We start from the raw sequence: 271647 nt of genomic DNA, 5'->3' as shown, positions 1-271647 counted from the left end.
AAAGCAACCTTATAGGACAGGTACTTCAAGGAGCATGAAGCCAGAGGCTCGAACGGGGGCTTCATAAGGGCAGTCAGGACCAGGTTAAGGTCCCAAGCCGGGACCGGTGGTCTCACGTATGGCATCATTCTGTCAATTCCCTTCAGAAATCTTTTAACCAAGGGATTGGCAAAGATAGACCTTTGGCCTCCCCCGGCGTGAAAGGCTGCTATGGCCGCCAGGTGTACCCTCAGGGAGGCTGTGGCCAGATCCTGTTCCCACAGGTGGAGGAGGTATTCCAAGACAGTCGGAACCGCCCCTTCATCCTGAGCGAGCGTCCTGCCCTCCAGCCACTAGGTAAACTTCTTCCACTTAGCTTCGTAAAGGGCCCTAGTGGACAGTTTTCTGCTTTCTAGGAGGACCTCCTGGACTGCCCTGGATCAGGCTTGCTCCGTCACTGAGAGCCACTGAGGAGCCACGCTGCTAGGTGCAGAGATGGCAGGCTCGGGTGGAGTGCTACCCCGGCCTCGCAGCTCTGAGTGATTAGATCCGGCACGAGGGGTAGCCTGAGCAGGCCCTCCACGGTCAGATTCAGCAGGGTGGTGAACCAGTGCTGCCGAGGCCACACTGGCTCTATCAGGATAGCGTGGGCCCTGAACCTCTGCACTCTGAGGAGTGTATCGTGGATCAGAGGAAACAGGGGGAAGGCATAGAGTAAGCCCCTGGGCCAGCTGATCTGCAGCGCATCGCCCCGAGAGCCCGGGCCGTATCCCATGTACGAACAGTACTCCCTGCACTGGGCATTGCTCAGAGTCGCAAACAGGTCCAGGCGGGGAGACCCCCACCTTTGGAAGACCCCATGAAGTATGTCCCACCTTAGCACCCACTTGTGTGCCTGGATCAAACGGCTGAGCCTGTCCGCTAGCCCATTCCTGGTTCCCGGGAGGTGAGATGCCTCCAGGTAAATACCGTGGGCTATACACAGTTCCCATAGAGCTAGGGCTTCCCGGCACAGGGGAGAGGAACACGCCCCACCCTGCTTGTTGATATAAAACATGGCCGTAGTGTTGTCTGTCAGCACCGCCACCACTCTGTTCCGCAGGTGGGGAAGTAACACCCTGCAGGCCAACCTGACCACCCGCAGTTCCTTGATATTTATATGGAGGTGAACCTCCTCTGGTGACCACGTACCTTGCGTTCTGAGGTTGCCCAGGTGAGCGCCCCATCCCGCGTCCGAAGCATCCATGACCAGCTGCGCTGACGGGGACGCTCTGGTGAATCGGACCCCTGCACTCACCGTGCCCTCGTCCTTCCACCAGTCCAGCGAACGAAGAATGTCCTGAGGGATAGTCACTACCGCATCTAGCGACCTCAAGGGGTTGTGCGCTACCCTGAGCCACCCCTGCAATGGGTGCATGCGCAGCCTGGCGTGTTGGACCACATAAGTGCACGCCGCCATGTGGCCTAGGAGCCTCATACAGGTCCTCGCCGTCGTAGTTGGGAACTCCTGCAGCTCCACTACCAGCGAGTGGATAGCCATGAATCTGTCTCTCGGCAGAGAGGCCTTGCCCAAAGGCGAGTCCAGATGGGCCCCCCCAAAGTCTATGACTCGAGTGGGATCTAGCAATGATTTGGCATCATTTATGAGGAGGCCGAGGCTCTCGAACAAAGCCCTGGCCCATGAGACATGATCCAGTACCTGTTCTCGAGACTTGCCCCTTATCAGCCAATCGTCCAAATATGGAAACATTTGGACCCTGTGCCGCCCCAGAAACGCGGCTACCACCGTCATACATTTGGTAAAAACTCTCAGGGCTGTGCATAGTCCAAACGGGAGGACCGTAAATTGGAAGTGGTCCTGTCCCACCACGAACCGTAGGAATTTTCTGTGAACTTGGAAAAATTGAAATATGGAAGTACGCATCTTTGAGGTCGAGAGCAGCATACCAGTCCCCCTTTTTGAGCGATGGGATGATGCAAGCGTCACCATCCTGAACTTTGTTTTCCTAATGAAGGTGTTCAGGTTTCGGAGGTCTAATATGGGACGCATGCCCCCTTTCGCCTTGGGTACTAGGAAGTAGCGGGAGTAGAAACCCTTTCCTTTCACGTCTGGGGGCACTCTTTCTATGGCCCCTAGCGCCAACAGGTTGGACACCTCCTGCCGAAGGAGCGTCTCGTGAGAAGGGTCCCTGAAAAGAGAAGGGTAGGGAGGGTGGGAGGCAGGGCAGGAAAGGAAGGGGATAGTATATCCCTGCTTTACCAGGTCTAGGACCCAATGGTCCGACGTGATATTTATCCACTCCTGGTAAAAGAGGGAAAGACGGTCCCCAAAGAGTGGGCAAGTAGGTGCGACTGGTACTCTGCTCTCTAAGCCCTCATTTTGAAGGTACGCCAGTTTGGTGACCAGGTGACGGTCCTGAGCCTCTCTCGGAGTCTGACCGAGGGCCCCTATGCCTGCCTCTAAAGAGGTCAGGGCGGCTATTGTTACGGCCCCTCCTGCGACCCCTATCATTGTTTTGCCCCCGTCTGGGATAGGGTCTAGCCTGGAGGGAGCGCCTCTGAGGTGCCGGGGTGTGTGTATCTAGCAACTTCAATGTCGCTCTTGAGTCCTTCAAGCTATGAAGCTTGGAATCGGTCTGCTCTGAGAACAAGCCCGGCCCCTCAAAAGGTAGATCCTGAATAATGGTCTGCACCTCGGGCGGGATGCCAGACACCTGCACTGCGCCTCATGACCGGGCGGTCTCCAAGGCCGCCTGGAGAAAGGTACGCACCACTGCCCTTCCCTCTTCCGTCAGGGCCCCAAACTCCTGGCGGGATTCAGGGGGAAGCTGTCTGGCAAATTTCTGCATTGATGCCCATGTGTTAAAGGCATAACGCTCCAGCATTAGTTGCTGGTTAGCTATACGTAGCTGGAGGCCCCCTGTGGCATAGGCCTTCCGGCCAAGCAGGTCCAATTTCTTGGGCTCCTTCACCTTCGGTGTAGGACCTGGAGGCCCTTGGCACTCCTTCTGCCCTGCGGCCTGCACCGCTATGGATCCCGGAGCCGGGTGGTTAAAAAGATGCTCGTGCCCTGCTTGGGGTATGTAGTACCTTCTCTCGACCCCCTTTTGGGTCGGCGCAATGGAGGCCAGCGTCTGCCACAGAGTTTGACAGTTTGTCCACTGTTTTATTCAGTGGGAGCGCCACTCGGCCAGGGCCCGCTGCCGCTATGATGTCCACCATAGGATCTTGGTCCTCGTGGACCTCCTCGTGCTGGACCGCCAGGGCCTCGTCCAGCGAAGATGACGAGAACTCTCGAGGGACTGCCTCCTCGCCGAGCTGTGCCCCTGGTTCCCCTTGGGCCGGGATGTCCATATAGACTGAGCCCAGCTGGGACATGGCCTCCTGCCCTTGACCGATTACCGGAGGTCTTGGCATCGCCACCATGTCTCCAGGCGGAGGGGCTGTCAACGGGGCGGCAGATGGGGTGCTGCTCCTACGGGATGACCCCACCACCGTAGGGGGAGGCCCCTGGGCCTGGTGGTATGCCCAGGGCGTCCAGAATGACCACTGAGGTTGCCCCTGCCACTGCTGCTGGTCCACTGGTTTCTGGTGAGATGATCTGACCGATGAACGAGACCTGTGTCGGGATCGTGACCTGGACGATGCCACCGATTCGGCCTCAGAATCCGAAGAGTACTCCGATGCCGACCAGGGAGGGGCGGATGAAGCCTGCACCTTTCACTGTGCTGCCATGGCCGATGGCTTGCCCCTGTGCACCACACACGGTGCCGGTAGGGGCATAAGTGGAGGTCCTTGCTGTAGCGGTACTATGCCCAGCTGCATCTGATAGGCCGGTAAGTAACCCACCGGTGCTGCCACGTGCTGCAGCACCGCGGCCTGCTGCTGGGTTGGCACTCCCAGGGTGTGAGCAGGGAACGGCGCCGGGAGAGGCATCAGCGTCGGTGCCGTGTGGGGCGCCGGCTGTGGCACCGCGGTCGGCATATAGTACGGTGCGGGGCCCTGCACCGCCCAAGGGCCTGTCTGTGGCACCGGTCCCTGCACCGGCACCGCAAGCGCGCTCACTCCCGGAGCCGTTGCCGGTGCTGCCAGGAAGGGGCCCAGGGTCGGTGCCGACGTTTGTCCCGGCTCCGGTGCCGGTGCTCTTGCCGGCACCGGGAAAAGCTGCTGCTGGGCCGAGGCCTGCCGTTCGCCCAGAAGGTCCCACAACCCGGCTGCCATAGCCTGCTGGGGGGCACTTGAGGCCGATGCCGGCGCAGTCCGCTCTTGCGGCACCTGGCCCTCTCCTTCCTCCGCGGCCATCTGGATGAGGTCCCGGGCCGCCTCGAAGGTCTCTGGGGTGGAGGGACGATGTACCTCTCCTATCCCCACGGGCTGCCCTGGGCTCTTGCCCTTGTCTAGGCTGCACCTCTTTTTGGAGGCCTTAGCAGAAAGGTGCCCCTCCTTAGGGCGCACCTTCTAGGTACTCCTCTCTGCAGAGCGTCCCCTCGAGCTCTTGGAGGCCCCTCGGCACCGGGGACTGCGACCTGTGCCTCGGTGCCTTGTCGGTCTCAGGACGATGCTTGGCCGACACAGGTGCCGCCGACGGTGTGCTGCGGACAGAGTGAGGCCGCTCCTCGCCCTGAGGCTGCAGTGCTGACTCCATTAGTAAGAGTTTTAGCCGGGAGTCCCTCTCCTTTTTGGTCCGGGGCTTAAAGCTCTTGCAGATAGAGCAGCTTTCAGCTCGATGGGCCTCTCCCAGACACTTTAGACAGTCGGAGTGGGGATCTCCGCAGGGCATAGGTTTACAGCAGGAAGAACAGGGTTTAAAGCCCTAGGGCCCTGGCATGCCCTCCCCTCATGGGGAGAGTCCTGCTGTGCTTCCCTATCTAACTAATTACACTATTTACAGCACTTAACTACTTAACTAGATAAAACTTCAATTAGAACTATAATACAACAGATAAAGAGATACAGCTGCTAAGAGATAGGCTAACAGCCTGAAAGCATGTTCCAGCTACCCTCACAGGTGGTAAGAAGGAACTGAGGGGGTGGAGGGGCCAGCAGGGGTATATATGCACCGGTATACCGGCGCCACTCCAGGGGGCTCCCTGCTGGCCCTACGGATACTGCTAAGGGAAAAAAGCTCCGGAATCCATGCACGCTGCGCGCGTACACCTAATCAGAATGGACACGAGCAAGCACTCGAAGAAGAAGAACCTGGTTTCCTCAAGTGCTATATAGACAATGGGCCCAACTAGACAAGAGACAAAGGCCAGACCTGGCCTTATTCTATGCCAGATTTTTACTTGATCTTCTGCTCTGAGGATAGATGAAAATCTTTCTCAACTCAAGTTTCCTTTTCATTCACTCATTAGCTAAATGAGCAGGTTAATCACTTGGCATACTACTGTTGAGGCACTATCTGGTGTATTTATGTAAATGACAGAAGGCAAAGACTTGAATGGGGAGCAGCAGCACACAATTTTTTTCAACCAGTGCATCTATCCCTTGGGCAGAGTTTTAGACATTTCCTATGAAAATTAAAGTTGAGGACACAAGAATTACAATATTTGTAACAGGGCAAAGTGATTTTCATCCTCATCTCAATCCTTCTGCAATTAGTTGGAAAATGTAATCCTGCATCAAATTTGATTTACTCAAGCAACATGTAAAGATGGAACATGAAAAATGGACACCATAATGTTGAGTGGCTTCTGCACTTACCGCTACATAGAAAACAGTCCCAAATCAATAACTGGAGAGAAACAGGGAGATTTCCTTGTCTTGACACTGAATTTAGGGCTTGTCTACACTGGGAAATTAATTCAGTTTAAGGGAAAGTCTGAATGTAAAGTTAAATAGCTATTCTGGAATAAAAACTTCTACACACAGTTAACCAGGAATAGCTATTCTGGAATAATTCCCTGTGAAGACAAAACAGTCAAATTTGAATCCCTCCTGAAACATATATAATGTTTATTTTCTACAAAAGATTTTGTAATGGATGATTTTAGATGCTTATACGTCGCTTATTTTTTAGTCAAAACCAGGAGTTTTTAAATTAAAGTCACATTAAGTGAAAGTAAAATTACCATGTTTTATCTTAATTACCATGATTTCTATAAAAGCTATTTAGATGTAAAACCAGTCAAATTAAGATTTAAGTTTAGTGTTTATATTTAAAATCCATAGTTCTGAGTCATATTCCTGATTTTGGATCACCAGCCTCTTCTACAGATGGTGTTGTATCCTTATGCTAAAACAGAACTTAGAAGGAGCAGACATTGTCATTTGTAAATGACTCATACTGTAATTCATCTCTCTCTTTATGCAAAACTTAACTACTCAGGCTTTTGAAAAAAGTAACATAGGCTTGGGATTCAGAAGTGTTGGGCTCTAACCCCAGCTCAACACTGTCAGAGGATCAAACTGATAATGCAAATGATCAGATACTCGAGAAAGTTGTTCATGGAGTTCCCTGACTGAACAATGGACATATGCAGTATAATTGTGAAATTAGATGCTAACTCAATTTATCTTTGCAAACCAATTCTTGTGGGTATATTACTGCTATGGAGTTTAAGTGTCGTGACTCTACAAATACCTTGCAAGTCAGCACTGAAACCTTAGAGGAAAACTGGGGGAAATTCCACTTTGACAGCATGCTGTGAATTTTAAGACCCAAAACTCTTGGAGGTTCATGTGTACACACATTATGCATAAAAATTATATGCAAGACTAGAGCTCCTTCATTTCTGCTGTGCTCTGCTACAGATGCATGATTTCCCCTGCCTTCCAGGTCTCCAAACAAAGAAGCTACAACAGCTCTTAAAAGACAGTTCACCACACACTATCCCAGTCCTTTTAGCCCCCTGATGTTCTTGGCTTACTTTTTCTTCAAAGGCTCTCAGACAATTTTTTACCACTATGGTGCATAGTATTTTATGAAGTATTGCAGGAGTGCCCTCTGGTGGTTAAAAATATCAAGACTTCAACTTAAATATATACTTTTAAAATGCATTAAAAGTAGTTTCTGGTAGTGCATCTCAAGAGGTTGCTGCCCCCGTTTGTGGTCATTTTCCCTAGGGTACTTACATTTCTCCTGCTATTTTGTGCAAATCATACACAAACAATGGAGGAAATTAAGACTATATACAGGCAGTCCCCAGGTTACATGGATCCGACTTACATCAGATCCCTACTTACAAACGGGGTGAGGCAACCCCGCACTAGCTGCTTCCCCCCAGCAGACCAGGGAGACGCGAAGCTAGCCCCCCCCCCCCCCAGCAGACCAGGGAGACGTGGAGCGGCTTCTCAGCAGACACCTCAGCTTGAGAATAAAGGACTGAGGAAGTGAGGTGTGGGAGAATAAAACTGAGCTCTGGAGAAATGTTTGGCTAGAGTTTCCCCTACAATATGTACCAGTTCCGACTTACATACAAATTCAACTTAAGAACAAACCTACAGTCCCTATCTTGTACGTAACCCGGGGACTGCCTGTACAGGAGAAACAGTGCAACTAACTTACATACAACTACTGTCAAATTCACAAACAAAAGACAAGAAAAATATTGCTCTAATTTACAGGAAATGACAAAAGTTTCGCCCATGCGATTATGTAATTTTTCAGATAGAAATCTGATATAAGTTGACAATATCAATTTAACTTCTAAATTATTTCACAGTAAAGAAGAGAAGGAAATAATTAATACAAATATTTAATAAGCTTTTCAAAACTACCTTCTATAGAAGGAAAATTGGAAAACATAGAACGTCAAAATATATAAATGCTTAAACTTCTGAAAACATTTAAAAATTCTTATATTTTACAGACATACAGAAACTGTCAGGAACCCACATAATGGAGAGATGATAAGTACTAGATGCTTCAACACCATAGATAGGAACAGGTTCTATTTACTCACGACATTCTCAGTTCTAAATCTGAAGATGCAATTACCATTAAGACCAAAAAAAAAAAAAAAAAAAAGGTTCAAAATATGTCAAAGGTATTATCTAGATTTTGTTTTAGTTTTGAAGTCAAAGAAATCAGGCCCTATTGACAAAATTTTATACAAGACTAACACTTCAATATAGTGCACCGAATGCTCCTTATGGCTCCGGGGCATTACAGCTTATGCAATTTATAGGAAACTTAGAGACAGGCAGGATGTCGGTTAGTGATTTATATGTCAAATTATATCCCTATTTCTCCAGGACATTCAGCAAATGTTTAGAATGTGTTACTGGTTTCCTTTTTATCAGTATCAGTACAAAGAATTAATGGAAGCAAAGATACAGATAATTTGCTAAGCAAGAATATTATTCCAGTGATGACACAAAAGGTAGACAGGTAAAGGAGATTATATCTGGAAAAAACATGAATGTATGATGACATTTTAAAAAATAGTTTTTGCCATAAAGAATCCTTAAAGGTAAATAAAAAATTCTAGTAGTGGCAATTTCATTAAAATTACTAAGAGAGTCTTTAGGAACTTAATTATGAAATAATTAATCAAATCATGATGAATTTGACTGAAATACAACTAAAAGAGTAGTTTGTTTTTGAGATCATATCACAAAACATTTTCAGATAGCTGGAATTTTTTTAGCTGAATTTGTTACATCTATCATAATCCTTTTTACCAATACTGAAGATACAAAGAGAGCAAGCACTATCTGTTTAGGAAGAGAAAAGTCTTTCTATGTAATGAAAATCACCACCATTTGTTTTCTTTCCTTAAGGAAACAGCTGCCTCAAGCAAGATAGTAACAAAACGGTTGAGAACAGAAGTACACCTGCTAGATCCTGCACTTTGGAACATCTCCTACCAGGTCACCTGCTGAACAAACTATGCAAAAACAGATTTGCATATCTAGCCATCTTACCCCTTTGAGAAATAGGGAGCTTAGCCTAAGTAAGTGCCTCAAATAGTGCAACACCTTAGCTTTAGAAAAGGATTTACGTGCAGAATGATTCCACACAAAAAAGCTCACAACTTGATCCATGTGACTTTGGGTACTGTTGCACTGCAAAATCAATGGCTAGAAGCAGGTTTCAGTAACCTGAAGAGTAAAGTGTATGCCATTTGTGAATTTTATAAATTATAATTTTGTTAAACAGCAGAAAATGGAATTATAATTTGTGATCTCAGACATTCCATAAATTTGATTGCATCATCTGAAATGTATTATCTGGGCTAATTACGGATAGTAACTTGGAGTACTGCAAACCTTGGAAGATAGATAGTAGCCCTTAGAAATAACAAACCAGAGAAAAATCAGACTAATTTTGGTGGTTACAGGAGCTAGAGTTTTTTCGTTTGGGGCAGAGTGTAACAAAAGGGAAACCATAACCAGCAGTGGCTGGAGGGGTTGCGGAAGAGAAATAAAAATGTGGAAAGTGGTCCAAGTTAATGGAAATCATCTGAAATTCCTCCTTGTTGCTAGAGAATTTTCTGCATTACCTCAGTACACTTTGGTATAGGAGAGATGTTTGGTGGTAGGCTTACTGAGATTTCATTTCAGTGGTTTAAATACCGGACAATTTCACAGTTGGCTGCTAGATCAGATTCTCATAGTACTGAAAGAAGCTAACTGCACTGTGGGAACAACCTGGCAATTCTTGTAAGTTTGAAGAGGACAGACATCCAGCATGAGAACTGCATTGATCTGAGTGGATTTAGTGAACAGTCAGGGAACCCTGGAGCAAGTTGTGATGAATCATTTTGACCATTCTCTTCAGGTAGTTGGTGCCCAGTGGCACACTGGACAGAACAGCAGAAATTTCATCATGGCTGGGAAAGACAAAAAGAAATTCTCAGATGAGCTTCTGACAGTATATTTCTTAGCATTTAACTTCCTGTTCACTGCTTAGAAGTAGAAAGTATGCCATAGTCCTTTACTATTTACTTGTGCTACTCACCCAAGGCTCCCAATCTGTTTTTGGACAGTGAACTGGAGTGGTGTTGAAGGGTAGTTGGCAGATAAAGAAAATATCACCTCAAACTTTGCAAAAGCTGTACAAGAGGAGAACAAGAGCTTCACTCTGCAAAGAAAACAAAAAGTAAATGAAAAGGATTAAGTCATGGCTTCCTTTAGTAGCTTCTTTTGACATTGCGTTTCCAGGTGGAAAAAGCTACAACTACATTAAGATGTTATACATAGCCTCACTTTATAATTCTTGAAGAGCATCAGTGTAATTTGTTTATAATGTAGCAGTAGGTAAAGCTGAAGGAATTGTGCCATTTTAAGTAATAAAAGCATGAGGCCCAAGTTCCCATCAGAAGAAACCAATCTCTCTAAAGACTAGAAAGGAGGGGAAAGGAAAGATTCTTTTTCTGATGTTCCACCCTTTAAAAAACAACAAACATCATTTCTCCAAACCTGTAACTGCACATTTGTTTTGCTGACATCACTAAAAAGAGTACTGCATTTTTTTTTTTGTTGGTGTAGTGAAGGACGCAGGATATTATGAGGGGATATTATTAAAAACAAAGCAGCCTGTGTATAAACCCACATTAAGAACATAGAGAAAGGGTTCACTAGAACAGGGATACAAAGAGGCAGTGGAAACTGGAAGAAGGATTCTGCAGTGAAGTACTTGTCCAGTCCAGCCCAGCCATGCCACAAGAAAAGGAAGCACCATGGGAAAGTGGGAACTAGGAATATGGATTATTGTTTTAAATTCATTTTAAGTTAAGGACTGTGGGTTTCTGCCTGGCTGAAGCAAACTCAAGATGTCTTCACTTTGCTGTTTTTATTTTTCCCCCCTAAAGACCAAATGCAAGAATGACAGTTATTTACTGTAACACTGATTGTGATGTGATGTGATGCAGCAGTGTATTCCATTTAGCGATGTACGTACCCAGCACAGTGAAGCCAGAAAAGGGGGCCTAACAGTACCATAAATGGCAAATGCTTGTGGCCAGAGCTCCTCCTTTGACCATGAGGTGGGGGAGCCCCAAGCCTCCAGGCCGTTCACACCAACATGCAGAGACAAGTCTCCAATGCAGAGGAGACAGAAGTGGGTCACAAAATACACGAAGAACCACAGTTACAGTAAGTAACCATTTTTTTCAAGTAGATGCAGCTGTGAATTCCACTTTGTGACCCACAAGCAGATCCCACCCAGGGAGGCAGGGCTTTGAATCTTCCCAAAGATTGCAGGGCAGCTCTACCAAAGATTGCTTCTGCCCTGGAAGATATGGTAACGACAAAGGTTCATAAATGTGTGTACAGATGTCCATGAAACAACACTGCACATGTCCACACTGTTGTGGAAGACAGACTACAGATGCAGGCAAAAGTAGTGAATCATCTGAAAAAACTCTCGGTATACAATAATGCTCTTCAACTCTTAGCATTTCAGGGCTCCCAATTAATTCTATTTTCTGAATGAGAACCAAAGTCGACTTACTGGTATTTAGGATGAGACCCAGATGGTCACGTAAATACGATGTAGCATCAATATGCAAAAGGACTTCCTCTCTTCACCAGCCTCTCCGAAACCAGTCATCCAGATGCAAGATGTTGATTCTTTTGTCTTAAGGTATGCCATTACCCCGACCACACAATTGGTAAAAACCCCAGGGGTGAAAGAGCCCAAAGGGAAGCATTGTAAATTGAAAATGGCTCTCTCTCTTCCTTTGATTCATAGTAGTGGTCAAATCAGCAAAATCATCATGTGAATCATGTCCTGAAGGTCCTGAACAGTAAGCCAGACATTCTGAGATAACACAGGGAGGATAGTCAATAGAGTGACCATTCAAAACTTCATGTATCAGATATATTTGTTGAGGCCATGAAGGTGAAGAATAGATCTCACTCCTTCCTTGGATTTGGGCACCAGAAAGTACTGGGATTAAAAGCCCCAACCATAGTGTTCTGGCTGAACATCCTCCACTGCTCCCAAGCCAGTAGCAAGTAAACCTACTTGAGGAGCAGTATCTCATGAGAGGGTTTCTTGAAGAGGAATGGGGAAGGAGGGTGGTGGGAGGGATGCAAATGAACTAGATGGTGAAGCCCAATCTGATAGTGCTTAGGGCCCAGCTGTCTGTGGAGATCAAACATTGTGAAAGCAAGCTAGCCTGTCCCCAAAGAGTGGGAATGGGAAGAAGGGAAAGACCACTGTAACACTGCTCTGGATTGAGGAATCAAAAAAACGTACTCAGGGAGTGCCGGGTAAAAGCATGTGAGACTGGCCAAACCCCATACCTGAATGCCTCCTCCTCTAGGACCTATGCCCCCTTCTGAGATAGTCCCACTGTCTTGTGCGAGGAAAATGTGTGCTGTCAATCATAGTGCTGCTGCTGACCACAGCAGTAGTTCCTCTCTATACACCCTGACAACCACAGGGTACCCCTAGACTGCTGAATCTTATTCTTCGTCGAAAAAAAAAAAATCTTGTCCAAAGGACAAATTCTCTGTAGCCTATTGGATGCTGAGAGTAATGCCCAAATTCTGAAGCTAAGACTTCTCTCTCATGTCCACTGCTGAGTATCACTGTGGCTGAGCTATCCACCATATCCAGTGCAGACTGCAACAAAGTCTTCTCGATCAAGCAGCCCTCAGTGATAAGTGCCTGAAACTAGTCTGAAAACTTAGACATAGCCCATGGCAAGTGGATTTGAAACCAGCAGGGCCACACAGTGCGGTCAGCGCATGCACAGCGCAAACACTGCTTGGTGAGCCCTGCCCATAAGGACCACCCACTTTGAGTGCCTGTTGTTGGGAGTGGAAATAAACCTGCCCAGTTGGGTTCTATTGTTCACCGCAGTTCCAGCCAAGGAGTTTGAGGCATTACAACACTAAAGAATAAAGAAGTGGTTAATTGTACTAGGGATGTTAAATATTGGTTAACTGAATAGTCGAGTAACCTCATGAATTCTTAATGGTTAGTCAACTATTCTATAATCTCTGGGGGCGGGGCAGCAGCCATTGCACTCCAGCCTCACTCCCGAGAACACCACTGCCACTCTGCACTGCTGCCACTGTATCAGAGACAGCACCATGGGGTGCCAGGTGGGAGCTGGTCTGCAAGAGGAGACCGTTTAAAACCCAGCTCCCTTTGTGGACCTGTGCTGCTGCCCTATGCTGCTGCCTCTGATAAAGCAGTGGCACAGGATGGCAGCAGCCCCTGTCTAGGGGGTGGTCTTAGCTCGTGGACCCAGTGCGAGCCAGAACTTAGCAGGCTAGCCAGCAGCCTAGCTTGCTAAAAAATTTACTGGCAAGTGGGCAGGGGGGAGGGGGAAGAGGAGGGGAGAACCTATGTAGTCTATAGCATTAACCTGTAAGCTTTTGCTTATTGGTTAATCAACTACACTTTTACGGCCCTAAACTGTATCAGAGCCAGATCTTGCTCCAGGACCAATGGACCTGGGTGGATGACTCTGGAGGCAATGAAAGGTTTACTGGTGCCTGGGCTTGTGGTGAGTCAACAGCCACTGCTGAAGACCTGTCCAATAACCTTGCCCTTAGGGCAAGATGATGAGTGGGACCCTTACATCTAAAGAGCATCCACAGAGATAGACAGGTAAGGACCAATAGGTTTCCTAATCACAAGACAGTCATAGAGTTCCATAAATGGTCCCCAATGCAAGCCAGAAATGGAAAATGGAAAGAAGATGATCCCAATCTGGATGCTGAGGCGTCTTGGGCTTTAAGAGGATAAGGGTGGAGCCAGCCCTGAGGATGTGAGCAACTAGTCTGACTCCTCTGTAGCCCAGAACAGAATGGAAATGGACACTGATGGTGGAAATGGTATTACTGAAGCTGAGTACACCCTCCATTGTTTCCAGCAGTAGAAGCAGTGTCAACCCCAAAGACAGCTGCATTACTGAAATGATGGATGGTATTGAGGTGGAAGGTGATGAATGCCACCACAGTAACATATACAGCACCAACTACAACAGTGCAAAAGAGTTTCTCAGTGACAAGATCCCTTGCATTGAGCCTGGAATAGGCGACCCCCAACTTATGACTGCCTGACTTACAACCCCCGGCATTTACAACCATTTTTTTTGTGCCTGATAGCTCCTAAAACCCCACAGTTCTCATTTATGACAGTGTACAAAGCAGACTCCATGCATCATCCCAAAACAGGAAACACACAAGGTCAGTCAGACTCGCCAGTTTGCAGTTGCTGCTTGACCATCTCCGCCACTTTTTAGTTATTTTTGTGCATTATTTGAACTATTTAGTTTAGTTTTCCTCCATTTCCATAGTCAATTTTGGTATTTTTAGGGTATGACATGGGTCTCCAGGAACGGAACCATCATTTATAACATTGTGCCTATGGGAAATAAGGATTCAACTTATGATGGCTTGACTTACGACGGTTCTTCAGGAACCAACTAGGTTGGAAGTGCAGGGGTCACCTGCACTTCCCCACAGACTGGAACGGGAACACTGGGGTGCAGTACTGACAGATCCAAGTGTACATTGGCTTGTCCAGCCAATGGGGCTAAAAATGACTCCACCATGGCCAAGTCCAGCACTAAAGGAGAGGTTGGGACAGAAAGGCAAAGATCTGCTATAATATGGAAAGTTAGTGCCAGCATTGCCCTTGCTGGTATCAGACTCAATGGATGTCTAGGAGTCAGAATTGAAGTGAACAGTCCTACTCGGTCCTGGGAAGCAATTACAGGCATCCATATCGCCCTGCACACTGGGACTAATCCTGTGCTGCTCCACGCTATTCCTAGAAGAGTAAAGAATCCCCACAAGTTCGAGAGTGGTTTTGATTGGTCTTTTGTGTCCTTTTCATTGATATATTCCACAGGGAATGGCTCCATCTCTTTGGAGAGGTGTGTGATCCAGAACGTGAAGTGGGCAGTACTCTCAGAACCCAAAGGCGACCTCTGATCCTACAAAGGCCTTGGTGTCAAAGTAAGCCACATGGCCTCTTCAAGCAAGTGCTGCTTTAGGCAAAGGCCCTTAGCCACTTGAATTCATTTGGTGATTGATATACAAATCAAACACTACTCCTTCACAAAGATCTCACCCAAACACAACATACACCCATATCTGAAGGACTATTGTTAGGGATCGCTCCCCCATACAATAGACAATGTTTAAACCCTGATGAGGGCATCAAAAGGGGATATTTAACTAAATACAACCGACATTAATTTAACTGCCACTGAGAATACTCACTAACTATATACAACTAGAAAAAAAACATTACAGTAGTAAGAGGTTAAGACCAAAGCTTGGACTCTAGCTCCAAGTGGCAAGTGGAACTAAGGGGGGCTGTTTTGGGAGATGTTGCTTCGCAGAGCCAAGGAGGGGCTGTGGCCATGAGGTCTGAGCACCCTCCCTTTACTGGTACAGCTAGGCAAAATTCTCCATCTTCAGTACGATGATTACACACACACACACACACACACACACACACACACACACACACACACAGCTACATCTATTTGAAGAATAACTCTTGGTCCTGATTCCCTGCACATTGCTGCACCCTGATCCAATGCCTTGGGTACAAATATTTGTCAAAGTACAGGTATCAAGGAATGAAAGAGGTGTTAGCAAGGAAGCTGACAGAATCCCCCAAGTGTTCGTTTCCTGCTATTCTGAAGTTAAGTTTTGTTTTTCAAAAGATGCTGAATTTGCAAAAAAAACCAACCATACAAAAAAAAAAACTACACACAATGAAGTTTTGGATGTCAGCTAGCTTCCGTGATTAAGGGTACAATGAAACTGTTTCAAAGTCTTCTGTTTGTGAGTAGTCACTAACAGCTCTTTTTTGAGGTTGAATCGGAGTAGGTTTGATGTTTACATCACTCACTTTGTGTTGTCCACCTCTGTCTTCAGAAGATTACATTTTCCACCCCATCTGTTCAGAAACTCAATCTCTTCTCCTAAGAGTCGACAGCGATTCACCACTAATGAGATCTCATGCAGCATCTAAGTGGACAATCAGAAAGAGTAATCACATTAGAGCACACGTATTAGCTACATAATAATTTAAAATTATTTGTAATTCTATTCTACAAAGTACATAAAAAGCTCCATAATTGTAACTCTGCATTCAGTTTGAGTCCTGAAAATGAAACTGCTCAGATATTACCACAGAAAGATTCTGCTGTCCAACTTATGCCCTCAAATATAACTGTGCATCCATGTGGGAAGGCCAAATGTGGTTCAGCAATTAAAGCCACTCTTATGTAGGAACCAGAATATAATTTCTGTCCTGAATGGTTGTGTTAGCTCTAGGGTTAACAGAAATAGTACAGTTTATTTCAGTCATAAAGCAAACAGACATCAACAAGGGAACAAATCTATTGAGTGAAGTATCTACAGTTACACAGAATCAGAACCACACACTTTACTGTATGACTTAAAGTTGATTGACTACAGCAGTGGTCCCTGCCATGGCGCCCGCCAAGTGCTCGGGGCTGGCCTGGCCCCGGGCACATGGTGCATGTGCTGTGCCGGAACTGGCCCGGGCGCATGGTAAGCGCCGACCCCGGGAGTGCTGCGAATTGGCCGTTCGCGCCCCAGGCGCGCGACGCTTGGGGGGAGGGCCGCCGGCCCCGGGTGCTTGCAGGGGGGCCGGCCCCGGGCGCGCAGCATTTGGAGGGTGCACCGGCCCCGGGCACGCGGCGCTTGCGGGGGAGCCCCGCCCCTGAGCACGTGGCTATGGGGGGGCCCCGCCCCTGAGAACACGGCTATGGGGAGGGGCTGTCCCCGGGCGTTCATGTGTCCCCGCCCCCTGGTGCCCGGCAGGTGAATGGCCACGCCCCCTGGCGCCCGGCGGCCTCTAAAGGTTGGGGACCACTGGACTACAGCTTTAGAATCACTTTCCTTATGGCAAATACTTATGCAGCAGAATATTCAGAAATTCAAGGCTGAACTTTATTTTAAGAAAATATTGTTGAAGAATGGACAGAATAGATTCCATGATCATCATCTCAGGGATCTACTGATTAATTTCTTGGAACATTACCTGAGGCAGGTGTTGCATTGTTGTGCATTTTGTCTGCCAGAAACCTTGACTTTCAATAAATTGGAAGATGAGCCTTTGAACTAGACATGATGAAAGTGGAGCTTTTTTTTCTGTTAAGACAAAAGCAAGAATTATTTTTCAGTCCTGCTTATATGTATAATCAGTAATCTCTTTTTGGGACCATCAAGCAATGCACTTGCAGATAAAGTACAAATATGCCTTCCTAGAAACAGGCAAACCCAGGACCAGAGCAGCAAGCCACTTCAGAGCCTTACCATCCAACAGAGATTCAAAGCTCATATTAATGATCTTTCTGCATGGATTGTCATTGAAAACAGCACCATCTGTAAGAGACCAAAAACAAACCATATTGTAAGTGTGTATTCCTAGACTGTGCATGCTAAACACCCCAGAGATATATCTCTAGGAACAGATATCCAGGTTGTATGATTTAATCCTTTGTTAAAGTCGTGTCTGAATCCTGTAGTAAGTTGAGGGTCAGTAACATTAGTCAGCAGGCCTGACTAGAGGCCTGTAACATGAAAACAGCAACTGGCCTGCAATCTAGTGAGCAAGACTTTGGTTCAGTAACACAGGAGCCAAGAAAGAGGCCCTGTTGATAATTGTATAAGTTAGGTGGAGCATGGAAGGACATAGGGAGGCCAAGTACGGACTAAGCCAAAGGGGAATAGCAGAACATCTTAATAAGAAATGTCTTGGTACAAAGACTCCCCAAAAACTAATGTACATACCGACCTAGGTTCAGGACTAGGCCGAAACTGACAGCATAAAGGATAGTAAGTGAGCCCCCCTTCCATAAGGTGAGGGTTGGTAACTAGGCAACAGAGGGTAGCAACCTGGTCCGTAAAGAAGTGATGTAAATTTGTACCTGTCTATAAAAGGCCACGGCAAAGGGTACTCTCCGACCAACCTTGGGGGGGTGCACTAGGCACCTTAAACGACAGATGTCATTGCCTAGAGGACTTACAGAGTGCACAGTAGTTTAACTCTGGTTAACTGCTGTTAATATCTGTTATTTGGTAATAGGCATGCTATGCATTGGTACATTGTCAACGCGTGCCAAATGCACAGTGGTTTAGCATGAGCACTTCTGCTAACAACTATTAGTGCATCACATTTGACAATAAACCTGCTCAATTTTACCCTTGCCTGCATCTGTCGTTTCAGGGGCTCTCAGAGATCTCCTGTGTTGACCCAAGTGCACGGGGTCTAACACTTCAGATAAAGGGAGAGCATGCACACAGCCAAAAGTATATCACCGACGGAGTAGAGGTCCTGTCAGGAGCGTGCCAGGACAACCCCGAGAATGCTAACTGATGACACTGAACACTGACAGTATGACAAATCCTAATCCATAAACCACTTTAACTCAATTTTAATGCTTTCACTTTTGCCTCTCCTAATAGTATAAAGTCTAAAAAGGTCAGCCTGATCCAATGGATTTCTACTATGTAAACCTTTGGTTTGCAAACCAGAGAAAGCTCTTGCCAAATTTTGCCACTCACCCACTGGTGGCCCAAATATGATAGTCAGTTCTATAGAATCATAAAGGAAGGTGAACACTGCCTGCTGATCACTCCATTCACTCATCTCCCATTCAGTGAAACTAAAAAAAGAAAAATCTGAGTTACAACCAAAGAAACAAAGAGGAACAAGGTCAGAGTATGAAGTGCAGATACACATCATCTGCCACCACATAAATGTGCCTATGGTAGCTGGCAATTTGCTGTCCCTGTAGCTCAAATCAGATGGAAATCATAGCATGTGCATGATCTTCCAGGAAATATCGAAAAATCTGTCTTCTATTAAGAGGCAACATTAAAATAAAAATACTCATTATGCAAGGGCAGGAGAGTCTGCAATAGGAAGAAACTTTGCAGTGACCCTTATGTATATAAAATCAGTGCATCCTACTATACACTAAACTCATAGAAGTTTTCCTGTTAATCCAATATTGCCAGAAGGTAGGCTTCAAATGTAGCATCAGTTAAAAATTCATTAGCACTACCAATGAGGGAAGAGGGAACTAACTGGTTGATATCTGGGATAAAAATCAAAGCTGAAGACCCTTTATTTCCCTTACTTGTATCTATCGAGGAGCTCCTCACAGTTGCTTGCTTTAGTCTGCAGACAATTTATCTCAGAAAATCCCTGTTGTTTCCTAGCCTCCAGATTTGTTAGATTCCTACAGAAATACAGCAACAAAATCAGATGTTCTGAGAAGACAAAGCACCTTGATACAACATGTAGAATCTGAGTGAACATATAAGCTTTAAAGAAAAGTAAAAGAATCATTGTGTGAAATTCTACCTTTGCAGCTCCTCTTCTTGGGCTTTGAGGTTTTCAAGCTCTAAGAATATAAAAAAGAGCTATGAAAGAGAACTGCAAACAGTCTGAAAAGCATATTAAAAAAAAGGACTGGCTGTATAGCCATGGTTCTCGACATCAGGCGAAATTCCAGGATGATGGTAGTTACTCCTACTAAAATGTCAGTGGGCAATTATTCAGCACTTGGAGAACAATGCATGTTCTTTTCAGCTCATTGTATTCCAAATTCTGAGTTTCTGGAAAAAAAGGCAATCAAATGCAGAAAGGATTGTTTATGTGGATAGCAGTCTCCCAACCCAGGAAAGATAACTGTGGTAAGATGCCCACCTTCAGTGTTTGCTTTCATACTAGTCTGTAGGTACATATCTCCTATTCTGGGCCATAAACTTTTCCAAACAGTTTCATTATCAGAAATACACCACGACTGGCCCCATTACCTTTCTCCAAGTGTCTCACTTTGGACTCCCAGTCTGTCACTGGATCACTGATATCTGCATCACATTCTTCCAACTCAGCAACTAAAGGAAAGTAGTATTAGAAGCCACTCTCTGCCCAACACACTGCTCTGAGGCTTAGCTGTGACTTAAGTTCCCTGTAAGCTGCATTGCTTATTTAACTACCTAGTTAGCCCTGTGCAGGTACTCCAGAAGGCCATGAAGGGCACAGTCATCTAGGGGAGGCTGAACCCACCCCGCCAGCCTCCCAACTTATCACAACCAGGGCCACCTGGACTGGCTCCCAACCCTGCCGCAGTGGTCCTGTCCTGATCCCACTATGACCCTGTAGCCCCCAACCCTGCCACAGCTGGGGAGGCCCAGTCCTGAAGCTGCCACAGTGGAGGGACATGCTGTATCTCCTCATAGCAGCAACTGGTCTGTGTGAGGAGAGCTGGGGGAATGGTCTTCTCCTTACAGTAGCTCTGAAACACTCTTGTACACCCCAATCCCTCCCAAGATCACTCATCTCCAGCCCCACCCTAGTACCCGCACACCGAGCCAGATCCCTCACAACCTTGCACCCCAACCATCTGCTCCATGCCTGAACCCCCTCCCACACTAAACTTCTTGCTCCCCCGCACCACATAAATTTTGTTATGTGCACCAATATGAAGGTGATGTGTCACACATCACCTCCAAATTAATGCATATAACAAAATTAATTTTGCTCAAGTATGGGGACAAAGTAGAGAGAACACTGGCAGTGACCCCTTCAGGAATACAGCCTCTCTTGTATCGGTCAGGCCCAATGTTTAGGTTTCAGTTGTCTTCAGCTATTATAATAATCAGCTGCAATTTTACTTTGTCAAACATGTAACAAAAAGCCTGTAGTTAAGAGTTTACAAGAAAATTTCAGGTAGCAGTTGATGGATAAAAATCTTGGTTGTGCTATATCCAATTACAGCAGTTTTGAAACTCATAGTCCACATTAGTCTTGAGCACTGGAATATATTAGGAAAAAATCTAACTGGTCACAATCTCCACATCCTACTTATAAGGTTCCCTTATGTCAAATCTATAATCATAGGCCTATCCAGCCAGTCTCATACGGACAAGTTACTCGTAGAGCTTGTAATGCTCCCATGCCCTTTCTGTAATTGATGCTTGTAAGTGATCATTAGAATAGTAGCTTTTCCAAAGAAGTTAATTTTTTAATACTCCAATTAAAAATCTTGAACTAAGCTCTGAAACACTTACCAGTTTCCAGAGCACAAAGACAACTATCCATCTCCCTGAGGAATTCATCCACTTTTGCTATTCTTGACTGCAGTTTCTCCCATTGGATCTAAGGGTAAAATTGGATAGTTATGTTTAATTTTTGTTTGGTAATATATTTTCACATAAATCTAGTGCTGTATTTAAATAATGGTTCTGCGTTTGCTAGGACTCTCACATTGATCTCTGTTTGCTTGGAGATCAACCAATGAAATCTATCATCCTTGGATCTAAAACCAGATAGACAGCAGTAAAGGGCTATCACAGAATTTCAGAGGACATCAGAGCTGCTTTGCCATAATCTTTCGATCGCTTTTCTCATGGAGAGAGATGGTTCCAGGTGTTAAAGGATAAAATAGTTTTTTGAACAAATGATAACCTGTTTAACCCTTTAAGAAATAAGAACATTCTGAGATGTCCTTCACTATGGGACAAATGCTCCATATATTTCTCTAACTGGTGGCCTATGCCGACATTCCCACTCTCTCATTTATTTGTAGTGCAATAGGAACACATAAGACAACAGTAGTCATTGCTACAGTCTCTCTCTTTATAATCAGTAGTGTGTAACATCCACAGTTTTGAATCAAGAGCTAGGTCCCCACTATGTAAGTGCATAGAAAGACATTGCCCCTGCCCTAGAGGAAAGAAGTAGGAAATTAACAGTAGGAGAATGCATATTAACATAGGATATTTAGATGGCCCCAAGCTCAATGTACACATTTTAAACAAAAGGTAAATAAATCAGGATCTCTAACAGCCCTCTACAACCCTCTTCCCTTCTCTCATCTCAGTACCTGTGTGTTTTGCACTAAACTGTCATATAATTTCACTTTCCCCTTGTGAGCCAGGACTTTACTCTTCTTGGTGAAGCAGGATTTCATTTTATTCAATTCTGTTCCAAAGTTCTTCAGCTGCAATGAATAGGGAAAACAACAGTAAGGAAGGTGAATTAGAAAGTTGAATAAAGTTAGTTAAATCCGTTCCAAAGACTATTTAGTAACAGCATATATGAGTCACACAAGTAGAACCCTGTAAATCTGATGATATTCATGGACCATGTTTATGGTTCTCAGATGGATGTGGATCCAAGTTTTATATCTAGAGCCATGCAAATCTGCAGATATCCCAGTGACACTCTACATTCCATATTCACTATAGCGATATCATTATATAGGATATGATTGTGATACATCTTGCATGAAATGTCATATCATGAGGTGTCAATGGCACTGGCCCCCTTTATACCAATCCCCCCCTCTTCCCAGCTCTAACCTAATTCTTGGGTTCCAGAGCCGCTGCCGCTACAGCTGCATGTCTCCATCCAGGTGCTGGGGCGCTTGCGCTGAGCAGCCGGTGCGCTGAGCAGTCCCCGTCCCCCCAACGCCCTCCCCTTCCCAAGAGCCAGACACCTCCCCTCCCTGCTCTAACCCAATCTCCCTCCCCCACTAACCTTATGCCCAAGTCCCAGAGCCACCACTGGTGCTGCTGCTGCTGCCTGTGCTCAGCAGCCGGCTGCTAGCACGTGCAGGCTGGGACACTGTGTGCAACCCAGGATATGATGTAGTGCGCTGGGGGCCATGAGCGGAACGGCGTGGGCCGTGAGCATTCGTGCGGCTCAGAGTGACCCGGCAGTGAGCATGGCTGACCTGAGCAGTTCCGGGTTCCATCCTGATTCCGTCAGGAGCCACAGTTTTTTTCTTTGCGAGCCGCATGCGGCTCACAAGCTGCAGATTGGCTACCCCTGCTTTAGCCAATATATGGGTAACAGCTTCTATGAATAAATTCAATTCCATCTTGTGCCTGTATTTTTCCACTAACTGTGCTGGAGACACTGCTTGGTAGAACAAAGTCCCCTGCACATGGAGAAGCTATAAAAGGGGCAAGTAACATCACCACTAGGCCTCACTCTCCCCTACAACATATCACCTGGTAACACCTTTGGAACAAAGAATAACTGGGGAAAGGAGTCCTGAGCAGAAAAGAAGAAAGCACGGCCTGTGTATGGAAGTCTGGTGGACACCACTTATCTCAAATCCTGTCTAGTTTATAGACTGTAGACTGCAATTTTGTTTACTTCTTAGATAGCCAACTTTGAGCTGTACAATATTATTTTTAATAACTGAACATTTATCTTTCAGTAGTTAATAATTTTGTTTTTTTACCTAAAGCAACATGTTGTTTGAAGTGCAAAGGGAAATCTTAGGAACAAGGGCTAGTGCACTGTCCTCTTCACATTGAGAGGAGTGGACTGGGAAATAAACTTACACTGGTCAGGCTTTTGACCAGAGCAATACATACAGCTCTTGAGTCCTAGGCTATGCAAGTGCAGAGATGGTGGAGCTGGCTGAGGAAGGATGCTGGCATCTGTGTGGTAAGGTAAGAGTGGAAAGTTTGTCTGGGGCATCCTGACTCCCATGTGAGCTGCAGCAAGAGTTAGACCTTCTGTCTCAGCACAGCAGCTCAACGGGGGGCGGGGTGGAGGAGTGTCTGTGAAGGGGGCCCCACAGGAGAAGAAAAGCAGGCTTCATGGGGGGGGGGGGGGGAGACGCACAACATTTCACATGGGTTATGCCAGCATGCTGGGGGGACATGTGGCTATATGGAAGATGGGGTGCTGCTGGGAAAACTCTGTTGTCTCAATGCAACAAAGGGACTTAAATTAGTCCAAGTATAACTTTCCTCCCCACTCCAACCTCAACAAGAAAAGGGATTGGTATTAATTACCAACTGATCAGTGACAATTACAAGATTTGAATATGCCACGAAAAATATGGTGGGGGAAAGGCTATTATAGCACCCTGCTATTTTCCACTATTAGACTCAGAGAGCAAACAGAAAAAACAGTTAATCCTCTACATCAAAATAGTTTTCACCTAATATCAGGAGGGAAAGAAAGAGCTTGCTTTTGGCTACACTGAGTTTGTTAACAGGTGGCCATCTGTGGAGATGTTAGAAAGCCAGGGCTAAAATTTAGTTTGTTTGGAGGGAGCCGGAGCCAGAGAAGAGGGCTGAGAGAGTCTGCATTAGCAGTCACCACTCAGATTTGTATAACTGCATGCAATAAGATTACAATATGTGCATTACCTCTTTGTCAGAACAGGTCCTCATCACTTCCCAGAGGTTTTTATTCACATCCACCAGAAGTTTATCCTGGACACCGGCACACAACTTTAAACTGAAATATGAAGAAAGACCAGAGAAGGGCCTTGTTGTAGCCACGTAAACCAGCATGTAAGAGGTTATGCATCTTATGCAAATCAAGCCCATTGAGTTTTAACTAAGCATTGAGAGAAGTATTTTCTTTTAAGTAGGATTCAGTACCTTCACCTAACCTGCCAGACCTGACTCCTTTGCAGCCCTTTCACCATGTTTTGGATATTATCCCCTTTTTGATTAAAAGCTCCTAACAGATCACATTGTGAAGGAGAAAGTCTTCACAGAATAAATTAAATTGCCCCAGATTCTTTACACTTGATTAGGTTATTCTTTAATCCCAGTTACAAGATTACAGATCAACAAACTCCAGAAATGTGAATTTATGTAAAATAAAGGGGCATAATCTTTTTTTGTTATCCAGGGAATTAAATGCACGAAGATGCTATATCAGAAATGAAAGTATAATGGTTGGTATCTAACTGTTGAATAGTGGTCTTAGTCTTAAAGAAGCATTTCTGATCCAATTCAGCACTATTTGTGCTATTATAGCTATATGTACAGTATAGATACTGAATCCAAGAACATTTCTCTAATACCAATGGTGTCCCAAAGTAGGTACAGCTTAAGTGTGGTTCCTATATTTACAGGAAACATTACTTAAAAATGTAAAACTAACTGGACCCAACTGATCTGTGGTTTATATTGACTCTCCTCTTGCTCAAGGCTTCTGGGACAGTTAGTGAGCAGGTGCAGGTAACATTCAGTATGCTCATGTCATTCAATTTATTTCCATATCTGAACTGTCTGGTGCAGTGCAATGACTTACGTATTGTCTTCTAAGATTGAGGCATGGGTGAAGTCAAGATGACTTGGGATGAAATCCTGGTCCCACTGAAGTCAATGGAGTTTTGCCTTTAGTGGGTTCAAGATTTCATCTATAAGGATAAGCAAGGCACTCAGGAGTGATTTATATTGTATCAGCTCTTACCCCAATTAAGAGGATAAGCCTATAAATATTATTCATAAATTGGAGATTTTGTTGTATATCCATATAAAAATATGCCATGAGTGATTTTTTTAAATCCTCAACCTGGGGCATAAAGACTTTTTTTATATGGACCATCTTATGGTAATCAAGACTTTCTCTTTGAGGCTGGATTACTGCAATGAAATCTAAAAGTTTACAATTTTAATGTTGCAGCTCGCTTTCATGCTGAAAACACATTAAACATCTCCTGTTCAGATATCTCCATTGGTTACTAGCTGTGTTCCAGGTGAAGTTCAAGATGGTATTTTTGAACTATAAATTCCCAAGTGACCTTTCCTTTGATTAATGGACAGACTGTCTCCCCCTGCAAGATACTGTTTGATTATCCATGGCTGAAAAGCTAACAGTCTCTTGGCTTAAACAGGAGGCAGCCTGGAATTTATTTACATTTCCAGTGTGCACAAACCCAGATTTGATGACAAACCAAATATGATGCAAAGCTAAGGTTTTCCCCAGCAGCTTGCCTGTTTTTGGAAGAATCTGATACTAAGAATCATCATAAACAAGAAAACTTAAACCTCTAGGATATCATATTGTCTGTATTTTAATTTGACAATTTCCAGAGAATTATAACAGATGACAAATTATAATCTATCATGCTCTTTCTTCTGTTTGCCATCTTTTAGAGGCTTTGACAAAAGGGTCCAAAACTTATTTTTGCCAATATTAAGTAACATTTATAGGTCAGCAGATATGAGAGAACAAATTAAATCAATCACTTGTGACAGATGTGTCTCTAACCACCTCCATGCCCACAAGCCCTATCAAGACTTTCCCATATTCAGTTTTAACACACCGGCTCAAGACTGTAGTAAGTCTGTTTAAAATTAAACAGATAATCCACCTCTCTCCTTTGGAAAATAATGGAATTACTCCCATGAGACCATCCTGAATGCAGTCAAATCTAAGATAATGCATTACAAACAAAAACTAATATCCTCTGTGAATGACTCAACACCCCCCCCCCCCCGCCCAAAATAAAAAAAACTCTTACTTTTCTATCATCTGAGAGAGAACCTGGCAATCTTCCTCATAAATCTGCAGTTTGGGCTGATAAATGTACTGGCTGAAAATCAGGTCTTCTGGAGTAGGAGCTGTATCAACTACATACTAAAGGGAAAGAGGAATGAAACTGAAAAATCCAATTTAGCAGGAATTTCACTGCAGAGAAAGTTCCTACGGCTGGGCAGCATAGCATAGTGGAAAGGGCATACCACAATGAAGTTAGAAGCACTGAGTTCTATTCCATCCTGTACTGGATTCACAATGCAACTTACAGTAAGTCATATCACTTCTATAGCTCAAATTTACTCAACTTTGAAAAGTACTTTGAAATCTAGGAATGAAGCATGCCATGTGAGTGCCAAGTATTATTTTTGTTCTTAAAGGTCAGTCTTAGAGCATCGGTAGACCAGTTACAGTTTTTCTAAACTACTATAATAAAACATTTAGATACAATTTTCATAAGCACCCATGTGACTTAGAAAAGCAAGTACAATTGACTTTTAATCGCTTTTTAGTAATAAGTCACTGGATGCTTTCAAAAATTTTATTCATAGACAAGAATTTAGGTAGGCTGTTTTAACTTGAAGCCAGGATATCTGAAGGAAGCTAGTGATAGCTGAAGGAAGCCTTCAGTTTTGTTAACTGTTCATTCATTAAGTGGAATGACTAGAGTTGTGCAAATCCATAAATATCAACTTTATATCAGCAGATATACAGATCTGTAGATGCAGATATACATGGACAGATCTTTGAATTGTGGATCAGATGCAGAGCTCTAAATATAGGATATTAAAAGGCAGAGAAAACAGGAGTCTTCAGCTCATAGCTTTTGAGCTGCTTGCCCACTTTCCAGATCCTATATCCGTTCCTCCCCATATGCAGAGAAAGGGAAGGTGACAGAGCAGGAGAGGGTTAAAAAATAAACTGTGCAAATTCATAAGTACATTGTGGAAAAGTGAAGGGGACTAGTTCATTTGTGGACCTCATAATAGAAAGGTCTCTACAACTCAATTTCTTTAGCTTCTTGGGATTCATTAAAATAACTGAAATAAAGACAGAAAAATACAATTTAAATGGCAATGAGGAGTATGCATTTGAGAGGCTAAATACTCACATTGGCTGGAAGATGACTCTGCCGGGGCTTCTGAATCAGAATATGGACCTGGAGAAGTGTAAAAAACTCCCCTACTGTGATAACACCATCCTGAAATTTCTACAGAGTGAATAAAGAGTGCATATCAATAATTAGAGTATGCTCATTAGTAATGTTGCATTCAAAAGAATATCTAAAAGGGAGACAGGCAATATGTTTCTTATTAGGAAAACATCAAAAGCCTATTAGATACTTACATACCTCAAATACATTCTCTTCGCAAATACTGTCCATGAGAAGCTGAGATTCCCTCTGACTGCTTCGCTGTACTAGAGAGAAGAAACACTGCTGTGGTTCAAAAATAAAACTATGTAGTCATGACTGTAGGTCCGTACTAGTTCAGATTATAACAATTTTTATATTAAATTAGAGATTGACCTTCAAACCACTTCAACAATGCTTTTACTGCTTATAAATTGCATACTCAGGGCTTGTCTACACTTATGGTGCTGCAACAGTGGAAATGCGCCACTGTGGGCTTAGTGAAGACACTACTATGCCAAAGGCAGAGTGACCGCATCAGCGTAAGTACTCTAATTCCTCGAGAGACAGTAACTATGACAAGAGAAGCCCTCCCATCGCCACATCCCTCTCTATACTGGGAGTTAAATTGCTGTAACTGTCACTCAGAGGTGTGAGTTTTCCACACCCCTTGGTGTCGTAGTTATACTGATATAAGTTATTGTGTAGACCGTGGCTTAGCAACCAAAGAAATACTGTTGGGGAAATCTGAGGTGATAGAAAAGTTTTTTAGTAGTTAATTATATTAGATTTCTAAAGTTTATGGTATTAGGATATATTCTAAAACATTTAGATATTATTCGCATGGCTTATTAGGCTGATGGTAAAGAGAGTTATAGGATCAGAGTTAAGTTGCTTATGAACCTTAACTTCACAATTCTCAAATGTCAATGTTATTTTTGGTTTTAAGTTCCACTGTAATTAAATTTTCTGTTTGTCATATCTCCAACTTTTAAATCTTATTTGTCTGAATAATCAAATGAGACAAACTTATCTATATTTTATATACCAAAGACCCAGTTCTGCCTGTTATATGTTCATTACTTCCACCTGTATCATTTCAATTGATCTGACACGTGAGCCTCTTTATTATGAATGCAACCAAGGCAGAGCAGAGAAAAATTATTGCTGGCCTTCCCTTCATCTAGTAACAAGAAACTGCTTTTTCTAAATCACTTCTCAGGGGAAATACCATTACAATTTGTACTCTTCTACAGAATCAAAGAGCTATCTTAACTGAAAAAGATTAATCCATAGCACCATACACAGATTACATGACATGCAACATTCCCAGAGAAGATACATACTGGTAAGAGACCCTTATCCATTGAGTTATTTTAGGTGAATACTGCCAAGAGAGTCTTACTACTAAAATCTGTATCAGCTTTAAGAGAATCCAGGCAGCTGCTGTTGCTAGAGTTGGTCCTCTCCAGGCTTTTAGATAACGGACTTGAAGGATTTTCACCTTCATGAGTTTCTGCTTGACTGTGAGATAAAATCACACTGGAGGCAACCTAAAATTAAAAAAAAAAAAATCAAACTGTTAAAAGAACAGATATTTATTAGGACACTTGCTATACAACAGCTACATTATGACTTTCAATAGCATATCATGTTTAGCTTTTGCATGCTTGTATGTAGGACCCCACCAAATTCACAGTCAATTTTGTCTATCATTCATGATTTTTAAAAATAAATTACATGATTTCAGCTATTTAAATATGAAATTTCACAGCGTCAGAATTGTAAAGATGGCATGGTATGATATTGGCACTTACTTCTGCACTGCTGCTGGTGGGGCACTACCTACTTAGATGGGTGCCCTGGCCAACAGCGGCCACTCTCCAGCCATCCAGCTCTGATGGCAGTGAAGTAGTAAGGGTGGCAATATCATGAACCACCCCTGGGGAAAAAAAACAAAACAAAAACAAACAAAAAAACCCACACCTTGTGACTGGTCTCCCCTGAGAAATCTGTATAGCGTAAGGTAAAAGCATACAAAAGACCAAATTTCACAGTTCATGATGTACTTTTCATGGCTGTGAATTTGATAGGGACCTAACACACAATAATTGCATGGTAATTCTTTCTTTAGTAAGAGTGGGTGCTTTAAAACTGGCAGGAGAGGCCTTACTCCCCCTGTTATCCCAAATTCCCTCTCACTTCAAATGGGTGTTCTACACATCAATTTCTTTTGTGGCTAAGGCAAGAGACAGGAACAGTATTGAACTGGTGATTGAGTGAAACCCCAAGTGTAAAGACTACACTAAAACTTTTAAATTCACATTCCTATAATTTAGGCGGAATAAAATCAAAGCACTGTGACAGATGACCACATTCTGATTACCAAGTAATTAGGCTCACCTGCTGTTCTTTTGTAGTATCTCGATCCCAGCTCTCAGTCCTCTTTATCTTCTTTCCTTTCTGGAGTTCCTCTTCCTCTTGTTCCCAAGCTCTCTTCTGGTTGTTGCAAGTTTCTTGCTCCTCTAGTGGATTGCTTTTATTACAAAATCTCTCTTTTTTGTTCATCTCATTACAGGTACCATCATGGGGCTCATAACTTACAAACTCAGCTGAATCCATTTCCTCTGGACATGTAGGAAGCAATTCCTCATCTATATACTGAGAAGGGCTCAAGTTCTGCCTTTCAATGGGACAGATGATGTCAGAGGTTTTGCCGGTGACTGAATTTATTTCTGAGGCCTGAGCTTCTACTCTGCTCGTTGCTTTGACGTTGAGGCACACACTTGGAGCAACGGAATCTCTTTTGTTTGGCAATTTAGGTGGGAAGATACCTAGCGGTAGCTTTCTCACTTGACATTTATCTCTATGTGTTGTGTCTAAAGGAGTACCAGCAGGGGCATCTCCAGTTTCAAAATATACATTTTCCTCTTCTTTGATATCAAATGCATTATTGGACTCCTTTTCAACATCTTTTCCTAAGCTCAAGAGATCTTCTGAATGTGTTGCCAGTTTGGGAAAATTTTCAGCCAGATTAGACCCAGCAGCAGTTTGAGAGACCGGGAAGACTTCAGATTTCCTTCTACAATTTTTTAGCCTTATACAAATATTAACAATACCTGATAATTCAGGCACAAGTTTAGGATCTACTTGTTCTGCACAAATGTCACTGACTTGTGAGAATTGCTTAGTCTGTTCAGAGTCTTCCTGGAAATCTTTCGTAAGTTTTTCCCATTCAGCAGTCACTCTCTTGCATTCCTTACTCTCTTTGTAAGAAATAACCATGTCTGCTCCATCAGTATCTACCTCTGAAGGTTTGTGTTCATGTCTAGTTGAAGCCAACTTCTCTGAATTATCTTTTAAATCTATACTGCCAGTCTCCAACACATTAACTGCATCCCTAATCAAACTATCAATGCTCTCCTTAGATAAATGAGACTGCTGGACTGGAATTTGAACTTGAGACATGCCAATACCATTTTTTCCATCACAATCCAGGAGGCTATTCTCAGCAGCTTCTTTTATTTGACTTTCTGTCTTGTAAGTCAAGGATTCTGTTTGGTTCTCTGGAAGCTTGAAAGACACTCTCTTTGATTTAAGTTTTACTTGTTTTCTCAGATCCTGGCAGTATACAGAACTTGAGCTACCCGTGGGAAGGTTAACAACATTCTGTGGTTCTTGAACAATATCCAGAATGACTTCTGGAAGTGGCAGAGACAGAGGACCAATGGATTTTTCCGTGGCAACATTGTGGATTTTGAATGTATCTGTTTCTTCCTTTTTATAGGGAAATACTGAAGCTGAGAAAGCAGGGAAATCCAGTCCACGTTTGTCCCTAGAATCTGAGTGGCATCCATTACCCAAATCTTCTGCATGCTTAAAATGCATTCTCTCCCCATAGGTAGGGGCGGATATTCTCCACAAGTTCTGCTGTTGGTGACTTTCACTTGACACTTCTTGGTTCTCAGATCCTTGAAGATTATTACTATTAATAGCAACAGTGTGAGATGCAGTGATATCCATCTTATCCTGGTTACATGTAAACATAATGGTTTCATTAGCAGGAAGCACAGGAACAACATGAGTGGTTTGCGCTCCTTGTAGGGCAATTTCATCATCTAAGGACACTGTATGTATTTTAGTGGTCTCCATATCATCACCCATCACAAACAAAACTGTTTTGCTATTTGAAAATGCTTCCTGTTTAACACACTTATCCAGTTTTAATCTATCTACATGCATGATTTTTTCCACAGTTTTATCAACAGTGTGAGATTCAATTATTTCCATATCGGCCTGATTAAATGCAAACACCATTTCACCTCCCTGAAATGCAGACTGGGCTGGAGGTGGTCTCTTGCCTTGTGGGACAATTTCATGATTTATTGCTGCTGTATGGCTCTTTGTGACCAACATGTCATTCTCACCACCCAGTGGAAACACAACAGTCTTTTCACTGCTTGATCCAATCAGACGTCTTGTTCCAGTCCCTTTATCAAGTTCTGACACAATCTGGGATGCAGCCAAAGATTTATCAATTACAACAGTGTTGGGTCTAGTTATGTCCATGTCATCATTGGATGTAAATACAACAGTTTTATCTGCAGGAACTAAAGGTACTGCCTTACTTGAAATCTTGCCTTGTAGGTAAATTTTGTTGTCTGTTGTCAAGGCGTGAGTTTTGGTCATCTCCATGTCATTCTCATCACCCATTGAAAACACAACAGTCTTTTCACTGCTTGATCCAATCAAACTTCTCATTCCAGTCCCTTTATCAAGTTCTGACACAATCTGGGGTGCAGCCAAAGATTTATCAATTACAACAGTGTTGGGTCTAGTTATGTCCATGTCATCATTGCATGTAAATACAACAGTTTTATCTGCAGGAACTAAGGGTTCTGCCTTACTTGAAATCTTGCCTTGTAGGTAAATTTTGTTGTCTGTTGCCAAGGCGTGAGTTTTGGTCATCTCCATGTCATTCTCATCACCTATTGAAAACACAACAGTCTTTTCACTGCTTGATCCAATCAGACGTCTCGTTCCAGTCCCTTTATCAAGTTCTGACACAATCTGGGGTGCAGCCAAAGATTTATCAATTACAACAGTGTTGGGTCTAGTTATGTCCATGTCATCATTGGATGTAAATACAACAGTTTTATCTGCAGGAACTAAAGGTACTGCCTTACTTGAAATCTTGCCTTGTAGGTAAATTTTGTTGTCTGTTGCCAAGGCGTGAGTTTTGGTCATCTCCATGTCATTCTCATCACCTATTGAAAACACAACAGTCTTTTCACTGCTTGATCCAATCAGACGTCTCGTTCCAGTCCCTTTATCAAGTTCTGACACAATCTTGGATGCAGCCAAAGATTTATCAATTACAACAGTGTTGGGTCTAGTTATGTCCATGTCATCATTGCATGTAAATACAACAGTTTTATCTGCAGGAACTAAAGGTACTGCCTTACTTGAAATCTTGCCTTGTAGGTAAATTTTGTTGTCTGTTGCCAAGGCATGAGTTTTGGTCATCTCCATATCATCATCTGCTGAAAATATGACAGTCTTCTTATTTGGAAGGGACAATAATAAGTCATTTCTGCTTAACGTCTTCTTTGCGTATGTCCAGCGACATTGGTCACATCTTTGTTTCTGCAGGCTATCCTCAGCTATCATGGTACAGGATGAGGTCAAATCCTTTTTTGGGGGAAATAAAGTATTTTCTTCTCTTTCTGTTAAAACTGTATTAGGAACATTTACTACATGGCTACCAGTCAAATCCATATTTTCCTCAGAGAAACACACAACTGACTTTTCCAAAAGAGAAGCCATCTGTGAATTTTCTGTATCTAGCATTGATGTCCTGGCTAGTGATAGCTGTTCTGCACCTCTCAAATTCATGTAATCAATTTTAACAGTCTGACTTTTAGTGAAATCCTGTTTGGAAGAAAGTGAAGCAGCTTTATGAGTTGAAGAAAGCATCTCAGGATTTGCAGAGTTAGCCACTGTCTTGTTGAATGCTGCCACAGTATAGCTTTGCTGTTGCAATTCAGAATTTTTTGAATCAATGTATATTCCTGCTATCTTCCCAAAATGCACGTCTCCATTAACTCCAGAAGGAAGGGACTCATCACCAGAAGTGAAAGAAAACCTTGCAGCAGCAAGGGCTGGAATTTGGTTATTTTCAGGAGCATTGTCCTCTTGATTTGAGTTCATTCTGAGGCTCCCACATTCTATTGCCGCAGTCTGACTTCTAGTAATATCTATATCAGAACCACCAGAAAATAAGGTTTTATTTTGTAGTGGCTTAGATATTATGCTGTTCTGAGTATGTGTACTCTCATATTCTTGTGCTACAAAAATAGGAGCAAACTCAAGAGCATCAATATGATTCCTGGTTATATCCATACTTTGATCATCTGGGAAAACAGTTTTGTCATTAGTATAAGCAAGTGAAGGGTTAACTAGACTTTTCCTCAATTGTTGAGATATTTCACAGTTGTGACTGACAAAGATGTGACTTTTAGAAATATCCATCTCTTGCTCTTGTGATGAAAAAATAATGGTCTTGGCATTGGGATGGCTTCTTTTAATATCCATGTGATCACCAATTTCTGAACAAGAAATTTCCTTGTCAAGGTTTAGAGGATTTACAGCTTCATTCACTTGTTTGTCCCATTTCTCTCCTGGAATAGCTTTAGGCTGAATTTGTTGCAGACTTGTAGTTATTCCAGTGTTTTGATTGTCAATGACTACAGCATGACATTTAGTTATTTCCATTTCTTCCTGATCATTCAACCTGGAAGAGCTAGATTTGTTACCAAAAATTTGCGGCTTGAATTTCATACCATTGGACATAGCAGCAGAGACAGGAGGAAGTTGACTTGCAATGTCCTCTTCAACATTCTTGGCAATGTAACTTCTAGTTATGTTCATATCCTCTCCTGAAAAAACTATTGTTTTGTCACCTAGCAGGGACTTCTCTGTTCCTTTCACTGCCCTGAGTTGAAACGTGTCCTTAGAAGTCCAAGCACCAGGACTTGCACATAAATGTAGCCCTGGAGTCTCAGAAGCAGCTCCATGACTTCTGATCCCTTTTTCACTTCCATTATTTGGCACGGAAAATATTGTCTGTGGCTTGTTTTTACATTGCCTGAGAACGTGATTATCTGAAGTTATCTGACATTTTGTAATGTCCATGTTCTCATCTCCTGAAACAGTTTTTTCCATTAGCAAAGAGCTGGCATTTCCTGCTTTTTTAAAAGCATCAAAGAAAAACCTGCCAGTTGCCTTGGAAGTTTCATTATAGTTTACCATTGTACAATTCCCAGTCATTTCCATATCATTACAGCTGGAAAAGACAATGGTTTTATCATTGTGGAAGACAGACTCAGGAGAAACACATCCAGGAACCACAGTCCTTGATCTGCAACCTTGATTAGAGGTCTCTGATGCTTTGTGATTGTCTGTCAAGATTGTATGGCTTCTTGTAATATCCTCCTCCTCTTCCACACTTACAGTTTTATTTTCAACACACCTTTCAGAGGCTTGTGGAACAATCAATTGATCGTTAGATGTTCTTTTTAATCTAGAATTGTCAGCCGCAAAACTGGATGATAAATCCATTCTCGTGTTCTGACTTTGATTCTCAATGGTGACTGCGTTATTTTTGGAGGGGGACATTTTTACAGTTTGGCAAGTAGTCATATCCATATCTCCATAAGCCACAGTAACATCCCCATATTCTAATTGCTTTGATGAGGCCTCACAAGTATTGGGGAACATAGTATTAATATTAGATACATGACACTTTGTAATATCCATTCCACCATCTTCTCCTCTGAATATTCTAGTCACATTGTCTGTATTTTCTTGTGTATGGGAATATACATACTCCGTTGGAGAAAATCCACTACTTTCTGAAACCTGTATAGGGACAAAAAACAGGTTCTCTTTGTCAGGTCCTTCAACAGTGGGGCTGACAAATGTTTCACTTGACTTCAAGCTTGTCAAGAATTCATTGAAATCTATTTTCTTTACAGGGTCACGGTCTGGCTTCTGTTGAAGAGATGGACATGTATAATTTGCCTCTGTAGGATCACAGAAAAAACGAAATTCCGTCTTCATTTCTGACCCTTCATTTTTAGATGTTAACTCAGCTAAAAATGATTTGATATCTATTTTCCGAGGTTTGTCAATTTCTTCATTGCTTTTAAGGTTACGTGTGATCACTGCAGTGTGACTAGCTGTCATATCCATTTCATTTTCATCCAAAAAGATAAGTGTTCTGTCGTTCCTATTTGTTTGATTGTTGACATTCCACTAATGGAAGACAGGAAATGACTGTTACTAACATTCACAAAAAGTGTTAACCAATTATTTTGTTTAAACAGGCTCAATTAATATAACTTAAAGGCCAGTTTAAAAAAAAAAAAAGACTGTCACTTGTATCTTACCTTCTGGACAAGCAGTAAAAGTACAGACATAACTATAGCTAAAAATTAAAGCCTTCAAAGTTTAGAGTCAAGGCTCTGAACTTACAGCATAATGCTATTTAGCATTTTGTTTTAAAGTTAAGAGTTTACTTCCGAATTTTACAGGGCTATATTAACTTCTGATATGTTGGATTGATCTTGCTTAGATTATAATTTGATCACTGACCCCAATTCATAAAATTATGGTCAGTTACGGACTTAAAATGTTCCTTTTTTTTCCAGTCATATGTTGTGGCCTAATCTTTCTTCCTAGATGCAACCAAAACCCCTCCCCTGTTGCTGGCATATGTTGCATAAAGTCTCCACCCAAGCTATTACTTGATTTTACATATGGATTTTCTAGAAATATCCTAAACTGTAAGGTCCTGCCAACACATGACACAGACTGACAAAAACCTCCTGCAGACTGCATTGCTGTGGGGGAGGAAGGGCACTTGTCTTCTAAATCACTTCATTACTGATGATTTATAAATGATTCTCTGAAGCTTTGTAATTTTCAGCTACATTGCCTTTTAAACTCTGCAACTCATTGTAATCTTTGTTAAACCTTGCAACTTTGTAACTCTATGCAACTTTGCTTTAGAAGTTCAGAAACCTACTGTAAGCTTGGTGATTGTTGAGCCATGCAACTTTGTAATCTTTGTAACTCTCAGCCACTTTGCTCTAAACTGCATTCTCCCCTTAGATATGAATGCGTGTGCGCGCACAAGTGCGGGTGGAGACTGTTGTGTGTTTAGGATTAGAAACTGCAAGCCTGAGCACTTGGAGCCAGATGATGAGTCATCAGACCAATTAAGACAAAATACAGAAACTGTTTTTCCTTTGTGATCCTGTCTAATATCTGTTTTGTGGGCATTGATCCTTTGGCGAAGTGTCTGAGACGTTTGTCCAATGTACATAGCAGACGGACATTTTTGGCACATGATAGCATTGCCATTTCAACCAGAAAGCACGCTGTCTCAACAACCTAATTACATGCATCCTACTCCAGAAGACGTTCAAATCTGCACTTGAAAGGGAATCCTCTGAACTGTCATTCATGCTAAAATTTGACACTCTCCACGGGGGGTTGAACAAAGACACCAACTACCTTACCCATTACAAAGATAGCTTCCCCAATTATCACCTCTAATACCATTAGCTCACAGACATCTACCTTTCCCCACCTCTAATATCATTAACTCACAGGCATTTACCTTCCTTCCCCCCCGCCCCCGCATTCCCCTTCTGTTCTGAAATGTGATTTGTCCTTTTCATACGTGTTAATTTTTTTTAATTGTATCCTTTGGTATATATGGTTGTGACTATTTTCTTCCACTATTTGATCTGAGGAAGTGGGTCTGGCCCACGAAAGCTCATCATCTAATAAACCATCTTGTTAGTCTTTAAAGTGCTACATAGTCCTGTATTTTGTTTCAGCTACACCAGACTAACGTGGCTACATTTCTATCACCAGACCAATTAAGGACACACTGCTGCTCTGCTGGATCAAGGGAAGTCTGGGCATGCTCCCTGGTGATGAATGTGGATGAGTCACAGGAGTTATACAGAGGCAATAAAAGGAGAGAGCACATAATAGAAGCCCTTTTTCTGAGATGGTCTTCTTTCTGCAGCCAGAAGCTCTTTCTTTTCTGACCAGCTCCCGAGCCATGATCAGCAGACAGACCCTCCAGAATCAACATGCCATGGCTCCTTCTGCAACTCATATGTCTGTGTAAGTGTGTGCATGCCTGAGGGCAGGAATGAATATGTATGTGAGATAAAGTTTAAACTAAAGGGGAACCACTTAGTGGCAGCTTTGTCCTCTTTAGTTTAACCATATAGTGGAGTGTTAATTCCTCAATCAATAAATCCATACTAGTGTAACCCTGGGTGGTCTCCAGTGGGAATTTATGGGTAACAGCATATGTATGCTCATATCAGCAATGAGATCTGGAAGTTATATAACTCTTTCCTAAACCAAGATGATAATGAAGAAAAGGTTTAGATAGGCCCAAACAATCTAATGTAGTGAAAGAAAAATTGACCAATAATGATCCATAATTGACTAGGGTCCTCATTTTATAAAGCACAGATCAAGAGGAAAATGTCTACATCCTTTACATAAAGTTCAATACTGTTACGCAACGCAAACAATAGACAGCATATTAGAAGAAACATAACCTGTTTGGGCTTTTCTAAGATGAATAGGAGTGTAGGCTTTAACTTGACTAATTTAGCATGTGTCAAAATATACACTGCCTTATCCATACTGGATTTTAGAACATTTTAGTTAGCTTGTATTAAATAAGACCCCTTTAAGTCCTAGTCTAGAAAAAGTCAAAGGGCATTGCAGTAGCAAATATCTTGGCAAAAGCTGGCGGGGGGGGGGGGGGGGAAGCATATCCGACAATACTGGATTACATCCTGCCAGGATGCATAAGTAAAATATAACAGCACACAAGCTCAGTAATTTATATGATCGTGATTACAAGCTCTCTCAACATGGAAATTATCAAGCTACTTTCAAGTCTGCAGTATCTCAGAATGACATTGATCAGATTGGGAGAAAGTGTTTGGAAGAAAGCGTGAACATTATTTTATTTCCAAGATAAAGATGAAAAAGATCCTGTTTGTTCAGCAACTCGGTTACATTTTAAGTTGCATTTTCATCTTTGCTAATTAGGTCTCTTACTTCCTACACACAAATGAATGCAACAGAATTTGAACCCAAATATTCTCGGTATGAAAGAATGAAAATATTTACATACCTCCGTCTGTTGCACCAGAGTCTGGATTGGGGCATGAAGCAAAGTGTCCATCCCTTTTAAAGAGGAAAATAAAGTACTTCATCCATTAAGTTCAGGATCACAAGAAATGGAGATCTGCGAACTTACTATACATGTATCAGTAACTGAGTGTGGACTGAACAAATATACAGTCATCTAGGACACATACTTTTTCAGAAGTCTCTTGTGAAGAAGTAGCTGAAGTCCTACAGCTGGATACTTGCAAAGCAGTTTATGGGGCAAAAAACCCAGTTTAGACAACAATTATCTTCATTAACAGACAGATTGTTCTAGGACTGCTCAAACCCTTTATCTGAATAAGTAGCTTTGGACAAAAGTAACCTGTTAATAAAGAAAGAAATCTACTTTCAAACTTACCAGTAATCTCACAGTGGACAGCTTCAGTGTCTTCATTTCTATATTTTTTTTTTTTTTAAAAAAAAGTAGTTTTACATAAACAGCTTTTACTAATAGCTTTCAAAAAAAACCAGTACTCTCATTTCAGTAGCATAGCAAGAAGTGAGCATTAGGCATGGAACAGAGTTCAGGTACTGAACAGCATGTAACAGATGATGTGAGCAGATCTGTAAGACAACAAAGCTACAGTCCAAGAAGGCTGAAGAGAGCCCTTAAGCCAAGAAATTATTGCAACATAACATGTAAATATGATACTGCCCATCCCAAATATTTTGTATAGTGGTGAACTTTTACTTTCCACTGAAGAAGAAAAAGAGCTAAAATTATTCCTCAGTCTAAGCCCAGATCTTCTGCTTTGGGTTATCACCACCTGCTCCCAATGAGCTTTAAGGCAGTTTGAGTCCATTCTTCTAATAACTAAAAGGCTCCAGTCACTCCATCTCAGGGAAAGGAGAGTATCAAACAAATACTTGATTCTGTTCTCAGTGCGATTTCTGAGGCCCCCCTCTTTTCAGTATCCTTTAACTGCTCTTTCAGTTGCCCTTGTCGCAGCAGGTCTGGGACCAGGCCACCCTGGCCGGAATGGGTCACCTGGCCATGGCAGGTCCAGCTCATGGCAGAGTTGCACCCCAGCCATGGCAGATTCAGGCTCCCACTGGCTTCAAGTCGTTCCTTCTCTGGCCATGGGAGATTGGAGGCTGAGCTAGGTTGAGATGGGGGAGGGCCGCCCCACCCCAAATGGGTTCCTTGAGCATCTGTGTGATGCTAAATAGGTAGTGGCATAGCTTATGGAGAACTTGGGTTGCATCATGTAAGGAATTTTCCCCCCCTCAGGAGCATAGCTCTGATATGCAAAAAAAAAGAATTTTCCATACTTACTGGTTGGATAGGACTGGATTCCTTTCATTTGTTGCTCTCTCTAAAAAACAAAACAAGAACACAACTATTAAAAGCACCAATATGAGAAGCTACATCAAGGCATTCAGTTAAGAATTAAGGGGTTCTATCATTTTTTACTTTTGATGTCCCCTCAAGTTAGAAAGCCAGAGGAACTAAACAGCTTGAAGTTCTGTTAACTCTTTTCAGATACTTGCTACACAAATTTTGGGGAGCTTGAGTAGAGATAAGGATATTTTGCTAGGTGTGTAGAAACTGAATTTAAATTGCTTAAATATATGTAATAGGAACGTTTATGGAAGCTGACTACTCCAGACAACTTTCATTTGGTTGCCAAACATTTTGGAGTGGAAAAGTCGACTGTTAAACTCACACTGATGGAAGAGTGCAGGGCCATCAATCAGCTCCAGTGTATCCACTTGCCATTCCATAATGTTTAGAAGCCACTGCATGCTCTCCTTACACTCCCTCCTGTCACTCTCCCTCCACTCTTGCAATTTTTTGTTTGGTGTCTGCCGTCCTTAGAACATCTTGCAAAAACTCCTCTCTAGTCTTTCTTGAACGCTTCCCTGCCCATCTCAGATGCTTTGTAGGTGTTAGAACTTCCTAAGACTGGAATTCAGAAGCCAGTTCTAGCAGGGCCAGAATTGTAACATGTCACAGAAGGCCCGCTGTTAACACTAGACACAGCCCAAAGCTTTTGAAACACTTGCACTGTTCACATATCTAGCACTGCCTGACTGTCCTGGAGTGAGCATACATTACAGGAGCCCCAAAATGGTGAGTTCACCACTGTGGCAGCAGCGGGAACCTTAAGTGCAGCCGGACAAGGAAAAGGGCTAGGAAAAAGCTTAGCTGTGGCGGTATTCCTTGGTGCAGTAGGGCAAAGGAAAAAAGGCAGGGAAAATCCTTGTAGCAGACTTGCAGGGAAATCCCTTGCTGAGTAGGGTGCCAAGAAGGGGTTTTCATTTCCACATGGCCATACTGTGTTTTAGGCAGGTGTGAACTGGGGAGAGCACAGAGGAGGAGGGGCAAAAGTAGTAATGGCCACTTATTTCCACAGGCAGTGTTTACCCTGGAAGACATTTCACTGTTTAGAATGATAAGGGAAGCAAAGGAGTGCCTTTTTTTCAAGTACAGGTTCCATTTGGGACAATGCGTGGCTTGTGTTCATGCAGAGGTGGTCCCCCTTCTGATGGCACAGTGGCCCTTCAGGGGTCAAATACCACATCTGCTTTACCAGCTAATCTGAGAAGGGTGGAACGGAAGCTTCATGAAGCTTTAGATAAAGTCTGAGACACAGATTACCGAGATGCAAGAGATTGCCTCAATGGCCTGTTAACTATCTGACTAACCAACCATCTGCTAGTAGCAGCATCACACTGAACAAAATAGCCTCCTTTCTGTAACCCTCCCACTCTCATCAAGTCACTTGTGTGCTTCCTGAGACCCAACCCACTTACTACAGGCAGTCCCCGGGTTACGTACAAGATAGGGACTGTAGATTTCTTCTAAAGTTGAATTTGTATGCAAGTGGGAACTGGCGTCCAGATTCAGCCACTGTTGAAACTGACCTGCGGCTGACTACAGGAAGCCAGAGGCAGAGCTGCTCTGCCCCGGGCTTCCTGGAATCAGCCGCTGGTCAGTTTCAACAGTGGCTGAATCTGGACGCCTGGGACAGAGCAGCTGGGGCGCTGCCGGGTAGGTCTCCGCAGCGTCACTCCTCGGCGCTGAGGGGACCAACCCAGCAGCGCCCCAGCTGCTCTACCCCAGGCATCAGTGAGAAAAGCCTGGTCTGCTGGGGGGGCACAATAGCAGACCAGGAAGACATCCTCCGCAGCGAGAAAAGCCTGGGCCCCCCAGCAGACCAGGCAGACGCGGGCGGCGGGACCGCCGAGACGCGCCAGTCCCGCCGCCCGCGTCCTCCGCGGCTTTGCTCCGCGTCTCCCTGGTCAGCAGACCAGGGAGATGCGGAGCGGCTTTTCTCGCCACGGAGGACGCGGGTGGTGGGACCGCGGTACGTCTGGGCGGTCCCGCCGCCCCCGTCCTCCGCGACGAAAAAAGCCCCGTTCGTATGTAGGTATCCAATGTAAGTCGGATCCACGTAACTTGGGAACTGCCTGTAGTCACATCATCCACAGCCACCAAGGGCTGGGAGTGGCTTGCCTCTTTCAGGGGGTGCAAAACAGTTCTTGACTGCAAGCCCCTATGGATGCCAAGTCTTCCTCTGGCTCTGGGACCCTCTCCCATTCAGCACAGTCTGCCACAACTTCCTCCTCCTCTCTCAGTTCACTCCCAGAGCCCCCTGAGCCTTTGAGGTATTCACAGCGGTCTTTGGAGTAGAGGTGGGATCACCTCCAAGTATATCATCCGGCTCTTTGTAGAATCTGCAGATTGTGGATGCATCACCAGAGCAGCGGTTTGCTCCCATGTCTTATGGTAGGCATTTCACAGCACCTTCACTTTGACCCTACATTGCAGCATGTCATGGTCACGGCCCCTTTCAGACATGCACCTTGTTATCTGTCCTTAAGGATCATAATTCCTATGCCTGGAGCAAAACTGGGACTGGACTGCCTCCTCTCCCTAAACACTGATGAAGTCCAGCACCTCAGCATGGCTCCAAGCAGGGGATCTCCTAGGGCAGTGGTCCCCAACCTTTTGGGGCTGCCGGTCGCCCGGGGACAGGGCCACTCACGCGCTGGGCGCCCGGGGGTGGGGCTGAGCATGAGCCCAGGGGCGGGGCCACCCATACACCGCATGCCCAGTACCAGCGCCACCCATGCGCTGCACTCCCGGGGCTGACACCTCTCCTGTGCCGCACATCCAGGGGTGGGGCTGCCCCTACGCCACGCGCCCGGCACCAATCCTGTGCCGCGCACCCAGGGGAAGGGACAACTCATGCGCTGAATGCCTGGGACCGGCGCCGCACCTGTGTCGCGTGCCCAGAAGTGGGGATGCACATATGCCAGCGCACCTGGGGCCGGCACAGCCCATGCACCACATGCCCAGGGGCAGAGCCGTCCATGTACTATCCGCCCGGGGCTGGCGCCGCCCCAATCACTCGGCAGGTGCACAGAAATGGCCCGGCCAGTGCCATGGTGCCCGCGGACACCACGTTGGGAACCACTGTCCTAGGGCATGGAGCAGGCATGACCAGCTGGAGAGATGCACTGAGAACACACCACGTGCATTGAGCAAACAGGAAGAGGACTTTCACATTTCAAAAAGAACACAAAGGGTGTGTCTGAGGGTTGGTCACCTGAGAGCAGGCTAGTAGAGTTCAAACAGATGACCAGAGAGACAAGAACAGTCATTACGGGTAGGGTGCCAGAGGCTAGTCAGGACACAGTATAATACCATGATGTCCACACTGACACCCCAGTGCACTACCCAGAGTGCAGCAAGCTCTATGCTTCTCACAAAGTTGGTTTAGCTAGAGTGCAAAAACTCTGGAACTAGTGTGCACTAAGTGCCTTGCCAGTAAACGCACCATGAAAAATTACAGCACTAGGGGCTGATTTACTCTGCAGTAACTTGTCCATGTAGATTTGGCCTTCATTACAAGCTCCACAAATCTGTTAACTAACGGGCTCTCTGAGCCTTATGAAGCTACATATACAGTTGGCCCCACGCTTCTCTATCAGTGACTGACAGATTTAGTTCTGTCTATAAAGCGGCATCCTCACTGGCCAACAAATTTCTAGACCTTGTAATAGAAAAAGAAAGGAGTTTTTACCTGTATTTTCTGGCTCCTCATTAGTTTGAAGATCTGTCTGGAAAACTCTGAAAAACAGAATAACCATTTTTATAAACTAACAAAATTCTCTCTACTGGAGCAAAGGATGTCCTATTTAAAAGCAAGTTAAAAATCAGTTTTGATTTCAGGCCTTTTCTATATTGTAGGTTCTACAAGGTATTTGAATACAAGTATTCAGAAAGACAAGAACTTTCTGAACTTACCTCCAATCTCCCATGGTACTTTTTGCACTTGAAATGAAAGCCACTCTTCTGACAGGCAGAATGGGTTAAGAATTTCTTCAAATTCCTGTGATCTCTGACCCTCTCAAATTAAACCCTCCACCAATAATATTCAGTTCCTTCACATGAATTCTCATGTATTTATACAATCCTGTCAGTTTCACTGGCCGCCATCTCATTGTTTATGTATAAATGTACATCACAGACAATCTGTAGATTGGCAACCTTCAGATTAGGAATGTAAAATCCCATTTAATTGGCTAACTGGTTAAACAATATGATCAAAGGAGAGGGCGACTGGGGGGGGCCAGAGATGAGCCCCCTGCAGCATGTAGAGGCTACTCCAGCTCAGACAGAGCAGCCCCTGCCTGAGGCAAGGAAGGGCACCATGCAGGGAGGGGCTTCTCTGACATCCTGATTGGCACAGCTCCAGCCTGACCAGAGCAACCCCTGTCTGCAGCAGGAGCTCCCGCCCACTCCCATGGGGCTGGAGCAGCCCCTTCCCACCCGCACCAGTTAAACCTTCAAATCCGTACTTCAGATTAAACTTACTTTATGGTATCTGCAAAACTGACACGGCGAGAGTTTTTCCGACGCTTCCCAGTGTCATAATCCTGAAGATAAAGAGGACACAACAATATGATTTACAGCTGACAGTTAATCTTATTCCATATAAACTAGCAAACCATTCTTTGGAGAAGATGAGCACACAATAAATGGAACAAATATCAGAGTGGTAGCCATGTTAGTCTGAATCGGCAAAAGCGACGAGGTCCTGTGGCACCTTATAGATGAACAGATTTATTGGAGCATAAACTCTTGTGGACAAAGACCCACTTCATCAGATGCATGTAGTGGAAATTCCAGAGGCAGGTATAAATATACAGGCATAATAAAAAAAGAGTACCTATCAAGAGTAAGGCTAGAGATAATGAGGTCAATTCAGTCAGGGAAGATGAGGCCCACTTCTAGCAGCGGATGTGGAAGTGTGAACACCAAGAGAGAAGAAACTGCTTTTGTAGTTGGCTAGCCATTCAGTCTTTGTTTAATCGTTAAGTGATGGTGTCAAATTTGCAGATGAACTGTAGCTCAGCAGTTTCTCTTTGAAGTCTGGTCTTGAAGATTTTGTTGAAAGATGGCTACCTTTAAATCTGCTACTGTGTGTCCAGGGAGATTGAAGAGTTCTCCTACAGGTTTTTGTATATTACCATTCCTGATATCTGATTTGTGTCCATTATTCTTTTACGTAGGGACCGTCCAGTTTGGCCAATGTATATAGTGGAGGGGCTTTGCTGGCACATGATGGTGTATATTACATTGGTAGATGTGCAGGTGAATGAACCAGTGATTGTGTGGTTGATCTGATTAGGTCTTGTGACGGTGTCGTTGGTGTAGCTATGTGGGCAGAGCTGGCTCCGAGGTTTGTTGCAGGGACTAGTTCCTGAGTTAGAGTTACTGTGGTGTATAGTTGCTGGTGAGAATTTGCTTCAGGTTGGCGGGTTGTCTGTGGGTGAGGACTGGCCTGCCTCCCAAGGCCTGTGAAAGTGAAGGATCATTGTCCAGGATGGGTTGTAGATCACTGATGATGCATTGGGGAGGTTTTAGCTGAGGACTAGGTGATGGCCAGTAGGTGATGGCCAGTGGTGTGCTGTTGGTTTCTTTCTTGAGCTTGTCTTGTAGTAGGAGGCTTCTGGATACGCGTCTGGCTCTGTTAATCTGTTTCCTCGGGCAGGTATTGCAGTTTCAAGAATGCTTGGTGAAGATCTTGTGGGTGTTTATCTCTGTCTGAGAGGTTGGAGCAAATGCGGTTGTACCTTAGTGCTTGGCTGCTAGACAATGGATCGTGTGGTGTGTCTGGGATGGAAGCAGGAGGCATGAAGATAGGCATAGCGGTAAGTAGATTTTTGGTATAGGGTGGTGTTTATGGGACCATCGCTTATTTGCACCGTAGTATCCAGGAAGTGGATCTCTTGCGTAGACTGGTCCAGGCTGAGGCTGATGGTGGGGTAGAAATTGATGAAATCACAGTGGAATTCTTCCAGAGCCTCCTTCCCATGGGTCCAGATGATGAAGAGAAGAAGCACTAGTGGACAAGAGCTGAGGAAGCGTTGTTCCATGTCAGCCATAAAAACGCTAGCATATTGTTATGGGTGCCCATAGCAGTGCCACTAGTTTGGTGATATATAGTGTCACCAAATCTGAAATAGTTGTGTAAGGATAAAGTTACAGAGCTCAGCCACCAGTTGTGCTGTGGCATCATCAGGAATACTGTTCCTGACAGCTTGTATACCATCTACATGTGGGATGTCGGTGTAGAGAGCCTCTACATCCATGGTGGCTAGCATGGAACAGACTCCTGCATCTGTCATTATCTTTAACAGCTCATCAGAACACACAAAACTGGAGTTCCCATATAATCCATAAAGTTAGAGAACCAATCAGAATTAAGGATGCAGCCCTTAAAGTACATCTTTTACACTATTTCCCATGCTAATGGGAAGTGTCTGAAGCACAGTTTCAGATTTCAATATAGCCAGGCCTAATTTATCTAGAAGAATAGTAATTCAATTTACAGATTTTCTGAGACTTCCCATTTCCTAACTATAGATCCCCACCCTCAAGCAAGCAACTACTGTGGAATCCTCCTCAAAAAAATCAGGCATCTAGCAGGCACAGTAAATAGAGCATTACTGATACACTAGAAAATGCATACGGTGCTGAGTAAGAGATTTACAGAATCTCTCTCAATCCTATCAAGTAGCCAAGAAGGATGGGAAGAAACAAAGATTTGTCATCCTCACTATCATGGGAAGAGAAAAGGATGTATCCGAGAATCACAAAGTAACCATAGCCCAGTGACATAGAATACTGGAAGGGGCCCCGAGAGGTCATCGAGTCCAGTTCCCTGCCCTCATGACAGTACCGTGCACTATCTAGATCATCCCTGACAAGTGTCTGTCTAACCTGCTCTTCAATATCTGCAGTGATGAAGATTCCACACCTCACTCCCCCTCCCCCAGGCATTTTATTCCAGTGTTCAACCACCCTGACAGGCAGGACGTTTTTTCTGATGTTCAACTTAAACCTCTCTTGCAATTTACGTCCATTGCTTCTTGTCTTGCAACAGCACTGTTTGTATTGTGTCACTGTGATGACACTATCATAAGGTAAACTGCAATGGAATGTTAGGACTTCACAGCACTAGGACTTTGACCCCATTCACAGATCAAGTGGCTCTGAATCTTAGCAAGATTGCAGATCACTTATTTAAGGGAATACACAAAAGACTTATTTGGACCCTGTTATGAATTACTGCAACAAAACTAATTCCATTAAAATCTTCTAAATGCACTGCAAAAATTATAAATAATGCCAGCAACATGAACAATTATGGGTAAAGTCAAACTGCTTAAGAAATGGTGGCTTTACATTGAACAACATCTCTCAATAGAAACCTTGACAGTTTAAAGACACATTTACTATTGGGAAGATTCCTTACATTGTGGATTGCAAGCTATTCTTCACAAGAACCAGATTGCTCATATGTACTATATATGTAAGTATCTCAGGCTTCATTTGCCTAAAGTGTTGGAAAATATCCAAATTGTTTTATTTACAGTAAACATATACAGAGTCATATTCCTTAAGACCCATTGTAATTGGAAGATAAACCAAGAGTTGCTCTTGCCACTCAGTAAATATGAAGATAACAGCTTGATCAGTTGTGCCCCTTTTCCCTGCCCTTTACATCAATGGTTTTCACCCTCTCTCATTTGCATACCCCTAAAATATTTCAAATGGAAGCATGGATCCCCTTTGGAAATCTGTGGAGCCCCAGAGACCCATCGGCCATAGGTGGAAAACCTGTAAAAGATATAGGACAGACTGTGTTGGCAGACAGTAGTATTTTTTAAAGAGTAATAGAAGAAACAAAGCAAAATGGCCAAGATAGTCATTAAGTAATAGATCATAAAAGAAAGATATAGAAACTAAACTAGCCACATTCAAAAGCTCAAAGGTCAAATATTAGCATCCTATACACATCTTTCTCGCACTCAGTGAAAAATGAGACAAGCAAGCAATTGAAAATTTAGATTCTGTGATCAATGAAAACCACAAGTACTCAGCAAACTCCTTCTGTTAATTAAGTTACATTTTCCACATCCATATTTATCATAATGTAACAAACAGTGTAGTCCATGTAAATCTAGGAGCTCAGATTTAAAGAAGCATATTACAAGTTTGCAGAGCAGCTGAGACTATGTCCACATGTACTGTGTGATGGCAGACATTGTATACTTGAACTAAATCAAGAAACAAAAGTTACTTTGAATAAAAAGAAAATATTAATCTTAAATGGGGATAGGGAACCTTTTTCCTACCAGGGGCCAATGACCTCCTGGAAAAAAAAAAAAGTCAGCTGCAAGCCACACATAGCCACATGGAGAAGCGGGAGAAGGGGTAAAGCAGAAGGAAGGCTTGGGTCTTCCCCTGGCCTAGGCTTTAGAATTAGGTTTTCCAAGACAGAATTGATGCCATTGGCATCTAGTAGAAAAACTGGCAACTTTGTAATTGGAATAGGACCAAAATGAGAGATTCAAGGTACAGGAGGGGCTCCAGGTTAGGGCTGAGGGTTGGGGTGCAGGAGTGGGCTCAGGTGCTGGAGGGGCTGTGGGGTACTTACCTCCAGCAGTTTCCAGATTTGGAAGTGGCCAGCACGTGATGCTGCAACCTGGAAGGGGTAGGGGGGGGAGAACAGGTGGCTCCCATGCTACCCTTGCCTGCAGATGCCGTACCCACAATTCCCATTGCCCGTGGCTTCCAGCCAATGGGAGCTGATAACGCAGCACTGCAGACAAGGTAGCACGTGGAGCTTCCCAGATTGCTATCAGCCATCACTTGCAGCTCTAGTCGAACCATGTGGGAGGGGAAAGAAGGAGGTTCAAGACTTCCAGCCTGTGGCATATAGAGTTGCCCCACGGGCTGAATGAAATTAAGCATGGGGCCAGATCTGGCCTGTGGGCCAAAGGTTCTCCACCTCTACCTTAGAGAGCTTACTGCCCAGTTTTTTATATGTTGATTTTAGCTTTACATATGTAAAATAATTTTAACTGCTACAACACTAATTATCCTTAAAACTAAATGTTACTGACTGTAACAAAGAGAAGTAATATCTACTAATGGCTGGTCATCACTCTTCTAGGGATGTTAAGAAGCACGTACAGTAGACTTCCAATAATCCGACACCTTTGTGACCTAGGTGGTGCCAGATTATCAGATATGCCGGAGTACCAGGAGGTACTATAAGGGGGCATACACCTAACCCAATCCCCTCCCCACCCATTATGCTCGGGTCCTGGAGCCACCAGTAGAGCCACGCGTCTCCCTCCAGGCACTGGAGCACATGCGCTGAGCAGCCGGCTTTTCAATGAGCTGGCCAGGACGCCATGTGCAACCCAATCCCCTTCCCTTCCCCAGAGCCAAACATCTCCCCTCCCTGCTGTCACCCAACCCCCTTCTCCACCAACCTTATGTCCGGGTCCTGAAGCAGCTGCCTGTGCTCAGTGGCCGGCTGCTAGCACATGTAAGCTGGACACTGTGTGCGCTGAGGACCGTGAGCAGAACAGCGCAGGCCAGGTTCCAGTTGATGCTGGACTACCAGGAGTGCCGGACAACTGGATGTCGGACTATTAGATTTTTACTGTAATTTGTTAATTGTGTAGCTGACAAAACTGGTGTCAACTACACAATCGATAAGGATTAACACTGCAAGCACTCCACTTGTGCCAGGTCCCAGGAGCTACCTCTGCAATAATACTTTCCTTGCAGAACCGTAGCAGGGCAGCCCCCAGGACCAGCGCAAGCCAAAATTGAGCCAGGCTGTTGGCCAGCCCTCTAAATATTCACTGGCAGAGCCAGGGAGGGAGGCAGGAGTATGTGTGGGAAATGCACATAGAGGTAGCATAATTGTTTAACCTGCTACATTATTCCATCCCTACTCTCTTCCCTCTTTTTATTTCCAGGAAGTTTGCTTTTGTTAAGTAAAACATAAAAAGTAAAAAGCTGACTGAAAAACACTTCATTCAGCCTACAAACTATCAGATAAATGTTACAGGAAATCCATGAAATTTTAGCAATTGAAATATTCAGATTCCTGAAGCAGTTATAACAAGAGTTTCTACATGTGCAGCTATACCAGTGAGGTGAATCATTCAGTGACATTTGTTCAGAACAGACTGCAACCATTAAAAGTATTGACAGGTAAAAAACAAAGTCAATGCCTACCTGAGTAAATTCATTCCCACTCCCAAGGTCCTTGAGAGGACTCCGTGGAGCTTTTAAAATCTAGAAGGAAATATTTGGAATAATTGAGATGATGATTTATTCAGCTTCAACTATTGGCCTACTACAAAAGATCAGGCACTTAGAAAATTAACAAATTGACATGTTTCAAACACAAACCATCTCTCTTCTCTACTATGACCAGAATGCTAATCAAGCACATACATTGCTGCTTCTGACTTCTAGAACTCTGCCTACCACAAATGAGTTTTATATGATGATTTCTAAAGAACAAGTCAGTACAAAACTCCATCTGAGAAAAGTAGTGCACAGGACTGGGACATTAGAAAATGGATGAAACAGTAAGACTAATTTGGTAGTACATTTTGGTACAGAAAAGATGTATTTTTAAAGATATTAATGACCACAGGAAGTTGGGAGTACAGCAACTCTTAAAACCTCTTAGGAATTTTAAATGCAAATAAGCATACAAGGTCTCACTGCAAGGCAGTGTGGGCTAGGGCTCTTCTCCCCACCTTCCTCAATCCTTCACTAGGAGCAGGGGTGAGACTCTACTTCCCAGCACCAACACTTCCACATTTGGAGGGCAGTGATGGGCTCTGGCTGTCAGCCCCATGTGATAAAAGGCAATGTAAGCAACACAATGTTCCCATACTGACTTAACTATATCAACTTCAGCAGTATGTTTCTCACAGAAGTGGACTTATTAAATCAATGTAGCAGGCAACTTACATTGGTATGGTGAGCATCCTACATTTTAATCCATCATAGAGTCTTACTGGTTAAGTGGCCATGGTGTACTATAAAAGCAACTAGAATGACCATTAGAAAGAGCGGTATAGACATCTCATTCTCGTTTGACTTTGAGGATTTTCCATATGCTAGTGAGAAAAGTAGGCCCGTTTTTACCCGTTTCCACTACTGATAAATGATCTTACTCAAAGTCACACTCACTGAAGAAAGCCTTTGTCTTCTGATGCGTTCTGTATGATCACTGAGAGAAAAAAGAGAAACTGTTATAGCTCAAACCCACACAAGGGATATTGTTCTTCAGCAACACTACCATTTAAAAATTTCTAAAATGGACAGGATTAAGGATGTTAAAACACAGTTACCACACTAACCATAAAGTTGATACAATTTGTGTTAACTATATGATTAGTCAATAGGACTGCACTGCAGAGCTGCAGCCAGGTAGTTCAAGGAACCAGCTTAAGCTAGGATTGAGCATTCCTGGCTCGTGCCGGCTCCGGAAGCCATCCATGCTGCAGCTCTGCATTTTAAATGTAGTAAGAGCTGCTGGGTTCTTGTTTTTAAGGCTTTTAAGCCAGCTCTCCCCTGGCACCGGCTCCTGTCTCCCCCTTGCTGCTTCTCATAATGGCAGCAAGGAGGGGCGCCACAAGAAGCACGGGGCCAGTGGGGACTCTAGCAACTCCCCGCACGCACGCTAGTTCCCACTGCAGCCCTTTCAGACTTTGAAACGTACAAGAGCCCTGCTTCAGTCCCCACCCATGCTGTTTCCCTGCTGCACCCCTCCCCCACATATGGAGGCGGCCAGCTGGCTCTTCTCAGCACCAGCTCCTGCTCCCCCCTTTGCTGCCTCTCTCTGATAGAAGCAGCAAGGGGAGGGGAAGCAACTAGTCAATTCACTACTCCAACTATCCAATAAGCTTATGCTTATCGGATAGTCGACTAGTCACTTACATCCCTAGACAGGATTTCATTGTTTTTATGTTTAGAAAATAATTTAATCCAAACTCTCTTAGCAGAGCTTATCCTAATTCTAGAAAACAAAAATGAACCCTCTGTCCTTTAGGTTTAATGGAGAAGTTAGAATCTCTTGAAACAGTTGCTGTGTATAGCGCCAAAGACAGGAAAAAAATATTTATCCACTAAAACAAAACAATGTTTTGCACCTTAAAATTCTCAGTTTGGAAACTTCAACTTACTTTTCATCATTTGATTCTGAATAAATCCTGTCCATTTCTGAAGGGAGTGCTTTTCCTGTAAGAGACAACAATAAAATCCAAAAAACAGCTAAATGTCAAAACAATAGAGAAATCACATGAAGATATAATACCCAGTCCCTGCCACACCCTTGCTATTAGTGGAGCAGGTCACAATCACTAGTTACCCACAGCTCCTCTCTCACCCATAGCTCCCCAATACAGCCAACTAGAGATGTTAAATTCTGATTAATCAGCTAATCGAGTAGTCGATGGAATTTTCATCAACTACTCGATTAGTCTATAAGGGAGGCGCTCGCTATCCTGCTGAGCCTCTGCCTTTGAAATGCACAAAAGCCACCTGTGCAGGGTCCTGACTACTGTGCCTCTCCCTTTGAAAGTACAAAAGGTGCAGCAGTCGGGACCTGGCATGAGCAGGGACTGCTTTGGTTCTGGCTTGCGCCATATCCTCCACTGCACCTCTGCCTCCCCTTCCCGGAGACGGTGCTGGGGGAACCGACTTTCAAGACAGCCCCCCTCAGCAATGGCTACTGCTTTCCCCTCTTGGAGTCTCTGATACAGAGGCAGCAAGTGGGTGGGACCTAGGTTTACTGGGTAGTCAACTAGTCACTTACATCCCTACAACCAACCCCTCCCAGCCTAACAGCCAGATACCCCTGACCCCTCAGAGCCCTGCTCTTTGTCTAGATACTTGTCTCCCTCCATGTCACATTACTGGATTTTAAAGGGAGAAGCCAGATCACTGCTGCACCCATGGGAGAGGGTGTTTGCCCCAAAGTACAGGCAGTCCCCGAGTTACGCGGATCCGACTTATGTCGGATCCGCAGTTACGAACAGGGTTTGCTCCGTCTCCCTGGTCTGCTGGAGACCAGCAGACCAGGGAGACAGGGAGCAAAGCCTCTGAGGACGCCAGCAGCGGGACAGCCGTGGCGCGTCTGGTCTGTCTGCTGCCCGCGTGCTCCGCGGCTTTGCTCCCCGTCTCCCTGGTCTGCTCCAGGGAGACGCTGAGCAAAGCTGCGGAGGACCCAGGCGGCGGAACCGCGGTGCTTCTCGGTCCGCTGCCCACGTCCCCCTGGTCTGCTGGGGGGGGGCGGGGGCACAGCTAGTACCCCCGCCCCCAGCAGACCCGGCTTTTCTCTGGACGCCTGTGGTAGAGCAGCTAGGGCGCTGCCGGTTGGTCCCGCAGCACCGCTCTGGGCGCTACTGGACCAACCCAGCAGCACCCCAGCTGCTCTGCCCCAGGCGTCCTGATTCAGCCGCTGCTGAAACTGACCAGCGCTGACTACAGGAAGCCCGAGGCAGAGTTGCTCTGCCCCGGGCTTCCTGGAATCAGCCACTGATCAGTTTCAGCAGCAGCTGACTTGGGGACGCCTGGGGTTCTTAAGTTGAATCTGTATGTAAGTCAGAACTGGCGTCCAGATTCAGCCTGTGAAACTGATCAGAGGCAGATCCCAGGAAGCCTGGGGCACAGAAACTCTGCCTCGGGCTTCCTGTAGTCAGCTGCTGGTCAGTTTCAGCAGGGGCTGAATCTGGATGCCAGTTCCAACTTACATACAGTTTCAACTTAAGAACAAACCTACAGTCCCTATCTTGTACGTAACCCGGGGACTGTCTGTATGTACAAAGGGGGCCATGTGAGGTGTCAAATGAAAGCTTGTGTTTTACTGATTCTGTAAATGCTTTTCATGTATTTGTGTGATATCCAGGGCTCGACAAATGGGGAGTAGATTGTAACCTGGAAGAGCCGGGTTTCAGCGATCTGCGCATGCGCAGAACAATATGCGCATGCGCAGATCGCCGGACAGCGCAGCTGACAAGCGGGACTCGCCGCAGTTCTGCGAGCCCTGGTGATATCTATATATGGAGTTATAAATATGTACTCTGTGTTAATAATGGAAGATTCTCTGAGACAGAACAATGTGCCAGGAATATTCGTTCGGTGTCTATGCTAATTAGCAAGGCTCCAGGGACAAGGCTCTCAGAGAGGTGAATACACACCTGAGGAATGTGTCTGGGACCTGCAAGCCAACCAGTATTTGATGACTGCTGACATGGGACACAGGGATAGGTCACTGGACCATGTGACCTGCTCTGGCCAGGAAGATGCCAGGAGAGGTATATAAAGGCCATGTGGCAATCTCCATCTTGACTCCAATTCTGCTCTTCATCCCAGATGCAGCCTTGCGAAGTACAGAGAGCTAGGAAGAATCGTGGACCCATCCTGACATAGGATGTACATCAGAGACTTTTAAGATAGCCATTTGTAACATCTCTGCTAAGAGCCTGCATTGAGAACTTCATGATTCGATTCATGTAATGTATTTTCTTTAACCATACTCTCCACCTTTTCTTTCTTTTATTAACAAACCTTCAGATTTTAGATTCTAAGGGACTGGCCAACCGTGCCCTTGTGGATAAGATCCAAGATGTAAATTGACTGGGAACTGTGGCTGGTTCTTTGGGACTGGAAGAATCCCTTCGGGGTAGGTGAGATTAGGTTCTATAACCCCTCACCTGTGTGTTAGGCCCCGGGCTGATTGTGGCACAGGGAGAGCTGGAGTATCAGAGGTTTTGCTCATGAGGCTTCCTGCTGGCTGGATTGGCAGCTGAAGCACTCGGTGTGACTGGTTTGTGGCCTATTTAGGAAAAGTCTCCAGTCAGGGGTTGTAAGGAGCCCTGAGTTTGAGCAATTCGCCCAGAGCGGATGCCGTCAGCGGTGCCCAGACCCGGCCCGTCACACTCCACCCCCACAGAGCCCAGCTATGGGCCCCCCCCAAATCAGACACCCACCTCCCTATCATCAGAGCCCAGGAACTGAGAGAGAGAAACAGCCTGATGCCGGTCCTAGGACTGAATGGAGTTTACTGTGCACCTCTGCTTCCTTCCCTCAAGGCATGTGGGGAACTGCAGCTCTCAGAAACCCTCTAGCTCCCTCCCCCAGCAGCATCTTCTCTGTATGAGCTGGGCTCTGCCAGTTCCAGTGGCTGTCAGAAGCACTGCAACTCATTTCTGTGGGTAAAAGAAATTCTCAGTGCACAAATTAACTTCTGCAAAATTCTAGGAGTATTCAGTACAGCTACACCTGCCCAGTGTACCTGTAAGCTGTACATTTGTGCGGCTGCTCTGGAGAGATTCAAATGTCGCCCAGCTGATTAGTAACACATCTACAACTAGCTCTTTTGTTTCTACTGGTGGTGAGCATTCACACATGCCTCTGTGCATACAGAAATGTATTTCATACACGAGTGGAAAAAGTCTACACATGGATGGAAAAGATTAGAGGGAACATTGCACATGTCATCAATCTACACTCCAGATGGAGTGAGTAAGGCAGAAAACAAATACGTAGGCAACCTTGATTCAACATTTCCTGGGGTTCAGAAGTTAAAAGTTTTGCTCAGCTCAATGCCCTGCAAGGAGATGGCATATCACCAAGCAAACTTAACTCTGCATTTTGCTTCAGCTTTTTGTCATTGAATTATAATGTTTATCTCCAACTATGACTAGCCACAGAAAAGCAAAGAGCACTGAAAGTACACATTTTCTAACCTACGTTACCAGTTTATTAAACATCTGTGCCGGGCAATTTTCAACAACTACAATCCAATCCATTAAATTCTCTTTAGAACACTTCCACATTAGCATCAATTTCCTGGAAACCACGATCAGCTTCATCAGCTGAACCCTTCAGACAACTATATGCAAAAAGCCACAGATTGGCACACCTACCTTCACAGATACACAAAACAATCACTCTGCATTTGATGTTGCAGCACCCATCCTCAAAGGAAACCTGCACAACACCTTCCAAAGATGAACCTGGGAAGTTAAATTCATGACTTTACTAGACACTAACAATCATGGACTGAATACATACTGAATACATGATGCATTACCACAATCTATAACTCCTCTCCTCCATCTTTTTTTCCCCTCGCCTTACCTTTCCTTTCCCCTCTATGACTGGGAGGTGTTCATTGGCCACTGCACCACCAATGGTTCCTTGAAATATGTTAGCTACTTATGTTAAACAATCTTTTCCACCTTGTATTTAGCTGTGACAAAGGCTCCATCTACACTACAGACTCTGTCAGTGCTTTTGTCGGTCATGGCGTGTTTTTTTCCACACCCCTGACAGACATGTTTTATGGACAGAAGTGCTAGTGCCTACAGAGTATGCTGCTTCCCAGATCAGAAAGAGAGGGACAACCTTTTGCACATAGCCTATGTATAAACTACTGAATATGGGAGCAAAATGTATGTGTCTCAGGCATGTGAATATTCCATCCCCTAAGCAACATAAAAGCCACTGTGCACGACACTGGGTTGGTGAGAGAGCCTCTCCTGTTGACATAGCTTATTTCATTCATGGGGGTGGGAAGTTTTGTGCTGATGGGAGAGGAGAACTCTCCCATTGGTACAGAGAAGCTTCGTTAGATGTGCTGAATTAAAATAGTTGCACTGCTGCAACACTGTACATGTAAATATAACCTTACAGATTTCCCTCACCAGAAGTCAGTACAATTAAAGGATTACCTTACCCACCTTGTCTTTAATTCCCTAGGACCTACACAACAATAGCCCTGCATATATGAGAAATAAGCCATACCAACAAAAACACTGTTATACTGGTATCATCTGCACTAGGGCTTTTGCCAGTAGAGAAATGTCACTAAAGAATCACACTCCCTCAAGCAATATTAGCATAGCAACTAAAGCTTCGAACATAGACGCTGCCTATGAATAGGTGAGGAACAAAATAATGGCACAAAATAGTTGACACCCCCCCGGGCTTTATAACGTTAGCACGGAAACGATCCCAATGACCTTCCTCCATGCACAATTTATTAGTGGGCCAGACAGGTGGCATTGGGGTGCCCCCCAATTGCTCGTTTGGCTGAGAAGCTGCCCCAATGGGCAGTGGGGGCGGCAGCGTTGGCCCGGCACGGAGGGGAGTTTTGAGGACTGACCGGCTAGCGCGGGCAGATTTGCTGCACAGCACAAAAGCAGAGACCGGCCTGGGCGGGACCCTCCGAGCTCGGCCTTTGCTGCGGACACCCCCGGCCCGGCCGTGCCGTGTTGCAAGTCGCCGCACGACGGGCCGCCAGCCCCAGGAAGCGCTCCGCCCCCGGGCCCGGAGAGACCCGTCGGGCCCCAGGGAGCCCCCGCCCGGCCCGAGACCTGCCCGGCGCGTGCCCACCGCTCACGGGACCCGCCCTGCACGGAGCCGGGCCGGGCTCGCCCCCGCCCCACAGAGCCCGCGCCCGGCCCCTCGAGAGCCGCCAGCGGCATCCAGGACCCCTCACCGTGCGCGCCAAACCCGGCCCTCAGGGCACCAGCGCCTCTTCGCCGCCGCCTAGTCCCGCGGCGTCCATCAGGCTCGGCCGAGGCCGCCGCGTAACTATTCAAACCTAACCGCCTATTCTTGCGCGTGCGCCCTGGGCTCCTGGCACACCGAATCGGCCGTCGCCGTACAACATGGCGGCCTCCGAATTTCCGTACAACATGGCGGCCTCCGAATTTCCGTACAACATGGCGGCCTCCGTTCAGTCGGGTCTACGAACTGCATGTTAATGCCTCATCCCAAACGATCTCTGCGATCCCCGGCTCCTGAGGAAGAAGCGCGGCCGGGTGGGTTGTTCGTTCAGTCATAGGAACGTGTTTGGATTGTACACAGGTTCTAAAAACTATAGACAGATGCTAAGCCTAGCTAGAGATGTTTCTTATAGACTGGAGGAGCACATAGGGTTGTGTGACGAGGTGGCCGAGTGGTTAAGGCGATGGACTGCTAATCCATTGTGCTCTGCACGCGTGGGTTCGAATCCCATCCTCGTCGACAGTTGCTTTTTGGTCTGTATAAGAATTGAAGCATCTCGATTTCCATTATTGCTGCAAGGAGGGGATTATCGATGATTATTTAGCAGCCTGCCTGAAATCCCTCCTAGGCTCATGGACCTCAGTCACAATCTCCTCCCAGGACGCTCAGTGGGACAGGTAATTCCTCCACAGTAAAAAGGCTCAAGTCCCTCTGTACGAGGGGTACACGTGCAGCCTTTTCCTCTCGCCCAGATGGTTAGGGGACAGGGGTCTACCTCGTTACAAAGGGTACAAGGAAGATCTGACTCCCACTGTCTAGCGCGCTGGCTAAGGAGGAAGAATCCCAACCCGCTCGCAATATCGGCTCCGCTTTCTTACAGCAGTGAATTTGCTACCTGTAGTTATGAGTGATAGCAAAAAGCTGCTCTCTGGTGTGGCAAAATCCTACCTGTAGCGGTTTCTCGTCCCTTTTGTTATTGGCAAATACCTGGGCTGCCCCTCTGCTGCAGGCAAGTGTATACACTTGGAGGTTACAGAAGAACATTTGGGCATCTCTTTATTATAGACTAGCTGCTTTTCTATGGCAGGAAACACATCTGGGCTTCTCATTGTTTCAGGGAGAACAGCAGTGTGCTTCTGTCTGCTGTGTGCTGCTCTGCCCAGACCTGAAGAAGACCTCGGTGGGGCTCAAAAGCTTGACTCCTTCATCGGCAGAGGTTGGGTCAGTAAAAGACATGACCTCACCCATCTTGTCTCACTAATATCCTGGGACCAACCTGCTACAATAACACTGCAGACAAGAGTGGATTAGGAAGGCACTTGGACTTCCACAGTGAGGGAGACATATGGCCTCCACTTTGATATGGGATGTTAATGGGCTTTCTTCTGTTATTGTAACCTGAAAAATCCCTGCTATGGTGGTTGTAATATTTGCTTCCATCACCCAGTGATAATGGACAAAATCTGGGTTTGTTCCTGTAGAGAGAGTAACCTCACAAAACTATCCACTTTCCCAGGGAGGAAGGAGTAACGTCTAGGCATTTTGCAAAGGGGTCTTTTGACCTCAGTTTCTGAGGTGAGATGGTACAGCTTGGCTGTCTCCCTGCTTGTTGCAGGGACTTATTAGAATGGTCTTATTTTAACAAGCTCAACTGAGCTGCTTTCTGTTACAGATAAGCTTGGAATAATTACATTTTTCATTGGTAAACAGCACATTTTGATTTAATTGTACACTCACAAACTGATGGAAAATTATTTTCATCTATAATAATCAAAATTTACAGATAAGCAAAGTAAAAAAATCTATTTTAGAACTTAGGTTGATTGAGGATATTTACTTTGTCAACCTCATATGTAAAAAATATGTTTGTTTTAATGGTTTTAAAGCTTTAACTTTTGAATCCCAGAATCAACTGTCATTAAATAATTAAAGCAAAATGCAGGACAATGTAGCACTTTAAAGACTAACAAGATGGTTTATTAGATGATGAGCTTTCGTGGGCCAGACCCACTTCCTCAGATCAAATAGTGGAAGAAAGTAGTCACAACCATATATACCAAAGGATACAATTAAAAAAAAGAACAAATATGAAAAGGACAAATCACATTGCAGAACAGGAGGGGGATGCGGGGGGGGGGGGGAGGAAGGAAGGTAAGTGTCTGTGAATTGATGATATTAGAGGTAGGGAGAGTGGGATGTTTGTGAGTTAATGGTATTAGAGGTGATAATTGGGGAAACTATCTTGGTAATGGGTGAGATAGTTCAAATGTTTGTTGAGTCCTTGTTGGAAAGTGTCGAATTTTAACATGAATGACAGTTCAGAGGATTCCCTTTCAAGTGCAGATGTAAAAGGTCTTTGTAGCAGAATGCAGGTGGTTAAGTCATTGAGAGAGTGTCCTTTCTGGTTAAAATGGCAAGAAACTGTTTTCTCTTTGTGATCTTGTCTGATATCTGTTTTGTGGGCATTAATCCTTTGGCGAAGTGTCTGAGATGTTTGTCCAATGTACATAGCAGACGGACACTTTCGGCACATGATAGCATAGATTATATTTCTGGATGCGCAGGAATATGTGTTCTTGATTTTATAACTCACTTGGTTAGGTCCAATAATGGTATCAGCAGAATGAATATGTGGACAAAGCTGGCAACGGGGTTTGTTGCAAGGGAAGGTACCAGGGTTGGTATTAGTGTGGTATGTCCTGTGGTGGTTGGTAAGCCTACTTGTAGGGGCTGGACATTTGCACTTCCCTATAGAGCGTAACATCTGAACTGTCCAGAACATTCCTGTATCTATTGTATTTCATAGACACTTATGCCTATCCTCCCAGTTAGGTGGTTAATGAACAGGGGAAAGGACTTAACCCCTGTTCTAGTTTTTATTTTCAAAAAGGCCAAAAGAGTGGCAGAGCATGGGACTTGGGGGAAGGAGGTGGACGGGGAGCAGGGCAGGAACAGAACAGTGGTGGGAAGAGCAGATGAAAGACTTGGGAGAAGAGGTGGAGTGGGAGCAGGATCTGGAATGGAGGGTGGGGTCGAGCACCACCTGGCTAGAAGAGAAGTTGGTGCCTATGCTTCCATAAACTTAAATAATTATTTTTAAAACCCAGATATTGCTATTGCCTTCACAACATCACTGAGCGATGAGTTCCACAGTACTTCATTTTTAAAAAACTTGCTGCCTATTAATTGCATGGGGTGACCCCTGGTTCCTGTGTTATATGAAGAAGTAAATAACACTTCCTTGTTCACTTTCTTCTCACCATTCATGATTTTATAATATATCATATTCCCCTCCGCCTCCAGTCATCTCATTTCCATGCTGAATAATCCCAGTCTTTTTAATTTCTCCTCTTACAGGCTACGTCTACACTGCACAGTTATTTTGGAATAAGATATTCTGGAATAGTTATTCCAAAACAGTTTATTTAGAAATAGAACATCTACACTGCAGGGAAGCCTCAAGATTGGTCCGAGGTAGGCTTCCCTAATGTAGACTAAGCTGGGGGGAGAGGTAGATACGCTTAAGGGCAGAGATAGGGTACAAAATGACTTAGACAAATTGGAGGATTGGGCCACAAGAAATCTGATGAGGTTCAACAAGGACAAGTGTAGAGTCCTGCACTTGGGACGGAAGAATCCCAAGCATAGTTACAAGCTGGGGACCAACCGATTAAGTAGTAGATCTGCAGAAAAGAACCTGGGGGTTACAGTGGATGAGAAGCTAGATATGAGTCAACAGTGTGCCCTTGTAGCCAAGAAGGCTAATGGCATATTAAGTTGCATTAAGAGGAGCATTGCCAGCAGATCCAGAGATGTCATCATTCCCCTTTATTCGGCTTTGGTGAGGCCGCATCTGGAGTATTGTGTCCAGTTCTGGGCCCCCTACTACAAAAAGGATGTGGACGCATTGGAGAGGGTCCAGCGGAGGGCAACCAAAATGATTAGGGGGCTGCAGCATATGACTTATGAGGAGAGGCTGAGGGACTTGGGTCTGTTTAGTCTGCAGAAGCGAAGAGTGAGGGGGGATTTGATAGTAGCCTTCAACTTCCTGAAGGGAGGTTCCAAAGAGGATGGAGAGAGGCTGTTCTCAGTAGTGACATATGGCAGAACAAGGAGCAATGGTCTCAAGTTGTGGTGGGAGAGGTCCAGGTTGGATATTAGGAAAAACTATTTCACTAGGAGGGTGGTGAAGCACTGGAATGGGTTACCTAGGGAAGTAGTGGAGTCTCCATCCCTAGAGGAGTTTAAGTCTCGGCTTGACAAAGCCCTGGCCGGGTTGATTTAGTTGGAATTGGTCCTGCCTAGAGCAGGGGGCTGGACTTGATGACCTTCTGAGGTCTCTTCCAGTTCTATGATTCTATGATTCTATGATCTTGATTAGAGCCTCAGGAGGGAGGGATAGCTCAGTGGTTTGAGCATTGACCTGCTAAAGGGTTGTGAGCTCAGTCTTTGAGGGGGGCCATTTAGGTATCTGGGGCAAATCTGTCAGGGATGGTACTTGGTCCTGTCATGAGGACAGAGGACTGTGGATTCAATGACCTCTCAAGGTCCCTTCCGGCTCTATGAGATAGGTATATCTCTCTATATTAATTATTATTATTATAACTTAGAATGGCCCTGGTGGGGGGCTATTTCGAAATAGCAGAAGTGGAGCATCTGCACATGCCTTATTTTGAAATAGCTATTTCAGAATAGGCATTATTCTTCATAGAATGAGGTTTACAGAAGTCAGAATAAGCTGTTATTTCAAAATTATTTCAAAATAATGGAATTACTGTGTAGATGCTCGCATTGTTATTCCAAAATAACTTTGCTGTGTAGACACACCCACAGCGGCCATTTCATATCCTCAGTCGGTTTTTGTGCCCTTCTCTGTACCTTTTTCATTTCTAATATATCTTTATTTTTGAGAAGGGGTAAGCAGAACTGCACACAGTATTTGAGATGTGGATATACTTTAGATTTATATAGTGTCATTATATTTTCTATTTTAACTAACCCTTTCCTAATTGCTCTTAACATTGTTAGTTTATATCACCACTGCACATTGAGCAGATGTTTTCAGAGAAATATCCATAGTAACTCCAAGATACCATTCTTGAGTGGCAATAGCTAATTTAGACTCCATCATTTTGTATGTATAATTGGGATGTTTTCCAATTTACATTATTCTGCATTTACTCTCATTGACTTTCACCTGCCATTTTGTCATCCAATCATGCAGTTTTGTGAGATCCCTTTGTAACTCTTGACAGTCAAATTTGGTTTTAACTATTCCAATTAATTTCACATCATCTGCAAACTTTGACACTTCCCTTTTTAATTCTTTTTCTGAAAGCTGACTTCAGCTAAATCAGCAGTGGGGAACCTAATGCCAAAGGGCTGGATGCAGCCTCTGGGGCTCACAGGTTCCTCCAGCATGCTGCTGAGGGTAGGTTTTTGTTTCTCTTTTGTATGTAGCCCCCAGCTGACTTGTCTATGGGTCATTGGTCCCCAACCCCCCAAAAAGGTCCCCACCCCAATCTAGATCAAGTGGTCAAATTTATAACCAAAGGAGAGTGAAATATTCAGAGATGTTGCTGAAGACAACAGATTTCAGCTGTTGGGGGTGCAGGTTTCATAGCTTCAGGCATTTATCTAATTTACTTTTGAACACAGTTATATTTTTGGCCTTTATAAAAAAGGAAATAAGAACAACCCAGGAAACTACAGACCAGTTACTTTAACTTCTGTGCCAGGGAAAATAATGGAGCAAGTAATTAAGGAAATCATCTGTAAACACTTGGAAGGTGGTAAGGTGACAGGGAACAGCCAGCATGGATTTGTAAAGAACAAATCATGTCAAACCAATCTGATAGCTTTCTTTGATAGGATAACGAGTCTTGTGGATAAGGGAGAAGTGGTGGATGTGGTAAACCTAGACTTCAGTAAGACATTTGATATGGTCTTGTATGATATTCTTATCAATAAACTAGGCAAATACAACTTAGATGGTGCTACTATAAGGTGGGTGCATAACTGGCTGAGGAACAGTACTCAGAGAGTCATTATTAATGGTTCACAATCCTGCTGGAAAGGTATAACAAGTGGGATTCCGCAGGGGTCTGTTTTGGGACCGGCTCTGTTCAATATCTTCATCAATGATTTAGATATTGGTATAGAAAGTACGCTTATTAAGTTTGCAGATGATACCAAGCTGGGAGGGATTGAGACTGCTCTGGAAGATAGGGTCATAATTCAAAACGATTTGGACAAATTGGAGAAATGGTCTGAGGTATACAGGATGAAGTTTAATAAAGACAAATGCAAAGTGCTCTACTTAGGAAGGAACAATCAGTTTCACACATACAGAATGGGAAGTGACTGTCTAGGAAGGAGTATGGCAGAAAGGGATCTAGGGGTTATAATGGACCACAAGCTGAATATGAGTCAGCAGTGTGATGCTGTTGCAAAAAAAGCAAATATGATCCTGGGATGCATTAACAGGTGTGTTGTGAGCAAGACACGAGAAGTCATTCTTCCGCTCTACTCTGCGCTGGTTAGGCCTCAATTGGAGTATTGTGTCCAGTTCTGGGCACCGCATTTCAAGAAAGATGTGGAGAAATTGGAGAGGATCCAGAGAAGAGCAACAGGAATGATTAAAGGTCTAGAGCACATGACCTATGAAGGAAGGCTAAAAGAATTGGGTTTATTTAGTTTAGAAAAGAGAAGATTGAGGGGGGACATGATAGCAGTTTTCAGGTATCTAAAAGGGTGTCATAAGGAGGAGGGAGAAAACTTGTTCATCTTGGCCTCTGAGGATAGAACAAGAAGCAATGGGCTTAAACTGCAGCAAGGGAGGTTTACGTTGGACATTAGGAAAAAGTTCCTAACTGTCAGGGTAGTCAAACACTGGAATGAGTTGCTAGGAAGGCTGTGGAATCTCCATCTGTGGAGATATTTAAGAGTAGGTTAGATAAATGTCTATCAGGGATGGTCTAGACAGTATTGGGTCCTGCCATGAGGGCAGGGGACTGGACTCTATGACCTCTCGAGGTCCCTTCCAGTCCTAGTATTCTATGATTTATAACAACATCCCCCAGCAATTAGTTACACAGGTTGACTGTGCATTGTGTGATGAAGTACTTCATTGTGTTTTAAATCTGACAGTTCTTGTTTTATGTTATTCACTTTCTCCATGCCATTCATGATTTTATAGACTGCTATTCTATCTCTCTCCCCTCCTAGTCATCTCTTTTCCAAGTTGAACAATCCTAGTTGTTTTTAATCTTTCTTCTTAATGGTAGCCATCCCATACCCCTACCATTGTTGCTGCCCTTCTCTGTACTTTTTCCATTTCTAATACATTGTTTTTCAAATGAAATATGCAGCTAATGGAACAGGAGGGCCCCTATGAGGTAATTCTATTCCATGGCTTAAATACACAATTAGAACTGTTTAAAGAGGTCTCTCACAGAGAATTTCCTGAAACAGCCCTCCCAAACCCTTTAGGAGTGTACAGTAATGGTAGATTTGAAAAGTTGTTAACCATATTAAAAATCCTGATGGATATTAGATTTTTTCTCTTCCTTGGCCAATTCATGATAGCTTTATCTATGCAAATAGATACATTGGCTGGCTGATGAGTTAGTAAGCTGAGTAAGATATGACTCCTATATCTTGGACACATTTTAGGGGTTCATTTTCTGTTACTTTTCTACTTTCCAGTCCCTGATGCATTTTCTGCGGCAAGTGTAGTAAAGCAAAGCTCTCAGAAGAATCTAACAAAGCTGCCAGCAAGGGACTATTGCTGTGTTACTGCTGGGGAAATTCTGCACCAAAAAAATTTAAAGCTATGTGTACAATATTTTAACATTCTGCAAAACTCTGAATATTTTAATTGTCAAAATATCACAATATAATCACGCCAATTTCAATTATTTGGTATTAAAAATACTGGTCAGCATGTATGTCTGTAATAATACCGATAAAAAAGATTCAGAAAATGTTTCCTAACAAATAGATTCCATCCTAGGCACATTAATACAGAACTCTCAGTAATAATTGATTTAAACTACAATACCAAACCATATTTCATGCACCACTCAGAAGCAGTGTAAAGACATAGGGGAGGGCAGGAGTAATGGAGGAGCTCAAGGAGAAAGAAGTAATTTTTGGCATTAAGCCTGGGTGTGAATTGGGAGGGTTGTTGGGTATAGGTGGGAAAAATACGGAACAGGGTTTTTTTGGAAGGTGGAGAGGGAGTGTTAGGTAACATCCCTCATGCAGATCCTAACCTCTTCCATTCAGTCAGGCACATCTGCCCCGGCAAAAGCTATTAAGGATGTTAGGAAGCGTGTTATTTGGTAATTGTATATCTGACAAAAATTTTGTTGGTTACATGATTAACCGATAAGCAGCTCTGCCAGTGCGCAGACACTCAAAATCTTTTCAATGCAGAGCTGCAGTGAGGGGAGCTGCTGGACCTTGCATAAACTGGGATAGGGCCAACCTGACTTCACACTGGGAAGGAGGGGTTGTTTGTAGCCTGTAGCATTAACTGATGATGAACCAATAAGCGGATGCTCATTTAACTGGCTATACTAGTACATCCCTAGAAGCTATTCGCAAGCACATCTGCCCCTGCAAAAGCTATTTACAGCAAAAAATTAAAAATGCGTGGCACATTAATTATCAATGTGTCCCTACTCCTCCATGGGTACATCTACACAGCAGGGTTAAAGTCGAATTAAGCTACACAACTTGAGGTATGTCAATTGCGTAACTTAAGTCAAAATAGCTTAATTAGGCTTTTGGTGCTGTCTACACAGCAGGCAGTCAAAGGAAGAACACTCTTCCTTTGACTTCCCTTACTCCTCTTGAAATGAGGGTTACCATGAGTCAGAGTAAGAAGTCCTCTAGCTTAACAATAGTTCAAAATACATGCTTGTAGTGTAGATGCACACTATGTTATTTTGGAATAACGTTAGTTATTCTGGAATAACGCTGCTGTGTAGACAAACCCCATGTGTCCTTGTACCTTCTGTCCACGTGTCTCTCCACCTCCACTCAGACACCCATTCCTTCTATCCCTATGCATTCCTGCACTCCTACTCTGTCCCCATGCATCCCTCCTTGTCCTTGTCTGTGCCCCCGCTAACCCACCCCTTCCCCATGTACTTCTGCATCCCCAACAATTAAGTTCCTGCTTCCCCCTTAGCCAGCCTCTTCCCTCATCCCATGAGTCTCTACACCCCTTCCCCATGTATTTCCATACCCCCCTCAGCCAGCCCCTTCACTTCGTGGCCTTGTACCCCCTCCCCGAACCCCAGGTGGCCCTGCCCCTACACTCCCATTCAAGCCCTACCCCAGTCTGCTCCCCTCCTCACAAGCCCTTATGAGCCTGTTTGACCCTCAAGCAGTCCCCTGCTGTCTTCTGACTGTCAGGAACCGCCAAGGGGCACTGCAGGCTCTCTCCCTTCCTAGCTAGTTTGGAGCAGCTGCTCCTTTCTAGCACCACAGGGCCCTCTCATGGTCAAAGGTAGAACTGCACCAACTTTCCAGCAGAAGCTATTTGAAGTGAACGATTAAAAATATAAAGCACTTTAAAGACTAATCTACATGTTTCGTTAAGCTTTAAAGTGCTACCAGACTATTTGTTGTTTTTTAAGTTTATCCTGTACAGACTAACTTATCCCTCTGAAGAATTAAAAATATGTGTGGCACATTAATTATATACACACACTGTGGTGCAGTATTCCCCCAGTAAAGGATATGTATGTATATATATATGGGGGGGGGGGGGGGCACTCTGGTTCATGTATATGTGTGTGTGTGTGTGTGTGGGGCCACTCTGGTTCATTATTGGAGTTCCTATGCATTACAGTAACACAGATAAATATGACTTGCATGACATCACCTCAGTGTCACATTCCTGTTTATGTTGACACAGGGAACAAGGTAAGCACTTGCGCACTTGCCCATACCATCTCCCAAGTTAAAAATGGCTGACAGTGCAGGATGCCAAGCTAGCATAAGAACAGCTATCCTGGGTCAGATCTATGATACATTCTTTCTTTCCTGGTATTGTTTCTTTGACAGTGATGAATGTCAGGTGCCCCAGTGGGAACAAACAGAACAGGTAATCACAGAGGCATAGCAAGGGTGTTTTGTGCCTGGGCAAAGGCCAACTTTGCAGCCTTCCCCAATCATTTGTTACTGTGGATCTGTTTTTATTTCTAAGTCAGCAAACACAAAACAAAAAAAACCCCATAAGTAAAAAAAGCACAAACACTACTAATAGCCACAGATCCTTGGATCAATTAGTAGATTGTAGTAGAACTACCTTGATGATGTCTGGAATAAGCTGGATGAAACATTGAACTGAAAAGTCATATACTCATTCAACACCAGAAGCAACAGAATATTACAATTAAAGCTTTTGTGAAGTAAGTTTAATTTTTCTTGCCTTAGCTACAGCGAACTCATTAATTATGTCATCAAAAATTTATTTTTTTGAGGGTCTCTCCACACTTAAAAGGGCCAGATCGCTTAGTTGGATCAGATCACTTTGATGCTCAAAGGTAAGACAGAATTAACTTTAATTTGCTAAATGAGCATTCGCAGCTAGCAATAGATTCAGCAACAGTGAGAAATATTTGAAGAGCAACCCCCAAGTTGGAAAACACATCTTCACCCTAAGTCACAATGAATGTCAGAAGCTCTAATGGTATATTAGGTGCAGCTTCCTAGCAGGTTTCAAGGAGCATTTTACAGTCGCTAATTTCATTATATAGTTATATCCCTTCAATATCTGAATCATAAAATGTCCCTAGATCCACACAATGTTGACAGAGGCTGTTCAAGTTATCTTTCAATAGTCCCTTAATGTTAAGTAAGAATCCAAATTTGTAGTTCAATTCTTTAAACCAAGTGAATCTTGTAAACATTTCCTGCTGCAATTGGTCAAGCACAGTTTTCATAATTTGAATAATTTCTTTCTCTATTGAGAGGCCAGAGTCTTGTTCTAGTTCTCCTGCCATCCGTCACTTTTGCCTGATCCTCCTTTCAATCTCCACCCCCCACTGCTCACATCTGTTCTTAGCTTCCTCAACTGACTTCTGGCACAAATCATCACATATTGTAGCAAACTCCAACTGATGAGATTGAAGATCCAAAGAAGCTTCATGAAAATTCATTTTTGGATCTTAAAGTCTTTTTTGTACTTGATTGATTTTTGTAAGTACACTATGCCAGAAGGGGAGAAGAACCAGCAAGTTAAATGTCAAAATGCTTTGTAACAAATGAAATGCATCACCTCTTGTTTCTTGAGCTGCATTCAGATCATCAGATAATTGTTCAAGAAGATCTCCAATGTCATTAATGCAATCATGAATCTCCTTTAGTTTCCACTTTACTACTCCATTGCGTATCAGACTCACACTTAAGCATGATTTTAACAGTCTTTTTTAATTCTTCCCATCTAAGGATAGATCTTGAAAAAAATAGGTACATGCTCTCAATCATACTGAAATGACATAATGATTGGTTCCTGACTGGCAGCATGCATTTCTGACAAATTTAAACTATGGTTATCACAATTTATAAATAATGCTCAGTGATTCTTTTCAATAATCCTTTGCTGAACACCAGATATATACCCAGACATAACAGCCACATCGTCATAGCACTGGGCCCTACAAAATTGCAAAGGGATTCTATCTGATTCTAATTTTTCCAAAATTATGTTTGCTATGGTACCCGCATCTTTCTGGTGAATTTGGATAAAACCTATAAAAGGTTCTTTTAAAATGACTTTCCTGCTCTCATAATTTATATCAGTATATCTCACAACCTGTGACATTTGTTCCCTGTGCCCTAAATCAAGAGTGGAATCAAACAAAAGGCTGTAATGTTTCTTCTAATGTCATTGAGCAGCTGATTCCTAATGGTTGATGCTAAAATGCCAATGAATTAATTTTGAATCTCTGGGGACAAATATGACACGGATCCAGGATTCTTTTGAGCATACTCAAAATGTGCGTTTAGCAGTGGGTCATATTGTGCCAGCAATTTAAGCAGGTTCAAAAAGTTACCTACATATTTATCCCCTGCATCTTCAATGTTCTCCTGCTGCCCACAAAATGCCAAATTCTGACTGACTAGATATTTGATGCAGCTGAGTACTCGCTTCAGGACTTCTCACCATCGTATAATTGTCAACTGAAGTTCTGCTTTGAATGTTGCATCTAATGTACACCCTCTTATCAACCTTTGCTCTGCTTCCTTCCACATGCTGAATTGTTGACGATAGCTAAGACTGTTTTCATGAGTTTTTACTTTATCAATCTTCTCTGACTAAACCCAGCTGCCAATTGGACTGAAGATCTGGAATTGGAACTGGAAGATCTGAATAACAGGCAACAAAAACAATATGCTGCTTTATTTACAGGTGAAGAAAGCAGCCAACTCTGATTCACCTCATCTCCTTTTCCCTTAGCAAGTCGATGCGTGAACCAACATGGTGTCATTGAACAACCATTCTTTTTAGCAAATGTACCTTTTTTATTTTGGAATGTCTGTGACCCATGTCTAACCATCTCTGTCTGAAGAGTTTGTGAGATAGGGAGATGTGATGTATTATCAAAGACCAAATAACCAACAGTGATAGAAATGTAGCTGTGTTAGTCTGGTGTAGCTGAAACAAATTTTCTTCCACTATTTGATCTGAGGAAGTGGGTCTGGCCCACGAAAGTTCATCACCTAATAAACCATCTTGTTAGTCTTTAAAGTACTACATAGTCCTGTTTGTTTCAAATAACCAACATCATTGAACTGAAGAACAGTGGGGATTATATTATGAGCAACAATATCATTATTCTTAACAGACAATTCCATTTCTTCTAATTTAACTTTGTCGCTACTCTCCACTCTTTTTTGTGAACTGTTTTGATTTTTACCATTCCTATTATCACTCTCAGTGGTCAGTTCAGTGTGAACATCTGGAACATCTTCTGGTGAATGTTGTAGTTGCTCCTCCTCATATTTTGCCTTTCAAAAAAAACATTCCAATAATTTACTGGTTTCTTCCTTTTCTTCTGCTAGTCTTTTCCTGTGCTGAGCACCATTCAACTTTCTTCCAGACATATCTAAGATTTATAAATAATCCACCTTTTAGGATATTTATCATTTAATGAATTACTTATTTTACTAACTACAGACACACATAAATTATAAAGTTTTTGTGGTTTACATTCTTAATATTTTTTCTCCTTAATCTATTTGTATACCAGTCTCATTAGGTTCAAGTCTTTTACATTAAAAATGCTTAAAATATGTAAGTTTTATAAAACCCCAAAGAAATAAATGTTACAACCTAAATATGAATTTCATTATTATATTTCAATCAAGGATTTAAAACCACTGTCACAGCAAATGAGTAACTCATTACTTTAATTAAATGTAAAAAGATTGAGCATATCAAATTTCTTTTAAGCAATCTATAATGCTTCCTAAATGCTGATACTTACTAGTTAACCTAGTTGTTTTTCGTACTATCGCATAGCGATAAACTACATCATAATTATGACTGTAAGAGATTAACTTGCCTGTTAAAATAACACAAATATTTTTAAAATCAAAGTAACAACTTGAGAATCGCCCTCACTTTTTTGAAAGCACTTGAAGGTATACATTAGAGCTGGAGGGATAGTGCTCTGGGGGAGTGGAGAGGGATTGAGTTAGAAGGGGGGGGGGGAAATAGGAGTGCCTGGCTCTGGGAGAAAGGAAGAGAATATTTTGTTAATGTTTTGATTTTTATTTATTTATTCATTCCCAAATAAAATCACAAAATGTATATTCATTTTATATCAATAAATGTCAATTTTTTGCAATTGCATGGATAATTATATGTTTATGCAAAATCTCAGACTTACAAAGTATCTGAAATTTTCACAAAAGCCTGTTCTATTTGATTGACCATGGTTTATACTTGTTTTTATTTCAACAAAACAAGTTATATATCAGATAAAAATGTAAAGTACCTTACATTTATATTTAAATTAGAAAAATTTATGAGCAAATAACAATTTTATGCAAATTATTGTATATTAAAACAAGACCTGAAAAATATTATAAAATATACCTAAAGCATAATCTAATAATAATAATTATAACTTTTCTATAGAAGTACTTTTCTTTGGTGTCCCTGAAAAATATCAGTTTTCATTTGTGTGGCCCTCAGAGGGCTTCAAGGTTGACATGCCTGATCTACATGTTAGTTATTCTTTAAAGTGCTACCAGACTGTTTAAGTTTTCCCTTTTGTTATAAAAAGATCTTTTATTTAAAAAAAAAAAAAAAAGTTACCCCAATGCACTCACCCCTACCCTTCAGTCAGGTCCCTCTAGTGCCCCAATCCTAATGGACCCAGAGCCAAGAATCCCCCATTCCAATGCAACCACCCCTTCCCCAGAGCAGGTACCTCAGCCCTCTCCATACCAATGCAACGGTAGGTAAATCTCATTACTCTCTGTATTAATCATTTTCTCGTTGAATTTTTTCATTTTAACTTTGTATCGTCCTTTTAGTATTGTAATAAGTGTTTAGTTTGTTGTATTAAGTCCTTTTATATAAACTTTATATACTTTTACAGAACATAGAAACATTGTATTAAGCCTTTTTACACAGAAACTTTGCATCTTGTAGACTGTGGTTCCCCCCCCCCTCCGCTTTGCTAAATTTTTTGTCCTGTTGAGTGAATGAGGTGTGACTGGATAAGGCATGAAAGAAAAGCCTCTCTGGGCACTTGCAATGGTTGGAAAAAGGTGGAAGCCAGATTCAAGAACAATATCAAAGGGGTAGCCATGTTAGTCTGAATGAAAAAGCAGTGAGGAGTCCTGTGGCACCTTAGACTAACCGAAGTGCTGGAGCATAAGCTTTCGTGGGCAAAGACCCACTTCGTCAGATGTAGGTCATGCATCTGACGAAGTGGGACTTTGCCTATGACAGCTTATGCTCCAGTACTTTGGTTAGTCTACAAGGTGCCACAGGACTCCTTGCTGCTTAATAAGAACAATTGGACCTGTGAAGTGGGCTCGTTGAAAGAAGACTGGACCAATGGATGCCTTGGGAACAAGCAGCAAGGGCCTGCTTTTGGAAGGTCCCTCTTTGAAGGTGAATGGGGGAGCATTACAGCAACACCCAGAAGATGGTGCCATAGACAAATAACTGCATATGATGGCTCTCTGCATGAGAGGGAAGACACTATACATCTAGGCTGTGTCTACACTGGCACCCTTTTCCGTAAAAGGGATGCTAATGAGACACTTTGGAATTGCAAATGCCGCAGGGGATTTAAAAAGTAGGAATAAGGGATCTTGCAGAAAAGGGCTTATTTTCCGCAAGATCCCTTCTAGACTGGCGCTTTTCTCCGGAAAAACCCCGAGCCGGAAAAAAGCGGCAGCCATGTTCATGCAAATGCCGCAGGGGATATTTAAATCCCCCATGGCATTTGCAATTCCGAAGTGTCTCATTAGCATTCCTTTTACGGAAAAGGGTGCCAATGTAGACACAGCCCTAAGGTATCTTGCAGTCAACATGGGAGCATTGATCCAGCTCCGACCCTCTACCACCTAACTAATCTGGCCAGCAGTTAGGTGGAACAACTACTGGTAAAAACAAGACATGGTGGATGTGCTGTATTACCAATAAATGAGACTCCTAGTTCTTATGTTGGAGTAAATAACTTTCTCCACTTCAGTCATGATTTTATCAACCTCTATATCCCCTAGTAATAGTCTAAGCTGAAAAGGCCCAGTTTCTTTTGTTATAGCAGCTGTTCCTTACCCCTGATCATTTCTGTTGCCCTTTTCTGAACCTTTTCCAATTCCAATATATCTTTTTTCAGATGAGACAACATCTGCTCACAGTATTTAAGATGTGGGTGCACCATGGATTTATATAGAGACAATAAGATGTTCTGTTTTATTCTCTATCCCAAATGATTCCCAACATTGTTTGCTTTTTTGACTGCCACATCACAGAGTGGATGTTTTCAGAGAATTATCCGCAATGATGCCAAGGTTTCCCTCAAGTGGTCACAACTAATTTAGTCAGTCCCCATCATTTCACACATATACCTATGTTATCTAATGTGCATTACTCAACATTGAATTTCATCTGCCATTTTGTTGCTCAGTCACCTAGTTTTGAGAGACCTTTTTGAAGTTCTTCAGAATCTGCTTTAGACTTAACTATCTTGAGCAGTTTTGTATTATCTGCAAATTTTGCCACCTCACCGTTTACCCCCTTTTCCAGATCGTTTATGTTGAAAAGGACTGGTCCCACAATGGACCCCTGTGGGTTACCTCTCTTCATTCTGAAAACTATGTATTCCTATCTTTTAACCGGTTATCAATCCACAAGAGGACCTTTTCCCACGACAGCTTACTTTGCTTAAGGGAATTTGGTGGGTGACGTTGTCAAAAGCTTTCTGGAAACCTAAGTATACAAGCATCCTGGATAAGTCTCTACTTTGGAACCCACACAAAGCCATTATTCACATTAAGACCAGCTCCTGTAGCATTTACTTTATATATACAAACACCACAATTAGTCCCCTTTATCAGCAGCTTAGCACATAGGACCAGGAGTGAATGGGTTGTAAGAGACTGACTAGCTGGCAACCTCTTTAGGATATGGTTAAGGCACATCAGCAAGTGGATGAGAAGCCTGTACTGTTGCAGAAATAGCTGTACATGATCTGTTGAATTCCTCTCTCAACATTCTTCATTTTGCCTAAGCATCAGATCTCCTACATGAAGCACTCATAGAATCATTTCATGATGAAGACTGTCTACCCCATGGTTTTAGTTTAGAATTGTTTTGATTCAACCAGTTAAGAGCAGGTGTGGTGAACATACTGCCATCTTTAATTACAACACCTTGCAATTACCTTTGGTATATTCAATTGTCTTTATAAAAAGGAAACAGACGGGACTCTGCACAAATCTGGCTACCTGCATACAAATCATACTGCATACTGCAAAACTAAGCATCTCTTATGGTATCTTCTAGATTGAGCACTGAGTCCCATTGGGTAGATAGAAAAATTAACCTAAATAATGTATACTCTGAAACCCCATAGGATTAGATCCTAATCCATGAGCTATTGGAACTTATTTATAAAACTTCTTAAATGTTACATGAATATATTGTCTCATAGAATTTACAATCCCTATTCATTGATGAGATCTCTTTGAGCCATAACGTATTTATTTTTAAATAACTTTCGGGAAAAAACCCTCTAAATAAAAATATTTTTTTTATTAAAAAAATTATTTGATTTTTATCCACCCTGATACAAATTATAATGCACATGCAATGTAAAGACATCAGCTTTTAACTCAAATAAAACAAGTAAGTGGTGCTCACAGGGAGGATAATAAATCTTGACCTCCCACAGTTCAAATTGTCTTGGGGGCAGCAAGCACAGTTGGTTTCGCTTTCTTCAATATGTCAATGGGATAAATTAAATAATGTTGTGGTGCACTTAGGCCTGTTAGTAGCACTTAGTAACTGTTAAGCATGGTCAGAAAGAGTGAAGCTGAGAGACAGTATCCAATACATTTATATTTACTCCTTCCCCAGAAGCTTTCCAAAGGAGGCCTTTTTACCTTTCATTCTCCACACAGGAATATAAATTACTTCTGTATTTTAGCATTATAGAGGATTTGCTTCCTCCTCTCCTGTGGTAGTCATCTTACAGAAGACAGAGAGAAGGCAGCAGAATTAAATTTAGGACCATAGCTGGCTGAAATTTGGAATTTCCAAGTCATGAGAAATTTCCCCATGAACTAGAAATTCTGAAAATTGTGTTTCAAAAACACCAAAATAGCGTTTTCAAAATTAAATATGCAGGAGTGCTGGAACAATTTTTATAGGAGTGGGTGGTTCTGACAGCCACCTATATATAATGGAAACCATTTCGAAGTGGTGGTGCAGTAGCACCCCTAGTTCCAGGACACACAGGCACATGCTCCCAGGTAGTTGCTTAGTGAAACCAAAATGATTTGTCAGTTTCACTACTTTCCATCACACTGGTCAATTTCAAGGCTGCCATTCAGTCTGGGGCAGCTGTGAAATAAACATCAGCAACTGCCAGGGAATCCATAGATTACAAGTCCATGGCAGGCTGGCCACATGGATGACCCAGAGCTTGTAACCCTAGGGCTGCCAAATTACCATGCCAGCTGATCTCCAAGATAATGGAGTATAGGCAACTGTGGTGAGTCTGGGTCCACAGCAGGCAGCCTGGAATACCCAGCTAGAGAGATGAGGCTCTCAGAGCTTCCCTATGGTGCTGGAAGTTCAGATCCTGAGCTACAGGTTGAGGCTGGGATGCCATGGCCCCATCGGGAAGCACAAAAACCCTAACAGCTCTGGATGGAGCTTTCATGGCTTCCAGCCTCTACTGTAGAGTTGGGACCTCAAAATTCATTTCTTCAAAGGATGAACAGAAGGATTTGCTTAGATTTATAAAAGAGCACTTTGTTCTTTACTGTCAGGTTTATGTAGCAGTGAAGTAGAACAAAACAGAAGTAATCCACCAAGGATTTAAAAAAAAAAAAAAAAAGGCTTCCCTGTTTTGGATTCTATATGTAGATGTGTGTGTATATCCATATCTAATGTACGATGGTTGGTGTTTTTTTCCCATTTCTGTGCATGTGCATACGCACTCTCTGCAATTCTGGTCTTTCCTGGTCTGGTTAGAGGACCTCCCTGTTGGATATATTTACTAATGAGGCAGAGTGATAAATTCAACACATTCTTCAAAATATCAGTCAGGAAAGAAACCAGGGTTTAAACCCCTCCCCCCAAAGGTGTTACACTAATGAGCTTTCATTTTGCAGAATAGGCAGCTTGGCAGGCCGCATCCAGCCCACAGGTTGTACAGGCAGTCCCCGGGTTACGTACAAGATAAGAACAAACCTACAGTCCCTAAGTTGAATCTGTATGTAAGTCGGAACTGGCGTCCAGATTCAGCCGCTGCTGAAACTGATCAGCGGCTGATTCCAGGAAGCCCGGGGCAGGAGCTTCCTGTAGTCAGCCCCCGGTCAGTTTCAGCAGCGGCTGACTTGGGGACGCCTGGGGCAGAGCAGCTGGGGTGCTGCTGGGTTGGTCCAGTAGCGTGGCCGCTCCTCAGCGCTACTGGACCAACCCAGCAGCACCCCAGCTGCTCTGCCCCAGGTGTCCTGATTCAGCCGCTGCTGAAACTGATCAGCAGCGGCTGAATCAGGACTCCTGGGGCAGAGCAGCTGGGGTGCTGGGTTGGTCCAGTAGCGCCAAGGAGCAGCGGCGCTACTGGACCAACCCAGCAGCACCCCAGCTGCTCTGCCCCAGGCCCGGGGCTTTGCTCCACGTCTCCCTGGTCTGCTGGAGGGGGGGGCGCACTAGCTGCGTCTCCCCCCCCCCCCCCAGCAGACCAGGGAGAAGCAGAGCAGCTTTTCTCACCCTGGAAGACGGGGGCGGCGGGACCGGGCGTCCCGCCGCTCCTGTCCTCCGGGGCGAGAAAATCCCCGTTCGTAACTGCGGATCCGACATAAGTCGGATCCGCATAACTCGGGGACTGCCTGTATTTTGCCAACCTTGGGCTATCTTCTTACAAGGTGTGGGCAGTGCACACCACATTAAGTCTTTGGTCAAGGCCTCATGGTGCTGCTGTAATCTCTCTCTCTACATAAAAACCCCCACTTTTCCTGTGGGACAGCAGAGTGACATTAGCACATCACTCTGTATCCCCAGGAGCCCTGACCATGTGACCGCTCCATGCAATGAGTGTGTGTGGTGGGGTGGAGTAGTAGCAGGGCCGGACAGAGGCATGGGCGAGCTGGGCAGCTGCTCAGGGTGCCAACTGATGGGGGGGGCACCTGATAGCAGCTGTAAGGGGCGCGTGGCGTCCCTTACAGCTTCCATCAGGCGCCGCGCGCCTGGCTCCCGCAGCGCCGATCCACTTGCATCCCCGCAGCGCCGGGCTGCATGCCAACGGCCATAGCTGGGCTGCGCGTGCACCATGCATCCTGAAGGCGGGTCCTGGGCTGCATGCCAGCAGCTGTAGCCGGGCCACGCATGCGCCATGCACCCCGAAGGCAGGCCTGCTCCCCACAGGTGCCCATGCCCAGGGCTGGCCCTGGGTGGTAGCTCCACACGCCTTCTGGCACAGCATCTGCTTGCCTCTGCCCTGCCTCCCTGTCCCACATGCCTGCGATCTGTGCCGCCTGGCCTACTCATAGTGCTTGAGGGTCTTCCCCCTTCCCCCCCCCCCCGAACAAGCGGCTCCAGCATGTGCTGGTGACCTAGGGCCAGGCACTTAGCTCAGACATGCTCTCCCGGGCCCCCCGCGAGCCAGGCTGGTGTTGCAGAGGGATGCTTCTGAGGCTTTCTGGAGCCTCAGCTCTGTGCTCCCTGGGCTTGACACAGAGCAAATCTGCCCCAACAGCCCGTGCAGAAAGGCTGGGCTTAGGGAAGGCTATGGCTGCTGCTGCTGAAGTAACTGGGGCTGAGCTGCCCAGCCATGCTTGGGGGCAGGTGTGGGGGAATACGCACAGCTGAACGAATTCATGAGAGGGGGCAAGGTGTGTGCAGGGAAGAAGGAAAGGGTGTATGTGAGGATGGGCAATGGGGTGAGGGGTGGATGATGGGGTGAGGGGGCTATAGGAATGGAGGGAGGGGGATGGGTGTGAAAGGATGGAGGGAGGAGGGATAGGCAGTGTGGTATGTGGAGGGGGTAGGATAGGAAGGATGGTGAGTATAGGAATGGAGGCAGAGGATCAAACTGAAGTACAGGTGTGGGGGGGAGCTGGAGTGGCCTGGACTGGGCCCTGCCTGGTGGTGAGAAGGGAGGTCCGGTGCTGCCTACTCCCGGAGGAGGGGGGTTGATGAGTGTAGTGAGCAGGTGGTACAGCCCTCTAGTAAATAATAAAAGGACTAATGCATGTTAATCAGACAAAGCACTGGGTGGTGAGAGGATTTCTCTGGCAAAAATTTCCCACACTCCCTTTTTTCTGTTTTAGCTGAATTCTTGGCATCCTTAAAGATTACCTAGTATCAGACAAAATTTACCAGCAATGCTCTGGCTTGTACAGGTTTGGGTTTACTATCTGATGCAGGGCAAGTACAAAGGAGTCAGCAGACATCTACCAACATAAGCCATATTATTTTGGTAATGGTATGGAAAAATCCCTTATGGCAAATAAAAAATGTCCAGGGGAATACACTACTGACCTCCCCTTCAAAAAAGCCCTCCCACAGAAGGTAAACTTTTATATCCTAAAAAAGTCTTACACACATAAATAGACTGACTTTCTTCTCCACATGCCTTTAACGTGAGTTACAGCTTTCAGAACAAGGTGTAGCAAGGTGAAAACTAACCTAAGTACTGCTACTGTCAGCTTTACTTCTACCATTCAGAACCCTGTATCTTGCTAGTATCACTGCTGCAATCAGATGTATAATTCTGCAGCAACTCTCAAAGTCTCTGAGCAACGGTTGAGGCTGATACTGAAGTTCCTTCTATTAAGGCTACGAGTTGTAAAACGAATGCTAGGGTAGCAGAAACATGACTCCTTAGAGCCATCAAAAAAGCCAAAAGAATGAAGAGTAGCAAGCCCCTGCCACCTTCCACATCAGACTTAGCTTTCTGGCAATTTTCTAAGCCCTGTGTGTAGGTACATGGAAGTAGAAAGTTAAGATATGTACAACCCAAAAGGGTAATGGGGTGTAGTAATAAGGAGAGAAACTGTTTGGGAGGAAGTAAAAAGGGAAAAGGAAACAGGTTGGTTAATATTATGTAGGGATTGTTTTGGGTGGGAATATCTACAGAGCTGGACACTAACAGCATTGTAGACCATTTCTTTGGGCAACTGAATTTTTAGTCAGCAGTATGCTTTTCCAAGAAATTTTACAAAGCTGATTTAAGAACAGACTGTGCTCAATGCAAGAACAAAAAACCAAAACAAAACAAAAAAGGGAGCTGGAAATGCACAGGAGAATGGAAACCTCTTTTTGATAAGAACTGTAGAATGTCACAGAATTCCAAATAAAATGTTATTTACCTGGCAGGAAAATAACCAGCCTGCACAGTTCCCTGGTATGAACAAAATTAAGAACATACGTGAAATTGACTTAGGTGAGAGACCTGAAGTATTTTAGATTGACTAATATTGCACAAGCTCTTATCCAGAAAGACAAGGGATTAGATAACTTGACATACAAGAAAAGAGACATTATGCTGATTGTCTTAGTTGTATGCATTTAGTAAGCAACTGCATTCAGTTTGCAAACAATGTACCTCAAACATGTGGTGAGAAGGGGAGGAAGAGGAAGTGATTGTTCCAGTCTTCCCACCTTTGAATAATATTTGTCTCCCATCACTGTTGCCATATTAAAGAAAAACATAATTAAAGTGTCTTGGATTAACCACCTCTCCTCCCTTCATTGTTAGGTAAGAGTTTGAGACTAATCTGGAAGAACACTTCTCACCAACTCAAAATTCATAAGCAATCCAGGCACAACACAAATAACGATGGAAGACAGTAGTAGCTCCAATGAGGTATTTTTGTCTCACACAAGTTCAGGATTCAAATACTTTCCTTCCAACAAAACTAAAAAGAAACAAAAAAGACTCAGTATCTATTCTTTGCTCTCATCCCAATCCTCCAGAGCCCAGTCTGGCATCTTTGAACTGTATTCAAACTCTGCTCCCTTGTAGCGCAAGGCATGCAAGTACATTACTAACTCCTTAGGAGATGGATCCTGCCTCACTATTTTACAATCCTCACACAGAGGGTCCTTCTCTTCTGAATGATCATCTTGATTCCCACTCTTACTAGCTCCTTCAGGGTTTGCTTCATGTGTTTCTAGCCTGGTGTCAGAATTCTGTGAAGCAGCCAGTATTTCAGCTTCTCTCTGACTCTTAGAGTCATCAGTTCTGCAGGAATCTACAGCTCTGGGCATAATCTCAACTGGCTCAGTACAGCATCCTGAACTGTCACATTCTTTACTTCCCACAATGGGCTTCAAGTCCTCCTCTGAAATGTCCAAGATGCTCAAGCTCTGTTTGGAACGATGTTCTTCCACTAAAGCCTTCAGAAGTTCCTCATCTGTCTTATTAATCTCACCACCCTTGCCCTTAGAGGGACCCCAGGCGTCCAAATTATAGATGGGGTCATTGACAATAGGATATCCTAGAAACTGCAAATGGACCCGGATCTGGTGAGTACGACCAGTGTAGGGAAAACACTTGACCACACTGGTTTTGCCATTATAACTAAGTCTTTGGAAGACAGTTTTACAGGATTTGCCTTTGGAGTCCACACGACACACCCCCACTTTGTAAGAAACAACCAGGATGGGCTCCTCGCAGGTCACTTCATTTTCTGGAAATTCCCCAAGCACGCGGCAGACGTACTCCTTTTCCAGCTACAGGGGGAAAAAAAAAAAAAAAAAAAAAAGAGAGAGTGAAAAATCAATTCAGACAATGTAAATGTCTGAGCGCCAACTACATTAAGCTTAATACTAACCATTCCTACCCTCCCCTTCACTTAAAGATCTCTGGGGGAGTTCAGACATTTCGGTTATAGGATTGCAGATAAACAGGAGAAGAAAACATACATCTCAAGAGTGCTTCATTATAAGATGAAATCTTCTCTTTAACTTACACTGGCTTCTGTCCCATTCAGGCCTACTTTAGGAAGCTATCAAACTTGAATAATAATTCAACATGTCAAGTAAAACTTCAGATTTTCCTTGTGTCCCTTGTTTTGTGCCCTTGCCGCAAATCTCACAAACGGGCTTTGGGCAGGTTGCAGGCCCTGTATGAAGAACACCTTTGTGAGGTAGTATTTGAAAACTGTCTGAGCACTGTCCTATCAAAATGCGGGTCTTAACACTGCATATGGAGCTATGAGATTTTGGTATAGGATTGTTATGGAAATGTGCTATAGTTTGGGTAATGCCCTCAGACCATTTTCCTCAAAGCCAAAGGCACACTGGCTCATCAGCTAGGTGCTAAAAGGACATGACCTATTTAATCAGAGATATTCCAGCAGGAGAGTGATAAACAAGAAATTTATAATTTATCTCAAGGACAGCGGGCACCTCATGTAAGGGAACTGCCTAACACTATGAACCAGAAAATACTCTTTCAGTACAAAGAGTTGAAAGATAAGAAGGGAGAAATAATGCCTCTAGATACCTCTCCTTCCCATTCTTTAGTCACAGAAGGTCACTTGAAACACAAAGGTGCATAATAGAACTAAGGACAACAGGGATGCTGGAACAATTTTTGAAGTCGAGATGCTGAAAGTCAAACTAAAAACTGTTAACTCTGTATTTAACGGAAAACAATTCAACATAAGAAGGGCCATACTGGGTCATACCCATTGGTCCATCTACCCTCACATCCAGTTTTCTGACAGTGGCCAATGTCAGATGACCCAGAGGGAATGAACAGCACACAATTATCTAGTGATCCATTCCCCGTCATCATTTCCCAGCTTCTGACAAAGACTAGGGATACCATTGCTGCCCATCTGGGTAACAGCCACAGACCAACCTATCTTCCATGAACTTATCTATAGTAAACCCTTGCCATTCACGGGTAGGGATGTTAGCATATAGTCATTTAAATGATTCACCTATAAGCCTGGGTATATCAATAAATCCAAATGGCGCCCCCCCCCCACTCTTTTGCTGTATCAGAGGCAGCAAGGGGGCGGGGAGGGGCGGGAGCTGATGCCCGTGGGGAGCCAGAGAGGCAGTAGTGTGCAAGGTGGGGGGGGGGGGGGGGGAAGAGGAGAGGAAGAAGGCAGGAGCTAGTACACATGGGGAGCCAGATTTCAAGCCAATTCTCTACACATATCGGTTCCCGCGGAGCTGCCTGCTCCCCACAACTGCTGCCTCTCTATCAGAGGTAGCAGTGCAGGGTGGGGTGGGCAAGCAGGAACACTGGCTTCGCGGAGCTATTGCCTCCCCCCCTCCCAGCTGCGTCCCCCCTCTCCCTGTATCAAAATAATTTCAAGATTATTAATATTTTGTATGTTTTTCTACGTCTTCAAATATATCGATTACAAATTGATCATCAATTCAACAACGTGTACTGTGCTCTATTTTTCCATTACAAATATTTGCACTGTAAAAAAGTATTTTTTCAGCTCAGATCATACAAGTACTGTAGTGCAATCTGTATTGTGCAAATTTAACTTACAAAGGTAGAATTATTATTTTTATATAACTTCACTCAAAACCAAAACCAAAAAAATGCGAAACTTTAGCGCTTACAAGTCGAAGCATACAAATATTTAGCATACCTGGTACATAAATACCTTGTAATTCTGGCTAGAAAAGTTCCATGCAAATGTCTGTTTTTACTTCCAAGTATCACTTTAAATAAGAAGTGTGCAGCATTATCTCCTGTACACAAACTTTTTTGTCTTAAGCAATTAGCTGAGTAAGTAGCACTGAATGGGCTAGTATGAGGTCAATTGAAAAATTCTATTTCATTTATATTTTTGATTACAAATATTTGCACTGTAAAAACACAAATTGAACACTGTAGATTTTGTATTGTTTTAATTGAAATCAACATACTCGAATATTTTAAAATTGCCAATATAATAAATTTAAACCAACGTGTTTGAGAAGCTTCCACTTAAGGCAAAGACTGGTGCATATTCGTTACCTTTTGAAGAAATGACAGACTAATTTACAAGCTTGTCTGGTCCAGTGGGCTAATGAATGTTACAAGGCTGGGACTCAGGGATATTCAGATGTCACCCTGTATCTATCCACAGATGGCAGGGCATATCATTCATGTGCTCAGCTGAGAGAGACTTCACATGAATGATCAGAGCCCAGAAAGGTTTGCATTCATCACCAAAGCAAATGGAAAAGGCATCGCAGGCTGGAGGGGATATAGCAGTACCGAATGCACCCTGGGGAATGTCACAACAGGATACTGCATGAAATACTTATGGGAAAATATTAGTCCTTCAAAACTGAAATAGGGATTTTATTAAAGCTAGTACATTTCTTAACTATACAACCTACTGAGGCACCCCAATTCTGCTCAGTGGAGCACCACTTTAGCATCTTACCAAGAGCACAAAAGGTACAATTTGCACCTGTCTTAGTGAAGAGTTCTGATCTACTGAGACCACAGATCTTAAAATGCAATCCCCCTAGACATACATTGTGTGTACAATAATTAAAAATGAATGCAGCCACATGCTGCAATGAAAATTTTGGGACTTGTGTTTGGCCAACAACCTGTAGTTGGACCAAATCTACTTCATCATTTCTTTAAGGATGCACTTTGAACATCATTTCAGTCCTCACCTGTCTCTGTCGAACTTGCTCATCAATCCTCTTAGACACTTCTGCAGTCTTGGCAAACATGAGCACACCAGAAGTCATGCGATCAAGCCGGTGAATAGTGTGCAACTCCTTCAGGTTATGCTCTTTGCCCAAAATGAAGATGACTGTATTGTGTCGAAATCTGCCACATGGGTGTACTGGTAAAGATGAGGGCTTGTCCACAACCACCATCTCGTCATTGTCTACCAAAATTTGGATAGGCTGAGCAGTGACTGGAGGCTCATGGCGATGCACTGTATTCCTCAGAAAATCGTTATTCTATAACCAAAATAGATTAGAAGAGATACAATTTCCTCAAACACCAATTTGAGAGAAATAAGGGATCCAAACCCCACATCCAGAACAAAGTGAAACCCTACATCAAGAAGCCAACTAAAACTGCACTGAAAAATAAAAACGTATTATAATTTAGCATACTGGTTCATCAAAGCTCATCTCAATAAGACTCTCATGCCTATAATTTTCTTAGGCAAGGGGAAGACTCATAATGCAAAAGTCAGAGCCATCCGTAGAATGTATGGGGCCCTACACAGTACTATTAAATTGGTGCCCTATACCCGATGGCAGACAGGAGGAGGAGGATTTTTTAAGAGATGTGATTTTATAGTTTAAGCAACAATAATGAATTTTTTTTAAACGCAATTTTTAAACTAAGGCCCTGTCCTAAATTCAGAAACAGACAGGGGTTGGAAAATTATTTCATTACCACTTGAATTAGTTCTGCTAATTGGTATGACAGCTTTTTCACTTTTAAGTTCATTAGACCCTCTCCAAGAAAAGCCACAGGAGAGGGATAAGGTGAAGATGGGTGAGTATTAAGATTCAGTGGTGCCCCAAATATTTGGGCATGCCAAGCAACTGGGATTCTGCACATGGGTTAGGACAGTATCAGAGGCAGCAAGGGGGGCAAAAGGCCCCCCCAGCAAAAGGCCACTTGTGGGTAATGCTGCCTAAAGGGGATACATTTCTCCCTGACTCCTGCAGGTATGTTACCTTTGCCCTGAAAGCCACATTAATTGAGCTAAAACTTAAAAACACAACAAATAGTCTGGTAGCACTTTAAAAACATTTTTGTTTAAAAAAAAAAATGCCGGTACTAGGGTTGCCAGATGGCAAAGTTGTCCTGGGGGACATGCCAGGAAAAAACCACTGGGGCCGAAATGCGGTTGCAGACCCTTTAAATTGCTGAGTGTCCTGAGCAGGCTTCTGTCTAGCATGGCGTGAGTGCTCCCAGGGCCGGCTGGGGCTGTGCTGGGTGAAAACTGCAAATGCACCCAAAGGTGACAGTACGCCATAGTGATGCATACCATCACACACACACACACACACACACACACACACACACACACACACAAAAAAGAAAGAAGCACTGACTATATTTAAATATGGTTGTCACCAAATTATTTTTGTTACCATATGATCAGAAAAAGAGCCATAACAACATGTTTGAGAACTAGGTTCTTTATGTAGGCTATTCTCATCCCTACTCTAGGTCACTGCAAATCAGCTACATACATTTCAAAAGATCACTTTAATTAGCTGGGCTTTGCAATCTAGCTAGGGGGTTTGGGATTCTACTTGATCTTGATTTCTTCTATAGCAGGAAACATGACACCTTTTTCTCCATCCACCAGGAGCCAGGCAATGAAGCTGCATCTGCAGTAATCTTTAACCTCCATGGATACTCGTTAAGGAATCTCCAAGTTACTGTTTTGTTACAAACCAATTCCACAAGCCAAATATATAGAGAAGGATTCACAAGTTTCTCATGCAGATAGTTTAAATTGTGATACTGGATGGCTGGGACATTATCAACCAACCAAATAATGAACGGGCCAATGGTTCTTGATATTTGTATAGAATCTGTTGTTAGTACTCTGCCTTTTCTAGTGCAAACTAATGGTTATCAGCCTCATTTAACTATTTAGTCTTTAAGGTGCTAACAGACTATTTGTTGTTCAATTTTTCCTGTTACAGATTGACTCCACTTTTACTTTGAAACTCATCTACTCACTGCCTCTTTCTTCCTCCTCCCATATATTTGTTCTTTCCCCATTTATTCTTGGTTCTGGACATCTAACACTCAGATCATCTGAAGAAGTGGGCTGTGCCCAGGAAAGCTCATGCTACCATCTACATGCCTTGTTAATCTTTAAAGTGCTACCAGACTTTGTTGTTGTTGCAGTTCTTCCTCTTAGAGAGCGGCAGCCGTGAACCGCCCAGTGGGCAGGGCTGTGCCCCACAGAGGCAGCAGGAAGGCGAGCGTGAAGATGACTGAAGGGCCAGGTAGGGGAGCTGCACGCGGGAAGACGTCTCTCTTCCAAGGGGGGGGGGGGGGGAGTTAAAGTTGTTCCCTCCCCCGCCCGCCATGAGCTATAACCTACGACTGCCCGGGTGCCACGCCCCGGTAACCCGGAGTCTGGCGCAGGCGGGCGGGGGCCCTGTCCGGTGACTCGCCTTGAGCACGATGCCGAGGTCCCGCACGGGCTGCTCGTTGAGGCGCAGGCGGCCGGCGCTGGCCGCGGCGCGGTAGTAGCCGATGGGCTGGGCGCGGAACTCGGTGCTGAAGACGTGCAGCAGGCTCCTGCCCACCCAGCGCCCCTTGCAGTAGGTCTGGAAGTCGAAGTGGTAGGGCCGCACCTTGCGCAGCCCGCCCTCGAAGTAGTAGCGGGTCTCGGCGAAGTGCGCCTCGCTGAAGCTCACGCCGGGGTTGCGCTTCCTCGGGGGCGGCACGTAGCGCTCGGCGCGACCCGGCCCCTTCGCCTCCCCAGCCAGCAGCCGCCGCCGCTTGGCCGCGGGGGGCGCATCGGGCTCGCTGCTCCCCGGGCCGGGCTCCTCCATGCGCGGCGCTTGCGCGGAGCGCGAGCAGCCGGCTCGGAGCAGGCCCCACTCGGCAGCCAGCGCCCGCACCGCGGCCGGCCTCGCCCACATGGCCCCGGCGTGCGCGTGATGCCCTGCGGCCCAGCCAATCAGCTCTCCCATTTACGGTGACGTCTAGCACAGGCAACACAGAGTGCCCCGCCCCTTTGGCAGGAGTTAGCCGCGCGCTCCGCTGAGCTCACCGGCGCAGTTTGTTACATAGAGGGAGCGGGCCACCGCTGCACGCTACAGCCAGGCCGCGGGAAGAGGGAGCCAGGACAGTGCAATGGGCAAACCCCTGCGGCTTGAGCACGGGCTCTGCCGCCAGTCTGGCCGTGGCAGTTGCAGTGATTGTGCTAGTATCCCAGCCACGCCATCTACGACATGCTGGGCTCCTGCTTTGTCCTCGCCAAGTCTGCTAGCCCCTAGCCCGTTCGCTCCCGCCCTCCATCCTACTCCCCTTGCTCTCCCCCCTCCATCACACACAAGCTGTACAGGAAACTGATGGACACAAATGCAGGAAGCAACAGCCAGCTATGAAAGTAGCAAGCTGCCCAGGACAGGGGACCAGAAAACGTGTCCGAAAGGCATAACGGGATGGATAAGCCTCACTTATCAAGAAAAGTGAAGCAAGCCCTGGAGGGCCATTTGGTCCTTACAAAAACATCACTCTGCCCCCGCACTGCTGGCATGAGGATTTCCAATGCTGTCTTTTTCTTTAGATAAGGTACAGCATGAAATGCCAGTAAGAGCGTCCTTAGTTCAGCTTTATTAAATTTGACCACCACCTTTCAGAACCCTATTTGAGGAAAAAAGATTTCAGCTTCTAGAACATGCACATTCCAATTTCAAAACAGGGCTAATTAGTATCATATGAAACATGGGAACTGTCTGTTTCATCTTAAAAATAGCTACTCAATGGAGGGAAAAAATAAGTAAGTTAAGAGAAAGTCCTGGGAGCCTCTCTTTCAATTCTGATTAAGTATTTACATGGTTGCTAATGTCAAGTCCTGGCTTCAGCTACACACGTGTTGCTAGAGCTGATGGACTAGCTTCCCAAAAGAGATGAAAAAAATTTAATCTAGAACATTAAATGTATCAAATTAATACTGTAGCTGTTCTTCAAGCATCAGATGAAGTCATGAATATAATGCACTACCATTTAATCAAGTACAATACACATGAATTCTCAAATCTATAACAGTATTGTAACTCTCCCTTCTCTATCTGCATGGATATTATATACTTGCCAACCAAACAGCAAGTCAGCTTATCTGGCTTTACTAAGAGTCCAGGAAGAGGTAAGTCAAGGTCTCCACAGCCCAGGAACTGGGTGTTGATTGAGGAAGAATATTCTCCTCTCACTCTTCCATACCAAATTCTTTAAAAAGCAGAACACACCTTTGCAATATGTCCACGTTTAAAAAAAAAAGATTTATAAAGCAAAAGTCATACACATCTATAGCTGCTTCCTCAGGAACTGGTTCATGAGCTTTTCCAAGAGAATTTGATATTCTGTTAGAATTCATCCCTATGTGTAGGAAAAAAAGGCAACTGTTATTGCTGTGAATAAATTCCGTGTTGTCTTTTTCCAATGATAATGCATATGAATAAAATATTTATGAAAAACAGAAGGCCAGACTGTGCTGGGAGCTATAATGCTCTATTAATCTTTAATCTCTAAAATACCAGGAGATGCACAGTATGTAAACCCCTTCCCTTCACCTAGCTCACTGCATTGGATACAAATCTGGGGGGTTGACTTTTTATCCTGCTTTCAACATCTTCTCACTGATAAAAACAAATGTAACAAGACAAATTAGGAAAAACTTTAAAAAACAACAAATAGGCTTTAAGGTGCTACTAGTCTAACAAAACATGTAGATGGTATCATGAACTTTCATGGGCGCAACCCACTTCAGATGTCTGGCTTCATCTGAAGAAGTGGATTGCATCCATGAAAGTTCATACCACCACCATCACATTTTGTTAGTCTTTAAGGTGCTACTAGTCTATTTGTTGTTTTTTAAGTTTTTCCTGTTACAGACTAACTCAGCTACCCCTCTGAAGACAAAATAGAACCAGGGAAATATTTTTACCGAGACCACTGCTTCTCCTTATCTGTCAAGGGAACATAGATCACTCCCATCAGTTGTCTTTCCACAATTTGCCCATCACTGGTTTTGTCATATTGCATCAGAACCTGGTTTGCACCTGCAGGCCCAACTGGCAAGATCAAACGGCCACCTGGCTTCAACTGTTTCAGCAACTGGCAATCAGAAAAGAATATCAGCAAGAACCAAAAACAGTTTAAATAAATTTAAATACCTTCCACAGCCTAATAACTTAACCAACCAACCAACGGAGGTGCTAATTTTTCCTCATCAACCTCTTGTAATTTATCTTATTGATAAACTAGGCAAATATAACTTAGATAGGGCCACGATAAGGTGGGTGCATAATTGGCTGGATAACCGTAGTCAGAGTTGTTGTTAACGGTTCTAAATCCTGCTGGAAAGGGATAACAAGTGGAGTTCCTCAAGGGTCTGTTTTGGGACCCGTACTGTTCAATATCTTCATCAATGATGTAGATATTGGGATAGAGAGTACGCTTATTAAGTTTGCAGATGATACCAAACTGGGTGGGGTTGCGACTTCTTTGGAGGATAGGGACATAATTCAAAATGACCTTAGCAAGTTAGAGAAATGGTCAGAGGTAAACAGAATGAGGTTTAATAAAGAGAAATGCAAAGTGCTCCACTTACGAAGGAACAATCAGTTCCATACATACAAGATGGGAAGCGACTGTCTAGGAAGGAGCATGGCGGAAAGGGATCTAGGGGTCATAGTGGACCACAAGTTGAATATGAGTCAACAGTGTGATGCTGTTGCAAAAAAAGCAAATATGATTCTAGGTTGTATCAACAGGTGTGTTGTAAGCAAAACTCGTGAAGTCATTCTGCCGCTCTACTCTGCACTAGTTAGGCATCAGCTGGAGTACTGTGTCCAGTTCTGGGCGCCACATTTCAAGAAAGATGTGGAGAAATTGGAAAGGGTACAGAGAAGAGCGACAAGAATGATTAAAGGTCTAGAGAACATGACCTATGAAGCCAGGCTTCATGAACTGGGCTTGTTTAGTTTGGAAAAAAGAAGATTAAGGGGGGGGACATGATAGCGGTTTTCAAATATCTAAAAGGGTGTCACAAGGAGGAAGGAGAAAATTTGTTCCTCTTGATTTCTGAGGACAGGACAAGGAGTAATGGGCTTAAAGTGCAGCAGGGGAGGTTTAGATTGGACATTAGGAAAAAATTCCTAACTGTCAGGGTGGTCAAATATTGGAATAAATTGCCAAGGGAGGTGGTGGAATCTCCCTCTCTGGAGATATTTAAGAACAGGTTAGATAGACATCTGTCAGGGATGGTGTAGACAGAGCTTGGTCCTGCCTTGAGGGCGGGGGGCTGGACTCGATGACCTCTCGAGGTCCCTTCCAGTCCTATGATTCTATGAACACCCCCATCCCGGGTTCCTTATTCTTGGATCTGGACTTTTAATACTCCAGCCATCAGAAGAAGTGGATTTTGCCCATGAAAGCTCATACCATCATGTTTTGTTAGTCTTTAAGGTGCTACTAGACTGTTGTTTAAGTTTTTCCAGTTACAGATTAACTCAGCTACCCCTCTGAAGTTTAAATAAGGAAAGACAAAAGCTGATTATGAGATCTATTATGTCCACCAAAACAGTGATAGTATCTCACACAGAACTGAAAGGACGCTATTCCAGCTTTGTTCATACTTACCTCCTTTGGTACAGTGTCTGCTGCTGCTCCAACATGGATGGCATCAAAAGGTGCTTCTTCAGGATATCCCTGCCTGCCATCTCCAACTACAGAGGTAATATGTAAAGAAGATCTCTGTTCATATGGTAACAACCTAGATAATCCTCTATTTTATCTTTCACACAAAAGGTATGTGGACTCTGTACATCAATTGTATTGACAATTAGGGATTCTACAAGAAGGTTACTAAGACAGGCTGCTCTAGGAAGTTAACTTTTAAAGAAAGATAGATTTTGGAAACAGAAAATATTGTTAGAAGGAAGCACCAACACTGGGAAGGGCTCAATAAGACAAAGTAGGTAAGTGGAGATACAGGAGTCCAGAGACCTAGATTTAAATCTGATGGATAACAGAAGTAGAGTTTGGGTTTAGTTTTTGACCATGTAGCATTAACACATCTGAAGAAGTGGATTGTGCCCACGAAAGTTCATGATAACATCTACGTGTTTTGTTAGTCTTTAAAGTGCTACTAGACTTCTCTTTTTTTAAGTTTTTCCTGTTACAGACTAACTCAGCTACCCCTCTGAAACTGTTTACTTAAGAGGGGCTGACTACTGAAATAAGAGTTGTTGCACACCAATAAGGAAAAAGTTGTATTGACAAGTGCTGATTGGAGATGAATCAACTGCCTACATTATATATGGCTTCAGTCAGTGCTATAAGCCACCTACCTGTAATTTTCACTTACCTGTGAAAATGAAGGCTTGACACTATGCTCCCATAGCTTTTATGAAAATACATTTTAATACGAATATGCATAACCGATCAAGAAACCTAGAATTCAAGAGCCTATAATCCGCTGAATGTGCAAATTCTTTTTGCGTGTACATATTCTGGTATGGAAAGTTAGAAATCTGAAGCATAAACCTGCCAGTGAAAGCCATTAGTAGTACATACTTAATGATCCAATGCCGAAGACAAGGATCAGTAAATGGTTTTGTTTTTCCCTGAAAGCCCAAACTGTGGTTGGTCCTAGAAAGACTGTCACCATGACACGTAGTGCTGGAATCCATCTTGAATTTGATATTTTTCTATAGGTATGGGGGAAATTAAACAAAGGATTCCTGTCCTGGAGAAATTCTATTTAAGGAATGGGAAGTAGTAAGTCATCTTCAGCTGGCTTTTCAAAACTGCCTGCCTATTCTAAGAGTACATAAGAAGCTGTAGACCCAAGCCAGAGAAAAGATCAGTTCTAACTCAAAGGATTTTACCTGAAATAAGGATTAGGGTAAGAATATGACCTGTAACAGTCTCTCTTAGTATATTAGGCATAACTGGCATCTTGTTTATTTTAGAATAGCAACTTGCTTTGATCGGTCCCATTTTCACTTGGACTCATACATGTAGATGGATTTAAGTGACTACATCTGTTTAGAAGGAGTCCTGAACAATTTGGTATGCAGCCTTCTTTCTCTTAACTTAAAGCAAGATCAGGGTTTGGTTGTGCCAAGACAACCAGAAGCCCTGGAAAAAAGGGGATAGTTTTCCATAACATGAAGAGGGAAGGGCTGCTGTTTGGAGGGACATAATAGGAGAGTTGCCACTGGGCCATCAAGCCTGCAGCGGACAGCCATTCTGCAGATTGTCCACTGGGGTCAGCCGTACCATCAAGGGAGCAGCCAGCAGGACTAGGACTCTGCTACCTTGACTGCCAGCACACTAAGTATGCCAGATGGACCCTCCTGCTCTGAGCCCCTCCTGATCCCCCAACCCCTCACTCTTGCACTCCTCCACCCCCATCCTCAAGGCCATGCCCTGAGTTCTGCACCCCCCACACCACCAGACCCCTGTCAATGCTGGATAACTTTGCTAGTACTTACTAAAACATGCTTGTTTATTATCAAACCCAGTGTAAATAATTGTTACTGGTTGGAGGAGGTAGAGTAACTGCTATGCATTTCTTTCTTTTATTGAGAAAGGTAGTGAACTTATGACTTCTCTGTGTAAAATCTTTATACAGACTTTAGACATTTATTTGGAGTTTTGGTCCCTATTGAAGGCTGTGCTCCAGGATGCTGTCAAATTCCTGTACATAATCTCTCCTCTCATCTGTTAGTCTGCTGGGGACTGTCATCTCAACTCTACCTTTGCTGGGGGAGACCAGAGCTTCTGACCCAGCAGAATAGGGTGGTGGGATGCCCCAGAGGACAGGGTGGTGGGACCAGTGGTATGATCAGCTCATCATGTGACAGTCCCCAAGGGACCTCTGTGATCCAACCCATCACAATGTTATTCAACAGAAAAACAGTGTTAATACTACTGTGACAAGCACTTGAGTACTACCATGACAGAGACATGCCAACCACAGAGAGGCAGGTCTCTAAAACCAGCAAGGATTGAGCACTGCCAGGCTACAGCACGTTCAGGTAGAGGAACGAAATGCCAAGGCCACAGAGCTCACCCAGAAGCTTTAGACGACCAGAAGTGAGCAGAGATGGATCATCCTCTTTGACATTTCTAATGGATTCACGGACCAGCTCTTCAATGTGTTCTATGCCCACTGCTTTCCCTGTGGAACCCACCTGAAACCAGAGAGTTGCTTCATTATGTGCACACAGTCTCTATGCATTTTACAGGGTTTTACACGGTTGCAGTGGAAGGATCAGAGAGAATTTCCAGGGACTTATCTGTTTATGAGGAATATCTGAAAAGGAGGTTCAAATTCTGTATAAAGTTATTATTAATGATGGGTACCCAAACAATGACTAGCCCAAGCTACTGGGATTCCTAATCACCATTCATTAGGAAAGAGGAAGTCATCCACCAAAGGCCAGTTGGGAAGAGGAAACAGAAGTCTGTCAGGATTTCTTCTTGAAATTGTGACCAGTTTCCAGGGAGGAGAATGTGTCTTGGGCAATGTTCTAATGCTCTAAGATTATTTTCAGAAACTACTTTCATTAAGTCATTTTCTCAAGAGTAGGTTTAAAGTTCAGCAAAGCAAGTGAAAGTCAAAGTGACTGTTTCGGTACATGGCACTTAATTCACTTCCTTTTCAGTCTATAACGGGTTAATTTGTCTAGTATATTGCATTTCTGTTGGCAGATACACTAGTTGTTTATACTCAAACTGACTGGAGGAATCAGTTATTTGTCTTAGGCTGATCTGACCTTCAATTTTAAGAAGGTTTCTTTTTATTTATTTCAAGAAAATAAGCAAATAATTTTGTACTTTGCTCACCATTCTAGCAAAGCAAGCTGTGAGGTAACCACTTCCAGATCCCACATCCAGGGCCCTTGCTCCTTCCTCTAGCTGATCTTTCAATAACTCCAAAGCATGGGCGTGCTATAGGGATAACACCAACAAAATGAGATGTTGTACACTTTCATGCAGATTAGATTTCTCTCATGCCCTTCCCCCAGTTTTTCCTGTCAGAACTGTGATAGCTGTGTAAGCACACTGTTTAGAACACACCTTTCCTTCCCACAGCTAATTTTGCAATCATGTCCCAATGTTGAATTTGTAGTACCGTTCTGATGACAGCACCTTTGAAAGAGGTTAGGAATATAGATTTCACTAGTGGGATGTGTAACAGAAAATATCTGGCTTGTGAAGGAAATGTATCTCTTGGAAAAAAAATAGAAAGCTTCAACTACCCCCCTTAGTAAGACAGAATTATTGTTTAAAGTGATTTTTTCAAGGTTGACTGTCCTTCCTAAAACTCCTTGTAAACATTTCAGTTTTACAGGATACCAGTAGAAGAACATAGGGTACAAGGCAGTGCTCAAAGCATAACACACGTCAATTTGTTATTACAGCTTTTAAATTAAAGCAACCCTCCAAGTCTGAATACAATGGAAAATTTCTTACCATGTGGGGTGCACTGATTGTAGCCTTATAACCTGAAAAGAAACCACTGATAATTAAAACACTAGTACAAAATTATGACCGTGTCAGAATAATTACTATTATCTACTCTAAAGACAGTTTGATTTTAGTTTTCTTTCAATATTTCAAGCCTTTTCTATTTTCACACCTACCTGAGGCAATGTATCAACTTAAACTACCTCCTCTAAGGAGTGTTAATGACAGCAAAGAGCAATATTTCAGCTGACTTATCCAATCACCACCTAAGTGTGCCAATTACCACCACCTTTCAGGCTCATTCACAACTAAAACCAACTTCTATCCCTTAGAGACCATTTTTGCAGCCATTCTAATCAATAAGAGCTCAACACTGCCCATGTTACAGCACTGTGACTTGGGAACATAGTTGCTCTTTATTGCCTGGGGAGAGCTCTCCCACTGACAAAAACCTATCCTGAATGAGGAGTGGTAGTTTAATTGCCAGGAGATTAAATCACTGTCTATGCTGATGCTTTTCAGTGCTTAAACTTTTGTATCTCAGGGTTGTGTTTTTCCACATCCCTGAAAAACTACAGAGTTAGTGCTGAAAGGGGTAGTGTAGAAAATTTAGAGTTCTGAGTACAGAACCATCCTGTTCAAGTTTGTTCCACTCAGGTACCTTATGCAAAACCAAATTTGTATGTAAGGAAGGGGGAGGATAGTCACAAAAATAGTTACAGTACTGTAATACCACAAATTGTCTAGGAGAGTAAGCCAATAAAGTGGATAAACTCAAAACAGGAGACAAGTCAAACAGATATTTCAGTGTGTTTGGTGTAAAAAATTAGTTGTCTGAGAAATCAGAGGTGGCAGTGGAGGCAGCAGTGAGAAGTCCTAGAATGGATAATAATTCAAGGTTTCTCTCAGAATTCAGAAGAGAAGCTACAAAAAGTATCTGTGCTATAGATATGTCTGCGTTAAGATATCAGTGATAAAGATTTCAACTTCAGGTGTTTAAAATGTTGATTCAAAGTTGCAAGGGAAGTCTTCAGGGCTGAGGGTACACGTGTGTATACTATACCTTATGACTTAGGAGGGAAAAAACAGTCCCATAGAATGATTTTCAAGGAAATTATTCACAGTGAATGTGAATTCATGAATGAGAGTCAAAAAATGGCTTCATCCCTCAAATAAAGAAGAGGGTTGTGCCCATGAAAGCTCATCTATATTTTTTATTAGTCTAAGGTGCTTCAGGCCTATTCGTTTTTTTTTTTTTTAATTTACAGACTAACACAGCTATCCCTCTGAAACTACAGCCTAACCTCAAAGTTTATTCCCCCTGCCCCCACTCAAAACATGTCTCCTGTTTTAAGTGGTAAGTCAATGATATTGCAGAGTCAGGATTTGTCCTCTTATCTTGTAGCTATTTTTTTTTTAATTCTCATTTTCTGACATTATATTTGGAAGGAAAAAGCCATTTCCAGGAGGCTTTCACTTTATCACAAACCAGTTTGAAAGCACCAATATTTTACTCTTTGAATCTACCGTATTTCTATATGCACTAAGATACATGCAAACAGTGTAATCAATAGAGGAAAACAAACAGAGGTTTTACTGTTTTCTTCTTTTCTGGCCCAAATGACTCTTCTCAGAGATACTGAGTAGCCACAACAGAACTCCTACTAAAGTCAACTGGATTTGTGCACACAAAGCACTTCTGACATTCACACCAGCAGTGGGTAGCATATGTGCATTACACATATAGCTAGAGCACTGGTCTCCAACCTTTTTAAGCATGAGATCATGTTTTGAATTTAAGTGCAATCCAAGATCTACCTCAAACCCAAATACCCTTGGCCCTGCCTCCTTAGTGTCCCTTCTCTGAGGCCTCACCCCTGCTCACTCTCTCCTCCCCCTCCCATATCCTCTCTTCCTTTCACCAGGTAGGGGCAGCTGGTTGGGGTCACAGGCTCTGGTCTGATCTACTGGTTGGTGACCACTGAGCTCGAGTCTGTTTTTACTGCAGCCTGTATCCAGACTTGCCACTACATGTAGCAAAGGCAGTGAAGAAAGGCATGGAGGGGCAACTGCTGGAGTCTTTCATTACTGTAGGGAAATGCTCCAGCAACAGCTGTGTCAACTTGTGAGGCCCTGCTTGGGTATGTCCAGCGCTGGTAAGGTATATAATTGTAAGCATATTAGGTGCTGTTCTTGCCTAAGCCATGCTTTGCTATCATCTACACTGCTATTTTTACCAATGCCAGTGCTACATGCTCTGTCAGTTCACCATACACTGTCCTAAATGTAAACATACCTTGTGTCAAGAAACAGTGATCAGACATTTGTACTTTCTACACTTCATAAAGAGTTTTGTTCTTCAAATTAGGGATGTTATGAACTGTGTAATTTGGTAATTGTGTAGCCAACAAAAAATTGTTCCTTACACAGTTAACCAATAAGTGGCTCTGCAATGGGGGTAGCTGCCAGGACTGGCATGAGCCAGGACTGAGCCAGCATGTCTGTGTGCCAGCTCCCAAAATACTTTAAATGCAGAGCCACAAGGGGGGGGGATATTTTCCATGTAGCTGATAGGATTAAACGATAAGCCGCTGCTTATCATTTAATTGTTTAACCAGCTATACTATTACATCCCTACTTCAAATACAGTAGCCCCATGAGAATTCCCAGCCTTCAAAGGGTAGAATCTTGTTCTTTCTTTGAGAGAAACCCACGAGTAGACCCATTCTGATACTTTTCTTCTTGAACTAGCAGAAAGAGTGCATATGGGCTCTTTCCCGTTCCTGACACTATTCCAAGGCAAGACTTGCTAGCATAGTAAATCAAGACCTGCAAACTTATCCTGTGTCTTCCCTCTACCAAAGAATCACTGAGTTTTATGCAGTTATTACACATACCATAAAAGTGTCATTCTGCTACAAGTTTCATACCTATTGACTGAGGAGAATCCATGTATGGGAAATACTTGATGTAGTGGGCTCTATCTGTGGCCATTAACACATCCAAGACTCGTTGAGATTTAATCACTCCATTTTCTACAAAAAGAATGGAGAGGAAGACTTCAGCTATTTAGTACTGTATAAAACACTCAGGTTTAGAAGGAGAGGCAGTGGAACCATAATCATTGTCCAAAAAGCAGTGGGGAATACCAATACAAATGTGAATGCTTAACAAGTAAACCTCACCCTTAATGGATGTGCCTTATGGGTTAAGGTTAACAGGTGAGGCCTGGAGCAGCGCCCTACCTGCTACCTGGTCAGGGGCTTCTCTGGCTGGGCCCAGAGTAATTCCCCCCCTCCCATTTAAATGGTTAAACAACGTTTAACCTGTTAACCCAGGGGGTCTCGAGCTTTGTGATACCCCCCCCTCTAAATTGCTCACAACCCCCCAGGGGGGTCAGGACCCACAGTTTGAGAATCACAGGGTTAACCAATTAAATGGGATTTTACTCCTTAACTATTCTAGTCCCAAAACAGCACATTGGATCTCTGTTATATGTAACTGTCTAGAGAATTACACAACTAGTGTTGTGCATAAACCCAAATTACATCCCCCCCCCCCCCCATCAGAGAGACTTTGGGCCTTAGTCTCTTACTAATCCTAGCTTCGTGTTCTGCTTAGAATTAGAAACAGAATGGTTTCAGGCTGTGACATCCAGATTGTGATGGGGATAAAGACAGAAGCACCAAAACTATTGCATGACATTTTAGAATGATTGATTACAACCCCAGTCTATTGTAGGTTTGATTTTTCACACCTGTTAAAGTTCTGAGAAATTTTATCATCAGCTTTAAATGTGATCTCTGAAGAGGGGCTGCTGGTGGTACTCACTGTAAAGATTATTGAGTAGCTCAGCATGTGTTTTCCCACTTGAAGTCCAGGCCATGGTTCTTGTGAGCAACAGTCCCATGAACACAGTAAGCATAATACACTGTAGGCACTGCTCATCTCTTAGAAATGCACAGTGGCCTCCCAGGCCTTGTGTGTCAGTCATGAAAGGAAGGAGAGGTGGAAGAAAGAGAGAGACAAAGTTTAAAACCAGCTCTGATAACAGCCTGAAGAACTCAAAATCTTGGCCATTTGTGACTGGGAAAGTTAAAATGATATACATTCTCTACAGCCAATAAACAATTCTAATGACCTTTGCATTTGTTACAGCCTGATTACTAACCCTGAAAAATCAAGGCCTCAGACCACAAAGATCTGCACTACAAGAATGCCTCAGATTGCTCTGGCAACTAAGGATGTTAACAACGAATTTACTAGTCAAGTAGTCCATAGGCACGTCTGCATTCCTCCTTTGAAATGTACACCTTTGTAACTGAGGAGCCACTGTAAAAATCAGCAGTAGCAGGATCTTTTTAAAAGTCACTAGTCAAATACCACGTTCAGCTGTAGGGGCTGCTTTGTGCAAAGCTCCTGGCCGTTCATTTCGCTGGAAAGTCTTGGGCCTCACCCAAAGGGGCGATTAGGACGCGCAGTAAAGTGCAATGCAACACGTCGTGTGGGGGAGAGGGGGCGGGAGAATCAGAGAAACGTCCCGTTGCACAACAGCGCGCGGGCGCCTTACTGGCAAGGGGGCCGGGGACGGCCCTGAGGGCTGCGCAGTTTCCAGTCTCGCCCCTCTCAAGGCCGCCCCGCTGCTCTGACCCGCCTGGGCGCGCACCAGCCTGGCAATTTAACCCCCGGACTCAAGGGCCAGCGAGTAAGAACCGGAGGCGAAAAAATCAACCCTCCCCGCGCGGGAGGCTGAGACACGCGCCCCGGCCCAGCACGAGGCGGGGGCGATTGGCGCCGCGGAAGGGAGCAGCGCAGCCCCGCCCGCGCAGCGGACTGGGGGCTCCAAGCTCGCAGGAAGTGGGGCGGAGCGGGGCACGACACCGCGGCGTCCTTCCCTAGCACCCCGCGCTGCCCCTGCGGAAGTGGGAGCATCAGACTCACCTGCGCAAGCGCACTAGGCCCTCCTCCGCGCGCTCATACCGCAGACAGGCCCACTTTCCCGGCCTCACCTAGTCTCTGAGTTACAGCGGCTGCCCTTCCTGGCGTTTGTCGTAGGAAAGGACAACTTCCGCCCGGTTTTAAGATGGCGTCACGCCAAGCACGGCGCTATATTCCCCGCCCTCTGGCACTTGGTGTAGCCAATGGCTGGCATGGCAGTGCCTTTCCGTCGCTGATTTGTCAGGCTGCACGTCAGTGACACCTCAGCGCGCCCCGATTCGTCCTAGCCTGGGGGAAGAGGGAGCGGCAGTGGGGGACGCAGGTAGGTGGCTCATTGAGCTGTGCGGGTCCTGGGGTATCGCAGCTGTCGGAGGGGAGGGAAAGGAGGGGGGGGGGACTGTCAGCGCACCTCTGGGTCCTGCTGGGGAAAGGCCGAGGAGGCAGCTCCAGCGGCAGTAGCAGCTCCCCAAGGCTGAAGGGCCTCCGTGGTGAGGCCATTGGCATCGCCACCAGCCGAAAGGCTGCACCTGCTGAGATTTTGAACCTTTATTTTCATGCCTGGCCAATGCCCCCTGAAGCAAGCAACGTGCCCCGCAAAGAAGATGGGCAGCCCCCCACTTGTTTACCTTCCCCTGAATGGGGATGCGCATGCAATGGGATCTGAACCACACTTGGTTGTTTTGGATTTATATAACGGAACAAGAACATTTTTGTAATCACACCTTTTTTGCCCATGTGAATAGGCTTCAGCAAATCTGAGACTTTATTCACTGCAGCAGAATTGCTGCCTTCTGAAATCACGTTTGGTTTGAAAATTTTAGGCTTAGCTCAATGGCCAGTAAACTACATGATGGCCCCACTGCAATAGGGTGACTCTTTACAAAATATTTTAAAATGGTCTGAGTTGCAAGCTCTTCTGAATCATTCTATTATGATTCATACAGTAATAGATCACATAATCCTAGTATACAAATACAGTCTATTACAGGGGTTAGCAATCTTCAACATGCAGCCCATCAGGGTAATCCACTCTTGTGCTGAGACATTTTGTTTACATTGACTGCCTGTAAGTACAGCCCCCTGCAGTTCCCATTGGCTGTGGTTCACCATTTCCAGCCAATGGACCTGCAGAAAGTGGCAACAAAACATCTCACAGTAGATTACCCTGATGGACAGTGCGCCAAAGGTTGCTGACCCCTAATCTATTAGTACAAATTTCCTTTTATTGAATGAGAGAAATTCGACTTTGTGATTCTCTGAAATGAGCTTTCAAAAAAATCTGAAAACATTTTCTTTATTTAGATATACCCCTAAGAATCAAATGTAGATATAAATATTGGTTTACAATTGATGCTGACAGATTATCACATACATTTTTTTTCAGGAGTTCTCCATAATGAAAATGATTGAGAATGTTGACTCTGTAGTGACTAGGTCAAGCCAAGACCTCTGGGCTGAAATCTGTTCATGTCTGCCAGATCCAAACCTGAAAGAAGGCTCTAGAGATGCTTTTGCAGATTCCTTCACAGATTCTTACATCAGTGGAAAAAGCCAGGATGAAGAACTGTGTGGTTCTTTCCAAGCAAATCTGAAACCCTGGGCACCTCTGAAAGATTCAGAGATATATTTAGCATCACTAGGTGAGTGTATGATAAAATACTGATTTCTGAGATTGCTTCAGTCGGAAAATAAGTTTTGAGAATGTGGTGTCTTCTGTCAGTGTCAACATTAACGATTTAACATTGCACAAAGAACTGATGTCAGTATGTGCAGAGTGTGCAAGAAAGAAGGATGGTCAAATTAATGTGATTGTGGCTCAGGGAAGGATGGTCAAACTAATGTGATTATGGTTCATCCGCCTCACCAGCCACCATGCTCCACTCCCAACCCAACTGGACTGCCGGTCACCAGCCTCCTGGCGCCAACCCAACTGGGTTCTTGGCCCTGGCAGGGCTCCCAGCTCCACTTGCTGGGGCTCTGTTATCCAGGAACATCTGAGGTCCTGCTGGACCATGGATGTTGCCAATCATATAGTCCCAGTTTAGAAAGGTTCATCCTATACAGGCAGTCCCCGGGTTACATGGATCCGACTTACATCGGATCCCTACTTACAAACAGGGTGAGGCAACCCCGCACTAGCTGCTTCCCCCCAAGCAAACCAGGGAGACGCGAAGCTAGCGCCCTCCCCCCCCCCCAGCAGACCAGGAAGACGCGGAGCGGCTTTTTTCAGCAGACACCTCAGCTTGAGAATAAAGGACTAAGGGAAGTGAGGTATGGGAGAATAAAACTGAGCTCTGGAGAAATGTTTGGCTAGAGTTTCCCCTACAGTATGTACCAGCATACAAATTCAACTTAAGAACAAACCTACAGTCCCTATCTTGTACGTAACCCGGGGACTGCCTGTACTGGCAATTGGAGGAGCTGCAAAATTAGTTTGATGGAACTTCAGTTGAGCTGTTAAAACTAAGGCCCTTTCTACACATTTCTGGGTATTTCTGTGAGTGAATTAAAGATCCCACACCTTCTTTCAAAATTAACCACAGTTCCTCCTCTGAAGAAAATAGCTTCCACTACATTTAACTATGTTTTGAACTCATGATGACTCCAGTGCCTGCATTACCAGTATCTAATCATTCTATCAAATATGTTATGTACTTAGAGAAAGAAGTGTAGTTTACTGTTGATCTGTGGTCATCATCCAGGTGGGGGCATGGGGACTCAAAATCAGTAGCAGTGATACTTTCTTGCTCTTTCACTAAAGAGACTAAAAAAAAGAGACACTCGCAGTAATTGTTCAATTCTTTATAATTTGACTATCCTTTCTTGCACACTGGGCACATTCTGACATCAGTTCTTTTTTTGTGCATTAGTTGTTAAATAGTTAATGTTGACACTTACAGTCTTATGAATAAGCTTCAGAGTCTGTATCTTGTTGCAACAAATGTTTTGCACATATTGTTTCATCCTGTGAGTGGAGTTGGGCAGATACCTCAAAGTTTAAAAATCTTTGCAACCAAAAGGGCTAGAGACTTATTTTCTTTTCAAATGACATTAGAGTCTGGAGCACAAGATGACAGCCTCCAAAAAGAAATACTGGCCTGCTATGGCACCACAAAAAGCTAGCCAAATTTGACTCCTTTCTATGACACTGTTCTCGGTCAAAACTACAGTGAGTGGTAGTTAATATATAAGCCAAATAAAGAAGAAATCCACTATGATTTTTTAAAACAAAACATTGTTTTAAGCATTATGCACTCATCCAGATTTCAAGTAGTAGTAAAATGGTTAACTTTTAAATATTTAATCAGGTGGAGTTAATCTAACCCTTTGGATTTAAACTCTTGCCATAATTGCCTGTTTTTATTTTAATTCAATAACGCATTTTTTCTTTGCCTCAGAGAGAAGACTGATGAGAGTTAAAGGTTTGTCTCAGGAAGTGACTTCCAAGGATATGCTACACACTCTGGCCCAAGCTAAGAAGGAATGCTGGGATAGGTTCCTGCAGGAGAAGTTTGAGTCTGAATGTTATGTGGAGGGACATGAATCTGAAGAGAGGTAACAAGCATGATGAAATTTCAGGGACTACCATTAGTAAATAGAGCAGAACTTTCTTTTAAAAGACTAAAATAAAATTGTTGGAGACTTCTAGTGAAGTGTGTGTGTGGGAATTACAGCAATACAGTAATATTGATACTTATCGCTTTGCATTTTCCAAGCTTTTGACTGATGTTATCACAGCATTTCAATGAGACAGGAAAGTAGTCATTAACTCCAGTTTATACAGAGGATAAGCGTGGCAAAGAAAGTAAGACCTGAATTTTCAAAAGTTCACTAATAGCGTGTGCCTCAATTTTGGGATGTCCAGCTTGAGACATGTTGGGCCTGCTTTTCATAGATGCTATGGTTTCTATCTCTTTCTTTAAAGTGGTGGGTGGTCAGGCCTGCTGAAAATATGTCAGTGTGTGTCTCAGTTGGGAGATGTCTGAAAATTTAGACCTTAACCTACAGTGAAAAGCTCCATGCAGGCTAGCTCCTGCATCTGTGTAGAGCCCCACTCCAGCAATGGATATACCTGCAGGGAACTTGTTGCAAGATCAGTTCCAGGGCAGGAATTGGTATCAGAGCTCAGATTAGAACGATTGAGTTCCTGGCTTCTGTTTCTATGCTCAGCCTTGTAGTGGTCTTGTGGGCTCCCTCTTCCTCTGAAGAAACTTTTATATAAGTGCTAAGTTTTAGCATCCTCATTGGATATGTTAGTAAAGGAAATAGAATTCCACAGCACAACTGTTCCAATTCCATCTCATGAAAGAGGCTGTTTCCTATACTTTAAACTGTAGTCCATTAGAGAAGGTGTCCTGACTCGTGACCTTTACAGATGCCATTAAAAGCTCATATGGGGATCTTCTTGGGCACAGCAGATTCCTGTTTCTTCCTTGGTGCACAGCTTAGTACCTATCCTTCCCTATAGGAGAGCATATAAAATGGAAGAAAGGCCTGTGGAGGGTTAACACTAAACACATTTTATAATTAAATACTGGCTTTTACTGCTGCTTTATATTTAACTTCTCCCTTCTGCTTCCCCTCAGCACACTGGAACTTTTAAAACGGTGGCTGCAGCCTGATAAAGTGGCAATCAGTACTGAAGAGGTACAATACCTGATTCCCCCAGAATCCCATGTAGAGAAGCAAGAAACTGAAGAGTCTCCAGCAGCAGAACAATGAAATGCACTCCAACCATGTGAAGCAGATGTGCAAGGACTTATGGAGCTGCATTTAATGGCAGTAATAAAAGAGGAGGGCAAGGAAATTGCCAATATTTGTTCAGTAAGGGGAAGAGCTATGGACATACAGAGGATAACATTTAATTTGTTATCGGAAGGAGTGATGCGTCTTGTAACTCAGTGCATGCTGGGCTTATATCTTGCTTTTATCTACTTAATTTCTCATCTTGTAACAAACCTGTCATTCCAGTTTTTAAGAAAGTTATTTGTAATTTACTGAGATAACTGAACATAAAGAAGCTGGTCAAAAAAGGTGATGTCCTAGAGTAGAGCAGACCAGAAAAGACTGAGTCATTTCTTCCTGTCTTGTACCCTCTCTTTGTGGTTACATCTTTCCTATTATTAGCTTCATGGACTTTATTTGTTGATCTGTTATAATAATTCCACTGTATAGTTTACTGCAAGTCTCCATAATTTGTGCTTGAGTTGGCCCTAAACTATATCCTGGATTGATGAGAAACATTTGCCTTGTTTGGATTTGGTGCAAACTGAAGGCAATCCTACTTTCCAATGATGATTATAAAAACCTGTTTAACATTTTTCTCTTTATAATGTACTATCCTGGAATATCATACTGGTTATGTCTAGACTGCTGCTTTTTGTCAGAAAAAGATACGCAAATTGTACTTTGCAATTTGCACACCTTTTTCCAATTGGTTTTTTTGGAAGAGGCTTTCGAAATTTGGCCTGTCTACACTGGGCCAAATTTCAGAAAAACCTCCTCTTTTGGAAGAACCCTTCTTCCTCATGAAATGAGGAATGCAGGGCTTCCAAAAGAGCACGTCTTCTGCCAAAAATGTCGAAAGAGCAGACGCGTTCCGTGGACGCGGCGGAGTTTTTCTGTGATACTGGAGGTATCCTGGAGAAACTCTGTAGTAGTCTAGACATAACCACTTAATGGACCTTCAGTTATTCTTGTATGAAAAGAGGTTTTTCTTACCTTTTTTCCCGTTTGATTTGTTGTCCCTCGACCACCCCTGGAGAGGGTAGGGTTAGATTCTAAATCTAAATTCTAGTTTCTAAATAAGTAGATGTGACAAATGATTAATGCATTATTTTCATGCTAAATAGTTCCTTGTGAGTCTGGCAGTAAGCCTTTTGCTATATATATTTTATCTATACCAAGTAGTCTGCCATCATAACTCGGAGAGTCTGTAATCCTGACCTTTGTATGAGACTGATCCTTCTAATTATTGGATAGCTGCAGTTTCTTATCTGCTATCAAAGAGAGCAATGGTTTATATCTTCTGCTGGAGACAGATCTTAAAAAGGGAGCAATTAATTCAAGTATCTTACATAGCTACAGATGTTAGGTAGCAAATATGGATCTGTGAAAATGCATCATATAGAGAGCTGATCTTCTGTTGACCCACAGCTGGGCAGAATTTGAAATATTAATGCCACTGAAAACCCAGTCTAAGTGTTTTCTTCAATACAAAGCTATTTATTTGAAAGAATCACAGTTTAGCAGCAAAACGGTTTTACAGTACTTCTTTCCAATAAGCCTTAATTCCCTAAGCATAAACCTTTAGTAACTATGTTGGCCCTACCCATTATCCTGATTGGTAAATAAAGCAGGTATAGCTACCAGTCCTAGATGAAGACTTTTTTTTTCTTCTCAAGCACTTGGATAGTCAAATGTCCCCCTGGGAAGGGTGTTGGCTGCCTTGAAACCTTATGACCCAAAGTCTCTTAAAAGTAAAGTACAGTAGATTACATCCTGACTTATGGATGGGTGGCCTGCATGGCCTGGTGTGGTAGGGGGCTGCGCAGGCCACCCATTGGCCTCTCCCTGAGGCAGCAGAGGCCTCACAAGCTGCCTGGCAGCTTTGCCCTGGGACTGGCTTGCGGTTGCAGGGGCTGCGTGGTATGGCTCACTGCTACTCTCTGGGAGCGAGCGTGGGTGGCAGGGGCCATGTGGCAGCTGCTCACTGGAGATGAGGCACTTGTAACTCCCCTGTGGTCAGTCAGGAGTATAACTATCCCGCATGTTTGCTGTTCTCTTGTGATAATTCATGAGTGTAACTATCCCTGCTATCACACTTCTCCCTTTCTGTTTGATGCAAAACAAGCACATTACATGCACATCCCATTGTTCTGGCACAACCAAACCCTGACCTTCTTTAAATTATAAGAGGAAGCTGCATACCAAATTTGGTAGTCCTAGCTCTTACTGTTTGGGAGGAGTTCTTGAACAAATGGACTCACAGATGGACGGACAGACAGATGCACATTTCTAAAATATATAGCAAGATAAAAGCTGATTTTCCTCCAGACAGCAGGAAAGCACAACTTCCAAGAAATTAAATCTATAGCGTACCATAAGCAACCTACAAAAATGTCCAGAACAAGTCCTTTCAGGAAAAGAAACAAAAGCAAATCCAAACAGGAGAAAATAATGCTTCATAAACCTACCTGAATTACACTCCAATGCATCTGTGGGAAAGTGGAAATAAACAAGCTGCATAAGAAGTAAGTTTGACTCTAAAATGCTTCTAAACACTGAACAAGCCAATAAAATAACAAGAAGATGTTACGTGTTTTACCACTGGCTTCCACATTAGGAAATAAAAAGATAGTATCCTTATGTGCACTAGGACAGTGGTTCCCAACTACAAGTCTGCAACACTACCAGACTATGCCCCCATAGCTTTCATGATTGTCTTGACAGCAGTTCTGGTGGCTGGAGCCATGCAGATGGTGGCTGGGGCTAGAGCCAATAATATGTTTAACTGGTTAACCATGGAACAAGCAGCCCCTCCCCTGCTTGCGGTATGATGCAGCAGGCTTGGCCGGAGCAATCCCCTACCTGTGGTATGATGGGCTTGCCTGAGCTGCTTCTCCAGCCCAGCTGGGCCCTTGTTCCATGGGTTGCTCTGGGCAGGCCTGGCTGAGCCTGCTGCAATGTGGGCAGGAGCTGCACAGGCTGGGCCCACCATGCTACACCACAGGCAGGGAGTTGTTCCAACACACTTGCAGCACCACTGGAGCAGCACCACTGGAACAGCCCCCAGTATGACATGATGTGGGTGTGCCGCGCCGGGCTGGAGCAGCCACTCTGCTCGCTGCTCCAGCTCTACCAGGCCACCCGTTAACTGGTTACCCCTTAACATCCCTATCCCCCACTCCTTATATAGCTTTTAACTCTCCTTAGCTTTCTATCCTTCTCTATTGGTATTTTTCTTTAATCTCAGTATGAAATGACTTTTTTCTTAAATTTGTCAGAAGTGTAGCTAATTCTGATATCTGTCACAGCTCAGCAGTACTCTGACAATAGTTCATATTTAATGTAGAGGAGAATAAAGTTAAAAAGGTTCTGTAATAAAATAGGAATTCTGGTTTTTTAAGGAAAATTAGTTTCAGGTTGACTCCTCCGATCAGGACAATTGATATGGTAAAGCAGGGTTACTCAACTTCGGAAGCCCTGAAGGCAACAATAATACTCAAAGCACATGCCAAAGGCTGAGATTTAAGTCTGGTTGCATATACATGGAAATATATAGGCTAATATATGCAAATAGCTTCTTTCACACTGACAGGCATGAATTCAAAGATTAAGGCAAGACTACACAACACGCAGGCCCCATTTAAGTCAGTTCTGCTGATATTAATAAAGTGCAATATTTACCTATTTCCACCCATATGACAGCATTTTTAATGAGCAATGACAGTCCAAGGATTTAACTACTAAAACACATATCAACAGAAGACTGTTATATTGACTATTTTTTTGTTTTGGCTTCACAACAGTTCAGGGATTTAACTACTAAACCACGTATCAACCTAAACCACCTCGTAAACCCAAATCGCACCATGGGCCACAAACAAACGGGCTGCATGCAGGCCGTGTGTTGAGTAGCCCTGTGGTAAAGGATCATGGTCATTAGGCCTGGTCTGCACTTAAAAATTAGACTGACCTAGGTGTAATAAAGTAGGGGAGTTTCCCTTCTTAATTTTTAACAGGAGTGTTACTGTTTGCATGAACACTGTGTGTGCCTCAGTTTCCCTGTGTATTGCACCAATGTCTAGGAGGTTGTGGGGGTAAGGGTGTGAAATTTTTGTGGAGGTTGCTCCAGCTGCCTGCACATAAGCTATGGCCAGCCCCTTTGCAACCTGAACCCCAGGAGGTGGATGTGACCAGGTGGTTCTTGGCCCAGGAAGAGACACAAAGGCTGAAGGAAGACAAGAGACATGTCTGGGGCCAAGCAGCTGGAAGTGGATCAGTCTTGTCTAGCTGGATGCACAGGGTTGGGCAAGAACCATAGCTCTGGGCTCTCCTTCTCTCAAGATGGACTTGACTGAATTCTCCTGTTTTCTATGCTAACAACCTCTGTTCTAAGCCATGTCCCAGTCTAAAAACATGATTCTAGGATGCATTAACAAGTGTGTTGTGAGCAAGACATGAGAAGGCATTCTTCCGTTCTACTCTGCGCTGATTAGGCCTCAGTTGGAGTATTGCGTCCAGTTCTGGGCACCTCATTTCAAGAACGATGTGGAGAAATTGGAAAAGGTCCAGAGAAGAACAACAAGAATGATTAAAGGTCTAGAGAACATAACCTATGAAGGAAGACTGAAAGAATTGGGCTTGTTTAGTTTAGAAAAGAGACAATTGAGAGAGGACATGATAGCGGTTTTCAGGTATCTAAAAGGGTGTCACAAGGAGGAGGGAGAAAACTTGTTCTTCCTGGCCTCTGAGGATAGAACAAGAAGCAATGGGCTTAAACTGCAGCAAGGGAAGTTTAGGTTGGACATTAGGAAAAAGTTCCTAACTGTCAGGGTGGTTAAACACTGGAATAAATTACCTAAGGAGGTTGTGGAATCTCCGTCTCTGGAGATATTCAAGATAGATATTTATCTAACCTATCAGGGATGGTCTAGACAGTATTGGGTCCTGCCATGAGGGCAGGGGACTGGACTCGATGACCTCTCAAGGTCCCTTCCAGTCCTAGTAGTCTATGATTCTATTATTCATTTTACATGCTGGCTGAGAGTTACTACTCACTGCTGAGTTGGGGGCGCAGGATCTTCTGGCTCTCCCAGGAACCCTGCCTGGTAAGACTTGATGTTAGGAAAGCACAGTGTGGATGGGGATGCTATCAGATCATGGCAATCCAAGTTTGATGCTACTTCCTTCTCAATGGACAGAATAACAAGTCCACCCAGCCTCTCGAGACATAATTGTCCTCAGGTAGTCCTTAATTTTTAATTTGAAAAAAACTTCACTCTCCCGAAGCGCCTATGACTGGGATTGGCAGCAAAATCCTGTCTGCTAATGATGTGTTTGGGACTGCACTGTCAAGTGATTTAAGAAATTGTAGTGCAGTACTTTTTCCCTCGGGGTTGAATTCTTGTAGCACCTGAAGCTCTCTCTGCTTGCCTGAGCTAGCCATTGTATGCCAGCTGGGGGTGTAGATGTGCTAGAGTGCAGAGCTGGGGTGCATTGGCCCTGGAGGAGCAGCAGAGTGCAGGCATGAGGTGTGCAGGGAGCTGGAGGTACACTAAAAGAGCTGGATAGTTCTATGCTTTTCTCACCTGACCCATCAAGATTTCACCCCTCCCCGACCACCCATCTCCACTTATCTCCTTCCCCACAATCCCCTCACCCCACACCACTCTCCCTCTATTTATCCATGCCTTTGACTCCTAGTACTGCTCCCTGCCCAGGAAACATTCACAAGCCTAATCTCATTTCTCCTACCGCACCTCCCCCCCCCCCCCCCCCCCCCCGCGTGCCAGGCAGATTACATTCTCATCAAAATCAAATTGCCACCACTCATGACTCACAAATTGCTCTCTGTTTAACAGAACAGAAGGAAACAGGCTGGGGGAGGCAGCCTGTTAAATGACCCCAAATTTAGTTCACTAGAGCTACTCTGCATCCCCAGGAGACAAATTTCCAGACAATCAGAGGAACCATTCAGATTCTAGAGCACTTAAGAAAGGTTGAGTTTTAAAGCTCTTAAATTGGGGGAGTTATTGGAAACCCTCTGCTGTTTTTCTGTAATTGGCCAGCCCTGGTGGGTGGTGGTGGAGGAGTTGTGGGTCCCTAGGTCCTGGTACTGTGGGAAGGGGAACCTCAAGGCTGGAGCCGGCTGCTGGAAAACTGAAGAAAGACAAGAAGGACGTGGGACAGTGGCGTGTTAAGGTCTAGAGTCCCGTCCTGGGTCTGGGAGAAGGGAGGGGCACTGTGGGACACCAGTTTGGGGCTATCAGTGAGGGGCTCTGATGGAGAATGAAGGTGGCTGCTGGCACTTACCTGTGATAGAAGGGGCCCCCTGTACTGGTGGAGGGTCCCACTGCTGGAAAAGGGAAGGGTCCCTCCCTCCAAGGTAGAAGCCTGGAAGGGCAGGGGCAGGCACTAGTGTGGTGAAAAACTAGGACCCTGCAGGAAGCAGCAGGCAATTCCAGCAGGGTGTGTGGGTGTGTGGGGGGGAGGGGGAGAACAGGGAATAGCCAACTGAGCAGCTCAAGCCTGGGGGGCTGTGGGGAAAAACAAAAATAAATAAATACGGGGGGGAGGGGGGAATGACCCCCTACTGCCAGCACTAGTCCCTGTCTATCCCCTGCGTGCCCTTAATGCACAGGGCACCCAGGGTGGCTGCCCCACTTCATCCTATGGAAAGGATGGCTCTGAAAGCAGCCTTCAGAGCTCTGCCTGTCACAGAGAAACCTTTTCAGAAGGGGGCCATGGAGTCATGGACATAGTAGGGCCATTTGGAAGGAGAGAAATACATCCTGGTGGAGGGCACATTTTGATACCCCTTACTCAGAGGCAGTGGCCCTGTCTTCTATTGAGGCAGATGTGCTGCTGATCATCTTCAGCAGAGGGGTGTTCCCCTGAGAGGGTCTCACAGACCAAGGCTCCAATGGCATATCAGCCCTGCTCCAGTGCTTGTGGGAGAAGTGTGAGGTCTGGCATACGTGGCCCTTGGTGTATCCCCTTCAGTCCAATGGGCTGATGGAGAGATTTAGTGAGCACCTGAGGATGAGGCTGAAGACTGTCATGGACTAGCATCTGCAGGACTGGGGCAAGTTACCTTCCCTTCTGTTCATGTACAGGGAAGTGCCCCAGAAATCTATGGGGTTCTTGCCTTTGTAGTTGCTGTATGAAAGGAGATACCCCATTGTGAACTTGAGCAGGAAGTGGCTGCCCCAGAAGCAGAGCTATGTAGCCACAGAGAAGGAATAGCTGGCCCTAGGTGGGCTGTTAAAAGCTGGGAACTTGGTGAGGGATGAATGGGTGAGGATGACTTCTCTCAATAGAGAATCAGTGGTGGTCCAGTAAGTCAAGTAAATGTCCAGGATGAAGTAGCAAACAGTCCTGTCTTAGGATTGGTAAATCAAATGAAGGAAAAAATGGAATGTTTCACAGAGTATATTAGGAGACAGAGGCTTAATTGCAGGGGAGTGAATGAAAAAGCATCTGAAAGTGATAAGCCAAGATTGTGCAGGTTAACACTTAGAATTGATGTATTAACACATGGAGTTGCCCCAAAACAGTTAACTGCAGCATGTAAGGACATTCCTGCAAGCCATTTGACATGCAGACAAAAGCAACAGACAGTAGGGGATCAAATTCAGTTTTTACAAGAGCAGGTAACTACACCTACTCTCCTCGCAGAGCCAAGATAAAAACTCCAGGTGCAAATTTCCAACTGTTTTGACCACCAAAGTGCACTCCATGCTCAGCTAAAAATATATCCTTCTTTTCTTTTATAGTCTTTCTCCATTTACTAAATTTCTGCCGCCTGTGTCTTAAAACATCTTTGAAAGTTTCTTCCTCTTTGCTTCCATCTCACTACCTTCCTTAATGGCTCTTCACCAACCTTCCCCCACTTCTTCTCACTTTTGACTCTCTTTCTGTGTTAAAAGTTAAAAGTTATGATTTTTACAGAAATCTTAAAAAGTCAAAGCAATTGAAAACAAAATAGATCGAGAAAGATTTTAAAAAGTAAAAACTTTACTTTAAATAAATCCAGTAATTATTTTAACCCTTCAGGAATACAACAGCTGGAATTACTCCTAACTTTCTTGAAGGTATGGTTGCTAAGCAACAGACATGCACACTCTGCTTCTAATTCTAATCACTGACTAGTATTTGAAACATTGGCTTTTCTTATTTCAATAGAGCAGAGTTTTAAAACAAAATTTAATATAAAGTAATGCAAAATCCTTTGTTACTAAATTAATAGAACAAATGTGGCATATTTTAATATACAGCTGTATATTTTGATTAAAAAAATTAAATAAAGTAAAAAGTTGCTCATTGAAATGTTTAACCCTTTTGTTCTATTTTTTATTTTGAATGATTATGAAGAGAATTCTTGTGCCATTTAGGTTTAGTTGTAAGTTCTGTATCACATGACTTTTTAAAAAGTTACTTTTATTTTGTTGCAACAAAAGTCAATTTTATAACTTTTTTGGGGGGGAAAAAGTGATACTACACTATTTTACTATTTTGTTGGGATGTAATTATATTAACACCACCAAACTTTTCTTTGCAAAGTTCAAAAAGGCCTCAATTACAAATATATGTACATATATTTTGCCTTAAATAATGTAATTGCAAACAAATTATTAATCTTATTAATCACGATTTTATTTTTAAACCCAGACTTTTTAAGCCCTTTATGGTGTTCACTGATGCCACAGACACAGGGCTAGGAGGTGCTGAAATGGGAAGATACCCCATTGTGAACTTGAGCAGGAAGTAGCTGTCCCAGAAGCAGAGCTATGTAGCCACAGAGAAGGAATAGCTGGCCCTAGATGGGCTGTTAAAAGGCTGCAGCCAGATGTACTTTGGTTGCGCTACTACACTGACCCCTTACCCTGTGGATGAAAGGGGCCAATGTCAATCTTCTGAAGTGGAGATCTGACCTTCCAGGAATATGATATAGAAGCAGCCCACAAGTGGAGTGCAAATGTTATAGCTGATGCTTTGTCCCTGAGAGTGGGCCTGAACTTCCCCAGGTCACTGGCTAAAGCAGGGGTGGGCAATAATCTTTGATGGGGGCCACTCCAAGAATTTGGTAAGTAGTTCCATGACGAATTCAGGAGGTGCAGGGCCTGGGATGGAGATTGGGTAGAGAAGGAAGCTTGGGGTAGGGATTGGGAAGCAGGGAGTTTGGGTGAAGGAGGGGATTGGCATGTGGGAGGGGGTATGGGAAGAGTGTGGGAGGGATGCAGGGTCTGGAAGAGGGTTGTGACCTGGGGTAGGGGATGGGGGTGTAGTGTCTGGGAGGGGGTATGACTGCAGGAGAGGGGGTACAGAGGGTTTGGGTTATATAGGGCACAGTAATGGGGGGAGGGCATGGTGAGCCAGGTGCAGGGTCTGGCCAGGAAGCACTTACCAAGGCAACTCCTAGCCAGAAGCCCAGCAGGTCCCAGAGGCAGGCTCTTTTCCTGCTCTTTCCCCACATGCCACTTAGAACAGCTGGCTTCAGGGGCCATGTGCTGCTTTGAGCGTTGCCAGGAGCCCCGAGAAGCCCTGCAAACAGGCAGCTCCCATTGGCCAGTTTCCAGCTAATGGAAGCTGTGCTATTGTGCTGGGTGCGAGGCAGCATGCAAAGCCTCTTCCCTCCCCAATTTTGCTGCGATGCTCAGAACAGCACATGGCCCCCACAGATAGCTGTTGCTCAGCTCTATTTCTTCTTCACCAGCTTGTCTTTTCCTCTGCCTGATCCATAATGATATGCTTCCATAGGCCACTTTTCTCATCCAACAGTCTACCCTCACAGTTCTCTAGTCCAGCTTGCATCTTTGAGCCTTGAGTTTTCCCTTCTGCCTTCCATCCATCATCTGCTTAAATCCCCTTCAAAACTGAACCATAGTTTCCAATTTCATCTCCAAAACATGGCTGTTCTCTGCAATCAGCTATATGAGGTGACACTGCATACAAATAAAGCTTTTTTGGATACCTGCTCCAGGATAATGTACATCTTGCAGTTTCCACATCCGGTCACTCATTATTTCTTCCATTCCTTGGGCCACTACCACTCACAGGCACCATCTTTCAAAAGTGCAGAGTCATTGCCTCATTCACCCATGTCATTGCCTCATTTCCTACCCCCATTCCACCCTTTCCTCTGAAGCCCCACCATGACTTGCCTCTTCCCTCCCCCAGCCCTGCTCCATCCTTACTCTGCCTCTTCCTGCCTAGTTCTGCCTTCTCCCCCAAGTGCGCCATGTCCTCACTTGTCCCCCTTCTTCTCCAGGGCTTCCCCAACATGGGAAAAACAGCTGATCTCAGTGGATGGGAGGCAGAGGCACAGATCCACAGGCTTGCCAGCAGGTGGGAGGCACTTGCGGGAAGCAGATAGGGGGACTACTAGTCGGTGCTCAGCACCCATCAATTTTTCCCCAGGGGTGCTCCAGCACCATAGTACCCCTGAGTTGGTGCCTATATGCTACCACGTCTGCCTCTATATCAGTCATAACCCTTCCCGCCTCAGTTCCTGTCAAGGAAAAAAACAGAACAAAGCCAGAACACTCCTGCCCCAAACTCCCCTAACAAACATCCTCTCAAACTCCCTGGTTTTCAGCACTGTTTCCTGGCTGCTTTACTGACTTTATAAGTCCTTAATCAGGGAAGTGCCACCCAGGTTCATATACCCATTATAGTAGCTGTGCCCAGTGCTTCTGTGTGGTCCTGTCTGAAGACCTGACCTTCTTTGCTCTCTGGGAAGAGGAGCATGCCCAATTCCATTGGAACAGCAGTCACTGGGAAATGAAGAACTGCAAGTTTCTGGCACAGTAAAAGCAGGAGAAGGAAAACTTCTGGGACAAGGATCAATCCAGCTTCAAAGCAAAGGTGCTTCAGCTGAACTGCAAGAATCTGAGGGACAAGAACAGGACTCCCATTAATGCTCCCATAACCTGGCCATACTACGACAAGCTGGACTAGATTTTTGCAAGGAAGGTCATCACCAAAACCTAACATGGGGTGCTGAGTAGTTTGGAGTTGAGCACATAAGGTACCCAGACAAGGTAACCCCAGACAACCAAAACCTCTTTGGTATACCCTGCCTTGAACCAGAAACCGAGGCACTAGAGATACCCTAGGAAACCCTGGTGGAGAGCCAGATGAAACTGTGGTGGGGAGGAGCTCTACTAGCATGTATTATGTGCTGTATTACAATACAACAACTATATAGGGAGACTTAAACCACTTTCTCCTGGGTACTGGCTGCACACTGCCACATTGGGCAGTGTGAACAATGGGATCTGCCCACCTTTTCCCCTGCACTTGGCTTGCTCAGAAGTCCACACCAGAGTCTTTAAGCTCTATGGATCTCTCTCTTTGATGTATCAAATCATACAACCACAGACTGCATGTGCCACCCTCCTAAGCCACATGAGTCTCCCTCCCCCTCCTGCTTGTCTGCGTTCCTCTGATGCTCCTTTCAAGATGGTAGCACAGGGTGTTAAAAATCAAACACATTTCACAGCAAGCATGTTTATCCTAAGAGCTGAACAGAAAAAGCAATTGAAACGTTACTTTGGCTCGCAGTTTAACTAGTGCCCTGAGGTTCTAGCTACTTTTACATTTTATAGGTAAATTGCCAACAATTGCCAAGGCTACAGTCACATTTCAAAATGCATAGACATTATCAGGCATTCATGGCTATTTTTAATCAGCCTCTTTCAGGCTTGTTTACTCTTTGGGTACAAAAATAATTATTGGAAAAGTCCATTCATTTTGTATCTCACTTTGTGCTGATCTGCAGGAGTTTAAAAAAAAAGTAAAGCAAAGACAGCGCTCTGTTTTGGCACACATTGCATAGGATCCTTTCTTGGGACTGCACATTAAGGTGATGTACATCTGATATAATGCTGAAGGAAGCAAAATAGGGCAGGGAAAAGATGTTTGCTGACCTTGTGAGTGCACGTCAGCAGTCAGGGAAGCTGATGAGCAGAGGGAGAACACTGTGACACTGGTGTTCATGCCCAGTACCCAATAACTCTGGCATGCACCTGTGGAATACTTGGAGCTTCCTTATACTCCCCTCAGATATCAAGCACTTCCACAACATTCCACTCCACCTCTCCCCAGAACAAGGAGAACAGTTTTGCTCCCCCACCCACTCGTTTTTGTCACCCTATCTGCACAAACTTGCATTCACCACATTAGGCTTGTTCTGCCTAGGGATGTGAATGACTGGTCACTCCCCCCCTTGCTGCCTCTATCAGAAAGAATTAGCAAGGTGAGGGGGTTTGAGAGGAGAAGGGGTGCTTTAAAGCAGCAGCACTGCATGGAGCCTGGAGCCAGATCCTGGGCTCCATGCAGCACTGCCACTTTGAAACACCTTGCACAGTCCGGGGCCAGCTAGGGAGACCCCAGGCTGCATGCAGTGTTTTAAAGCAGCAGTACTGCATGGAGCCCAAGATCAGCCGGGGACTCCCCAGCTAACCTCAGGCTCTGTGTGGCGCTGCCGCTTTGAAATGCCACAGGGAGCACAGGACCAGTGGAGGACTGCTTGAGTCCCCCGTTAGCCCCATGCTCCCTTCAGGGCTCTCACCTTTGAAGTATAGCAACAGCCTTGGAGTTGGTGCTACGCTTCAAAGGCAGAGGCGCCCTTATCGACTAAGCGACTATTGCATTGACTGCAATTGCGACAACTGTTTGATTAGCCAATTAATCTAAATTTAACATCCCTAGTTCTGCCATAGCTCCACTAGTTTGAAATTTGCATTGTTACATTGAATCCACAAAGCCTTTATTATGCAAAAGTGGTCACTGAGGAACAGCTCCCCTCAATCACATCAGTTCCTCATAAAATTATTTCATTGGTACATTTCATGTCTTACTTTGGTTAGATGGCACCATTATGCCCTGATTTTAAAAGTATGTTTCCCCTCTGTCACGGGGTGGACACTCCTCATCACAGGGACTGTGTCACACATGGGAAAGAAAGAAAGAAAGAAAGAAAGAGAGCTGTATAGCCATTTTTAAGACCAAACATGGCAGTAAAGGCCTAGCAGGTGGAGTCAATAAGTAGCCCATTCACTCAGGGCAACATGGTCTAATGGCTAGAGCAGCAGTTCCCAACCTTTTCCAGATGGGGACCCATTTTGACAATTCAGGAAGACTCGGTGACCCAAGGCAATTCAAAAAATGTGTGAATGGCTCCTTAAGAGCAGCCTGGGGAGACACCTGGTGACCCTTTTGAAATGTATTGGCAACCCATATTTGAGTCCTGACCCATAGGTTGGGAAACCCTGGGCTAGAGTCAGTAAGCAGTCCACCTCTATGGGTGAATGTGGCCTTAAGGGGATGTGGCTCCCAGGAAAGGGGAACTCAGGCCCTCCCTGTTCCTCCCACTTCCAGACCAGGGCCCTTGTGGTGGTAAGGGTACTCACCAGTGTTCCCTGCAAGATGCATGCTTGTACAACCACTCAGGAGAGTTGCAAATGCTGCCCAGCTGATTAGCAGAACACCTGCAGGTGATTTTTTTGTTTCTAGTGGTGGTGCACATTCACACACACCTTGGTGCACATAAAAAAATATTCCACACAAATGGACAAGATTAGAGGGAACATTGGTGATCACCACCAAGGCAGTGGGGATCCTTCCAAAACACACAGACTGGCTCCCCGACTCACTCACTGGAGACAAGTCGAAGTCACCTGGTCTGCTTCCCCCACTTTCTCCCTCAGCAAAGTTCCCCAGGTCTCTGGGGTCCTCAACTGGCCTAGCTTTACCTGGCTCAATCCCTTCTCCAGACTTGCCAGATAGCCTGGAGTCCACCTGGAACTCTGTGTATTGTTGCTCTGTAGTTGCGGCCTATACCAGCTCCCTGCAGCAAGCAACCCTGCTGTCTATGTCCTTCTCCATTGACTGCCTGAGCTGGGCTGCTACCTTTTATAGACTGCCCCCAGACTGAGCATGCCCAGCAGGCTCAGAGGGGAGGGGCTTCCTCAGCTTGCAGAGCAGAGCTAACTGTTTTAGGTTGGTGTAGGATACATATGCCCCATTACACCCTCATAATATCAGTGCCTAACAAAGCCACATTTCATTCATTTCCTTGATTGTTGTACCATAAGTCCACTCTGGCCTACAGAAAGGAAGGCAAGGCATCCCTGACCTCAGTCCTTTGAATCAGTTGGAAGGTTCTGTAGGAACATCATTTCTGGCTGCTCATTAACATCCAAACTTCTTTTGGGAGCCCACCTTGGAAGACATAACCTTCTTCATCTACCAGTCCAGATTCCTCTAGAGGCTGACACACCAACTGAGGGGAGGTGATTTGCTCCTCCTTTTTTCAGGGGTTGCTGATCGGTTCAGCTTTTGGGGCAGGCTAGAGCAGCCTTCAGGGGTGCTTTAGTTTGTAAACACTCCCTCCTCATGGAATCACCAGGGTATAAAACTGGCACAGCCATGCCTCTTCTCACCTCCTCCAGCCAACCCTGATCTGTCTCTGACACCGCTCTTGCTCCCTGCACCAGGGGTCTTTGCATGGGGAATGGAGCTGGCAGAGCTCATTCTGTACAGAGCAGTGGTGTTCTGTCCAGGGACAAAACCCTCTGTGTGCTTATTCTTGCCTGTCATAGAATCATAGACTACTAGGACTGGAAGGGACCTCGAGAGGTCATCGAGTCTAGTCCCCTGTCCTCATGTCAGGACCAAATACTGTCTAGACCAGTCCTGATAGACATTTATCTAACCTACTCTTAAATATCTCCAGAGATGGAGATTCTACAACCTCCCTGGACAATTTATTCCAGTGTTTGACCACCCTGACAGTTAAGAACTTTTTCCTAATGTCCGACCTAAACCTCTCTAGCTGCAGTTTAAGCCCATTGCTTCTTGTTCTATCCTCAGAGGCCAAGATGAACAAGTTTTCTCCCTCCTCCTTATGACACCCTTTTAGATACCTGAAAACGGCTATCATGTCCCCCCTCAGTCTTCTCTTTTCTAAACTAAACAAACCCAATTCTTTCAGCCTTCCGTCACAGGTCATGTTCTCTAGACCTTTAATCATTCTTGTTGCTCTTCTCTGGACCCTCTCAAATTTTTCCACATCTTTCTTGAAATTCGGTGCCCAGAACTGGACACAATGCTCCAATTGGGGCTTAACCAGCGCAGAGTAGAGCAGAAGAATGACTTCTCAAGCCTAGTCCTGGTGAATTGCCAAAAAGATGCATTGCCAATGAATATGTAGCTTGCTTACTAGCCTTCTCACATTCTCAAACATCCACAGAACTGTAATAATAATGGAGAGCACAGCAATAGTTGAGCAAAATATATGTTCTGGTAAACAGGAAATGCACTAGGCTGTTGGCAAAGGCCATGAATACTGAGAAGCTTATACAACAATATATCATGCTTAAAGACAAATTAATGGCCTCATGGCAGAGGTGTTCATATTTACAAAACTAATGTGATTAGTTATTCAACAATCCTTTCTGAATTAATTTGCTGTATTTGATGAGAATTTTTTAAACATAAGTAGGAAGCAAAGCAGTATTTGAGTAAAAACAAATTAGCACAAACCAGCTTCAATCTCCGACTTCTATATAAAAACTAATTGGGTTCTAGGTAGGGGAAGGGGATAGCTCTAGGAGTGGAGTTGCACACAACAAAATTGTGTACATGTGTACTAACATCTGTTTGTAGAGAAAAATCTGGAATTTGCAATTTTACAGAGAAGCTTTAGTTTTTACATTTTGTGAAAAAATAAAGACGTATCCAGTAGAACCCAAGCTTCCATTATCCAACGCTCTGTATTAACTGAACCACCAGCATCCGAGATTTGATAGTTGCATGGCTGTTGTGGCCTTCCTGAGTCCCTGCTGCCTGAGACAACCTGTCAAGATTCTGCCACCTGGGGCACTCTCCCTTAGCCCCCGCCGCAGTCATTCCCATGAAACTGGTGCCTAGGTTAATAGAGGGTTGGATAAAGGCAGTTCAGATAAACAGGGTTCTACTGTATATCAATAATTTGTATTCAACTGATATATACATAAACACACACACTGAGGAAAATAAAGTTCATTGTTTAATTTTAATAATGGAAAAACTCAGATGTTTGTTTTTATAAGAGTTTTTTTTTTAATCAGGGAAATATAGGATCCCTGCTGATAAATGAACTGTGCTATTAGCATGGCATGTGCATGCTCTTTGAATACTTACAGGTTTCTAGTGACTATTCACTTTTTCTTAAATAAACAAATAGATAAATCCCATCCCACACTCCATCCTATACACATGCACAGCTCCCTACCCTGACTCCTGCACTTCCTAGCTCCCAATTCTCTGACCTGAGTTCCTTATACACCCCAGTCCTGACTCCTGCACCCCACACATCTTCAGCCCTCTGCCCTGACTCCTGCACCACCTCACAACCCAACCCTGTGCCCTGAGCCCCCTGCACTCCACCCCACACTTACATTTCTTACAGGTGTACTGTCATATTGCAACCCCACAACCCCTGCCCTGAGTCTTCCCCCAAAGGGATGTGTTGTGATAGAACAGTACGTGTAAGAAATTTAAATTACTTTCATCCCTGATTGAAGAAAATGGCCTGTTGTAAGAGGTGTTGAGAGGGATGAGTACTGAATCGTCATACAATCACTTCTGGGAAACAACATCAGAGAAGGCAAGAAAACTTTGTTTAGATGATCATACGCTCCTGAGAAAATACAAGCCAGTGAGACTGCATGGCCATGAAAGCCTTCCTCACATCTTTAGTGACCCCCAAAGCTTATTTTAATTTAATATATGTTGGGACCATTGATGCTTGCAAAGTTGTCACTGAACAGAGCTTTTCAAAGAAAGCTTTACATTCACAGTACATTTGAAGAAGCATAGAATTGATGCAGCAAATGGCTCAAAATTGGACATTGTCCCAATAAGTGAAGCTTTTCATGGTGGCTACGTCTACACTGCTCCCGTTTTGCGCAAAAAATATGCAAATGAGGCAACGCGTGGAATATCGCTGCACCTCATTTGCATAATTAATGAGGCTCCATTTTTATGTGTAGACGGCTCCTTTTTGTGCAAAAGTCTCTTGTGCAAAAATGGAGCCTCATTAATTATGCAAGTGAGGCACAGCAATATTCCACGTTTCGCTGCATTTGCACTTTTTGCACAAAATGGGAGCAGTGTAGACATAGCCTGAGAGATATTTGCAGCTAGAGAAAATGCCAGTTTAGTTTGGTGAGTGAAGTGAAGCAATTTCTAAAACAAAATGAAGGTTTGAGTGATGTTTTGCCAGCAGTTACAGTTCTCTTGAAATTATTCTACACATTTCCAACTGCAGCCTGCACTGCTGAGTGATAATTTAGTTGCCCGCACAAACTGAAAAACTATTTGTGAATGATGAGCCAAGAATGTCTCCATTCCCCCCCAAACCTCAATGCATTCTGCTTGCCACAAAACAGCTGTTCCGCAGTTTTTGGGACATTCTAGGAGGGAGAGGGAAGAGTGGGAATATGGCACATTCGAAGGAGGAGCTACAGAAGAGATGGGGCAGAGGTTTGGGAAAGGGATAAAATAGGAGTGGGGTGGAGGTGGAGCAGGGGTAGGAAGAGGTAAGGCAGGAGTGGAGTCTAGGATAGAGGGGGTCTGTCCTGGTCCTTCCCTAGACTAGGGGTGACATGGGGGAGGAGCCACACGGAAGGGGAGCAGTCAGGTGACTAGTATCCCCTTCCACCTTTTACCTCCTCAGAAATTGCCCCTGGAGTGGGGCCAGGGCCAGGGCCAAGTGTGATGGTGGTGGTGGTGGGAGGGGGAGTGAGCACCCCCATCTAGAAGGAAAGTCAGTGCCTATGTCTATTTGTTCTGTGGTCCTCACTGGTGCTTAACTTAAATAAATCTCTCCGTTCCTGGTATTTATCGCTCTGATGTTCCCACTAATCTTTTCCATCATGTGTGGCATAAATATTTTATGTGCACTGTGGCATGTGCAAATGTGCACCCCCAGTAGAAACACAAAACCGATCTGTGGGAGCTCTGCTAATCAGCTGTCTGGCATTTGAATCTCTCCTTAGTGGCCACACAAGCATGAACCTTCCAGGGAACACCGGTACACAAGATCATTCCTAGCCATGTGCAAAATATGCAGCCGTATGAGGCACATGAAAATTTGGGGCACCACATTTTCAGATGCCCCTACACAGCCATGTGTACTTGCATGCCTAAGGACAGCCCTGACAACTCCATTGTCTGATTTCTTCCTCTTCCCAGCTGCTCTCGCCTTGGACAGCAGATCTTCTTGTTTCCCTTCCCCCCACAAGCTCCTCTCAGTCAGCAGTCAGTCATAACTGAGCATGCTTTCTTGCCAGATGGGGGGTAGAGAGCCCTCAGCCTCTGTGGCTCCACTGATCCCAGGGAAGACCCCGATTCCAGCATAAGCTGCATGGGGGAGGAAGGGCAGAGGTACCCCCCCAGCAGGAGTCAAATGGGGCAGAGGGTAGCCTCAGTTATGCAGAGCCCAATAAATCATAAGGACGGCCCCACTAGTATAGCTGTAATCCATACTTTATGGTGGCTATTAAAATCAATATACATAGCTGGGTGTTGTGATTTTGATAGTGCTGGTAAGGGGCTGTGCCAGTTGGGCAGCTTATACACATTGGCTGTGTCTAGATTGCACCCCTTTTCCGTAAAAAGGAAGAAAATTGGACACAGCGCAATTGCAAATGAAGCGGGGATTTAAATCTTCCCCGCTTCATTTGCATGAACATGGCTGCCGCTTTTTTCCGGCTCGGGGCTTTGCTGGCAAAAAGCGCCAGTCTAGACGGGGATCTTTCGGAAAATAAAGCCTTTTCCGAAAGATCCCTTATTCCTCTTAAAATCAGGAATAAGGGATCTTTCGGAAAAGGCTTTATTTTCCTAAAGATCCCCGTCTAGACTGGCGCTTTTTGCCGGCAAAGTCCCGAGCCGGAAAAAAGCGGCAGCCATGTTTATGCAAATGAAGCGGGGAAGATTTAAATCCCCGCTTCATTTGCAATTGCGCTGTGTCTAATCTGCATCCCTTTTCCGCAAAAGGGGTGCAGTCTAGACACAGTCATTGTTTATTGTCAACTCACCAATTCAATATGAATCGCAAAACTGCTGTCCATTGTTGGCAGTGCTTTGGCTATGTCTTTTAGTTTCAGCTTGATATAGGTTTTGGATGGTTTTGGTTGGAGAGAATGATGTATCTCGAGTCAAATGTCATCGCAAGTCTGCTGATGGACAATAATATCAAGGTCAAGAAACCCACATCACAGAAGACAACTCAGCACAGATCCAGTTAAATATCAGCTAGTGATATGTACAGTAGTTAATATAGCTTGTTTCAAAGTGAATCCCAAATAGAAACAAGGATTAGGTTTTTTCTGCAAAGAAAACTCAAAATTATAAACTCTTGCATTTCATGGGGAAAAACAAGTCCATTGCAATAAGTTGACATTTCTGTCTGATGACATATCATAGAAAGGCTGAGAGCTTTTAAAATGTATTGATTGCCATGGTGACTGTTAATAGCAAAGGTTACACAGTGTACTGATTTAATGGAGATATGTGTTTTGGTTGTTTGTTTGGATTATTTCTGAAGCATACAAACAACAGAAGACGAGACGCAAATCGACAACAGATTTCCAGGAATTGGTGGTTCTAGCAAGTGGTACTCTGCATTTAGTTTTAAAAAATAGGACAAGGGATTCCTATTGATTTGAGAATTCCTGGAGTACCATCTCAATTTAGTATTCTTGGGAACTAATCAGAGATGGCATTTTCTCCTTCTCACCTGGCTTTGCCCTCTCTCTCACTCAGGGTATGTCTACACTACAGTGTTATTTCAAAATATCTTATTTTGAAATAGTTAATTCGAAATATGTTATTTCGAAATAACACATCTACACACAAAATGCATTTTGAAATAGTGTTTTGTTATTTCAAAATAGTGCGTCCACACTGAGTGGACACTGGATTGCATTGAAGGCTGGCTGGAACCAGGTCCAGCAGGGCATCAGGTCAGGAGTTTATTTGTGTGACGGCTGCCTGAGGCTATCTGAGGCTTGTGCTTAAAGGGACTCCTACCCCGGGCAGCCGGTTCTCAGCTTTCCCTGCTTGCTTGCCTACCTCGATGAGGGACAGCAAAGCATTTTGTCTCTGTCTGCTCTGGTTGCCCTCACTCAGGACACCACAGCACTCTGCAACATGGAGCCAGAGCTGCCCCTGGGCACTCTCGTGCTTCTTGTGGATGCGTTGCTGCGAGCCTGGATGCACTTTCTGCAGGCTGCCATCTGGGAGGTCCATCGGGGGGCTGTCAGTATCCAGGAGGCCCTGCGGGAGAGCTTCCACCCTGAGGAGCACTAAGAGCCTCCCTGGTCTGCCCTACTGGGGGCTTGTGCCTCATTCCTCCCTCATGTCCTTCCACTTACCCCTCCCTAACCACCCTTCCTGATGTCAAATAAAATACACGTATTTTCATGAACACAAACTCTCTTTATTTAACAAAACTGGTGGGCGGGGGAAGGATGAAACTCAAGTGAGACTGGGGAAAGGAGGCAGGAGAGGGGAGAAGAGAGGGTGGGATAGGGGAGGGGGAAACCTGGGAGGAGGGAGCTGGAAGGAGGAAGCAAGGGGAAGAAGGGGGAGGAGAAGCTCAGGGCTCAGAGTTGGGGGGTCTCGCCGGACCAACTTGATTTTCATGCAAACCTGCTCCTGGGTTCATATGTGGCCTTTGGTGGCCAGGCTGGCAGCTATCCTGCCATAGACAGCCACGTTCCTACATCTAGTGCGGAGATCCTGGACATTGGGGGCATCCCCCCCAAACCTGAATAAGGTCCATGATCTCCACCCTGAACCAGGAAGGCGCCCACTTTCTCTGGGCCCTGGGAGGCTCCTGGGAGCTGGCAGACTGCTCCTGGGGAGCAGTGGAGGGCTGGCTGCCAGTGGCTTGCTGGCTCATGTTTTGGGGCCACTGGGACAGGGGCAGTGACTGGGGGCTCTGGACCGGCAGGCTTGGAGCTGGCACAGGCACTGTGGCCACAGTCAAACCCTTTAAGGGCTCTGGGGAAGGAGGGGAGAGAGAGGAGTGTTCTTGTTTGAGGCTGGAGTGGCCACCAGGGTATCCTGGCAAGGTTAGAGGGCCCCTATTTTGAAATAAGTGTCTACAGAGCACTAATTTCAAATTTGGCATTATTCCTCATAGAATGAGGTTTACCAAATTCAAAATAAGTGCTCCAGTATTTTGAATTTATTTCAAAATAGCAGTTTGGCTGTGTAGACACTAGTAAAGTTAATTCGAAATAATGGCTATGTAGACATACCCTCACGGACTTGGAAGGCTACCACCAAGATGTCAGTTTGGATGGTGAAAATTTTAAATGGTTCCATAGGGATGTGCATACTATTAATGATCTACTGATTTCAAATACATGATAAAAGCCCTGAAAAGGCCACTGGAAATGCAGCTGCACTTTCTTGCCTGAAATACATTCGGGTATGTCTACACTACCCTCCTAATTCGAAATAGGAGGGTAATGTAGTCATACCGCAATTGCAAATGAAGCCCGGGATTTGAATTTCCTGGGCTTCATTTGCATAAAGCCGGCCGGCGCCATTTTTAAATGCCGGCAGTTCGAACCCTGTGCACTCCCCCAGCCCTCCTGCCGTCCTGTGCACTCCCCGCCACACATCCCTTGGCCCTGTCTGCCTCTCTTGAGTGATTTAAAATGCCCTGGGCAGGGTGCTGCCATCACTGGCTGTGCAGTGTGTTAGTGCAGCTTCTGGCTGCTCACTCCCTGTGGCTGTCGGCATGTTCATCCCAGTGGCATCTCCCACCCCGCCCCCCAACTCAGTTCACTCAACTCTGGCAGGGGAGAGGCTTGTTCCTCTGAAACCTCTTACAATGATGGTGTCTCTCCTGCAAGCACTGGTGTCATATTTTAAATTTAGGGCTAGCATGATTTCTGACCCCCACAACAGCCCCAAATTAGTTACAATACACCACATTCCATTCCAAAACTGATCCTCCATCAGCCCCGGTTGAACTGGATTTACATAGCCAAACCTCGGATTCCTTCCTCCTTCTGGCATGAGCTGTATTTACATATCAACAGTTAACAGTTACTTATCTTGCAGAGCTAAACAATTGGAGTGAGCACACTCACCCCCAGGGCAGTTCTCTCCTTTTAGCTGGCTGACAGCAAGCAGTAATTCAGCCCCGGCTTACACTTGAACATTAAACAACGAGTGATAACAGATGTAAAAGAACTGGAAAAAGTTAAAAAAAAAAAAAGAAACCCAGAACAAAACAAAATCTCATAAGAAGACTCGAGGTACAAGTTACTCTGAAGTTAAAAACAAGCTTGAATGAAATAAGATGGATCAATTAAGAGTTCCTATATTTCTAAAAATATTGAGAAATGCTGCAGAAAATTGGAAAAGGCTTAAACAAGATTTGATTTATTTCTGAAGGCATACTCTACTCATAAGCAAGAGGAATAAAAGATTGTGTTTTTGAATGCTGCAAGTAATGAAACAATTTTATTCATTGGTGCTTAAATTTTAGAGAATGAGCAGACTATGAATCTTTCTTTAAAAAAAGAGGAATACTATTTACCCAAAGCAAAGAAACATTTGAAAGATTTTATTTTCATTTAAGAAATCAAATGGAGAAAGACTTTTGAATAATTTAAGAGCTAAAAATAAGAAGTCATATATAATTTGCAGTTTGAGTCAATGATAAGTGATCAAATTGTGATGGATATATAAAAAGGTATCTAGGTAAGACAAAGACTGAAAAGTCAGATCTAAACTTGCAAAAAGCAGTGAGAATTTATCACACTGTTGATCTTAACAATCATAGAATCATAGAATCATAGGACTGGAAGGGACCTCGAGAGGTCATCGAGTCCAGCCCCCCACCCTCAAGGCAGGACCAAGCTCCGTCTACACCATCCCTGACAGATGTCTATCTAACCTGTTCTTAAATATCTCCAGAGAGGGAGATTCCACCACCTCCCTTGGCAATTTATTCCAATATTTGACCACCCTGACAGTTAGGAATTTTTTCCTAATGTCCAATCTAAACCTCCCTTGCTGCACTTTAAGTCCATTACTCCTTGTCCTGTCCTCAGAAACCAAGAGGAACAAATTTTCTCCTTCCTCCTTGTGACACCCTTTAAGATATTTGAAAACTGCTATCATGTCCCCCCTTAATCTTCTTTTTTCCAAACTAAACAAGCCCAGTTCATGAAGCCTGGCTTCATAGGTCATGTTCTCTAGACCTTTAATCATTCTTGTAGCTCTTCTCTGTACCCTTTCCAATTTCTCCACATCTTTCTTGAAATGTGGCGCCCAGAACTGGACACAGTACTCCAGCTGAGGCCTAACTAGCGCAGAGTAGAGCGGCAGAATGACTTCACGAGTTTTGCTTACAACACACCTATTGATACAACCTAGAATCATATTTGCTTTTTTTGCAACAGCATCACACTGTTGACTCATATTCAACTTGTGGTCCACTATGACCCCTAGATCCCTTTCCGCCATGCTCCTTCCTAGACAGTCGCTTCCCATCTTGTATGTATGGAACTGATTGTTCCTTCCTAAGTGGAGCACTTTGCATTTCTCTTTATTAAACCTCATCCTGTTTACCTCTGACCATTTCTCTAACTTGCCAAGGTCATTTTGAATTATGTCCCTATCCTCCAAAGAAGTTGCAACCCCACCCAGTTTGGTATCATCTGCAAACTTAATAAGCATACTCTCTATCCCAATATCTACATCATTGATGAAGATATTGAACAGTACGGGTCTCAAAACAGACCCTTGCGGAACTCCACTTGTTATCCCTTTCCAGCAGGATTTAGCACCGTTAACAACAACTCTCTGACTACGGTTGTCCAGCCAATTATGCACCCACCTTATCGTGGCCCTATCTAAGTTATATTTGCCTGTATAATGATTGCATGTTTTAGAAAGAAAACAAACTGATGTGATTATAGACTTAATAAGAAAAAAATAAAAACAAGTACACAGAGAAAAACAGAATGAAACTGTTAAAGTTAGAACATGTGATCATATGAAAGAATGTTCTAGAAGTGCAAGGAGGCACCAACTTAAACAAAATGCAGGAAATGGTCAAACATGTCATATCTGCAAGAAACAGAATCATTTCACAAATGTTTGTATACAGGGAAGTCTGGAAAAACATATATGTTTACATTTAGTTCAAAAGTCTCAGAAAGATACTGTAGAAAAAAATCTAGAACTAACATTACAGATAAAGAAAACATTTCTGGGAATTTTGAAAAAGTCACACTGAATTACAAGGAGACTTGGTCAGTTACAAAATACATTTTCTATTAGTGGGTAGGCTATGTAATCGATAGTGGCACAAGCTAATATAATTTCAGAAGAAGTTATAAAATGTCTAAAAGTAAAACCTGTATTAACGGAACAAATACATAATAATTTATAATCTTATAGTGACAACAATTTCTCTTCTGGGTATTTGTGGTTACTGGTCAAAGTTAAAGATAATTTAGAAAGCATAACATTTGCAGAAGTTAAGGAACAAGGTATTTTGTTTTATGTTTAGAAATATGTTTAGCACTAAATCTAGTTGGTAGAATTCAGAGTATTTGGGATTCTGAACCATAGTAAATAGAATATTAATTTAACAGAGTTATTCATTGGCATTGGTAAATTAGAACATATAAATGGTTAAATTAAACAAAGAAAACAGTTATTACATGCAATCAGAAAAATATCTTTAACTTTAAGAAGTTGAATACAAAAGTAATCGGAGTAGTTAGTTAATTCAGATTGAATCATAAGAATAGAAGTGCAAATTAAAGGCATGTCTACACTACTGAGTTAATTTAATGTAAATTGACATCCCACCACTGCAGTAATTAAAGCCAGTTGTGTGTCCACACGATTATGTTGGTGGAGTGCATCCTCACTAATAGTGCTTGTATCAATGCACAGAGCAGTGCACCATGGGAAGCTATCCCACAGTGCAACTATCCACTGAGGAGTTTGGGAAGGGCTTATGCTGTCTCATGAGGCCAAAAATACTGTCATGAGGAGTGGGACTGGATGGAAACATGTCTTCAGCCTCCCATAATGCATCTTCTCTCTTCCTCCCTCCCCTGATGTCAACGGCCAACAACCCATACTTTCTCACACCTTTCTTCAAAACCCTGACTTACCTGCCCGAAGGCCATATTATCCAAGAAGCATGGACCCTGCTCAGCTGTACTCCCTTGTTGTGATCATTACAAACACTTCACACCTTATCCTGCAGCATTGCCAGAGTCAAGCCACTTGCTGCCATGCAGAACATTGGAATGTCATGCAAGCAGCCCTGCTGCAAGACATAGAACATGTAACCCATCTGCCGGTAGCAGTCAGCAGCCAGAGGGGCCAGGTTCAATATATAGGGGGGGCAGTTCTTTCAACAATGTAACCAAATTGGCTTGAGCCCCTACCCAGTAAACTGGGAAAATTCCAAACTATCGGCTGGGTGCTTTCAGAGGCACGTCTTCCCCTCTCATAAGCACTGAGTTGGAGACAGAAACAGTCTATGGAAACACACAAACAAAGAAAACCTGTAAGCAAGATATCATCCCTGGAGCCCGCAGAACAGAATCTTTTTCTTAAAGATCATTAGTCCAACCCCCAAGTCATAAAGTGTGCCTTCCCCCCACATCAAACACCTCAGTCACGGCTCTGTCCTGTCAGTGAAGACCCAGAGTTCATAGTTATATCATCATGATGTCTCCCCACATTAAGCATGTGGCAATGCCACCTACTTGCTGCTCCTGCCAGATGTTCCCACTGTCCGCTCCTGCCGGCCGCCTGCCACTGCTCCCATCAGCCATCCCACTGGCTACTCCTCTGGCCTCCTGCCACTTTTCCCACAGATTGCTTGCTGTTGCTCCCTCTAGCTGCCTGCCGCTGCTCCCGCCAGCCGCCTGCCACTGCTCCCACTGGCTGCCTGCCACTACTCCCACCAGCCACTCTGCTGGCCTTGTGACGGATTTGGCTCTGGGACAAACCTAGTGCTTTCAACTTCTCAGTGATTACAGCTCTTAGCTCAAAGCACTGCCCAGACCAAAGATTCCAGCATCCCACTGGAATAAAATTTTAAAATGGTTACAATGAGCAAAACACCATTCTAACAATTGAATATCTAGCAGGCCTAAGCAAACTGAGTGAACTGTATTTACATAATCACACCTAGGATTCCTTTCCCATTCCAGCTGGCTGTAATGGAAGCATTGATTCAGACCCCGCTAACAAACAAAACAGTTCTTGGTTATTGATGGCAGTTGTGCAGCAGCTGAACACAGTGGAATGACATTGCCAGTACTGGGAACCAAGCACTGACTGGTGGAATTGCATTGTTATGCAGCTATGAGATGATGAGCAGTGGGTTGCAGAACTCTGAATGTGGAAGGCCACTTTCCAGGAACTGGGTGCAGTGCTTTTCCAGCCCTGAAGTGCAGCAACACTAAAAACAAGAGCCATTCTGACAGCGGAGAAGCAAGTGGTGATTGCTCTCTAGAAGCTGGCAGTGCCAGATGGCTACAGGTCAATGGGAAATCAATTTGGAACTGGTGAATCTACCATGGGAGCTGCTGTGATCCAAGTGCACAGTTCCATTAAACTGACTTTTGCTAAGAAGTATAGTAACTCTGGACAATGTACAGGACATAGGGAACCTCATTATAGCAAAACCATGCACTGATTGCAAGCCATCTATCACCCCTCCGCATATCCCTATCTTGGCCCTGGGCTGCCTTGCCAAAGAGAACATAAACTATAATGGTGTTGTAAATGCTGCTGGATCACAGGGAGCATTTCATTGACATCAACATGGGATAGTCAGGGAAGATGCATGACATGCACATCTTTAGGCACATAAGTCTGTTCAGAAAGCTGCTATTGGAGTCTCTCCTTCCATACCTCAAAATAACCACTGATGATGTCAAAATGCCAATCGCAATCCTGAAGACCCAGCCTACTCTTTGCTCCCAGGGCTCATGAACCCATATGACAGCCACCTGGGCAGCAGTAAGGAACAGTTCAACTATAAGCTAAGCAAGTGCAGAATGATCTTGGCATGTGCCTTTGGACATTGAAAGAGTCACTGGTGCAGTTTGCTCACTAGATTAGACCTCAGCAAAAGCAATAACCCCATTGATATCACTCCCATCTCTATAGTACTGATGAGGCAAAGCGGTAGAAGTTTCTGCTGAGGTGAAGTGTGGAGGCAGATAAAGGTGGCCACTAATTTTGACAGCAGATACCAAGGCAATAAGAGCCCAGTGAGAAGCTCTGTCTATTTATCCAGGAGGCTCTGAAAACCTGTTTTAGTAACAAGCCAGTTACATGTACTGCTTATTTACGCACTGCCTTCCCATACCATCCCTTCAATTGCATCAGTTTCTTTGACTCCCTGGCCAAATCTGCAATTGGTTTAAATAAAGAGCATTTTGTTCTCAGAACATTTACTTTTATTGTATGCACAGAGAAACTTAAAGAACATGTAAAATAAATTTAACTTTGGGCAAATGGGGTGATCAGATTGGGGCGGGAAGAAAGCAAGTCAGCTTGCCTGTGAAAGCACAGTAAGTTTGCCCATTAAAATCTCTGAATGATCACCATCCTTCTTAGTTCTCTCCCCTTGTGTTCAGTGCAACAGGTGCTGAACTTCTTCCATGCCTTCTGGAATATTTGGAGGAAGGATCTTTGGAAAAGGATGATGCTTGCAGGCAATCCTGCAGGGGATGCAGACGGAATCTAATATCAATCTGCTTTTCTTGAAGCTCATACAGGCCTCAACATGTCTGATTTGTCCTTCACAAGCTACAAGCGTCTCATGCTTCTCAAATGCTCTCCATGTCCAACTTTTCAGACAATGAAATCCTCCAGGGTTTTAGCTCCATCTCAGCTGGCCAGGAGGTGCTCATTATCTCTCTGAATACATCAACAAGCATCTTCTTTTCCCAACTTCTAATTTGCAAAACCCTTTAGGCTGGAGTGGAGGGTCCACTGAAGAACACGTTTTCCACAGTAAGGCATGCAAAGCAGAAGGCAACTATTGCCAGCACATAGCCTGGTCAAGGACAAGTTTGCTAGTTAAGAAAAAGAAACACTCCCCTTATTATATGCACATGTTCAAACTAGAACAGAATCAGTATCCCAAGCTATTCAATGAACTGGTTCGCTGTTCCAGCTACGGTAAATATGGCCCTCCCATGGGAAATTGTAAACAATGCCTCCTCCCCTAGCAAATGTATGTTGCTTAGAGACCAGGAACAAGTGTTAAGACCCCCAAATTGCTGTCTTTTTCCAGGAGGCTCCAGGCTGAGGCAGCAAGGTTGTGGGCACCAGAGAACACAGGAAGCTCACTCATGCCCTTTCCTTAATATTGCTGGTGGTAGCTGCCCTAGACTTGCAAAATCTGAGGTCAATGCCAGTCCCTGCCAACCAAACCACTGGCATGTTGGGGAAAGTGTGGTTGAGGTACTCAGAAGTTACCGGGGTGATGGATCATATGCTCTATTGTTTGTGGTATGAACACTTGTAATGAAAACTTCTCCCCTTTCTCCTATATGATACCAGTCTTCTGAGGATAACAAAGGTGGTAAGAGAATTGATGCTGCAAGCATCTCAGTATAGATCTGGTTCTTATGATGCTATGCTGTGTACTGCAATGATGCCAACAGAGTTAATACTGGAGTGGCATGGGAAAGTGTTCTACCATGGTGGAAGAAATAAGGGAGCCTTCCCCTTCCCCTAAAGCCTTCTGCAAAGGATTACAGAGTACCTCCATGAAAGTTTTGTAGACATCTCCAAGGAATAAACCCAGGCCATCTATGTGCATATAAGCAGTCTTTTCCAGGAGACATCCTCTGCATAGCTAAAGTGGCCACTGGGAAGCAGATACCTTACAGTTTGATTGCAATTGCATACTCACCAGAGGTGATTTCCTAATTATCCTGCTCAGCCACCATGCTGTTCTGTGACCAGCTGGGCTCCAGAGTTAAAAACAGCTCCTGGCTCTTCAGTAGAATGGATCCCCAGTTGCCTGTCTCTTCCCCTCCTCCTCCTCTTTCTTGTCCAGAATGTCCTTCTCTTGTTGTCAGAGGTGGCCTGGGAGTCAGTCTCCTGGGAGGTGTTCCCACTGCATTTGGGGATAGTGGTGGACTCACTATCACCTGAGAATTGCATGCAGCTCATTGTAGAAGTGGCATGTCTGTGGTGCACAACCAGAACAAGGGTTTTCCTTTGCGTGCTGGTACACCTACCAAAGTTCTGATTTTCACATGGCTTTGCTGTGTCCCTGGTGTTCCCCTTCTCCCCCATAACCTGTGTGATCTTTTCATAAATATCTGCATTTCTTCTGCTGGATCAGAACTGTGCCTGAACACACTCTTCTCCCCTTGCACCAATAAGGTTCACCACCCTTTAGGTACTCCAGGTTAGTTTGGGATATCTAGTCATCATGATCAGCTGGGCTGGTGAGCTCTGCATACTGAACAAACAGGAAACGAGAATTCAAAAGTTCCAGGTGGCTTTAAAAGGGATAGGCCTGTTTCCCATGTGCCTGGCTGCTCAGGGGCAGAGTTATAGTGATCTCCAGAGTGGTCACAGCAGAACATTTTGTATAACTTTTGGAGGCCAGTTTAGCCAATTTACACAATACTGTATTTACATTGTTTCTTGAACCATCAGCATGGAATTAAATGCTTTGCCTCTCGAGGAGGTAGAGTATTAAGTTGGAATTATAGATGAGTTAAGTCAGAGAAAGGGACCTGGTAATATTGCTGATAACTTTTTCTAAATCTTATGCTGTAACCTATGTAATTTAAGATGATGTGGTACATCTAGATGTACTTTAAAATTGTGGTTCTTGGGATTCTAGGGGTGAAATCTTGATACCAAAACTCTCATATACTTCAGTGGGACCAGGATTTCATCAATAGAGTTCCTGGAACCACAATTTTAAATTCCACTAATTAACTCATTCCATCATTCATCTTCAGTAGATAAACTGAATCCCATGCAATTTACAGTTCATGGGTCTTTCTATTATAATTTTAAAAATTAGGGTCAGGATTGTTCTTGGGTTTCCAAGAAATCCAGCGCACACAGGAACAGGCCAAGAGAAGAAAGGGCACTTTGGATTCAGGACTGTTAGAGCAGCTCCCTGGATTGCCTAAATCATGCTGTTTCTTACATTACACCAATCCTATATAAGATGCCTATAGGAAACTCTACAACTCAGAGGCGCTCCATCTCTATATCACTTTATTCTACTGTCTCTCCTCTTCCTGCACCTGACATTCATCCTGCATGGGAAAGAAGCCTCTGGAGAGCAGGCTATAATAGTCCTATGAAGTGTCTGTGTTGGGTTAATTCTTTCCAGGGCAGAAAATATCTGCCACAGCATTATCCAGGGGCTATGTGTGGAGGGAGGGGGGTTGGAAGGGAGGGTTCCTGACTAGTTTCCATCTGCACTTCTGGCCCAGAGTTGGGAGAACACAAATGTGAGCTCTTTGCTGTAACCAGTGATCTGGCCATGGCTACTTAGCAGCTATTCAGAAACATTAGCCATTCTTGAATACCACACCAATCCCAAACAAATACACAAAGAATTTGGCCTTGGATCAACCACAATCAGCACAGAACTGCACACTCTGCAGTACCTTAGCACAAGTCCATCCTTTCAGTCAAGAGGCCAGTTATGTCATGGTTTAATTTGTGTTAACACTGTGTAATTTAATGAATGAGACTACTACAGTCAGTAGCGTTAATGTCCAGCGAACACTGAATGCCTCATCAAGGTCTAAGTTTAGATTTACTTTTGCAAATAACTGAAATTGATGTGAAAGAACAGTTCAGTTCCTCCTTTTAATCATACTGAATAACTAAATTGCTTTAATACTCATTAGGGATAATCTGAGTTAATTCCGTCTAAACCCACACATTTCTAAAAATCTTTAGCCACACATCAGCAAATTGTACAACCACCACAGATTCTCTCTTCTTCCTTCAAAATGTTAGAAAAGAATAAAAGCTGGTTCACAGGATAACAAAGCTGTTTATTTCTCATCTGTCATAGAGGAGCTAAGATTGGACCAAATGAGAGAGGACTGAAAAGGGGAGAGAGGAAGATAAATAAGAAAATGAAGCTGGATCAATGAGTACACATGCCTCTCACCATAAAAGAATAGGCAAGCTGTAGCAAAGTTTGGCTCCTAAGTTTTTAGGATTGTCACTGGGTATTAACCACTAGACTCTGGACATATTTCAGCTGTTGGCAGCTTTCTTCATGATTTGCAACATTTAAACATTTTCTGAAACATGTTTCCTCTTATATGATCTAAACTCCTTCCCTACAGCTTTATAAATGGAAATGTGTTTATCTGGATTGGTTGAAATTCAATACAATGTATGATTTGTGAAGGAAAGAGCAGAACACACCATTCTATTACCATTTTTATTTCCTGAAGTGACTCAGTATAGACCCCCCCAAAGGCAGGGTCAATTTAGCCTTCCATTATAGGTGATGTCACATACAGTCAGTCTTCAGCTTCCACACAGTACATGTGAGGAATGGTGAATGTAGCTAGTTCCCCCGTGGCAACATTTACAGCAAGTGCTGTATCTGTTAATTTACCTGCTCTGAATGTCTGCTACGTGCTGGACAGCACAAGTGTGCTGCAAGTGCAAGATTAAAAAAAATAGATGATGATCAGAATTGAGAGTGCAGGGAAACTTGATCCTGCCCTAAGAGGAATGCTGTGTCAGCCAGCAGGATCCTCATGCTTAGTAGTAGGAGAATAGCCAAAGCAGGGAGTGATTTTATGCTGAGGATCCACTTAAGACCACACCTTCTCAGATGCAACCCTCCTCTGTCCATATTCCTGTGCAGAGTCTCTTGAGAAATGATGGCACAGGGAACAGACGTTTGTTTCCAGATGTTATACACTAAGGCTACATCTAGACTGGCAAGATTTAGCACAAATACTCTAAACACAAGAGTTTTTGCATTAGAGTATTTGAGTAAGAGAGTGTCTATACTGGCATGTGTCTTTGCACAACAGATTTGCTTTTGCGCAAGAGCATCCATGCCAGTGTAGACATTCATTTTAGCCATCGGGCTTTCTTGCGCAAGAAATTGATGTTACCTGTTTACACTGGCCTCTTGCGCAAGAACACTTGCACAAGAGGACTTATCCCTGAGTGGGAGCGTCAGAGTATTTGCGCAAGAAGCACTGATTTCATACAGTAGAACGTCAGTGTTCTTGCGCAAATACTCACGGCCAGTGTAGACAGGCACCAAGATTTTGCGCAAAAGCAGGTGCTTTTGCGCTAAATCTTGCCAATGTATACACAGCCTAACAGTAGTGCTTAACCTTTCTTGTACCACACATAGGGTATGTCTACACTACCCCGCTAGTTCGAACTAGGAGGATAATGTAGGCATACCGCACTTGCAAATGAAGCCCGGGATTTGAATTTCCCGGGCTTCATTTGCATAAGCGGGGAGCCGCCATTTTTAAAACCCCGCTGGTTCGAACCCCGTGCAGCGCGGCTACACGGGGCTCGAACTAGGTAGTTCGGACTAGGCTTCCTATTCCGAACTACTGGTACACCTCGTGGAATAGGAAGCCTAGTCCGAACTACCTAGTTCGAGCCCCGTGTAGCCGCGCTGCACGGGGTTCGAACCAGCGGGGTTTTAAAAATGGCGGCTCCCCGCTTATGCAAATGAAGCCCGGGAAATTCAAATCCCGGGCTTCATTTGCAAGTGCGGTATGCCTACATTACCCCGCTAGTTCGAACTAGCGGGGTAGTGTAGACGTACGCATAGTCTCTACACACCAAGGCATGTGCTGATGTGTACGACCAGTAGAAATACATACTGACAGCTATGGGTGCTCTTCTAATCATCTGGGTAGCCACCCAAGTGGTCAACTTACAGGAAACCCTGGTCCTAAATACATTTTTGTATTGGAAAAGCAGCTGGTGTACAGCAAGCATCCATGTAAAATAAGAACCCACTAGTAAAGTTTTTCTCTTCATTTATTTAAAGTTGAATCCTATTAAAGAAGTAATAGAAATCTGTACTGAATTTGAAAGACAGATTTATTCATCAGGAGAATCACAAGTGGTAAGAATTTCTTATATAATTTTCTGCTGCGTTTCTACATGAAACCACTTCTGAGATATTTCAGTTCTTTGGTTAATTCATTCTGAGATTAGAACTGTTTGGAGGCATCTATGAAGAAAAGAATTAAAATCCAGATGTCAGAGAAAATTTTGATGGCAGGAGATACCTTTCCAGTGAAATGCAGGGCTTGATTCAGCTCTCATTTAGGCTGGTATAAACCAAGAGTAATTCCGCTGAAATCAGTAGAGTTATAGCACTGTAAACCTGTGCAAATGGAACCAGAATCCAGCCTGGAACCATCTGCTGTGCATGTGCTTGATTTTGCAGCCGGCTGGGAAGGTATTTAACTATTAGCAGATGGTGGAACCCTGTAGGGAGAGATGGCGACTGATTCTTGTTGACTCACTGTGGCACATCTTGCTTGTTAAATCCACCATGGATATAAATTGAGGTGCAAATTGGTCTGTGGGTGGAAGAAATTGGGGTGCATGATAAAGTTGTTACATGAAAAGTCTATGAACAGCCAACCTTGGAAAGAAAACTTAGGCCTGCTTTGTTTTATTGTTGAGCAGAGTTTCCAATAAAACCAAAAGGTAGAGAGGCTAAGTTTTGATGAAATACAACAGGCCAGATCCTGAACACCCCCCACAGCAGCTTTGCCCTGTCAATGGGAAGCAGTGGGGTGGGATTCAGCTCTACTATGTGACTGGAGGTTTCACTAGTGCAGAGGAATTCCTTGGCAGCGCAGTGCCAGCAAAATCAAATCCATCTCTGGGAACTGGGTCCAGTGTAGAGGCATATCAGAGGCACTGACTAAAGTGCTGCTCTTTTCTGGTGCCATCAAGTGGAGTGACTCTGGGAAGCTGTTGCCAGTCAGTCCTAGCTAAAGAAGTTCTTAAGTTGTGTTGGGGTCCTGAACCAGACCTACCTTCCCCCCACACCAGCTGGCAAAGTGGAACTCTGCTGCAGCTAAGGTTCTCTCCCCCTCCCCCACAGTTCCTTTATGTCATAATTTGGAACTGTCAACTTATGGGAGTTCTGTAGGGCATGCAGCACCACATCTGTTTCTACTTAGCTGTGCTGCTATAGGGTTGGACTGCTTGATCTCTTGAGGTCTCTTCCAACTCTGGTCTGCTAAGATTCCATAGGGCCCAAGCAGACATGTACTTGGATCGGAGTCGCTCAGGTCACCCACTCCTTGGAATAATGTCTGGTCTTCAGTGCCCATCGGCTGAGCTGTGGGTTGGATCCACAAAGCGATTCTGTCCCTCACAGTTCTGAGAAATGCCCCTGTGATGGCAGACTGGTCCCAAGCTCCGTGTCTCATCAGGGAGAAGGGTGCCAAAGCCTCGAAGGGAAGAGCTGCTTTTTCCAGGGGCAGCTTCTGGCTAGCTAATGCCATACAAGCCCGCCTTCCAGACCAGAGCATCAGGCTCCACCAGAGACCTGCTCTGGGGCAGCTTCTCTCAGCCTCCTACTCCCAGTAAAACATGTGGGGTTTCCAGAAGACACACCGTCGCCTCAGCTGTGGGCAAGCCCTAGTACTGAAGTTTCTCCTGCAAGAAGGGCTAATGGGCGGCTGGGTCCCCCTCATTCCCCTGACTCCTGCAGACGTGGCTCTGGGGGACTTCACTGAAAGCAGCGGGAGAAGCCCCCGCTCCGAGAACACATCCAAGATGGCCGGCTGGTTGGCCGTACCTGGGAGCTGGGTGTCCGGGGACCCCGACAGTAGGTGGGCTGCTTTGGGCGCCCAGAGGAGTCTCCCTCTGGCCATCGCCAACTTCCTCCTTCAGCACCCAGGGGGAGGAAATCGTGTCTGGGCGGAGAGGCAAGGGCCCCAGATTCAGTGTGCGAAAGGGCGGCGGCGACTGCTCCCTGGGCTAGAGAGCAGGTAGCGAGCCGAGCCCTCTGCTCCAGCACCGCGGGGAAAGGACAACTCCTAGGGGCAAGCTGGGGACCAGCCCCTCGCCCACCTGCCTGAGGCTGGGCAGCCGCCCCACTGCTATAGCAATCCCAGTGACACTGGCAGCGTTTCCACACAGCCTCCGCCGCCCGCCCTCCCACCCTCCTAGCGGGGGAAGGGGGGAGGACTGTAGTTGGCAGCTTTCCTCGCATCAGCAAGCACATTGCAGCCCCCCCGTGGGTTCCCAGCCCCCTTTGAATGGAAACGCTTTTCAGCCACGATTCGTCACCTAGCCCGTGTCTGTCTGCAAGACTCGCCTCCCAGGGCGAAGTTTGTCCGCGCGCGGGAGACGGCGCGAGTTGTCAGCGCTGTCTGACTGGCTACCCCGGCGCGCTGCCGGCCAGCGGCCCGACATACAGCGCCGAGATACAGCCCCGCCGGCGCCCTGACACACAGCCCCGCGACACAGCTCCTCCAGCAAAGGGCTGCGGGGCACCCTCCACACCGACGCTGCGGGAGGATCTCGGACCAGCCAGCGGCTTGACTCAGTAAGTGTCCGAGTGGCTTGACTGTTACGGGGTATAGCGCGCTCTCCCTTGCTCCGGCTGGCCAGGTGCCCCGCCCCGCCCGCGGAACTACCGTTGACTTTTCCTCCAGCTCCTTAATTCAAGGGCTTCCCCCCCGTCAGGCGGGCCCGCGGCTCTCCGGCTGCAGCTTCGTGTTGTCTTCCAGAGCCGCTCGAGCCTGACTCCACACGCAGCGAGCTCTCGCTTTCCGCCAGCCGCGGGGACCCCTGTTGCAGAGCGGCCGATGCAATGTATGTCTGGAATGCAAACCGGTGCCGCCTCTATTTCTCTTGGGCTATGTCTAGACTGCAAGCCTCTTTCGAAAGAGAGCGTCTAGACTGCACGTGGAACTTTCGAAAAAGCAAGCTGCTTTTTCAAAAGAAAGCACCCAGTGAGTCCGGATGCTCTCTTTCTAAAAAGCCTGTTTGCTTTCAAGAACGCCTTCTTTCGAAAGAGCACTTTCGAAAGAAGGCGTTCTTCCTCGTGGAATTAGGTTTACCACCGTCGAAAGAAAAGCCACATTCTTTCGATTTAATTTCGAAAGAACGCGGCTGCAGTCTAGACACAGGTGAAGTTTTTTCGAAAAAAACCCTGAGTCTGGACACAGCCTTGGAGAGACAAAGGCAAAGGCAGGAGGGCGCTGCATGTGCCCCGGCCCTTAAGCAGCCAATACGGTGGGTGTCCACAGCTGAGATGGCAGGCGATGAGTGAGGCGTACGGTACTTTCTAGGAGAGCTTTGAAATAACCAAAGCTGGTTTGAAGGCGAGGACTCCCCTTCCCCACATTGCTAGCAGGAGGGTAGGCTCTTCCACCAAGACATTTCTTCTTAAAAAAGTAGATACCACTAGGCTTCAGGCTTGCCTGTCCCGTCCACCAGCTCTCCCCCCCTCTGCTCTGTAATTCTGCAGCACCAACACAGAGATTCCCAATTCCCTGAAAAATTGTTCTAAGCAATTTTTAGGGGAGCGAGTGATGTTCCAAAATCCCCATCCTGTGAACTCCCCGTCCTGTTTACGAGGTCTTTAATGCGGGAGAGTCTGCTATGTCAGCGCTAATTCACGAACAAGGTTTTAACTTAATTCAGGTTCCCTACTACACTTTGTGCCTACTACCCCAGAACAGCTTAGGCTGGTGTGGGAGAGATCCGCTCCTGGGTCCTCTTTTTCACGGATCCCCTCCGTCTCCAGGCCTGGGTTTTGGTCTCTACCACCAGAGAGTCTGCAAAGCAGCTGTTTAGGCAGGGCAAAGGACACTAGTGGAAGGGGAAATTGCAGTTCGTAGCCCCAGCCGTTCTCTTACCCCCGCACATGGGTGACTGGCTATTGAATTCCAGTCTGCCGGGTACGTGGGATTATGGCAGAGAGCTGCAGTATGGTGGGAGTGGACATAAATGAGTTATTTGACCCCAGGAAATGCCCAAGGTTCCCAGCTGGACCCTGAGAAATCCAGACTCCTCCCTTGGCTGCACCAATCTGATCTCCATCCTGGAGTAAAGGGTTTGCACTGAATGACATTTACAATCTAAAGCTTCAGCGGGGTAGCCGAGTTAGTCTGTAACTGGAAAAACTAAAAACCAACAAATAGTTTAGCAGCACCTTAGAGCCTAACACCACATGTAGATGGTATCATGAGCATTCCTAGGCACAATTCACTTCTTCCAATTTTCTAGTTAGGCTGCAAACAAGAGTGGCAAGTTTGCAGAAATTTTTGGTGATGCCCAAAATACTCAGAGCCCACAACCCTCCCCCCTTGCCTAAGGCTCTGAGAGAAGGTTTGGGTTAGGGAGGGGTGTGGGCTCTGGGAGGGAATTTGGGTAAGAAGGGAGTGATGGGCGCAGGCTCTGGAATGGGCTGGGTAAGGATGCGGGTCCTGGATGCAAGCTGTGAGAGAGAGTTTGGGGGTTGGCAGGGGAAAGAGGGTGCAGGCTCTGGAAGGAGTGGGATGCATAAGGAAGTGTGGGGGAGACAATGGGGGTACTGTGCTTACCTGGGGCACCCCCCTCGGTCAGTGGCTCCTAGGGGGCCACAGATCTCCAGGCATTGCTGTCTGCCTGCTGCCCCATGTGCTCCCCTGGGAGTCCCCAGCCCCAATTGCCACCCCCAGATGACTTAAAATGCCCCAGGGTTCCACCTCCACCACTGGCAGCACAGTGGAGCTAAAGCAGCTTCCTGCTGCTAGTTCCCTGAAGCTGCCAACATATGTGTCCTTGTGGCAGGGGGTATGTGTATCTCAGTGCATTGCTCCCAGCAGCGGAGCAGCACAGGTTATGGAGACAGTGTCCCTCTTCACCTGGGCCACAGGGATGCATGTGCTGGCAGCCAGGGAGAACAAGTAGCAGGAGGCTGCTGTAGCCTGGCTGTGCTGCCAGTGGTAGCAGCAGGGTCACCTGGGGCATTTTCAGTTGCCCAGGAAATTTAAAGCCAGGGAATTCACAGGAAAGCACATGGGGTGACAGGGGAAAGCAGGCAATGAGTTTTGGTTGAGGCCGGTCCTGGGCTGGGAACATTCCTAGTGCCAGGGCACCACAGGTTCATATAACTTGCTGCTTATGGCTGCAAATGATTTGAGGGCAGGGACCCATCTTTTTGTTCTGTTCATAAGGCACCTAGCACAGTGGATGCTGCTCCATTACTAGAGCTCCTAGCTGCATTTGGAATATAAATAACCAATAATATTAATGGCCATGGTAGGAGCCCAATCAATAAGGTGAGTCTCCAGTTTGGGATTATAGCACTTCCATACTGGCCCCCCTCCCTTAGCCACTAAAGCACAGTGCGGTACCAAGCGAATCATCTAACCACAGTGAAATGACCCATCCAGGCACACACTGGGTGTTGCATTAAACCAGATGCAACCACCTGCCTCCACTTCTTTGAATGAAGTTATTTCATTACACCACCTTCCTGGAGGCACTAGATCCATTTACAAAACCCTTCTAATAAGGAAGCCAGGAGAGGACTAAAGGCAAAAGCAACATTAGATGCCAGAGTCTAATGAAATGGGCTGGATGTGGCCTCTCTTGGCTTACCAAGCATTCAGTCAGAGCAAACCCTTTGTTCTTAGGCAACAGGAAAATTCTGCTGCAGATAAATACTGACAGGCAGGAGCCAACCTGACAGCTCCTCCTCCCCATGCACTGTTGGGTCTGTGAGCCACTGGGTGGCCTCCTAGGGCTGGTCAAAGAGGTGGAAATGCATGTAAGCAAAGATGAACTCTTACCAGCAGGATGTGGCTGGGAAGCCCAACGGCTAAATACGTTTCTCTAAAATGAAAAACAAAAAGTCTTTCAGCCCTGCAGCGAGGAAACTGAGCAATGCACGGCAAAGAGACAGGCTGAGGTATTCAAAGAGACAAAGCACTTGATTGTTCTAAGGGGAAAATAATTGAGGGGAAAATGTGATGATTTGGAGACATGTCATGCTAGAGCAACATCTGTGTAATACTGGGATATAGGGGGCGGAGGGACACCATATTCAGCTTCATTCAAAAAATCCCCGCTTTACTATCAAATTGTGGACCAAACATAGACAAGTCCTGCCTAGATGAGGCTTAAAGTCTTTTTTTTTATTTTTTAAAAGAATCAGATTAGTACTTAGCAGCTACTGTAGGCAAGGTTTAGCATCTTTACAGACATGTTAGCTGCTTATAATGAAACACTTTTTAAACTAGTCTGGACACAGCCAAAGAGTGTAATGAGCACTCATTCAATAACTCTGCTTGCCAAATCAAACTGTACATTTAACACTTCTCAAGCAAACTGTCGTTAGCATTTCTCTCAAGTATACAGCGGTGAAAAATGAATACTTAATAAATGTCTCAAATGCATTTTCCAGTTATTTTTATAATGCTTACAAAAAATCTCTTTTTAGTTCTAAGGAAGACAGCCCTCTCATTCTTGTCTTGATGTTTGGGTGGCACTTTCTATGTCTTGTAATAAAGGATTTTTATGATCAGGATAATTATTGGAGGCAAGTTTAGCATACAATATCACTTCTTTTCATTGCATTAACTCTTCTACACTTCTTCTATGTGAAGTGAGATAGTTTGGAGGAAAGCTCTGGTGGTAAGAAAAACATTTATGAAGCATACTTATTCCACTGAAGTTCAAAAGCTCTAGACCCCTTCTGGCCTCATAAGGTTGCAGTTGTATGATAGAAAGGCATTAAATGTACTAACTATACCCAGCATGGCCATTCTCCTTTCCCACACTTTGGTACAAAACTCTTGCCTGGCTTACTATCTAGTTAGCTTTAGCCACACTGGGCATGTTGGGAGCCCTGTCCTCCAACTGAGGGTGTGTCTACACTGCAGAGGTTTTTTTTTGAAAAAATGGCAGTTTTTCTGAAAAAACTTCATTTACGTCCACACTGCTATTGCATTCTTTTGAAAGAAAATCAAAAGAACACAGGAGTTTTTTTTGACATTGGTAAACCTCATTTTATGAGGAAGAACATCTTTTCTGAAAGAGCTCTTTCAGAAAAAGATGTGTGGGGACATGAAAGAGGAAGTTTTTTCAAAAGAAGAGGCCTCCAGGAAAAAGCACAGGTACCCTGGTGGACATTCTGTCCATGCTAATCAGGACTCTATAGTTCCTGTCTCCTGCCAGCTCTTAAAGCTGCAGGTACCCTGAAGTAGCCTTTGTGGTAGGAAGCTGGCCTTGTAGCAGCATCTTGACCACGTGGCTCTGATTTCTAAAGGCCTGCTGACCCATGACACAGCCACAAGCCTCCCGAGACTCTCCTGGCCCACACAGGGAGCAGCAACAGGGCTCCAAGGACCCACCCTGGGACACCAAATGCTCCTGGTCCACGGTGGTCTCTTCTGAAAAAGCTTCTTTTGAAAGAAGCTTGCAGTTTAGATATACCCCGAGAGAGAAAACCTGACTGAAAAAGAAACACACCAACATGGCTGTATGGAGACTTGGTGCCATAGGAAAGACAGATAGATACTATCTGCCTCAGAGAATTGCCTTAACATCATGCTCCCACCTTATTCTTATTCCGACCCCTAAGATAACCACGGGAGACACAAAACAGGAAAGCAAATCACCATGGAAAGCAAATAATCTACCATCCAACTATTACCAAAGTAGGGGATCCATTGCAATCTGCTTATCACACAGGTGATTTGTTTCAGAAAGGGTTGATATCAGGGGCCTTTTTTCTCCTTTCCTGAAGTGCTGCAGCCACGGGCTGGAGAGGGAGGAAGAGTTTGGAGTAGGGAGGGCTACTTACCCCAGCATTTCTCAACCTTTTTAAAATAAAGTACCACTTTAAAAAATATATATATACCCCCAGTACCTACAGTTTTCAGACACACAATTTTTTTTTCTACCATGGCAACACATTTCTTTAAACAACTTAATCGTAGCTGGGCAGGTGATGAAAATTTTGGATGTAAAAAGTAGAAAAATAACAAAGCACTGTAAAACTTAAAACAAAAATTCAGTTTTCTCCAAGTTTCAGTTGTGTTGACATACCCCTCCCCCCCGGGACTTTTCTCGAGTACCCCGAAGGGTATTCATACCACTGGGTGAGAAATACTGACTTACCTAGTCTAGTGGCAGGCAAGAGATTGGCCACTCCTTTGGTGGTATGGCTGCCCCCAGTGGACACTCTGCAGGATAGCTCTCCCTTGTGTGCTCACTGCCCCTAGTGGCCACTTTCAGTATTGCATTCCTCCAAACAGCCCCTCTTTTTCCATGTTATGGAAAACAGTCCCTTTCTCAGTGCTTCCCGTTGTCCTGGCACAACCAAACCCTGATCTAACTTAAGTTAGGAGAAGAGGAAGTTGCATATCAAATTTGGTGGCCCTAGCTCTTAATATTTAGGAGGAGTTCTTGAACAAGCAGACTCACAAACAGATGGACAGATGCACAAATCTCTAATATTTATATTTTCACCCAATATGAAACTTTCTCTATGAGTTATTGACTGGACGCTTAGGGCCAGTCAAAGAGGTGGAAAACATGCAAGCAAAGATGCACGTCTTCAGGCAGGAAGCTCAAAGGATGAATATTTTCTCTAAGTCCTGGTCTACCCTAGGGAGTTATTTCAAAATAACAAGTGGAACATCCACACTACCAAGCCCATTACTTTGAAATAAGGGGCTGGTTATTTCATAACAACAACTCCTGCTTTCCATGAGGAATAACACTTATTTCAAAACAGTTATTTTGAAATAGCAGTAGGGTGGACACTCCACAGCTGCTATTTCAAAATAACTACTCCCCAGAGTCATTCCTGGTTTAGGCAGCTTTCTGGGGCTCTATATTGAGGTAGTGCATCCACATTAAGGGAGCTTGCCTTGGACTAATTTTGAGACTTTCCTGTAGTATGGACATACTATTTTGAAATAGTTATTTTGGGAGTTATTATTTTGGAAAAAGTTATTTTAAAATAATTTCCTAGATATGCCCTAAATTAAAAAACAAAAATCTCTTTCACTGTAATCAAATCACCCTTTAACCATTTCTTTGTGAAGCTAAATAGATTGAGCTCTTTGAGTCTATCATTATAAGGCAAAAGTGGCCAAACTTTTTGATCTGAGAGTCACATCAGGGTTCAAAAATTGTATGGAAGGCTGGATGGAAGGCTGTCCCCCATCCAATCCTGCTCCCCAGCATTTGACTGCTCTCTGGGACCCACCACTCCCAATTCAATCCCCATACACCCCACCCCCTGACCATTCCTGGGGCCCACTGCCTCAATCCAACCCCTCTGTTCCCTGCCTGGAGCACTGGCATTGGTAGTAGTGATACAGCCACACTATCTGGCCAGAGATGAAGCTGCACCATGCAGAACATCAGGGGTTGTGGTGCTGCAGATGTACCACCTGGCTGGAACTACAGCTGTGCTACCCAGAACATCAGGGCTAGTGGCCTGATAAGCTGAGGCTATGGGGGAAGGGAGACAGAAGGAGACGGACTGGGGGCTAGCTTCCCAAGATGAGAGCTCGGGGGCCAGACAGAAGGGTCCAGTGGGCTTGACCCACAAGCCATAATTTGGGGACAAATTTTTTCAGCGTCATTACTTCCTCAGATGACTCTTCTATCCTGCAAGCATGACCTACATTCTTTGTATACATTTCCATACATACATTTTCTCTTTCACTATTTTCCCTTTATCCTCCCATGATTACAGACAAACCTCCTAGACCGTACCTCAGATCATGGAACTTAAGAACAAGCAATTAGGCACTAGGGATTTTGTGAGTCTTCTAAGTTCTGAATTAATGTTATTGGAGGGCAGAACCACCTCTTCCTCCATTTGTGTTTTGTGTGAGGCCCAATCTGGTGAGTGTGTTGTGAACGTGTTTACCCGATCGGAGCTTTGAGGAAAGGTAAGTGGAGAGCCTAGTTTGAGGATCCCACTGGGACTTAGGCATAAGCTCAGCACCTGGGCATCAGAACTTATGCAGCTGCATGGAAGGGTGAACATACCATTCACTAGCATGACCCCCCCCCAACCCATAAGACCCTATACCCACCCCTTCCCAGAAGCCTCAACACAGGTTCCCCCCGCCCTGGTCTTGACTCCTTACCTCTCCCTGCTTGCAAACACAGGTCCATCCTGCTTTCCAGTGCTGAGAAGAGCAGGAGCACTAGGTACTATAGTAGCATGTGAGGGTTGCAGCACTGACAGAAGGGTGGAGGAGCCATCATTGAGGGTATGTCTACACTGCATGCTTATTTCGAAATAAGTTATTCTGGAAGAAATACCCCTAAATCTCTCATTTTGAAATAGCGTGTCTAGCCTACAGGGAAGCCTCAAAATTAGTCCGAGGCAGGCTTCTCTAAAATGGATGTGCTACCTTGATTTAGAATCCTAGGAGGCACTGGGGAGTAATTACTTTGAATGGCCCTGGGGAGGAGCTATTTCGAAATAGCAGCAGTGGAGCATCCATACTACTGCTATTCTCAAATAGCTATTTTGGAATAGGCATTATTCCTTGTGGAATGTTTTACAGAAGTTGGAATAAGCCATCCGTTATTTCAAATTTATTTCAAAATAATGGAATTGCTGTGTAGATGCTCCCATTGTTATTTCAGAATAACGCTACTGTGTACACGCACCATGAATGAGTGGCTTTATAATCAGGTGCACAAGGGTTTGTGCGTTGTAGCACTGCTCAGTTTTAGCTCTTCTGCCCTCCATCACGATAGAGAGGCTATGGATCCACAATTGAGTGGCATTGTGATCTAGTGCAATGGGGAGTTGAGTTGCTAAATGATAGCATGTGACAGGACCAAAACTAAGTAGTGCTATGACTTGCCTCCTGTTCCATGTGCCAAAGTGCAACATCACTTTCTCAATTTTGACACACCCGCATCATGATGAAGAGGCTGCAGGACCAAATCTGAGAGGAGTGACTGTCATGTGTGATTATAACACCCTCCTCCCCATGTGCCAACACAACAGCTATAAATTCCCGCACCCACTTTGTGACCAGTTCACAATGACACTTACTTAGTTTTGATCATGCCATCTCCCCATTATGAGGAAGGGGACAAACCTGGGTAGATTTTGGGGTAGCCTCCTTCTGCACAGGGATCTTGTCAATGCAACCTCAAGGAGCCACTAGTAGTCAGGAATGATACACACTGTGTGCAACATACATGTGACTGGGGTGCCACTAGCTGTGTGCATACTCAGTGGCAAACCTTGGACGCTTATGGACGTTAGCCCCCATTAGGCCTTGGTGGCAACTGAGTGGGGGTTTAGATAATCTAAATTTTAGCCTCTGGCATCTAAAGTGGCACTTATACACCTAGATCTAGCCATAATGCCCATGTTCCTTTTGAAAATGAGCTTTAGGGTCCTACGTCAGTTAGACCTTGTAATACTAAATGGAGCAATGCCTAAATACCTTTAAAAATCTGGGCCTTCAACTGTATCATTAAGACGGCAATAAAATATTTATTGCCATCTAATATCCGGAAAGATGCAACAATGTTAGTCCTGTGAGAAATGTTAAACATTTCTTGGGGAGGAATAATTGGTTTTACTTCGGAAAAGAAAAACAAACAACATTAAATCCATCCAACCTGAACATTTAAATATCACACAGAAAGACTCACTCAGTACATGATAGAAATAACAGAATAACATATTGCATGACAAATGGATGCTAGCACAGACATTCAAAATATAAAATCTCCAGCCTAGGTCTTGTCTGTACTGCAGTGTAGTTGCACTGATCCCAACCCCAAAGCATAGTCAAGGACATGCCTGGAGCAGGAATAAACCTAAATTATCTCAGCTGATCCAATTCTCAGTTTGCCTTTATCAACAAGTAGGGGTCAGATTCAGTGCAGCTACACTGGCTACTCATTGATAAATCAATGCTATTCCTGAGAGTACACACAGATCTAGTGAAGCTATTGCAATCACTGGGTATAATGGTATCTATATTGGTGTCGTTTATTTCCACAAATTTACTAAATCTTTCCCCTCTTGATTTTATTTATGGAATGGGGAGGTCCTGCTGAAATTAAAACCTGAGTTGTCTGCTAGCCGTTGCTGAGCGCCTCTTTTCTTTACTGAGATACATGCCATGTTGAGAGAGACTTATTCACACATCTTTTTCTTCATAGGTTCTACTTTCACAATTCCTTCAATTTGTTGTCCCTGAAGCGTTATAAAATTGATGGCTCTCAGGTGCCAACTCCATAGAACATAGAGAGGATAAAAGGCAAACATAATTGTCAAAGGTGAGAGCTGCTTGCTAAAAGGCCTGATTTCACAGCAGTATGAATCACTAGGGATAAATGCACTGGGGAACCAGTAGTCCATGAAAAGAAACCGGAGAGAAGATATTCTACCATGGATAATTATATGGTGATAAATACATATGTATAGGGAAGACATTGTTATGGAACATTCCTATTTAATAATATAATACTTTTTTGGGAGCCTTTTGTGGACTTGACTGTAGAATCATAGAATCATAGAATCATAGAATAATAGGACTGGAAGGGACCTCGAGAGGTCATCGAGTCCAGCCCCCCGCCCTCAAGGCAGGACCAAGCTCCACCTACACCATCCCTGACAGATGTCTATCTAACCTGTTCTTAAATATCTCCAGAGAGGGAGATTCCACCACCTCCCTTGGCAATTTATTCCAATATTTGACCACCCTGACAGTTAGGAATTTTTTCCTAATGTCCAATCTAAACCTCCCCTGCTGCACTTTAAGCCCATTACTCCTTGTCCTGTCCTCAGAAACCAAGAGGAACAAATTTTCGCCTTCCTCCTTGTGACACCCTTTTAGATATTTGAAAACCGCTATCATGTCCCCCCTTAATCTTCTTTTTTCCAAACTAAACAAGCCCAGTTCATGAAGCCTGGCTTCATAGGTCATGTTCTCTAGACCTTTAATCATTCTTGTCGCTCTTCTCTGTACCCTTTCCAATTTCTCCACATCTTTCTTGAAATGTGGCGCCCAGAACTGGACACAGTACTCCAGCTGAGGCCTAACTAGTGCAGAGTAGAGCGGCAGAATGACTTCACGAGTTTTGCTTACAACACACCTGTTGATACAACCTAGAATCATATTTGCTTTTTTTGCAACAGCATCACACTGTTGACTCATATTCAACTTGTGGTCCACTATGACCCCTAGATCCCTTTCCGCCATGCTCCTTCCTAGACAGTCGCTTCCCATCTTGTATGTATGGAACTGATTGTTCCTTCCTAAGTGGAGCACTTTGCATTTCTCTTTATTAAACCTCATCCTGTTTACCTCTGACCATTTCTCTAACTTGCTAAGGTCATTTTGAATTATGTCCCTATCCTCCAAAGAAGTCGCAACCCCACCCAGTTTGGTATCATCTGCAAACTTAATAAGAGTACTCTCTATCCCAATATCTACATCATTGATGAAGATATTGAATAGTACGGGTCCCAAAACAGACCCTTGAGGAACTCCACTTGTTATCCCTTTCCAGCAGGATTTAGAACCGTTAACAACAACTCTCTGACTACGGTTATCCAGCCAATTATGCACCCACCTTATCGTGGCCCTATCTAAGTTATATTTGCCTAGTTTATCAATAAGAATATCATGCGAGACCGTATCAAATGCCTTACTAAAGTCTAGGTATATGACATCCACCGCTTCTCCCTTATCCACAAGGCTCGTTATCTTATCAAAGAAAGCTATCAGATTAGTTTGGCATGACTTGTTCTTCACAAACCCATGCTGGCTATTCCCTATCACTTTATTACTTTCCAAGTGTTTGCATACGATTTCCTTAATTACCTGCTCCATTATCTTCCCTGGGACAGACGTTAAACTGACCGGTCTATAATTTCCTGGGTTGTTCTTATTCCCCTTTTTATAGATGGGCACAATATTTGCCCTTTTCCAGTCTTCTGGAATCTCCCCTGTCTGCCATGATTTTTCAAAGATCATAGCTAAAGGCTCAGATACCTCCTCTATCAGCTCCTTGAGTATCCTGGGATGCATTTCATCAGGACCTGGTGACTTGCTGACATCTAACTTTCCTAAGTGATTTTTAACTTGTTCTTTGTGTATCCTATCTTCTAAACTTACCCTCTCTCTGCTTGTATTCACTACGTTAGGCACACCTCCAGACTTCTCGGTGAAGACCGAAACAAAGAAGTCATTGAGCATCTCCGCCATTTCCAAGTTCCCTGTTACTGCTTCTCCCTCCTCACTAAGCAGTGGGCCTACCCTGTCCTTAGTCTTCCTCTTCCTTTTAATGTATTTATAAAAGGTCTTCTTGTTTCCCTTTATGCCTGTAGCTAGTTTGATCTCATTTTGTGCCTTTGCCTTTCTAATCTTGCCCCTGCATTCCCGTGTTGCTTGCCTATATTCATCCTTTGTTAGTTGTCCTAGTTTCCATTTTTTATATGACTCCTTTTTTATTTTGAGATCATGCAAGATCTCCTTGTTAAGCCAAGCTGGTCTTTTGCCATATTTTCTATCTTTCCTACACAGCGGAATTGTTTGCTTTTGGGCCCTTAACAACGTCCCTTTGAAATACTTCCAACTCTCCTCAGTTGTTTTTCCCTTCAGTCTTGCTTCCCATGGGACCTTACCTACAAGTTCTCTGAGCTTATCAAAATCTGCCTTCCTGAAATCCATAACCTCAATTGTGCTGGTCTCCCTTCTACCTTTCCTTAAGATCATGAACTCTATTATTTCATGATCACTGTCCCCTATACTGTCTTCCACTTTCAAGTTCTCAACTAGTTCCTCCCTATTTGTTAAAACCAAATCCAGAACAGCTTCTCCTCTGGTAGCTTTTTCAACCTTCTGAAACAGAAAGTTGTCTCCAATGCAGTCCAGAAACTTATTGGATAGCCTGTGCCTCGCTGTGTTTGTTTCCCAACATATGTCTGGATAGTTGAAGTCTCCCATCACCACCAAATCTTGGGCTTTGGATAGTTTTGTTAATTGTTTAAAAAAGGCCTCATCCACCTCTTCCACCTGGCTAGGTGGCCTGTAGTAGACTCCTAGCATGATATCACCTTCGTTTTTTACCCCTTTTAGCTTAACCCAGAGACTCTCTACACAGCTATCTCCTACGTTCATCTCCACTTCAGTCCAAGTGTGTACATTTTTAATATACAAGGCAACCCCTCCTCCCTTTTTTCCCTGTCTGTCCTTCCTGAGCAAGCCGTACCCTTCCATACCAATATTCCAATCATGCGTCCCATCCCACCAGGTTTCTGTAATACCAATGATATCATAGTTGTATTTATTGGTTAGCAATTCCAGTTCTTCCTGCTTATTACCCATACTTCTCGCATTTGTATATAGGCATCTAAGATACTGATTTGATCTTGCCTCCCTGTTGTGCCCTGACCCTCCTTTCTCCTTGCCATTATAGGCCGTAGTCCCCCCCATTTCCAACCCATCTCCCAGTCCCGCACTGTGGCCCCCAGGGCTTCCATAGTTGAGTAGCCCTAATCTAGACAAAGTGTTTTTGAACACTGGAAGGACTGTGCAGAAAGTCACTAATACTTGCTTATCCATACCCCAGTCATTCCAGAGCAATATTCACTGTATTTTCATTGGAGGAATAGGGTATATTTTCATCTTAATGCACAGAAAGCTCTGTGTATAAGTCTCAGTGTATAATATACCCTTCACCGTTCTATAGTAATTTTCGTCTCCTACACTAAAAGTCTCAGGATTTGATTTTGTGTTCACACTAGTTTAAACACTGATGTATCTCTACCCGCTTCACTGGAATTACTCCTGATTAACTCCAGTGAGAGATCAGAATTAGCTGGTTAGGCTAGTGTTATTCCTATCTTTGAAGATTACTCAAAAGAGAAAATAGGTATATATCATCAAAACAAAAAGTATATGTAAATTGTAAAATAAAAGGGTATTTAATCAATATGGTATAACTGATACATGGGACAAGAGGACAGAGTTATTCAAAGGCTGGAAAGGGAGAGTGAAAAATTTAAATTTCACAACAAGGAAGCCAACAGGAAGTCAATGTAGAGATTCCCAGAGGGGAGTGACTGTAGTCTGGTACTCCATTGCCTTTCACCTTCTACAAGAGTTCATGTTAGTGTACAGTGAGTACAAAACATCACTAAAGCAGAGTTTAACATTTCAGGGGCACTTTGCACTGGTGTAGATCACTGTTCAGGGCAAAGACAAATCAGACCCTACGGTCTAAGTGGTGAGAAAGGAAGATGATTTTAACAGACACAAACTGAGCAGACTTGAGGGGATGGGAAGAGATGAAAAGCAAAGGGGCCATAAAGAAGGGGGTTGCTGTAGTCAGAGGGTAAGACTTCCAAGGCTTAGACAAGGTGTTTGTTGAGTGGGATGGAGAGGAAAGGATACATCCTAGAGATATTAGCAAGTAAGAAGCAGCCCAATGTAAGAAGAATCTGGCTCTGGGTTGAGAAGAAGAGAGAAGGAATTGATGACAAGCTTCATGCCTGCAAGACAAAGAGGACAGTGAAATGGGATTGGGAAGAAGGATGAGAAGTTCTGTTTTCCTCTATTGTGGAAATGGTGGTAGATCATTTAGAGAATGTCAGAGCCAACAGGAATGAAGAGACAGAACAGAGGGAGACAGGCCGGACTAGAGAGATATGTTAGGTATAGAGAAATAGAATTGGGAGAGGGGACAATAAAATGCAACTTTGTAGCAGTGTTTCTCCACCTTTCTAGACTACTGTTCTCCTTTCAGGAAGCTGGTTGGTCTTGCATACCTCAAGTTTTACTTCTCTTAAAATCTATTTTTATCAGATATAAAAATACAAAAGTACCCCAGCAGGCTATCACTGAGAAAAGGCTCACTTTCTCATTTTTACCTTTTATAAGTATAAAGTAACTTGTTAACCCTGCCCTGGCTGAGAAACACTGATAGGCAGTTGCTTTTGCGGAAAAACTTGCCAGCTGTCTACACTGGCTGCTTGAATTTCCGCAAGAACACTGACGATCTCATGTAAGAAATCAGTGCTTCTTGCGGAAATACTATGCTGCTCCCGTTCGGGCAAAAGTCCTTTTGTGCAAAAGCTTTTGCGCAAAAGGGCCAGTGTAGACAGCTCAGATTTGTTTTGCGCAAAAAAGCCCCAATCGTGAAAATGGCGATCGGGGCTTTTTTGCTCAAAAGCACGTCTAGATTGGCACAGACGCTTTTCTGCGAAAAGTGCTAATGCGGAAAAGCATCCGTGCCAATCTAGATGCTCTTTTCCGCAAATGCTTTTAACGGAAAAGTTTTCCGTTAAAAGCATTTGCAGAAAATCATGCCAGTCTAGACGTAGCCATATAGTATACTATAGGGAACAGTATAAACAAGCCATTGTATGCAATTTTAGTCTGTACTACCTTTGCCAGTGCTTTTCACGTAGCCTGTTAAAAATGATTAGCTGATGTACGCCTGGTTGAGAACCACTGCTCTTGAGGTCTGACTCTGAACGACTGTCTGAGTGACAAAAGGATAATGAGCTGCTCTGTGTGAAATAGTAGTGACAAACTGGAGCATGTTGTGAGATTGAGCATGAGCTGAACTGTCAGATTTATCTGCTCTGACAATTCTTTCAACTCTGTCCTTTGTGTCTTCCTCTTTGAACAATTTTAAAATGGCAGATACCATCATTAAAGCCAGCCCATCTCAAAGCTTAGCGTACATTGCCATGCCTCACGGAAAACATGGGCTTGAGAGAAGAGCGAGACACGAGTAATATATTAGACTGCTCTTTCTCACGCTTTAGCAGACTGTGAAGGAGATATGTTCATTGTCTCAGTCACTTTCCTAGGTGCCGCTGCCTGGAAGATAAGTTAACATTTGAAATATTTAAGGCCTGCGTTTCATTGACACCCCTGTGGCAGTGCAACACCTAATGTAAGGTTCCTTTGCAGCACCTAAACTCTAGAGAGGAAGGATGGTTGTATGGTTAGAACACTAATCAAGAACTTGGTAGACCTGGGTCAGTTCTCTGCTTTTCCAGACTTCCTGCATGATATTTGGCAAGTCCCTTAGCCTCTCTGTGCTTCAATTCCCCCACTGTACAATGGAGACAATAATAGCAACTCTGTACCTCACAAAGGTTTTGTGAAGATAAATACATTAGAGATAAGAAGGACTGAGCCATTTCTGTTTGGTATGAGGGCTATGAGAGAGTCAGGTTCTTGGGCTGTAGCTCTTTGGGACAAAGACCATTCTGTTTGTTACATGTTTGTACAGTGCCTTGTGCTATGCACTGTGAGCCTCCCAGTGCCATGGCAATGCAGCAAAAAATAATAAGTAGGATGGACCTACAGATCACAGGGACTACCCAAGTACATTGAGAGATGGAAATCTTATGACCAGTAGCTCTGACTGGCTCACTTGCCAGAGGTGGAAAGAGCCTCTTAGGCATTAGTTGGGATTGAGCTAATGGACCAGGTAAGATACAAGGTTGGAACCTGACACTTTCTCCAGGTTCAGGCTGCTTTGCACTGCACCACCAGCATAACAAAAAATGATGATGATGTAGCCTGCTATAGAAGGATCATCTCAGTGTGCAGGAGTCCTCCTGCACTGTGGTGACTCCCATGCCACTCAGTCCCCTAACGCCAGGGAGAAAGGTGTGTGGCTGGGGTTTCCCTGCACTCTGGTGAATTGTTGGTGCCATAGCAGTCCCTTAGGCAGCCAAAGTAATTCAGAGCAGAACTCAGGCTATTCTAACAGAATCCAAGAAACCTTACAGGCATGCAGCTAGCTCAGAGTCAGGGGGAAACAAAGGCAAGCCTCCTTTGGACCCCTCTTTCTAGGTCAGCCTATAGGCTCCTGGGCTACATCTTAGCTTTCAGGCCTTGAAATCAGGGGATTGCCTGTGACAGAAACTGATAAAGAAGCACATGAACCCATTTTTCTTTTGTACTAACAAGCTTTCCCTGTTTGAATTTGTTTAAGGCAAGGATAAGTAACAGTCATCAGACGTGAAACTCAACATGGCACATGATCAGCTACCAAACAACACTTTGAAGAACACTTCGGTCCCTGTGTTCACTGGCCTTGACCTCCTCTTTGACCTGAAGCCCCTCTTCATTCCCCTCTACGCCACTCTGGTTGCAGTGGCTTGCACAGGCAATTTACTCCTCATTCTCCTTATCATCATCACCAAAAAACTGCACAGCACCACTAACTTCCTTATTGGAAATCTAGCTGCAGCTGACCTGATCATGTGCATTTTCTGCGTCCCACTGACTGCATCCTATGCCTTTGAGATCCGGGGCTGGCTTTTTGGGGTGTTCATGTGTTACTTTGTCACCTTGATGCAAACTGCTACTGTATTTGTGGCTGTACTGTCCCTCACAGCTATTGCAGTGGACCGATATATTGTTGTTGCTTACCCCATTCGCAAAAGGCTAAGCCACAAGTCCTGTATCTACATAGTGGCCTTCATTTGGTTACTCTCCATTGTGGTTTCTATGCCTACTTCTCTGCACACCCATTATCTGGATCTCAATAAGATTGGCCATAACATGTTCATCTGTGAAGAATTCTGGAAGCACCAAGAGAAAGAGAGGCTGCTGTACTCATGTTCAATGCTCCTTTTGTCCTACATGCTCCCACTTTCTGCAGTGTCTATCTCCTACTGTGCCATTTCTTATCGCCTCAGGAAGAGGAATGTCCCAGGGGCTGCCTACCACAATCAAGACAAATGGACCAATAAAAAGAAAAAGACCTTCCGTGTTCTCATTATTTCAGTCATGTGCTTTGCTGTCTGCTGGCTACCTCTGCAGGTAGTGAACCTCATCAGAGATGTAGATGAGGAGTTTACCATCTTGGACAAGAAGTACGTGAATGTCATTCAGGTGTCATGTCACTTGATTGCTATGAGCTCTGCCTGTTATAACCCTTTCATCTATGCCTCCCTTCATGACAAATTCCGATTCCATGTTAATAACTATTTTGGCCGTCACAAGAAGACGTCCAGCACATTGTCCCGCAAGGCCTCGCGATTCAATACGTGCTCAACCTTGGCAGATATTCCCATGGGCATCACCGATAAGTTAACCCTGCAAGGCAGGTTCTCTTTTAACTAAAATATTGTAGGAGATCAAATCAGCAAAGGTGGTATGCACCATAATTTTGGGCTTGCTATATTGGACATGGATACTTATTGTGCAAGTTATGTGATACTGATATTTGGTCATTTCAAGAAACAATAGTTGTCTAAGAACCTGAAAGAAGAACAAAGAAAATAGACAGATGGATTTTGTGTCTGAAGAGATAGAAATAGCTCATCTGAGCAACTGAAGTGCATTTTGCTCTTTGTCTAAATGAGCAAATTCAACAACCAAATTGGCAATCTTCTAAGTTTAAGTTAATTCTATACAGCTTTTACTCATTAACATTGTCCTCTTTTTGTATAGGTTGATGTTATGGGAGAAGCAGGCATTTCCTCTTGACTGAATTCAGTTCAAAGGTTAAAAGTCTTTACATATGAAACAACAGCCATTTGCTCTGTTGCAACAGACCAGTAAACATACCCTCAAAATTAAAGAACACGTTTAGCTATTTTATTATAAATATAATGATTTTCAGAAATGGGATGAAAATATATATGCTTAATGTTGTACTTGTTTTCTGGTGCCTAAAAGGGCACAAAAAGTCAAGTGTGGATCAGTAAATTTTTATGCAAAAAGGGAACTAGACACCCAAGAGCGATATTTGTTTGCACAGATCAGTTTGCAAGCCTACAGGAGAATTTTGGCACATTCAAACATGTTGGCAACCAAAGTAACATTAAAAGTTGTGACAAAATGTTAGCTTCCACACACATTTTGGAGTTCAGTTTCACACAGATTCCAAGGTCAGTGTGTGGACCGTAAGACAGTTTTTGTCAAATGGCACATTGCTTATGATGATTAACCAGATTTCTATGGCATCTATCAGCATAGTATCTGTGTGCCATATACAGAGATTAGATCAAGTCTAAAACAAGCATTTCCCTCAAAATAGGTGTCAGCATATCCATGGTGACAGCTAGGCCCAGGCTCAACAGATCCCAAGATGGAGAAAACCCAGCAGGAAGGTGAAAGCCAAGGACCACCAGAAGTACATATAATGGAAAGACTGGACATAAAGGGCTCTGTAAAAAGTAGCCAAGTTTTACTACTTAGAGTTCGAACAGTACCTCAATATGATGCAGGGGTATAATATCTGAAATAGGGGATTGCTCATGGAGTTTTGTCATCAGCGATGAAGACTGGTCCAAAATATCTCCTGGGGCATTATGTGAGGTGAACAGGTCCACAGGCAGCAAAGACACTGGGCATCAGCTGTGCCTCACTACTTGGGGTAAAGGAAATCTCAGAGAAATTTACAACGTCTTGTATGGCACATGGGAAGCCAGTACTGGGAGACTAGGAAAGGTCTGCATTACTGCACCTCAGTCTCATCCCAGAGGGACAATGTATTCTCTGAGACAATCATTCATTCCTGCTTTGGATCAGCATGAGTAACGTAATGCACAGCACCAACATGCAAGTCCCTGCTTTATTCTCAGCTGCATATTCTCTGCTGATGACATCTTCCCCAGTGCAAATCTCCCCAAGGACCGTGCATCCCCTGGTGTCAGCAGGTGCACCTGCAGTATACCGACTGTATTCAATTGTGGCTAGAATCTCCATCAAGCCATCAAAATTGCAACCTAGAATATTACAACTCTTTACAGGTGTGGTCATCAGGTTGCTATCATGTGAAATAGATTGTCTTGGTATATCAATCACTAGCCTATCAGAAGCAAGGCTGATAGACCACATTCATTTCTTCTGTATTGTAGCAGTCCCAAACACTTAGGCTACGTCTAGACTGGCATGATTTTCCGGAAATGCTTTTAACGGAAGAGTTTTCCGTTAAAAGCATTTTCGGAACAGAGCATCTAGATTGGCATGGACACTTTTCCGCAAAAGCACTTTTTGCGGAAAAGCATCTGTGCCAATCTAGAAGCACTTTTCCGCAAAAAAGCCCCAATCGCCATTTTCGCGATCGGGGCTTTTTTGCAGAAAACAAATCAGGGCTGTCTGTACTGGCCCTTTTGCGCAAAAGTTTTGCACAAAAGGACTTTTGCCCGAACAGGAGAAGCATAGTATTTCCGCAAGAACACTGACAATCTTACATGACATCGTCAGTGCTTTTGTGGAAATTCAAGTGGCCAGTGTAGACAGCTGGCAAGTTTTTCCGGAAAAGTGGCTGATTTTCCGGAAAAACTGGCCAGTCTAGACACAGCCCTTGGGTATGTCTAGACTACAGGCTTTTGTCGACAGAAGTATTGTCGACAGATACTGTCGACAAAGCTTCTGTCAACAAAGAGCGTCTAGACTACAGCCAGTTCTGTCGACAGAGCAAGCCACTTTGTCGACGTGACAGTATAGACGCAAAGGACAGTGTAGATGCAATAAAGCCTTCTGTCGACAGAACTCTGTCGACAAAAGGCGTTATTCCTTGTAGAATGAGGTTTACAGCCATTGACAAAACTGCCAAGTTCTGTCGACATTATGTCGACAGAACTCAGAGGCTGTGTAGACGCAGGTATAGTATTGTTGACAAAAGTCCACTTTTGTCGACAAAACCCTGTAGTCTAGACAAAAATCTTATATGCCTCTTGCTCACATGCTGCACCTCTCAGAATCTCTCCATTCTTGAGTCATGGTTCAAGTGACAACACATACACTAGATGTCCTGGATCCCTCATGATGGGGTCACCCAGAAGGAATTGGACCTCATGATCATACATGACAGGTGCCTCTTCACCTCCTGCAAACGATTGCATGATGTAGAATGTGCCATGAACATGAATCATCTCCTAGTGGTTGCCCAGATGATGTTGATGCTTTGAGAAGCAAGTAATCCCTCTGCAATGATGATGAAGTTTGACATTAATGCACTTCTTCCTCTCAGGGTTTAGCCTATGTTTTGTATCAATGTCAGCCACAAATTCTCAGCTGCAAACTCAAAAATGGACCCACAGTTGCTCTTATGGTACCCTCCACCCAGAGCTGCTAAAATGAACATTTGAGACTCTGTAACAAAATACTTTCTAGTCATCTTACGCCTGATGTGGAACCTTGCCAACCACCTGGAAGGATAGTATTGTGAGCTCACTTTATAAGGCAAAGGACTGCACAGCAAAGGTAAGAGCTACAGGCCAGTCATCTTATTGTCTATGCTGGTGAAGGTGTTTGCAAATGCTCTGGTGTGTTTGGAGCCCTTGCTACATCAGAAGTGTCATTCTAAACAGTCAAGATTTACAAGGAATAGGTCCACAGACACCATTTTCGCCCTTGCTTGTGGCTGGAGGTACACCATGAGTTCAAGCAGCCCCTGCACATGGCTTATGTTGATCTTAAGGGTGTGTTTGAGCCAACTGATGAAGTCAGACTATGGAAACATTTAAAGGGGAGAGGTGTCCCAAACACTCGGCTGGACTTGATTAGCGAGCTGCACATTGGAACCATGTACATTGGAACATTGGATGCCTGCGTACATCTTGGGAGTCAGATGTTGGCACCTTTTAAATCAGTATCTGGTGTCAGGCAGGGCTGTGTCTGGCCCCTGCATTCTTTTGTTGGGCCATGGATTTCATAGTGCAGCATTCTGTCAGGTGCATAGGCATTAGGATCTGGGATCTCTCACTCTCAGACCTTGACTATGGTGCTGACATTGCTCTTCTAGTACAGAGCCCCAACATTTTCATAGGCCTACCAGCAGGTGGACGAAGAATTGGCCAATGTCGGTCTCCATGTTTTGTGGTCAAAGACAAAGGTGCAAAACCTAGGATCATGTCCACCCACCCATTACTCCCATCTCCCAGAATAATGAAACTCTCCCAGAAGTCTCCAGTTTTTTCTATTTGGGTTCTATACTCAGGAGTTCATCCAGCTCTCATATAGAGGTTCTTCACTGGACTGACATTGCAGCATCTGCCATGGATCACTTACAATGAGTATAGAATCAACATTGGCTCAGCACTGCAATCTAGTTCTATTTGAGTTGTATGCTGTATGGTTATGAAACATGGGCCCATGTTGCCCAGACTGGGCAAAGTTGGAGGCTTTCCATGCAAAATGCCAATGGCGTATTGGGCATAAAATAGAACAACTTCATTTATAACACAGACATTTATGATCACTCCATTCTACAGACTATTAGGGCCATTGTCTGCAGCTGATATTCCAGCAAATCCCATTCTCTGGGAAGCTTGCAAAATCCAGGACAAAATTACATCAAACCATGGGGTGGAAATGACCCAGAGACAGACCTCCTCTTACATGGGTGCATCAAGTCTGTTTCAGCATCAGACTTTCAACCCATCAAGCCCTTCCGGCCACACAAGAACAGACCTAATGATAAACTATTGCTACAGCCAATGTTCGGTTAAGCATTGAAGAAGGAACAGTTTGGACTCAGGTGCATTTCTGGTAGGAACAAATTACACAGGCAAGCATCTGCCAGTGGCAGTGCTTTGTTTGACACCTGCAAGCTTCACCTTAGAAAGACAGAGTATTTTGCATGCATCTGACAATGTGTCACATAGTTAGGATTAGATCAGTAAGGCTTTCTAGACTGTACCCAGGGCATCTTGAAGTTCACACAGAAGTGGGTAGGCAGCCAGTGCAATGCACAGGGGTAACATATGCCTGATTATCTTTCTAACTAGGATGGATCAACAAAATCCACACACATTTAGATGTATTTTAAGCAGGCTTAAAAGTTTATTAACTCATTTTGTAGGACTCAGAATTGTTTTTAAGCAACAAATAACATTTCTCTCTTTCTTCTACAAAAAATGCTAAAATAGCACCACAGAGAATAGTTACATTACTGCGCTATGTGCAATTTTTAACAAACACAATAGGTTAGTAAAGGGTGTACATTAAAAAATGTGATTTCCTTTGCATGTGTGACGTTCCAACTCCGGAGATGGTACCAGAGAAATTCAAGACAAGACTCATTTAGGAAAGGAAAAGACTTTCATAGACTCATGAACTGAAGCTGCTTAGGCTTCCAGAAAGCATCAGAGTGAAAAACTAACTAAAGCGGCTTGAATATTTCCTCCCACACATAGATGTGAAAGTGCTCTTTATGGCTTCACAAATTCACCAGTCTCAGGCTCCATTCTCTTTAGCCATCAAAGGAGCTTGAAAATGAAAAATTATTTTCATCACTCCAGGTGAGAGACAAAAGAAGGATCTGTGTCCAGCCAGCATCTCTGGGCCACTTTCACTTCGAGGCCAACGGGAAGGGCTGGTTTTGCTGTTCAATGCAGGTTTCAGTGACCAGTCCCCACGAGGAAATGCCTTTTGTGTAGCTGTCCACTGAGCTTCAGATGAGTGAGAGTTTCTATCCTGGTACTTCTCAAAAGAAGGAAGAGTGGTAGGATTTGCAAACTCCATTTTCCCACTGCCAGGTGAAAGCTCTCAGTGCAGTGGCTATAGAAATCATTCATGTCACTGTGTTTTTAAAAAGCATATTGGCATTCTTCAATGCAAACATGGCCTGCTTGAACTTAATAGGCCCAGTGGGTTCCCTAATCTGGTCTCATTATACATGTGGAAGAGCTGTTGCATGCTTTGTTCTTTTTGAGACTTTTGTGTGTCCTATTGATGCTATTTTAAATGGTGTATTATGTTTTGCAGTGTAACCAGCTGAGGTTGGAACCTATTAAATGCAATGTGGGCAACTTGTACTTAATCTGCTTCTCTACTGTAAAAGAACAAACACTATTTACCTTTGACAGCTGTCATGTATGATCGTGCTCTGTGGAAGAGACTGGGTCACTTGTCCTGCAGGAAAAATAAGTAACCCCTCTTGTCCTTTTCAATAAACATGTACAAAACCCAGCATCTTTTGGAGTTTGAATAGACACATGAAGGAAAAAAATCCAAGAGGTTTACTTTCATTCTAAAACTGAATACTGAGTTTATGTAAGATTATCCTTGCTGCTGCCTCTACTTGTGGCTTGGAGATGACGTTGTGGTGGGGAATGGTGAAATCACAGGGGTGTAAGTTAACGTGTGGTTGCCATATTTGGAGGATATGTCTACAAGCAAATGTCACCAGACAGAAAAAATACAGTTGCAGCAGATGGGAACCACATATCTTTAATACACATTTTTATAAAGTAACAAATGTAGATTTGTTTTAACTTATCTCATTTGTCTTCATTTTCCTAGATTCCAAAGTCAGAAGGGACCACTGTGATCAGTTACTTTGCCTTCCTGTTTAACACAGGCTATTCATTCCTCTCCCACCCCCCCACCCAAATAATTAATATGGCATATCTTTTAGAAATGAATCCGATGTTTATTTTAAAATGGTCAGTGAAAGAGAATCCACCATGACCCTGGCAAATTTCTCTGAGGGTTAATTACTTCACCAATAAAATTTTACACCTTATTTCCAGTCTGAAATTGTCTAACTTCCACTTCCTGCGGCTGGAACATGTTATACCTTTCCCTGCTAGCGTGAAGAGCCCATGATCAGCTCTAAGTACCTACATGGAACACAGACTGTAATCAAGTTTCTCTTCAACCTTCTCTTTGTTAAGCTAAGTAGTCTTGACTGATTCCATCACCATAGATTTTTTTTCTAATCCTCTAATCAATCTCATGGCTCTTCTCTGAATCCTCTCTAATCAATCAGCACACTTCTTGAATTGTAAACACTGGAACTGAATGCAGTAAACCACACAACAGTGCCAATACAGAGGTAAAATAATTCCTCTACTCCTATTGGAGGTTTCCGTGTGTATTCCTAAGCATTCCAGATGAAGACAGATTAGTGATGCCCACTCCCTGAGAAATGGTTCGCATTCCCCTTTCCCTGCTTCTTTAGCCCAGTACTCAGTGGCTAGACCATCTCTTCCCATATTATTTAGTATCACCAAAAATGTCATAAACAATATTAACATTTATCTTAAACAAATGCAGTCTTAAAAAGGCGAAACTCAAATGGCACCTTGAATGTTATTTAACCATTTGTAAGAATAATTCCAAAGTGAATAAACGGCTGTGATGTAAAACATCAGTGAGATTTCAGTACTAGAGAAGGAGATACAACTCCTAGTTCTCATACAGAGCATCGCTCAGGTTATGGTATCTGGTAACATGCCACTCTATCACAGAATTAAAGAAAACATCACAAATTGACTCTGGGCATACAAATAAATGCCCCTGGCAATAAAAATGAGGTGATTTAGAAACATTTTTCTCTGTCAAAGGCAAACTGGATTTTTTAATGTTTAAAATTAGGAGCTCTGCAAAAATTGCCATATGGATCAGAAACAGAATTTGAATGTCTCCAATACTTTGAATATTTATTTCCAAGACTGTAGGAGTTTAAAATGTGTGAGGAATGTAGGATAGGAGCTTCTCTTGGTACTTTTTATGATGTCTTTTTATCATTGAAATGTTGATAAAAAAGTTCAAGTGTAAGAAATGTGACTATTGCTAATAAATGTGTTTCTTGCCTTGGCCATCTTAATGGGAATGCAGAGCTCATTACTCTCTATCCATTAATCTGGGACATTTTATTAAATGCAACCTACCTGCATGCTGCAGAAGGGCACTAATTACACACAGTCACAATGAGGTTGTGTCCAATGGCATCTATCTAAAATGTTTAAATGAAACAATGGCAAATTACAAATGGTCTACATGGTACAGCTTTCCCTTGATGTGGTAATTTTTACCTTTAATTAGCCTGGGAAATATATGCAAATATAGAAGAGCTAATTAATTGCCTACTTTAGCTGAGGACCTTTTGAGAAAATAAAGTGTTTACATTTTCCAGAAGAGCTAGATTTTATTACAGCATAAGGACTTGTTTGGAGCCTCCAACCACTAGGGGGCAGGTGAGAATCAGAGACATGCTTACTACAGATTTTTTAATGTATTGTATTTTAAGGGGTTTTCTCCCAATGCATTTAGAGCAGCTCAGACAACACAGAGGAAATAAAACTGCAGTTTACTGGCTCATTACTAATTCAAGGTGTGCAGGAACCATTTCCTACTGAATGATTGAAGAGGGAGTCAGAAGAAATACAGCATCTACTTCTGGTTACAGAGTGTCTGCTGATTTAGTTTTTCTTGCAGATTTTACTGTTTTCTACAGAATTTACACTTTAATTAAAAATACAAAGAGCTATCACAAATATCAATTTTTAAGTGGAAACCTACATTGGGGAGTTTTGTCCAAAAACTAATAGCATACTAAAGTCCAAAGTTATTAACACTTTTGGTAGGAGAAAGCACTTAGATTAACTCAGGCACTGCTAGTTCAGGTTGCATTATGCAGCCACCATGAAACAACGGATAGCACAAACAGAAATATGGTATTTATCAAAGTCTAGTGGCTATTTATTCCAGTTAATTACTCATTCTTTCAATTTAGTTTGTCCTAAAAAGAAAGAACCAAATCTATCTCCATACTATTTATTTCAGAAATGTGGGCCTGTTGGTCTGTCTTGTCTATCTGCCACCAAATTTGGTATGCAGTTTCCTCTTATCATAACTTAAAGCAAGGCAAGAGTTTGTTTGTATCAGAACAATACGATGTGCTTGGAATCTGACTGTTTTCCTTAAAATGGAAAGGGAAGGGTCTAATAGAAGGGACAGTTATACTCTGCAATGACCATGGGGGGAAAGCAAGTGCGGGGACAGTTATACTGCAGAGTGACAACAGGGGGACAGTTGCACCAGTAGGAGAGTGGTCCGCTGGGGCCTCCCTGCCACAAAGTCTCCAGCCAAACCCCTTCCCCAGCCCTCAGCTCCAGCTCCAGACAGGGGGACGGGGAGAAGCCCTGCTGAAGAGCAGCCCCACTGCCACAGACCCCTAGGGAACAGATGCTGGCCAAAGCCAGGCTGCACAGCTCTTGCCACCATGGCCCCTCTCCCCAGGGAACACTGCTGTCAGGGCAGCATAGCTCCAGGCCCTCAGGAGGAGCCATCACTGGAGCAGCAACACCCTTGATACCACAGGCAGCCCCAGTGAGCCCCTGAAACTCCCATCTTCCTGCCCTGAGCTCCCATCCTCTTCCCTGACTCCTGCACCCCCACCCACTACCCTGAGTCCCCCCCAAACCTCCCACCCCCTTCCCTGGATCCCTTGCCATGAGTCCTACACCTCCCAGTCCCCTGCCCTAAGCCCCCCACAGCTCCCAACTCCCTGCCATGACTCCTGCATCCTCCACCCCAAAAAAGAGTTAAGGACACGAGCAATACCGGGTACATCTGCTAGTTAATTTATAAATGGTAAACTACATTTAATTTTACAATTCAATTTAAAAGTTTTTCTGTTACATAATGTAACGAAACAGTTTTGGCACTGCCAAGTGCAAACTGTACGCATAACTGGATGCATAATTTACATATGTAAATTGTGGCAACTATTCAAAATTAGCTAATTTGATGGATTTGCACACAGTTATCAAATAATGCATGTGCAATTGCAAAACCTTTATGCATAAATTATGCACATTTTGCCTGTGCATAGTTTCCCAAACTAATTGAGAATCTGACCCTGAATTTTAAGATAGAAAGTTCCCACATAATGTTTTCTACCATAGCCCTGTTTGTGAAAACATCATTCTGGAATAGTTCAGGGTTTGGTTTTTTTTTCTTACCTTGCTCACAGATGTGTCCGCAAATGCATTTCTGAAGTGAGATGGGCTCAAGCTGCATAGTACAAAGCTGGACAGAAATGATACTAAAGTTTAGGGGCAGGCACTCTGGCCACAGCATGTGACTAGAACTCGGTTGGAAACCATGCTACATGGCTCTAAACCTCAGCACCTTGGAGGAAGGATGCAGAGGGATTAATGTCCCACTGGCACTGCTGGAGCCATTGCGCTTGGGACCGACTCACTGTTTCTGAGAGCACTGAAGGAATACCTGCAGAAGCAACCCCTGCCTTTCCCTTTACACACAGCACTACTTACGCTTCCCTAGCTTGACTCAGGACTGTTGGTCAACGTGGAAAGGAGCTGAACAGTGATCTCATTTCTGCCATGCCCCTTTTGGGGTTTCTAGCACCATCTTTGCGAGGCATAAGAGAACAGTCGACAAAGGCTTCCCTTGTCGACTGATCCACGTCTTGACTCACATGCTGTTGCGACGATCAGCTGAGCCAGCACAGTGAGGCGGCCATTTTTATTTTAATGAAGCTGGGGATATTTAAATCCCTGCTTTATTGACTTTGTTGGGTAGCCTATTTTACATGCCTCTGTCAGCAGAGGCATGTAGTCAAGAAATACCGGCTACGTCTAGACTGGCCCCTTCTTCGGAAGAGGCCTGCTAATTTCTAACTTTGGAATAGGGAAATCCGTGGGGGATTTAAATAAACATGTCCGCCGCTGTTTTTCCGGCTTGGGGAAAAGCCGGAAAAGAGCGTCCAGACAGGCGCGATCCTCCGGAATAAAGCCCTTTTCCGGAGGGACTCTTATTCCTACCTGAAGGAAATCCCCCGTGGATTTCCCTATTCCAAAGTTAGAAATTAGCATGCCTCTTCCGAAGAAGGGGCCAGTCTAGACGTAGCCACCCAGTCTGATTTGGTCTTTACTACCTTAGGCAATTTAATATCATCTGCAAACTTTGCCACCTCACTGTTTACCCCTTTCTCCAGATCATTTATTAATAAGTTGAATAGGATTGGTCCTAGGACTGACCCTTGGGGAACACCACTAGTTACCCCTCTCCATTCTGAAAATTTACCATTTATTCCTACCTTTTATTTCCTTTCTTTTAACCAGTTCTCAGTCAATGAAATAATCTTCCCTCTTATCCTATGACAACTTAATTTACATAAGAGCCTTTGGTGAGGGACCTTATCAAAGGCTTTCTGCAAATCTAAGTACACTGTATCTACTGGATCCCCCTTGTCCACGTTTGTTGACTCCTTCAAAGAACTCTAAGGGTATGTCTACACTACAGCACTAAGTCGAACTAACTTAATTCGAATTAGTTAATACGAACTAAGCTAATTCGAATTAGTGCATCTAGACCTAAAAACTAATTCGAATTAGTGTTTTGCTAATTCAAAATAGTGCGTCCACATTGAGTGGACCCTGTTCAAAAATAGAAACTCTCTTCATTTAACAAAACAGCGGGGGAGGGAAGGATTAACCTCTGGGGAGACTGGGAAAAGGAGATGGGAGAAGGGAAGAGAGAGGGTGGAAGAGGGGAGGGGGAAACCTGGGAGGAGAGAGCTGGAAGGGGGAAGCCAGGGGAAGAAGGAGGAGGAGAAGTATAAAACTATGGTACGCCATATCTTCAGTACTGTGTACAGATGTGGTCTCCTCACCTCAAAAAAGATATTTTGGCCTTGGAAAGGGTTCAGAAAAGGGAAACTACAATGATTAGGGGTTTGGAACAGGTCCAATATGAAGAGGCTAAAGAGACTGGGACTTTTCAGGTTAGAAAAGAGGAGACTGAGGGGGGATATGATAGAGGTCTATAAAAGCATGAGTGACGTGGAGAGGGTGAATAAAGAAAAGTTCTTCATTAGTTCCCATAATATAAGGACTAGAGGACACCAAATGAAATTAATGGACAGCAGGTTTAAAACTAATAAGCGAAAGTTCTTCTTCATACAGCACATAGTCAACCTGTGGAACTCCTTGCCACAGGAGGCTGTGAAGGCTAGAACTATAACAGAGTTTAAAGAGAAGTTAGATAAATTCATGGAGGTTGGGTCCATGGAGTGCTATTAGCCAGGGGGTAGGAACAGTGTCCCTGGCCTCTGTTTGTGGAAGGCTGGAGAAGGATGGCACGAGACAAATCACTTGGTCTTTGGTCCATCCCCTCCGGGGTATCTGGTGTTGGCTGCTGTCAGCAGACAGGCTACTGGACTAGATGGACCTTTGGTCTGACCCAGTATGGCCATTCTTATGTTCTAAGCTCAGGGCTCAGGGTTTGGGGTCTCACTGGACCAACTTGATTTTCATGCAAACCTGCTCCTGGGTTCACATGTGGCCTTTGGTGGCCAGGCTGGCAGCTATCCTGCCCTAGACGGCCGTATTCCTGTGCCTAGTGCACAGGTCGTGGACGTTGGAGGCCTCCCTCCAAACTTCGATGAGGTCCATGATCTCTGCACTAGACCAGGCGGGCGCCCGCCTCTTGCAGCCCCGGGCAGGCTCCTGGGAGCCGCCAGCCTGGTCCTGGGAAGAGGCGGAGGGCTGGGTGGCAGCTGGTGGCTGGCTCATGCCGTGCCAGGTGCAGGATCTGTTCGCTGGGTGCTGGCAGCCTTTCAACTGGCACAAGCACTGTAGCCAGACCGTGCCCCTTTAAGGGCTCCGGGGCCGGGAGTGGGGCAGAAAAGTTTCCCTGGTTTGGCCCAGAGTGGCCACCAGGGCAAGCTGGGAAGGGTTAGCCTCCAACTAGTTTGAATTAAGTGGCTTCACGGCCCTTAATTCGAACTACTTAATTCGAACTAGGTGTTACTCCTCGTAGAATGAGGTTTACCTAGTTCGAATTAAGCGCGGAGCTAGTTCGAATTAAATTCGAACTAGCGGTTTGCATGTGTAGCCGCTATGAAAGTTAATTCGAACTAACGGCTGTTAGTTCGAATTAACTTTGTAGTGTAGACATGCCCTTATAGATTAATAAGACATGATTTCTCTTTACAGGAACCATGTTGACTTTTCCCAACAAATTATATTCTTCTATGTGTCTGACAATTATATTCTTCTTTACTATTGTTTCAACTAATTTGCCCAGTACTCATGTTAGACTTAGTGGTCTGTAATTGCCGGGATCGCCTCTAGAGCCCTTTTTAAATATTGGTTTTACATTAGCAATCTTCCAGTCATTGGGTACAGAAGCTGATTTAAAGGATAGATTTCAAACCAGAGTCAATAGTTCCACAATTTCACATTTGAGTTCTTACAGAACTCTTGGGTGAATGCCATCTGGTCTCAGTGACTTATTATTGTTAAGTTTATCAATTAATTCCAAAACCTCCTCTAATGACACTTCAATCTGTGACAAGTCCTCAGATTTGTCACCTACAAAGGACGGATCAGGTTTGGGAATCTCCCTAGCATCCTCAGCCATGAAAACTGAAGCAAATAATTCATTTAGTTTTTCTGCAATGACTTTATTGTCTTTAAGTGCTCCTTTTGTATCTCGATCGTCCATGGGCCCCACTGGTGGTTTAGCAAGCTTCCTGCTTCTGATGTACTTAAAAAACATTTTATTACCTTTTGAGTTTTTGGCTAGCTGTTCTTCAAACTCCTTTTTGGCTAGCTGTTCTTCAAACTCCTTTTTGGCTTTTCTTATTACATTTTTACAGTTCATTTGGCAGTGTTTATGATCCTTTGTATTTATCTCACTAGGATTTGACTTCCACTTTTTAAAAGATTTCTTTTTATCTCTCACTGCTTCTTTTACACGGTTGTTAAGCCACGGTGGCTCTTTTTTAGTTCTTCTACTATGTTTTTTAATTTAGGGTATACGTTTAAGTTGGGCCTCTATTATGATGCTTTGAAAAGTGTCCATGCAGCTTGCAAGTAAACATTAAATGACTCCTCATAACTGACATTAACACAGGAGAGAGGGGGGAACAACAAATAAGATAGATAGAAAAATAAAAATCCCAGCCAAAAATCTGCAGAATGTCAACATTTTTTCCCCTCCCTCTTATAAGCAGAAGTTTGTCCCACTGGAGTAAGGTAATTTCTTTGTGTAGATGTACACAGCACACCTGAGCTGAACAGAGCCATCCCTCTCCCTCAATGCATTTCACCCTGGTCAGTGGTGCTGGAACTATCTTTGGGGTGAGGGTGTTCAGCTGCTTCCTCTATTTTAGACCTATTGAAATTGGATTGCCAACTCTCCCAGCCTGGATGGACAGGACTCCATTGCAACAAATGGCATCTAGTCCATCCACATAGGGAGCATTAGTAATCCTCACTGCCCAGGCTGGGGCCACTGCTAGGGGCATCTGCAAAACCCTGGGCCAGTGATGGGGCCCTAGGTCTGATGGGACTGGCAGGCTGTGAAGCCCATGGCAAGGCCAGTGGGCAGCAGGACCTCAAGAGCCAGTGGAATTGGTGGGACCAGTGGGTGATGGGACCCTGAGGGTCATCAGGACCCTGGGAGGCTGGCAAAGCTCATGGCAGTATGTCACGGGATACGCCCCCGTCAAGGGGCTCGGCCCCCCCCTACCGGGTCGGTACAGCCCCCAAAGTCCCAACGCCAAGGTCCCGGCCCTTCTCTCAGGGCATATACGGTACTACGGTCCCAATGCTAAAGTCCCGGCCCTTCTATCAGGGCATATACGGTACTAAAGTCTCACTGCACAAGTCCCGGCCCTTCTATCAGGGCATATACGGTACTACAGTCAAAATGCAAAAGTCCAGGCCCCTCTATCAGGGCCAATACGGCAGGACAGTCCCAATGCAAAAGTCCAGGCCCTTCTATCAGGGCCAATACGGTAGTAGAGGCCTAGCCGCTCCGAGAAGCCTCTCCTGGCCCGGGGTTTGTTTGTCCAGGGAAGGGGAAAATGGGTGGTAAGGGGACCCGGGCCCTCCCTCTCCACCGGGTCCCAGCCCAGGGCCCTTTAGGCAGGGTCTATGGCTCCTGCCGGCTCGGCGGGGGATCCGGCCGATACAGGCCGAGCCAAATCTTGTTTCCCTTGCCCTGGGCTGCTTCCTACCGCGCCCTGGTTCCCCCCGGGCCCCTTCGCCTCTCAGGCAGTACCTGTCGGGGCTGGGGGCGCGCTCCTGCCGCCCTGGGTCGGCAGCTGCGTCCTCCGTGTCAGGGTCCGGCGACTCTGGACCCAGCGGCTGCAAGAATACTGGTCCAGCCTCGGCTCCTCCTTCACCCAGGGGCCTCCCTGCCTGCCGGGCTCCTTCGGCCTTTATACCCGGCCGCTGTTGGGAGCATGCCCAGCAGGGTCGGAGGGGCGGGGCCTTCTCTGCCAGCTGGGCCTGGGCTATCCCCTGCTCATCAGTGCGGGGCCTGTCCGCCCCGTCACACAGTAGGACTGTGTAAGGCTGGAAAAGTGGGGGGGGGGGGGAAGGGCTGGCAGGACCCCACGGGGGCCACCCAGATGCAGGTACCTGGGGCTGGAGGACCTGGCAGCAGGGCTGGCCTCCCCAACTATGGGGAAGCCGGATGCAAAACTTGGGGATGCTGCAGCATTCCCCACATCTCTACGCGTCTATGACTCTAGTACCTAACCTTGACTTTTCCTCCTAGCCCTGTGTGACTAGGGCTCACATCACACAGGGAGGACCGAACCCTGGAGTTCCTAGGTTTTTACCTCAGTCTCTCTATGAGCACCTCTGGGCAGAGATGATGGTGCCCCTAACTCCAGGAAAGTCCAAATCACTGGCAACCATTTTAACCTGTCATCACTGCAACTTGCTTGTATGGCTGTAGCATTTAATTACACCAAATATGTGCCTTTGGGGATTAAGAAGACTTCACCACATAAGCACTGTGAGGAAATGGCTTGGGGGAAGTTCATCGCAGCAGCCTTTAAAGTGCAATAAACTTTACAGTTATAACTGGACCGCACGCCCAGGAGCCAGCAGCGCCCATGCGCCGCGTGCCCGGGGCTGGCACCGCTCCTGTGCCACGGGCCCAGGGACAGGGATGCTCATAGGCCATGTGCCCAGGCCGGCACAGCTCATGTACTGCATGCCCGGGGGCCGGCACTGCCCATGCACCATGTGCCCAGGGGCGGGGCTGACCCCGATCACTCGGCAGGCGCACAGAAATGGCCCGGCGGGTGCCATGGCGCCCGCGGGCACCACACTGGGGACCACTGATCTAAGTCTCTAAGGTGCCACAGGACTATTTGTTGTTTTAAAAGTTATAGACTAAATAGCTATTCCTCTGAGAATTGATACCATTAGAAAATAAATGGAATTACTTACGTGCTATGAAACTTATGGTAAAACTAAGATCCTATTAGTACTCATATAAACAATCAGTATAAAGTGAAAATCTGCATTTGTGCTCTTCCTGCCCTTCATACATCAGCAAGGATGGAAGAAGCAGATGCCAATTTCCATCATTAGTAACTGAGTTAATTTGGTGCAACTTCTGAGTCCCCCTCTCATATGGTTGCAGAATGCTGTGCTGACACAAAGATTTCACAATGTTTAATGCTACACAAGACCCTAATCTTACCCTCTGTACTACATACACAAGTAAAACAAAAAAGGGGATGTATTTTTTAATGTGCATTATTTTGCATTTATCGACATTGACCTCACCCACCTTGTGTCAAGCTGTCCACGAGTGCCAATTTCAGGGCAGATTGTTTAGATACAACTCCCAATATGGTCAATAGGTCTATACTCAGATTTCACCAACAAGGGCGAACTTCTTGCCTTAGTGAAAGATGGCCCCTTACATCAACGATCATAGCAATACTGAACCAGTCACTTAATCCAGGTCAATTGTGCATCAGATTGGAAGCCAAAAATAATGCTTGTAGCAGATCCTATAATACTAGCTAAAGATTTATGAACCAAGAAAAAGAACTGAGAGTTACTATACACAAATGAGACATAACCTTAGGTTCCAAAAGGTAATAGTAGCTACTAAAACAGGAAAGCTTTATATGAGCTTTAGGGCTAACCTAAGACAACTAACTTACTTATAATTAGAAAAATTTTGCCTTCTCTGAATTCCAAGCAACACAATGACATTTGTTCAGGGATTTTTATTCCCTTCCCTCAATGTTCAAACTGATGGAACAAGTGTTCTGCCTGTCTCCTCTTCATGGGAGTGGATGAGTATGTGTGTGAGAGAACAGGACAAAAATTAACAAGTTCTTTGGACACTGATATTTCACAAAGGCTCATTTGGTTTCATTTCATGAAGTACAGATGTTATAAGTGATATCAATACATGCAGAATCCTACAATCATTTCAGCAAGTCTAAACACTAAGCACATGTTTATCCGCTTAACATCCATTTTAACAATGCTAATGCAGGCAATTTCCAGCTATGCCTTTGTCAGGCCACGTCTTCACTCGACAGAGGAGTGACACTCTGGCGATCAATCCTCCAGAGTTTGATTTAGCGGGTCTGATAAAGACTCGCTAAATTGAATGCTGAGGGCACCCCCGTCAGCATAGGTATTCCTCACGAGGAGTAAAAGAACTTGATGGGAGCATTTCTCCCACCAACCTCCTGCTGTGGGGTCACCCCAAAAAACTGGTGCAAGGTATGTTGACTTCAGCTACACAATTCATATAGCTGGAGTTGCATATCTTGGTGTTCAGCAGGGCCTGTGGGCCACAGCATGAGCCAGTACTTTGTCTGCCATTATCACATCTTGTCTCTAATATGCTGGGACCAACAAGTTACAACAACACTCCATCCTTTGCCTGCCTGCTGGTCGATCTCTCTCCTCCTCTCCCCCCATATATATATATATATAGAGAGAGAGAAATTTAAAAAAAAAATCAGGGACTGTTTAGAACTCATTTGTAGGAGAATTTAAAAAAAAACATGGAAACATTTCTATTAGTCTTAGGTTTTGTAAAAATGTCTTTTCACAAAAACCTAAACTTTTGAACAAAATGGTCCTTTTGAGGTACCACAGTTTTGTACCTAGAATTAGCTTTGAGGAAGGCTGCAATGCTGAAATGTCACTGAGTTTGCACACTCTCCTGATGTGGGCTCCTCCCAGTTAAATGTGTTTTTCTTTCTCAATCATGTCTGTGGGTTGGCTTCTTTTCCTTATGGCTGTTAATAATGTCAGTGGGAGTCATGCTTGTCATTGTGTTTTCTATCTTTCTTTTCGTCATAATTATTTACGTGGCTGCTTTTCCTCTTTAAGCTATAACATTATTGCAGCATCCTCAATTAGAGGGACTTTTTGCTGAGCCATTTTTATTTATTTGTTCTGATGACACCACCTGCTTAATCAGGCCCCCCTCCTTACTTAATATCTCACTTTAATGTGGGTGTATAAGCTGTTTAACAGTGCGCCTTCTGGTGGCTGGAAGCTTACCATGCTTGATCAGTGCCTATTAGTGAAAATATGATCAGCTGTCCAATGATCTCGCCAGCATTGCTGAATTTACTTACCACTACGGGCTTTGATGAGAATCCCCAAATGTTCTTTTGTCCAGTCATTACCATTCACATCACAGGGAACTAATGTTTCTGACTTCTGGCTCAGAGAATTTGAGTTACAAACCTAGGAATGGCAAAACTAGAACAGGGTCAATCATCAGCTGTGTCAGAAGTTCTCTCCTTGATAAAGGTCCATGGTGGCTGCTCGATTTAATAAAACAGAAAGTGCAAATGTGGTCAACACACATTGAGCATCTACCAGGATGCCACAAGTGGCATCAGAGTGTCCTAAATTCCCTAAAAATACACAATGCCACATTGCCTACAATTGTAATTTTCCTCCAGCCAGCCCTCTCCTCTCCATTGCTATGAGGTCTGTGAGCATTAGGGTGAATCTTTCTGTATCATTCTCAGGTAGCAGAGCTATAAACAAACAATTTTCTGAAATAATAAGCTTGCAAGAGCAGATGCAATGACAGACAGTTGCAGCTTTTTTACAAAGCCACTTGAATGAAACCTTTACTCTGCTGAGTGGCACTTATGTCAGAAGACCCATTGAAATCAAGTGCTACTCCACCAGTTCTTTTCATTTTCAGGCCACTTCATTAAAAAAATTCAATTGTGAGCCAGTTCCTCTGCCACTCTGCCCTTCTTGCACTAGATGAACCTCGAAATGAAATTCACCAGGAGATGGTCAGCCAACAACTAAGCACAAACCACAAGGGAACTTCCCTAGTGGTGGTGCCACTCAGCCATTTGGTATTGTGTGGTGTTGTTGCTGTTTTTATTTTATCCTATCAGCAATTTTCTTTTCAAATGTAGCAAGTGGCACATAGGCCTATCCAATCTTCTCTCAGAGGAAAGGATTACATTGTGGTTTGCATAGAGTAGAATGTCAGTTGTTAAAGCTGCACATCTTTGATGCAGAAGCTATCCTCTCTCAACATGTCTTGTATTCATTTATTTGATTCTGCTAAGGCCCCACATTACTCTCCCTGCGATACATCACCTCCTCTTCAGGCTTATGCTATGGACCATCTAGCAGCACATTTTCCACTTAGGGTACTTAAAAATCCTTCTTGCTCCAGTAGTGTAGCAGGGCTCAATCAAGTGTGGTAGGACAAATAAGGTGACGAATCAACCCTGAACTAGATTCTCTTTAAGCCACGTTCAAGAATGATTCATTCCTGTGCTAGGCTCCAGCTAATCCACAAGACAAGAGGTGGTCTGGGGACTCTTGGGCAGGTATATCAGTCTCAGGAGAGGAACAGCAGCTCAGTCTGCTTGAGCTCATTTCCAAGCTAGGAACTCTTCCTGGCCTGAGGGCCTCTTGTCACTGTGGGAAGGCACCACGAGCCAGCGATCAATCCAGCAGGGGTCGATTTACCACATCTAGTATAGACGCTGATTGCTCTCTCATTGACTGCAGTACTCTTCATCAGATGCATGTACTGGAAATTCCAGAATCTGTAGTTTATAAGGTGCCACAGGACTTCTTGTTGTTCTTGCAGATTCAGACTAACACGGCTACCCCCTCTGATAACTTCAACTATGTTATTCATGTAGCTGAAGTTGGGTAACTTAGATCAATCTCCCACAGTAGTATAGGCCAGCCCTGATCATGGTAACACACTCCACAAACCTTAGCCTGCTCCAGGCTTGTTCTTACTCCTGCCTTGTTCCAACTTCACTCTGGAACCTTGATTCTTTGACCAATGGCTCTGACCAATAGGCATAACTGCCATGGCTCTGACAACTCAGCCTATTACCACTACGGTTTCCTACAGGAAGAAATACAGAGGTGGTTTAAGTTACACTCCATACCCCTCCTTTACTAATTAGTGGCCTAATCCACTAAAGTCAACAGAAAATGCCCTTTTCACTCACACTGGCCTAAACCCTCTTACACCCACTCTAACCTGTACAAGGGAGTCCTAAGCCACCCTTTGAGCTAGGGGTTAAAATTCCCAGCTCTTGTAGACACACTTTTTCTTTAGTCAAGCTAGCATGCTTAAAAATAGTAGCAGAGTCAGCATCGCAGAAGAAGGGGCAAATCACCCTGGATACATACCCACAGTGTCTGGGTGTGTTTAAATTCAGGGCAGCTTGCTCATGCCACAACTCCCTGCTGCTCCTACTCCTGCAACTATACTACTGGTTTAGGGTGTTAGCTTGATGAGATCTAGTACAAGTATATCTATCCCAGCTGGGAATCACATCCCCCAGCTCCAAGTGTCAATGTAGCTTAAACCTGTTTAATTTAGGAGCCTGAAAAAAAGAGTGTGTCAACATAGAAAAAAGCTACTTTAATGTACATCATCTGCTCCTCACCAGCATGTTAGAGCAACTTTGACCCACTTGCACAAGAGCAGAGGGAGTATGAAAAGATCTCAGAGTATAACTGGAGGCAAAGCAATCTGAGTGGAAGGAAGTGTAATTGACTCATCCTCAGACTTCACTTCTGAAGTTAGCTGGTGAGTTTCAGGCATGAATTTTCCCATGCTGTGCCTGCTAGTCTCATTCTTCTGTGTCATACTGTTCAGCTGAAGAGGCTAGCATTCTCTAAAATGAACTTGATTGCTTTCTGCCTTTTGACATTCACCTTTCTACCTTTTGACACAAGCAGCGGTCCCCAGTAGCAATGAATGACCCTCAGAAATGTGAGAGTTTAAGTTCAAATAAATAGTTTAATCATTCATCCATCAGTTCAGATGCTTTTCTAAGCCTTGGTCACAATTCCCCAGTCTAGTTTCATTGCTGTACTTTCATCAGAATCCTTGGAGCTACATGCAGTGGGGAAATCAGGTAATATAGTGGGAAATTAGGCTCCTGGACTGGAAATCTTATGAGATCAGCTTTTTCCATGACATTTCTGATACTGCCTGCTCCTGATCAGGTCTAGAATGCCCCATGCAAATCCTCTTCTGTGATATTACAGCACTTCCTCTTATGGATGAAACCAGAAAGACATTCATGGGGAAATTAAGTTATAACATCATTCTCAATGGGGAAGCCTGCTTGCCCCTTTGCAGTATATAAACATGACTTTTGTTTGAATAGCTGCCTTCTGGTCAGATTTTATTTTATAGAAAGAAACTATATGCCTATGCAATATGCTCCTATCCCCCCACTGTATAATTGTAACCCACACACTTTCTGGGTGTGGAGCACTATCAACGAAAGGCAAAGATGCACAGTGCTTGCTCGCCCATAACAATTCTTTACACTGAACTTGATAATAAAAACACTTTGTTTATTAAGTATAAGAAGTAGGATTTAAGTAATTGCAAGTGAAAACAGACAGATCAAAGTAAATTACTAAGCCAAAATAAACAAAAGACAACAGCTAATCCTAATGCACCAAGAAACTTGTTACGTGCAATTTCTTACCCTAACAGTAGTTCTAACAGTCTCTTTCACAAGTAGGGTGGAAGTTGTTAACCCACGGAAAAGAGACTCTTGAAGAATTCCACAAGGATTTCAACAACTTCCACCCTACTATCAACCTCAGCTTGGACCAGTCCACAAGGGAAATCCACTTTCTTGACATTACAGTACAATAAAATAATAGAAAAATGTCCACTACCCTATATTGGAAACCCACCGACTGCTACACTTACCTTCATGCTTCCAGCTTCCATCCTAGACACATTTCTCAGTCGACTGTATACAGCCAACCCCTACGATACAACCAGATTTGCTCCAACACCACAGACAGAGACAATCACCTACAGGATCTTTACAGAGCATTCCTAAAACTGAAATACCCACCTGGGGAAGTGAAAAAACAAATTGACAGAGCCAAAAATATACCCAGACATGAACTACTTCAAGACAGACCCAAAAAAGAAAATAACAGAACTCCTCTTGTTACTTTGGGTATGTCTAGACTACATGGCTCTGTACTCCATACTACAGAGCCATGTAGATGGGCTTACTAGACACAGCAAAATGAAGCGGCGATTTAAATAATGTCACTTCATTTACATCAAAATGGCTGCTGCGCTGTGCCGATCAGCTGAATGTCAGCACAGCGCGGTAGTCTAGATGGGGATCAGCCGACCCCAGCACCCTTTGTCATCAGATCCCTTATGCCTTCATTTTGATGTAAATGAAGCAGCAATTATTTAAATCGCTGCTTCATTTTGCTATGTCTAGTAAATTCATCTAAATGGCTCCGTCGACGGAGCCATGTAGTCTAGACACACCCCTACAGTCCACAACTCAGACCCCTCCAATGCATTACACACAATCTACAACCCATCTTGGAAAATGATCCCTCACTCTCAGAGGGTATGTCTACACTACCACCCTAGTTCGAACTAGAGTGGTAATGTAGTCAACCGGAGTTGCAAATGAAGCCCGGGATTTGAATTTCCCGGGCTTCATTTGCATGTTGCCGGGCGCCGCCATTTTTAAATGTCCTCTAGTCCGGACTCCGTGCCCCGCGGCTACACGTGGCATGAACTAGGTAGTTCAGACTAGGCTTCCTATTCCGAACTACCTGTACTCCATTATGCTGTGTCTCCTACCCCCTTTCCTTTTTCTTTCTCTCCCTCCTCCCCTTTCCCTCTCCTATTTATTTCGAGTTTTCATATGCCAAACTCATAACTCCGACCATCAGAAGAAGTGGGCTGTGCCCACCAAAGCTCATGATACCACTTTGTTAGTCTATAAAGTGCTACCAGATCATTTGTTGTTTTTTTCACAAACTAGCCATCCTCCTAGCTTGGTCTCAATCCTTCCCCTTGTTCACTTAGGGTATGTCTACACTACCCCGCTAGTTCGAACTAGCGGGGTAATGTAGGCATACCGCACTTGCAAATGAAGCCCGGGATTTGAATTTCCCGGGCTTCATTTGCATAAGCGGGGAGCCGCCATTTTTAAAACCCCGCTGGTTCGAACCCCGTGCAGCGCGGCTACACGGGGCACGAACTAGGTAGTTCGAACTAGGCTTCCTAGTTCGAACTACCGTTACTCCTCATTTCACGAGGAGTAACGGTAGTTCGAACTAGGAAGCCTAGTTCGAACTACCTAGTTCGTGCCCCGTGTAGCCGCGCTGCACGGGGTTCGAACCAGTGGGGTTTTAAAAATGGCGGCTCCCCGCTTATGCAAATGAAGCCCGGGAAATTCAAATCCCGGGCTTCATTTGCAAGTGCGGTATGCCTACATTACCCTCCTAGTTCGAACTAGGAGGGTAGTGTAGACATACCCTTAGATATTTCCAGAAGGCATCTTGAGTGGTATGTGGGGGTCTTCTGGCATTTGGTTTCCCACTTATATATCCCTTTTGCCCAAGGTGGGAATTCTTTGTGTTCAGTTCAGACTTTTCTCACCTGGAGTGGAAAAATCCAAAAAAATCCAAAACGGGTTCTAGCATCAGGTGTCCTGGCTGTATTTCCCAGCAGGACTAACCACAATCCAGCCTGACAGGAAAAACAAAACCATTCATAAATTGTCAGCTTGATCATTGGGCCATTATGTTTCCAGTGTCAGTAATGACCTTCATTAGTACCTTTAAAATTATAAACAGATCCACATTTAATATTTCTAACTTCACATACAAGAATGATACATGCACAGAAATAGAATATGAACATTCAGTACACTGTAACTTTAAAAATAATATGTCACATGATGGACTTTGCCTAAAGTGTCTACAAGTTATGAGTATTCATCATACAATTTTCATAAAGCAAGGGGGGGCATGACACCTCCTCTTTAGGTACTGTTGGAATGGAAAGTATTTCATCAGTCATCGTCCTATGATATGCATACATCAACTGCCTATTTCTCAAATATTTATTGAACACTTCTGCCTTTTCTTCATTAGTGACAAATCTACCATTTCCTTCTAGGAGTGGAGCAATAAAATAGTAGGGCTGTCAAGCAATTAAAAATCATGATTAATTGCACACTTTAAAAAATTAATTGCAAATAATCACTTGCACGCCCTACACAATGTACAGGGAAGCAGATGATCACTGTCAGGGTGATCCTGACTTTTACCCTAAGGGAGGCGTTGTAACACAAAGGTTAGTTAGAGAAAGGCGGTTTGTAAGTCAGAGATGTGGATTCTGATTCTGAGTTGCACTGAAAATCAGGCCTTTGAAAATGTCTGATCTTCACCCTTCTCATTAAAGCAACAGCTCTGAAAATCAAACCATTAGGCTGTTTTTCAGGTTATGCCTCAATTTCTCCAAGAGGTGAAGAGTTGTTATAACACATTCCTTTGAGAAGTGCTTGGAAATTTTCATCAGAAAGGTGTGAGATAAATGCCAGGTGTTTAACAGTATTTGATTACTGTTCAGATTATTCCAATAGCTGCGAATTAAAAACTGCTCTGTCCTTCCTCTCTGAATGAAACAAGATGTAATCTAGTCATAAATGTACATGAAAGCTCACTGCTATTTTTGCATATTCTGACTCATCTCTTGGAAATTTTCTCTCAATCAGGCAATGAAAACAAAATTAGCCTCATCATTTGCCACTGGTCTTAGTCCACTAGCTATTTTTGTGCTCTCATGATGTTAGCAGTGATGATGCCTCTTGTAATCAACAAAACAGACATTGTAAAAGGAATTCCCTGGCGGAACTGGGATCATGTGAAGTGCTCAGGAAATTTCAAATAATTTGCATTGTTTCCTGGTTCATTAGGAATAAAAATAAAAACATATCTACCTAGTCAAGGTCTAGTCATTCTGGACCTCCTGCACATCATAGTCCACTAAGCAACACCCCAGTTATCCCTGTATTGAACCTAGTAACTAGGGCCCTACCAAATTCATGGTCCATGTTGGCTAAATTCAGTCGTAGAATTATAGAAGTAGTAAATGTCATGATTTCAGCTATTTAAATCTGAAATTTCATGGTGCTGTAAGTGTAGGGGTTCTGACCCACAAAGGAGTTGCGTGAGGGTCACAAGGTTATAGGGGGGGCAGTTGCAGCACAGCTACCCTTACTTCTGCACTGCTGTTGGCAACAGCGTTGCCTTCAGAACTGTGCAGCTGGAGAACAGTGGTTACTGGTTGGGACTCCAGCTCCGAAGGCACAGCCTTTGCCAGCAGCAGCACCTCAGAGGTAAGAATGACATGGGTATAGTATTGTCACCCTTATTTCTGCACTATTGCTGGCAGGGTGCTGCCTTCAGAGCTAGGCACCCAGACAACATTACAATCATCACTCTTCAGGTGCCCAGCTCTGAGGGCAGCACAGAAGTAAGGGGGGCAATACAGTGACCCTCCTAAAATAACCTTCTGATCCTCCTGAAACTCCCTGATGGGTCAAGACCCCCTAGTTTGAGAAACATTGGTCTCCCCCATGAACTCGGTACAGTCTAGGGTAAAAGCACACAAAAGGCTAGATTTCACAGGAGGACACCAGATTTCATGGTCCGGGATATGCTTTGCATGACTGTGAATTTGGTAGAGCAATAGCAATAACCTGGGTTTGATTAAAGTATTGCAATCCACAGGAGACTAGATTATTAAGTGCCACAGGCAGAAAATAGGAGGGACTGAGGTGCACCATTGCTGAGTGCAGGGAATTGATTTAGTGCGATGAAAAAAGTTGATTTGATGTTTTTTCTCATCTTGTGTGGAGAGTGCTTGGAAGGGTGGATTTGGTCTTGATGAGCAAACAATGATAGCAGAGCAATTATTCACCTGACAATGAGGAAGTAGTGATGAGGACCCACGTGCCCTCAGCAGGCCTGCCCTTTGCCTGGGAGACACAAGCGGCAGCAGATGTACAAGACTTGTTATTTCTGCTGTGTGAGAAAGGGGCTCAGAAAGTGACACAGGTTATGGCTTAAAAAAAAGAGAGAGATGTATGTTTAAAAAAACCTGCCAGAAAGCAGAAAACCCAGCCCCAACCTATTCACAGAAGACTAAGAGGTGAGCAATGTGCCTACATCCACCCCACAATCATTCAGGGGAAGGGGTGGAAGCCTTGCCGTGAGCGCCCCCTGTTCCTCTGCCCCACCAGGGTCATCCCTAGGGGGTGCGGGACTTGGAACAATCCCCCACCGCAGACCCTGCCCCTGTTCCACTGCCCATTTCTGTTGCCATTTCCAGCTGCTAGGTCTAAGTCTCACAATGGTGCTAATTCATCTGTATTATACTATGCAGCCCTACTGACTTGGGTATTTGGCTTGTACTGCAAGCAGCATTACAGAATGACAGGACTTGGGTCCAAGTCTCAGCATGATTCAGCCCCTGCCACCCCCAGCTTCCCTCCAGATAGGTCCTAGGTTCTGAGTCCAAAGTCAGACAGATGTGTGTGTGTGTATGGTCATAGGGTATGTCTACACTACCCTCCTAGTTCGAACTAGGAGGGTAATGTATGCATACCGCACTTGCTAATGAAGCCCGGGATTTGAATTTCCCGGGCTTCATTAGCATAAGCGGGGAGCCGCCATTTTTAAATCCCCGCTGCTTCGAACCCCGTGTAGCGCGGCTACACGGGGTTCGAACTAGGTAGTTCGGACTAGGGTGCCTATTCCGAACTACCGGTACACCTCGTTTCACGAGGAGTAACGGTAGTTCGGAATAGGACCCTAGTCTGAACTACCTAGTTCGAGCCCCGTGTAGCCGTGCTACACGGGGTTCAAAGCAGCGGGGATTTAAAAATGGCGGCTCCCCGCTTATGCTAATGAAGCCCGGGAAATTCAAATCCCGGGCTTCATTAGCAAGTGCGGTATGCATACACTACCCCGCTAGTTCGAACTAGCGGGGTAGTGTAGACATACCCATAGGGAGTTGGACTCAAACCTGAGTCTAAGCCCAGATTTACAATGCAAGAGATCTACCACTAGACTCCTTCTAGCCCTGGGAGATAACATGGAAGCTACTCATCTGCGGTGGTTGGAGCACCTTCTCTGCTGCCCCACAGGCCATGGGGCAAGGAGTCTCTCCTTGCACATCCCCTTGAGGAGATTTGTAGCGAACAGCCCAGCTCCTCCAGCAATGTACCAGTCAGAGGCTTAATTAGCATCATGCTCTCTGGTAAAGCTCAAACGGCAATTACAATTTTTGTCTTGGTAAATTCTTATTTAGGCAATGGCATACTAAGGCCTGGATAGTGGCTGGCCTTTATGCAGGGCAAAAAGGAAGAAAGGGGCAAAGAGACTTTGTTGCTCTGTGAGGCTGGCGAATAGATCCAATGCTCTGTGGCTGTAGGCAGCAGATAATGGAGACTGGGGCAGGCTTAGTCTCTTCAAATCTCAGGCCACCAGGGGTGAGGGCAGTGATGGATTACTGCATGGGCCCATGCGGCCCAACCAATTTGGGATGCGTGGAAAATCTCTCCTGGCCACAACCCTGGTGTTGGAGCAGCTCTCATGCCTCTGCTGTGACCCCAGGATGGCAGGGACCCGGAACTTTTCTAGTCTAGTGGGAGGGAGGAGTGCAGGGAGAAGGCCAGAAAGGAGTGAGCAGAAGGCAGGGCCTCATGGGGGAGAAGAGGTGGAGCGGGGATGGAACACAAGCAGGGCTACAGGGAAGGGGCAGAATGGGGTGGGGACATGGCCATGGCCTTGTGTAAAGGAGGCAGAGCAGGAGGCTAGCCTCCCCAAGATGAAGCTTCACCCACCCTGCAAAACGCAGCTGTTTCTCGTGTACCTGGAATTTGGCTGAACTGAGAACAGAAAATTTCTGTAGAACTATGTAGCAATTCATCCTTGAGAGAAATGAATTGTTATCTTCAGTGCAAGACCGTGGCCACATCAGAATGTATACAGATTATATAACTCAGAGCTTTTCTCATTTGTCGTGTTTCAGATAAACCCTCTCTTCAGCATAGGGAGAAATAAATTACTAACAAAGTGCAACATCCATCCAGAGCACTAAAATAACTCACCAGGCTTTTTACACTTTATGAAGTAGTGGACGCAGGATCCAGAAAACAAATTATCCCATAGGTAACAGGGGACAAAATAGAATCTCTCAGGGTCTGATTGTACCTCTAAGTAAGAATACTCAAAGAGAGGCCAAGACTTCCCCTGTGGCGTTCTCATGTATTTTTATGAGCGTGGAGCAGGATACCCTATGTGGGAGAATGGCGCTGCATCCTCCTTAACCTCACAGATCTCCAGGTCTGGTGGAGGCCCAGAACTACCTGTGCAGCCCCACCTCTAATATCAATTCACAGACACTTACCTACCTTCCTTCCTCCCCCCCCCCCCCGCATCCTCCTCCTGTTCTGCAATGTGATTTGTCCTTTTCATATTTGTTCATTTTTTTTAATTGTATCCTTTGGTATATATGGTTGTGACTACTTTCTTCCACTATTTGATCTGAGGAAGTGGGTCTGGCCCACGAAAGCTCATCATCTAATAAACCATCTTGTTAGTCTTTAAAGTGCTACATTGTCCTGCATTTTACCTGTGCAGCAGCCCTCTGGATTTGCAGTCCTGGTTTTGGGACCATGTGCCTAGAAGAGTGCTCCACACCCTGGCAGTGTATTACCTGGGCCTCCCCTAGTAATGCTGTCCCTCTTAAAGGAGGGAGTTTTCCCAGCATGAGGGTGGCTCCATAAGAAAAATAATGTGGACTCAGTCTGTATCAACTTCCCTTGGAAACCTCTCCAGAGCAAGAGGTGGGATGCAAAGGATTCTTTGACTCATTCACTCCTCCCCAGTCTGGCCAGTGATTCCCCCCCTCATTCTACATGGAGTCTGGGGTTTGAGACAGTTCTTGGGTGCCTCCTCAGGTTCCTCCAGGCAGTGCAGCCCTGTACAGTCTCTTCTTCAGAACTATGCATTACCTTGCCATGCCCCTCTTCCACTGCATCAAACAGTCTGCCTGCCCTTGCTTTCAACATCCTTCCCAATGTTAGCCCTACTCTGCAGCTTACAGTGCGATCTCTCTTCTTCATTCCACCAATGACGCCAGCCTCAAGTCACTCATTTCTCAATTTCTCTCGCTAGCTGCTTCATGTTTTCTCCCTATTGGGCACCAGAATATCTCCCTTTCAAAAATACATAACACTACCACCATTTTCTGCCTTCAAGTCATGCCTCAAAAACTCACCTAATAGCTCCAGAAAAGTGCCTGCTGGTAACATCTGGGAAGGTGGTGAGCTGTGATTACAACTCCAGATTGGCTAAGAATTGTGCACCAACCTTTTTTTTTTAAGAGGGGCAGTCATTACTTTGCTTTTACCCATGCCTTGCCCATATCCTGGCCTGCTTGTCTGTCATCTACCTGCTATTTCAAGTGGGAGCTGTTTAGGGCCAGGACCGTCTTATGTGTGTAAAATACCTAGCAAAATCACTCCTAGGCACTTCTCTATGTTACCTAGTAATAAAAGTCATAATAATGGCATAATGTTTCCCTCTCTTTCCAGTGTTCTGTAGAACAGAAAAAGCTGCAGACAAGTCCAGTGAGAAAAACTAGGCAACACTTATTTGTTCCCTCTCTTCAGATTGATTTTTCCGTCAAGTTATCTTTTTGTGCCCTTTTGTTAGTAGGCCAACACCTTGAGCAGACAGAGTGAGGTGTGAAAGCACAAGACACCAAGTGCTGTTTCTAAAGCCCGATGAGTTAATATCTGATAACAGTTCCCACTGTGCTAGCGCTCCATTTCAGCACAGCTGATTTCACACAAGTCATATATGGGAAGCAAAGGCGATGCGGTGGTGCACAAAACCAGGTGCAATCCCCAATCCAGAGCTGGCCAGCTGACCCTCTCATCTTTGTCTACAACTAGGAGAAAGGTTGAGTTTAGTTACAGTTTGACTAGCACCAGCGAGGCAGGAACCTGAGCTTTAACTGGACTACCTAAAATAAAGCTGACTGTGGACCCACGCATCCCCATGAAGAAAAGTGGTCACATTCAGGTGGGGATTAGCTAAACTCATGTGAGCTGAATACAATTCACACGACTGTCCGCTGTCCTATACCTGCACTGCTGTGTGAAGTGAATGTAAAACCCTTGCAGGTCAGAATTTTCCACTTAACAGCCTTGGATCTTCACCATGCTGTGGTGCAAAGGAATGGAGAACTCAACCTGCAATTCTCCATCTTGAGGCAAGAGAGACCACCTCTCAGCTGACACTGGAGCTTTTTATACCGGACCCTGTTCTCCCCAAAAAATGGCAGCCTCCATAGCAGTGGTCCCCAATGTGGTGCAGGCATTTATGTGCGCCCACGTAGTGACCAGGGCCGGCCCAAGCCATTCTTGCGCCCCTGTTCCCAGGTGCGTGGTGCATGTGTGGCCCCCTCTCCTGGGCGCGTGGTGCATGCGCAGCCCCCTCCCAGTCCAGCAGCCCTAAAAGGTTGGGGACCACTGCTCCACAGTATAAAGGTAGCCAGCCATGGCTTGTTTTATTTTATACAAAGGACCCATTGGGATCAGACCCCTAAGGATTCTGGCTGCACAATGCCTTGATGACACAAAGTATCTTCATTTGTTATTTTAAGCCCTTTCTGACAAAGATCTGATCCTGGAGTGGGGTGGGAAGCTCTTTCTCACTGCATTAGCAATGCCATAGGGCAGTGGTTTTCAACGTGTGGGTTGTGACCCAGTACTGGTTTGCAGAATAGAAGGCACTGGGTCGCCTTGCTCAGCATTTAGGGACCCAGGAGGCCAGCTAAGGGTGGGTGACAACCCAGATTTTGAAAACTCTTGGCCAATCCCTACCTGTTCGGACATCATGCAGTGCCCTGGAAATGAGCAGAAGCAGGACCAGCTCCTGGGCAGCAAGGCCACGGGGCTCCCCATGCTGCTACTACCCTGAGCACTAGCTCCACTCCCCCATTGACCAGAAACCAGCTGATGGGAGCTGGGGAGAGTCAGTGCCTGTAGGGGAGAGCCAAGTGTAGGAGCCAGACCTGTTGCTGGCTGCTTGTGGGGCACAGTGTGGTGTATAGTGCCAACATAGGCAGGAAGCCTGCCTTTAAATCCTGCTGATGAGAAGCCATGTGAGGTAAGCCCATGCCACAATCCCCTGACAAAACCCTCCCAACCAGAGTTTACTGCACCCTACATCCCTCATCCACAGCTCCATATTATAGCCTGCATTACCAGCCTTGACCCCATCCTGCACCCCAATCACCTACCTCAGCCCAAAGACCCTGTCCCCACCGCACAGCACGAATCCACTGATCCCACCCCACAGTCCTCACCCTTGCACCCCAGCCCTAAACCCTCTCCTGCACCCCAAAGTCCTTATGCCCAGCTGTGCTGGGTTTCCGGCATCAACAATATTTTTCAGTTGGGTGACCAGAAAAAAAAAGTAGTGCTTCAGTGTAGATACTTCCTACTAAGGATGTTATGAATTGGGTAATTGACTAATTGAATAGTCAATGCATTTTTGCATCAACTATTCAATTAGTTGATAGGGGGCCCCCACCTTTGAAGTGGACAAAGGAGATCAAGGCTCCCCACCTGGCTGTAAGCTCTGTTCTCAGCTGGGGCTGCACTCCCTGCCATCAACCCTGCTGCCTCCAGTCCCTCCCCCCACACCATGCCAGCTCAAGGGGGCGGGCTGTGACCCCCACTGCACCACTCCTGGCCAGGACTGCACCCTCCCATGGCAGTGGTCTGGACTGTGTGCTCATCTGCCAGCCCCACTGCCTCCAGCCCTGGCTGGGGCTGTGCTTTCCACTGCCAGCCCAGCCTGGCTATGCTTCTTAACCTGGCCAGCTGGGGCTTCCTGATGCAGCAATATCCATGGTCCTGCCAGACCATGGATGTTGCTGGACCAGAGGGTCTCAGATTTGAGAGGTTCAGTTTGTACCAGAATGGTGGTATGAGAGCGAAAGGGATGGCTGATTGATGTAAGTTGGAAAAAAAATCCAGGAAATAACCATCCCCAAGCCAATGACAATAGATTGAGGAAAAATGAGCTGGGTCATCAGATTTCCATAAAGCTATGGGCTTTATTCTGCTCTCCTGCTGGTTTTACTATTGTAACTTCACTGACTTCAGTACAACTAGCTCTGATTTAGTGTGGTGTAAATGAGAGTAGCATTAGAACATACATGTGGTATTAATAAAACATTAACAGCAGCCACTTGGAATCCCTTCCAGCAAAACCAAACTGATGGTGAAATTATTTTTTAAACACTTATTTGTAGTACAGTAGTGCCAGGAGGCTCCACTCAGGCTTGGAGCCCACTTGTGATGGGAGCTGGAAACCTCACCAGTTTCCAATTTGTGGAACATTTAGGTAGGAATTTAAATCTTTTACACACAAATTTCAGTTCTTGGAACAATGTATTTGGAAACTACAGATAATGGAGCACTACAGAGAGGCAAAGCTTTCATCTTAATAACACCATCTCCCGCTTTCTCCTGCCCTAGAGATTTAATGAAAACTCCTGGCAAGTCTATTTTAGACATCAGGCAACAATACGGAAAGCAGAGGCAGGAAAATGAACATGCTGTTCAGTGCATGAGAAGTGAGCACCCAATTCTCTTCTCATTAAGTGCAGTTATTTTCATTTACTGACGAGGGTTTTACTTTGTTGCAGATGCTAAATAAACAAGCTCCTTGTACTAACCTCTTTTTTATTAGCTAACATGGCTGGTTGAGTCAGGCCTGGCCTTTGGGCAAGGTGAGCGAGGCATCCACCTTGGGCCCCATGCTGCCCAGCTCCCAGTCCCATTGGGCTGGGAGCCATGTGGCTCAGTGTGCTGCTTTTAGCCCCGCACGCTCTTTGGCAGGGTCTGGGTCCAGTCTCCCTGTGGTTGCTTGTCACAGTCTGTCAGTGACATGGCTAGGTCTGACTTTGATACACTTGTGTGAGTGCTAGTACTCTGAATTCTGCAACTGTTCTGCCCGGTAGGGTTCAGAAAGCTACTGAATACTCTGCGTCAGTCCATAACCTGGATTTGGACTTGTGATTGTCAGAGCACTTAGCGCTTCCATCGATGAGACAGGATGAGCAGCGGGAAGTCAGTGGTTGAAAGGACCCCATGATGCAAAAAACATACAGAAAGTGTTTCCTGCCTATCAAAACATGACTAAAATATAAAGAGACCTCCCATCATTAGAGACCTGTCCAGCTCACGCTAGCAGGACTTGCAAATAGATTCAATGACGTGGATCATAAGAGCACTGCTTGAACCTTAAGGGTTGCTTCCTGTGGTGAGTTTGTGATTTGCTGGATAAGGTTGGTGGAATCAGTTACAAAATATCCATGGAAACTGCAGTTTCTCTTCCATTGGTCTCCATTGTCAGAGAAGCAACATTACTTTTTCATCCATCCAACATCAGGGAAGTTGACTTTCTGCTTGTGCAGAACATCTGATCAGTGACTTGAAAAAAGGAAGCCTGATCCTGATTTGCTCATTAATTCCTATAAACTTGTTGCCATTTCTGCCAGTCCAAGTTTGCTGTTTTTAACAGCTTCTCCCTTCTTTATAGAAATATCTGAAAAGGTGAGTTTTTATATATCTTACCAAATGGTAGGGCAATGATTTCATCACCCCAGAACTCTCCACTTGGCAATAATGTGTCTGAAAATTCAAACTACATTAGAGACTTGTCCAAAAGTGCATTTGTAGTTATATTTGAGGTATCTAAGTGGGGGGGGGGGATTTCAATCATAATAGCTTTCAAGAATGGTGAACTGCTGCAATCAAAAGTATCCAATGTAAAATCATTTAACTTAACATTTAGGTTACTCAAGTATGGTTACTTTTTAAATGGGAGCTTTTAAAAACAAAGAAATCCTAAGGAAGGCAACATTCTCACCCAGTACAAGACAATCATCAAGTATTGGCCTTCTCTCATTATGACATTCTTTGGTAGTAATGCCCTCTTTATCCTGCTGAGGATATGTTTACATTGCAATTAAAAATCCATGGCTGGCCTGTTTCAGCTGACTTGGGCTCATGGAACAGTTGAATTGCAATGTATATGTTCAGGGTCAGGCTGGAGCTTGAGCTCAAAAACTACACTGCAGTTAAATAGCCCTCACGAGCCTGAGTCAAATGACACAGGCAAGCCACTGAGTTTTTAATTGCAATGTAGACACATCCTCAGTGTCTGCTCAACAATGTAATCTCATTCAAGGCATGAAATCACACAGCAGTCCACAACCTGAATACTGATCTTACAAAGCACCGTCGATTATTTAAACAGCCACTATCTTGAAATTACAATCTTGGACTTTCTACATGTCAAAACCCATTAAGCAAGTTACCCATCTGTTGGCTGTTTGCAGTGCTATTTGGTGCAAAGTGGTTTTGGCAGCAGATAGAATAATCAAGCCCCATGTGTTTTCTGTCTGTGGCCAGAGGGAATTCTTACATCAAGCAGCCTTATAGAGAACTGGAACTATGTTGGCTGAAAACTGCATAACCAAATCATAAAAAAACCCACCTAAATCTTTCCACAAACAATGGGACTTCAGTTGGTTTCCGCACTGATGTGAATGTGACTGGAGTACTGCATCCAGCTCTAGTGCCCACAATTCAAGAAGGACGATGATAGATTGGAGAGGGTTCAGAGAAGAGCCATTAGCATGATGAAAGGACTAGAAAACATGTCTTGTAGTGACTGATCTTCTTGGGTCTTACCATTTAGTTTATCAAAGAGAAGGTTAGGAGGTGACTTGATTACCATCTAAGAATTTACATGGGGAACAAATATTTAATAGTATTTTCTTCCATTTAGCAGAGAAAGGTACATGGCTGGAAGTTGAAATTAGACAAATTCAGATTGAAAATAAGGTGTAATTTTAACAGCGAGGGTAATTAACCACTGGGACAATTTACCAAGGAGTAACAGTTTAAGCCCCGTGGGGTGCGGAGTCTGTTGTCCACAGACCTCGATCTGGGTCCTAACGCCCGCCCCGTGTTTGGTGTCCTCCGACAATTAAGTCTAGTCACGCTTTTGCGGAGGACTTACAGTTTTTAATATAGTTATGCATGCGTGAGCGAACACTGTAGCCCTTACTTACCATGTCCCGCCCAGCTGGCGGGGCGGTAGGTAGGGGGCCTGGGCCTGCCCACTCCTCCGGGTCCCGACCCAGGGCCCTAAAGAAGGTGAGATTACTTGCTCTCTCCTTCTTGTGGTTGACGGGGATGCCGCCCGAAACGCGTCGACCCATGGGTTTTATACCCTGCCCATGGCCATTTCCTACCTATCCTGCCCCCTCCACTTACAACCTTCTGCCTGAACCCTGAAGCTCCGGCCCGTTACATTCCAAGCGCCCCAACATCCGGACTGCTCCCTACGGTTGTCTCTGAGCCTTCCCGCTCCTGCTCACCTCTCCGTCCTCCCGCTCCCCTTCTTACCTGCGGCGAGTCCTTTTAAAAGGCATCGCTGCAGCGCCATGCTGGCAGCCTGACACACGCGCCAACATGCCATACATCCTCGCGCCCATGGCCGGACACAGGTGCCGGCCCGCCAAGGCTACCCTGCCTGGCAGCACCTGTGCAAATCCCCTGCTGTCGCGCCACCACCCGGACTCCCCCTGATGGGGTCCCCATTGTGGCGGTGCGGTTCCCCTGCCCGGCGTCACCTCGGACACCTTCCAGCTGCCCGACACCGGCCCTACCCCCACCCCGGATGCGGCGTCCGCCACAGGAATGTGGAGACCCCTAGCTCTGCCGCCCTCTTCCTCCCCAGTTCCATCACACAATGGTCATGATATATTTATTCTCCATCACTGGCAATTTTTAAATCAAGTTTGGATGATTTACTAAAAGATATGCCCTAGGCAATTGTTATGGGGAAGTTTTGTGGACGGTGTTATGCAGAAGATCAGATTAGATTGATCACAATGGTCCTTTCTCACCTTGGAATCTATGACAAACTTATAAGTCTCCTCCTTTTGTTCATGCAACATTAAAAGCTAAGTTCACAGTTCACACAGTGCAATTCCAGGGGTTATGAAACCAAACCCTGTCTCTAGAAAAATAGCAAGATCAAAGAAAAAACGTCAGCAACTAAATTACAGTTCTAATTGTTCTCTCAACCTTAAGTCTCTCATCCATTTTGAGCAGTATTTTATAGAAAGAGCTTGCACCGAGTCACTAGAAATTTCTGAAAGCAGGAAGAGGTGCTAGAGAAAGAAAGAGAGATCTAGTGCTGAGCCTGATTATCACAACGCTCCATGTCTGCTGTGGTCAAGAAGTGGAAAAGGGCAAAGCAACTAAAAATAGGGTGACTTTAGTAACAAACTCAAAACAAAAACTCTCTTCTATGGTACAAAATTCAAAAGAAAGAAAAGGTTTAGTGTTCAGGAAAAGTGTTGCAATAAGAAGCAGGCAGTTTGAAATTCTATCCGCAGCTGGACTTAAATTGAATTCTTGCAGATCATATGGAATACTGGCAGCACTACTCACTGGCTCTTGATAGTTTTTCCTTTGATGTGATGTTGGCTGGAATACCTGCATCCAGTGCCCCATGAGTTAGACTAATTCCCACTGAAGTTGATAGAGCTTGAATTGACAATGTTCTGCTGTCAGGCATTTTCCCCTCAGTAGCCCAGCCACACTGTGACAGGAGCCTGAGATTTTGAGCTGTCACAGACCAGTCAGGGAGGAAGCATTTCTGTAATGAGTTTATGGTGGAACTGGAAATCCTGGACAGGGTTCACAAGCCAGTACAATACCCAAGAGACCAGGACCATCCTGTATCAGCTCTGATAGGTGCTCCTCCTGGCTGAATGTACCAGGTCAGCGACCCACTACTGTCATAAGCCCATTTGGGGTGAATGACTCACCTTTGGATTCACAAAGATTGCAAAGAGCACAGCAAGCCACAGCAATGTACACAGTATTGATGACACTGGAATCCAAACAGGTCTTTCTATAGAGCCTGCAGGACTTCAAGCTGCCAAATGCACAACACACTTCTTCAGATAACTAGAGTACTAAAAGTTCAGACCCAACAATAAATAAGGGAAGCGGAGAGAAAAAAATATTGAATTAAATTGTTTGAGCAGGGATTGGTCCTGCTTTGGGCAGGGTCCTGGACTCGATGACCTCCTGAGTCCTCTTCCAGCCCTAGGATTCTATAAGTTACAAGAAGTTGATAAGAACAATTTACACCTCTAAGTACCCATGTTTTAAGTTGGTTAGTCATTAGGATGTGGAAGGTAGTGTGCTAGCCAGCCAATGTCTTTATTTATTCCTCTCTGATAGGAATCAAACCTGTAAATGAAGTTCCAACCCTTCCCTGTGTATTTGGCAATTCCACAAGCCAAATACACAGGGAAGGGTTGGAACTTAACTTAATTTACAAGTTTGATTCTTAAGTTCCAACCCTTCCCTGTGTATTTGGCTTGTGGAATTGCCAAATACACAGGGAAGGGTTGGAACTTCATTTACAAGTTTGATTCCTATCAGAGAGGAATGAATAAAGACATTGGCTGGCTAGCACACTACCTTCCATATCCTAATGACTTAATCCAGGTGTTCTCAAACTTTGTAATACCGTGACCCCCTAAAATTCTACATGAATTTGTGTGACCCCCTACCCTCACTGCTGCACGAGTAAATGGGGAGTTGGGGGCAGTGGAGCTGGCCGGGGGTGATCAGGCGGGGGAACCGGCTGGCAGGAAGCAGGACTGGCGGGGGTTGGGTGCAGCGGGGCTGGCCGGGGGACATTGCAAGGAGGAGGGGAGAACTGGCCACCGGAAGCAGGGCTGGTGGGGCAGCAGGGATGGCCGGGGGAGTTGGAGGGTCATCAGGGGCAGCGGGGCTGGCCAGGGAAGATTGTGAGGAGAAGTGGGGGAGAACCAGCCAGCCGGGAGGAGGTCAGGGGGAGTGTGAATCAGCCGGCGGGGAGCGGGACTGACCCGGGCATGTGCAGATCCCAGGGCGCTGCCTGTCCCGCGCACAGTCCCAGCGAAGTGCAAGTGAGTTCGGCTGCGGCTCCGCCATGCGCTTGACCAGCGCTCAGGAGCACGTACAGGGATTCCCTTCCTCCCCAAGACATCACACGCAACCAGAGGCTCTCAGCGCTGATCACACTCTGCCTCCCAGCCACTCCCCCTGCCCCCGCCAGGCTTCCATTGGGCACCCAGCCGGAAAACCAGAAAATACCGGACAGTGCACATGCCCGGTATTTTCTCAATTTTTTTACCAGACTGTCCCAAAAATCCAAAAAAGTGGACTGTCCTGTGACCCCCTTCTAAGTTGCTCGTAACCCCCTTGGGGGTCGTGACCCACAGTTTGAGAAACACTGATTAACTAATCAAACAATGGATACTTAAAGAAGAGTAAATTGTTCTTATCAACTTGTAACTTGAACAATCTAATTCACTATTTAAAAAAAAAATTGTTCCCTCTTTCCCCCTCCCCTTCCCTTCCCTTATTTATTCTTGGATCTGGACTTTTCAATACTCCAGTCATCAGAAGAAGTGGGTTGTGCCCACAAAAGCTCATATCACCATATACATGTTTTGTTAGTATTTAAGGTGCTGCTAGACTATTCGTTGTTTTAAGTTTTTCTTATTAAAAACAGAAATATTCTTTTAACAATCTCTAACTCAGCATCACAGTGTTCAAATATTTGCTTTGCTTTTCTAGCACAAGCCTGATTTGTGGAGCTATTCAGGCTGCACATTTGTATTTATTTTTTATTGAGGTTTCTCATTGCATTTCAAACACTGTTTTTCTTCAGCGCCTGCACATATTCTCCTGTCTCCTCCCTGTTCCTTCACTCCCCCCGGGTGTAAAAGCCCACTTTCAAAGGAGCTTTCATAAGGACAATTATTTTGTTTAACTCAGTGTTGTCTATGACGACAACCCCTTGGAGGCTTGAAACCAAAAACAATGTCAGTGACTCAGTAGGTGGCAATTTTCAGCAAGCACATGGTGCTTAATAGGCTAACTATCAAACTGATAGTGTAGTTGCCAAGTGCCCAGAATAGTGTTGTGTCTATGGCTCAGAAAGTGTTTAATCCTGCAAGGTGCTGTGCCCTATCAACTTTAGAGGTAGTCAGTGGAAATTGGAGAGCCATGCTGCACCTGGGGGAAGCACTGAGCACCTAGCAGGATCCGGCCTCAGTTGGGATGCTGTGCATGTTCAAATGAGGTGACCATATCACACACACATGGATTTTTCCACTCTCAAATTCCATCTCTTATGTGGTGCCAAAGAAACTATTCTGGCATGATGATAAAACGTTGAAAAAGCTGTAGCAGTTCTGTTAACAGGAGTCTTGTGAGCAAGATGCAGGAAGTCGTTCTTCTGCTCTGCACTGATTAGGCCTCAGTTGGAGTATTGTGTCCAGTTCTGGGCACCGCATTTCAAAAAAGATGTGGAGAAATTGGAGAAGGTGCAGAGAAGAATAACAAGAATGATTAAGGTCTAGAGAACATGACCTTTGAAGGAAGGCTGAAAGAATTGGGTTTGTTTAGTTTAGAAAAGAGAAGATTGAGGGGGACATGATTGCAGTTTTCAGGTATCTAAAAGGATGTCACAAGGAGAAGGGATAAAAATTGTTCTCCTTGGCCTCTGAGGACAGGACAAGCAGCAATGGGCTTAAACTGCAGCAAGGGGGGTTTAGGTTGGGCATTAGGAAAAACTTCCTAACTGTCAGGGTGGTTAAACACTGGAATAAGTTGCCTAGGGAGGTTGTGGAATGTCCATGTCTGGAGATATTTAAGAGCAGGTTAGATAGACATCTATCAGGGATGGTCTAGGGTACTGGATCCTGCCATGAGGGCAGGGGACTGGACTCAATGACCTCTCGAGGTCCCTTCCAGTTCTAGTGTTCTATGATTCTAATGCATCCTGGGAAGTTTTCATACTATTACCACAACCGCATGCCCATAACACTTATCTTCATTTGCATATTGTGAACTGATTTCAAGATCTCATTTGGTTTCGGCTGCTCATTAGGAATGACAGCTTCTTACTGAAACAAATGAACAAAGGTAGATAGAGCCCCCCTCACACCTCCCCTGAACAGGTTCTAAGCACAGCCTTCTTTAGTTATGTTCCAAGATCACAGAAGCCATTCACAGGTGACCTTAAGTCTACTATAGCTGGATTTTACTTTTGAGCTAGTTTGTGACCTGCAAGGCGCTTCTTAGCCCATTTCTCAATAGGCAGGTGTTCACATTTCACAAAACACAACCATAATTGGAACTATCTAGTAGTGCAGAGAAGCCAAAGACTAGATGGGCCTGAAGACCAATGTACCCCCACATTCCTAGAAGTGCTCCCACCAGATTAGATTCAGGCACATTGATGGGGCTATATAGGCTGACATACATTGACAGGGAATCTTGTACTGCTGCTCCCTGGGTTGTAGGGGCCATGTGGTAAATATAGGGCTTCAGTTTCTAGAAGTCAGAGCAATCTAACACATTTAAAGAACAGAAATTTTAAAAAAAATCCATCACATTGAACTTCATTTAAAAATCTACCATTGGAAATCTCTTTTGTTATATAGTATGCTCAACAAGCAATACACATACATTAAAACAGCTGTATATTTATGTGATGATTTATGAGGACTCAGGGATCGCTATGGACATCAATCTGCTTACAGAGATACCTCTTGAGAACATAAGCAATTCCTGTGGTCTCAGAGGCTCTAGAACCCATTATGTGGACTTGGCAGCCAGTCAGTGTTCATTCTAGACACGGAGGCATCCTCCTTCCATGGGAGTGTCAGAGATCAGTCTGACCATGGAGTGAAATCATTCCCTTGAGTTACTTGCACAGAGGTCATGGGAGTGTCAGAGATCAGTCTGACCATGGAGTGAAATCATTCCCTTGAGTTACTTGCACAGAGGTCATGGACAATGTTCCCTCTCATTTTTTCCACTGGTGTGTGGAATAAATATTGTTATATGCACTGAGGCATATGCAAGTGTGCACCACACACAACTGCATACCATTGGTTGCGGATACTCTGCTAATCAGCTGGGTGACATTTGAATCTCTCATGGGAGGCTCCCCAAGAGCTCGGCTTACAGGGAACACTGATCATAGAGGTGCTAGCCCACATGTTCTGGGAACTGAAGTGCCTACTCACATGGGTAGTTAGAAACTCCATCAGTCAGTGATTTTGTTTGTTTTTTTTGTACCCATGTTACTGAATACTGAGTAACATAATCATGTTTGCCAATTGCAAGTGGAATCACAATATGCAGGATGATGGGCAGTAATCTCATGAAATGAATATAGCCTGTATTATTATAAAGGTAAAAGCTGGCATCAGTAACTCTCTGTTGCTATAGGAACAAACAGGGGGATAAAACCACAGAGCTGGACTGACACAGGTCTTTGAAAGCTGGAATCAGAGAGTCGTGGCATCTGTGTGCACTGATTACAGTTAACAATCATCGTCACCAGCATCAGCACCACAGTAACTTCAAAGACAAAGAGCAATGGTTTGGAAGTTTCAAACCCCAATTCAGGCATGAATATTAATGGTAAAGCTTTAGTTCAAAAGCAGCAGCAGAACAAAACCAAGACCTCTGTACAGCTGTGCTGCCAGGAATTAATGGGAGTTGATGTGCTCTTGCAGGTAAATCAAGGGGTCATTGCCAGGGCAGCACTCAGAACTTCCTTCGCTGCCCTTCAGACTGACACTGGGAAAGGACCAATCTGTTCAGCAAAAATAAGAAACGGGCCAACTCTTTGCCTGTCCCTCGAACCTAGGATAACTAGCAGGCTGTGCTATTCTCATAGATTTGTAGTAAGCCTCCATAGGCACTATACTAACACGAACGGGTACATGAACGCAGCATGTGGCAGCAAGCCTCCCAGCCCAAGCCAATAGGCACAAGGCTGCCAGGCCCCACAGTAGGGCTCTGAAGATAGCTAGGCAGACAGCAATCTGAAGCTCACCCCCTTCCCTCAGCCCAAGCCACAACTTAAAAGTGCAGTGTACACAGATGGTTTTAGTGCACTAGAGCAAGCCTCACAAACCCAAGTCTGTTGACTCAGGCTGAGAGATTCATCGCCACAGGCTGTGTAAAGGTATACATAACAAGACACAGTCCCTGCCCTGACAGGCTTACAACTGAAGGAGACAAGCCAGACACAAGAGAGTGGAAACTGAAGCATAAAAAGTGAAAGCACTTATCTCAGGCCACCAAGCAGGTCAGCAGCAGCCAGGACAGAACCCTGGTTCCATGAAACCCAGTACTGTGTGGTACCCCCTGGGCCGCCATTCTTCTCCCACCTGTTGCCCCTCCACCTCTTCCTTTGATAGAGAAGGGAAGGAGGAGGGCTGGTCACAAGAGCAGCCTCCTATTTCTCTTCTGACATCCTTGCAACTTGGTCCTGCAGCCTCCCTCTGTTATTCAAGCCACATCTTGGCTGCGTCTAGAATGGCAAGTTTTTCCGCAAAAGCAAGTGCTTTTGCGGAAAAACTTGCCAGCTGTCTACACTGGCCGCTTGAATTTCCGCAAGAACACTGACGATCTCATGTAAGATTGTCAGTGTTCTTGCGGAAATACTATGCTGCTCCCGTTCGGGCAAAAGCCCTCTTGCGCAAAAACCCAGTAGTTCTGGGTCCAATCTCAGGGAGATGGGATACATTTATTCACACTATCGTACCATCACACATTCAAACAAACACCAGATTGTGGCTGCCATGTGTCCAGCTGAGGAGCACTGGCTAGGATTCCCTTAATGATAACCTAGGCTAGTGAGTGGGCCACACGAGCGGCCCTCTATCTCAGTGGGCTGCAAGACTCTTGTAACCAATACGGTCTCCTGGAATGGGGTTGTTTTAGTAACTGCACTTGCATACTTAGAATTTGCAGGATGTGCCAACTGAACTGTCGCAGCACTTTGATGGGATGCAGAGGGGACGCACAGCTCTCAGTCAATGTTGTGGGCAATTAGGACACACCTCACTTCATATGCTCTTGCTTTATGCATGTGCCACTTTATAATACCTACTGCTAAGAAAAAGCCTACACAGATGGAAACCAGTGGAATCTGGCAACCCTGCACGTGGGCAACGGTAAACAAAATGTGTTGTGGGCCACACACAGACCCCTTGTGGACAGCAGGTTGCTCACCACTGATCTGGGGCCTGGTCTATAGCCCAGTGTTGCTGCCTGCCTTCTCCACCTTCTGGACTGTGCCGACGTCCTTTTACTGGCACTCAATCAGCTTCCAGTGTTAGTGAAGCCATTGGTCCTACTTTTCAAAGCAATTAATTGATGGACCTGGTCTTGATCCAACACCCTATTCTGATACGTGCATCCCCAAGAAAAGTGTGCAGCTCTGGGATGATGCCCATCACAAAGCCCAGGACAAAGCATTGTCCACCAAGGTATGGAAGTTTTCCCACAGGAGGTCAAGTGAATCTAGAGTCTCATCATCTTTAGAAAAGTGATAGAAATGTAGCCGTGTTAGTCTGGGGTAGCTGAAGCAAAATGAAGGACAATGTAGCACTTTAAAGACTAACAAGATGGTTTATTAGATGATGAGCTTTCGTGGGACAGACCCACTTCCTCAGATCAAATAGTGGAAGAAAATAGTCACAACCATATATACCAAAGGATACAATTAAAAAAAATGAACACATATGAAAAGGACAAATCACATTACAGAACAGGAGGGAGATGCAAAGGGGGGGGGGGAAGGAAGGAAGGTAAGTGTCTGTGAATTGATGATATTAGAGGTGGGGAGAGTGGGATGTTTGTGAGCTAATAGTATTAGAGGTGATAATTGGGGAAGCTATCTTGGTAATGGGTAAGATAGTTTGAGTGTTTGTTCATTCCTTCTAAGGTAAGTCTATACTACAGCGATAATTCGAACTAACTTAATTCGAATTAGTTAATTCGAACTAATCTAATTCGAATTAGTGCATCTAGACCTAAAAACTAGTTTGAATTAGCATTTTGCTAATTCGAACTAGCATGTCCACATTGAGTGGACCCAGAACCGAGGTTAAGGATGGCCGGAAGCAGTGCCAGCAGGGCATCAGGTTAGGACTTAGAGCGTGGAGCTGCTGTCTCAGGCTAGCCGAGGGCTGTGCTTAAAGGGACCCGACCCCCACCACGGACAGACAGTTCTCAGGGGTTCCCCGCTTGCAAAGCAGTCCTGGCTTGGAGTGCCCTGAGTGCCCACACTCGGCACATCACAGCACTCGGCCATCAGCCCGGCTGCACTTGCCACAGGCTGCCATCTGGGGGGGAGGGTGTCAATCAGGGGGCTGCAGGAGAGCTTCCACCCTGAAAAGCCCGCAGAGCCACCCCCGTCTTTCCCATCGGGGGCTCGTACCCCATTCCTCCCTCACCTCCTTCCACTTACCCCTCGCTAGCCACTCTTCCTGATGTACAAAATAAAGGACACATGTTCAAAAATAGAAACTCTCTTTATTGAACAAAACTCGGGGAGACTGGGAAAAGGAGGTGGGAGAGGGGAAGAGAGAGGGTGGGAGAGGGGAGGGCAACTAAAATGATCAGGGGTTTGGAACAGGTCCCATATGAAGAGAGGCTAAAGAGACTGGGACTTCTCAGCTTATTAAAGAGGAGACTGAGGGGGGATATGATAGAGGTCTATAAAAGTATGAGTGGTGTGGAGAGGGTGCATAAAGAAAAGTTCTTCATTAGTTCCCATAATAGAAGGACTAGAGGACACCAAATGAAATGAATGAGTAGCAGGCTTCAAACTAATAACAGAAAGTTGTTCTTCACAAAGCAAATAGTCAACCAGTGAAACTCCTTGCTGCAGGAGGCTGTGAAGGCTAGAACTATAACAGAGTTTAAAGAGAAGTGAGATCAAGTCATGGAGGTTGGGTCCGTGGAGTGCTATTAGCCAGGGGGTAGAAATGGTGTCCCTGGCCTCTGTTTGTGGAAGGCTGGAGATGGATGGCACGAGACAAATGGCTTGGTCATTGTTTCGGTCCATCCCCTCCAGGGTCCCTAGTGTTGGCCGCTGTTGGCAGACAGGCTACTGGGCTAGATGGACCTTTGGTCTGACCCAGTACGGACATTCTAAGCTCAGGGCTCAGGGTTTGGGGTCTCACTGGACCACCCTGATTTTCATGCAAAGCTGCTCCTGAGTGGTGTAACCAGACAGCCCCCCATCTCAAACAATCTTGCTTGCCCTCTGAGATGTCTGTATACAGAGCAGAGAAGGAACAATCAGCATAGCCATTAAGCTTTGATCTGCTTTGATGCGAGACCAGGATATGAGAGTTTCTCTGACTCTGAGTAACGATTAAGGAAATAAGCTAAGCTCGAGGCTGCAAGAAGTGCCCGGCTGGCACCTATGTTGATTCGAACACAGTCTCTGGGAGAGGAATTTCCCACTGAGAAAAGAATCCCCAGTAATTCCAATTTAGTTATCTCTCTTACAACTGTAAATTAAGTTCACAACTCCCTTGTAAGAACTGGTCTCACAAAAGACAGACCAGCCCCATTTGGCATGACAGATAAGAAAGAGAAATACGTGAACCCATGAGTATAAAAGATGGGTCCAGCACACACTCACTTTGAGTGTCATTCTACCCTCTACCTGCTGGTCAGGTTAGGTGTTTGACCTCCCGAGGTTCTATGGGGACGCCCACCTCGTATTTTCGTCTTTCCTAGGAATTGAGGGACCGGCCCTGTCCTGACATGCTGGAGTCAAGAGGCACAGAAGGGGGTAAAAATTGTACCTGGATGTGGTCCTCTGTCTTAAGTGTACACATAGAAAGAGTAAGCTGTTACTTGGTACCATTATTTCTATTTTTCTATCTTTATCTTCTTTGTAACCATTTTTAAGATCTATATTTTACTAGTAGTTAAGAAATAGAACAATAGCCATTGCAACCATATGATTTATAAGCTTCCTCAAATAAACCTGTAACTGTTTAAGTTTTAACCTGACTCCTTCAGTTGCTGTAATAGAACCAAGCACAATTTAAAAGAACTTCAGCCGGTCATAAAGGGACAGTTATAGGGAGAGCTTGGGCGTTTGGATTTGTGTCACACCCAGGTGGCAAAATCCGTTGGGGCGCTTCTCAGCCTCCCCGAGACTGCCCGCTGCAAAGGAATTATGAATTCTAGCAGCTGAAATCTGAAGTGTAATAAGCTCTTCCTGTACACTTATTGGGGCGCCCATCAACCTCTTTCAGGTTGCCCACTGCAAGGGACCCCGGTCTCAGCAGTTGAAGTCTCGGGTGTATAGTACACACTCACACACACTCACTGCCCTGACCGTCGGCTGACAGGTGGCCAGGCTGGCAGCTATCCTGCCCTAGACCGCCATTTTCCTGTGCCTAGTGCGGATGTCGTGGGAGCCTCCAGCCTGGTCCCGGGAAAAGGCGGAGGGCTGGGTGACAGTGGGTAGCTGGTTCATGCCGTGCCAGGTGCAGGGTCTGCTGGCTGGGTGCTGGCAGGCTTGCACCTGGCACGGGCACCGTAGCCAGTCCGGGTCCCTTTAAGGGCTCCGGGGCCGGGAGGGGGGCAGAAGAGTTTCCCTGGTGGTGCCCAGAGTGGCCACCAGGGAAAGCTGGGGAGGGCTAGCCTCCCACTAGTTCAAATTAAGTGGCTACACAGCCCTTAATTCGAACTGCTTAATTCGAACTAGGCATTAGTCCTCGTGGAATGAGGTTTACCTAGTTCGAATTAAGCGCACCCCTAGTTCGAATTAAGTTCGAACTAGCGGTTTGTATGTGTAGCACCTATCAAAGTTAATTTGAACTAACATGTTAGTTCAAATTAACTTTGTAGTGTAGACATACCCTCAGATAACAGGATAGTCTTTTTGCCCACGAAAGCTCAGGATACCATGTATTGTACATTGTTAGTTTTTAAGGTGCTACTAGACTAATCATTGGAAATAATATCCATCTATACATTTTGCAGGGATTATGGTGACCACTGGGCTTCTGGCTCTTGGTAAAGATTGTACATGGCTCCCTTCGGTGAACAATTATGCACATATCTGACCAGGGGAGCTGACAGCTTCTGTTGGGACCCTAGCAAGGTGTGTTTGTGGGGAGAGGGGAGGGCAGCTCCGTGCCTCCAGAAGGGGCATGGCCTGGTGCAGAAGAGGCAGGGGTGGGGCAGCCAGCTCTCAGCACCGCCTAGAGTGTGGCGCTGCCCCACTCCCAGCCTTCAGAGCTGACGAGAGCATGCAGAGTAGCTCTGTGGTGGCAATTAAAGGAGCTTTGGCTGAGGCTGCTACCACAGTAGCAGTGGTAGCTGCTAGGAGCCCTGGCCCCTTTGAATTGGTGGGTCCTGAGGCAACTGCCTCTTTTGCCCACCCGCCTTCATCTGTGAGCCTCCATCTTGCCCACAAGGATCCCTGTAAAACCCTGTGCCCTCTGCCAGAAGAGATTCTTGGGTTACAGGTACTTAGAGCAATCCCGCCAGGCAGACTTGTTCAGCAATACCGGTTACAAAATGTATCTCTAAAGCATCCACCCCTATAGTACATAGGTTATGTCTACACAGCAAAGTTATTTCGAAATGACAGCAGTTATTTCGAAATAACTTTTCTAGAGTCTACACAAGCCAAACCACTATTTTGAAATTAATTCAAAATAGCGGAGCACTTATTTTGAATTTGGTAAATCTCATTCCACGAGGAATAACGTCAAATTCAAAATTGCTATTTCAAAATAAGTGCTGTATAGACACGTATATTGAAATAGGGGGCCTCCAGGTTTCCCAGGGTGCCCTGGTGGCCACTCCAGCCTCAACCAAGAACACTCCTCTCCCTCCCCTCTTCCTGGAGCCCTTAAAGGGGTTGACTGTGGCCACAGTGCCTGTGCCAGCTCCAAGCCTGCCAGCCCAGAGCCAGCAGTCACTGCACCTGACCCAGTGGCCCCAAAACATGAGCCAGCAAGCCACTGGCAGCCAGCCCTCCACCACTCCCCAGGAGCAGTCTGCCAGCTCCCAGGAGCCTGCCAGGGCCCAGAGAAGGTGGGCGCCTTCCTGGTTCAGGGTGGAGATCATGGACCTTATTCAGGTTTGAGGGGGATGCCCCCAATGTCCATGATCTCCGCACTAGAGGTAGGAACAGGTTTGCATGAAAATCAAGTTGGCCCGGAGAAACCCCCCAACTCTGAGCTTCCCCTCCCCCTTTTTCCCCTTGCTTCCCCCTTCCAGCTCCCTCCTCCCAGGTTTCCCCCTCCCCTCTCCCACCCTCTCTTCTCCCCTCTCCTGCCTCCTTTGCCCAGTCTCACCAGAGTTTCATCCCTCCCCCCCCCCACCAGTTTTGTTAAATAAAGAGAGTTTGTGTTCATGAAAAAATGTGTATTTTATTTTACATCAGGAAGGGGGTTAGGGATGAGTAAGTGGAAGGACATGAGGGAGGAATGAGGCACAAGTCCCCAGTGGGGCAGACCAGGGAGGCTCTTAGTTCTCCTCAGGGTGGAAGCTCTCCTGCAGGGCTCTCCTGCAGGGCCTCCTGGATACTGACAGCTCCCTGATGGACCTTCTGGATGGCAGCCTGCAGAAAGTGCAGCCAGGCTTGCAGCAACACGTCCACAAGAAGCACGAGAGTGCCCAGGGGCGGCTCTGGCTCCATGTAGCAGAGTGCTGTGGTGTCCCGAGTGAGGGCAACCAGAGCAGGCAGAGACAAAATGCTTTGTTGTCCCTCATCGAGGTAGGCAAGCAAGCAATGAAAGCTGAGAACCGGATGTCCAAGGGGGGGGGAGGTCCCTTTAAGCACAGGCCTCAGATAGCCTCAGGCAGCAGCCACACGAAGTAACTCTTGACCTGATGCCCTGCCGGACCTGGTTCCGGCCAGCCTTAAATGTGATTCAGCATCCACTCAGTGTGGACGTGCTATTTCGAAATAGCAAAACACTATTTTGAAATGCATTTTGTGTGCAGAAATGTTATTTTGAAATAACTTATTTCAAATTAACTATTTCAAAATAAGATATTTTGAAATAATTCTGTAGTGTAGACATACCCATAGGAATGGCATTACATGAATTTTAAATGTACATCAATCCACTCAAGGAAAAGCAAAATCTATCATCTTCTCACCCACACTGACCACTTGGGCCCCAAATGGTCTTGAAAACTGAAATTCACTAATTTCTTTGAACTATTCAAATTTATCTCTGGCAAGTTGTATTTTCATTACTTTCTGCAAAAGAGTTTCATCTCCCCCATCCCACTCCAGATGCCCCCTGAGGTCACGAGGAATCACAGGTTTTAATAAGCATTACGTTCACTTTCAAAAGGAATATAGCTTGTTTAAGGTATTGCAGGAGAGCTAGTCAAAGTAACTGCCTGTTTGACTGTTTGCTCCTTTGAAAGCAAAGGGTACAGCAATCATAAGAGCCGCCTTCTGAGAAAAGCGCCGAAATGAGTGAGATAACAAGCGAGAGGCACATTAATGAACTTCAGCAGCTCTGCTCAATCACAGCACCTTATTATCTTTTGCCCATTGCTGAATCAAAAGTAATTTTCACAGCTCCACAAGCATTAGAAAGAATTGCCAGTGGAGTACACTTCCAGGGACAAGGACAGAAAGAGACAAGAGAGATTTGAAAGAAGGGGATGGAAAAAAGCCAAGACAAAAACTGAGTAAGCTGCAGCAAAGCTCTGTTCAGGGCAGGCAACTGTAGACTCACACAACTGCCTGGACCAAGCCAGCCCCCAGTTTGCCCTTTTTTACATGCAGAAGTCACACTGCTTTAACTAAACAGATGTTGTAAACAGATGCAAACCACTGTGTGGACACTGTAATTTCATTTAAGAACCGCTTTTTTTGTTGTTCAGCTTAAGTTAATTTTGTTCAACTGAAATAAATTTGGTTTTACCAGAACAAAAATGTCCATGCTGCCTTTTTACTGGATTCAGCTAAATCGGTTTAAAAAATATCACACCTTAAATTAAACAGATGAAGTCTCAAGATTGCTCGGATTAAACTAGCTTGAAACAGCAGCCAGAGACACATTATGCAGTCTGCATTCTAGCTGTATTTCTTTCCTCCCCTGACCTGCCCTGTTTGCTGAGGTGGGCATGAGGGCAGATAGAGGTGGTGTAGAGCTGGTGTAGCCAGGCAGTTCTTTCGCAGCCCTATTGGAAAAAATTTCCAGCCTTTTAGTGCAAAGGGACAGCAATAAGGCCCTGAATACAGAACTGAAAGCCAAAAGCATCATAAAATTAAAGACTTGCATAAAGAAGCTTCCAAGAAAAAATGTAATGATTAATTTTTATACCTCAGGTAATAGGATTGCCAACCTTTCCGGTGTCATTGGGAGTCTCCCAGAATCTGGCTCTATCTCCCCAGGGCCGAACCCCCAGGGCCTCCCCACAGGACCACAGGTTTGTGCTAGCCACTTCCACAAGTCGCTTAAGGCCAGGACAGTCAGGGAGCCTGCTTTGGCCCTGCTGTGCCACTGGCTAGGAGCCATCTAAGATAAACACCACTTGACCGCCCCCCCCCACCCCCCCAACCTCCTGCCCCAGCCCTGAGCCAGCACCCTGTACCTCCTTCTGCACGCCAAACTCCCTGCCCCAGCTCTGAGCCCTCTCCTGTATCCAAATTCCCTCCGAGAATCCAAACCACCTACTACACCCTAAACCCCTATGATCCACAAGCATCTGCAGCATCATTGAAAAATGTCACTTCCTGTTGTGATACATTCGTTGGCAAGGTGTGCTGACGCTAAAATTGGTATATTTGGGTATGTCTAGACTGCATGCCTCTATCGGCAGAGGCATGTAAATTAGACTACCCGACATAGTCAATGAAGTGGGGGATTTAAATATCCCCCCCTTCATTAAAATAAAAATGGCCACCGCGCTGTGCTGGCTCAGTTGATCCTCAGCACAACGCAGCAATCAAGACGCGGATTGGTCGACGAGGAAAGCCTTTGCTGACCGATCCTGTAAACTTCGTTTCATGAGGCATAAGGGATCGGTCGACAAAGGTTTTCCTAGTCGACCGATCCGCATCTTGACTGCCGCACTGTGCTGATGATCAGCTGAGCTGGCACAGCGAGGCAGACATTTTAATTTTAATGAAGCGGGGATATTTAAATCTCCACTTCACTGACTATGTCAGGTAGTCTAATATACATGCCTCTGCCGGCAGAGGCATGTAGTCTAGACATACCCTTTGTGCCATCTATTCCCCCACCCCTCCGGAGTTGGGAAATCCCATGTCTGAAAAGCCAGCCACTGTGTCATGCACATTTCCCAGAGTTGCTATACTCCCTAGCAGAATGATTTATTCCACACTTGCAGCTCTACAGAACCAATGGTTGACTTTACCACTCTAAGCTGATTTGCAACTGACTGGTTGCAATCATAGAATCATAGAATACTAGGACCTCGAGAGGTCATCGAGTCCAGTCCCCTGCCCTCATGGCAGGACCAAATACTGTCTAGACCATACCTGATAGACATTTATCTCACCTACTCTTAAATATCTCCAGAGATGGAGATTCCACAACCTCCCTGGGCAATTTATTCCAGTGTTTGACTACCCTGACTGTTAGGAACTTTTCCCTAATGTCCAACCGAAACCTCCCTTGCTGCAGTTTAAGCCCATTGCTTCTTGTTCTATCCTCAGAGGCCAAGATGAACAAGTTTTCTCCCTCCTCCTTATGACACCCTTTTAGATACCTGAAAACTGCTATTATGTCCCCCCTCAATCTTCTCTTTTCTAAACTAAACACACCCAATTCTTTCAACCTTCCTTCATAGGTCATGTTCTCTAGACCTTTATCAGGGTATGTGTACACTACAGCGTTATTTCAAATTAGCTTAATTCAAATTAGTTAATTTGAATTAAGCTAATTCGAAATAACGCATGTCGACACAAAGACTAATTTGAAATAGTGTTTTTCTAATTTGAAATAGCACGTCCACATTGAGTGAATCCTGAATCAAAGGCTGGCCGGAACCAGTGCCAGCAGGGCATCAGACTTAGTGTGTGGGGCTGCTGCCTCAGGCTAGCCGAGGTCTGTGCTTAAAGGTATCCGACCCCCCATCTCGGACAGAGAGTTCTCAGGTTTCTCTGCTTGCTGGTCTACCTCGCCGAGGGACAGCAAAGCATTTGTGTCTCGGAGTGCTCTGCTTGCCCTCACTCAGGGCACCATGGCACTCTGCAACATGGAACCAGACCTGCCCCCGGGGACTCTGCTGCGTCTTGTGGACACGTTGCCGGCAGCCTGGCTACACTGTCTGCAGGCTGCCATCCGGGAGGACCATCGAGGGGCTGTCAGGATCCAGGGGGCCCTGCGGGAGAGCTTCCACCCTGAGGAGCACTAACAGTCTCCCCGGTCTGCCGCACCGGGGGCTTGTGCCCCATTCCTCCCTCTTGTCCTTCCACTTACCCTTTCCTAGCCCTCCCCTTCCTGATGTCAAATAAAATACACATATTTTCAAAAATAACAACTCTCTTTATTGAATACAACTGGAGAGGGGGAACAAAACTGTGGGGAGACAGGGGAAAGGAGGCGGGAGAGGGCAGGAGAGAGGGTGGGAGAGGGGAGGGGGAAAACTGGGAGGAGGGAGCTGGAAGGGGGAAGCAAGGGGAAAAAAGGGGAGGGGCAGCTCAGGGATTAGGGGTGGGGGTCTCGCCGGGCCAACCGCCTCCCAGCACAGCGAGGGAGGAGGTCTCGGCGTCCCCAGGGGGATGGGGTGGAGAGTGCGGAGGTTGAGGTGGGGTGTGTGGAGATTGAGGAGGAAGGTGTCAAGGCTGAGGAGGAAGAGGTGGGTGGGGCAGGAATGGGAGGAGGGACAGTAGTTGGAGGGGCAGCAGGCGCAGGACCGGCACAGGGCACCATGCTCTGCAGCAGGGGCTGCTGGTGACAGTTCCTCGCTCGGTCCTCTGCAAGCTGCTCCCAGCGGAGCTGCAGGTCCTCCATCATCCAGGCCTGGACGGTGCGGTGCAGGGCTCACAGGGCCCCCAGGTGCTGGTCCCAGTACTTCTGCTGCATGGTGGTGGTCCAGAGCAGGCCACGAGTGCGGGAGCATGTCCCGGGCGGGGTGGTGCGCCCTGCACGAGCAGCTGGTGCAGCTGTAGAGAAAGAAGAGAAGTGGTCAGTTCTCCGTGGGGACACAGGGGATGATGCCCAACTCCCCTCCCCCGCGACGTGAGGGCGACCATGCCCTGCACCGTCAGAGCTGCTGTACTTGCACAGAGGCCATGGTCAGGATGTCTGGCTCTCCCTGAGACTGGGAGCTGCCCCAAGACCGCACCCATGCCCCTGTGCCGTGTATAGTGTGGCTGGGGCGGGGGGGGAGATGTCCCCTGCCTCTGTGTAGAGGGGGAGTGTGAAGGGAGAGTGTCCTGCTGGGTCCCACCCCGGGGTCAGGAGCGTGTCAGGTCTCTTCACACATGCATGTGCCTATTGGGCCACGACCCCTGGGTGTCACGCAGCTGGAGCCACCTGCCCAAGGGTGGCATGGCACGTGCTTGCACATGCACAGGTGGCTTTGTGATCCGTGGGAGGCATGGCCCACGTGCGCGGTCCCTGGTCTCCCTCTCTGCCTCGCCCCTGGGCAGGGGACAGTGCTGGCACTTACCCGGTATGGCCTCCCTGGACGACCCTGCCGACTCCGGTGCCAGAACAGCTGGCGGTGGCCCCTCAGGTACACCCGGGTCAGGGCCCTCCGGTCCCAGCTCACTGCCTCCCAGGTTGGCGTGGACCACTCCGCCCTCCAGGAGTTGGTCGAGGGCGGGGAAGTAGGGGCAGGTGGCAGCCCCTGCTGCGGTGCTGCCCCTGGTGGCCCTGGCATACGCCTGCCGCAGCTCTTTGACTTTCAGGCGCACTTGCTCCTGGGTGCGCCTGTGTCCCTTTCAGGCCATGGTGGCTGCTATGCAGCCATAGACGCCCATGTTCCTCTACCTAGTGCAGAGGTCATGGATATTGGGGGCCAGTCTCCAAACCTCAATGAGGTCCATGATCTCCGCACTAGTCCAGGACAGCGCGTGCCATCTACACACCCTGGCTGGCCCCTGGGTGCTGGGGGGACTGGGCGGTGGACGGCTGGCTGTCACTGGCTGCCTGGCTCATCCTGGGGCCACTGGGTCAGGGGCAGAGACTGCTGGCAGGCCTGGCTCTGGCAAGTGCCGTCTGGCCAGAGTCTACCCCTTTAAGGACCCCAGGGCTGGGGGAGAGGAGAGGAGTTTTCCTGATTTGGCCCAGAGTGGTGACCAGGGGCAACTGGGAAGGGCTGGAGGCCTCCTAATTTGAAATAAATGTCTACACAGCACTTATTTTGAATTAGCTATTTCCAATTAGGCATTATTCCTCACAGAATGAGGTTTACCAAGTTCGAATTAAACGCTCTGCTATTTCAAATTACATTCGAAATAGCAGTTTGTATGTATAGACGCTATTAAAGTTAATTTGAACTAACTTTGTAGGGTAGACATACCCTCATTCTTGTTGCTCTTCTCTGGACCCTCTCCAATTTCTCCATATCTTTCTTGAAATGCGGTGCCCAGAACTGGACACAATACTCCAACTCCAATCGGGAGTCATCAGCTTCCAAACAGCAACACAAGATGCTTCTCCACCAAGAGAATAGCTCTCATTTTTGTGTCCTTGTGCCACAATCTGGGGTCCAGCTCAGCACACAGATCCAGGGAGGTTACTTTACACATGCTAAAGTTTGCAGCCACTGGTCTTTATCCCACATCTGCATGATGTTGCAATCCCACCACTCAGTGCTGGTTTCCTTAGTTCAAAAGTGCCACTCTACCCTACACAGCTGCATTATGAGTGCCAACTGCAACAACAGGTTGCCACTGTCCATATTGTGAACACTGTCAAGGCTCCTCTGAGTTTTCTTCCTCTGTCAGTAACTTCATGATGATCTCTGCTGCAAGGTCCTCACAACAGTTAACAGAGCAGATGGGAGAAAACTACATGATCCGTTCTTTCTCACTGCAGATGCAGCAGAGAATGGCAGTTGAAATAAAGGGTGCAAAAGGATGCCAGAAGGCCCTGAACAAAGTGGTACCTGACAAGACATTTTGCACTGTCCCAAGATGCCCTGTGCTCTGTTCCAAGGTCCCACAACACCTTGTGACAGGTGGTGTTACCAGGTATGGTGGGATACATACCCACGGTACATTGCTCCTGCTAATATTCCCTGTTGACAGATGTAGATACAATCTGTTGACAGAGGGATCAAGTGTAAATATGCTTTGATGACTTTTTTTGGGGCGACTTCTGAGTATCAACATTACTTTCCTTGACAAAACTCCATAGTGTAGACATACCCCCAGTCTTGACAAAACAATGCTGAACTTACTTTAACAATTATAACAGTATCTCTGCTTGGCTGAATCCTGTAGAGGTTCCCATAAAACCTCTTTGTATTGTTAGCATTTGAATTTGACCTTTAAAAGGATAAAGAAACAAAGACATCTGGGCTGTGTCTAGACTACATGCCTCTGTCGGCAGAGGCATGTAGATTAGACAGATCAGCAAAGGCAAATGAAGCTGCAATTTAAATGATCGCGGCTTCATTTACATTTACATGGCTGCCGTGCTGAGCCGACAAACAGCTGTTTGTCGGCTCGCCGCTAGTCTGGACGTTCCCCCTGTCGACATCAAAGCCCTTTGTCGGCAGCCCCGTTATTCCTCGTGGAGTGAGGTTTACTGGGGCTGCCGACAAAGGGCTTTAATGTCGACAGGGGGAACGTCCAGACTAGCGGCGAGCCGACAAACAGCTGTTTGTCGGCTCAGCGCGGCAGCCATGTAAATGTAAATGAAGCCGCGATCATTTAAATCGCGGCTTCATTTACCTTTGCTGAACAAACAAATCTACATGCCTCTGCCGACAGAGGCATGTAGTTTAGACGTACCCCTGGTGATGTAGGTTATTAATACAAACGCTAATGCACTAGGAATGCTGTCTCTTTGTGGGTCATATTGCAGTAGCAACTCTTTATGCATCTCCAAATGCTTTTGAATAGATGTGAATTTGCTACACTTGTTAACCTTGAAAATGTTCTCATTTGCACAATGCTAACTCACATCTGACTTTGAATGCTTTCTTTGAATCCTTTCCCTTTCTCCTCACCCAGCTCAATCTGTTTATCCTCATATATCCAGGACCACACACACAGGTTTTGAACAGATAACACCACTATTTCAGTTAGCTGTGTGATTTTTAAGCCAATATAGTTATACCAATACAACCCTTAGTGTGAATGCAGTTCTACCAACCAGCATAAAGGAACCCCATACTGGCATAGCTCCTTCCCCTTCCCTATGGGCATAGTTATACAAGCACATTTATGCCAGTATAACTGTGTCCACACAGTTATACTTTTACTAATTGTTATATTTGTGTGCCAACATGGCCCTAGAGTGAAATCCAGGAGCTTTAAGTCCATAGCAAAATTCCCATTGACTTCTGTAAGGCCAAGATTTTACCTCTCATGTCTTCCCTGGTCTATATTGGTGGTGTCATTAGCTCCCCAGCTCCTTTGTTTACTTAGTGACAATAAAGTCCTACTTTGAAAGTGAAAAAAGTTTCCACTGCGAAAACTCACAAAAATATTGCAACTTCATTTGTTTTCACTTCAAATTACTAATCCCAGAGAACATGAGTGAGTACAAAGACACAGCAAAATGAAACTAGAAAGTCTCTCTCACACACACTCACAGATTGCTGTTCACATAGCTCTATCAAATCAACATCATTTCCTTAAAATGATTTATCCCATGTCAACACTGAAAACCAATGATCACCACCATAATAGGAAGAGGAAACAAAATATTTTTAAAGTCTTGATTCTTCCTGGAAGGCAGCTGCAAAAGGTTCTCTGCTAACCACTAAAGGAAGTCAACTGGCCCACTGGAGCTAGCAAGATCACAGTTATTCAACCCACAAGCAACTTTGACTGGACATTCTTGTCCATTTAAACACAAAGAAATTCTAGGCTCATATGGTGTGTAAGTGGCCATAGAGAACATTTCCAGCATAAAATGTGACCAATTTTTCACTAAAGCCAACGACAAAATTCCAAGTGGGAACAGTATTGGGCCTCATGCAAAACTCCTTTAGGGGCTAGAACGCCTCTAAGGGTTTTTATTGTCATTTCACATTAAGATCATGCTTCATGTATTAACAAGATCGCCTGCTTTATAGACCTGCCCTAGGGAGTTGCCTGCCTGCTAATTCTTTTCCTTCATAGAGAAAGGCACAGTTTTTGGGTCCCCATAATTATTTACACGTAGTTTCTACTTATTGGCAATTAACTGGTTCAGCAGCTCCAAGACATTGGTTCCCACTAAACATGATGTCTGCCAGATTGCTTCCTGCCAGTAATCCCTATGGGCCAGGAAATTTTGCAGAGACCAATTCTGATGTATGTGTATCAGAAGGAGCAGCTGGCAAAGCCACCCTGCTGGGACTCAGCACTTCTCTCTTATATTGTTGTTTTTCAGAGGCAAACAGCCTCACATTAGTCAATTCAGAGCCAGTAGGGGGGGAAGAGTGTTTGCTTTAAATACATTTGAAGACAGGCAGTTATTAGCTCTTTGTTTCACAGCCCTGAAGCATTAGCCAAGTTCATAGGTACACACAAGTTCTGCATTGCACCCGAAGAAGAGAAGCACCTATTCCAAGATATGTTATCATGAAAACATAGAGGTTACATCTAGACTGGCCCCTAATTCCGGAAGAGGCATGCAAAGCAGGTAAGTCAGAATAGGGAAATCCACGGGGGATTTAAATATCCCCCACAGGATTTAAATAAACATGGCCACTGCTTTTTTTCCGGCTTGGGGAAAAGCCGGAAAAAAGCATCTAGACTGGCGCGATCCTCCGGAATAAAGCCCTTTTCCGGAGGATCTCTTATTCCTACTTTCAGGTAGGACATGTTTATTTAAATCCCGCGGGGGATATTTAAATCCCCCGCGGATTTCCCTATTCTGACTTACCTGCCTTGCATGCCTCTTTCGGAATTACGGGCCAGTCTAGACGTAGCCTCAGGGCTCAACCAGATGATTTAGGCTCCACATTGCAGTGCATAACCTTTAACTGTCCTGCTGCCTAATGCAATTCATAAGCTCCAGAATTAGGTGCTCCAGTTCCCTATACAATGCATGGGGACGGGTAGGCACAAAAGCCAGGTCTCTGAGAAGGGAGCTGCTTAAGTGAGCCAATAAAAAATGCCTAAACCAGAGCCTCAATCTGCTCAGGAAATTAGATCCTTAACACTGGGCTGGAGGGAAGCACCTCCTTCCAATCACATCAGTGAATCCTGTCTTGTAGTTAAGAGCCAAAGCCAACTCTGTCTTTCCTCAAGGAAAGCTGAAGAGGTACCTAGTGGAGTTCTGCTATTTCTTACACTCACCATCTCAGAGGTTAGACAACTTACACAGAAAGTAGGAAACTAGGGTTCAAATCTTCCTTCTGCCTGATGTGATGCGAGGATTTGAATCCAGATCTCCCAGATGAACATGCTGGTCGGAGAGCATCTCCTATCTAAGCTGTTCCACTTTGTATTTTTTACTTAAATACAGATTGGAATCCACGGCTGCCTTGAAGATGCCCTGAATTTTAGGATCTCCACTATTGACTCAATAGAACTCCCTAACCCCAAGACTTAAGCATTTTACTCAAACTGGAACAGCTTTAATGGCGCCTTTTCAAAAGACCCTGTACTCCTTGCCCCATTGTCGAAAAAAACTACATCTAAGCTGCGGTTTCAGTTTTGAAATGGTGGTTGTTCGAAACAGCGCCATGACGCGATTATGCAAATGAAGTGCGGTATATTTAAATCCCTACTTCATTTACATCCCTCTGCTGACAGAGGGGTGTAGTTTAGATGGCAGCACACAGAAATTATGTCATAACAGGCTTGAATATACCAGCACAAATTCTGAAGGGTTGCCAACTCTCATGATTTTGTCATGAGTCTCAGGGTAATTATTTTTTTCCTGAAAACCGCAGCTCCTGGAGACAAGTGGTTGTGATGGTTTCAGACTCCATTCTTAAACAAAATATAAGTTTCTAGCACTTGTGACTTTGAAAAAAGCTTAAAAAAGGTGACCCCAATGCACCCTAAATGCTCAAAAAGCAGAAGGCAAATAAAAAGAACACCAAGTCTAATAATCTCATGATTTTGAAGCCAATTTCAGGATTTTTGATGAGTTTAACTATGATTTTTGAACATTTGGGGTAGATGATACTGAACTCTTCCCTCTCCCCATCTCTCTTTTTCCACCAGCAACAGCCAGCATTGATGCCCTTATGTATAATCTGGAGGAGAAAGCCAAAGCATCATCTGCACAAGTTTTTCTTACTTATGCTAAGAGCTTCTTACACTGTTCTGGCAATATAAAGGGGCCTTTAAGTGTGTGTAAGGGACTTTGGTATGAATGAGACTCAGGCCCCATTATGGTTCAGCTATGAAGCACTGGCGCTTACTCAGACTGGACTGCCATACTAGAGCCAAAAGGGAAACAATTTTCCCTTCCTGCGACAATTTGAGAGCTTGACAGATTTTCCAATCCTGAATCAGGACAGAAAGTTAAAAAAAAAAACCTCAAAAACATACACACAGAAAACATCCATTTTTAAAAAAGAAGTTGTAGCTGACTGAAATGTTTAATTTTACTACTTTTGAAACATTATTTTAATAGATCCTTTAAAAAAATTAAAAATAAAAGTTTTAAAGTGAAAAGTCCCTGTGATGGCAGCACCCCAGCATCAAACACAACAGCACATCAGCGCTCTCTGCACCAATCACAGGAATTCCTGTGGCCTACCAGTGATCACATGCAAAGGGTTTCTCCCCACTGTTCTGTAACCTGAGATGCTTTGTGCTGCTCTACATGCTCTCTTTGACCTTAGATTATCTCGAAATCAACTAAGATAATTCAGGAAAATACAAACTCTAGAAAGGTATTAACAGTACTCCTCCAGGCCTGTGATGCTGTATCTAAGAAGCATGTATGTGTTTTGTAGTAAGAGGCAACTCTGAAAATACTTTGGGAGTTTCCACCTTACCTTCCAAGGTAATTTCATGGAGCAGTTTGTTTTTAAAAAGGTGATCAACAGTGTAATATGCTGGTACAGGTGTGTTCTTGCTGAAGGCCCCTAGATCTTTGTGGGATATTCCATATAGCAATGGAAGCTGCATGTAAGAAACAAGATAGAATATGCTGGTAGCCAAAAACACATTGCTTTAAGCTATTGCAGATATATAGTCTCATACAGGTGTCAGAAAGGGGATCTAGGTATGCACATGAGTCTCCAACAAAGCACTTTGCTACACTAGGGAGCTAATTTGAATAATCCCTCTTATTTAGAAAGTGTCCACACTACCAAGCCTGTTATTTCAAAATAAGGGGCTGGTTATTTTGAAATCCGTACTTCTGCTTTCTTCGGGAATAAGCTTATTTCAAAATAGTTATTTCAGGAGTTATTTTGAATTTAGTTACTTTGAAATAATTTCCTAGTGTAGACATGCCTGAACAGTGCTATGGCTCGCAGTGGGGAAGGAAGAGGAAGTTCTATGATGCAGTAAATCATTCTCAGAATAGGAAATATGAACTTACTATTGGAAAGGACAAACTCCTCTCTGCTTTACAATGATACCCTATAATTTAATCTATTATTATATAGAATATTTATAAATAAATATTCTATATTATAAATCATATAAATAATTTATAAATTCTATACATTATTCTATATTATTAACTATTCAGATGTACATATATTGCAGAATGAGCCCCAAGATACAGCAATCTGCATTTCAGGACTTGATGAGAGAGGTTTTGCCTATATTAAGAATCAAACTATTGCACTAGACTACAAGACATTCTTAAAATTATCAGATTTGCATTGGGTATTTTTTTAAAGTCTTCCCTTAGGTTAAAACAAAACAGAAAAGGATCAGCTGCTGTAATAAATGAACTTCGACAACTATATTAGCTAAACTAAAAAGTAACAGCTGCATGTGTTGGTGTACTGTGTGGGAACAAGAGAAGATGCATGCTGTATGGCTCACATGGGAAACATTGCACACCATTAATATGAGGAGTATCATAGCTAACCATGGAGCAGCAAGAGGCATAAAAATCTACAGGAATGGAGGACCTCTGGTAACTCAGTCCTTAATCTCTCCTTCAAGCAGCCACCAGAGGGCATCATATCATCCACTCAGCCAAATGCATTTCAAGAGAGACACTGCCATGTTTCAGAACAATTACACGTATACTTTGAAAGATATGTCTTATGTGGGTGTGTTACTTACTGGAGATTGGGAAGAGCTAGTAAGCTAGCTAATCAATGTATAAGACTACTATGGTGACTGTGGTAAACCAGGCTAGTTACCACAAATTCTAAGCCCTGACAGAGGTGCTGAATGTCCTGAGAACTCAGCACTGGCCACAGGATGCGCAACATCTTGTTGAATCAGTCCTTTAGTGCAGGAGATTTGCTGCAGAACCTAATCACCATTTGCTTGCTGCTCCACTGAGCAGAAATGTCAACCCCAAGCAGCACTGGCAGGCAGCATGCTGCGGACCTTTGTGGATAGCAGTGGGAAAGAGAAACAAAATACGCCCTCCTATCCAGGGAAAATAGATTTCTCAATAAGCCAGATGGCTTTGCTGTCACCACCACTTACCTGAAGCCCCAGGAGGTCTTATTCTCTTTACATCCACAATCTGTGTTAAGAACGACACGAGATGGTTCATTAATAGCCTTTGCAAACCAAACATACCCCAGTGCTCCCATGATCTCTGAAAATGCAGAACAACTTTATTCTCTCCAAAGGTTGCCTGTAATGCAAGCTGATTAAAGGCCATTAGCCATGAGCTATGTGGATTTGCTGATCAATATAGGCAAACATGACTTAACCTGTGGGACAGAACACTGAGCATGGAGACTTGGATATTTACACGCATTTACTTACTGCCTGTTTTGAACATCAGTCTTTCATTGGCATTTTTCCTCCCAGTATTTCCTTTTCCTAGGTAACTTTGAATGTAAAAACACAACACAAGTGTAAACCAGTCGCATGACCAAAATACTGCTACTTTCTCCAGTTCCATTCAGACCGAATAACGGGAGCTCCCCTCACAAAGAGTCATATCTGTCCATCCTTCTGTGAACTTACACCTCACCCATCATCTCATTAGCTGTACGTCTTTCAAAATTTCAATCCCCTTGAAATCAATAGGGCATTCTGCTTTAATAGTGATGCAATTGGTCCCTTCTGTCCATATCAAATATGTATATCCTTTTTCATAGTGTATCTTTTCACCTACAGTTCATATATATAGAGAGAGACCATCCCTCTAGTTTTTCTGAGACCATTTCCATGCAGCAATTCCCAAAAAACACAAACTACAGTTCCCAGGGGATCCTATATCAGGGTGGCCAGCATGTTCCAGATGAAGAGCCACAATAGCAGCGGAGACAGCGTGAAGAGCTGGGGCAAAGTTTGTCTGTTTTTTTTCCTCAACAAAAGCACCATGCTGGGGGAAAACAGGTGCTGGTATATCTATCCCAGGACACAGCTTTTTGCTTTTTTTGCTTTTGGGGCGGGGGGTTAACAACTTTTCCTCAGCTCTTCATGGTGTCTCCACTGCTATTGTGGCTCACAAAAAAAGCACTGGGAAGGGGTAATAGGTGCAAGCTCTGGGAGGGTATTTGGGTGCAGGAGGAAGTAGAGAAGAGGATGCTAGCCCAGGGAGGGGGCTCTAGGCTGGAGAGTGTTGCAGTCAGGTGGAGGGTTGGGGTGCTGAGCAAGCCGCAGGCTTGTGGCTGTGAGGGTGCAGGAGTTTGGGCAGGGGTGCACAAGGGGCTCAGGGCAGGAAGGCTGGGAATTTGATAAGCTCAGGACACAGATTTTCAGTGTGTGGAGGGTGCAGGAGTGTTGTGGCAGAAGACTAGGGATGTGGGGATGCAGGAGTTTGGGGATGAGAGAGGCTCAGGACAGGAGGTTCCAGTGTATGATAGGCTCAGGATTGGGGTTTGGGAGGGGTGCAGGAGTGTTATGATGCTGCGGCCAGATGGAGCGTTGGCCTCAATTGGGGGCTTGTTGGCCAGGCTTCATTTTTAAATAAAATATTATGTCAAACACAAAGGCTGTGTCTACATTGGCATCCCTTTCCGGAAAAGGGATGCTAATGAGACACATCGCAATTGCAAATTCCGCGGGGGATTTAAATATCCCCCGCGGCATTCGCATTTACATGGCTGCCGCTTTTTTCTGGCTTGGGGATAAGCCGGAGAAAAGCGCCAGTCTAGATGTGATTCTCCAGAAAATAAGTCCTTTTCCGGAGGATCTCTTATTTCTACTTTCAAGTAGGAAAAGGGCTTATTTTTCGGAGAATTACGTCTAGACTGGCGCTTTTCTCCAGCTTATCCCCAAGCCGGAAAAAAGCGGCAGCCATGTAAATGCAAATGCCACGGGGGATATTTAAATCCCCCACGGAATTTGCAATTGCGATGTGTCTCATTAGCATCCCTTTTCCGGAAAGGGATGCCAATGTAGACACAGCCAAAATGTTTCAGTGTTGTCTTTATGTATGAGAGGAGCGGGGAACCTGTTTTGAGTCAAGGGTCACTGACCCACAGAAAAGTCAGTCGGAGCCACACAAGTGAGATGCAAAAAAACAACTCTTCCAAAACCCCCCAAGCCTCACTAATGTGGCCCCAACTGTGCTGATGGGGGCAGGGGACAGGGTGCTGGGGCAGGGTGCTGGATGGAGCAGGGTATTTGTAGGGGGCGGGGGGCGGTCTGGCCAGGAGGAGAGGACAGAGACAGCTAGGGCCAGTACCTGGGGATCCTGGGTCTCAGGAAGCATGCTGGCTGCTCTTCCCTTCCCCTCCCCCAAGCACTCCCCCTGCTCTAACCCAATCCCTCCACCCCTTCCCCAGAGCCAGACACACACCCTCCCCACTCTAACCCAATACCCCCCTTCCCCAAAGCCAGGCACATCCCCCCAACTCAATCCCCATCCCCTTCCCAGAGCCAGGCACACCCTCCCCAACCCAATCCCCTCTCCCCCTGAGCCAGGCACAGGCCCCCTCTATACCAATCCACCTCCCCCCCCGCTCCCACCTAATTCTTGGGTCCCGGAGCCGCCGCCGCCACTACATCCTCGCATCTCCCTCCAGGCGCTGGGGCATGTGCGCTGAGAGGCCAGCACACTGTGCGCACCCCCTTTAATCCTCCTGCCCTCCCCTTCCCCAGAGCCAGACATCTCCCCTTCCCGCTCTAACCCAATCCTGCTCCCCCATTAACCTTATGCCCAGGTCCCAGAGCCACTGCTGGCACCACCGCTGCACCCGGAGCCACTGCCGCTGCCTGCGCTCAGTAGCCAGCTGCTAGCACGTGCAGGCTGGGACACTATGTGCTACTCGGCCTGCATGTGCACGATATGACGTAATGTGCTGGGGTCCCTGAGCGGAACGGCACGGGCAATGAGCATGCATGTGGCTCAGAGCGACCTGGCCATGAGAGCAGCTGACCTAAGCAGTTCTGGGTTCCATCTCAGTTCCGTCAGGAGCCTCAATTTTTTTCTTGTGGCTCACGAGCCACAGGTTAGCCACCCCTGCCCTATATATTTTTCCCATCCACTTCAGGAGTGCAATGCAGACAGACACAATCCCTGACTGGTGAAGAATCCAAATGAGTATTTCCATTCCTGCCATCTCCGCAGTACCACCCATCTGTTCAAGACCTCCAAAGTCAGGAGATGGCTTAGAAAATTATGAGACTTTCAAAGATAATTCACTTTGTGTTCATTTCATTTGCATTCAAGAGTCACATTTTCAACTTCTCTGCAGCCATGAAGGGCAGAAACTGGTCTTTAAAGAGAAAAAGTGGAGAGTCTCATGTGTTTACATGACTCCAGAATTTCTCATGAAGTCCAAGTGTTATGATCTCACCAATAATTTTCATGATGAGTTTTCTGAATCATTGTTGGCCCACTCCTGGGTGCTGAGCACCCACAATTCCCACTGATTTCAGTGGCAGCTGATGGTGTTCTGCATCTTGCAGAACTTGGCCCTAACTCCATTTCCTTATTTGCTATACAACTAGAGCAGCAAGCCAGTCATGCAGGATGTTATTAATTGTAATAGCAGCGTAGACTGAATCCATCAAGTACTTGGCTCAATCTGCACATGACAAATCAAATCAAGATACGCTCAAAGTGAAAACAGGCAGTTACAATGCTGCATTTTGGATGTATGAGAGAGAGTTACACTATACATTGTCCAAAAGAAAAAGCTATTGTTTTGAAGGCAAACTGAAAACATGTGTTTTTAAAAGAAAAGCAAAATCTGTTCGAAATATATGCAAGATATTGTATACTCTTTCCCAACCTTTAATAGTTATGTATGATTAAGCGGGGGGGTCTCCTCTTTTTTTATTCAAAAATTCAATTTTCTCTCCTTGCCCCAGAACCCTGACTTGAGTTGTGGTTACCAATATAACGAGGTAAGGATCCGCCAGGACTGCAATGGGGTGCATATAGATTGAGTTTAAAGGCAATAGCAGAGTCAAGGATTAGTTCAGAGGCAGTGCTAACATTGTGGCACAGGCTGAGTTTTACAGGAGAGATAGTGATTTGAAAGAATCATGAGTTCTGTGTTCTGCTGGGTTTTACATGGGTCTGTATGTTTTTAAACAACAATATTTATATGCTGAAGGAAAGGCTACAGACAGTCTCCACGGTAAAGGCTCAGCAGCCACACATTGCCAGCAGTGGAGCTCCTGGGGATGTCCCTGTCATGGCAGTAACAAAGCAAGTCCTCCAATGACCACCTGAAAGCCTTTTATTATGAGCCAGTCTGGAAAATTGGATCCAGGGGCTTCAGCAGTGGCCAGTGTTACAGGGCAACAAACATACCGGGCAAATTCCAAATGGCCAGACATGCAAAATAATGTTCAAGGCCTGATTGTAATTCTCTGAAAGCACCTGCTCCATCTGCAGCAGCACTCAAAAAAGCTAACAGAATATTAGGAATCATTAGGAAAGGGGAAGATAAGACAGAAAATATCATTACCTCTATATAAATCTATGATTCACCCATATCTTAAACACTGTGTGAAAATCTGATCACCCCATCTCTTTCTCTTTCTCTCTGGGTATGTCTACACTCCCACCCTAGTTCGAACTAGGGTGGCTAATGTAGGCAATCGAAGTTGCAAATGAAGCCCGGGATTTAAATATCCCGGGCTTCATTTGCATCTTGCCGGACGCCGCCATTTTTAAATCCCCGTTAGTGCGGACTCCGTGCCTGCGGCTACACACGGCACGGAGTAGGTAGTTCGAATTAGGCTTTCTAATTCGAACTACCGTTACACCCCAGGGGTCAGGCCAAAGCCTTCTTCCCTATGTGGGGCTGATCCAATATCCTCTGCCTCCTACCTGTACAAGTCTGACCTGAGGCCTCTCTTTCCTCATGCAGTTGAGATTGGATGAGTGGCTGGGGGCAGGCACATAGGGCCAGCCAGACCTGAGCCCTCTCTCCAGCATGGGGGCTGGCATTGCTATTCCCACTCCCTTCCCCTGCATATTTCTCCATGCACCATTAGTAGCTCCCTGCCCCCCCTTTTTTTGAAAAATCAATGCATTTGTCAAATGGGACAGATGCCCAGTTTTCTCTCTCTCTCTCTCTCTCTCTCTCTCTCTCTCTCTCTCTCACACACACACACACACACACACACGCACGGACAACTGGGAGAGGGCTTGAAAAAGAGACTGTCCTGACTAAAAAGGATATATGGTCACTCTATATATTGGAGCTGGAAAAGGTACAGAGACAGGCAACAGAAATGATTAGGGGTTTGAACAACTTTCAGATAAGGAGAGATTAAAAAGACTGACCGTTCGGCTTGGAAAAGAGATGTTTAAGGGAAGGAGCAATAGAGATCTATATAATCTCAACTGGTGTGGAGAAAGTGAATAAGGAAGTGTTATTTACTCCTTATAACACAACTAGGGGTCATCAAATGAAATTAATAGGCAGCAGGTTTAAAGCAAATAAAGGAAGGACAGGACTCCTTCACACAAGGCGGGGTCAATCTGTAGAACTCTCCTAGGGAATGTCCTGAAGGCCAAGACTAAATCAGGTTTAAAAAAAATTAGATAAGTTCATGAAGGCATGAGTGACAGGTATTGTAGGCAAGGGTAGGCTGCACCTTCCCAAATAGCCCAGCGTAGCCCTCCCACCCTTCACCTCCAGGCCAGGCCCTCCTCTGTCCCCTGCAGTTCCCTGTGCTCTCACTCCGCCTTGGCTGGCTCCAGCTGGCTGGCCTGCCTGCTGCAAAGAGTAAGGGTGGCTTGTACTGGGGGCCGTGACACTCAGACCACCAGGGATGTAAACCTGCCCTGATACCAAGGCTGGGAGTGCAGCTAAATGGTCAGAACTAGGGCCAGGAGCACTGCCATCTGCCATCCATCGCTCCAGGGCTGGCTGCCGTCCAGAGCACCAGGGCTGTCCATGCTGCATGGCTGCCCAGAGCACCGGAGCTAGGAGCACTGCCTCATGGCCTGGTGCTCTGAGGCTGGCTATGCAGACTGGTCACCTGGAGCACCAGGGTCAGAAGCGCAGCTGCATGGCCTGGCACAGCAGGACTGCCTGGAGCACCAGGGCAGGGTGTGAGGCCTCATACCCTTGCTGCCTGGCTCTGGGGTTGGGGACTCAGGTGGAGCCTTGGGTTCCTACGGGGAAGAGGGGAGTGGGAGAGAGGGAGGGAAATGGGGAAGGGCAGGACACAAGGGGAGGGGTCAGGGACTAGCTTCCCCCAACGACTGGGTCACTGGCCACCCCATACATGCAGGATAGGTCCATCATTTCCCTGCCAGGATGGGTAGGGCTAGAAACTCCATGCTCTGAGTGTCCCTAGCCTCTGTTTGCCAAGAACTGGGAGTGGACAACAGGAGGCAGATTACTCACTGATTGCCTGTTCTGTTCATTGCCTCTGAAGCACCTGGCATTGACCACTGCTGGAAGGCCACACACTGGGATAGATGGACTATTGGTGCTAACCAATATGGCCGTTTTTATGCTCTTAGTCTATGAGATGCTGAGTGCCCTCAACTTCCTCAGGGCTCTCATATTTCCAGAGGTGAACACCACCATGCAGGATTGGGACTTTAATTTGGGGGAGTGAGGGGAGAAAAGTCTTCATTCCAAAAAATCCCACAGTTCCTTTATAATAGGATAGATCAATGCAATTAACCAGTGATAAATGTAGACCAAATGAAAAGAAATCCCTCCCTTCTCATGGTCTATATTCAGCCAGAGGTATTTCCTGCTGCATGCCAGGATGGCAGAGCTTTGAAAAGACTAGCTACGTTTTATGACTAGTAATAACTAGAGTTAGCTGGGAGCCAAAACATTCAGATCTGGGTCTGGACTCACCTTGCACTGGATTTGGAGGAATTATATGAGAGACATCCTTGGGGGTGCTCCATAGGAGGTGTTGGTGTGTCCCAGGGCCACAGACCAGATTCTTCATAGCAGTGCATGGGAGCTGCACGTGTGGCATGTAAGAAGCACAGGTGCTGCTTGGCATGACCAAGCACATGTGGCCACCCAAGCTATGGGGAGGTTAGGAGTAGAGTAGTCCAGAGAAAAGCTATTCCATTTTGCAGCAACCTTTAAAATTTGCTTCTGGTTCAGTATGGAACACAAACAAAACTGTGTAATCAAAAGCAGTTTTTTGATTTGCCAAATGTTTTGCCAAATGTTTTGTGTGCAGGGTTCTCTGGTCATTTTAATACAGAGACAGTCATTATCGACTATTGACAACCAGCCACTCACAGTGCATTCTATAGCTTGGCGGTTTTTATCCTGGATCACTGATTCACATGAAGTAGGGTTTTGAATACGGATCTCACAAGTCCCAGCTAATGCCCTGCTAACTAGACGAGGGTATGTCTACACTACAAAGTTAATTCGAACTAACAGCCATTAGTTCGAATTAACTTTAATAGAGGCTACACATACAAACCACTAGTTCAAATTTAAATTGAACTAGTGAAGCGTTTAATTCGAACTAGGTAAACCTCATTCTATGAGGAGTAATGCCTAGTTCGAATTAAGTAGTACGAATTGAGGGCTGTGTAGTCACTTAATTCGAACTAGTTGGAGGCTAGCCCTTCCCAGCGTGCCCTGGTGGCTACTGTGGGCCAAACCAGGGAAGCTCTTCTGCTCCCCTCCCAGCCCTGGAGCCCTTAAAGGGGCACGGTCTGGCTACAGTGCTTGTGCCAGTTGCAAGCCTGCCAGCACTCAGCCAGCAGACCTTGCACCTGGCACAGCATGAGCCAGCCACCAGCTGCCACCCAGCCCTCCGCCTCTTCCCAGGATCAGGCTGGCAGCTCCCAGGAGCCTGCCTGGGGCCATAAGAGGTGGCTGCCCACCTGGTCTAGTGTGGAGATCGTGGTCCTCATTGAGGTTTGGGGGAGGCCTCCAATGTCCACGATCTCCGCACTAGGCACAGGAAAGTGGCCGTCTAGGGCAGGATAGCTTCCAGCCTGGACACCAAAGGCCACCTGCGAACCCAGGAGCAGGTTTGCATGAAAATCAAGTTGGTCCAGTGAGACCCCCAACCCTGAGCTTAGAACATAAGAACATAAGAATGGCCATACTGGCTCAGACCAAAGGTCCATCTAGCCCAGTAACCTGTCTGCCAAAAGCGGCCAGCACCAGGTACCCTGGAGGGGATGGACTCAAGACAATGACCAAGCGATTTGTCTTGTGCCATCCATCTCCAGCCTTCCACAAACAGAGGCCAGAGACACCATTCCTACCCCCTGGCTAGTAGCACTCCATGGACCCAATCTCCATGAATTTATCTAACTTCTCTTTAAACTCTGTTATAGTCCTAGCCTTCACAGCCTCCTGTGGCAAGGAGTTCCACAGGTTGACTACGTGCTGTGTGAAGAAGAACTTTCGCTTATTAGTTTTAAACCTGCTGTCCATTCATTTCATCTGGTGTCCTCTAGTCCTTCTATTATGAGAACTAATGAAGAACTTTTCTTTATTCCCCTCTCCACACCACTCATGATTTTATAGACCTCTATCATATCTCCCCTCAGTCTCCTCTTTTCTAAGCTGAAAAGTCCCAGTCTCTTTAGCTTCTCTTCATATGGGACCTGTTCCTAATCATTTTAGTTGCCCTTTTCTGAACCCTTTCCAAGGCCAAAATATCTGTTTTGAGGTGAGGAGACCACATCTGTACACAGTACTGAAGATATGGCGTACCATAGTTTTATACTTCCCCTCCTCCTTCTTCCCCTGGCTTCCCCCTTCCAGCTCCCTCCTCCCAGTTTTCCCCCTCCCCTCTCCCACCGTCTCTTCACCTCTCCCACCTCCTTTTCCCAGTCTCCCCAGAGGTTAATCCCCTTCCCCCAGTTTTGTTAAATGAAGAGAGTTTCTATTTTTGAACACGTGTCCTTTATTTTTTACATCAGGAAGGGGGGCTAGGGAGGGGTAAGTGGAAGGAGGTAAGGGAGGAATGGGGCACGAGCCCCCGATGGGGAGGACTGGGGTGGCTCTGCGGGCTCCTCGGGGTGGAAGCTCTCTTGCAGGGCCTCCTGGATCCTGACAGCCCCCCGATTGACCCCCCCGGATGGCAGCCTGCGGCAAGTGCAGCCGGGCTGATGGCCGAGTGCTGTGATATGCCGAGTGTAGGCACTTAGGGCACTCCAAGACAGGATTGCTTTGCTGTCCCTCATCGAGTTAGACAAGCAAGCGGGGAACCCTGAGAACTGTCTGTCCAGGGTGGGGGTCGGGTCCTTTTAAGCACAGCCCTCGGCTAGCCTGAGGCAGTAGCTCCACACTCTAAGTCCTAACCTGATGCCCTGTCAGCACTGGTTCCGGACAGCCTTAATTTCAGTTCAGGGTCCACTCAATGTGGACATGCTATTTCAAATTAGCAAAACGCTAATTCGAATTAGTTTTTAGGTCTAGATGCACTAATTCAAATTAGCTTATTTCGAATTAACTAATTCGAATTAAGTTAGTTCGAATTAGTGCTGTAGTGTAGACATACCCTTAGAGAACATGATTTACCAGTTTTGATATTTTTGGGTTCATCTCAATAAAAAGCATAGTTCAACAACATTTCAGTTGCCAGAAGTGTTTTGATGAGCTCAAGCTAGGACAGGCAGGACTATATTCACACAAACAGCAATTTCATTCTCCAGCTCTCACATCTTGGCTCACTTTATCAAATACTCAAGGAATCGAATCCAGTATCTGACAAAACCTCTTTGATAGAATCTACATTAACCTCTTTCCTAATCCAGTTATCATCTAAACTGGTACATGCAGTTTGAAACATCACTTTGTGGAGTCACAAAAATGTGCTATATTTTACCTCCAGTTTGCCAACTCTGAATAGAAGCATTTTATATTCACTTGTCACAGAGGGAAATGATTGCACAAGGTAAAAAAGCAGTGGAAAAATAAGCCCCAAGCCTTTGTTTTTCTAGGTACACAACTTTGTATTTCAAGAACATTGTGTGTAGACCGCAATCATTTTGTTTTTAGACATGCTGAAGCTTTCACAGACACACAATGTTCCCTCACAGAGACTTCCTTTATGCCCCTTCCAGTTGCTTTCCTTGATCTAAAACAAAAGTAGCTATTTTGGTTTTCTGCGTGTATACAGAAATCTAACACAGAGTTCACCAAATTCCACACACTTTGCTATCCTTGCACACTGTACTGTTTGCATAACAGTCAAGAGGCTCTTCTAGTGCTAAGGGCTCCTGTATCTCTCACTTTACTGAGCCAACATAAGTCTGTCCCTACTGGTCTTCATTTCCACCACAAGTGCAAAATTAGAATCTTGTATCAGCCTGTCAAGTTTGGAAGTCGAAGGGATGATTCATATGGAAGAGTAACTTACAGAATCGGAATTGATTTATGAATGGGTGGCTCACTTCAGCACCTTCCTACCCACACATTTAATGGTCCACAACCTCTGTCCCAGTGGCCTTTTGAGCCAAAAAACTGGCCTCAAAGAGTCTGTCAGTGTAAGAGAAAACCTGGGAAATTATGCCGTAGCCAGGCAGGGAATATGTCCAATGCTCTTTCTATCACTAAGAAATTTCCAGAAAAGCCCCGTAGGGTCATAGGCAGCTGGGGACAATTTAGAGCAGTCTTCAGGAGCCCCTGGATTGGGAAACCAGAGAGTTGGCATGAAGCCACCTTCATCCTTGCATGGAGATAATCATTTTTGCTGGACTAGAGGATCTGCCCCAATAATAATAATAATAATAATAATAATAATAATGAAATTGATCCACAAAGGGGTTACATGACTTGCTCAAGATCATGCAGCAAGTGAGTGTTGCAGCCAGACTCAAGTTCAGGAGGTTTCTGGTTCCCAGTGTGATGGGGTGCAGTTACTGGGATTGTTCCCCAATGTGCTGATCATGACAGTGACACCCACCTTCTTGCTCTCTGGGGCTCCCCTCCCCTCCTGTCCTGCTGGACCAGATTCTCCGGTCTCCCCCAGACAAGGCACAGAGTAGGGGTTACTATCCCTCTGCAGAGCTACGCAGACACTGAAGCACTTCAGTTCTGAGAGGATGCAGTTCTAGGGCACAGAACACAGGAAACTAACCCCCAAATAAATCAATTTTTCTCTGAGTTAAAAGTTTTACACAGAGAAACTTATCAGGTACGCTCTTTTTATCAATGAAAGAGAGAGGTGCACAGTGGGTGCCCCCCTCCCCAGGTACCAATTATTTACACTGGGCTTGATAGTAAACACAAATATTTTTATGAAGTACAAACACAGTAGGACCATGTTCAACCAGTTCTGAAGCAGCAGCCACACTCAACTAGCCACACAACTGCCAAATAGCCACATGTGGCTAATGGCTATCATGTTAGACACCATGACAGTAGGATTTAAGTGACTGGAAGTGAAAACAGACAGATCAAAGTAAATTACTAAATTTAAAATGAAAATGCCTAACTAATGCTAATTCACTAAGAAACTTATTGCATGCAGATTCTTACCATAAAGAACTGTTCTTATTCCAGGCATAATCTACTTTTACTCTGACATGGGTCACTGGTCTTCTTTGTATCCTTTTAGGGCCCGCTCAGCTGTTTCCCAGGCCAGCTGAAGACAAAGGGCTGGTAGCTCCCCACTGCTTTAAAAGACTCTTCCCCAGGACAGAAATATTTCATTTGGCATCACCCCCCCTTCTCATGGAAAAACCCCAGGTTCAAAATGGATTTCAGTACCAGGTGGCATGGTCACATCTTTCTAGTCCAACCACCTTTGGACTCACAGGACAAACAAGGCTGTTTACAAGTTGTTGAGTTGATCACCCAGTCATTTAGCTCATTACCACATTTAAAACTATGAACAGTTTCACACTTCTTATTTCTAACTTACATACAAGAATGATAAATGCACCAAAACAGGATATACAGATCAAGCAGGCTGTAACATTAAAATTGATAGGTTACATGAGGCATTTTGCCCAAAGCATCTCCAAATTATGCACATCTATGTTCACAAGCCAATTTTCATAAAGGGGGGACTGTCACACCCCATTGCTTTTTTCATTCACTGAACCACGCTGCTTCTCAGCCCACTAGGGAGTGTTTCAAGCTGCTAAACAGAGCATTCTGCACAACATGGAGCAATGTTTTATTACCTTGGTCTGACAGATAAATAAATGACTGACAGAGAAAGAGGCCTTGTCAATGGATCAGGGTCATTGCACCAGCTATCAACAGTAAATGCTCTTTACAAAATCTATTGCTGTGACATCATATTTCTGCATGCTCTGCTGATCAAAGAGGAATTTGGTGCTGGCCACTGTCTGGGATGAGGTACTGGACTAGATGGATCATGGGTCTGATCCAGTCTGATAATTCCTGTATTCCTATTCATTCAAAGGAGAAAAGACAACTATTAAAAGAAAACTGTTCCACTGTATTTGAAGGATATAAATATCGAGGGCCGGCTTTAGGAATTGCGGGGCCCAATTCAAACAGTTTAGACGGGGCCCTGGCAGCCAGGATTTTTTGTTGAACAAAACAAACAAACAAATACTGCACACAAAAAAAAGAGTCACAGCCCCTTTAAATTCCCAGCTACAGGGCAGAGTCATGTCCCGTCAAACTCTCCTCCCGCGGGGCAGCCAAACCCTCTCACGCACCTGCCCCAGGGCCAAACCCCCCACCCGCAACATAGCCAAACCCCCGTGCGTGCCTGCCCCAGGGCCAAACCCCACTCCCGCAGCACAGGGAAACCCCTGCCTTCGACTCACCCCTTCTGCGATGCAGGGAAGCCTCCACACTCCTCCTCCAGGGCCAACACCCCCTCCCGCAGCACACCCGGCGCGCCACAGAGTTGTGGGAGGGAAGCAGCCAGCGCACTTCCGGAACCCCTGGAAGTGGCGCATAGCTGCAGGCAGGACCTCCGTCCACCTCGCGGGAAGCCGGCACTACACTAGAGGTAGGTAGAGGGGCTTCTCGGGGGTGGAGGAAAAATTGGTGGGGGCCACGAACGCCTTGTGATCAACTGGTCGAGGCCTCATGATCGACTGGTCAATCGCGATCATGGTTGGTGACCATGGCTTTAGGGTGCGGGGCCTTCTTAGGCGTGAGGCCCGATTCGGGGGAATCGGTGGAATCGACCTAAAGCTGGCCCTGTAAATATCCAGGGTGAATTGGCTTGGGTGGCCATTGACTCAGTGGCCTTTACCTGGGAATAACAAGGTAGATTTGAACAAAGGAATTTAGGTAAGACACACTGAGGAGGAGGATCTGATGCATTGAGTACCTTTCCCAGTACTGAGCTTTGTGTAGTTTTTGAAACCTTTGGTTCAATAAAGATATTAACTCACTTTGTTTTTCTAAGCTACTTGGGATGACACTTCTTCCCCTACAGTTTAAAAAGAAAAAGAAAGAAAAAAGAAAATCCACATAGAACTGGGCAAACAATGAACAGCAAATAGCTCTGCTGATGAATCTAACAAGTTGTGTGTGAACAAAGTATCTACAGACTGACTGTAAACATTCTCGTAATAACACACTTGACCCTCCACACCGTTTTCAGGAATTACAAGTTTATTAGAGCCCATCTGGTGCAACCTGGGGGACTCCCCCCCCCTTTTACCTACAGCATGACACACAGCCAGCTCAGCTCCCTAGCGACAGAAGGGGGACCTGGGCCCACCCTCTCTCCAGGTCCCGACCCAGGGCCCTAAAGATGAGGAATCCTCCCCATCTCGGTTGGGGGGGCGTTTCCCCAAAACGCACTAACCCTTGGGCGTCTACTCAGAACTACCCTGCATCATTTCCTCCCGGCCGGCCTTCTGCCGGCTTTCGCTTACCTCTGCCCCCGACAGGTGTCTGCCTCCCCCTTTCTCCTCCACCTCTCCCTCCTTTATCCTTGTGACTTTCTCGGCTCCACCCCCTGTGCCAGCATCCCTCCCTCCCCTTGTGGGACTTGCCAGGGCGTCTGTTGGTGGGGCCCCTGTGACCTTCCCCTCCCAGATCCTCCTCTGCTCCCGGAGGGGGCGTGGTGACACCATGTCCTCGGCATCAGCCCCTCACGTCACTCCTAGGTGCCGGCTTGGCTTCTGGTGCCTGTGCCATGTTCGCGGTGCTGCAACTTGCACTCCACACTCCCAGCCACACCGCTGGCTCACTTTCCTGGGCAAGAGTGTGGGGCAGCTCTGCCCCATCACACTGACTTAAAAAATCAATTTATCATCCATCAATGTGCAAACACACGTTTCAGCCTTTGGGTTCTTCATGAGCTATTCATTTTAGTAGGCATTCAATTATTTGCTCTCCTGATGTACAGCTAGTCATTATTCCTGTTCCCAAAGTCAAGCTTTCAAAACTAGGATGGCCACTGGTGGCTCAAATTGGGTTTGATTGTACCATTAAGATCAATGAGAACTTCAGCAATGATGTCAGTGGAAGTAGTAACAGGCCCATACTAAGACACAGCCATTTCCCAAATGCAATTAGAAACAAGAATTGATTTGCACAAATGCTTGTGTAAAAGTGGCCAACATAATCATGGATAAACTGAACTGCTATTTGGAATTTGAACAGTTGTGAGCACTGCTTTGCTACAGATGCCTAGCTCAAATCAACATTCATACCATGAAAAGTATTTTTATTTCCCATTAGACTGAAGCCAAAATAAATGTAACATTATGAATAATTGACTATCACAAACCCATTTCTCTGTGTGACATTAGCAACAGGATTTGTTTACATGGTAACAACCAAGACCAAATAAACTACTGTTACAAGTTTTGCAACGCTCCTTTTCAGAATGTACTGTGGAGTTTCAACTTTTAATAACCTGCTGTTCAAATCTGATCATTCTACTTCTGAAATCTGGCAGCCCTGCAATTCATCTTGGAATCTGAAAGCTAAGATATTCTTTCTCATTTGAGCACCACCAACAATAGACTCTGCAGATGGATCCTGGCTAGTAGAACTGTTGATTAAGCATGAGATCTAATAGAATCCAGCTCCTTCTCCCTTAACTGGAAGTTTTTGGAGGTTTTTTTAAGAGTAAAAACTTAATTTTATTCACCAAAGGAGGCAGCTGCGAGCTTGAATAAACAGATTAGATCTGTTAAGTGACACTGTGTCTTTTTTTAACAGACAATATAGGTACAGTGTGTCTTTCGAGCAGAACTGCATTTGAAACAGACAACTGCCTGCTCTAATTCAACCTCTCTTTGCAGCATCTGACTGGGGCAAGGCAACTCATAGTTTAGCCTCGCTAGCCCTCCCGCCAGCAGTGGGACTGAAGGGGCAGGTAACACAGAGCTCAGTCCTCACTTCAGCAGCTTGGAACATCCCATCATCTGAAATGTTTTATCCTGTATAGATTTTAGACCTCAGACAACAAATATATAACCTGCCCTGTGGAGAAAAGTCATCCTGAATGGGCCAAAGGGCTGGACAAAGACTCAGACCCTCCATGGTATTTATGGGTCTAACTCCCATTGATTTCAGATATGATTGGGGCCAAGATGACTATTTTCTGTTTCTAGCGCCTATGATTCTGGAAACCTCAGGCCTGTAAACAACTAGTTTTGTAGCATTCAACTTGTTTGGTTTACTCTGAAAAAGGAGATGAGACGAGAGTGACAGAGCAATAGGAGTTCAGGTTCAAGTAAAGGAGCTGAAAAGGATTATGGGTAAGGAGACACTTTTATACTATAATTTTTTTTTTAAAAACAAAGCAATGATACACATTTCAAGGCAGTTTCGTTTGTCTCCCAGCTCATCAAGATTGAGATCTCACCAGAAGCCCTTATAGTCATTTGTCCATGATTCCCTACTTCTCTATTATTCTGTATAAAAGTATGACATGATCATCACCACACACTTCTGATTTTATTAATAGGACTAATTTTCTCATCTTTGCCACTTTATCCTTCATATGAGAAGGTTTTAAGATGGTAAAAATTGCCCATATCACTGTTAAAGACCATTAGAATAATGGAATCATAGACATTAGACAGGAGAAAGAACTAGAAGGTTAATACAGTCCGTTCTCACTCACACAGGATTGTCGTTTAAATATATATTCTCCAGCGCACTTTTAAATGACTCAAGCAATGACTCATCTACCAATTCCCTTGTGAGAGTATGCTGCATGCAATACTTCACACCTGGGGGGCAGAAGCTCAGAATGGCACAATACAGAGAAGTGCACAACGCCAGCTTTACCTCATTCCTCATGGGTATCTTGCTGCAGCGTGAGGGGGAGATGGACCCTTGAAAGATGCTCACTTTCCCTAGCATCTCTTCCTGTGGGCCCTAATCCTATTCACCACAGGAGCAGCTCAGGAGAACAGAACTATTGGCTCAAGCTTCTCTTTTCTGCTCCCATGGCATGCAGCTTATTCATAAAGGTAAAACACAACCGGGCTTACCCCCACTCCTCAGGCAATGCCTACCTTTAGGGTAGGAGAGATTGAAAAAATGAGGCAAAGAACAGAGAAAGCAAACAACAAGGTTATCATTGAAGCAAAAAGGGAACAGAGGCAAGGTGAGAAATATGGAAAAAGAGAACAGGAGAAAAAAATGGATGAGTGAAGACAGAAATAAAGAGTAGAAAGAGGTGCATAGAGAGAGAAGAGATTTGTTTCCTTCACTCTTTTCACCAGAAGTGGGATAGTTCAGACTGGACGTGCTGCCTCAAAAATTAGTACAGGAACAATAAATGAAAAATATGAAAGAGAGGAAGGGAGAACAGAGGAGTTGTGGGTGGAAGGGGTTACACATTAAGTTGCTTATAAGTCACTAGAAGATTTACCTGGTGTTGCCTGGGGCCGGGGCCAGCCTAGAGCAGCAGAGAATGCATGGCACAGTAGACAGCTTCTCCTTGGGGGAAGCCCAAGGTGGTAGGGGCTGTGCTGCTGGCCAGTGGCTGCCCCCTGTGGTCATTTATGAGTATAACCGTCCCTGCTATCACACCCCTCCCTTTCCATTTGATGAAAAACAATCAATCACATTCTACGCACATCCCATTGTGCTGTTACAACCAAACCCTGTTCTTTCTATAAGTTATGATAAGAGGACACTGCATATCGAATTTGGTGGTCCTAGCTCTTACTGTTTCGGAGAAGTTCTTAAACAAATGGACTCACAGACGGACAGAGATAATGCACTAACTCTCTAAGGGTATGTCTACACTACCCCGCTAGTTCGAACTAGCAGGGTAATGTAGGCATACCGCACTTGCAAATGAAGCCCGGGATTTGAATTTCCCGGGCTTCATTTGCATAAGCGGGGAGCCGCCATTTTTAAAACCCCGCTGGTTCGAACCCCATGTAGCGCGGCTACACGGGGCTCGAACTAGGTAGTTCGAACTAGGCTTCCTATTCCGAACTACCGGTACATCTCGTGGAATAGGAAGCCTAGTTCGAACTACCTAGTTCGAGCCCTGTGTAGCCACGCTGCACGGGGTTCGAACCAGCGGGGTTTTAAAAATGGCGGCTCCCCGCTTATGCAAATGAAGCCCGGGAAATTCAAATCCCGGGCTTCATTTGCAAGTGTGGTATGCCTACATTACCCTCCTAGTTCGAACTAGCGGGGTAGTGTAGACATACCCTAAAATATATAGTAAATATTTACTTACCACCATTTTCTAGATGCAGCCTTTACTCCCCTTCCTTCCCTTTCATTGTGCCTCATTTTAGGACTCAAAAGCCCCCAGAAAATACATCCAATTGGGACTCTTGGGAGCCGAAGCAGCTATATCATCCAGACTTCCAAATCTATCCTTTTGTAGATCTAGACTAGCGTTCCTACACTTTCAGAGTTACTGCTGGATACATTCATGGGGAAGAAACCAGAAATAGAAAAAGCAGCAAATACAACTGGGTTGAATAGGGACTGTTCCTTATACATGCCCATTAGTGGCTTTATCCAGTAATGCATCACTGTTTCTAAATTTTAGCACCTGAGTAGTCCCATTAGAATCACTGTAGTGGATCACGTGCTTCAAATTGCAAAAATGCATAAGTGCTTTGCTAGATGGGTCTTAGGAAAGGAACCGAGGTACCTGATGACATACCTAAGGAAAATCTACAATTCAACCACATTTTTAAATAATTTCTTCACATCGCTAGGAGTCTCCCATGTGTAACAAACAAGAGCATTACAACAACAGACTGCCATCTGGCTGGAGTGAGGAGGTAGAGCACAGTAATGGGAATGCAGCTCCCATCTGGATGCACTGGAAAAAAAAGGAGACTTTCAAAGCTGTGCTAAGGTAAGTTCAAGTATGGTGGTTGTTTAATGAACCCCAAAGTAGTTTAACCATGATTAGTTTACAAACAAAACAAACAGAGCTTAGCTTGTAAAACCTGACAATCTTACCTGAGCTGTGCACATGAAGGGGAAGAATATCATTGCACCCTCCTGCACGTCAGTGCCTTTTGGGGAGGCCACTCTCACTGAGTGTTAACATAGCAGTTCACTGTAAGGGAGAAAATATTAAATCACTATTTCTCTATAATTTGTATTAGAGTAGTGCTTAGCAACCCAAACCAGATCATCAACCCCCTGTTGTGTTAAACACTACTCATACTGTGAAAAGCAATTTTCTAAAAATGGCTGCTTCTTCCTTCACAGATTTGTGTGCATCTTAAACCACTGTGAACCCAACAGAGCTATGGCAGAGTCAGCTGGATTCTTCTCTGACTCAGATATCAGCAGAATTATTAACTAAATTCCATCTTCAGGGTCATATGGACAATTCTATTCGCTTAAAGTAATAGCATCAGTTACACTGATGGGAACAACAGGCATGCAAAGGTGTGACTCAGGGCAGATATGGAGGACAGTGGGATCACAAGTGTAAGTGAAGGAAGAATTTGGCCTGCAGGATCTCTGTTATTGATAATAGTTCACAAACTAGGAAGTACCCAGCTTGATTTTGACAATCCAGTGCTAGTTTACAGGGGTGTCCACTAGAGAAGTCATCTATTTATTTGAAGAGCAAACAAATTTGATTAGAAATCATTGGGAAAGCAAAGCAAAATAGCTGTTTGGCTCTACGGGGTAAACCTAACCTGAAGAGTTTGGTTAGTAACGTTGCTGGGAGCATGTTTGTAGTGAGAAATGCTGCTTTAATCCAACACTGCTTGTTAGGTTAGGTTCTAATAAACATTTTATCTTTATTTTTCTTTCAACAATCTCTGACTTATGCCTCATTATTTAAATGCTCTGTTTGTAATTAATAAGCTGCTTTATTGTTTTAGCTAATCTAGTATGTTTAAGTTGGCATTTCTGGTTAACTCTATTTAAGGGAATAATATGGTGACTTATTAACTTAAAGAAGTAACAGGCTTAATATATTTGTACTGTCAAGGAGAGGACTAGCCAGTAGAGTACATACATTTCTGCAGAAAAAATCTGGGAGTGGGTTTGTGTTGTGGTCAGCCTGCAGTATAACAAAGGTGGTGGGAGCCAGGGTGTGGCTGGCACACTGCAGTTCCACACAGACACTTGGGCTACGTCTACGCTGCAGGCTTTTTGTGCAATAACGGCCGTTCTTGTGCAAAAAACTGCAGAGCATCTACGCTGCACGCGTGTTCTTGGGCAAGTAAATTTACAGTAAGCATTGGCACAGAGGGCTTCTTATGCAAGAGTTATTCCTTTCCCCCAGAGGAATAAGCCCTCTTGCTCAAGAGCTCTTATGCAAGAAGGCAGTGTGGGCGGGCAACAGGGGTTTCTTGCGCAAGAAACCCCTAAGGCTAAAATGGCCAGCAGAGCTTTCTTGCGCAAGAAAACATCCACACTGCCATGGACGCTCATGTGCAAAAGTACATGGCAGTGTGGACATGCTCTTGCGCAAGACCTTTTGCGCAAAAACAGTTTTTGCGCAAAAAGCTGGAATGTAGCTGTAGCTTTGGTGTGGCTTGCATGCTAAATGGCTGTTTGTGAGCAACCCAGGTGGGAATTACTTCAGCAAGACATTGTAAGGCACCCAGGGTTCATGCCTACTCCTCCCTCCCGGCTGTATTGTACCCTGGTTTGTCACCATATTCCTGTTCCCCTTTGTAGAGCAGATGCACATACCAAGACCTAGACTAAATCAAATGCTCTGCTTCTGTTACCAGAGGTTTGTCTGGGGGAAAAGCCTACTTTTCACATGTCTGATCAATGCTAATTGTCATCCATGGCTATTACTCTATCAAAGTTGGTAGCCTGTAGCCAGAAGCAGCAGACAAAAGAAATGTTTTAAAAACTTACTGATGTTTTAAAAGTACTAGCTCCTTCTTCTTCATCACCACTGTATGAGTAACAGCTTTCATACTGAGGGAATTGGAGACCAGGGAGAGTGCCCTTTTCAAGAGTTGCAATGCAATGCAGTCCAGTCAAGTAAAATGACTAAAAGCATTTCCATATAGGTTCCAAAGTGGTGTTGGAGGAATTGTTCATAATGACACTAGAACTCAGCCTGGGCTCATTGATCACTACATTATTCAAACTTGCATTCAGGAAGTTTGCACAGCATGAAAATCTACAGCACCACTCAAATCTCTTCTTTCCCTTTGAGCCCTCCACTTACCTTTATCATCTTCAAAGGGAGCCTGGCTAGCCATCTTTCATTTTCCAAGTGCTTGACACAGGCATTATTTTGCACTGCCCATATCATGTAGAGGTAGGGAGAGGGTCAGGAAACCACATGACCACAACCACAGAGCAGTGACAGAAAGGAAAACCTTCTAGCTAGCTCTGCATTAAACATCAAGGCTATGTCTACACTGAAAGCTTTTTGCACAAGAACAGCTGTTCTTGCACAAAAACGTGCGGAGCGTCTACACTGCACGCGTGTTCTTGCGCAAGTAAATTTACAGTAAAGCATCGGAAAAGAGGGCTTCTTGCGCAAGGGTTATTCCTCTCCCCATGAGGAATAGGCCCTCTTGTGCAAGAGCTTTTGCACTAGAAGGCAGTGTGGACGGGCAACAGTGTGGATCGCTAAAATGGCCATCAGAGCTTTCTTGCACAAGAGAGTGTCCACACTGCCATGGACGCTCTTGTACAAAAGCACATGGTAGTGTGTATGCGCTCTTGCACAAGACCTTTTGCACAAGAACTCTTGCACAAAACAGTTCTTGCTCAAGAAGCCTGCAGTGTAAACGTAGCCCAGGGGTATTATGTATTATATCATAAAGCACTGTTAGTAGCTAAAGACTTGTCAGGTGCTACTGCTGGGAGGCTAAATTCCACAGTTCCTAGTGCACTCTCTGTGCAAGTCATGAGGGTCACCAATCAGACATTAGGTAGTAATCAATTTTCAGTTAACCCCCCTGGGGATTTGATCTAATAAAAGGCTCATTAACCACATTATTGATCCCCCAAGCTAGCCAGTCCTTTTCAATATCTGGTCTGTGATGTCACACTCCCAGAGGCAGAGGTTGGTGAAACACACTAGCTGTGTCTACACTGGCCTCCCTTCCGGAAAAGGGATGCTAATGTAGCACATCGCAATTGCAAATTCCACGGGGGATTTAAATATCCCCCGCGGGATTTGCATTTACATGGCTGCCGCTTTTTTCCAGCTTGGAGAAAAGCTGGAGAAAAGCGCCAGTCTAGACGTTATTCTCTGGAAAATAAAGCCTTTTCCAGAGGATTTCTTATTCCTACTTTCAAAAGGCTTCATTTTCCAGAGAATAACGTCTAGACTGGCGCTTTTCTCCGGCTTTTCTCCAAGCTGGAAAAAAGCGGCAGCCATGTAAATGCAAATCCCGCGGGGGATATTTAAATCCCCCGTGGAATTTGCAATTGCGATGTGCTACATTAGCATCCCTTTTCCGGAAGGGAGGCCAGTGTAGACACAGCCACTGTCTGTCTCTAAATTACCTGAACCTGCCACTAACAATTGGATACAGTCTTGATTTAGCTTAGATAATTAAGAACAAGTGAAGGCTTCAAATTAAATTTGCTTTTCTTAAGAACTGAACTTTTGCATTTTATATTTTGCTTTCTTTTGGTTAGGATCTTACCCTCAATAACTAATAAATTGGTTAAATTATAAAATAGCTTCTTGATTGACTACACAGAGAATCAATGAGCCTGCTACATCTCAAATACTTAAATGTTAAACATTGTGTTCTGTAATATAGTAAGGCCATGAGGTCAATGACAATTTGTAAATAGCTCAGAAATCATTGTACAAATTTGAATGGACAGGAACAGCATGTTTACTAGGTGGTAGTGGACATCCTCTTTTCTACTGGAAATGACAAATAACCCGTGACAGCTCTTTTCTACAGTTGAATGATGACTCATATGCATCAAACTGTATCTAACTGAACTAAGGGCACAGCCACTGTCTTCTCCAAAGACCCTCTAGTAATGTTACCTAAGTACATACAGCACATCATCTCTACCTTCTTGACAAAAGACTCCAAAGGTACAAGGGCTTTCTTTGCTCTCACTGTGATGTCTGGAGAGTTTCTCTTCTTTCACACAACAAAATACTCCTACATTTATAAAATAGCCTCTTTCATCCCAAAAGAAATGAAGTGCTTTTCAGGCTCTGGACGAAATTCACAATCAGAGGGTCCAGCCCTCTGCTTAAGTGGGGGAGAGGTTACTGCAAAGCTGTTCTATCCATGGGATCAATCAGGGCAACTACCTCAGGCCTGTGCTTTTGGGGACCCTGCAGCGGCCATCCCAACCATCCTGTGGATGGGAGGGACCCAGCAGATTACAAGGGCCTGGTGAAGGATGGCAACAGAGGTTGTCCCTGAGCACTCACTATGCAGGGAGTGGGAGCCGGAGTGGCCCAGCAGCTGCTCTGCCCTGCTGCACCACCCTCCCAGCCCACTGTGCCCAGCTTTCTGTGGTGGTGGAAAGCAATGCTGAGAAGTGGAGCATTGCAGGCTGGAGGAGGGTGGCTTGGTGGAGTGGAGCACATTTCCAGGACACTCTGGTTCCTACTGTCCATGTGGTGTGAAGCAGGGATGGAACCAGATTGTGTGGTGGGGTCGTTGCCCCAGGCTCTCTGCCCCCCTCGGAGTTACTGTATGATGCTTAGTAAATGAAATTTCACTTTCTCAGCTGATACAGGATATTCACCAGGAGATCTGAAACTCAACAGCTTTATAGTCTCCTCCACTTGCACCTCCATCATTCTATTTTTTTGCTAAAAATATTTAATTAACTGTGCCTTTTCTACATTATTATTGATAATTCTACCATTCTTATCTAGTAATGGACCAATGCCATTATCATGATTTTTTCCCCGTGTATTCAAAACAACTCCTCATTGTCCTTAACTCTGTTGGGGTTCTATTTCTCTTTGTGTCCTCTGGCTTCCTTTACCAAATTTTTACAGTTTCTAACTTCTGATTTATATTCATGACTATCAACTTCCTCTTTCTTTAATTTTTAAATTATTATTTTACAGCTGCTCTCACCCTTTAAACAAGATTGTTTTTAAACCAACACAGACTTAACCAACACAAAGACTGTGACTGTAGGAGCATCTGTTATGCTTATAAGAAGCACATGGGATCTTTTAGGGGAAAAGCAATATGTGGTGTTTATTAAGAATACAAACTAAAAAACATGCGTACACACACAGGGTACATCTAGACTGGCAAGATTTTGCGCAAGAGCAACTGCTTTTGTGCAAAAACTTGCCAGCTATCTACACTGGCCGCTTGAATTTGCGCAAGAGCACTGACGTTCTAATGTAAGAATTCAGTGCTTCTTGCACAAATACTTTGATGCTCCCACTCAGGGATAAGCCCTCTTGCGCAAGAATACTTGTGCAAGAGGGCCAGTGTAGACAGGCACCTTAATTTTTTGCGCAAGAAAGCCCAATGGCTAAAATGGCCATTGGAGCTTTCTTGCGCAAAAGTGTGTCTATACTGGGCACGGATGCTTTTGCGCAAAAGCACTTTTTGCACAAAAGCATCCGTGCCAATCTAGATGCTCTTTTGCGGAAATACTTTTAATGGAAAAACTTTTCTGTTAAAAGTATTTCCGCAAAATCATGCCAGTCTAGATGCAGCCACAGAGTCCTACCAGTGTTGTTATAGTTACTACCAGTGTTCCCGCTAAACAGCTTCATAGGTGATTAATCAGCCCCACCCTATCAGAGGCTCAGGGTATGGAGCTGACTGACTGATGGGGCTAACTAATCACCTGTGAAGCTGTGCTGCTAGGCAGATTAGAGGGAACACTGGTTATAGTTACCATCCTGTTGACTGCATCAACCTAGTATAAGGAAGGAGCTGGACTCTGTTGGTCTGGATCAGTGCTCCAGGATCTTGGCAGGACAGAATGCAAAGAACCATGTCAGATACAAAAGAATTCCTATAAATGATGTGGTATCAAGATCTATGGATTTTGCTGCATTATGTTGCAATTAGTCACTTTGCAACATGTTTATTTGGAGATTGTTTCATATTAGATTGCTGATTACTTTTTTTTTGGTGTTGGTCTACCCTGGTTTTGATGGGATTTGTTTTTTTCCCCCACCTGTTGAGTGTGCTTGTTTTTAACTTTAGGGTTGCCAGTCTGCCCCTCATCTGTCCCAGAACACTATGGGTGCATTGTATAGTTCCTTTGCTCCTTCAAGTCTCCAGCCCCTCTTCTGACCATCTCTGCATGATGTGCTGGCTTTCAACATCCTTCATTCACACAAACAAAAATTACATAGTTGCTTTACACAAGTAAGGATTACATAGCTGCTTTTGTAAAAATAGATTTAGTACAAAATATTTTAAGATTGAAGTAACTATTACTATTACAATTTTTTATATTACAAAAATATTTTATACTCTTAAAGAGCAAAACAATTCTAAAGGTAAAAGGGTGACAATAATGAGTCACAAAGACCCTTCTGATCTGTTCCTGCCTTAACATTAATAATGAACACAAACAGCCTAATTAATGCATCTTTACCAACAGCACTAGTCAGAAAGGATGGCGGGCAAGGTAAACTAAAGCATGCTACGTTGCATAAAGCTACATTTTAGCTACATGGCTACACATTTAGTAATGTGTTTTTAAATGATTCCCAATGATTATTCGCATTTTTTTATTAGACATCCTCCCAGCTGATTTGGCTCATAATTGTTTTCAATTCTGTGAAACTAGCCCCATTAGATCACCATGTGTGTGTATATATTGATAATGTGAAAGCAGAATAAAGTCCACACCAGCAACATATACATATATATGTTACTGGTGACTGATTGAGGAATTTAACTTTAGTGTTACCCAGCCAGTCTTGGGAGTAATTGCACTCCTTTTCACAGCCTGCCCTGCCCTTCGCATTTCCAGAGGGATGCCCAAGGCACATAGGATTACAACTTTCTTAATGATTGATTCTCCATTGGTCTCACTTCTTTTGAAGTGAAGGAGTAATTGTCTGTAATGAGGACCACTTTCACACATACTCAAACCCATAAATTTTCAGTCATAACTCATCCATTTTTTCTGGCCACATTTACTAACTATTGAAGTCTGCTAGTAGCTCTAGCCATGAAATTGTTTTGCTCAATGCGCAACATCAGTTATTTCCATAGCAACAGTCTTTTGTGATGGCTCAAACTCAAGATTTTAACAACTTCATTTGTTGATTCAAGCAGCAGAAGGAACTAGGCTGCAAAGGGAGAAAGTTCTTATTCAAATGCAAATATCTTCAATAATAGCTAAGTGGACGCAGAAGATAACTGGCCAAATATGTTCCTTTCTATACAACCCTTTTTGAGTTTGATCCAGTGTGAAAGATCTTCAAGTGATACTTTTGACACAAGAAGAGACCATCATGTGCTTTTGGACCCACTCAAAGAATGCACATGGCCAGCTGGCAATGTATTGAATGAGTTTTGTCCCTTTATTTACTGTTTGTTTCAACAGGAGCTTTGATCTGATTCTGCCAATATCCTGAAGGGGTCCTTTGGGAATCTGTTTGAGGCCTGTTTCTATTTAGAACCAGTTTTTCTTTAGGATAGACTTCTGTGCTAATGATGCTTACGTTTATCTTTTACCTCAGCTCAGCATTTCTTCTGTTCTTTTGCAGGAGGTTTTATTTTGCCAAAAAGAAACAAAAGAAAACATTGGCTGTAGACAACAGCTGATAAAAGAGAAGGCCCTGGGTCAGTAAGGCCTCCTCCCTTTCTTCCCCATTTTGATGGAGGCATCAGCTGCCCATTCAGTTGCATCTCCAATCTTGATGGGCATGAAATTAGTGTTCACTCTGAGGTAAAAAATGTGGATAACACTTCTGTCTGTGTCTCTGAAAAACTCTCATGTTTGTATCCTAGGATCTTTCATCATTTGTGTACAATTGCTGAGAGATTATGGTGAATCTTTAGACCCAGACTGGGCACAGGTCCATCAGACTCATTTACACCTCTCTCACCTTTGACAGCTCAAGACTGCAATATTTTGCTTACCAGCTGTCCTGCTGGCTCCATTTTGACTTAGCAGTAGGCAGCTACTAAAGCATCAACACATACCAAAGGAAAAGCAATGAATTTCCTCACCGTGAATGTCTTACTCAACTAGGAGTGAATTAAGTCTATACTGGGCGCAGGTGCCCCAGAATTTCACTTCTCTCAGACTACAGCATGAGCTATGCATGCTACCCAGGTCAGTCACCTGACCTGACCCCTGCCCTCTCCCACCCTGCCTACCCTACTTTTTGGTTCACATCTTCTAACAAGAGCTGAGTGTTGAGGGTGGACCCAGTGCAACTCCTCATCCAAGTCCTTTACTAGGACAAAGTAGCTGTCCAGAAGCAATTAACTGTATGCCAGAGAACCTGATTCTCATTGACTTATTGCTTCAGCGAGCATAGGTGGCAGGTAAAGAAGGCAAAGGAAGGCATTGCTTATCTGAATGGACATGGGTAGTCCCACTGACATGCCACCAAGGTCAAGCCTCTTCCTACCTGCATGCAGTAGGCTGCTCCTGCCTTGGTGCTGAGGCTGGCAGCTGGAGGAGGAGGAGCAGGAGGCTGGGGTCAGATCTGGCAGCATGGCCCACACTTCCCAGCCCTCTGGTGCTCTTGGGCCAGGAAGGCTGGGGCTGCACAGTCAACCAGCCACCTGGTGCCCCAAGGCTTGTCAGCCATTCACTCACCATCCCTGGCAATGAGATTCCCTCCATACCAAGGTGAGCTCTCCTCTGCTACCTATTCCTGAGAAGAACAGTTTTTAAGGTGAAGCTCCTATATACACTTATATGTGACCAGACTTTTTTAGGTCAAAGCCATAAAGGAATTTTTCAGGAGGAGGAATGTCAGTTTGTACACAGGTCAGTCCTGCTGGTGGCACCCAAATTCCCAGGGCAAACAGAGCTCCTACTCCTTACCTGAACAGCTCCCCAAAGTTAACTGGGAGAGGAAGGAGTGCTAGCTACCCTCTGAAAAGGGGTGCAATAGCAACTGTTCCCCAATGTATCTTGGAGACAATGCCTCTGGGAGTTCCTGCTGGGACACTCTGGATGCAGGTGAAAACAAGCAGAGGATTTATTGCACACAGCTGGTGGAGTGTCCCTCAGGTGTTAACCTGATGAACACTAGTTAATCAAAACATTATAATAGAATATATAGGTAGCAGATGGGCAGAGTGGAAGATATTTGATAGGGTCTGGTGGCAAGATGCAATGAGCCAATAAGCCAATATACTACGAAGGTTACACATCACCTCCGCCCATTGCCAATTAAACATCTTATCAATAATACAGGTAGTTATTTCTAACAAGCTAAATAAGCCAACATAAACAAGACAAGTATTTTAATGGCAACTTTGTCTGTTGAAATTATGATGCTTCTACTGCTAGATGATACCACCTTGCGTTGGCATAGTCCTTGGGTTTCAGACTTATCTAGGATTAAAGGAGACAGTGAGAACAACTTCCATAAAGTTTGTTTTGGTACCAGCCAGGGTTTTATCAGAGTGAGGCCCTCTTAGAATGTGGTTTCCAGGGCGACCAGGGTTATGTTAGCTGCTTGTTCTGTGTGTTTCCAGACCTTGCCTCAAATTTAGGATTTTAATAGGGATTCTTAGCAGAATCCCATGGACTGTCTCAGTTTACCCCAGCAGTTCCCACCTCTTGACCTTACAGTTGTCTAACACGCCAGGTTAAATACAACAGTTTCAGGGTTTTTAATTTGCTTTGGAAGTGCTGGTACAGCACCAGCACTATTATAAATGTTAAAATTGAAACTCCCAACATAATTTGACAAAACACTACCCATATCCATTCCCAGAGTATTTTGTTACCAGTAAAGGCGCTGCCCATGATTATAATTTTGACCACTACTGCCTGGTTGAGTGCCTCAGAATATTGGGTTTTGACATGGTCCACAGTTCTCCATATCTGTGTGTACCTCAGACGGCCAATCTCGATATGCCTTTGGGCATCAGCCCCCAACTCCTTGATTTTGCCTGCAGGGCCAGCAGATCCTCTCCTAGGTACTTACTTCCACCATGCCACTCAGGATTCCATGTTAGGTTATTGCTGTCATTGCTGAAGTGCAGTAGAGCTGCGTCCTGTGAACGGTCAGGATCGCCCAGCAAGGGACTGTTATGCACATGGATGGATATGTAGAGGGGCAGGGCCTTTCATTTAATTCAATGGAGTGGTCTGTCTGGGAGGTCAAATACCAGAAGGTACCGCTTATTGGACCGGTTCTGGATGTATTTGTTTCTCTGTGATGACCACTTCAAATCTAGACAGATTTGTCATAATGTTATATGGGCAGGAATATAAGATTTTCTTATGGGAATGGGTACAACAGTCTCTGGCGTACAGGGAGCCCCCCACACTCTCAGAATAAGTGATGCCCTTGACTCTAACAATATGCCTCTGCTTTGGCACAGGCAGGGAAGTTACCATGCTAGCTTGTTGTGAGTGGGGAATACTCAAAGGGACCAAAAGACAGGAAGTTATACTATGGCCTGTTCATGTAGGCCTCTGGATTCTTATAGATTTCTGGTATGAGGTAGATGGAGACTTACCACCTCCATAAGGGCTGGATGGACTCAGCCATCCAATCGGTAGTAGCGACGGCCATCCAATAGGTCTGTTATAATTCCCTGGATAGTGGTGGCTAAGGCTTGCCCTATTCTTCGACACTGGTCCTCTAATTCCTTTAATATAGTTCTGTTAATTAGCAACCCAATTAATCTTTGGTCCAAATATCTGGTTATGTCTAATGAGGTGAACACAGAGCTGGACAAATTCTTTAGACTATTTAGAATTAATCGATTGGCTTGGCTGGTGTCTAGGCCTCCACGGGCATTGAATATTACTGCATTTGCCAGCCTAGATTCAATACCATCCCTTTCCTCTGTCTGCTGAGCTATGACATAAGTGCTGCTAACAGAGTTTCCCACCCCAAACCAGCCTGCGATGGTATCTGCTAAGCCCTGTCTTTGCCAAATAAGGCGCTCACCAATTTGACTGGTCAGTTTAGTGACGCTAGTGCCTCGCTGTCCTATACCCTCTAGGGCAATGTGTATTTCGACCTTGTAGGTGTGGAACACCATAGAGGTGAGGACTGACAACTTTGGTCCTCTCAGTTCCAATCCTGGTTCTGGAACAGGGGTCTGTTCAGGACATGATGCACAATCGGGAGGCTCGGTTTTATCTTTCAAAATCTGGTTGATGACATCCAAATGAGGGCAAGTTAGGGATGGCCAGTGCTTTATAAATGATTGCTATGCCTCCGGGGTTACCCTTGCCTGGGACTTAAGTGGTAAACCCTAGGAGGAGTCAACAGGTCCTATTTCGACAGGCACTTTGTTAGTATAATTGGTGCATGATCAGATATTAGGATTAGGTTTTCCCCCCCACCATATCCCTGTACAAATTTTAATACCAAGGACCGTGTGTTTCTTTGTTTTCATAGTGTCCGTGTTATTACAATAAACAAAATGATTATGTGTGAATGAGGAGTGACCCATGACCTTGTATTCCCCATTGCTATTAGTGAGTATCTGTCCTCCTATGTATGTGACTTAAAGGCAGATTACATTGACTGGAGTTACTGTTTCTCTTACGGGACCATAGCATGGTTCACAGATGTTTTTCATTAATAATGGGAACCCATGCAATTTCATGATTCTTTCCAGGTACTTTTGAGGCCTTTTAGGGTGTCAGGCACCTATTATTACAATGTTGAGGTTACTAGTATTTTTATCGTTGTGGATAATGGTGTTGTGGGCATCTTTACTTAAATGTTCTGATGTCCCACTTGCCTGTGTTGTTTCAGACTTCTTGTTATTTCTGGCCAAACCACTTTCGTGGTTAGTGTGCAAGTTTGCAAAAGCTAAATATTTTATTTGTGTGGCCACTAAAGCAAAGTAAACCTGGTGGTGGGGGGGTCGGTACCCCACTCCCATTTCTTCTTTTTACGTGGCACACTCCTTGCTCCCTTCCTCCAGCTCCATATGAGTAGTAGGAGCAGCCGTATGGTTACCTTCCAGTTCCTTTTTGTTCACCTGTGGAGACATTGTTAGCATTCACATAACTTAAACAATTACCAAACTATTATCCTTCCAGTAGATTTTAGAGTTGCCAATTGATTGGGCCCAATTATTAATTTTGTTTTGTTTAAACTCACGCTTCTGTTTTACTTAAAATGTCCTGTAATTAAAAAAAAAAAATTCTACACAACAATGTTTGCGATATGTATACCACAATTAAAGACACACAAGACAGAACACAAACTCGGACAGAACACAAACTCATTATGTCATGACAGCAGAACCATGGGGTTTTTTTCAGTTGCTCTTCAGCTAGTACCAGTGCTTTCTGATGTTCTGAAAGACAAAGAAAACATTTCTACCTCCAAGGGGGTGGCACATTATATCTTAGAATACTTTTCCTTCACAAATGTTTTTGCTTTTTTTTTTTTTTTGGATTAGCCTGTTACCCAATTATGCTTTTATCTTATAAACCAGCTTCAGAGGGTTTGGGTGAATTACTTCATTGTTCAATTATTAAGTTAAAGGTGGTATGCCTCAGTTTCCTTCTTATACCACAGACCAGGTTTTTAATGCATGAAGCTTCAAATTATTCATGGATGGTAACTGAGAGGCTTTACTTCTATAGGAATTTTCCTTAGTACTAGGTGTTTGCCAGTTACCATTCCAGCAAGCAAAAGGTCTTCTTTTCCTGAAAAAGAATCATATACAATGTTACAGGTTTACTTATTAGCTCCATGTTAATAATAATATTAGCATTAAATTTTGTCAAATAGGTGCTTATAAATATCTTGTTTGTATTTGGACCATTTACTTCAGGGGACAGTGGGTTTTATATTCCTTTGAAATAGCCAGGCAGCCTGTATTTACATACAACTTCGGATCTTAAAGCAAGCCAAAAAGTATTACCAACTCAGCCTTGAAAAGAGAGACAGTGAAGTTCCAGAGCTTGGATTTTTAAAATAATAATTTGTTTTCTTAGAAAGCATGTTTAACCTTAAGGGTTAAATGCCCCAAAATAAGCAGCGCTAGTCAATTTGTGCTTGGCACAAAAGTGTGCTGTCAGTTTGCAACTTCAAGTGAAAGGGCATTATTTAAAAATAAAATAAAACCAATTCGTTTGAAACCTACAAAACAGATTTACAAATTTACAACGCAGATTTCATTCTTTATATGCAGTTAGCCAGTTAAGTGTCAGTATGATTTCTTATTTCCCTTTTAGTAGATTAACAAAAGTGTCTGTAGCCAAATATTTAAATTTGATTGTTTCTTTGCATGGATTATTTATACACTGCTTAGGAGAAAGGCAGTACAAAAATGAGGAGTCCATTTTAGCAGATTTCCTTCTAATACATTACCACAATTGCTTAATTCCTTCTACACTCCCAAGGAGTCAACTCCTACCTCATACCCTTACTCACTTGCTTTGTTCCTCAAATGAAAACTTTCCTCATTCCTATTAATTTAACTTTCCAATGCCTGTATTACTGCTTCCTTATTCCTTCTACTTTGCCCATAGGGCTCTAAACATCTTACCCCCTTTTCACATGCTTTTTCCTTCTTATGGTCTGTCTTGATTTCTGCTAAATGGCTTTTTCCAATGACACAGGTTTTGTTCATTACTAATTTAGCAAGCAGGTGGGGTTCTCAATTATCCATCAGACCTTCTGAGTCCTTTACTTGGGTAAAAATCCAAATGTTTATTATTGCAGTCAGCTAATAATAATTTTTAAACTTCTTAGTACAGGGTTTTTCATACAGCGAGACTGCAGCAGTATCTTTGAGTGAGATTAAAAGTTGACTTCCATGGCTTTTCAAAGATGATAGCTAAAGGCTCAGATACCTCCTCTATCAGCTCCTTGAGTATTTTAGGATGCATTTCATTAGGCCCTGATTATTTGAAGACATCTAACTTTTCTAAGTAATTTTTAACTTGTTCTTTTTATATTTTAACTTCTAAACCTACCCCATTTCCACTAGCATTCACTATGTTAGGCATCCCATCACCATCAAACTTCTTGTTAAAAACCAAAACAAAGGAGTAATTAAGCACTTCTGCCATTTCCAAATTTTCTGTTATTGTTTCTCCCTCTTCACCGAGCAATGGGCCTACCCTGTCCTTGGTCTTCCTCTTGCTTCTAATATATTGGTAAAATATCTTCCTGTTACCCTTTATGTGTCTAGCTAGATTGAGCTCATTTTGTGCCTATGCCTTTTCTAATCTTGACCCTGCATACTTGTGTTGTTTGCTTATATTCATCCTTTGTAATTTGATCTACTTTCCACTTTTTATATGATGCCTTTTTAATTTTTAGTTCATGTAAGATCTCCTGATTAAGCCAAGGTGTCTCTTGCCAGACTTCCTATCTTTCCTACATAGTAGAATAGTTTGTGTTACCATAAATTTCACTGGAGAACACCCAACGGTTACACTTATATGAATTTATTAAACTAGGAATTAACAAACAACTATAAGGTTAAAAAGTAAAGGGGATTGAACTGTCATTGAATGCAACTGTAGGGTTAAACTCAAGGGGAGGGCAGAGCCACCTGTGGAGACACTTGGCGACCCTTTTGAAATGTAACGGCGACCCATGTTTGGGTTGCAACCTATAGGTTGGGAAACCCTGGCTTAGAGCAGCGTTCCCATGACTGTGATTGCTTTAACTGGTCACCCCCTGGGTCCACATGTTTAGCCTTGCTGTTTTCCTCACCCCAAACATGCTCCAGTCTCCATTCAGAAACACATTCTTATCACAGGGTGGAGTGAAGCTTAGAGCAAGTTACAAGCAAAGTGGCTTAGAGTTACAAAGATTACAACGCTGCAAAAGCTCAACAATCACCAAGCTTACAGTAAGTTTCAAATTATTAAGCAAAGTGGCCAAGACTTACGAAGTTGCAAAGTTCAACAGTCTCACAAGAAGTTGCAGAATTTAAAAGGCAAGGTAAATGAAAGTTACAAAGAAACAATTAGAAAGCTTCAAAGCTCAGTGGTTACAAAGATACCTTCCAAAGCACAGCAACTGAAAGAACAATTTCCATTTTAATCATCCACAATTCATCAGTAATAAAGTGACTTAGAAGACAACTGTCCCCCCCCCAACAGCGATCACAGTAATTCAGTCAGCAGCAGGTTTTGTCATTCTCTGTGTCATGTATTGGGCAGGACTTTATAGTTTAATGCATTTCCAGAAAATGTATGTGTAAATCAAGTAATAGCTTGGGAGGAGGCTTTATACAACATTTTGCTTTTGAGCCCTTAATAATGCCCCTTTGAAAAACTGCCAACTTTCCTCAGTTGATTTTCCTCTTAATCTTGTTTACCATGGGACCCTACCTACCAGCTCTCCAAGTTTACTAAAATCTGCCTTCCTGCAATCCATCATCTCTATTTTACTATTCTCCCTTCTGCCATTCCTTAGAATCATGAACTCTATGGTTTCATGATCACTTTCACCTAAGCTGCCTTCCACTTTCAAATTTTCAACATTCCTCCCTATTTGTTAAAATCAAATCTAGAACAGCTTCTCCACAGTAGCTCTCTCAACCTTCTGAAAAAAATAATTGTCTCAAATGCAGTCCAAGAACCTATTTTCCCAAACACAAGGAAAACCTCTTGTCCACTGGAACATCCTATTGTCACGGCCAGAAGGAATGTACCAAGCTTCAACACAAGGACATTAGGTTCCTCAGAAAAGCAACCAGCTTGCATTTTTGCCAAATATGTTGTAATTTCAATTTGAAAAGAATAGTTTTGGGGGAAAGCTCTTTTGCAGAAAAAAAGGGTATACAAATATACTGAGGGCTTTGTTCCAAAAATGTAAAATCCTGGAACGCTTGAATAACTAATCAATATTAATAAAATAATACAGGTTGAACCTCTCTAGTCCAGAAGTCTCTGGTCTGGAAACATCCATCATCCAGAATGATTTTAGTTAGCTGGATGTCCACTTTTCATGGGTATGGCCATTTTCCCCATGGTCTCATAAAGTTTGTTTACAGCCACCAGTCCTAGCTCTCAGAATTCTGTGCTATTTTATCCCTAAATGTCCTCTAACAGCCCAGTAAGCAGTGGAAGTGTTGGTAATGCTGCTAGACAATATTGACCTCCCATGGTCTGGAAAATTCTCTTGTTCAGAGCTGGTCAAGTCCTGAGGGTGCTGGACTAGAGAGGTTCAACTGTACCAGAAAATGCATAATTGAACATAAAGATGGATTGAATGGTCTGGATGATTTGGGGAACTGCAGAATTTGGTTCAGGTGAGGATACCATAGTATCAAAAGTACCAAAGACTGGACGGATCATCTGGATAAATGGTCTTGAATGAGGCTGAATCTCCTAGTCTAACTGGAGCAATGTCATATCATTAATGTCCATGGGATCCTGGGGGCTCCATGAAGTAAACAAAGCTGAATTTTGAAAGGTCCTCAGATCACGAACCTTTCAAATTATCTTGCATTTATGTTTGTAGTCCTGCCACTGTGATCATTTAGTCGTTGGTCAACCATAGAGAAATACTCCTTTCTGTTTATAAATTCCCAGGCCTGACATGGTAACCACCTGGGTCCCAGTACTATTCAGAAACCCCATGTGTGAAATATCAGTTATCGGAGCATTATAAAGCTTTATAACCCAGTGCATCGGTCAGTCTCCCCAAGCCTAGCTGGTTGGGGATGGAGCAGTAACAGTCGAGGTGGCCAGCTTGAGGATGCCAACAACCACCCACTTCTCAAAGGGTATGGAATGCATGTTGATATATGGCATGGCACCCCTGCAGCTCCAGATGCCAGAAGCCTGACAAAGGCCGTCAGGGTCAAAATGAAAGCAGGGTCAAACCTGCAGTGGAGTAGCCATGGCGTTCATAGTTGAGTTCCAGGCTAGGATCAACACCAAGGGTCAGAATCTAGTCAGATTTCAGAGTTAGTGTCAGGAGATAAGGTCAAAGCCAGGAGTTCAAGAGCAGGAATAGTCATACCAGCTCCAGGAGAGCCTCTCTGTTGCCTGGATTCTTCCTGGAATAACTGTTTGTTTTCTTATAGGGTGGAGAACCAATCAGGAGCCATATGGCTGCTGCCTGCCTGACACCCTGAAGAGTGACTTCCTACGGCCTCTGTCCACAGTGGGTGGGTGGTAGTGAAGTGGAAGCTGGCTACAGCTGCTGCTGATGGCAGTGTGAAGGTGCTCACTGCCTTGCAGTTCTGTAGGCCTGGGTTTCACATGCCATGGGCCCTTCAGAAGGACCAGTGCGGCAAACTTACCAAGAAAAGGTTGCCTTGCCCTTCTTAATTCTATTGTCTACTACTGCCGGTCAGCAGAGAGCCACAGGACTCCGGCCTAAATGGCCCATGCTTAGTGTGCACAGTGATGCAAATTACAAGAGGGCACAGCTGTGATGTTTATGTATTGTGCACCAGCTACTAGTGAACATGTACGCAGGGGAATGCTTGTGCTACTGTGGGGAACTTTTCTGACTTCTGCACTACCCCAGTGAAATGAGCTAGTGAAAGGATCTGAGTCCCCATTCCCACTTCTTTTACCCAGAGGCTTCCCTGACCTCAAGGGCTCCCCTTTCACTCCTCTGTGGCAAAGCCCTTGCAACTCCAACAAGGCTGGGCCCAGGATTCTTGGGAGCTCGATCCCCTAACCTTGTCATCAATTAGGGGAGGGGATAAGATGTTTCCACTCTAGGGTGTCCTTCACTTTGAATGCTTCCCTGACCCACTGATGATTACAAAAAGTTCACAGTAAATACAATTTATTAAACAATCAAATAAAAAAAGAATAAGGAAAGAATGGAAAAAGGTAAATCGCTCCTCTCTATGGCACAGAGACCTCACAACAGTGTCTCTGGAAAGGACAGTGCACAGATTGTTCCTTCTAGGTCTAAGGCCTCCTTCTCAGGCTCTGGCTGTGCTGCAGTTCAGACACTTGCTCTGGGTGGCAAGACACTTCTCCCCAGTCTGGCCTGCTAGGCCTCTTGGCTGGTGGATTCCCCCTTAGCTCTGCACAACTGCTTACCAGGCCCAGCCCCAGCTCTACTCTCTGCTGTGCTGCCTCCTGCCTCTTTGTGGCTGCAGCCCTGCTCCCAGCATGGTGCTGCTTCTGGGTTGTGTCTCAGGGTCTGTGGATGCAACTCTCCTCTCAGCCTGGCTCTGCTTCTGGGTTGTGTCTCTAGCTAGCATGACTCCCCTCAGGCCCATGTTGTCTCCTTAACTCAGCCCCACCCTCTGAGTTTGACCTAGGCAAAAATCCAGCTCAGGACAGGACTCGCCCCACACTCTTCACTCCCTCATTGGCCTGCCCACCCTGCCAATCAGGCTGACATAGCATTCAGGTTTCTTCCCATTGTCCCTGGAGGCTGTCAGTCTCAGGATCCTGATTTCTCAAAGACCCTTCCCCTTCCTTTTGATACTAGGAGCTAACCAACCAAAATCCCCACTGAGTTTTAGTAAAGGGCCAATAGTCACCTTACACATGTCAACTCAGTGCAAACTAAACCCCCATGTACACGAGTTCTAACACACACCCAGGTGCTGCAGGAAGGGTTACTAGTGAGTCAGTACACTGCAGTGCATTGTTGGCTGTGAAGGCTTGTTCACCCTTCCAACACTGCAACTATGCTATGGTGGTGCTTCCTCTGCCAACAGTATAGTACTCCACCTTCCTGCAATATGGTAATTATGCTGATAGAACAAGCCTGCCAATTAATATAGCACTGTCTAACTGCATGCCTCAGGGGTGTGGAAAATCCATTACGTTTGTAGTTTAGACCAGGGCTGAATTGGTGCGGAAGAACCATTCAGCACAGAGCTTAAAATGCTATATGTTGCTGCAGATGGTGGATTTGGGGTGAGAAATAAAGCAGAGCTCCAGAGTACTTGTGGTCATTAAAACTCCTGTATCACCTTTTTGTGAGAATTGCAAGTGGTATCTCTCACTTCCTGCCATATAAAGCCATGCAATGTTTCTATGGGCTGTTAACTACTACTGTAGCCTACTCCACAGGCAATTGCATGTCAGTGTATGGTTTATAATGTACTTTGAGGTATGATTGGAGACAATACTTTATGCACTCTTTATGTCAGTTATACAACAATGCAAGCCTTCCAGCTCCTGTAAACAATACATTTCTCTCTCACAGGAAATCAGTTGCTTGGAGTATGTCTTCTATTATCACTCACTTGAATGTGGCGGACCACGCTCTCCAAGTGTGCTCAATTGCTTTTCATTGAAGCTGCTTCCCTTTCATCCTCACAAAACAGGCTTTGCAGAGTTGTAGCAAGAGAACATAGAGAATGATACAAAAGTGCATTCCACACTCACAAAACAGCAGAAGGAGGATGGGATGGGATGAAATCACAGAAATCCCTTAGGGTTGTCCCCCGGGTGTGTTGATCATGCCACTGACATCCACCTTCCTGCTTTCTTGGGTCCCCACCAGCCTGTCTTGCTGGGCCAGATCCTTTGGTCTACCCTACCCGTTGCACAGAGTTGGGGTTACTGCCCCCCTGAAGAGCAGCACAGACTCTGAACCAGTTCAGCTCTGAGAGAGCTCAGGTCTAAGGACTCAGCATCCAGGAAACCAACTCCCAAATAGGACCAAACCCCCAAACAAATCTGTCTTTCTCTGTGTAAAAGTCACAGAGAAAGTTCATAAGGCCACCCCCTTTTACCAATGAAAGAGAGACATGCACAGTGATGGTTCCTCCAGGTAACAATTATTTACACTAGGCTTGATAATAAACAAAAATAAGGTTTCCAGGTGTCTGGTTTTCACCGGGACTGTTCATTATTTGGGTCCCCTGTCAGGTAAAAAACCCAGAAAATACCAGATTTTTCTCTGCTGCATCACGGGCGGGGGAGTGAGGAGCACGGGGCCATTTAAAGGCACAGCACCTTTTTTTTTTTTGCTCAGCAACTTTGGTTTCCACCATTTTTTTGCTAAACAGAATTTTTTCCTGGTGTTTTGGGTTTTTAAATATCCCGTGCTTCATTAGCAGGGCTCGCCGAACCACAGCGAGCCCTGCTCGCCAGCCACGCTGTCCGGCGATATGAGCATGCACAGATCGTTCTGCACATGCGCAGATCGCCTGAACCCGGCTCTTCCGGGTTGCAATCTACTTGCCACGTGCGAGTAGATTGCATTATTTGTCAAGCCCTATTCATTAGCATAATCTCGGCTGCACGCTGTTTCGAAACCCAGCTGTTTTGAAAGTGAAAGTGTGCTCCGGGCCATGTTAGTTTGACTCAAACCCCTTGGTTTGAACTAACATCACTCCTCAAAAAATGCGCGGCTGAGATTATGCTAATGAAGTGTGGGATATTTAAATCCCGGCTTCATTCACTATTTTGAATGCCTACATTTGCATCCCTAGTTCAACCTAATGTGCATGTGTAGACATACCCCAAGAAACTTGTTACATACAAACTCTTACCCTAAACAATGGATCTAAATATCTCTTTTTCAAGTTAAGCAGCCTCCTAGCTTGGGTCCAATCCTTTCCCTTGTTTAATCTTAGATGTTTTCAATAGGCATCTTAAGTGATAAGAAGGGAGACTCTTAGAAGTTTTCGGGGGCCCATGACAAAATCTGAAACTCAGGCCCTCTCACAGATAAAAAAATTACCATGAGGGAAGGCTCAGGTGAGCAGGGGGCTGTAGGGGAACCTGCCCTGCATTCACCCTGGATTTGAGGATCCTGTCCCATGGGGCTGGGCCCACTCTCCACTGCAGGTGTTGCATTATGGCATGTACAGTCACAGCCCCACTGACATAACAAAAGGGAGTCTGAGTGGTGCTGTGACTCCACACACCAGGTCACATCATCACTCAGCTTGGGGGACCTTTCAGCTGGGAGCAGTGTTCCCTTTAAGATTTTCCATCCATGAATGGAGTGTGTTTTGTCTTGTGTGCCAACAAAGAGGTCATGTGCACTTGTTCAGATGTGTGCCATCCACTTGTGGGGCTGCTCCCCAAGAGACTCTCCCAGCGCAGAGAACCTGAGCCCTGCTCCCAAGTAGCGCCCCCCCCCACCTCATGGGGAGAAGATAAGACCTGCTCCCCCCAGGGAGCGCTGCTTCTGGCATAGCCTGTGTGCAGGGTTGGCTGAGAGTCCCCGCCTGGGGCAGAGGGAAGCTGCTGACTGCTCCCAGGGTTTGCAGGAAGTGAGGTGCTGGGGGTGGGGCAGTGATATGTGGGAAGCAGGAGGGGAGCTAGTAGAGGTCTGGGGATAGGGGGCTCTGGGTGGGGAAAGAGGGATGCAGCAGGCCACAGCCCCAGGAGCAGCCATACCACAGCCTGGTTTCAGCCCCGGCCTCAGGAGCAGCTGCAGCACAGCTCAGCTCCAGCTTCGGCAGCCCCGCACCATACAGGCCTCCCCGCAACTGGGCAGCCATTATGCAGCTCTGGCCATAGCTCTTGTCCCCTGGGGAAAGGCTGGAGCTGACCCCTGGAAAAGCCCTGGCCCCCAAAGCAGCCACCCACCACATGGCCCGGAGCAGCCCTGGCCCACAGAGTAGCTGCTTGCCCTGTAGCTCCAGCAACATGAGAACCTGGGCAGCCACCACACAGCCCTGACTATAGCTCCAGCCCTAAAGGCTCCGTCCTTAGCAAACTGCCCACCACGCAACCCACCATAGAAGCATCTGGGCAGCCACCATGTGGCCCTGTCCACCCACTCTCTCACTGAGCCCACCACCAGCAGCTTACCTTCCAGGAAGATGTGTGCTGCTGCATGGCTCTGCTGACGAGGTGGGCGGGATTCAAATTCTTGGTGTGCGCCTGCACAGGCATGCACCCTAGCAGGAACTTAGGCTGGGAGCATGAGGAACTTACCCCTTTTTAATTCCCTTTCTCCTGAAAGAGTGGCCCTTTCCCTGCGAAAGATTTGTAAGACACTGGGCAGGTCGCAGCCACTTGCCAGTTGAAATGGCACATCATCTGTTAAAGCAAATAGTTCTTTAATTAACATATGTTCTCTCTGTTCTGTAGTGTGCCAAGACATTCTTTTGCTCACACCTGAGTCGGGCCATATCAGAGAGATTTTTTGCTGATTCTCTTCAAGGAAAGCCTGCTGGCCTCAGGGGAAAGAGTGAGAGTGGTGGATTACCTAGCTGACATCAAATGTCAATGGCACGGAAAAAGCTACAGTCCCTCTTGAGCAGGGACACTAACAGATACAGGTCACCCAAGATAATCCCAAGGACACAAGGCCTCCTCAGAAGTCAGAGTAGGAGTGCTGAAAAATCCCAAACAACTGTGAGTATTATGGTATTATCCAGTTGTCCAATCAGAGCTGGAGTCCCACTGTACATTCACAATTGTTGTCTCCTTGCTTTCAGTGCATCCCCCTTGCTAGAGAAATTTCCATTCTGAAGAGCTTTTGTAGTCAACCACTCTTCACCATGATTGCCAACGAGGCCTTTCCACAGCCCATCCCGTCTCTACTCCCCCCATGTCACTCAGTAGGTGTGAGTATGCGTGTGAAAATCCTGGTGCTTAGCTGTCCAGAAAGTAAATTTCTAACAAGGCAGCTGAAGTCATATAGTTCATTGGACCAACTTTTGTTGGTGAGAAAGACAAACTTTTGAACTTTAATTCTTCCTCAGAATAAATGATGAATCTCACCTTGTCACTCTAATATTGAGGGATCAACATGGCTACCACAACACTGCAAATTACAAACAAAGCTCTTTCGTCATCTTACGTTTTAAAATCTGCTTGCTTAAAAGTTACCTAAAAACAGCAAGATATCCCACTTCTCCTATTCAACCCAGCAGCAATGGGTTTATTTCCACCTCTGGCTGCCTCTTCCCAGGAACAGTGCTGGACAGAACACAGGTTTCCTTTGCAGCTACAATGGATAGAAACTTTTTAAAAAGAAAAGAAAGTTAAAGCTTAAACTGTGCACATGGCACTGAAGCGGAACATGTGAGTGTGCAGATGCTGGTGAAAGGGGATTAAGTGGAGAAACAGCATATGGAACTGTTTTCCCTTTACTCCTGCCCTTGAGTTCATCAAGACTCTGAGCTTTATTGTTTTCTGAAGATCTCACCAAATATTTGAAACTCACTTTGTCCCAGATCTCAAAGTTAATTTGATCTCAGAATAATACATCACTAAGGTTAATTATTTTTTAAATAAAACTGCTTCACAAATTAAATGGTGTGTAGCCGTACAGTACCATCCACTCCTCAGAGGCCTCTCAACAGCTCTGAGGCATGCCTGCCATATGCAATGTCATGATGAGCCTATAGCTCCTCTGGATTACTCCTTTCTTGCTGCTTAATTAGGCTATTAAGATTGTCCGAACTCAAGGAGAATTGGGACCTTGGAAAAGCTTCTGCACTGCCATATAATCTTAGCAGTAACAAAGAGTCATTTCTTTTCTGCTGGCACCTAAAGTGAACTCACTTCCTCATGTCACCTTCCCAACCATTTCTACTTCAGGTCTCCCCTTGATACAGAGAGTATCCTTTTAACAGCCATTTCTAACACAGCATCTTTTTCTATCCATCCACTAGGTTTTTTCCAAGTTCTAATCCTCTGCAGTCTGCCTCCCCAACCCTCTGTGTTCATTTCAGCAGTATGTGTCATTAGTACATCAACAGTCTTTTGGCTGGCAGTTCCCACTGGCCTGTTAAAGCAAGATTATTCAATTACTGATTCTAGGACAGACACATAGGCCCCACACCCTCTTTCTTACCACAAGAGAGACAATGCAATCTGACAATATGTTATAAAACATTATTAGGGCATAATGATACAGAGATCATAAAATCAAATGGATTAACAAATTCTCATGAATTCCAACAATGTCATGGACCTATTTATCTAAGGGGGGGGGGGGCGGGAGAAAAGTCTCCCATAAAGAAAATACCCTCTGTAGTGTGAATCTACACACAAAAGAATCAGTTTGCATTTTAGTACTATAAGCAGATAATCTAAGCATGAAAATTCAGCTTTATTACTTATGTACGCAACATTAACCAAGTATGAGCATATGGCAGAGAAATGACACACACAGTTCCCTCATGGATAAATGCAACAGTCAAAAGACTGTGAATGGAATGTGAATCTGCTGATCTGCAGAGACTTTTGTGGTAATACTGTCACAACATCCCATCTTCTAAATTTCAAGGAATTTGAATGACTTCTCTGGACAAATGGTGTCAAAAGCAACCCATATAATTTATGTAGGTATTTTTAAAGCATCTACCCAGGCATTGTAGAATTTAACTATGGAGCTCAAATGCGGAAAAGAAAGAAGTTAAGACAAATCTAAAACACAACCTAAATACCAACACTCCTGAGTATTGAGTTTGGCTTCAAGTCACCAGATCTAAACTTACTCCCATGGATTCAGGGGCAGGATTGGATCCAAAACTGAAAGTCAGCTGCTTGCCTGATGTAATTCAAATGCACACCCAAGATGGCAGAAATCTCATAAAAAGAAACGGATCTGGTGAGATTTCTTCCATTTAAGCCAAAATCTTGGGTAAACAACTCATTAACTCCTAATTCAGACTCTGAATCTTATCTCTGCTTGGTGTCCAATCTGAAATCTAAACCCTACTACAAAACATTATCTGTTTCTGGATCCAACCATACTCTTTTGGTCCACCTTCAGATCTAAGGGAAACATTGGAAAAATATCCCCAATTGTGAAGTGTACGTGTGAGTCATGCATAATAGTTTTGGTCCTTTGTATTGGGTCTCCAATTACAAGGAACTCCTTAAATAAGGCACTGAGACTCAATAGTGAGGTACATAACAGCAAGCTTTACTTATGTCTGGTTTGCATGGGTCAGGCTGACCTCCCACATAAAAATAAAGGATTTGTTTAGGATAGATCCTCTATTCCAAAGTCCAAGACAGGGATCTGAAGAATAAATCCCCTTAACATTAAATCATCTGTAACAAAACAAATATAGTTAAAAGTCAGGGAAAATGTTCCACATCAGATCACCACTCACAACGCAATCAAAGAAGAAGTGAAAGGGTGATGATTTCATTCAATGTGAAGACATTAAGCATGTTCTCTGTGGCATTTTTCTTCTGTGCTCTAGCAGTCCTTATTCCATTTAGATAATGAGTCATGCCTAGAAGCCAACAAGGCAACTGGAAGCATTAATACTTTTATTTCAGCACTACTGAGTAGCAAGGAAGTTATTTATTAAAAGCAATTGCAAGAAATCCACTGGAAACAGGAAAAGCATGACACATGTACAGTTGAGCTAAGCTGTTTGGGCTAAGGGGGATATTTTAATCTCTTTATTGTACATAGTTAGTCTTTACAATAAGTGATGAACGCAATCAAGATACTGAAAAACAGGTGATCCCAGATTATTATATTTTAAGATGGTGCCACATTCTGGCTTACTCATGGCTCTCTTTGACCAAATGTTGGTCCTAATGTCCAGGTTGTATTTAAAAAGAATTCAGTTTCAAACAAACCACTAAAGCAGTGGTTCTCAAACTTTTTGGCCCGTGGCCCACCCCACTCAATGCAGACCTTTCTGCAGGCCATCAGCAAACCACCCATGACGACAAAAATAGGTGCAAGACGGGATGGAGGTGCAAGATCTAGTTGGGAGGTGGAGTGCAAAGCTGAGGGTCTGGGTGGGAGATTGGGTGCAGGTGCAGGCTGAGGGTGGAAGGTCTGGGCAGGTGGTAGGGTGCGGATGGGAGAGCGAGGTCTGGGCAGAAGTGAGGGTGTAGGAGCGGGGTGGTTATGTATGTTCTAGGTATGAGCGGGATGTATTAGGAGGACGGGGTGCAAGGTCTGGACATGAAGGGGATGGCAGAGGCCTGCTTGGCTCTGTGCCTCCCACCATTCCCAGGCATTGTCCCCCGCAGCTTCCATTGGCTGTGATTCCAGCCAATGGGAGCAGCAGGGAAAGCCTCCAGGCGAGTGGTATCCTGCATTGCCATTCCCCCAGTCGGGGGCCGGGGGAGTGGCAGCACATGGAACTGCTTCCTTTCTCCGAAAGCCAGATCCAGCCTGCGTTGCTCATGCCACTCCTTCCTCCCTCAGTGGGAAGCTAGCACTTCAACCTCACAGGGACGGCCACAAGGCTGGAGCACCAGCACAGGTTCCCTGCTGCAGGGGAAGAGGGGGCAAGCTCCAAGCTCATAGCCCACCAGCAAGATGGTCCCAACCACACTTTGAGAACCATTGCACTAAAGCATTCTCTTTTACAATGTCCTTTAAAGAAAGGTCACCATCAGGTATTTTTTGCTTGCAATTTAGTTATTTTAAACATAAATATAAATGTTTAATTTTTTAAAAGAATCACTCAATGAGAAGAGTTTTTTTTAATTCTCCTGCAATAGTGGAAATTCAGACAAAAATGGCTCTTTGCAAGTGTATGAGAATGAAGAAGTGAAACTGATTTAAAGGAAAAAAGCACCAGTCTAGTGTTATTGTCCCAAACAAATAAAATCATAATAAAAATAAGTAACAAAAAAATCAAATAAGCAGTACAACTGCTTAAAATTAAATTTGATATCTGACATTTTCCCAGTTGTACTAATGTAATATGGTGTTCTTACCACAGATAAAGCTTTATAATGGGATGCACTCACCTCTCACAAGCACTCCTTGACTGAATGCATGTGCGTGCACTCTCTTTCTGTTTGCGGTGACTCTTCAGTGACTCAGCCCTGAGACTGAATCACACAGTCAATAAAACAAAGCAAATCCTTTCCAGGGTACAAACAAGCAAACCCTTTCCGGATACAAGTCCAACAGAGGCCTCCCTCAGTGCCCTCTACCATCTTTCAATTTGTTCCCAGTCCAGAATAGAGCAGCAGACCAGGGCTCCTTCCTTGGAGGCAGTGTCTTCACCTATCTGACCACAACACTCCCGAGGGGCCATTGCATTTCTGTTCCCCTTCTGGGGTGCCTCAAGGCCCAGGCCTCTTCCCTTTCAATGGCTAATGGGAGGTTAGGGGGACTCAGGCATGCCCTCTGCTCTGGGTCCCAGAGCCCAGGGACTCTGTAGCCAGCAGCTGTCCGCTGAGTTCATTAAGTCCTACTGCTGCTCTAATTCCCTGGGCCACTTCCCTGTGGCCCTATGCCATCTGTGCCTTTATCTCAGGTCTCTGTCCAAACAGAGTACCAGCAACCTGCTCAGGGCTCCTTGTTCTCTCTAGCTCCTGGCAGCACCACCCTGGCAGGGGCTCTGCTACTCAACTGGCTGGCTGGTTAATCATATCATCACTACCGGCTTTTGATCAGGGCGACCATGGCCATAGTGACATGCTCATGGGAGCACATTTGATATGACCCATGGAATCTTACCTTTGGCCAGCCAGCTGGGCTTAAGGAACGGAAGCACTGCAGCCAGCCCAGCCAAGGTTGGGGTGAGGGGGGGATTAGAGAGGAGGGAGGAGAGTTAGAGAAAAAAAACACACACCCAAGCTGCAGCTTGTGGCACTCACTCTCTCTTAGGGTACGACTACACTGCACTATTTCAAGATAACTAGCCTTATTTTGAAATAACAATGCGAGCGTCTACACAGCCATTCCGTTATTTTGAAATAATTTTGAAATAACAGATGGCTTATTCCGAAATCTGTGAACCTTATTCTATGAGGAATGTCTATTCTGAAATAGCTATTTCAAAATAAAGCGTGTGTAGACGTTCCACTGCTGCCATTTTGAAATAGTGTCTCACCAGGGCCTTTCTAAGTTATTCCTCCCCAGTGCCTCCTGGGGCTCTAAATCAAAATAGCACATCTACATTAGGGAAGCCTGCCTTGACTAATTTTGAGGCTTTCCTGCAGAGTAGATGTGCTATTTTGAAATAAGCTATTTCAGAATAACTATTCTGGAATAGTTTATTTTAAAATAAGCGTGCAGTGTAGATGTACCCTCCGGTAACTCCTCCGATAGAAGCAGCTCCAGGAGTGGATTCCCAGGGATGCGGGTGGAGGGAAGGTACTCTCCCGTTCTCCTGGAACAGAAGGCCTCTGGAGAAGCCACATTGGGAGTAGGTGGGTCAGGCTGTTCTAGAAGAGGCTCTCGTGCAAGTCTGATGCTTGGCATGGATGGGTGAGGTTGGTATGTGGGCAAGGGAAAGGGGGGTTTGAAGGAGGACTGTGTATGCTTTTGTAACTTGTCTCTATGTGTTCCAGCTGGCTGGGGGCAGCTCTGCTATCTGGGTGTGTGTTAGCGTACAGCAGGCCCGGGTCTACCTCCTGTCTCTTCCCGTTCCCCCATAAAAGCTCCACTTGTCCAAGAAAAGGCTTGCTCTTTTTCCTGGCACTGCTAGCAGGACTGGAATACACATTTAGCTCTTCATAATGAGCACCAGGCCAACCAGAGATGCTACTGCAGCCTGCCTGTTCCCATCCCTTCCCTGCAGAAAGGTGACACATGTGGGGGGCCCACCCTGCGTCACATTATGCTCTTCCTTCTCCCGCCCCCCCCCCCAAGGTTTTGCCAGGGTTTGCCTGCTCAGCTCTCTCCTCCTTTCCTTGTTTGCTGGCGGCAGCTTGGAGAGGAGAAGAAAGAAATAGCATATGCACCATTAAGCTTCACTTACTTGGTCCCAAAGTCAGGCAGGTGGATGCACAGGTGCATGGGATCACCTCCCCCATGTGCCTCCTTCCACCCCCATTTGAACAGGAGTTGGAATGGGAGGTGACAATGAGTGGTGTCTGCCTGCATGCTGTGACCTTCTTGAAACCCATTTACCTTTCATTTAATCCGGTTTCTTATCCATACCCTCAGGCTTTCTTTTTTAAACTGTTTGGCTATGTCTACATTGGCGGGTTCTTGCACAAGTACAGCCACAGAGCATCCACACTGCCCACCCTCTCTTGCGTAAGAAGATTTACAGTACGGCATGGTAAGAAAGGGCTTCTTGCGCAAGAGCTATGCTCTTTTCTTACAAGTGTAAGCTCTCTTGCGCAATAGCTCTTGTGCAAGAGGGCAGTGTGGACACGCCGCAGGGGTTTCTTGTGCAAGAAAGCCCTATGGCTAAAATGGCGATCGGAACTTTCTTGCGCAAGAGAGCGTCCACACTGCCATGGGCGCTCTTGCGCAAAAGCACATCTCGGACATGGCAGTGTGGACGTGTTCTTGCGCAAGACTTCTTGCGCAAGAACCCGCCAGTGTAGACATAGCCTTTCTGTTTCCACTACAAATTGCATTTAACAGCACACTAAAATTCCTTGGGGTAGAGGACCTTGCCATGTTGGGCACAGTGCTGTGCACATTTCTATATTGCATTGTGAGGGGGTCACTCACCACCGTAGCGGGGGTCCGGCATCTGTCCCCGGAATCAGTCCATTCCGCCCGCACAGGCCTCCGCTCACGTGGCGTTTCCCCTCTGGAATCTTCTAGTCGCGTTGCTCTCTTCGCCACACTGCCCTCCGGCAGTGCCCAAGTCACTCGCTCTGAGCCCCCCTTCCGGGGGACTGGTGTCTCTCTAGCCGGCCTGTCCGCAGGCCTAGCAGGCTGGCCAGTTGGCCGTCCGAGCGCCCTGGCCCAGCCTAACTCTCTAGCCCTGCCCTAGCTCCAGAGAGCGTCCTGCTCCCTCGGCAGCCAGGCTCACAGCCCTGCCGCAGGCCTAGCAGGCTGGCCGGTTGGCTGTCCACGCGTCCTGGCCCAGCCTGACTCTCTAGCCCTGCCCTAGCCCCAGAGAGCGTCCTGCTCCCTCGGCAGCCGGGCTCACAGCCCGGCCGCAGGCCTAGCAGGCTGGCTGGTTGGCTGTCCACGCGTCCTGGCCCAGCCTGACTCTCTAGCCCTGCCCTAGCCCCAGAGAGCGTCCTGCTCCCTCGGCAGCCAGGCTCACACTGTCTGGGCTGAAGCAGCCCCGCCCTTTTATAGCCCCCAGCTGGGCCTTAATTGGCCAATGCCGCCCAGCTGGGCTGAACTCCCCGGGCCTGCTCCAGGCTGGGGTTTGGTTCTTAAGGGGCCAGTACAGGGCAGCTGCCCTGTTACACACCCTCCCCCTTAAATATCTCCGGGGGGGGGGGGGGTTTCCCTGCTGCCTGCCCTGTTCCGCAAGCCCCAGCCCCCCTCTCGCTATGAGGCAGGCCACAGTTCCCGGCGTGTCCATATCAAGTCCTCCTCCCGGAGTGAACCCGGGACGGCCCGGCCGGGGGCGGGGGGGGGGGGGGGGGCGCAGGCCCACCCGTCTCACTGCGCCCCGGCCCAGGGACCCTGAGTGCAGCCGCGCCGCTGCGATTGGCTCAGTCCGGGCCTTGCTGGCCGTGGCGGCTCTCCCGCCTGAGCGATCCCTGGGCCCCTTCTTCTCCCCCCCTTCCCGGGTACCTGTTCCTCTGAGGGCTCGTCGGGCTGTCGCGCTGTCCCAGTCATCCTAGTAGGGTCCGGGTGGCCCACTCCAGGGGTCCAGGGTTGGGTCCTGCGAGGTCCCGCCGGTGGGTCGGCCGCGGCGTTCCAGCACCCATCGGGGATCTAGCTGGTCCAGCCCATCTGGGTCGTCCTCGGGATCCAGGGGTGCTCCAGCCGCTGGTCTGGGCCAGGTCTCCGTGCCCCCATCTGGGGCGTTTCGGCCGGCCTCCAGGAACTCAGCTGGGTGCCGCTGAGCCCGGACCTCGGCCTCCCCGGGCAGGAGTTTGGGGTCTGCCTCCAGCTCCTCCAGCGGCTGGGCCCTGACTGCCCTCTCCCGCCGTCTTCTTATCCTCCCCGCCCCACCCTCTGGGTTCCGGCCAGGTGACGGGGTGGGGTCCGTCTCCGCCCACCCGGGTGTCCTGAGGGGTTCCTCCTCCTCTGGGTCAGTGGGCGGCCAGTCCGCCCTGCTACTTGCCCTCCCCCACAAGTCCAGGTCCCCCACCTCGGGATTGGATCCCGGCTCCTCGGCCAGGCGGGACAATGCGTCCGCATTGGCGTTGGCCTTGCCTGCCCTGTGGCGTATGGAGAACACATAGGGTTGAAGGGCTAAATACCACCTCATGAGGCGGCTATTGGTGTCCCGCATAGTGTGTAGCCACTTTAGCGGGGCATGGTCTGTCCATAGCGTAAACTCCCCCCCTAGCAGGTAGTACCTTAGGGCTTCAACCGCCCATTTGATCGCCAGGGCCTCTCTTTCTATTACGGAGTATTGGCGTTCTCGGGGAAACAGCTTACGGCTGATAAAGACCACCGGATGCTCTTCTCCATCGACCTCCTGGGAGAGTACGGCGCCCAGCCCAGTGGCGGAGGCGTCTGTCTGTAGACAAAAAGGTTTATCGAAGTCTGGGCTAAGCAAAACGGGCTCGCTACACAGGACTTCTTTAAGTTGTTGAAAGGCCGAGTCACACTCTGTGTCCCACCTCACTCTCTGAGGTTTGTCCTTTGTGAGCAGAGAGGTGAGCGGCACCGCTATGCTAGCAAATTGGGGAACAAATCGGCGGTAATACCCCGCCAGTCCCAGAAATTGTCGGACCTTCCTTTTCGTGGTCGGTGTGGGGTAACTTCGTATGGCCTCTACCTTCCCGACCAGGGGCCGGACTAGCCCACGCCCCAAACGATACCCCAGATAGGTGGTCTCTTGCGCGCCGATTTTACACTTTTTGGGGTTGGCCGTGAGACCCGCGTCGCGGAGCGTCCGTAACACGGCCGCCACTTGGTTTATGTGGTCTTCCCAGTCGCGACCATAGATGACCACGTCATCCAGGTAAGCTGCAGCATATTCCAGATGAGGGGCGAGCAGGCGATCCATCATCCGCTGAAAGGTGGCGGGTGCCCCATGGAGGCCGAATGGCATGCGCACGAAGTGGAAGAGCCCGGATGGGGTGGTGAACGCTGTCTTCTCCTGGGACTCCCGATCCAGTGGGATCTGCCAATAGCCCTTGGTCAAGTCGAGGGTTGTTATGAACTTGGCTTTTCCCAGGCGCTCCAGCAGTTCATCTGTCCGGGGCATCGGATAGGCGTCAAACTTCGATATCGCGTTCACCTTTCGAAAGTCGATGCAAAACCTAATGCTTCCATCTGGCTTAGGGACCAACACGACTGGGCTCCTCCACTCACTTCTGGATCGCTCGATCACTCCCAGCTCCAACATGGTGCGAACCTCCTGTTCCACGACGTCGCGCATCCGTCGCGGAAGAGGTCGGTTTCCCTCGCGAACAACCTGTCCGGGCGGGGTTCGGATGGTGTGCGTTATCACTGAGGTTCGGCCCGGACGCGAAGTAAAGGTCCTGGTGAACGTTTCGATGAGCACCTGGGCTACCTGCCGTTGGTCCTTAGACAGGGTATCCGCGAGCTAGGGTATCTCCTCCTCCTTGGTGTCAGGGACCCGGGGACCTAACACGGGCTCCGATGGGTAGGGCGCGACCAACATGCCTTCTCGCCCTCGCCAAGGTTTGAGGAGGTTCACGTGGTAGATTTGGTTTTTCCTTCGCCGGTCTGGCTGATGAATTTCATAGGTAACCGGGCCCACTCGTCGGGAGACCTCATACGGCCCCTGCCAGCGGGCCAGCAATTTTGACTCCTCTGAGGGGAGTAACAGCAACACCCGATCCCCGGGTTCAAACACTCTTTCCTGGGCCCCCCGGTTATACGCTCGCTCCTGCGCTTCCTGGGCCGCCTGTATGTTTTCTTGAGCCAAGGCCCCCACCTGCGTGAGTCTCTCCTGAAGCCGGAGTACGTACTGCAGAAGCCCAACCGAGGAGGAGGGGGTCCGTTCCCAGGTCTCTCTGACCAGGTCGAGGACGCCCCGAGGTCGTCTGCCGTACAGGAGCTCGAAGGGGGAAAATCGAGTGGAGGCCTGTGGCACCTCCCGCACCGCCATCAAGAGCAAGGGGATGAGCTGGTCCCAGTGCTTCATGTCCGGTGGCGGAAATCTTCTCAGCATCCCCTTCAGGGTGCGGTTGAACCGCTCTACCAGCCCGTCGGTTTGGGGGTGGTAGACGGAGGTCTGTAGTTTGTGAATACCCAGGAGGTCGCAGACCTGACGCAGCAACCGGGAGGTAAAGTTCGTTCCTTGGTCGGTCAGTAGTTCCCGAGGTAGCCCCACCCAGGCAAAAATCCTCACCAACTCATTCGCGATCGTGCGGGCACGGGTGTTTCGAAGGGGGACGGCCTCAGGGAACCGGGTTGCATAGTCCATGATCGTTAAAATATATCGAAATCCCGCCGCGCTCCGTGGAAAGGGCCCCACTATGTCCAAGGCGATCCTTTCGAAGGGGGTCCCTACCACGGGCAAAGGGACGAGGGGAGCCTTCGGCACCCCTGGGGCTGCGGCGAGCTGGCAGGCTGGACAGGACTGGCAATAGTCTTTGACCTCTTTGTACACCCCGGGCCAGAAGAAGCGGGCCAAGACTCGGGCCAGGGTCTTCTCATGCCCGAGGTGCCCGGCGGCCGGAAGGTCGTGCGCCAACCTCAGCACGGTTCGTCGATGGACCCGGGGTACCAACAACTGGGCCTCTTCTTCCTGCGTCTGCGGGTTCCGCCCGACCCGATAGAGCCGGTCGGCTCGTAGCTCAAACCGGGGCCAGTGAGCCGCCCTCTGTGGATCCACCACCGTCCCATCCACACAAGCAAGCTGGACGTAGGCCTCCCGCAGGGTGGGATCCTCCCGCTGGTCACGGGGAAAGTCTGCCGAGTCCAGTGTAATCGGCACGTCCTCCATGTCTGAGCGCCCTGGGTCGGCCGGGCCAGATGCGTCGTGCTGGGTGGGGCCTTCCCGGTCGAGCGACCCCGGCGGTCGATCTGCCTGGAGTTCCTCCCCTAGGAGTTCCACATGGGGCTCGGTCGGCGCGGGTGAGTCTGTAATGAGAGCTGTAAGACCTGGCCAGTCGCGACCCAGCACCATAGGGTATGGTAGGTGTGGCACCACGCCCACTCGCATCATTCGGGTGACTCCCCGCACACTCAAGGGGAGCCGGACCTGAGGATAGGTCTTCACATCCCCATGGACGCACCGCAGCTGCATCTCCCCCTCGGGCGCCGCGGTGTCAGGCAGTACGTCGGGGCGGATAAGCGTCTGGCTGCATCCTGAGTCAAGGAGGGCAAACACCGCGGGGTCCCCCGCGGGTCCCCGCGTGGTCAGGGATGGGGAGCTAGCCGGTGGAGTCGGGGCGGCCCCCATACCGGCCTGGTCCTGCTCCGCCACCTCCTGAAGAGCCTGGCGGTACTGGGCATCCAGCTGCTGTACCAGCCTCTGCTGTTGTCGGAGCTGCGCCGCCAATCGTTGGGCTCTCAGCCTCACTGGCGGCGGTCGCCCCTTAGTCAGTCCTTCAGGCATTGCCTCTCCCTCCATGGCCCTCCCGCCCGAGTTCGCCGAGAGGAGAGGAGGGAACCCCCACAAACTTCTCTCTTTTTGCGTGAGGGTTTTTTTTTTTTTTTTTTTTTTTTTTTTTGGATTAGGGTCCACTGAGGCACCCGCGGAGCCCTTACGTCAGGGCCGGGATCGCGTAGCTTCAAGTGCCCACATTCTCCACCATCTGTGAGGGGGTCACTCACCACCGTAGCGGGGGTCCGGCATCTGTCCCCGGAATCAGTCCATTCCGCCCGCACAGGCCTCCGCTCACGTGGCGTTTCCCCTCTGGAATCTTCTAGTCGCGTTGCTCTCTTCGCCACACTGCCCTCCGGCAGTGCCCAAGTCACTCGCTCTGAGCCCCCCTTCCGGGGGACTGGTGTCTCTCTAGCCGGCCTGTCCGCAGGCCTAGC

The 271647-nt window shown here is 45.1% G+C and overlaps 5 protein-coding genes, 1 long non-coding RNA gene and 1 other non-coding gene across 18 annotated transcripts; 3 read left to right on the top strand and 4 right to left on the bottom strand.

Annotated features, from left to right (window-relative positions):
- Positions 1 to 5913: 5913 nt before the first annotated feature.
- Positions 5914 to 57601, bottom strand: KNL1 (kinetochore scaffold 1). 5 transcript variants are annotated; one of them, XM_075927103.2, is made up of 28 exons: positions 57455 to 57601; positions 55878 to 55967; positions 54663 to 54784; positions 52131 to 52185; positions 51136 to 51175; positions 50164 to 50223; positions 44431 to 44492; positions 43637 to 43683; positions 39880 to 39919; positions 38962 to 38999; positions 38566 to 38618; positions 29730 to 35642; positions 28732 to 28879; positions 27546 to 27613; positions 27306 to 27404; positions 26181 to 26296; positions 24067 to 24157; positions 21777 to 21893; positions 20962 to 21049; positions 19705 to 19785; positions 19250 to 19289; positions 19023 to 19124; positions 18445 to 18545; positions 17194 to 17262; positions 16919 to 17028; positions 15758 to 15876; positions 9887 to 10009; positions 5914 to 9758 (listed from the first exon to the last, which is right to left on the bottom strand). In XM_075927103.2, the coding sequence occupies exons 4-28, from the start codon at positions 52163 to 52165 to the stop codon at positions 9644 to 9646; spliced, it is 7875 nt and encodes a 2624-aa protein (XP_075783218.2). In that variant the 5' UTR covers positions 52166 to 52185; positions 54663 to 54784; positions 55878 to 55967; positions 57455 to 57601; the 3' UTR covers positions 5914 to 9643. The 5 variants fall into 5 exon arrangements, with proteins under 5 accessions (XP_075783218.2, XP_075783216.2, XP_089634604.1 ...); XM_075927101.2 differs by lacking the exon at positions 54663 to 54784; XM_089778478.1 differs by lacking the exons at positions 54663 to 54784; positions 55878 to 55967; positions 57455 to 57601 and adding an exon at positions 54147 to 54587 and having other exon boundaries at positions 29730 to 32593; positions 32792 to 35642.
- Positions 57602 to 57902: 301 nt separating this feature from the next.
- On the top strand, positions 57903 to 57984 carry TRNAS-GCU (transfer RNA serine (anticodon GCU)). Its single transcript has one exon. It is a non-coding gene; the product is annotated as a tRNA-Ser (tRNA).
- A 20386-nt stretch (positions 57985 to 78370) lies between these two features.
- On the bottom strand, positions 78371 to 87146 carry RPUSD2 (RNA pseudouridine synthase domain containing 2). The gene is made up of 3 exons (XM_075927100.2): positions 86333 to 87146; positions 83837 to 84133; positions 78371 to 80920 (listed from the first exon to the last, which is right to left on the bottom strand). Exons 1-3 carry the CDS (start codon positions 86855 to 86857, stop codon positions 80132 to 80134), a joined length of 1611 nt encoding a protein of 536 aa, XP_075783215.2. The 5' UTR covers positions 86858 to 87146; the 3' UTR covers positions 78371 to 80131.
- Positions 87147 to 87880: 734 nt separating this feature from the next.
- Positions 87881 to 193671, bottom strand: LOC102463330 (protein-L-isoaspartate(D-aspartate) O-methyltransferase-like). Of its 8 annotated transcripts, none has more exons than XM_089778470.1 (9): positions 193530 to 193671; positions 98202 to 98348; positions 97301 to 97405; positions 94377 to 94408; positions 93747 to 93851; positions 92971 to 93091; positions 90531 to 90616; positions 88834 to 89003; positions 87881 to 88265 (listed from the first exon to the last, which is right to left on the bottom strand). In XM_089778470.1, exons 1-9 carry the CDS (start codon positions 193654 to 193656, stop codon positions 88253 to 88255), a joined length of 906 nt encoding a protein of 301 aa, XP_089634596.1. In that variant the 5' UTR covers positions 193657 to 193671; the 3' UTR covers positions 87881 to 88252. The 8 variants fall into 8 exon arrangements, with proteins under 8 accessions (XP_089634596.1, XP_089634599.1, XP_089634601.1 ...); XM_089778473.1 differs by lacking the exon at positions 193530 to 193671 and adding an exon at positions 99312 to 99450; XM_089778475.1 differs by lacking the exon at positions 193530 to 193671 and adding an exon at positions 98941 to 99080.
- Positions 99489 to 105685, top strand: CCDC32 (coiled-coil domain containing 32). The gene is made up of 4 exons (XM_006128662.5): positions 99489 to 99630; positions 100693 to 100948; positions 102707 to 102863; positions 103895 to 105685. The coding sequence occupies exons 2-4, from the start codon at positions 100705 to 100707 to the stop codon at positions 104028 to 104030; spliced, it is 537 nt and encodes a 178-aa protein (XP_006128724.1). The 5' UTR covers positions 99489 to 99630; positions 100693 to 100704; the 3' UTR covers positions 104031 to 105685.
- LOC102462691 (prolactin-releasing peptide receptor-like) lies at positions 137181 to 159148 on the top strand. Its single transcript, XM_006128660.5, has 2 exons — positions 137181 to 139671; positions 156090 to 159148. The coding sequence occupies exon 2, from the start codon at positions 156128 to 156130 to the stop codon at positions 157223 to 157225; it is 1098 nt and encodes a 365-aa protein (XP_006128722.1). The 5' UTR covers positions 137181 to 139671; positions 156090 to 156127; the 3' UTR covers positions 157226 to 159148.
- LOC142829126 (uncharacterized) lies at positions 163329 to 172276 on the bottom strand. The gene is made up of 3 exons (XR_012903433.2): positions 171884 to 172276; positions 166810 to 166876; positions 163329 to 164798 (listed from the first exon to the last, which is right to left on the bottom strand). It is a non-coding gene; the product is annotated as an uncharacterized LOC142829126 (long non-coding RNA).
- Positions 193672 to 271647: the final 77976 nt, after the last annotated feature.

This window comes from Pelodiscus sinensis, chromosome 5, assembly GCF_052426305.1.
Source record: "Pelodiscus sinensis isolate ZL-2025 chromosome 5, ASM5242630v1, whole genome shotgun sequence".
Classification (NCBI taxonomy): Eukaryota; Metazoa; Chordata; order Testudines; family Trionychidae; genus Pelodiscus; species Pelodiscus sinensis.
Note: the sequence above shows the minus strand (reverse complement) of the source record. Positions and strands in the feature narration are given on the sequence as shown.

Excerpts from the sequence above, each read along its gene's own strand:
- KNL1 (XM_075927104.2), bottom strand. The coding sequence starts at position 54,201 with ATGTCAGCAGTCATCAAATACTGGTTGGCTTGCAGGTCCCAGACACAT. Across the intron at positions 21,894-24,066 it reads GGACCTGTTCTGACAAAGAG|CTGAAGAACTTTGGAACAGA; the intron begins GTAATGCACATA and ends TATTCATTGCAG. Across the intron at positions 21,050-21,776 it reads GTTTAGTGCAAAACACACAG|ATCCAATGGGAGAAACTGCA; the intron begins GTACTGAGATGA and ends TTTTACCCTTAG.
- RPUSD2 (XM_075927100.2), bottom strand. The coding sequence starts at position 86,857 with ATGGGAGAGCTGATTGGCTGGGCCGCAGGGCATCACGCGCACGCCGGG. Across the intron at positions 84,134-86,332 it reads ACCTCGGCATCGTGCTCAAG|AATAACGATTTTCTGAGGAA; the intron begins GCGAGTCACCGG and ends TTTTGGTTATAG. Across the intron at positions 80,921-83,836 it reads AGCAAGTTCGACAGAGACAG|CTGGAAAAGGAGTACGTCTG; the intron begins GTGAGGACTGAA and ends TTCCCCCTGTAG.
- CCDC32 (XM_006128662.5), top strand. The coding sequence starts at position 100,705 with ATGAAAATGATTGAGAATGTTGACTCTGTAGTGACTAGGTCAAGCCAA. Across the intron at positions 100,949-102,706 it reads GATATATTTAGCATCACTAG|AGAGAAGACTGATGAGAGTT; the intron begins GTGAGTGTATGA and ends TCTTTGCCTCAG. Across the intron at positions 102,864-103,894 it reads GGACATGAATCTGAAGAGAG|CACACTGGAACTTTTAAAAC; the intron begins GTAACAAGCATG and ends GCTTCCCCTCAG.
- LOC102462691 (XM_006128660.5), top strand. The coding sequence starts at position 156,128 with ATGGCACATGATCAGCTACCAAACAACACTTTGAAGAACACTTCGGTC.
- LOC102463330 (XM_089778470.1), bottom strand. The coding sequence starts at position 193,656 with ATGCCTGACAGCAGAACATTGTCAATTCAAGCTCTATCAACTTCAGTG. Across the intron at positions 98,349-193,529 it reads GGAAAAACTATCAAGAGCCA|GCCTGGGAGGCCACTGTGCA; the intron begins GTGAGTAGTGCT and ends CTGACACACAAG. Across the intron at positions 97,406-98,201 it reads GCTACTCAATAATCTTTACA|AAAATGGAGTGATTAAATCT; the intron begins GTGAGTACCACC and ends TTCTTTTTGTAG.